Source organism: Quercus robur, chromosome 8, assembly GCF_932294415.1.
Source record: "Quercus robur chromosome 8, dhQueRobu3.1, whole genome shotgun sequence".
NCBI classification, from domain to species: Eukaryota; Viridiplantae; Streptophyta; class Magnoliopsida; order Fagales; family Fagaceae; genus Quercus; species Quercus robur.
The window spans coordinates 37,610,000-37,898,357 of NC_065541.1; the positions used below are offsets into that span (position 1 = coordinate 37,610,000).

General features: G+C 36.6%; 2 protein-coding genes, 1 long non-coding RNA gene, 1 other non-coding gene and 4 pseudogenes across 23 annotated transcripts; all 8 read right to left on the reverse strand.

Moving 5' to 3' along the window:
• Window positions 1–4,060: 4,060 nt before the first annotated feature.
• On the reverse strand, window positions 4,061–27,477 carry LOC126695417 (G-type lectin S-receptor-like serine/threonine-protein kinase At4g03230; annotated as a pseudogene).
• A 7,364-nt stretch (window positions 27,478–34,841) lies between these two features.
• LOC126695425 (uncharacterized) lies at window positions 34,842–35,599 on the reverse strand. Its single transcript, XR_007646025.1, has 2 exons — window positions 35,473–35,599; window positions 34,842–35,356 (listed from the first exon to the last, which is right to left on the reverse strand). It is a non-coding gene; the product is annotated as an uncharacterized LOC126695425 (long non-coding RNA).
• A 118-nt stretch (window positions 35,600–35,717) lies between these two features.
• Window positions 35,718–46,305, reverse strand: LOC126696253 (G-type lectin S-receptor-like serine/threonine-protein kinase At4g03230; annotated as a pseudogene).
• A 21,105-nt stretch (window positions 46,306–67,410) lies between these two features.
• Window positions 67,411–80,754, reverse strand: LOC126695423 (G-type lectin S-receptor-like serine/threonine-protein kinase At4g03230; annotated as a pseudogene).
• An 876-nt stretch (window positions 80,755–81,630) lies between these two features.
• LOC126695418 (G-type lectin S-receptor-like serine/threonine-protein kinase At4g03230) lies at window positions 81,631–226,403 on the reverse strand. 20 transcript variants are annotated; one of them, XM_050392156.1, is made up of 10 exons: window positions 225,561–226,403; window positions 148,875–148,905; window positions 94,994–95,481; window positions 94,026–94,487; window positions 93,405–93,524; window positions 92,805–93,022; window positions 92,497–92,707; window positions 92,154–92,391; window positions 82,259–82,409; window positions 81,631–82,178 (listed from the first exon to the last, which is right to left on the reverse strand). In XM_050392156.1, exons 1-10 carry the CDS (start codon window positions 226,279–226,281, stop codon window positions 81,876–81,878), a joined length of 2,943 nt encoding a protein of 980 aa, XP_050248113.1. In that variant the 5' UTR covers window positions 226,282–226,403; the 3' UTR covers window positions 81,631–81,875. The 20 variants fall into 20 exon arrangements, with proteins under 20 accessions (XP_050248113.1, XP_050248123.1, XP_050248114.1 ...); XM_050392166.1 differs by lacking the exon at window positions 225,561–226,403 and adding an exon at window positions 167,432–167,592; XM_050392157.1 differs by lacking the exon at window positions 94,994–95,481 and having other exon boundaries at window positions 92,805–93,016; window positions 148,384–148,905.
• A 29,676-nt stretch (window positions 226,404–256,079) lies between these two features.
• Window positions 256,080–259,946, reverse strand: LOC126696255 (G-type lectin S-receptor-like serine/threonine-protein kinase At4g03230). Its single transcript, XM_050393023.1, has 5 exons — window positions 259,742–259,946; window positions 257,841–258,302; window positions 256,719–256,838; window positions 256,349–256,560; window positions 256,080–256,255 (listed from the first exon to the last, which is right to left on the reverse strand). The coding sequence occupies exons 1-5, from the start codon at window positions 259,944–259,946 to the stop codon at window positions 256,109–256,111; spliced, it is 1,146 nt and encodes a 381-aa protein (XP_050248980.1). The 3' UTR covers window positions 256,080–256,108.
• Window positions 257,094–257,166, reverse strand: TRNAE-CUC (transfer RNA glutamic acid (anticodon CUC)). Its single transcript has one exon. It is a non-coding gene; the product is annotated as a tRNA-Glu (tRNA).
• A 24,529-nt stretch (window positions 259,947–284,475) lies between the features above and the next one.
• Window positions 284,476–288,358, reverse strand: part of LOC126695421 (uncharacterized) — an 18,486-nt pseudogene continuing 14,603 nt past the window's right edge.

Genomic DNA, 288,358 nt, shown 5'->3' on the forward strand with positions numbered 1-288,358 from the left:
AAGTCTTAGAACCCAACAAACTCCCCCTTTGGCAATCCGTGACAAAACACAAACTAAACAAAATGCTCAAAGTTACATAAAAACTGCCCATTATAAAACTATTGCCCAATACAACAAATTCAACCTAACTACCATTTATCAGTTGCAAGTGTAAACAATAAAACGACTAAATTAACCTGCATATTTCTTGAAACACTCAACAAATGCATAAACGCATGTGTGGAAAATACAAGTAAACGAAAATAAACAAACTAAAGCAAATAAAAAAATATGCAAACTAACTCTTCCCCTAAGTTAGATACCAAAAAAAAAAAATTTCTCCCCCTTTCAAAAAAAATGTCAACTCCCCCTAAACAAAACAAACAGGATTCCCACATATTCCCACATTTCATCTAACTCTCCCCCTTTTTGTCACATATTGACAAAGACGACTCAAACAAAGAGTCAACAAAAACATATGCAACAAAAGGTAAGAGAAAATAGAGAATCAAGGAAACACAAAACAATTCAACTTTATAGAAAATAGAGGCAACTCCCCTTATGAACACAAATGTTAAAAAACAAGCTTCTCCCCTTATAAAAATAGGAAAAACAAAACAAGTTTTGGGAAAAATAGTTTTGGGGAAATTTAGGAGGTGGGGATAAATAAAAACACACAAACTAAACTTAAAAACTAAGTTGAGGATACACATGAAGAAAAATATTATCTCTTTCAATAAATGCAAACATGACACTATGTGACCCATAAACAGTTGCATGAGTAGAAAAAATATTTGCACATTGATTATCCATCATATCTCTTACGAAAAACATTTTTTGTAGTTCACACATAAAAATAGCATATACTAAAAAGTACAGAATTCAAAAATTAATTAATCAATTTTTAAATCAAGTTGAGTACCCAATTTAGCAAAGTGTATGCATGTTATGTGTGAAAACAATGAGAGATATGACTGCAAAACTGCAAGATAGATACAGAAAAAAAAAAAAAAAAAAAAAAAAAAAACAATGCAAAAACTGAAAATTTTTCAATTTCGATTGATCGAGCATTGATCGAATACCAATCGAGTCAAGGAGATTCAAACCAAAAATTTTAATGCATTTTCGATTGGTTGAGCAACAGGTTTGATTGATCGAAAATCTGAAAAAAAAATGAGATTTTTGAAAAACAGAGCAATTTTATGCAGAAACTCCTCAAAGCATAATTTTTTATGAATAAAATGCATGGGTATGAGATGGAAAGTTTTTCAAAAACCCTTAAATTTAACCCAGATCTTCCAAAAACAAGATTTTCAATCAAATTGTCCTCAAATTTCAAACTTTAAACCCATTTTTCATTAAAATCAAGGAATTTTCAATCTTGGATGACCACAACAAGATCACACATAATAAAATGTACAAAGTTTAGCAAATAGTAACTTGTGTAGTGTGTGCGACTAATAAAAACTTGAGATATATGTGAGGTGATATGTAGATAAAAATCAAGCACAATTTCTACAAAATTCATCACATAAATTTGAAAGAGACTATCACCTAAAGAGTTACATCATATAACTCCCACATCTCCTAGAAAACAAGTTTGCACTCATATAAGTTTCTTGATTTGCCTCATAATGTACATACCAATTTTATTTGTTCAGAAACTTATTAAAATAGCCAAGATAATGTACACACCAATTTTAATTGATTGAATTAATTATAGTCCAATAATATACACACCAATTTTAGCATTTAAACCGAGGCTACACCTTATGTTCTTTTTGTGCATGTGCTACATTTTCTTGAGCACAAAATCTTATGATATGCACTAAGATGTTCATGATTAGCTAGTAAACAGTGGTGAGATGGTTATTTATGCCTTTCTCAATAAGTTGAAGTCTGACAATCAAAGGCATGTGACTTCAAGATCAAGATCATGTGATCAAAAACTATAAACATCTTCCCACACAACATGCACTACAAAGCTCAAACTAGTAAAGTGCAATAAATAAGCTCATCCAAGCTAAACAAGGTACATAGACATGTTATGTAAAAATAAATTGGCCAACCTTGATTTCAAATCCAAGAAAAATAATGCAAAACACAAAAATCTTTTTGGTTTAAAAAAAATTATGACAAAAAAAAAAAAGCACACATTATGCTAAATGATTAAAAATGCAATGCATGACAGTGCTAACTAAGCTATAGAGGGTACACAAATAAGAAATATCAATTTCTTAATTAACTCTTGAGTATATGTATAAACTAGTACATACTCATACAAAATTAAAAATAGCTTAGCATTTATATAACACATACTATTCAAGTTTCTCCACAATGTCAAGCATGTTCTAAATCAAGAGAAAGATATCATAATTCATGTAATCCTCAAGAAAAATAAAATAAGACTCAAAATAAAATATTTTTGTCTTTTTTTTTATTTGAAAATTTTCAATGTTTTTGGATTTTTTTTTTAATAAAAAACAACCAAAAAAAAAAAAAAAAAACCAAAATATAAACAAAACATGTCCACAATTAATTGAAAGAATTAAATCAAGGACAAGTAAACAACACTCACCTTGGAGAATCTTTTCTCACCCATATAGTACGAGTCTTCGGCTTTGTAGGTGAAAATTCACGTGAAGCATGGTATATTTGAGGGATTACATCAATCTTTTGAGAAAGACTGAAATCTTGCAAATTCCTTTCACAAGCCAACAAGCTCATATTTTTCAAAAGAATATGAAACAATTTATATGGACCTATGGCAGGAGAAATATCATTACATATCTTAGATTGAAACACAGAATGCTTAAATTTCAATTTATGACAATTACGACGAATGTGACCAGAGACACCACAAAAGTGACAAACAGGAACAAATTTAGGAACATCAGTATTCCTAACAGTAAATCTAGTCTCAGATTTTGGTTTTTACCTCAACAAAGAACAATTTGGTCTAATATGACCAACAACACCACAAAGGTGACAGGTAGGCACAAAAACAGATTTATTATGCTCTCTAACAGTAGGTTTAGATATAAGTTTAGAAATTTCAGCGTTTACATCAGAACTTTTACCTTTGTCTAACCTAGCAAAATAAGCTTTTTCTTTATTATTCCTCTTGAAAGGAGGGATATAAACTTTCTCAGTTTTAGGTTTAAGAGAAATAGAAACACTTCTGTTATCAACAGTAGGCTTGGTACTAGTCAAATTTTCAATTTTAGCTTTAGATTCAACGAACTCTTGTTCCAAGCTTTTCATCTTCTCATCTTAAGAGGAAATTTGGTTTCTCAAAAATTCATTCCTTTTATTAGATTCATCTAATCTAACAACCAATTCATCTTTTTGAAGACTAGCCAATTTTAACTCTTCCTTGAATTTCTTAGTAATTTTCATAGATTTCAATAATTCCTTACGGAGAGTTTCACAGGCATCAATAAGATCAACAGAAACATGAGTAGAAACATGATCAGAAAGACACTTCAAATTATCCATGACAACAGGGGTCAAGGATAAGCTCTTAGATCAAAAGATCTAAAACAAAAGTGCTACCTGCTCTGATACCACTTGTACATTTTTAGACCCTTTAAAACACAACCAGATTAACCTGGTTAATTAGCCAAGTGATTATTTAGTCAAATTAATCAGATCTAAGTTAACACAAATATATCATATCATTATAAAGTGCGGAAAAATAAAGAATACAAAGATATGATAACCCAGGAAAACCAAACCGGTAAAAAACCTGGGGATGATTAAACCTAGCTATCCTCAAGGTAAACAGAATTCACTATAAAAGAATTGAAGTTTACACAATAGCGACTTAGACCATTAACATCCTATTGCTACCTTGAGTAGGAAACTTACTACCACGATCACGTGACAGCTCCGAGTCCACGACTACTTCTTTCTTGAATTCACAGCAAGTACAAGCACCCCCGCTTGTGTATTAAGCTCTTATTGCAGCAACTGAATCAATCACTAAGTTCTTGACATAATCTTGAATCTTAGAAACCCAAAGTATGTATGAAAGCAAATACCTCTTGATCTTACAAAAGATTTACACACATAGCATAAGGAGCAATAAAAAACGTGGCTAGGGTTTTCCCTTTTACACTTAAGACAAAACATAAAACCCTATACATCAAACGGGCTTGGGCTGAGTTGGAAAATTCTGCAGAAAAACAATCTGCATGAGCTTTGATTGATCAAGTCTAATTCTCGATTGATCGAGCCAGGCAGATTTACATAATAAATCCTTCAACTACTCAATTCCAACTTTACATATAACCATATACTTTGAGCAAGTCTAAACAAGACTAAAACGTTTTGATCATGATTTGCCAACATTACAAATTGAAGTTCTAATACATTTAAACCTAAAGTATTAGAACCCAACATGACTCATAGTATAGAAATCGATTATTTGTGCAAGAGAAACTTTACAGGGGGATTAAAGGACACACCATCAAAATTAGCATCATTCATTGTTGTGCTTCTTCTAAACTAGAAGTTAGTTCTGTATACGTTTCCGGTCTACTAGAAGAAGAAGTTGTGCTAGATTGGCCTCTCCTTGGAACAAAAGCTGGTTGTTTAGGAGTTGGAACTGTTGCAGTTTCACTGTCAAGCATTGTAACAACATTTGACAAGGTGGGATGATCATCAGGGAGTTCTTGTACACATAAGAGTCCAACATTTACGCACTTCACAAACTGGTCTACATTGCAAGTTTCATGTAGCGTCTGATCGATTAAATCCAAAACCATGTTTTCTGTCCACAATTTCCAAACCTGAGACAATATAAAAATCAAATTGGTATGTAAGAGAAAATGACTAAATGAACCCCCCCCCCCTCCCCCCCTTCCTTCTACAAAAAAGAAAAAAAATCAATGGTTATAAAAATTCAGCACACTTACATAACCTATAAGGCTCAAGGCTTGTTCTGATTGATAAAATCCTGTGTTCTTTTTGCCACTAATAATCTCAAGTAAGACTACACCAAAACTGAAAACATCGGATTTGATTGAGAAAATTCCATCTAATATGTACTCCGGAGACATATAGCCATTGCATTAGAGGGATTGTTATAATATCAACAAATATGGTAGGAATTTGTATACCTTTAGCTAAACAAAGTTGGGGGAGTGAAAATTTTTCTACATTATATAAGAATCAACTTCCATAATTTTATTGTCAACTAGAAACTTACTAAGTTCCAACTACTTTGGTAGTGTTTGCCCCAGTTTCTTTGCCTCCAACCATCTTTGCCAACCCAAAGTCAGATATTTTGGGGTTCATCTCATGATCTAGAAGAATGTTGCCAGTTTTTAGATCTCTATGGATGATCCTTAATCTGGAGTCTTGGTGGAGATAAAGAAGCCCTCGAGCTATTCCCATAATTATGTTGAAGCGCATCTCCCAATCCAAAAGCATGCTTAGTTTTTGATCTTGCCAAGTTTCCCATTTCCCATTAAAAAAAAACAATATTGGCAACAATTTGAAGTTAGGTTTTACTCAAACAAGATGTAGTTTATCAATAACTAGTGTAAATTAGGAATTTGGTTTGTGAAACCAACCAAATATAAATGAGTCTAAGCTTTTATTAGGCAGGTACTCGTATAGTAAAATTTTTTCATCCCCTTTTATGCAATACCCTCGAAGTCTAACGAGATTTCTATGTTGAAGTTTTGCAATCAACACCACTTCATTTTTAAATTCTTGTAAGCCTTGTCTTGAAACACTGGAAAGCCTCTTTACTGCAATTTCTTGACCTCCTGGAAATGTACCCTATGAACAAATTCACCAAAACCCACAATCTTAGTACTAACTATTAACTTGTTCATTTGAACATTGTTAGAATATTTTAGGACATTATATATCAGGATATGATCATAAATATTATAGACCATGGTTTTATAAGAAAACGTGGGCTCAATATAGTTTGTGACCCAGGTGATAATTGTAAATTTGCATGTGAGACTTCTTTATATTTATATATCAATTATATAATATTGATTTGAATTACTTTATTATAAATTTTAAATTATTAAAAAATATATTCTTCTTACTTTTCGAGATGCAAAATTATTAATTATAATTATGTATTTAGGTTTCACTAAAATCTCATTTTCATATGATAATATGATTAGTCCATTTAATCTTCTTGTGACCTAGTTGATCTTAAGTAGGATTTTATCAACTTTAATTTTGAAACTTCTTTTTACAATAATGAACAAATAAGGGAAGTAAAATTCTTTAACTAATACATGAATTTATAACAGAAACTAGTCTTTTATATAATAAAAAAATATTGTATTACATATTTGAACATCATTATCATTATTTTAGTGTTATCTTTTTGTTCTAATAAATATCTTCTAATTCTGTTGATGAATTTATTGTTCAGTTGTTAGATTTTCTTCTAAAATTTTCGTTATATTTTTATATTAATAGTAACGAATTTATCAAGAGATGCTATTTTGATGCAAGTGCGGAAGTGACAAGAAACAAAACATATTTGTTTGAAACCACAAGCATTTTCTAAATCGATAAGGAGAGATATATAGTTTGGAATCCATAAGAAAATATAGCGAAAAGTGCTTTAGACTTTTATTAAATTAAATTTGAATTTAATCAAAACATTTACAAACTTGGAGGCATATTTAAAGGTTTCGTAAAACTTGATAGACAAAAAATATGTGTGTGTGTGTATATATATATATATATATATATATTAAAATAAATCCCAATTAATGCCTAATCATAATAGAAGCTTAATTTGACCTAAAAAAAATTAAAAGAACTTAAAAACAAGAAAATATTACCTGAACCTAACATTCTGAAAACTACGCAAAAATACTAAAATTAATAATTAAAAAAAATAGTTTTGTATATTCTGTCCTACATCATTTTGAAATTCAATTCATTATTCTATTCTTCTCCTTTTTTAATAAATTTTTTAATATCTAGATTAATATTTTTCTAGCAGACATTAATAATTAAATTTTTTTTTTAAAAGAAATACCAAAACTATCATCTGATTAGAATAAAATAAATTTTTTATACATAGAACAATAGAATCAAATCTATAAAGGCACCCTTGTACAACACTTAATTGAATCACCCAACAATTTTAATTGACCTAAATAAATATAGATTCGACACATAATTCAATGAATTAATATTAAATGTATAAATTTAGTTATTATTTTTAAAATAGTGTTTTAATTACTTTGCATAAGAGAGAGAGAGAGATTGTTTAGTCTATGTGGCCATGTTAGAGATTTTGTGGCTAATACTAACAGTTAATCATCATATGAGAGATTGGCTTATTGAATGTTCAAGCCTTTATTGAAATCATTGCTAGTGCTATCTCTCCCTCGTAGGAGCTATCTTTCTCGGCGCACGATAGGAGTTCCTGGCTATTGTACGCCCGAGCCATGTTTGTTGCGTTTGTGAGCTGTGCTCCAAAGCGTAGCCTTTATCTACCTCTTTGGTTGGCTGGACTACCCATCTAAGTGGGTCACACGCCGCCTGTGTGCTCCGGCTTGGAGTGGGTCTCCCGACGCCATAGTGGGTCTGCTCTGCCCTGTTTGTGGGCTGTGTTCGTGTGGCTGGCGTTGGTCATTTTTCTACCCCCAAGTGGGGCTAATAAGCTGCTGTGTTTGGTTCTTCAGTCCGACGGCTATTGATACATGCAAGGTAAATCGCTACTCCTTTGGCCCCAAGCTTTGTTGTTGTGGGTTTGGATTTTTTTAAGCTATTTGGTTGTGTATTGGGTTTCTATAATAGAAGGGTTAGGCTACTTATTGACTGTGTATTGGCTGTGTATTGGTTGTGTATTGGCTGTGTTTTGGGTGTATTGGTTGGGAATTGGGTTTCTATAATGAGAGCTTTAGGATGGAATTGTAGAGGCATTTGCAATGCCTCAACCGTGAGAGCCCTCAGAGCTCAAAATAGAAGTCATAAGCCAGATATAATTTTTTTATGTGAAACAAAAGCAAAGGAAGAATGTATGGAATATGTAAAGAGAAGGGCGGGTTTTAATGAAAAGGTGGTTATAGAGGCGAAGGGTAGAGTAGGGGGATTATGTTTAATGTGGAAAAACAATGTGCAAATTGAAGTGGTGGAGTTTAATAAGTATTTGATTGGGGTTAAGATTTTGGACCCTGGTGGAGACTGGTATTTGGTTGGATTTTATGGTCCCCCTTATGCAGCCAAGAAGAGAAAGGCTTGGGAGAACCTTTGTGCTTTGTTGGAAACATTTCCAGAGCCTTGGATTTGCTTCGGGGACTTCAACATTGTTATGGATAGTGAAGAAAAGGATGGGGGAAAAGCTGAGTGTTCCATGTCCCCTAATTTTTTGAAGGACATTCTGTTTGAATTGGGAGCAATTGATTTGGGGTTCTCTGGAAGTAGGTTCACCTGGAGGAAAAAGAGATGGGGAAAAAATGTATTAAGGGAGAGGCTGGACAGGGGTATCTCTAGCATGTCCTGGAGAGTAGCTTTTCCAAAGGCAACCATTCAACATTTGGGTGCCATAAATTCTAGTCACTGCCCTCTCCTTTTGGACACTCAGCCAGCTGATCATTACCTTCCTAGGCCATTCAGATTTGAGGTTGCTTGGACGAGGGATACAAAGTGCTTCGGAATTATTGATGAAGCTTGGAAAGAAGAGGTGGAGGGCTCAGATTTGTTAAAATTATGCACGAAACAACTAAACACTCAAATGGCGTTAAAGAAGTGGAACAAAGAAGTGTTTGGTCATTGCCAAAGGAGAATAGACGTGCTACTAACCAAAATCCAAGAGGTACAAAAGGAGGACTGCACGGAAGAGAATTGTAGAAAGGAAGCAAATCTCCAAGTTGAATTGAATGAGTGGCTCCTAAGAAATGAAATTCTCTGGAAACAAAAATCCAAAGAAGTTTGGCTCAAGGAGGGGGACAAGAACTCAAAATTTTTCCATTTATCTACCATCATAAGGAGATTCAATAGATGCAATAAAGAATGATTCTGGGGAATGGATCACAGATAAAAGGGAGATTCAGAAGCACTTTATGGAAAAATTCAAGACCTTATTTAATGAAGAGGAAGTGGACTTTCCAGAAAATCTAGATAATCTAATCACCCCATGCATCACTGAAGAAGAAAATATGGAGTTATGCAGAATTCCAACTCAGTCTGAGATCAAGAAGGAGCTATTCCAGGTGCAATCTCTAAAAGCCCCAGGACCCGATGGCTTTCCTGCTTTATTCTACAAAAAATATTAGGCAATTGTGGGGGAGTCCGTTACAAGAGCTGTCACATCTTTCTTTTAAGCGGGGAGAATGCCAGATGAGGTAAATAACTCTTTTATTGTTCTTATTCCTAAATCACAAAGCCCTACGTCATTTAATCACTATAGACCTATTAGTTTATGTAATGTCGTGTATAAAATCATTACTAAACTGCTAGTGTCTAGATTGAGGAATATTTTGCATAAGCTTATCTCCCTCACACAAGCAGCATTTATTCCAGGAAGATGGATTGCCAAAAACCAGGTTATTGTCCATGAAATGCTACATAGTTTTAAGACAAGGAAAGTAAAATATGGGTTAATGGCTATCAAAATTGACCTTCAAAAGGCTTATGACAGAGTGAATTGGAACTTCCTCCAAGTAGTACTCAAGAACTTCGGGTTTGATGGAAAATTTGTGAGTTGGATACTTGAATGTGTATCAACAGTGTCCTTTGAGTTACCAATAAATGGGGGAAAGACAGGGCAATTTAGACCTAAAAGAGGGTTAAGGCAAGGGGACCCTTTATCCCCTTACCTTTTCATATTATGCCAAGAAGTCCTTTCAAGAATTTTGGAGAAAGATTTTATGGAGAAGAATATTAGTGGGGTAAAGGCTAGTATTGGCAGCACTCCCATCACACATGTAATGTACGCGGATGATATTGTTTTATTCTCAAAAGCATGCAGAAGGGAAGCTAATGCCATTAATGAATGCTTGGAAAAATATTGTAGGTGGTCTAGACAAATGCTTAATAGAGCAAAATCATGGATTATTTTCTCCAAGCTCACCCACCAGCAGACTCGCAGGGGCATAAAGCATATTCTACAGATGAAAAGTCTTAAAACAGACTATGTTTACTCGGGGGCTCCTTTATTCCTTACTAAGGCTCCAGCAAAGGACTTTAAGTTCTTACAAGAGAGATTGGAAACCAAACTGAATGGGTGGAGAAGTAAGACTTTATCATGGGTGGGAAGATCCACCCTAATTAAAACGGTGGCCCAAGCGTTACCTACATACACAATGTCTACCTTTGACATCCCCACTAAGGTGTGTGACAAGTTAGATGCTTTGACTAGGAAATTTTGGTGGAATCCAAAAAACCCAAATGGAAGGTATTTGGCTTGGGTGGCTTAGGAAAAACTTTGTCTACCTAAAGGAAGTGGAGGGATGGGATTCAGAAAGAGCAGGGATTTTAATAAAGCTCTTTTGGCTAAGCTTGCTTGGATGATTGCTTCAAATAGGGATAGTTTGTGTATGAACCTTCTGAGAAGCAAATACAAGATAAGGAAGAATTGGATCCAAAGTGAACCTTCTAAAAATGCTTCCCCAACTTGGAAAACTATTGAGAAAACCAAACCCCTTATTGCTAAGGGTGCTTGTTACCTTGTTGGAAATGGTACTTCAAATAGTATATGGGAGGACCCATGGATTCCATGGCTAGATGGGTTTAAACCAGCTCCAAAGGATGACTCAATTCTACGAAACCCGTTGATGGTATCAAACTTGATATCTACTGAGGACCATTGCTGGAATCTACCTCTGCTTAATGAGCTGTTTAATTCTGAGTCAGTTGAAGCCATCAAAAAAACTCATATTCCTTTGAGGAGCAGAGTTGATAAACTTATCTGGGTCCCGGACAGCAAAAGGGCATTTTCTGTGAAATCTGTTTATAAGGCCAACCAAGACCCTCCTTGTGGAAGCTCCACAGTTTAGTGGCAAAAGATATGGAAGATCAAAGCTTATGACAAAATCAAAATGCTTCTATGGAGAATTGGGTCCAATGTTCTACCAACCAAAAACAACCTGGCATTAAGAATAGGGACATCTGATCCAAATTGTGTGCTTTGTGGCAGTGAACCTGAAACAACAACTCATTTATTCTTTCATTGCCAAGTAGCTAGGGCCATATGGTTTGGATGTAGTTGGGGCATAAGAACTGACAAAATGAGTATTGCATCAAATGAGGACATCCTCAAAATAGTCTTGAATTTGGATGAGCTGAGTACTCTTCAAATGGCAGTCACCTTGGAGGCTATCTGGCACCTCAGGAATCAGGTTCGGCATAATGGCAGTGAGGTGAACATTATCTCTACCATATGCAATGCAGAAAACAGAGTAAAGGAATATCTTATAGCTTTGGACCATGAGCATGACAAAGACAGAAGTGAGGAATTAACTTCGTGGATGCCCCCTCCAAGAAACTATATAAAATTAAATGTGGATGCTGCTATCTCACAGACTTTCACCTCCTTAGCTATGGTAGCAAGAAATGAGTCTGGCGAGGTGTTAAAAGTATGGACTAAAATTCATGATTTATGCTCTCCTACTCAAGCTGAAGCAGTTGCAATACAGTGGGCTCTAAATTTGGCTATCGATGAAAACTAGAGCAACATCGTTGTGGAGGGAGACTCAAAAATATGTTTAGATGCCCTATCCAAAGCTGAAGAACCATCTGATTGGTCCATTTCCTCCATCACTTGGGATACTGCTGTTTTGAGTGTATTTTTTGATAATTGTAAGTTTTGCTGGATTAAGAGATCTTTGAACTCAACAGCTCACTCAGCTGCTAAATATATTGTTACTCTTAAGGCAGGCTTCTTGTGTAATAACTATGATTTGCCTCCCCCTATCTTGAAAGCTTGTAGGCAAGATTGGGGTTCCTTTTGTATTTCTTCTTAGTTTAATGAATTGGCTGGTTAAAAAAAAAAAAAAAAGACTTTATTGAAAGCAGATTATCAATTCTCTTGACCCACAAATTTGCACTCGTACAGTCGTACTTATACCCAAAAGGACAACTAAGATTGTAATTATAACTCATCGTAATCACTTACAAATACAAAATCTAACTATTAAATATCCAATGTAAGACTTAGTATACATCCGCACAATACACACTCAAACAATTCAATCTAATAAAGTTCACATAGTTTAGGATATTACACCAGATCCCTCAAATTTGCATTTGAGTCGTTATGGAATTGCTCTCTACCTGTCTCATATGTTCAAAGAGCCCTCACTTAAAGTTTTAACAAGACTGCACGCCTAACCTACTATCTAACTTCCATAGGTCCTTCCTCTACATAGTACACATGTTAGATATGTGCCTACCTGCGCTTTCAAGCGAAACCACTTTTTATTGTTGTTTCGAGTCTTTGTATTCAAGGGTCTTCTTGGAGTTCTTATTTACCCAACTAACTCATCAAACCCTTTTTGAGTATGTTCTTGCGCGTTAATTCTCTTGATTTTGCATTTTTCTCACTAAATTTTTTTAGGCTATCTTCTATTTTAACAGACATGAAATACCAGTTAATGGTGCTGAAGTTAGTTAAATTAGTAAATTCCCTTGTAAACAGGCCCAAAGCCACCTTGTCCGAGCTTGTTCGCATCTGAGAAGTTATGTGTAGCTTCAAGTATGATTTCCAAATCAAAAAAGGGCAGATCAATGTCTGTCGTCTCACCTTCTTCTCTAAACTCACCCGAATCTATCAAGTCTTTGACATGTCGTTCGGTGTCCAATGTGCGAAGTGCTCTTTTTCTTTTATCCATGCTTTGGAGTTCTAAGTTAGAAGAAAAATATGTTAATTACTTGACAACTACATGAAAGAACTAATAAGTGGTTTTATTATGATTCAAATGGACAAAACTATAGATTGTGAAGAAGCTAGGTGCATTATGTAAAGCAGTTACCTTGCCTCTTGGCCATCTTTCTTCTCCAAATATATGCACAAATAATGGTGCATGACGGAGCAACCACACTTATAAGAGATACCAGAACAATCAAAGCCAACGACATCTTTCCTGTTGAATTCTCTTTGGATGACCCTGCAGGATTAGAGCTCAAGTATAGGAGAAGATGTTTCTATTCCAACGGTAAGGATAACGGTGTCTTGAAGAGTTTTACTAAACAAAGGTTAAAACGCTACCCGTTGTATAAAATCTATAGATTCATTAAATAAAAGAGAAACGCTGCCGTTTTGATCTTTCCACTAAACACGAGTTGAGTTTTGTAAATCCCGAATTATAACAAACTAATGTTTTCCCTCTCTTATATCTTTCTCTTTTATTATGATATATATATATATATATATTTATATCATAGAGAGCAATTGTAAAGATCAGATTTTCCATTACAGAAATATGGAAACAGAACTAGTCTTACTTTAATAGGTAGAATATGAAAACGAGACTCCATCACAACGTTTGTGACGTGACAGTAAACAAACTCCAATGGTAAAATCAAAATGATAACAATCAAATTCAACAGATATAATGTTTATATTGCTTGTTACAATTATAATGACGTATAGATAATCTATGAGATTGCAAAAGAGGATCTTAAAAATTCAAGAAAACATCCTCCCAATTTCTAGCTGAGTCAAAAGTAGAAGTTATTAAAAAGGAAAATAAGAAGTTTTGGAAAGCAGATACATCCTCAGTTGCTAGTGGGATAGAAACAACTAAAATCCTTTGTTCCACTCATAGTGTTTCATTTTATCCTCCTACAATTGCAGCTCACATGTCGGTTGTTGTTGTTTTATATTTTTATTTTATTTTATAAAGTACTAACAAAAATTCAAAAAAAGAAAAAAAAAATTAGACACAACATACTGCATTTGGTAGAACAGAAAGTGGCCGGAACTTTAATTTTTATTAGATAGAAGCCTTCTTAGCAATACCATCACAGTAGTCTAATTCTTTCGTCACTAACCTGTAGTACAAGTCAAATTTGAGGCATCCCAACGGAAGTTTGCGGTGCAAAGGCACCTCATCTTTCCATCTGTTGCTGCATTGCAAGTTGAATGTGGCCAATCCTTGCAGTCTGCAGGGGAATCACACGTTGGCTCCAGTGGTGGCTCCCAACTAATCTCTACACCTGTAACTTCAGAGCTAACGTTGCCCGAACCATCATGGAACGAGGTGTTCACTCTAAATGGCAAGGAATGATCGAGCCACTGATCTCCAAAATTTCTAGCATGACTATTTTCTGTAAAATTGACTTGGATGACAAATTTCTGTTCACTTGGAAAACATCCACTCGATAGGTGTGAGTGAGTGCCTTGAAGCTAAGCTGGCCTGTGGAATAGTTGCAGTAAAAGCTGAAGTACATGGGGTCACCACAATTTGGTCTTGTGCTCAGAGGATAGGGGATCACGTTTGTGCCACAAGGCTCACAATTCCTTAAAGATGATCCTGCAGAGGTATAAATTCTGGAATAGTAATTAAACATAGTAGCTTGCCCAAGTTAAAGCTTTTAGTAATTTATCCAACATATCAGCGGTGACATTATCACCTGTTTCCAACTATTTTTCTCTTATTTTTTATTCTTTTACTTTTTATTAATTTTGTACCCTACTTTTACACTTCCTCTACGCTTTATCCCTACCTTTTCTTTTTATTCTGGCTCTTATTATCCTCATCCTACTACTGTAAATTTGTTATTATCTTTCTCATTCTATACATATTTTTCCACAGAAAAAGGTTATTACTCTCTCTCTCTCTCTCTCATGTTTACTTTAGGTTGATGAATTTGCGTTCTTTAGAACTTTATTTTGGGTTGAAGCAATTTGGTTTTGTGTTTTTAAGTTATTATCTTTTTTATTTTCTTTCATTGTTAAATGATATCCTCTTGCCTATAAAGATAGTGTATAAGAATATAATATTATTGAAAGTTCAAAAACGTGTACAAAACACCTTTGAACGTTTAGACCCCCAAAAACAACTTAACCAACTCAAGCAATATGTCAAACAACTAGTGTGCGGAAACTTAACACATGCTATAATATGAAATTGGTTAAACAACTATCTAAGCCATAACAAAATAAAACCACAGCAGATAAAATAAAGGCAAAGATAGAGAGGAAGGAAGATGTAAACACAAAGACAACACGCGATGTGTTATCGAAGAGGAAACCGAAGTCCTCGGCGAAAAACCTCTCCGCCGCCCTCCAAGCGGTAATCAATCCACTAGAAAATACAGTTGGGATACAAGGACAACAATAGACCCTTCAAGCCTAATCTACCCAGTGCACCTAAGCCCTCCAAGCTTCTTGCTCCAACGAGGTTGCGCCGAACCTTTTTCTTTTCTAGCTTCCCGGATTCCGCTACTAGACCGTAGCATCAACCAATGAAGATTGGCTCCTTCCTAATTGCTTCCCAGAACTCCAAACAACTGTCTCACAGAGATGATAATGGTGAGAACCAGGTTTGGTATAATGCCTCTCAAGGATTTGACAATGAAGAGGAAGAGAGTAAGGGAATTTGAAGAGACTCTAAGGTATAGATTGTGGATGAAGCAATCTGGTTTTTCTTTAGGGTTTCTCTCTCAAAATTCTCTCTGGAAGCTCTCTTTCAATTGTGGGTTAAAGGGGTATTTATACTGGAGTGGGAGAGGAATGTGAAACGTCAGGTTTTGGCAAAACAGGGATGGCTCGCGGCTTGACCTCGCGGCTTGACCAAGTCGCGAGATCCAGTCGCGAGTTAACCGTATGGCCAGTTGTCCTGTTTTGTCTTGTAGTGCTCCAGCTAGTATGACTGTTCATCTTCCAGCATGCTTGGCACGTGTGCAGCTTCTGGCGGCTTGCAGCCGCGAGTCCACCCGCGAGTCCCAGCCGCGAGTCTCTGTTTTCTTGCACACTCTTGAGCAAACTTCACTCTAACTCACTCACTACCCTTACAACAAACCCACCTAAATACAGGGTTACTAAATGCTGAATTACAAGCAAATTTGGCACGGAATAAAGCCAATTAGATGGTTGAATAAATTCAACCTTACAATCTCCCCCTTTGGCTATTCCGTGACAAAACCCTAAAACAGACTCTAGACTTAACATGTGAGTTAGGAACAGTTGAACAAAACTCACTCACACCTAACTCTAGAAGCTGTGAAGCACTTGAATCATATGAACATAATACTCCTGAAACACAACAATACACCATGATCATTGTAAGCAGAAAATTATAAATGCATATGAAACAAGCAATATGTGATCAAGCAAAGATGGAGTTAATAAACAAACCATGGCTTGATCAACCAAGTGAACACCACAAGGTAGTGATCACAGTGCTCATTCACACTTGGAATGAACACAAGGACATACAAGTTAACAAGCACAAGGCAAGACACTTGTATGCTCAACACTCAACCAATGCATAACACACAGGGCATATGCATCTAGGAACAATCCTACAAGGGCACAAGAGTGACAGTACATAAACCACAATGCAGAACATTTAGATTAAAGTACTGATTTTAACATAGCATAAAGGCTGCACTAAGCAAGGTACATACCATAAAGCCTACAAACCTATGCATAAACCATTAACCCTAAAAGCTTACAAAAGCATATGGGTACAAACCAATAACTTCCTGAATAACATCATCAAAATATATTAAAGTTTAAACCAAGAGTATATGAAATGAGTTAGAAACAGCTATACACCAAAACACAGTGTATCAAAACCATAAAAACACTAAAAATACCCAACAAACATAAAACCTAAAACCATAAGTTTAGAAGATAAGACTAAAACCAAAAGTATGACAAACGTATGTGTGTACTCCCCCTATCACTATGCACACTTCCCTTTGAACTTTTCTCCCCCTTACTGAATGCTCTCCCTCTTTTTGTCACGAATAGCTAAAGACTCTCGTCCAACTTCCGTTGAATCTCATCTAGCTGATTCAACGTGAGCACATATTTATAGTAGTAGATGTGAGCACATATATCAATGGGGGCTCCTGTAATGAGGTCACACAGAAATAGAGCTCTCCTCAGATTTATGAATGTAGTGTTGGACAGTGGGTAGAGATTGGTGAACATGATCAACTTCAGTGTGGTCAGCTCAGGTGCAAACTTTGCGGTGCTGATGGATGTTCCTGCACTGGATACTTCATGATCGTGTCCTAGGATTTGTAAAATTTCTCCAACCTCTGGATTTCGTTCATCATAAGGAGTTAAATTCACATTCTGAGGTCTGGTGATGCTGAGAAGATCTGCGATGGAGTCTGGGGTAACACTAAACTCTGTTCCTTTGACCCAGAAAATGAGTTGAGGTCCAAGATCAGTTGCATTGGAGAAGCATTCTTTGACCAGCTCATCCATTGGATCATCAAAGTTCCCGAACAAGTTTGCCCAATCTCGATTTTCAAAGATTCAAGGGATGAAAGTGGACCCTAAAGTGTTAAACTCTACCACTCGTTCCACTATAGTGGTTGACTTGTCAAACACATTTGAGTAGGCGTGTGAGTTAAGCGGAAGTCTGAACCTATCCTCATTTGGATCTTGAGATGCCTGAGATGATAGACGAGTCCTTTTAGCAACTGGTGTTGCTGGTTCGTCAGCAACAATGTCTTTACCCCTGGAAGATCGACGAGACATCTGCAAGAGAACAGGCCAACAGAAAAGAACCAAACAACAATACCCCACAAGTTGATTGTCAACAAGATTCAGTGTAAACAATATTTCAATATATAAACACAAACTGAAGATAGTGCAGACCCAACCAAAACTTCCATCAATACACAGAAGCACAAACTAATACGTGCATCAAAATTGGTGATAGTGCACCAAGACATAGATAGACAGCACAACTGACAAAACTGTCATTGAGATAGGTTAACATGACCATGATATGCAATTAGATACAGCATTTGAGCATTTAGAGCAGATAACATAATTCACTCCATCAGAGACATGAACAAGGGGAAAATATTTCAACATGAAGAAACCAAACATCCACACTGGAGCACGTGGTTGAGAGACATACATTATGTAATCATAACAACTCAGTGACCAAAACCAAACACCAACAACAATACTCAAGCAAGTGTAATGAGTAAGTCAAATAGACACCAAACCCATTTCAGAAAAGATTCTCAGATTCAATAATAGGCAAAAATCAGAACAATGAAAAACACATTGTGACTGCTCATCATGAAAACAGGTGAGAACAACATCAAACACGACACTCCATACCCATTACACAAAGAGATAAGTATAACAAATACAATACCATTCCAAACAGTAACAGAAATATGCAGGAAAAAGAAAATGAGATTGAGAAAGCAAAACCCATACCTTTTCTTAATGATTTGGATAAGAAATGAAGCACCAATGAAGTTAAAAAAAAATGGATTCACGAAGTGTTTGGAAGGAAAAACAGTTTAAAGAGAAGATGAACAGTTACAAAAGTTCGAGGGAAAACTGAAAGAGGTTTAAAAACTGCTCCTGTTTCTGCAAAACACGCGATTTTCGCGACTTGATTAAGTCGCCACACAGTCGCCAGCTCAAGCCGCCAAAGCACTCAAGAACAAAATTTTGAAAAAATTTTCTAAGTGTTTTTCGCGACTGGAAGGTCTACCCGCGAGTGAGTCGCGAGCTGAGCCGCGAAAATCTCTGAGTGAACCTCGCGACTGGACCTTCCACTCGAGAACAAGTCGCCAAAAATGACCAGCGAAGATGCGACTGAGGCTCGCGATTTGACATACCCGCGACTGAGCCGCCAAAACAGGGCAAAACAGTATTTTTGAAATTTTCAGATTTTTCAAACAAAATACTTTCCAAAAACACCTAAAACACTCAAAAATCTTTTTGTGCTTGAATTAACAAAGATTGAGCATGTGAAAACACATTTTATCAAGTACAATCACACAAATGAATATGGCATTTATTGAACATAAACTTGTGTGTTGTGTGTGGATATCAACAATGAGATAGTCCTTTGTCTAATGTGAAGCTTCAATGATCAATTCAACCAAGGCATACACAATTAGCACTAGATCATGTGACCCATCTCAATTATAGAAATATGTATATATGACCTCCCACACAATTTGATAATCATAACTTGGAGCTTTTCATTTGACTCCACTTTCAATCATAACATTTGATCTTTTTGATCTTTTGAGGCAATCATCTCTCATTGTGAGAGGGATATACAACATTTCTCTTTGAAGAACAGGCCTTTGGCCTTTTTGAATGAACATTCACTTTTAATATAAGGTCGCTTACCCTTTTTCCTAGTCAAATACTAGAATGTGCGACAGGTTTTTGCAGCTCAATATCTCTTTTCATTTGGAGATTTACATTTGGTGAGCTCTTTTTAGCAAAACAAAAATAAAAAGTGGGAAGATATATAGACACAAGTCTATGCATGTCTCAAGATCAACATAACCATTAACTAATTATTCATGACAAGTTTGAAGATCTATTTACAACAATCACATAGATTTCAAGATTTTTCCCACAGTGATATGAGTGCATGAAAACAAGCAATGCTCGAAAATGCACAAAGCCATTAGCACAAAGGTACAAGGCAAAACAAGTTTTGAGACAAAACTCAACAAAGTCAATCAAGCTTTTTGATTTTCTAATTTTTATGTGATTTTTGGATTTTTGACACAAGAAACAAAAAGATTGATGAAACAAAATTAAGAAATATTCACAAGAAGACAAGCAAACAACCAACATCAAAAACAGCAAAACAAATCAAACAAGCATTGTCGTAAAGCATAGGAAGTATTAATGCATGGACATGTTGTAATGCTTATGCATGAGTACCCTTATTCACCCGCACGTCACTTGCGTTTGGGGTGATTTCCTTATAGGATTGGGTACGGGAGTTAGGGCTTTCAAACCTTCGTGAGAAGCTTTCCAAGCAGTTGGTGAATGCACCAATCATCTTCATCACGTTCATCATTCCGGGATCTCCATTTTGACCTCTAGATTGATCACCTGCCCAAATTCTTCTATCATTTCTGGGTCCTCCTGACCTTTGAGGAGTTGCACTGTTCTTTGCTCTCAGTTTTTGGCAATTTGGTCGAGTGTGCCCTTGAAGTCCGCAATAATGGCACACATACGTTCCTCTAGGACCTCTTTGTGGTCGTGGACGTGACTTGGCACGAGATTCAGACCTGCCCACAGACTGATTACGATGATTCAGCATCCGTTGGTCCACCACATTCTTCTTCTCCTCCACCTCGAGCTTCACACCAGTAAGGTCAGCTACAACTGGATCTTTGGCCTTTACAAACTTCACTTCTTTAGTGACATTTCCAGATGAACTACTTCCTCCGGTATATCCCAGTCCGGATTTGTCTGAAAAGCTCTTTTGAGATGATATAACATCATCTAGCTTCTTGGTGGTGACCCTCTCTATTTTAGCATTTGCTTGCACAACCTCATTCTCAAGAAATCTCACTTTAGTGTAAGCTTCGGACAACTCACCATTCAGTGTTTCTATCTCACATTTGGCCTCCCTATATCGAATTAGGAGACTTTTGTAGTCCTCCTCAGCCTTCTTCATTTTTCTCACAACGGCCTTGGCCACCCTTGTGTACTCACCCGACTTCTCCAAGAGTGAGTTATAATTCTCTTGAAGATTTGCTGTGCTTTCTTCTTCTTCAGCTTCTGATTCTTCAACAATTCCTAGTGATTCATCATCACTATGTTCTCCAAGGTCTCGTACAAGCAGATTCAACTCATCCGAAGACTCAACATGAGCAATAGTCATAAAAGCTGAATAGTTCCCCTCTCCATCACAACTCTCTTCAGATTCTGAGTCAGACGAGTCTGAGTCACTCAAGGTCGTGGCATACACTTTGCCTTTCGATTTCAAATAATTCGGACATTCCGTCTTAAAGTGTCCATGCCCGTTACATTCAAAACAAGTGACACCTTGTGTGGGTTGGGATTCTTTTCCATCTTTCTTTTTGAAATCCCTCTTCTCCCTTCCAGAACTTTGGAATTTTCTTTTATCATCAAATTTGCCATTATTTTTGAATTTCAAAAACTTTCTGAAATTTTTAACAAGATAGGCTACATCTTTGTCAACCACATCTTCTCCCGATGAGTCTTGATCTTCCACCTTCTCATTAATGGTCTTTAGAGCAAGGGATTTACTCTTCCGTTGATTGGGTAGCGACATCTCATAAGTCTGCAGAGAACCAACCAGCTCCTGTACTTTGATGTCGTCAAAATCCTTGCTCTCTTCAATGGCTGTCACTTTAGCACGAAAACTTTCCGGCAATGATCGAAGGATCTTCCTTACAATCTTTGAGTCCTCCGTTTTCTCCCCCAAGTTAAACTTACTGACAACCACCTCATTTAGCTTCCCATAGAAAGAGTCAAAAGACTCATCCTCACTCATTTTAAGCTCCTCAAACCGAGTGGTCAGCATTTGTAATTTGGTGTCTTTCACTTTCTTCGTGCCTTCATAAGTGGTTTCCAGAATCTCCCATGCTTCTTTGGCAATGGTAATATGAGAAATCCTGTGAAATTCATCTGGAGACACACCACAGAAAATAGCATTGAGTGCTTTACTGTTAGCATTAGATGCAGCAAGTGCTGCCTTATCCCATGTGGATTTGGCTGCCTCAGGTTTGGTCCAACCAATCTCAACAGCATCCCAAACGGATTCATCAATAGAACACAGAAAAGCTCTCATACGAACCTTCCAAAAAGCATAATTACTACCATCAAAATATGGAGGTGCATTTAGGGATTGAGACCTATCCATCTCAAAAGGGAGTCAAGGATCACACAATGGTAATGAAACCAACAGCAGTGTACCCGCTCTGATACCAATTGAAAGTTCAAAAACGTGTACAAAACACCTTTGAACATTTAGACCCCCAAAAACAACTTAACCAACTCAAGCAATATGTCAAACAACTAGTGTGCGGAAACTTAACACATGCTATAATATGAAATTGGTTAAACAACTATCTAAGCCATAACAAAATAAAACCACAGCAGATAAAATAAAGGCAAAGATAGAGAGGAAGGAAGATGCAAACACAAAGACAACACGCGATATGTTATCGAAGAGGAAACCGAAGTCTTCGGCGAAAAACCTCTCCGCCGCCCTCCAAGCGGTAATCAATCCACTAGAAAATACAGTTGGGATACAAGGACAGCAATAGACCCTCCAAGCCTAATCTACCCAGTGCACCTAAGCCCTCCAAGCTTCTTGCTCCAACGAGGTTGCGCCGAACCTTTTTCTTTTCTAGCTTCCCGGATTCCGCTACTAGACCGTAGCATCAACCAATGAAGATTGGCTCCTTCCTAACTGCTTCCCAGAACTCCAAACAACTGTCTCACAGAGATGATAATGGTGAGAACCAGGTTTGGTATAATACCTCTCAAGGATTTGACAATGGAGAGGAAGAGAGTAAGGGAATTTGAAGAGACTCTAAGGTATAGATTGTGGATGAAGCAATCTGGTTTTTCATTAGGGTTTCTCTCTCAAAATTCTCTCTGGAAGCTCTCTTTCAATCGTGGGTTAAAGGGGTATTTATACTGGAGTGGGAGAGGAATGTGAAACGTCAGGTTTTGGCAAAACAGGGGTGGCTCGCGGCTTGACCTCGCGGCTTGACCAAGTCGCGAGATCCAGTCGCGAGTTAACCGTATGGCCAGTTGTCCTGTTTTGTCCTGTAGTGCTCCAGCTAGCATGACTGTTCATCTTCCAGCATGCTTGGCACGTGTGCAGCTTCTGGCGGCTTGCAGCCGCGAGTCCACCCGCGAGTCCCAGCCGCGAGTCTCTGTTTTCTTGCACACTCTTGAGCAAACTTCACTCTAACTCACTCACTACCCTTACAACAAACCCACCTAAATACAGGGTTACTAAATGCTGAATTACAAGCAAATTTGGCACGGAATAAAGCCAATTAGATGGTTGAATAAATTCAACCTTACAATTATTATATTATATAGCATGACTTGGGTAATAATTTGATGTTTGAGTCATGACTATGACTTTCATTTTGATTATTCTTCTTCTCATCTTATTTCTATTTCTCTCCCGAAAATGGTTATTATTCTCTCTCTCTCTCTCTCTCTCTCATTTATTCTTTCTTGCAACTCTACTTTAGGTTGATGAATCAAAGTAATTTCTTTTTGTAAGACTATTTTGGATTAATGCGATTTAGTGGTATGTTTTTTGAGTTTTGTATCACAAGTCTTCTCTCTCTCTTATATAAATTTTGTTTGATTTTTGTTTGACATAATGCTTAGGTATTTTAGAAGTGGGAATTTGAATCTATATCAAAATAAAATTTTGGTTATATATTTGAATGTGTCTACCAACTATTTGAGTAACATTAAGTATATTCTTGTGATAAATCTTGATTATCATGGTAATCTTTTTCAAGAGAATGAGAAATTTGAATAATATATTTAAAACTTAAACAGTTTAGTTGCACAGAAAAAGAAAATACAACACACCATAAAATTTACAAAAATTTGGACTACCTAAAAAAGTGAATAAAACCAATCAAACAAATCCAAATAATAAAATGATGATATATTTTTTGAGATAGAGAAACAAAAAATAAATTTACAAATTATTTATTTTTTTGGGAAAACAAATTATATATTATTGTTTTCTCAGTAAGTACAGAGATTGTGGCTCTGTATTAACATCTCTGTATCCTCTTAGTGTGAGGTGTTAACTGTTAAGACTGCGCCATGTAATTTAGAGAGGGCTTGATCTTGATCATGACTAGATCAGCTCAGCAGTTTTAGTAGCTGGCAGGACCAAACTACGCTCATGTCCTGTTCTAACTTCACCCTCAATCCCTAGACATGGGAAAATTCTATCTATAGCCCTTAACCCGTCCAAACCCTAAAGAAAAAATGGGCATGTGTATGGGTAGGGATTTTTAGACGAACAGAGTTTGGTTCCAACCATAGATAAGAAGATAACATTTGTTTTTGTCATGTGCATATAATTTACCTAACTCAACTAACCAATTGAGTCATATACATTACACAAAATAAGACATATTTCATCTTCTTATTGGTAGTTGGAGCTCAAGACTCTGAGCATATTTGAAACCAAACAATTTTCTTTTTAGCCGGTGATAATTGGTCAACATAAACTTGACCAGGTAGACCATTTTTTTAAAGGGGAGTTTTTTATTTTATTTTATTTTATTGCATTTCATTTTGGCTTACTAACTTTCAGTAATCAAGTTCTTTCTATTTTCTTTATTTCATTTCTTTTTTAAGTTATCTAATTCTAACATACACTTAACACATTACTTATTTCATAAGTTCCAGACTTGAAGGAATTAGTTTAGTGAACATTATTATGTTCAATTCTTTCTATTTTATTTATTTAAATTTAAAATTTTTATTTTTTATTATTCTCACATGCATTTATAGATTTTTTTTTTTAATGAACCTAATACTATGCAAACTTAAGAATTAATGTATTATTTTAACTTTTATTTTTGAATATTCTTTCTTATTTTTTCGCTTATTTATATTGAAATGAAGCCTATAACAATATTATCAAGTTTATTTTTTATTGGCACGTGAAAAATATATAGGTCAACAGGGATTGACCCAACCCTTAATAGACAGTGTAAGAATCCTAGGTTTAGGGCAGCTGAAAAAAGCATTGTTTTTTGTTTTTATTTTCATTTTTTAGTGGGTCGCTCCACTAAAAAATTAATTTGGTTTTAGCATTTATATTCAGTTTTCATTTCTAGTATCCTAAAATTTGGATTTAAATAGAAAAGATGAATACAACTTTTCAACGTTTTCGTTTTCTATGAATACGAATACAATTACATATTCATAAATATTGAGAAAACACAAAGTTATTTTTTTTTTCTTAGTGATGTGATTTGTGTGAGTGAGAAAAGTTACTTTTTTTTTTTTTTTTTTTTAAATAGAAAACAATGACTAAATCTGAATATGATATATTTTATACCTAAATGATGTATTCAAAATAATTTATCATATACTACTACATACGAAAATAAGAACTTTTTTTTTTTTTTTTTTTATAAATATTGAATAAAGAAAATGAAAAGTACCACACTTTGAAACCAAACAACCCTTGGCATTAGTAGCTTGATTTAGACAACATGATCTTCACGTGAACCTGATCTACCAGGTTTTCAACACATGTGCAAACAAAATATATAATAAATAAATGAAAGGAAAGAGAGTGAATGGTAGGGTATGGAGAAAAGAATCTCTTATACCTATCTATTTTTTCGAGTAAGTTTGGTACTACACATTTTGATATAATAAATGTCACAATTGGTTACATGGCGAGTTGATATTGGAGGGGTGATAATGGGTTCATGTGGGGATAACTCTCTACCAACTAAAATGACGAGTTGTAATATTTGTTGTGTCAAAATGTATAGCACTAGACTTACTCATTTTTCCCGTTGTATGGAGAAGTGCAAGATGCGTCATCACTTACATCATCAGGCACTACTACGAGCAAGATCAGTGCTTTGTTAAAAGAAAGATATCAATGTCCGGAAAGATGGTTTCTCACTTACTTTTCCATCTCAATGACAATAATGCTTTCCTAATTTCCAAAACTACTTTACTACTATACTTTACTTTTCCATCTCAATAATGCTTTGCTAATTTCCAAAACTACTTTACTACGTTAGCCAATTCGGCATCTATATGGGTGCAATCAGTATACGGGGATGGTTGAGAAAAAATAATTGATTTATATAAAAAACGATAAATAGTCACTCATATTGTCTAAGGGTCTGTTTGATAGAAGAATTTGTGTAAGATTATTTGTAATTTTTTGAAATATGTATAGATAAAAAAGTGTGTGAAAATATGTGTCACATTATTTAATACAGATTTTTAACAACTCTACTCAACCGGACCTAAAGTTGTGTCCCAAAAATTATGGTAGTTGAGAATACTAAAAAAAAAAAAATTAATAATATATATATATATATATATATTTAAAAGGTGTAAATAAATACCTATGTCGGATTTTGCAACGCGAATGGAGATGTTTCGATCGCGGATGGAGATGTTTCGATCGATTGTATACTCTTCTTGAATATCACTTAGATCATTATTCCAAATCCAGCACCGGTTAGTGTTAGTACTGGCGTCGACTCTTAGCGTGCTGTTTTCATTTGCCTGGTATGAATAGGCCTGGCACTGGCATTGCGCAACACACTCTTTTCTGCATTCTTCTTCATCTTTTACCAAGAAATCTGTGCTTGGATTACTCACTTTTATGATATTTAAGCTCAAGAATGTCGTCCCACTCTTGTCACAAAATGTCGGATTTCTGGTGCACCCATCAGTAAAATTTCTAGAATACCACCGCTCTGGATAAGTAGGCTTGGACCCCGGCAAACATTTGCACTTCCACCAATTGTTGATATTGCAGCTGCCTAATTTCCCGCAGGCATTGTAAATGCTACATTCGTCTTCAGGCACCTCCCATGCCAAATACCAATTATCCCTCTCTTCATCCCAAGTCAGATACCTTAACCGCCCTCTGTAATCCATCACCAGCCTTGCGTCACCATAATTCTGAGATATTACTGGTTTTGTTTCGTTTTTGAAATACGTATAATTGGCTTTCGTGCTAAAGTTTGATAATAAGTTGGCTATAGGAGAAGGCATTTTGTCTGAGTTCAAGAACTTACCTGGGATCCGATTTTTCCAGTAAACAACCGGTTTTTTTGTGATAGTGTAGATGTCCACTCCTAATTGATCTTGCTTAAACTCGAACTGTCCACTTGTTGGGTCACCAGAGCCTGTCCATGAAACCAATGTAATATTTTCATCCATCTTCATGCCTGGAAGAAATGTATCAGTTGGATATTTGAAGCTCTCCCACAAACTTTTTGACGACTGATCATCATCATCGCTTAAGACCAGGTTGCCAGAATCCATGAGCTTAACAATCTGATTTGTGGACGAGGAATTCTCAAGTTCTGTAGACCAGTATATTTTTCCAGAATTATCCCAAACCTTGAGGTTTCCATCTTCTGCAATTCCGAAAACTCCAAAGGAACCCTCAGGAATTGGGTTGTCTCGGTTTGCAACCCATACAATTGCTTGTTTAGACCTATTGTGATAATGTATCCCTACGAACATTTTGGGGCTAGAGCTTTCCAAAGGGCGGGTGAAGAATCCAAGTTCAAACATTTCTCCAGGAGATACAAGAGTTGATCCTTTGTTAGAGTCGATCCACTCGCCATGCTTCAAAATATCTCTAGCGGAGCAATATACATGAGAGGAACAAAGCAAGAATATATACAAGAAGAAGATGGAGGATAGCAAGAGATTTCTAGACGATCTAGTGATGGATTTTTCTCTTTTGCTTGCCATGAATCATGATTTGTGTGGAAACCAAATGGTTAGCATGTTCTTTTCTTATTTGAAGCAAAATACTATGGCTGCTTATTAACCACAGGTTTTCTTGGTACACAAATGCCCCCGTTTTCTTTCTTTTCAACTAAAATACTTTCTGGTCAACCAATTTTCAAGGTAAATGTTAATAAGATGGGGTTAAACAATTAAATCAACCAAGCCACTTCGTTAATGGCATAGGTCTCAACTGAAAGAAAGCCCCAAAATATAACTAATACGATTACCTTTGCTCATGTAAAGGTCTTAATTAAGCACCAAATATTAATCAATAGAAGAGAACAATTAAAAAAATTATAGAAGTGTGTGTTTTTTGTTTTTAATTATCACTTTTATGGGTTGTGCATTCTCTATTTAACTCCTCAATTTTTTTTAATCTCAATTCTTTTAATAAGAGTTCTATTGTTCTAAATGAGTGTCGAACTTATATAATCTTTCATGCTTTTCAAAACTTCTATCACTCTCACTAACGAGGAGGTATACCCTATTACGGGTATATGAGTCATCTCTCTCACAGTTGAGTGGGACCTACTAGCTATGAGGGAGATGATTCATATACTCGTAACAAGGCTACCTACCAATGCATACAATGTAATTTCAGCATGTGGAACCACATCTTCTTACACATTATCCTGAAGTCCCATCACCACCCCATCATCTTCTAACTCAACTAGCTGCACTCCTAATTTATGCTCAATTTCCACATCCCAACCCTCAAGTAAAAACAACTTTGCTCCCTTACATTTATGTCCCATTTGCCACTTCTTATCATAGTTGTAACATAAACCCAACTTCCTTCTCTCCTCCATTTGAGCACCAGTTAACCTCTGTAATGGCAATCTAACCTTAATATCAGACTTACCCTCCATTTTAAGCAAATTCAATAATGAAGTTTTACCATTATCTATCATATTCCTAAAGGATTTCTTGCTACTTACTAGGTATTCTTCCTAAATTCAACTTATTTTTATTTTTATTCTTTATTTTTTTATTTCTAGGCTTGTGTTCTTGTTGTTCTTGTTCAAGACACACACTTAGATCTCAATTCATATGATTTTTAGTTTTTGATTCTGTTTTTAATTTTTTTTCTTTAGTTAAAATTAATAAATTAATTTTTTAAATTTAAATGCTAATGTGGCATTTTTTATTATTATTTTAACTGCCACGTCAAGCCAACAGTGCATGCCGTTTGCTAGCTGTGCAATTTCTGTCTTTAATGTAACGTCAGGGACAAAAATGAGACGCGTTTTCCAGGATAGGAACTAAAATCGGTGGAAAAAAAAAAAGTTAGGGATCAAAGTGGGAATCGCGTGAAAATGTAGGGACTAAAATGTGTTTTTCGCCTAAATTTTTCTACCCTAAAAACCTTTATAAGAGTCTCCTATTCCTAACCCGTTTCAACTAAAATATATCCGTACATCATCTCACCAACAAGCAATTGAGGGCAGTGATATAAATTTCTAAAATTTTGAGGGGTTATTTGTTACACAAAGCCGTCAACAAGGAAAAACAAAAAAAAGTTTGTTAGACAAAGCTAAATTATTGGAGCATTCACTTTTCTTATTCTCCCCGTGGGAAACAATTATTGGAATGATCAAGACTTGCTCAACAACTTTTCGGAGCTAAGAAAAACTTTAAGTGGGACATTTTTTTTATATGTAAATATTAACTAAATAATATTTATTTTCATTATTATCTTTTTGTTGTATAATTTCATTATCTTTTATTCATCAAAAAAATAATCTTCTAATTCTTTTTTATGAATTTTTTTTATTTGTTATATTTTCATCCAAAATTTTTTGTTGTTTTTGGTTTAGTACTAACAAATTTATCCATAGATTATTTTTTAGATTCAATTTATTTTTCAAGTTTTCTCTTCTTCTTTTTTTAAATATTTTTTATATCCATATTTTAATAGATATTTCTAATTAAAAAATATTTCTAAATAAATAAAACACGATTTATAATAAAAGATTATAATTTAACTAAAATAGAATTCAAAGTATAGAACTATAAAAGATTGCAACTTTACTAAATGATGTGATCACTTTATACTCTAAAACTGCACATATAATTTTTTTTTTTCACATAAATTAATAAATTAGTACTAATATAAAGTAAATTATTCTAAAAGAATAACTAATAAAAATATACCTAAACAATAAAAATGAAATAAACTATTGATTTTTTATTTATTTTTTTAAGTTTACCAAATGACAAATGGGTTGATGTGATATGCATCAAGCCACGTGATAATGCCATAATGGAAGACTAGGTGTGTAAACGTGTATAATTTTATTTTTGAGAAAGGTAAACGTATGTAAGTTGGTTTGTAGAAAATTAAAAATAAAAAAGAGATAAAAAAAATTGGAAAAAAATAGATAAAAACTTAGATGAGATTGCAATCTCAGTTTTACACTTTTACTCTTGCATTTAAAAAAAGAAAAAAGGGGGAGAGTTAAAAATTGAATGCTAGAAGCCAATTGAAGATTGAAGCAGGCAAATGCCACAAATCACACGCGCTGCCCACCTAGATGAGCTGCTAGTGCCAAGAAAGCTTAACAAGAAAAAGATCTAAGATGAAGAACACTGAGATGAGGACTGAGAAAAAATCTGAAAATATTTTTTTCTTCAAGAATTAAGATGGAGAGATCGAGAGAATGATTTTTTTTTCTGGGAGGGGGGGCCTTTTGTTTTTAGAGATAAGTAGTCTTGCTTTTGGCAAATTTCAAGAGATAAAAGTTAGATTTAATGAATATGTCTGGTATTAATTTAGATTTTACCAAATTTCAAGAAATGAGTTAATAAATTTGTCTACTATTAATTTAAATTTAAATTTTGTTGGGTATATTTGTCTTTTAATTTTGTCTCTTCACCTTCATTTTCAAGAAAATGGCCTTATTAATATTATTATTATTATTTGGGTAAAGGCCTAAAGAATTCTTAATTAAAATGTACACATACATATATTATATATTTATATTATAGTATTAGCTAAAAAAGGGGCCTTCTATTATTTGGGGGCCCTTAGACCATTGCCGTTATAGATATGCTCTAGTCGGCCCTACTTGGATGTCATAAACACGAAAGAAAGTTTCAATCAATTGAACTATTCCGGCCTTTCTAAATTTTAATTATTTAAAAAAAAAAAAAAAAGAAAAAAAAAAAAACCTGAAGATCTGTTGGGGGAAAATTTGGGTGGGTTCAAAGTTGAAAATGTCCCTGGATCCCACCAAAAGGAAAGAAACGGAAAAAACAAAAATGGTAACACCCAGATCTGTAGCTGTGAAGAAAAAAAAAAAAAAAAAAAAAATCAAAGGATAAGGATGAACAAAGAAGCCATTCCACGGGAAAGAAATCACAAGAAGAAAATGCTAAAAAATATGGAGACGGTGGAAATTGTTGAGAGGGTATTTAAGTAAAATAATGCAACATTTGACATTTCGTATGCTGCCCAACACATATCATACAGGTGGTGACGTTTTTCTCCATTTTTCCATTAAAGTAGGGCTATTTCAGTAATAGCATACACAGTAAACAAGTATAGCAGCTGTTAACAAAGCCTCTGTCATTTTATTGTTATTGTAAATAGGAATTTCAAAAAGCTAGGGGACCACATGGCCCCCCCGCCCCCTAGCTTCGCCTATTCGCCTATGTTCTCTCTTAACGTACTCTGCAACTTTTATGATATCAACAACTGACCACCCTCTCGAGAAACGAAAAATCAGATGTTAAAGAGCAACCCACAATTATATGAGTATGGTAAAGAAAGTACAGCTATATGAACCCTTCACAAAAATAAAATAATAATTAAAGTAAAAAACAATTGGCCAAAGGAAAAGACTTGTATTGTAGCATAGTTTGTGTCCGAGCCAAGACGTTGGTTGGTTCAGTGGTAAGGAGCTTGTGGTTCTATTTGTCAGGTTTGGGTTCGAGTCACCTTCACAGTCAATTGTTGGTGGGCATCCTTAGTGGGGTTAACCTCCTGCACGATTTAGCTAGAACGGCCTGAGCTTATGTCAGATCGGCGCCCTGTCCAGAGGTAAAATATAGCCATAAAGGCCCCTCTTTTTTTTTTTAAACCAAAAAAAAAAAAAAAATAGTTTGTGTCCGAGACTTTTGTGCACAGGAGGACACATTGTTTTACAGAATACTATTTGATTGAACAATTCTAATAGCACATCTTTCTCTCCCTTCCCACATGTTGCAGAATTGTTTCCAAGTGCCGACACATGTGAGAGAATTTGCTGCCGTACGTGTAAGCTAGGATCTATGATTTATTTTAAGATGGAGGGAAAGATGAGGTGACTGTCTGACTGGCGAGACTGTGGGTGAGATGACATTATTTTAGATAACTAATAATTTTAAACTTAGAACATACGATATTAAATTATTTTAGATAACTTAAAAGAAAACTAATAATTCAACAACCGACCACCGTATCTCAAGAAATGAATACTCTGATGTGAAAGATAGCAACCCACAATAATATGAGTGCGGTTGCAAAGAAAGAACAAGCTATACGAACTCTAGTTTATTAAAAAGCTGTACGAACTCTTAACAAAAATAAAAATTTTGTCAGAAAAGGTTAAAAAAAACTCAAATAATACTACAAAACTGAAAAATTTGACATAAATTAAACAAAAAGACAAAACTTATATCAAGAAAAGATAAAAAAATTTATGCTTAACGGACACTGCACGGTACCATTAACATCACCCATAAAATAATTGTTAAAGTCCAAAAAATTGCCTAAAGAAAAGACTTGTATTGTAGTGTAGTTTGTGTCCACTACTTTTGTGCACAGGAGGACACGGTGCTTTACAGAGTATTATTTGATTGAATAATCCTAATAGGATTCCGTTAATGTGTGCCTATCTTAATAGGATCCGGTTAACTTTTTTCAATAAACTCTTTTTAAAATTGATTTATTATTGTGTGCCCTTATAATACACATTTAAAATCTATAATACAACTTTCTACTTTCCTACTTGTTGCAGAATTGTTTCCAAGCACATGTGAGAGAATTTGGCTGTAGTGGCTAGGACTATATGATTTTTGATTTAACACGGAGGGAAAGATGAGATGACTGTCGAGACTATGGGTGAGGTGACACTATTTATGGTTTCCACTATCAAGTCATTCAAGTGTTCTTAAGAGTTTAAGAGCTTGCTTGGCTTCAGAGTGAGTCATATTCCATCACTTGTCATCTTATAATTCTTTTTTTTTTTTAAACTTGAAAATCCCCAATATCCATATCACCTTTGTTTGGCTCATAAACCCGTTAAGAGTTTTCTTTCAAAAAACAAAACTCAAATATTTTCACTTTATGGGACCCACAGACTGATTGTATTCAGAAAAGCTAGAACGGGTACCCGCGTGTATCCTCTCTCTCTCCCTCCTTGAATCCCTTTTTCTCCTCTATTTTTCTTTGATCCAGGGACCAAAGAAACCTAATTCAAACTTTCTTCCAGGCGAAACCAGAGTTTCTTTATGGTCTCTAATCCACTCACCATACCTCAAAGAAACTCTATCAGCGCAATAAAACATGAAAGGAACACAGCAGTACTGGTATGTACAAGATGAACATGGAACACAGCATGCAGTTTGCGGACCATCCTTTAATTAAGGTAATTGCTCCCATTTTCAACTTTCTGTTACCAAAATGAAACAAGTAGAATTTTCTTTGTTGTTAGAACTTAGAAGTACAGTGTCGGTGTGTTATTGGTTGTTGACGCAAATGCTTCTTGGTTATCAATTTTCACTTTGACAACTGAAAAAAGATTGCCAAAATAGTAGAGCAATGTTGTGCTATATGGTTGGTAGAGAGGTAATAATGAGTTTATGAGAGGACACTTTTTCACCGATCATAATTTACCTTATTGACAAATTGTGGTACAAATTATGGAACTAAAATTATCCAAAAAAGTATGCAATGTGAACTACTTTAATTTACTGTTCGATTTGAATCCCTTCTTTGACCTTATACTTTATCTGTTTCTTTTATAATTTTTTTTTTTTACTTAGCACGACAAAGCAAGAACAAAACAAAAATGACTAATTTAGTGGATCCAGTTCTTTCGATATGTCAAGTAAACGAAGAAAATCATTCTATTACGGATTTAGGCCCCGGTTGTGCCAAATTATACTACCAATTTTAAACCAAATTATTTATTAGTCAAATTATGTGTCGGTTCATAATGTTGGGTGCGTGGCACCATTGTAGTCCAGCCCACGTTCTATAGGACACCTCATTATATGAGGCTGTTGAACAAGCCACAAAAGTCATCTTGCTTTTTCTTGTAAGGTGTCCTGGGCGTGTCTTACACTCCGAAGAGAAGAAGGAAAAGCTGAAGCAAGATAGAGACATATTCGGTCATTGAGTGAGATTACTCATTTCTATTTATATATTATAATTAAGTCAGTGTCTTGCTCTTATATGTGTGTGTGCATGCGCAGTTTCATTTTCTTTGTTAGTATATTTCATTTATGTTTTGTATCTTTCCCTTTGTTTATATATATTAACATTGAATTCACACTAGTTTTAATTTTTACCATATATTTAGTCTTGAATCTTAGTATATATTTCATTCTTGAATTCAAATTTTTTTTGTTCATGATTAGCCTCCCAAGCTAAAGTCTTGACTCTGTCTCTGTGCATAGTGTCTATTGTTGTTGAATGGGTGAAAATGCATACTTTGAATTACAACTGATGAAGGTACGAAATCACTACAATCTAATAAAGGATGATGTATCTCACATTAATGGCATTCTTCTCCATGCCGGGGAAGTATAAGCAAAGACTTGTATCATAAGCAAACACTAGAAAATAAAATTTATAGTACTACATCTCCTAAACATACGCACAACAGGAAAGCCAGGATACTGTCATGCAAGAACAGAGTAAGGAATTCTCCAAAGCCAGCAGAAAGCAGCATACGAAATCGCTTTTTTCGATTATCAAAACTAAATTGAGTTTTTCATCTTATCCTTTTTGTTTTCCAATTTTCCTTTTTAACTATTCGATTGTTTCAACTACGTAACTTTTATGTTTCTTTGGTTTAGATGGAATATTAGATACAATTATATGGCATCCTACGTGAATTACGACCTGTCTTTCCAATTAGAACATTTTCCAAATGGCTTCATCCTTCATATGACCGCATTTGAAATGACCTACAATGGAGACATGACATGTATGCCTATTTTTTATAAGTGCACTAATGGTACATGTGAATAGCATTCTCTTGAATCTCTTCCTGCTTAGTGTGGCAGTGAACAGTACAGCTGAAATGTAAGACTGACTGTACCTCTTGATGAAAATTGCAAATAATGCAGTCTAGGCTTCCAAATAATAGGAATAAATAAATGAAGGCAGTTGGTCAGAGTTAGAGACAATCAGAAATCAGTTGAAGTACAATAAATACAAAGGAGGTTCAAATAGGAAACAATCAGACTTACATTGGATACAATGTTATCACTTATCAGGGACAATATAAAAAAAGTATCAATATGACAGACAAGAAATATGCCGTAATTGTTCCTATGAGAACCATAGTGAGAATACTAGAAGCTTCTGCAAGACTGATAAAGATAAAACAAGAATCATGAGAGCCCTTATGTGATCCACCATTATCCGCCTTCTTCAATGGTACATGTTAATTCATTCGAACTTTCTGGTTTGGTAGTAGAAGAAGTTGCGCTAGGAATGGATCTTCTTACAACATAGGCTGGTTGTTTAGGAGTTGGGAGAGTTGCAATTTCACTACTAAGCATGAAAACTACATTTGACATTGTCGGACGATCACTTGGGTCCTCTTGTCCACATAAAAGCCCAATGTTAACACACCTTAAAAATTCGTCAGCATTACAAGTTTCATGTATTGTTTGGTCCATTAAATCTAAAGCCTTTCCTTCTTTCCACAATTTCCATGCCTGAGACAATTTGAAAATTGAATTGGCAATAAGTAGAGTGCAGGAAAAATAAAAAATAACTATATGTACTTGATGCAACATACGTTTTCTTTGGTTTACTAATACAACATACTTACATAACCTAAAAGACTCAGACCAGGTTCTGACTGGTGAAATCATGTGCTCCTTTTTCCACTGATAACCTCAAGTACAACTACTCCAAAGCTGAAGGCATCAGACTTGATTGAGAACAACCCATCCAATTCATATTCTGAAGACGTGTAGCCGCTGCACAACAAAAATTGTTTAAATTTTCAGTGAATTAGGGAGCATAGATGGGAGAATTGAAAAATGTAATTCGAAGTCTAAACAACAAGCTTTCATAATCAATCATCTGCATCAAACTTACTAAGTTCCAACTACTCTGGTTGTGGTTGCCTCAGTTTGTTTGCCTCCAAATATCCTTGCCAAGCCAAAGTCTGAAATCTTGGGGCTCATCTCCTCATCCAATAGAACATTGCTTGTTTTCAAATCTCTATGAATAATCCTCAACCTAGAATCTTGGTGAAGATAGAGCAGCCCTCAAGCGATTCCCAAAATGATGTCAAAGCATTTCTTCCAGTTTAGTAACACGCATTGAGTCCGATCTTGCATGCCATTTTCCATTTCAAGACATATTTTAGTAACCATTCAAATCTAAATTACTGGTAAGTAAAAAAATAAAATAATTTCAGGTTTGGAGTCTAACCAAATAAAAATGAGTCTAAACTCTTGTTTGGCATGTATTCATAGAGTAACATTTTTTTCATCTCCTTCTATGCAATACCCCAAAAGTCTAACGAGATTCCGATGCTGAAGTTTAGCAATTAAAATAACCTCATTCTTAAATTCCTCCAAGCCTTGCCCTGAACCACTCAAGAGCCTCTTTATAGCAATTTCTTGTCCGCCTGGAAATATACCCTGAGAGGAAACTCCCGCAACCATAAGCACCATCCATCATTAATTAGAAACTAGTAAACAAAATGCTATATTGATTGAGTACTAAAAAGGTTAATACCTTGTAAACAGGCCCAAAGCCCCCTTGTCCAAGCTTTTTTTTGTATCTGAGAAGTAATCTGTAGCAGCTAGTATGCTTTTCAAATTGAAAAATGGTACATCTATGCCTTTTTTCTCATCTTCTCTAAATTGGTCTGAATCTATCAAGTCTTTGACTTTTCGTTCACTGTCATACAGTCGAAATGCTGCGTTTCCTTGATTTCTTTCCCTGTTAACTGATTCTAAAAGATTAATCATAACTTCAGTCTCTTGCTAGCTAATTTTATGGAAGAAACCAAAATATTGTCATTTTGAAACAAGGATATATGGTTGTTTTTGCACCAGTTACCTTGTCCGTTGGCCACTTTTCTTCTTCTTAAATAATATAAGTAACAGCATGCAATAACCATCAAAGTTGCAACAATCACTGGGATAATTGCACGTAATAGGTTCTTTTTTTTTGTGAGACACTGCAAGCTCGTTGTGCACAACTTCAAAAATGAAAAAAACAATATGTAAGATGAATACTATTGGGCCATTGTCAAGATAAAATGGTTGGGTTTCCCACCTGCATTCAATCTAGGTCTGTGATAATACATATTAAAAATATTCATTTCAGGAAAAGGAATAAGTGAGTGCCTAGAACAAACTATCTAGGCATCCTAATGGCAGACGGGTTTCAAATTTAAGAGGGGTTTCTTATGATTTCATAACTATCATTGACAATATCGTTTGGAGTATTTATACTCTTGTCAGCATTACAAAATTTATCGTTCATTTACAAAGCAAAATTAAATGTACAAGGCACACTGTTATCATATTGTGCATTAATATAGGATTCTAACCTGGAGTGCAATTGAAATTTGAGGGATCCCATTGGAACTCTGTGTTGCAAAGGCACCTTTTTGTTCCACCTTTCATTGTGTGGCAAGTTGAATGTGGCCAATCATCGCAGTCTTTCACTGAATTACAGATTGGAGATAATGGAGGCTTCCACCGGATTTCTACTTCATTTAACCATCCATCTTTAGATGAAAGATTTGATTTGGTCACATTAAATGGCAAGTGATTGAGCTCCAGAAGCTTTCTCACTACATCAATAGCTGTATAATTATTCACTCTAATTGTAAATGTTTGTTCTTCAGGGTGAATGATTGTGACTGGATATGTACCACCAGCCGGCCCAAAGCTAACTTGGCCAGAGGTATCATTGCAGTTGAAATGTGAGTACATAGGATCACCACAATCTGGTCTGATGCTTAGTGGATAGGGAATTAACAAGGCTCACAATCTCTTTTTGTCAGTTCTGCAAAAAGAAATGCCCAATATCAGCAGGCAATGTAATCATCTGCAGTCCTCTAAAACTCACTGCTTTTATTAGTAACTTTTGTTATTGAAAACACATTAAATATCAATCAGAACATAACCATTTGCCCCCTCTTTTTTAGAACTAATATTGTTATCATTTGAACCTAAGACCTACCCCAGACTCAACTCCTCTTCTTTCACAACAGAGCCAAAGCCCAAGGATATTGTGATTTTTTTTTTTTTTTAAATTATTATTTAATTTTGGATAAGAAGGGATATTTTTAATTGGTACTATTGATTAGGCAAGACCTGGCCTCATAATAACCTAAATATATGGTGCATTTTGTGCTCAAGCTGGATAATTATAAGTTAATGCAATTATTAAGAATTGCTAGATAAAACAACAATGTGAGCTCTTTCCTGAATTTCCTACTATATAGCTTTAGGCTATAAGCTTTGAGCAATTTGAGTTGATGTCATTAATTTTCTACAAAGCTTGGCCAGACTTTGGGCCGTCAGGATCAACTAACTATTGCCAAATTGTACCTTGCATAGTAAACTGCAAGAAGAAATTAGAAGCATTTGATTGATTGGACTTAAATCATTGCAATGGATCTAGAAAAATCTCATTTGGTGCCAAATCAAATTCTCCTATCAGGATATGTAAGGTTGAATTTATTCAACCATCTAATTGGCTTTATTCCGTGCCAAATTTGCTTGTAATTCAGCATTTAGTAACCCTGTATTTAGGTGGGATTGTTGTAAGGGTAGTGAGTGAGATAGTGTGAAGATTGCTCAAGAGTGTGCAAGAAAACAGAGTGTCGCGGCTGGGACTCGCGACTGGACTCGCGGCTTCAACCCGCCAGAATCTGCACACGTGCCAAGCATGCTGGAAGATGAACAGTCATGCTAGCTGGAGCACTACAGGACAAAACAGGACAACTGGCCATACGGTTAACTCGCGACTGGAACTCGCGACTTAGTCAAGCCGCGAGGTCAAGCCGCGAGCCACCCTTGTTTTGGAAAAACCTGACGTTTCGCATTCCACTCCTCTTCAGTATAAATACCCTTTTAACCCACGATTGAAAGAGAGCTTCCAGAGAGAATTTTGAGAGAGAAACCCTAAAGAAAAACCAGATTGTTTTACCCACAATCTCTACCTTAGAGTCTCATCAAAATCCCTCACGCTCTTCCTCTCCATTGTCAAATCCTTGAGAGGCCATTATACCAAACCTGGTTCTCACCATTATCATCTCTGTGAGACAGACGTTTGGAGTTCTGGGAAGCAGTTAGGAAGGAGCCAATCTTTATTGGTTGATGCTACGGTGTAGTAGCGGAATCCGGAAAGCTAGAAAAGAAAAAGGTTCGGCGCAACCTCGTTGGAGCAAGAAGCTTGGAGGGCTTAGGTGCATTGGGTAGATTAGGCTTGGAGGGTCTATTGCTGTCCTTGTATCCCAACTGTATTTTCTAGTGGATTGATTACCGCTTGGAGGGCGGCGGAGAGGTTTTTCGCCGAGGTCTTCGGTTTCCTCTTCGATAACATATCTGGTGTTATCTCTGTGTTTGCATCTTCCTTCCTCTCTATCTCTGCCTTTACATTATCTGCTGTGGTTTATTTTGTTATGGCTTAGATAGTTGTTTAACCAATTCCATGTTATAGCATATGTTAAGTTTCCGCACACTAGTTGTTTAACATATTGCGTGAGTTGATTAAATTGGTTTTTGGGGGTCTAAACGTTCAAAAGTGTTTTTGTACACGTTTTTGAACTTTCACTTGGTATCAGAGCGGGTACACTTGTTGTGGTTTAAATACCTAAGTGTGATCCTTGACCCCTTGTGTTTATTTGCCATGGATTGTGCTTTGTATGACTCTTTGCATGATTTGGTTGGTGATGAATGTAACATGCCACGTGTTTGTGAAAATGCCTCTATGAGTGTTAATCCTCATAAGTGTGATGACATGTTATTTGAATCTATGGGTGTTGTTGACAAACTCTTAAAGAAAAGTGCTAAGAAGTTTCAAAAGAATTTGAGCAAGTTATTTTGTGAAAATGATGATTTGATTGCTAAGCTCAATGAATCCAACAAATTGGTTGTGAAATATAAAAAACTTGCTGAAGATTCTCTTGAAAAGCTAAAAGAGTTTGAATGTTTGAATATGGACTTGGATGCTAAACTTGTTTTGTCTAACAAACTTGTTGATGAGTTAAAATGTGAAAATGAGTCTCTTAAGATGCATGCCAAGTGTTTGATTGCTGAACCCATTGATAAAATGGATGATAATATGTGTTGCAATCATGTTGTGGTACCCGATCTTGTGCCTAATGTGTATTCTACCTCTAAGGACAAATCGGTGTACGTTCCTCCACATAAAAGAAATCAAAATGTGGAGAGAAAGGCTGTTAAGTCAAAGCCTCTGTTTAGGTCTCAACCTAAGGCTTTGGATGGATCTAAGTTTGTTCCAACTTGCCACCATTGTGGTGTGATTGGTCATATAAGACCTCAATGTCATAAGTTGAAGAGGGAACAAAACCATATTGCTAGATCCCTTCCCAAAAGGCCTAGTGGACCTAAACACATTGTGTGTCACCATTGCGGTGCCTTTGGTCATCTAAGACCTCAATGCTCTAAGTTTCATGCTTTTAAAAGAATCAAAAGAAAAGAAAAACTTGAGCTTTTTGGAAGTTGTGCTAAAAAGAGTAAACCGGTTTTGAGTGAAAATAGCATGTTGTTAAAGAAAATGTTTAATGCTCTTAACTCCTTGACTATGTGCATCTCCGGGTCTCATTCTTCCAACCCTCGTCTCACTTCCCTTGAGACACTCATTCCAAACAATCATTCCGTTTGGATGAGGAAGGGTTCCTATGGTTGAGCTTTTGCTCTTTTGGTCCTTGATCTAATTCTTTCGATCTTTGTAGGACCCTTCATGCATTAAATGTCATATCTTCATGCATTTTGTGCATATTGCATTTATTTGTATGCATTGTTTCGTTTTTGATCTTACTTTTATGTTTTTTTTGTGTGAGTAAAAATCCAAAACCACATAAAATGTGAAAAATTCAAAAAGTTTGATCGTATATGTTTGAGCACATATCACATGTGAGTTTGGCCTTGTACCTTTGTACAAATGGCTTTGTGCATTTACGAGCTTAGCTTGTTATTTTTGCACCTATATCTTTGTGGGAAAAATCTTGACATCTTTGTGTGATTGTTGTAAATCGATCTTCAAGCTTGTCATGAATGATTAGTCAATAGTCATGTTGGTTTTGATACATGCGTAGACTTGTGCTTATATCTCTTCCCACTCTTTTATTTTTATTGCTTAAAGAGCTCAATAAATGTAAATCTCAAAATGAAAAGAGATAATGAGCTGCGAAAGCCGTCGCACATACTAGTATTCGACTAGGAAAAAGGGAAAGCGACTTATATGAAAATGTATGATGCCCAAAAAGCCAAAGGCTTGTTCTTCAAGGTGAAATATCAAAAATTTCAGGCATCAATCTCAAAAATGAGATGTATTGCTCAAAATGAGTTGTATTGATTCAAAATGATCAAATGATATGAATTGTAAGAAGCCAAATGAAAAGCTTCAATCTTATGTAATCATTTTCTTGTGGGAGGTCATATTTGTTCACTTCTATAATTGAGATAGACCACTTGACTTAGTACTAGTTGTGTATGACTTGATTGAATTGATCATTGAAGCTTCACTCTAGACTAAGGACTATTCCACATTTGATACATACACACAACACACATGCCTAATGTTCAATGAATGTCTTATTCATTTGTTAGATTGTACTTGTCTAAATGTGATGTGTGTGTGCTCAATCTTATATGGATTAATCCAAAAAGATTTTTGATCATTTTATATGTTTTTGGAAGTGATTTTTATCATTTTTTGTGTTTATGTTTAGTGCTTACTTTGTTTTTCAATGTTTAAACATGTTCTGGTTTGAAAAACAAGTGTCAGTTTTTTTGGCCACTCATTTTGGCTGGTCGCGTGAGCTGCCAGCAAGCTGCCAGTTTTGGCTGGTCGGTTTGGCGGCTTGCAAGCCGCGAGTCTAAGCCGCGAGCTCAGACAGAGAGGTTTCGCGGCTCGCTCGCGACTTGGCTCGCGACTCGCCAGTCGCGAGTCGCCCAGAATCAGCTTTTTAAAGAGCTTTTTCGTGGGAAACTTGTTTTAAACCTCTCCCATCCTCTCTAAAACCCCTCTTTCAATATTTTTACATCAAAACCCAACCAATTTGAATGGTTTTTCAATCCATTAACATCTCTAAGGTAATTATAAACTCTTTTCATTTTTTTGATCCTTGGATTATATTTTGGAGAGTTTTGTACTCTTGGTTGGGATTTTTATCATTGGGGTTGGGAAAACTTATTTTCTGTCAATTTTCTTCATGGGATTGGTTTCTTTTGTTGATATGCATTGGATGTTGGCCCCTTGTGGCAGAAAGAACATGTATTAAGGGTGGATTTCATGTTGTTCATGCATTGTTTCATATTTTTGTTCATAGTGTGCATGCTAGGTGTTTGATAAAATGCCTCTTAGACATTTTCTCGCTTGTTTGGACTCCGATGAGTACCAAACTTTGGGGTTTCTCATGTTTCCTCTTTAGGAACATGTTTGGTTCATTGGTTGTGTATTTTAACACACTTTGCCCCACATGTGCACTTTTCATGCATTGGTCATGCATTGCACTTAGCCACCTCTTGCACACACCTTTGCTACCCTTGTCATGCATTGGTCTTTACCTTATTTCTTCATCCTAGCATGTCATGCTTACTTTATACTTTGTAGCATGTTACTTTGTCTTAGGTTTAAGCTTCATTTTCTCATTCATCGTGCACCCCTCATGCATCATTAGCATTGTTCATACCTTCATCTCTTGCCCTCGTTTCTTCTTGACCCTTTGTCTATTCCTGACAAAAAGGGGGAGAGTATACTCTAGAGTATGTTTCGGAGTATTTTGTCATTTCTATATGACTCTTGTGCACATCCTTAGGGGGAGAAATTCTATTTCTCATGCACATTTGTAGGGGGAGAGATTTTCCATAGGGGAGATGCATATACCAAGGGGGAGAAGACATTGTGTTAACTAGAAAACCTTGTTCTGTTTGTTTTCTTGTTGGCTTTATGGTGCTTTGTGTTATGCTTTGTTGTTCTCATTGCATCATGTTTGTGCTTTGTACATGCATACTTCCTTATGCTATTGTGCTTCATTGAATGCATGTTCGGATGATCAATTGCTTTGCTATGAGTTCATTGTAGTCATTTCTATATGACTGTTTTGGTGTTTGATCAAGTTGCTCATATGTTTTACATCATGTTTACTTGATCGCAATTTACTTGTTACATTATACTTGTTCTTTTATTACTTGCTTTACCTTGAGGGTCTAATGTGTTTTGTGCAAGTGTTTCAGGTTACAAGTATATATGTTCCAAGTGCATCACAGCTTCTCATCACTTTGAAGGGGAGAAACTTTATGCACTTTTAGTTTATATTGTTTAAGTTTTTATTCAATATAATGTGTTTGTACCCATATGCTTTTGTAAGCTTTGAGGGTTTATGTTTTATGCATAGTTTGTAGGCCTTGTGGTTTGTACCATGCTTTAGTGCAGCCTTTATGCTATGTGGAAATCAGTACTTTAATCTAAATGTTCTGCATTGTGATTGTTGTACTGTCACTCCTGTGCCCTTGTAGGATTGTTCCTAGATGCATATGCCATGTGTGCTATGCATTGGTTGAGTGTTGAGCATACAAGTGTCTTGCCCTGTGCTTGTTAACTTGTATGTCTTTGTGTTCATTCCAAGTGTGAATGAACACTGTGATCACTACTTTGTGGTGTTCACTTGGTTGATCAAGCCATGGTTTGTTCATTAACTCCATCTTATGCTTGATCTCTTTTTGCCTGTTTCATATGCATTAATAATTTTCTGCTTACAATGATCATGGTGTATTGTTGTGTTTCAGGAGTTTATGTTCATATGATTCAAGTGCTTCACAGCTTCTAGAATTAGGTGTGAGTGAGTTTTGATCAACTGTTCCCAACTCACATGTTAAGTCTAGAGTCTGTTTTAGGGTTTTGTCACGGAATAGCCAAAGGGGGAGATTGTAAGGTTGAATTTATTCAACCATCTAATTGGCTTTATTCCGTGCCAAATTTGCTTGTAATTCAGCATTTAGTAACCCTGTATTTAGGTGGGATTGTTGTAAGGATAGTGAGTGAGATAGTGTGAAGATTGCTCAAGAGTGTGCAAGAAAACAGAGTGTCGCGGCTGGGACTTGCGACTGGACTCGCGGCTTCAACCCGCCAGAATCTGCACACGTGCCAAGCATGCTGGAAGATGAACAGTCATGCTAGCTGGAGCACTACAGGACAAAACAGGACAACTGGCCATACGGTTAACTCGCGACTGGAACTCGCGACTTAGTCAAGCCGCGAGGTCAAGCCGCGAGCCACCCCTGTTTTGGAAAAACCTGACGTTTCGCATTCCACTCATCTTCAGTATAAATACCCTTTTAACCCACGATTGAAAGAGAGCTTCCAGAGAGAATTTTGAGAGAGAAACCCTAAAGAAAAACCAGATTGTTTTACCCACAATCTCTACCTTAGAGTCTCATCAAAATCCCTCACGCTCTTCCTCTCCATTGTCAAATCCTTGAGAGGCCATTATACCAAACCTGGTTCTCACCATTATCATCTCTGTGAGACAGACGTTTGGAGTTCTGGGAAGCAGTTAGGAAGGAGCCAATCTTTATTGGTTGATGCTACGGTGTAGTAGCGGAATCCGGAAAGCTAGAAAAGAAAAAGGTTCGGCGCAACCTCATTGGAGCAAGAAGCTTGGAGGGCTTAGGTGCATTGGGTAGATTAGGCTTGGAGGGTCTATTGCTGTCCTTGTATCCCAACTGTATTTTCTAGTGGATTGATTACCGCTTGGAGGGCGGCGGAGAGGTTTTTCGCCGAGGTCTTCGGTTTCCTCTTCGATAACATATCTGGTGTTATCTCTGTGTTTGCATCTTCCTTCCTCTCTATCTCTGCCTTTACATTATCTGCTGTGGTTTATTTTGTTATGGCTTAGATAGTTGTTTAACCAATTCCATGTTATAGCATATGTTAAGTTTCCGCACACTAGTTGTTTAACATATTGCGTGAGTTGATTAAATTGGTTTTTGGGGGTCTAAACGTTCAAAAGTGTTTTTGTACACGTTTTTGAACTTTCAGGATACAACACTTGGCCAATCATGCAACAGATGAAACTGACTGATGTATTGGAAATATTAACCTATTAGAATTTGGAATTGATCAATCAACATGATTATCCCGAAATCTGCTATATAGATTCTACCATAAACAATAAGAAAAACGAAATTAAGTACCTATATCAGAAAGCTTCACACGAACATAGAGGTCAATGCCCCCTTCTATCTGCTCCTGTATATTTTTAACTTCATTTGACCAGAAATAGCATGTGCCGTGGCGTATCCTTTCTGTAATTACATATGAATAAGCCTGGCAGTTACAGTCGCTACGGCATTCCTCTTTGCATTCATCTGCACTCCCTTTTTCTTTTGTGATACTTTGAGTTCCCACTTTCATCATCTTCAAGCTCAAAAAGTGATCAGCCATAACATTATTATTATTATTGCACATGGGGGATTTTCTAAAGCAGCATTCTGACCTAGACACAAACCCAGGTAGACACTTGCACAATGGCCCATTCCCAAGATTGCAGATACCAAAGTCCCCACAAGCATCGAACACGCTACATTTATCTTCTGGTTCCCACCAGATCAAAGACCATGTGGCTTTCTCATTGTCCCAAATATAAAACTCTACCCTGCCAGTGAAATTCATTACCAGTCTATAATAATGAAAACTTTCAGGGATTTGAATAGACTTGGTAAGATTTAATTTTGTGGGCATTTTTTTCCTACTGAAATTAGATAGCAAGGAAAATGTGGCAAGGAAATTATTATCAGAGTAAAAGAGGCTCCCTGATACTCCACTCTTCCAATATGGACTAGTTTTTTTCTAGACAATGTACTGGTTTTCTCCGTCTTGATCTTTCTGGAAAATGAAGTCCCCTGGGGCAGGGTCGTCTTGACTTTTCCATGAAGTCAGAAGCATCGTTGAACTCATCTTCATTCCAGGAAGAAATGTGTCAGTTGGAAGATCAAAGCTTTGCCAGAGAATATTTGCTTTTAATTTGATTCTGAGACAACTTGACCTTCAATAAGAACTAAGTTCCCAGAATCCAAGAGCTTCACTGCCCTATTAAAAGAAGTTGATCCACCTTTATTAGCTGACCACAACATTTTAGCATCCTCCAGCACCTTAGGTCGCCATCGTCTGTAATGGTAAAAGCCCCAGTGGTTTTGGACAGTGGATTATCGCGGTTAGCAACCCATACAACTACACTTGGACTTGACTTATACCATATCCCTACATATCTTCTATGCTTAGAGCTTCCATTAGGGGTGAAAAAACCAAGCTCGAATCTTTTTTCGGCTGATACAAGTGATTCTTTCCGGCTGTCATTAATTGGATTGCTGAATGTTATGGTATCTCCAGCAGAGCAAAATGAAATTGAAGTTAAAAAAAACAAGAATGTGTATATGGTACAGAATCAAATGTGACTTGCAGACCATGTAATGACCATTGTAATTCTGCTTTTGCTGCTTGTGGTTTCTGTTATGAGAGAATGTGGAATGTTATGCTGAAATCCAAGTCTTCTAGTTGATAATTATTAAATCTGGTTTCCTTTTCACTGAATAGTCTACGCGCTTAAAGTTGACTTGGTCAGGAAGTTACAATGTAAGTTTCAGTTTGCATGAAACTGGTGAAACAGGTTAGATTTTTTCTATGAATTGTTGTCTTGGTAATGAGGAAACCTTGCTTTTTAGTGATTGACATACATGACACTTAATTGTAGCCCACTTCGATTCATCAATTGAGAGTGTAATATCAATAGATAGATGATGTGATAACCACACTCCACTTTGACAATCCCATGTAGCGCACAATTTTGCAGATATATTAGCCAATGGCAACTATCTACTAATATGAAAACTGATGATCATAAATCTTTTTCTTTTTTTACTTTCTTTTTAATTGGTGTTAGGTTTTAGATTCAAAAATTCCATGACAATGTAATAAATAATGATCAAGTTTGTAATATGTTGATCAATGATCAAGATCGCAATGTGAAGTTGCAACTCAAAGAGACATTTTATCAAGATTTCAACTGCCTCGATTGATCAAACATCAAGTTTCGATAGACTTTCATTCTCTTCTCAATTGATTGAAAGATGATTTTTTATAGCTAATCCTACTTGATTGTGACTTGATCAATCGGAAATCATGAAAACAAAATCTAATGTGTTTTAATTAAAGGCGGGTTGCCTCTTGGTTTTCGTACCATACTTGCGTCACATATAAAAGACTTTTTATAAACCTAACTTCACACAAGGTTTAGAAAGATTGTGGTCGTGCACCATAAACAGTGATAACCTAAACCTAATTTGTTCAACCTATAAGTTCGAAATGTCAATATTCACTACAAAGTTGCAACCATATTGGTAATCAAAACTGAAACCACAAAGTTTATCAACCCAATATACATATCACTGTAGTATTCAAACCTTCAAGAAGAGTCACTGGAGTCGATCAAAAATTCTAGTAGTGAACATAGATGGGTTGTTCCTGAAGGAGTTCATGTACAATGAGTTCAGACATTCTGAAACTGTTATAGGTCAACAGGGTAGTGTCTAGAGTAAAGTGAGTTTAACTAGATTTTCTTAGTTGGGTTAGGTTACACTCGGAGTGTTTTTTTTCCTTTGGAGTTTTTTCAAATAGTTTTTCACTTCATTACCAAATTTGAGTTACTATTGTCTCTTGGTTTACTCTTTAGATTTGGTACTTGTTGTAGTTGTGATTAACTTAACATCATTAAAATCACTAATTAAATTGGGATAATTGTTAAAGAGTTAATTAATTGACTAAAGTACAATTTTAGCCTTTAAATTTTGGGGTTGTTTTCCATTTATATTTTTAACTTTTCATGTTGGCCCTTCAAATTTGATTTCATTTTCATATTAACCCTGTCATCCAATTTTGATAATAATCTGACCATTAAGTGTCAAATAAGTGGCATCCATTAAATCACATTAGTATAATTTTTGGTATTACTAGATTACCAATTGAAATGATCGATCGGGGCAATATGAATACTAAATCAAATTATAAGGACCAAAATAAAAATAATTCCAAAATTTAAGAGTAAAAGATGTACTTTAATCTAATTAATGAGTTTACATAATATTTCTCATTAGGGATTAATCCTGAAGCAAATAGGCAACTTGAATCTAATCAAAATGTTAATTTAAGTAGAGTCCAAATCTTCTATCTCACTTTTCCTGCTCCACTCTATACTCCACCAATAAAAACTTGTCACATGTTCACTTGATTAATTAAATACTACCATTATTGACTTATTAATACTACAATTATTAATTAATGGTAGTATTTAATTTATCAAGTGAACATGTGACAAGTTTTTTTTTTTTTTTTTTTTTTTTTTTTTTTTTTTTTTTGTGAAGTATAAAGTGGAGCAGGAAAAGTGGAATAGAAGATTTGGACTCGTTTGAGTAGTTGATGAACTAGGTCCACGATATCAAACAAACAGGCATAAAAAATTAGAGCCAAGCTAAATTAGCATTGAACTAAAATTTTAGTTGAAGGATCTTAGTTTAAATAATAATAATAAATCCTTCCAATTTATGTTCTTCCTGAATTGACAGATATAGAAGAAAACAAGATTAAAAAACAAGAAGTTAGCTGTCTTTGAAGTAAATTAGCTAAGCACAATGGATTAGAAAACAAATAAGGGTAATATCTCCTGACGAAGTCCATAATTTTGGGGTCACGACTATTGTTAAAGAGAGAAATACCATTAATCTCCAGTTTGAGTGGTAGTTTCTTGGAATAATAAAGCAACAGCAAGTAAAAGCACCTTTTCACTTTCTTTAAGAAGAAGAAGAAGAAAAAGAAGAAGAAGTTAACTTTAATAGCAAGCAGCTGGCAATACGTCAAACGGTCAAAGGTTTTCGCCAGTCCACTAAATCGCGTTTTGTTTTTAATTTTTAGTAGGCGTAAAAGAACTTTTAGTCCCTACATTTTGGCTTTTTTTTTTTTTTTTTTTTTTTTTTTTTTTTCATTTTAGACTCTACATTTTAATTTTACCACTTTTAGTCCCTAAATCAATTAACGCGTTCCATTTTAGTCCTTTCCATTAGCCCACTATCGAAAATTGCTTCTGTGGCAAATGGAACTATTAAAAAAAAAAAAAAATTTTACTCTTAAAAATGCCACATCAGCTTATAAATTAAAAAAAATTATTTATTAATTTTAACTAAATAAAAAAAATTAAAAATAGATCGTTTAAAAAAGAAATTAAACTAATTAAATTAAAAAATATTTCTCTACATTATGTTCTTCCCAGTCATCATGAAGAACATGTTCATGTTCTTCCTAAAATAATATGTTTGGTTGTCGAGGAAATTAAAAAAATCAAGAACATGCCAACATGGAACATGTAAAATCAAAGGGCACAAATCTAAAAAATACAAAAACCTTCAAAGATTCAAGACACAAAGAACACAAACCCAAACACAACCCTCAATCTCTAGTAAACCCAGAACATCACATGAAAAATCAAACCCTCCATACAAACATCAAACCCAGCGTTGATGATCATTTTCGGAAGCCCAATAGAAAGAAGAAGCCTAGCAACATGGGTAGAAAAGATTTAGTGAGTAGATAGAAAAACCATTAAGCCCAAATGACAGGAATAATGGATTGCAGGCCTATGAAATAAACAAATGGGCCTTGAGGAAGTAGACGGGCCTAAAGGAGCTTGAAAAGAGAGAAGAAGCAAACCCATGGGCAATATGTGATGTAGAAAATTGAGAATGGGTCACAGTAGGCCCGAAGTAATGAAAGTAAGGAAAGTAAGGGGTTGATGGAAAGTCCATGAGTCCCAAGGATGAAGGATAAGGTAATTGGGCCAAAAAAACCCAAAGGAGTTAGTAAAAGCCCATGGGAATGCAGAGCTAGGAAAAGAGCCAAAAGGGTTCAAGGAAAGTAAATGGGCCAAGGATGCCAAACGTAACCAAAAAAGCCCAAGTGACTATATTGAGTCATTGAGGGAAGAATAAGCAACAAGCCTAAAGAGGCCCAGCAGGCTTGGGTCAAATAATGCCGCGGCAGGAATGACAGAGCAGTACACAGGACACAAAAAGACTACAGAAAAGAGCAGAAGAGTGGGTTGAAGGAGGAAAGCCCACGGCCAAGCAAAAGCCCAACCTCAAAAGGAGTAGGCTTTAAAGAATGAGAAGCCAGAAAATGGTTCACACCATAAGAAGCCAAGGATGGGTGGCAGGATGTGCAGACAAGTCTCCAAACCACGGCGGACGCGTGAGCAGTAGGCAGATTTTGGATATACATGGAAGTGAAGCATGCGCAAGGCCCAGACATCACCAACCTGTACCCAGAATTTAAGAGGGCATAGTCTGGTGGTGGGGAGAGGGGAAAACCTATTCTAGGGTTCCTGCTCAAGCGCTTTTAGGGGAAACGTCCTGCTGGGATGACATACCAGCCAAAGGAAGCAAGGATGAGCTAGGACCACTAGGCGCATACCATGAGGGATAGGAAGAGAGAGATAGCACTCACACTATAGCATGGTAGGTAAACATGCAAAATAGCTTTCTTTGTCTGGTGTCACAGCCAGCACAAGTAAGTGGTGGTGGCTGAGCGACTAGCAAACTAATAAGTGGTTGGCAAGGACACCCAGATCAGATAAAGGTTGTTAAAGGCTAAAATAGTAAAATCCAGTCACAGCAGGCACTATAAAAAGGGGCCTTACTGTGCACAACAGGGGATCACAGTCAGGATCATAATCACAAACATTGTAATAGCAACCTCTAGGAGAGAATCGCAACAAAATGAATAAACACTAAGAAAGAAAAGGAAGAAAAAAATAAAGAAAGGAAAAACTAGGGAGGATAGAGAATAGAGAGTATAGAATGGTAGGTATGCACCAATAGATTGATCTCCTCTCTCCCTCTAAAGCCTTGCTCTCTATCAAAAAAAAGACAGAGGATCCTCATTAAACATAAACCATTCAGGTCCATTCCCTCAAAGCAATTAATTTCTTTCCCTTGGGAGATTAGTCACATTGAGGAAGTGGTTTACCTTCTTGGTTTCAACTCCGTAGCATTACTTGGCATGGCAGACTGATTTTTCCCTCTTTAATTCAATAACCTCATTATTATTATTCCTCATTTATTTCTCTACTTTCGGCTTATGGGGTGCCTCTTGTCGCTCCCTTTTATTCATTTTGTCTACTATTTCTTGTGTTATCTTTATTATATCTGTCTGTCATAACTTACTCACAGTAGCTCTACCTGCCATGGGCCTATGATCAAAGCTTGGCAAACGGGGCATAGTTTGTGCACAAGCTAGATCAAAGTGAGTTGCAGTTGGACCGATCCCGACTTCCTTACTCAGAACACTTGGGCCTAATACCGTAGAAGGCCTAATCCAACATTGTAAAAAAGGCCCAATACACCCAAAAACAAACCCATAAATTTCAAACCCAAATTTGAGAAACCCGTAAACAAACCCATAAATTTTAAACTCATCAATCTAATAGAGACCCACTGATCTGTGAGAGATTAGAGATAAACCATCGCAACCTTAGCCCGTCCACTATCACCGACCAGTCCATTAAGCCACTGCAATCCACACCAACGTCAAACCCATCCAATGATCCACCCCCACCGACCACCGGACCAACCACCACTTCACAACCATTGATCTGAGAGAGAGTTTTAGAGATTTATCCAAATCCACAATCTGAGAAAGAGATTTTAGAGCTTTAAAGCTTTAGAAAGATGAAAGAGAGAGGGAGATTTTGGTCTAAGAAAGAGATCTTTAGAGATTTTCATTTGGTTAAGCAAACCCAGATCTAGGATCTCTCTATTTTCACCTAACCTCCAACCCAATCGCACTCCTCCTCACTCGAATTTGACCACAGATACTTCCCCATTGCGAGTCCAGCGTAGAATGAAATGTAAAACGCTATAGCCGATTCCGGCTCCATAATCCGGTACTTGTGCTTCAAGAGCCAATTGTGGAAAATGATTTCCGAAACAAACTGGTCCGTCTAGTACCACATCGGAGCTAGGTTCTCTAACACGATCCCGGCCAGCCCGGTTGCCACCGAACCTAACCCGCAATTTTCCAAAGCGTCGTAGCGTGAAGTCCATGGGTTTAACCGATCGCAATTGTCGAGAGTCTTTGCGTTAAACGCTGTGGGAAGGTCGTACACATAGACCCGACCCAACCCGCATTGGTCTTTCGGGTTGGGTGAGGTGGAATTGGAAGCTTGCGGATGCTAGAATTGGCAGTTGTCATCGTGAGTGTGGGTGTGGGGGTGGGGGAGAGAGAGCGAGAGAAGGACAGAGCGGAGAGTAAGGATATGTTTTTTAATTTAATTTCTTTTTTAAACAATCTGTTTTTTAATTTTTTTTATTTAGTTAAAATTAATAAATATATTTTTTTTAATTTATAAGTTGACGTGGCATTTTCAATAGTAAAATAAAAATTATTATTATTATTTTAAGAGTTAAATACCATTTTGGTCTTTAAATTTTATCAAAAATTTGTTTTTCATTCCTAAAATTCAAATTATTATTTTTTTTTTTTTTTGGTCCTTAAACTATTGAAAGTTCATCTTTCATCCTTAATGGTCAGATTTTATGCTGATGAACTCTTGTATTATTTTGTTTTATATAATACTAGTTTCTAATATCATGCATATATATGGATACACTTAAAAATATACAATAAGATGCATAATATAATTTAAATACTATTGATAGTCATTTTTGTATTTTGTTAACTCTTTAAAAAAATTTATAAGGATATTATTAGGTATAAAATGTAAATTGTTCATGTTTTTTTCTAAAATTATTTTAAAGCTTTTTTTTTTTTTTTTTTTTTTTTTTTTTTTTACAATTTATTTATTTTAGACTCTTTGGTTTTTGTATTTAATAACACACTTGGAATATTTATGATGTGGTTCCACATTTGATTCTAAAATTAAGAAATAACATTAAAGAATAAATAATTTAGAACACATAGTGTAAAATTGGAACTTTAATTTAAAATTCTAATTTGAGTTTCTCTTAACTTCATCGATTATGCTGGTAACAATAAAGATCCAATGATACATGCGATTTTATTCCTACAGTCATGTAGATTGGGGCCGATGAACACCCATTTTTTAAAGTGGTCGTGGCTGCTACCGTCCACTCATCTCCTTCCAAGAATAAGTGTGTACACAATTTCGCAATTACTTCTTTGACCTTCCATATGATAGAATGATACCAGCCACTCACATTTTCCACATTCGATGAATATAGTTTAGGACTACGCTGATAAGTGTAATTTTTACATGATTTTTATTATCCTCTTATTTATTAAAATTGTTAGTTTTCCTTTATTTCTTTTGATTTGATTTAATTTTTATATATATTTATCTATTCATTTGTGCTTTGAAGGAATGAGAAGATTTCAGATTAATCTACAAGGGCTTTACATGCAAAGTGGGGCTAGGCCAATTGAATCAAGTCAACTTACATCCAGCCAGGCATGAATTCAAGAGAAGACCAACCCAATTAAATTTAAGTCCAACTGGAGCAAGGAATCAAAGGAAATTTGCACCAAATCCAAGTCCAATTCGGATTAGGATTCCAGCCTGCACATCAGTTAGTGTTTTTGGCATAACTTTCGGCTCAGATATCCAATCGAGATGATTCAAGTTGGGCTGGAAAGTTAATTTAAAGGGCTACAACTTTGTATTTTACCAAAAGACTGAATTCTGAATTTAAATGGGCCAAAACAGTCGGTTAAATGAAGCCCTAAAAATCTGGGATTTTCTCCAAACGGGAATTCAACTTGTAATAGGATTCCTTGACCTATTTAAAGGCTCTTTAGGGCAAAATTCATAGAGGCCAGTGCTAGGGCTGTAGGTACCACATTTGAAGAATTTTCTTTGGAGTCTTTCTGAGGACAAATGGGCACTGCATCATGTTGATCAACCAATTCCCATGAAACACATAAGTTTTATTTGTTTTCTTTTCAATTTGATTATGAACTAAATTTTATTTTCTAGAGCGTTGATGTAGTCTAGCAATGAACACACAATTTATATTCTGAGTTATTTTATTTTTAATATTTCCATGATTGAGTGTTTAATTCTTATTCTTAATGCTTACAATTTTTTTTATTTTTTTTATTTTATTTTATTTTTTTATTATTATTTTTTTTTTACGAATTGTTGTTTGATCAATTGAATGACAATGAGACCAAGAGGTGATTTTTTATTTTAGTTCTAGAATTAAACACCATTAGTTGAGTGAAAGTAGAGATGCTTTACCACGATTAGTGTGATTTTTCAGAAAATTCAAAGTACGTAATGAGTCTCCAATTAATTAAATTCACATAGAGATATAGAATTGTTATTTGAAGATATTTTTGATATTATTCAAGAGAAGATATTGAATACTTAAGGAATTTTTAATCATCAACGGGAGATTATTAGAATTTGATAATTAGGAAGAATATATTGTGTGGGATTTGTTAGGTGAAATCTACTGCTCTAGATCCATTCTTATTATATTTTTACACTGTTAGATTTTTACGCTTTGTTAATTCTTTTTATTTGTAGATTTATTTTTATTAAATAGTTTAATTTAATTCAAATAGTAGAACATTCCATTTATTTTCGATTTTCCAAATAGTAATTAATTTAGTGAATTTCGGTATTCAATAACATAGTTAATCCCTGTGGGTTCGACATTCGTTTTCTAAAAACACTTTACTACTTGTTATGATTCTGTGCGCTTGCAGACTATTTTTCGCGAACATACGCGTCCTCTAATTAACCTGAAATTTGCATCTTGTTTCCCTCTAACAAAGGTTTTCACGTTCAAAATATTATTAGGTGTTGAAAAGTTTGACTTTTAGTTTTTGTTTCAGCTTTTCTCTTTTTATTTTTATTTTTAAATAATCTAATTTCTAGTTTTTTAAAAATAAACTAGCTTTTAAATTTTTGTAACATATTTAACATAAAAACTTACTAAAAATTATATTTTTTGATAAATATTATGCAAATAAGCTATCAAAATTAAACAATTCACAAATGAAGCATCACTCTATATACTCACCTAAGATCCATCCCTAAGTGAGGGATTGTTAAATATTCCCATTACACCAAATACCAGTTTGTCCCATGGTATATTTCACAGAGCATATATCCCAAGAGCTTACCACGACATGCATGGTCTCATTTGGTGTGACATGAGTAAGAAAGACTTACATAGTTTCATGAATTGTAATTAACAAAAGTTGAAGAACATTAACATTGTTTTGCCCGATGTCTAATATGTTGATCTACTAATATTTATGCTAGGCCTAAAGCCTTATAATTCAATTGACACCTTTTAATGTTTTCAATGAAGATATCTAAAATTAAAATCCCCCCACCCCACCCCCCAAAAAGGCCGCCAACTATCCTTGGAGAGAGAGAGAGAGAGAGAGAGCATTTGTAATGGGTTCTCTAAAATAGGACAACAGCCCTATATGAGAAAAAAAAAAACCCACATTTGCTTCCCTAAACATTAGCCAAAATACCATTTTGCTATATAGTGCCCTTGTTCATTTGTTGAGAGAACTAAAGAAAAATAAAGAAAGGAAGATGGAAATAATAATAAATATTTAAATAAATTGAATTTAGAATAGAGAATCATGTGTATATTTTGAAAAGTAATTAGTTAAAATAGGAAAAAACACTACTTTTTCTCCACACACACAAAAACAAATGCTACTTTAGTACACCAAAAAGTTACTTTATCTATTTTAGCATAAAATTTAACAATACATCCCATATCCCAACTTCTATTTTATCATTATGACATAATAAAATATATTAAAAATATACTCGTTGGTATAAAAAAAAAAAACATACAAAACCTAGCTGCCACCCACAACCCACCAGTACTACAAAATGCAAACCCATCACCACCAATTCCCACCAAAATCAACTAAACACCACCCAATGTTAACCCAATCACCATTGGCTACTATAAAAACAACCGAGAATCAACCAATCAACACTAGTCCAAAACCACCAAAAACCCAAAATTAGATCAACCCAAAATCACCAAAATCAACTTAAAATCTAAGAGTCAGATCAGTAGAATTGGTAGCATGGCGAGAGGTAGAGAACGAGAGAGGGATGGTTGAGAGAGGGATAGAGGCAAAGCAAATAGATAGATAGGTTAAAAAAGAGAGAGAGAGAGAGAGAGAGAGAGAGAGAGAGAGAGAGAGAGAGAGAAGTGGAGAATTGATGATGAGAGAGGAGAGAGAAAATATAATAAAAAAACTAAGTTTAAAAAAAAAAAATAGCATGGTGCTACAATACCCTAGTTGTAGCACCATGCTATTTTTTTAGGCATATGACACATCTAATGTAGGTGGTCTTTTGGTGTTTGGTCATTGGTGTGCTAAATGCTAAATATTTAGCATTTAGCACATCTAATGCTAGTGCTTGTATAACTCTATAAAAAAAAATTTTAAAAAAAAAATGAAGAAGAAGAAGAAGAAGAAGAAAACGGGAGTGTTAAAAATTGAATGCTAGAAGCCACCTAAAAATTGAAGCAGTCACATCACACACACCGTCCACCTAGATGAGCCGCTAGTACCAAGAAAGGTTAACAAGAAAAAGAATAAGATGAAGAACACTAAGATGAGCATTGAGAAAACAACTGAATTTTTTTTTTTTTCAAGGATTAAGATGGAGAGATAGAGAGAATGATTTCTTTTGTGTGTGTGTGTGGGGGGGGTGGGGGGGGGGGTGTGTTTGTTCTTAGAGATAAATAGTCTCTCTTTTGGCAAATTTCAAGAGGTAAAAGTTAGATTTAATGAATTTGTCTAGTATTAATTTAGATTTTACCAAATTTCAATAAATGAGTTAATGAATTTGTCTACTATTAATTTATACTAGATGATGTCCCGCGCGATGCGCGGATTACTTTACAATTTTATTTGAAATTATTTTTATATATATTAAGATCTACATAGAATACTTATTTTATTCTATAATATTTATGTTTGCCCATAATATTGTTAAATACTTTGAAACTTGATTTTCTTAATTCATATTTTATTAAAAAAAAATTATATAACACTATAAGACTATAACATATTATAATATTTAATGTTAAAAGTAGTTTTATTTTTTAACTGATTAAATGATTTTAAAATTTATAAATAAGAATTTAAATTAAAGCATAAAATACTTTTATATTCTAAAATTACATAAATTTAAGTAACTTCTCAAACACTTCCTCAATTACTTTATTCTCGCAATCAAATATGGAGACCTCAATCACAAATACCCAATTCATTATCTCAATAAAATTAAGGAAATCATTTGTAAGTATCAACATAAAGAGAATGCGATTAAACAAAGAGAAATTGACTAAAAACACATCCATTTATCAAAATTTAATTGTCTTTAGTTGGACTTCCATATAATTTTTTTTTTTTTAAGTGAAAAATACTTTGAAATCATCATCGATTTTTATTTTTATCACTATAGCTCATACCACACAAAATAAAATAAAAAACGTACAAAGAAACCTACAAAGCATGAGTTCTAACACAAATATATATAAAAAATAGTTAACTTCATAAATAATCAATTAGAATGTTTTTTTTTTCTTTACTTTTAAAATAAAATACATTTATAACTTTCCCAAACCAAAATCTCGAACACCGAATGACTTAAAGCGAATCACAACATTCACAAAATCCACAACGTCTGACTTCAACATCAAAACTGTAAGCTACCATCACTGAATCAAAAATGCAAGCCCCCTTCCTCAGTCATAGCCTACTCATACGGGCTAGATACAAATAGTATTGCAATTTTGGAGTTATGTAGGTGTCATTGGAAGGTTGAAAGCAAATGACATCATTTTTTGTCTGAGTGTATTTGAGATGGGATGGTATGAAAGATTGTGAGCATGTGTATATAAGGCAATAGAAGTGAAAAGTGTGAATGGAAATGCAAAATTTTTTTTGTGTATGAGAGAGAGGAAAAGTCTTGAAACATTAAACCAAATAATTATAAAACAAATAATAGTCTTAAAACATTGAATAAAAAATGTAACAAAAAATAGTCTTAAAACATTGAACCAAAGTAAATAAAGAATCTCTATTTTTAAATTTGTTCTTATCTCCAATGTGATTTAAGAGTATTTCAATTGTCTTCATAGAGTGCATCATTTGGCAAAATCTTATGCTTTCCCGCATGAGGTTTCTGTTTTTATATATATATATATATATATTGATTTTAATTTTGTTAGGTGAGTTTTGTCTAATTTAATTTTGTCTCTTCACCTTCATCTTCAAGAAAAGGGCCTTATTATTATTATTATTATTATTATTATTATTATTATTATTATTATTTAGGTAAAGGCCTAAAGAAGCCTTAATTTATCTCAAAAAAAAAAAAAAGAAAAAAAAAAGAAAAAGAAAAAGAAGCCTTAATTAAAATGGGGGCCTTCTATTATTTGGGGCCCTTAGACCATTGCCACTGCTTATATGCTCTAGTTGGCCCTTCTTAGATGTCATGAACATGATAGAAAGTGTCAACCAATTGAACTATTGTTGAACTGTTATTGACAACCTTTTTAAATTTTAATTACTTTATTAAAAAAATTTACGTAATAAACTGTTGTTGATAAGAGTATAGCATGAATGAATTTTATTCAGCAGAGAAGCTGATGCAGAGCATCATGTGTGCTTACAAGGGCAAGTAGTTGGGTTTCAAATTCTAGTGCAGGCACTTATGTTACAGCATAAGTCCCTCATTAGATAACTACACCACTGCTAGGTTGTTGGAAGCTTCTGGAAGGAATTTCGAAGTTAAGAAGATGATTGATGCATATGCGGTTAGTTACAGTGCTGCAGATGTTACTGTAAGGTTGAATTTATTCAACCATCTTATTGGCTTTATTCCGTGTCAAATTTGCTTGTATTTCAGCATTTAGTAACCCTGTATTTAGGTGGGTTTGTTGTAAGGGTAGTGAGTGAGATAGAGTGAAGTTTGCTCAAAAGTGTGCAAGAAAACAGAGACTCGCGGCTTGGCCTCGCGGGTGACTTGCGGTTGCAAGCCACCAGACGCAGCACACGTGCCAAGCATGCCGGAAGGTGAACAGTCATGCTAGCTGGAGCACTACAGGACAAAACAGGACAACTGGCCATACGATTATCTCGCGACTGGATCTCGGACTTAGTCAAGCCGCGAGGTCAAGCCGCAAGCCACCCCTGTTTTGTAAAACCTGACGTTTCACATTCCTCTCCCACTCCAGTATAAATACCCCTTTTATCCACAAATGTAAGAGAGCTTCCAGAGAGAATTTTGAGAGAGAAACCCTAAAGAAAAACAAGATTGATTCACCCACAATCTATACATTAGAGTCTCTACAAATTCCTCAACTCTCTTCCTCTCCATTGTCAAATCCAAGAGAGGCATTTTACTAAACCTTGTTCTCACCATAATCATCACTGTGAGAGAGCTGTTTGGATTTCTGGGAAGCAGTTAGGAAGGAACCAATCTTCATTGGTTGATGCTACGGTCTAGTAGCGGAATCCGGGAAGCTAGAAAAGAAAAGGGTTCGGCGCAACCTCGTTGGAGCAAGAAGCTTGGAGGGCTTAGGTGCACTGGGTAGATTAGGCTTGGAGGGTCTATTGCTATCCATGTATCCCAACTATATTTTCTAGTGGATTTTTTACCGCTTGGAGGGCAGCGGAGAGGTTTTACGCTGAGGGCTTCGGTTTCCTCTTCGATAACACATCGCGTGTTGTCTTTGTGTTTGCATCTTCCTTCCCTTTTATCTTTGCTTTTTTATTAACTGCTGTGGGTTGTGTTTTTAATTTGGCGTAGATAGTTTTTCCAATTCCATATTATAGCTTATGTTAAGTTTCCGCACACTAGTTGTTTGACATATTGCTTGAATTGGTTAAGTTGTAATTTGGGAGTCTAAACGTTCAAGGGTGTTTAGACACATATTTGAACTTTCATTTGGTATCAGAGCAGGTACACAGTTATTGGTTTCATTACCATTGTGTGATCATTGACTCCCTTTTGAGATGGATCGGTCTCAATCCCTAAATGCACCTCCATATTTTGATGGTAGTAATTATGCTTTTTGGAAGGTTCGCATGAGAGCTTTTCTGTGTTCTATTGATGAATCTGTTTGGGATGCTGTTGAGATTGGTTGGACCAGACCTGAGGCAGCCAAATCCACATGGGATAAGGCAGCACTTGCTGCTTCTAATGCTAACAGTAAAGCACTCAATGCTATTTTCTGTGGTGTGTCTCCGGATGAATTTCACAGGATTTCTCATATTACCGTTGCCAAAGAAGCATGGGAGATATTGGAAACCACCTATGAAGGCATGAAGAAAGTGAAAGACACCAAGTTGCAAATGCTGACCACTCGGTTTGAGGAGCTCAAAATGAGTGAGGATGAGTCCTTTGACTCTTTCTATGGGAAGCTAAATGAGGTGGTTGTCAGCAAGTTCAATTTGGGAGAGAAAACGGAGGATTCTAAAATTGTAAGGAAGATCCTTCGATCATTACCGGAAAGTTTTCGTGCTAAAAGTGACAACGATTGAAGAGAGCAAGGACCTTGATGACATCAAAGTCCAGGAGCTGGTTGGTTCTCTTCAGACTTATGAGATGTCGCTGCCCAATCAATGAAAGAGTAAATCTCTTGCTCTTAAGACCACTAATGAGAAGATGGAAGATCATGACTCATCGGGAGAAGATGTGGTTGACAAAGATGTTGCATACCTTGTTAAAAATTTCAGAAAATTCTTGAAATTCAAAAATAATGGCAAATTTGGTGATAAAGGAAAATTCCAAAGTTCAGGAAGGGAGAAAAGGGAATTCAAAAAGAAAGATGGAAAAGAATCCCAACCTTCACAAGGTGTCACTTGTTTCAAATGTAACAGGCATGGACACTTTAAGAAAGAATGTTCGAATTATTTGAAATCGAAAGGCAAAGTGTATGCCACAACACTGAGTGGCTCGGATTCATCCGACTCAGAATCTGAAGAAAGTTGTGATAGAGAGGGGAACTACTCAGTTTTTATGACCATTGCTCATGTTGAATCTTCAGACGAGTTGAATCTACTTATACGAGACCTTGGAGAACATAGTGATAAAGAATCACTGGGAATTGTTGAAGAATCAGATGTTGAAGAAGATGAAAGCACAGCCAATCTTCAAGAGAATTATAACTCACTCCTGGAGAAGTCGGGTGAGTACACAAGGGTGGCCAAGGCTGCTGTGAGAAAAATGAAAAAGGCAGAGGAGGACTACAAAAGTCTCCTAATCCGATATAGGGATGCCAAATGTGAGATAGAAACACTGAATGGTGAGCTGTCAGAAGCTTATACAAAAGTGAGATTTCTTGAGCAAGAGGTTGTGCAAGCAAATGCTAAAATAGAGAGGGTCACCACCAAGAAGCTAGATGATGTTATTTCATCTCAAAAGAGTTTTCAGACAAATCCGGATTGGGATATATCGGAGGAAGTAGCTCAGCTGGAACTATCACTAAAGAAGTGAAGTTTGTAAAGGCTAAAGATCCAGTTGTAGTTGACCTTACTACTGAAAAGCTTAAGATGGAGGAGAAGAAGAATGTGGAGAACCAACGGTTGTTGAATCCCCGTAATCAATTTGTGGGCAGGTCTGAATCTCGTGCTAAGTCACGTCCACGACCACAAAGAGGTCCTAGGGCAACTTATGTGTGTCATCATTGCGGACTTCAAGGGCATACTCGACCAAATTGCCAAAAGTTGAGAGTAAAGAATAGTACAACTCCTCAAAGGTCACGAGGACCTAGAAATGATAGAAGAAATTGGGCAGATGAACAATCTAGAGATCAGAATGGTGATCCCGGAATGATGAACGTGATGAAGATGATTGGTGCATTCACCAACTGCTTGGAAAGCTTCTCACGAAAGTTTGAAAGCCCTAACTCCCGTACCCAATCGTATAAGGAAATCACCCCAAACACAAGTGACGTGTGGGTGAAAAAGGGTACTCATGCATAAGCATTACAACATGTCCATGCATTAATACTTCCTATGCTTTGCGACAATGTTTGTTTGTTTGCTTGTTGTTTTTGCTGTTGGTCATTTGCTTGTCTACTTGTGCATTCTTTTAATTTTTTTGTTTTTGATCAATCTTTTTCTTCTAGTGTCAAAAATCCAAAAAATTACATAAAAATTAGAAAATCAAAAAGTTTGATTGACATTGTTGAGCTTTTGTCTCAAAACCTGTTTTGCCTTGTACCTTTATGCTAATGGCTTTGTGCATTTTCGAGCATTGCTTGTTTCCTTGCACTCATATTACTGTGGGAAAAATCTTGAAATCTATGTGATTGTTGTAAATAGATCTTCAAACTTATCATGAATGATTAGTGAATGGTTATGTTGATCTTGAGACATGCATAGACTTGTGTCTATATATCTTCCCACTCTTTATTTTTGTTGTTGCTAAAAAGAGTTCACCAAATGTAAATCTCCAAATGAAAAGAGATATTGAGCTGTAAAAGCCTGTCGCACATTCTAGTATTCGACTAGGAAAAAGGGTAAGCGACCTTATATTAAAGAGAATGTTTATTCAAAAAGCCAAAGGCTATTTCTTTAAAGTGAGATATCAAATATCACTCTTACAATGAGAGGTGATTGTCTCAAAAGATCAAAAAGATCAAATGGTATGATTGAAAGTGGAGTCAAATGTAAAGCTCCAAGATATGTTATCAAGTTCTGTGGGAGGTCATATATACATATTTCTATAATTGAGATGGATCACTTGATCTAGTGCTAATTGTGTATGCCTTGGTTGAATTGATCATTGAAACTTCACATTAGACTAAGGACTATCTCATTGTTGATATCCACACACAACACACAAGTTTATGTTCAATAAATGCCTTATTCATTTGTGTGATTATACTTGATAAAATGTGTTTTCACATGCTCAATCTTTGTTAATTCAAGCACAAAAATATTTTTGAGTGTTTTAGGTGTTTTTGGAAAGTATTTTGTTTAAAAAATTCTGAAAATTTCAAAAATCCATTTTTGCCCTGTTTTGGCAACTCAATCGCGGGTAAGTCAAGTCGCGAGCCACAGTCGCGTCTTCGCGGGTCATTTTTGGCGGCTTGTTCGAGAGTGGAAGGTCCAGTCGCGAGGGTTACTCAGAGATTTTCGCGGCTCAGCTCGCAACTCACTCGCGAGTAGGCCTTCCAGTTGCGAAAAACACTTAGAAAAATTTTTCTAACTTTTGTCTTTGAGTGTTTTGGCGGCTTGAACTGGCGACTTGTTGGCGACTCTCTTCAGTCGCGAAAAACGCGTGTTTGGCAAAAATAGAGGCAGTTTTTAAATCTTTTTCAGTTTTTCCCTCGAACTTTTGTGACTGTTCATCTTCTCTCTCAACTATCTCCTTCCCAAACACTCCGTGCTCTCATTTTCAAGCGCCATTGTTGCGTAGTTTCTGCTCAAAATCTTCAAGTAACAGGTATGGGTTTTCATTCTTGAACTCCTTTCTACTTGATTTTGTGTTTTTCCCCCCTTGATTTTTCGCATGTGTTTATGTTTTTGAGATGGGTTTGTGTTTCGGATATTGCTCTTTGTTCATGTTTGGCTTGTGGATGCTGTAGCTTGTGTTTGAAATTATTTTAGTTGTTTCCTTTTTGGCCTTCATCATGTGCTTAGCTAAGTGTTTCTTTTTATTTTGTCTGAACTTGTGCTGATGATTTGTTTCAAAATGTTCCTATTGTGGATGTGAAGTTTACTGTGCTGAATGTGCATGTTCTATAGTGTGAATCTATTGGGAGCATCTGTGAGTTTTACTATGCTAATTATGTGTCATGTCATTTTCATTCCATTGTATGTCTCATTGACATATATTTGTCTTTAGGATGTTTTCTATCTCTGCTGATTTAATTCTCCGCTGCATTCTCCCTGTTGTTCTTGTGTTTCCTCTTTTAGGCTTGTTTATCCATGTGGTTGATGTAAGTAGCATAATGTTTAAGTGTTCAAGTTCATCTGTGTGGCTGCAATTTCTATGTTAATTACATGGTACTGACTAGTTCTACACATGTATTGTTCTATGCTGTTGTGGCCTCTTCTGATTGTTCACAGATGGCTCCCTCACCTCCAAAGAAGAAAACTCCTGCAAAGAAGGCTGACAAACGATTGAAAATGGATTCTAATCTGTTTAGGTCAGTTCAACACTTTGAGAGATACAAGGACTTCTTCTTGAAAGCAGGAATAATACAAGAAAGATTTGTAGATTTAGAGGATTTAAGAAACTCCTTTATCCCCAGCTGTTTTGAAGGGAGAGGTTGGGAAAAGCTTCTGAGTGATCTCCCTGTAGTGTGTGAATCCCTGATTAGGGAGTTTTACTTAAATGTTGTGATAAGGGAGAATGATTTGAGTTGTTGGGTCAGAGGTAAAGAATTCATTTTGGATGCACATGTCATTGATGATGTGCTAGGGCTTGAAGGATTAGAAGATCAGGAGTTTGTCAATTACAAAGATATGATTGTATCTATTGAAACTGTTCAACAAAGGATAGGTGGACAGAGAGAAGGGAAATGTTTGAATACCACAGCTTTTCCAGTGGACATGAGGTGTCTAACAATAATCACGATGTTTAACCTCTATCCCATAAAGAAGTTGACTACAATCAATTGTGCAAGAGCAATTTTTCTGATGGATCTCAAAGAAAAGAATTTCATTGACATAAGCTCCCACATATATGACACTATTGTGGATGAGACTAGAACAACTTCTAGGCCAAAATTGATCTTTCCTAGTTTGCTAATGAGGATCTTTAGAAAGAAGGGTGTTCCAATCCCTCAAGACATCAGTCCCATGTCCACACCCTCTGCAATTAACAAGCTTACCTGCAAAAGGATAAGTGTTAGGCTTCCAGGAGAAGAAGATGAAGGTGATGAAGGAGAGGGTGTCCCAATGGAGACTGAGGCAGAGGCAACAGGGCATGCATCAACCTCAACACCCAGGAGGAGTAGCAAAAGGACTAGAGCATCAACTTCTTCAGATACACCTCCAGATGCTTTTCAAATCATTCTGGAACGACTTGATGGGATCAGAGGAGTCCAGACTGAGCACTCTGAGAGGATGAGAGCCATGCAGGACCAGATTGATATTTTGTCTGCAAAACTTGACAGCTTCACCACCCAGCATGGACAATGACCCTTTGGCCATTCCGGTCAAAAAGGGGGAGATGTTTCTTTCTGTTGTTGATGACATTGTTGATGAGAAGCAGAAAAGCAGCTCTTAAGGGGGAGTAATGTGTTGAGGGGGAGTTGTCAAAATCAGAGACTTTGTTTATATTTGCTTATGTTTTGGGTATTTAATGTTTATATGGGTTTGATACACTGTGGTTTTGGTGTATATTTGTTTCTAACTCATAACTTACAATCTTGGTTTAATCTTTTATATATATTGTTGATGTTATTCAGGATATATTGTGTTTGTACCCATGTGCTTATGTAAGCTTTTAGGGTTAATGTTTTATGCATATTATGTAGGCTTTATGGTATGTACCTTGCTTAATGCAGCCTTTTATGCTAAGTTGAAATCAATACTTCTATCTAAATGTCTTGCATTTTAATTTATGTACTGTCACTCTTGTGCCCTTGTAGGATTGTTCCTAGATGCATATACTTTGTGTATTATGCATTGGTTGAGTGTTGAGCATACAAGTATCTTGCCTTGTGCTTGTTAGCTTGTATGTCCTTGTGTTCATTCCAAGTATGAATGAGTACTGTGATCACTACCTTGTGGTGTTCACTTAGTTGATCAAGCCATGGTTTGTTTCTTAACTCCATCTTTGCTTGATCACATATTGCCTGTTTCATATGCATTTCACGATTTTCTGCTTACAATGATCATGGTGTATTGTTGTGTTTCAGGAGTCTTATGTTCATATGATTCAAGTGCTTCACAGCTTCTAGAGTTAGGTGTGAGTGAGTTTTGTTCAACTGTTCCCAACTCACATGTTAAGTCTAGAGTCTGTTTTAGGGTTTTGTCACGAAATAGCCAAAGGGGGAGATTGTAAGGTTGAATTTATTCAACCATCTTATTGACTTTATTCCGTGCCAAATTTGCTTGTATTTCAGCATTTAGTAACCCTGTATTTAGGTGGGTTTGTTGTAAGCGTAGTGAGTGAGATAGAGTGAAGTTTGCTCAAGAGTGTGCAAGAAAACAGAGACTCGCGGCTTGGCCTCGCGGGTGACTCGCGGTTGCAAGCCGCCAGACGCAGCATGCGTGCCAAGCATGCCGGAAGGTGAACAGTCATGCTAGCTGGAGCACTACAGGACAAAACAGGACAACTGGCCATACGGTTATCTCGCGACTGGATCTCGCGACTTAGTCAAGCCGCGAGCCACCCCTGTTTTGTAAAACCTGACGTTTCACATTCCTCTCCCACTCCAGTATAAATACCCCTTTTACCCATAAATGTAAGAGAGCTTCCAGAGAGAATTTTGAGAGAGAAACCCTAAAGAAAAACAAGATTGATTCACCCACAATCTATACATTAGAGTCTCTTCAAATTCCTCAACTCTTTTCCTCTCCATTGTCAAATCCAAGAGAGGCATTTTACCAAACCTTGTTCTCACCCTAATCATCACTGTGAGGGAGCTGTTTGGATTTCTGGGAAGCAGTTAGGAAGGAACCAATCTTCATTGGTTGATGCTACGGTCTAGTAGCGGAATCCAGGAAGCTAGAAAAGAAAAAGGTTCGGCGCAACCTCGTTGGAGCAAGAAGCTTGGAGGGCTTAGGTGCACTGGGTAGATTAGGCTTGGAGGGTCTATTGCTGTCCATGTATCCCAACTATATTTTCTAGTGGATTGTTTACCGCTTGGAGGGCGGCAGAGAGGTTTTACGCCGAGGACTTTGGTTTCCTCTTCGATAACACATCGCGTGTTGTCTTTGTGTTTGCATCTTCCTTCCCTTTTATCTTTGTTTTTTTATTAATTGCTGTGGGTTGTGTTTTTAATTTGGCTTAGATAGTTTTTCCAATTCCATATTATAGCTTATGTTAAGTTTCCGCACACTAGTTGTTTGACATATTGCTTGAATTGGTTAAGTTGTAATTTGGGGGTCTAAACGTTCAAGGGTGTTTAGACACATATTTGAACTTTCAGTTACCAAATAGCCCTCATATTGTAGTTTCAACTGAGTCCCGTACAAGTATAGTTGATATTTCAGTTAGTTCTTAAGACGGTTAATAAACAATACTTTAACACTAAACAGCCAACTAGTGACAATTATGCAGTAACGGCTGTATAAATAGGCATATAGACTTCATTTTTATGCTTGATTGATTTTGATTAGTGAATTGATTGGCCTAATTAAGTGCTATTTTGAGAACCTTGAGTTCTTTGTAGAGGTGGTATCCACCTGTTCGTTGTTCTAAGCACCCCAAGCCATTTTCCTAATGAATTTAATAGAACATATAAATACAAGAATTATGTTAATTCACGTCTTCTAAAACATACAAGAAGTTCTTTAAAATAGCAAGAGTCCAACCACAATTTAAGACATTTAAAATCTTATCCATTCAAATTCAAAACACCACTGCAACAAACATGGGAAAGGATTTATAGTCACCTGAAGTATCCAGCAACGGAATTAATTAAGGAAAAATATTTGCTTTATAAAGAGAATAACAAGATTCATGAGAACCGTAACCATGCATCATCGTCCTTCTAGACTATTCGTTAATTCATTATTTGATTCCGGTCTACTAGAAGAAGTTGAGCTGGATTGGCCTCTCCTTAAAGGCTGATTGTTTGGGAGTTGGAAGGTTCACAGTTTCACCATCAAGCATCTTGATAATAATTGACATGGTGGGGCGATCACTTGGGTCATGTTGTACACATAAGAGACCAATATTTAGGCACTTCACAAACGGATCTGCAATGCAAGTTTCTCGTAGGGTCTCGTCCATTAAATCCAACAGCTTGTCATCGGTCCACAATCTCCATGCCTATGACAGTAAACAAACATTGGTATGAAGTAAAAAATTACCAAAGCGTAGGTTATTAGAAAAATTAACACACCTACATAGCCTATAATGAAACAAAATAAGATGAGAATGAAGATGGTTAGGAAAATTCAACACACTTACGTAAGTTAGAAGGCTCATTGCTTCTTTTGACTGATAAAAACCAGCGTTCTTCTTTCCACTTATAATCTCAAGTAAAACTACACCGAAACTAAAAACATCGGATTTGATTAAAAAGATTCCATCTAATGCATACTCCGGAGACATATAGCCACTACATCACAACAATTGTATAAATTATGATATTAGCAAGAATACACTTCTTTGTGCATATTATCTAAACAAAGTTAGTAGAATGAAGATTTTCCATAATACATAAATAATCAGCTACAACAATCATATTGTGCATAGGAAACATACTAAGTTCCAGCTACTCTTGTTGTGTTTGCCTCCGTTTGTTTTCCACCAACAATCCTCGCTAATCCAAAGTCAGGTATTTTGGGGTTCATTTCATAGTCTAGAAGAATATTACTAGTTTTCAAATCTCTATAAATGATCCTTAATCTAGAGTCTTGGTGAAGATAAATAAGCCCTCGAGAAATTCCCAAAATGATGATGTTGAAACGCATCTCCCAATCCAAAAATTTTCTTTGCTTTTGATCTTGTGTTTTTCCATAATTCCATTTCGCATTTGAAAAAATAATTTTAGCAACTAAAATAAGAACTAAAATTAACATAATATGGATTGTAGATAAAGGAAATAGGTTTAGAAGCCAACCAAATAAGAAGAAGTCTAAACTTTTGTTAGCCATGTACTCATAAATTAAAATCTTTTCATTCCCTTTTATGCAATATCCATAGAGTCTGACAAGGTTCCGATGCTGAAGTTTTGCAATCAATACCACCTCGTTCTTAAATTCTTGAAGACCTTGACCTGAGACAATTGAAAGTCTCTTTACAGCAATTTCTTGACCACTTGGAAGCGTACCCTGGGACCAAAATTCCCAATACACAATATTACCTTTAACCAAAAACTAGTTGACATGTACATTAATGACCACTAAATGTTGCTGAAATTACCTTGTAAACAGGCCCATAGCCTCCTTGTCCAAGCTTGTTTTCATCTGAGAAGTTATTAGTAGCAACTCGTATGCTTTCCAAATCATAAAAAGGTACATCTATTCCTTTCTCATCTTCTTCTTGGAACTCACCTGAATCTATCAAGTCTTGGACATAGCTTTCACTATATAACATGCGTTGTACTCGATTTCTTCGGTCAATTTGTCTATTTTCTAAATTCAGAAGACACTAATCTATCTTAGTTCACATGTTAATTAGATGGAAGAACTTGTAACAGGATTTTTTATGATTCAATCTAGCCCAAAATAAAATATATAAAAATAAAAATAAAAAATCAACGTGCATGGTATGCATTTTGCAAAGTGCTTACCTTGTCTCTTGGTCATCTTTCTTCGCCATATGTAGATAAAAGTAATGGCACAGAGAACAATCACACTAGTTATTCCAACAATCAGAAGCAATATCATTCCTTTTTCTGATGGTGAAGAAACTAAAACAAAGAAAGATGACTAGCCATACTTCAGTGTATAGAATTTGAATAGAAATCTTTCGCATCATGTTTAGCAGTTACAGTAGCAAACAGGCTCAAGTGATATAATTAAACGATAATTAGTGGAAGTTAAAGGATGTATGTTTTCATCAATTTGTGAAACAAAAATATTTATTGTTATACAAAATACAGACTATAACAAGGTATGACAAAGTAATGATCACATTGACATTGCTGTAGACGATTTTGCAAATTTTAGGAAAGACCCGCCAACTTTGGAGGTAAAATTAGAATCGTTACACGTAAGTAAAAGAAAAAACCCTGAAAATCAGTCCTTAGCTAAATACACAAGGTCCTAACAATGTGCTAAATCACTAAAGCAACCATTATCACAGCTAGTAAAGGAAGAAAATAAAAAACCTCAGCTGGGGCAACATTAACTAAATCTTCATTTGTAATTGTTAGGTTTGAAATGTTTAGAACAATTGGCAAATCATGAATACAAACTTGTCTAGATATAGATCTTAGAGTCTATAGGTTTTATTAGACAATGCTCAAGGTGATTCAAGTCAAGATTCAAGAACACACAAGCTACAGGAAGAAGACTTCATATTCTGCCTGGTTCGATCGATCGAAGAACAGGCTTGATCAATCGAAAATCGTATTTGCAAAATTTTAAGTCGGCCCAAACAACAGTTTAAGCCTATTAAGGATTAGCGTTTCAGATCTACTTCTCCCACTATATAAAGGAAATCCTAAGCCACATTTTTTTGACTAAAGAGAGAGAGAGAGATTAGAGTGCCTCTTGTGCCTCTTTTGGTTTTAGGGTTTTGTACCCAAACCTCTCTAAAGTCTTGGTTGCTTGAGAGTTGTATTGTTGCTCATATTGCTGTTTGTATAAATCTCTTGTGAGATCTAAAGGAGCTCTCTTTTGCACAAACTTAGGGTTTTCAAGGAGAATATTTTATCTACACCTTGATGATCAACTCGGTTGCTGCCATTGAAGCTTAAAGAAACACAAGCGGGTGTGCTTGTATCTTGTGGTGAATCCAAGAAAGAAGGAGTCCATGGATTTGGAGCTTGCACGTGGTCATGTCAGTAAGTTCTACTGGTGGTGAAGCTTAAAGAAACACAAGCGGGTGTGCTTGTATCTTGTGGTGAATCCAAGAAAGAAGGAGTCCATGGATTTGGAGCTTGCACGTGGTCATGTCAGTAAGTTCTACTGGTGGGTAGCAATAAGAAGTCGAGCGTGGGGGTTTGTAAGTCTTATTGTATGAATTTCGATTCTTTCAAGATAGTGGATTCAAGTTTACCTTGAGGATAGATAGGTCAAATCCTCCCCAGGTTTTTACCAGTTTGGTTTTTTGGATGATCATATCTTTGTGTTATTTATCTTTCCGTTGTTTTGCATGATATGATCTCTATAATTGTGAAACCTAGATTTGTTAAATTGGACTAAGTAACAACTTAGCTAATTACCTAGGTTAAATCAATTATTTTTAAGGGATCTAAAAACTATCAAGTGGTATTAGAGCGGGTTGCTCTTTTGTTTTAGATCTTTTGATCTAAGAATTGATCCTTGACCCCTGTTGTCATAGATAATTTGAAGTGTCTTTCTAATCATATTTCTGCTCATGCTTCTGTTGATTTTATTGATGCCTGTGAAACTCTTCGTATGGAATTATTGGAATCTATGAAAATTGCTAAGAAATTCAAGGAAGAGTTAAAATTGGCTAATTTTGAAAAAGAGAAATGATTGTTAGATTAGATGAATATAATAAAAAGAATAAATTTTTGAGAAATCAAATTTCCTCTCAAGATGAGAAGATGAAAAGCTTGGAACAAGTGTTAGTTGAATCTAAAGCTAAAATTGAAAATTTGACTAGTACCAAGCCTGCTGTTGATAACAGAAGTGTTTCTGTTTCTCTTAAGCCTAAAACTGAGAAAGTTTATATCCCTCCTTTCAAGAGGAATAATAAAGAAAAGGCTTATTTTGCTAGGTTAGACAAAGGTAAAAATTCTAATGTTGACGCTGATGTTTCTAAACCAATGTCTAAACCTGCTGTTAGAGAGCATAATAAATCTGTTTTTGTGCCTACCTGTCACCTTTGTGGTGTTGTTGGTCATATTAGACCAAATTGTTTTTTGTTGAGGCAAGAACCAAAGCCTGTGACTGAAAACCCCACTAGGAATGCTGATGTTCCTAAATTTGCTCCTGTCTGCCACTTTTGTGGTGTTCGTGGTCACATTCGTCCTAATTGTCATAAACTGAAATTTAAGCATTCTTTGTTTCAGTCTAGGATTTGTGATGATATTTCTCCTACCATAAGTCCATATAAATTTTTTTATATTCTTTTGAAAAATTTGAGCTTGTTGGCTTGTGAAAGAAATTTACAGGATTTCAGTCTTTCTCAGAAGATTGGTGTAATCCCTTAAATACACTCTGCTTCACATGGATTTTCACCTACAAAGCCGAAGACTCGTGCTAGATGGGTGAGAAAAGATTCTTTAAGGTGATTGTTGTTGACTTGCCCCTGATTTAATTCTTTCAATTGTTTGTGGACATATTTTGTTTTTGTTTTTGGTTGTTTTGTTTTTTAGGTTTTTTTTTAAAAAAAAAAAAAATCCAAAAACATTGAAAATTTTCAAAAAGACAAAAATATTTTATTTTGTGTCTAGTTTTATTTTTCTTGAGGATTACATGAATTTTGATATTTCTCTCTTGATTTAGAACGTGCTTGACATTGTGGAGAAACTTGAATAGAATGTGTTATATATGTGTTAAGCTATTTTTTGATTTTGTATGAGTATGTACTAATTTGTACATGTACTCAAGGGTTAATTAAGAAATTGATATTTCTTATTTATGTACCCTCTATAGCTTAGTTAAGCACTGTCATGCATTGCATTTGTATTGTTCATTTAGCATAATATGTACTTTTTTGTTTTTGGTCATGTAGTTTTTAAAACCAAAAAATTTTTTGTGTTTTGTATTTCACATCTTGGATTTATAATCAAGGATTGGTCATATTATCTTTATATAACAAGTTTGTGTACCTTATTTAACTTTGATGAGCTTATTTATTGCACTTGACTAGTTGAAGCTTTGTAGTGCATGTTGTGTGGGAAAGATGTTTATGATGTTTATCACTTTGTCTTAATCTTAAAGTCACATGTTATTTGACTGTCGGACTTGATCCTTTTAAAAAAGGCATAAATAACAATCTCACCACTGTTTACTAGCCAATCATGAATACTTTAGTGCATATCATAAGATTTTGTGCTCGATAAAGTGTAGCATATGCACAAAAAGAACATAAGGTATAGCCTCGGTTTAAATGTTAAAATTGGTGTGTACATTATTGGACTTAATGTTAAATCAAACAAATAAAATTTGTATGTACATTATCCCGGCTATTTTAATAAGTTTCTGATCAAATAAAAATTGGTGTATACAATATGAGGCAAATCAAGAAACTTACATGATTGCAAGCTTGTTTTCTAGGAGATGTGGGAGTTATATGATGTAACTCTTTTGGTAAAAGTCTCTTTCAAATTCTATGTGATGAATTTTGTAGAAATTGTGATTGATTTCTATTTACATATCACCTCACATGTTTTTCAAGTTTTTGCTAGTTGCACACACTACACAAATTACTTTTTGTTAAATTTGGTACATTATATTGTGTGTGATTTTGTTGTGGCCATCCAAGATTAAAAGTTCCTTGATTTTAATGCAAAATGTGTTTAATGTTTGCGCTTTGAGGACAAATTGATTGAAAATCTTGATTTTGGAAGATCTGGGTTGAATTCAAGTGTTTTTGAAAAACTTTTCGTCTCATACTCATGCATTTTTTTAAAACAATGTGCTTTAAGGAGTTTCTGCATTAAAATGCTCTGTTTTTCAAAAATCTGATTTTTCCAAACTTTTGATCAATCGAACCTGTTTTTCGATCAATCGAAATTGCAATTAAAATTTTTGGTTTGAGTTTGCCTGACTCTGTTTTTGACCAAAATCTTTTTTCATGCATTATTTGTGTTTAGGATTCACATGCAGTGCATTGTTTTTGTATCCATCTTGCAGTTTTGCAGTCATATCTCTCATTGTTTTCACACATAACATGCATACACTTTGCTACATTGGGTACTCAACTTGATCAAAAAATTGATTGATTAATTTTTGAGCTATGTATTTTCTAGTATATGCCTTTTTTATATGTGAACTGTAGAAAATATTTTTCTTAAGAGATATGATGGATAATCAATGTGCAAATATTTTCTCTACTCATGCAACTGTTTATGATTCACATAGTGCCATGTTTGCATTTTATTGAAAGAGAGAATATTTTTTCTTCATGTGTATCCTCAACTTAGTTTTTTTTTTTTTTTAAACTTGGTTTGTGTCTTTTTATTTAACCCCACCCCCTTTATTTTTCCCCAAAATTGTTTTTCCCAAAACTTGTTTTGTTTTTCCTATTTTTATAGGCAGAGAATTTTTTTTTAACCTTTGTGGTTCTTAGGGGGAGTTGTTGCTCTTCATAAGGGAAGTTGTCTCTATTTTCTCTTACTCTATTGCATATGTTTTCTGTCTACCTTCTGATTAAGTAGACTTTGTCAATACGTGACAAAAAGTGGGAGACATAGATGACTTGTTTGTTTTGTTTAGGGGGAGAATATAAAAACTTTTTGATGTTTTGTTTAGGGGGAGAATATAAAAACTTTTTGATGTATCTAACTTAGAGGGAGAGTTAGAATTTATTTTGATATATTTGTTTCTTGTTTTACTTCTTGTTGATTTATATTTATGAGTTCTTCATCGGTATATGTCTTTATTTTGTGTTATGTTAAATCAAGAATTTATTTTTGTTTACTTGTATTTTCCACACATGCATTTATACTTTTTGTTTAATGTTTCAGGAAATATACAGGTTGATTCAATTGAGCTATTGTCTACACTTGTAACTGATGGATAGTAGTTAGGTTGAATTTATTGTATTGGGTTGTTCTTATATTTGAGCATTTCATTTTGTATGAAAGTTTTGTCACGAATTGCCAAAGGGGGAGTTTGTTAGGTTCTAAATGTTTAGAACAATTGGCAAATCGTGAACACAAACTTGTCTAGATATAGATCTTGGAGTCTATAGGTTTTATTAGACAATGCTCAAGGTGATTCAAGTCAAGATTTAAGAACATACAAGCTGCAGGAAGAAGACTTCATATTCTGCTTGGTTCGATCGATCGAAGAACAGGCTCGATCAATCAAAAATCGTATCTGCAGAATTTTAAGTCGGCCCAAATAGTAGCTTAAGCTAATTAAGGATTAGGGTTTCAGATCTACTTCTCCCACTATATAAAGGAAACCCTAAGCCACATTTTTTTGACTAAAGAGAGACAGATTAGAGTGCCTCTTGTGTCTCTTTAATTTGGTTTTAGGGTTTTGTACCCAAACCTCTCTAAAGTCTTGGTTGCTTGAGAGTTGTATTGTTGCTCATATTACTGTTTGTGTAAATCTCTTGTGAGATCTAGGAGCTTTCCTTTATACAAACTTAGGGTTTTCAAGGAGGAGATTTTATCTACACCTTAATGATCAACTCGGTTGCTACCATTGAAGTTTAAAGAAACACAAGCGGGTGTGCTTGTATTTGGTGGTGAATCCAAGAAAGAAGGAGTCTGTGGATTCAGAGTTTACACGTGGTCGTGTCAATAAGTTCTACTGGTGGTCGTGTCAGTAAGATCTAGGAGCTTTCCTTTAAACAAACTTAGGGTTTTCAAGGAGGAGATTTTATCTACACCTTAATGATCAACTCGGTTGCTACCATTGAAGTTTAAAGAAACACAAGCGGGTGTGCTTGTATTTGGTGGTGAATCCAAGAAAGAAGGAGTCTGTGGATTCAGAGTTTACACGTGGTCGTGTCAGTAAGTTCTACTGGTGGGTAGCAATAAGAAGTCGAGCATGGGGGCTTGTAAGTCTTATTGTATGAATTTCGATTCTTTCAAGATAGTGGATTCAAGTTTACCTTGAGAATAGTTAGGTCAAATCCTCCCCAGGTTTTTACCGGTTTGGTTTCCTGGGTGATCATATCTTTGTGTTATTTATCTTTCCGTTGCTTTGCATGATATGATCTTTGTAATTGTGATAACTTAGATTTGTTAAATTGGACTAGGTAACAACTTGGCTAATTACCTAGGTTAAATCAATTGTTTTTAAGGGGTCTAAAAACCATCAGTAATAAAGTAATTTAATTTGCAATATGCACATGATATAGAATCCTAACCTTGTGTACAACTTAACTTTGTGCCATCCCATCGAAAGCTTTTGGTGCAAAGGCACCTCCCCTTCCCATCACTAGCTGATTTGCAAGTTGAATGTGGCCAATCCTTGCAATCCATAGGTAAATTACAGATTGGCTCTAGTGGTGGCTCCCAAACAATCTCAACATCATCTGTAACTCTAGAAAAAACATTAGAACTAGAGTTTCTTGGAGTAGTTTGATTAAATGGCAATGACTGGTTTAGTCGCAGACTTCCAACATCCTTGACTTGGATAAAAAACTTTGTTGTATTTTGATCGATACTAGTGACTCGATATGTCCCACTTGGGGCCTTGAAACTAACCTGGCCAGAGGTAGTGTTGCAATTGAAACTGAAGTACATAGGATCACCGCAATTTGAGCTAGTGCTAAGTGGATAAGGGATCATGTTTGTGCCACAAGGCTTACAACTTTGTACAGTTCGTTCTGCAGAAATATAAAGTTTCAAATAGTGAATAAACTCAAACAAATAGGACCTGGTCTTATTTACATATAATGAAATTGCCTAGCATTGTAAATCCATCTGTCCACAAACCGACAGTCCATCATCCCATGGGCCGTGGTTGAGAGTTTATCATATACGGAGACTGGGTTAGCATTTTATTTTTGTTCAGTAAAGATAATTGACATTTTCAATTAGCAGCTCATCTTGAAAAAATAATTTGGTTATTATGTAGAACCATGCTCCTTGTCAAATTCATTATAAATAAATTTACTAATTTGTTAGTACTATTATTGTGCCTCTTTAACATTTTGCATAGACTTGGGCTTGGACTATATAGAGTAGGCGGGTTTTCTACCCTTTCTTTTTTTTTTTTTTTTTGAAAGGGAACAAAGATTCATTGCTTCAAGAAATTAGAATACAACAGGAAAGACAAAAGAAAAACGGCCCCAAAGAAAACTAAACCTACTGGCGCAGGATCAGCAAACCTAAACAACTTATACACAACTTATATACACCAACCAGCTAAGAACTTAATAAAAACTATCCTGTTGAACTCCCTTTTCAAGAAGACAAAACTAACAAAAGCAAGATAAGCCCAAGGTCCCAACAAGCACCAAAAGTGCAGACAAGTTTAAACAGCATCAGCAAGACTCGAGTTGACCGGTTCACATAGGCGCTTAGGAGCCCGATTGTTCTCTTCCTCTGAAGCTTCCAGTCACTCTCAAACGCTTTACTCCAAACTTCAACATCTGCGCGAGAGTTTGATCATCACTAACTTTTCCTTTTGCATGGGCTACTTTTTTCAGATTGCCTTTGCCCAAAATCTGTTTTCCCTTTCCATGAGCTTTGGCCTGAAAAATTACGCCAACTTGGACAGCATTGGTCGGATTCTTCAACTCTGGATTGTCTTTCTCATTTGTTTCTAAAGGAGCTTTAGTACTTGGGCTTCCTTGCGAAAAAGAGCCTTTTGAGCTTTGTGAAGCAAGGCTTTTTGGCCCATGGGAGAAAGAGTCTCTGTACTCAGTTGAAAAAACCTGCCTTAGCTAATCACGTGACATCTCACAGGAACCCAAAGCACCCAAGTCCTGTCCTGACGCCACACACATCATCTGTCTTATCGCTACACTCATTAGCTACTCAGTTGGTCCCCTGAAGGCTTGTACGTCACCAGCAAGATGTCCATCCACACATGTGGAGTCATCGTTTCCCCAGGTATCACTCTTCTCCAAGCTACGTTTCCCGCCCACAGGACCAGAAGCTTCAAGACATGCTGAAGCAGAACCAGATGCTGGTCCGGTCGTTTCTTGCGCTACTAACTCACTAGAGTTCAATCGGAACGTCTCTTTGCTCGGGTTCTTTTCTTTGGTTGCCATTTTTGTGGTCCACCCCGCCCTTAACCAATCCCCGTATTGATGGCAAGCAGTTTGCCAGTCCCTAGCTGTTGGGCAATGTTTTTTATCATGCCCAAGCTTCCCACAGATGAAGCAAACAGTAGGTAGCCTTTCATATTTGAACGTGAGCCATAGTCGTTCATCTTCAGAGCTTGCAATATAAGCTCCTCTTTTTAGTGGCTTATCAATCTCCAACTCCACACAGACTCTCATGAATTTTTTTGCCTGATCATATTGCCACGAACACCTATCGACTTCAGTGAATTTACCTAGCTTGCTACCAATTTCTTCCCCAACATCCTGTGACATATGTTCAAAGGGGAGATCCCAAATTTGGACCTAAATGGGAGAATGGATGAAGGAAATATTTGTGAAAGTCAGCCCTTTTTTCCATTTACAGAGCAAGAGGAGGTTGGTGTCAAAGCTCCAAGGCCCACACTTCTCAACCCACTCCATTTGATATATTGAGCTAAACTTGAATTGGAGTATATTGATTCCAACTTCCACAATTCTCATATCTGACCCCATTTTCCATGCTGATCTAAGGGTGTTCTTCAGAGCACGTTGGTTCTGTTGCCGATCAGAGAGGAGCTGCCCAAAAAGACTGAGGGAACATTCTTCCAAGAGGCCAGAGCAGTTTGTGACTGAGATCGGAATAGCTTCTTCTTCTTTTTTTGTGAGTTACAGGTTCTGTAAGCTAGAAAGAATACTTGGGTCCATGACTAGAGATTATTGACTCTTGCCTAAAGAGAACAAACAGCTATACAACCCAAAAAAAAAGGAAGATTTGAGATGGAACAACTCATATTCAAAACTTGAGGAAGAAAAACTCCTACTAGGGAGAGAGAGTGGTGGTTTTCTAACCTTTTTGCTTCATATTCAAGACACTTTCTAAATTTCCTAAAGTACAACACTACGTTAGTAAATTCAAGCAAATTTATGTAAAATCAACCAATTAGTAAGTTCCTATATCCGAAATTGCTACACGGATGGAGATGTTATAACCACCTTCATACTCCTCTTGAAGATTAACCAACTCCTGCTTCCAAATCCAGTATAGCATTTCTGAGCCTCGATTATATGAATAAGACTTGCAGTCGCAGTGTTTGAGGCACAACTCTTTGCATTCTGTTTCGTTTTCAACCCAAGACCTTTGTTCTAGGTTTTTCCTTATCTTCATCATCTTTGAGCTCAAGAAGGTGTTGGCACAGGACACCGAATTTTTTGTGCACCCATCTGAAAAATCCCCAGAATGCCACTTCTGAGCAACATATGGCTTGAACCCTGGCAAACATTTGCATTTCAATTTATTGTTTAAATTACAGTTAACCAAAATTTCCAAAAACATTATACATGCTACAATTGTTGCTCGGCTCCGCATCGACCAAGTACCATGTCCCATTTGTGTTCTGTGCCCAATACTCTATCTTCCCAGTAAAATTTATCAGCAACCTTGCATTCTCAAAATCAGCATCATTTAGAACTTCTGTTGTTGTGAGGAAAGTGTATAAACCAACCGAGCTTTTCCAATAAATCGTCGTCCCCTCTTTGTTGGCGACTATTGCATTCCGATTTCCGGCTGCATCTAGCATAAACGTGAAGTTCCCGCTTCCAGGGTCATCACGGCCTCTCCAAGAAGTCAAATTAAAGTTTCCATCCAACGACAGCGTCATGCCTGGAAGAAACGTATCAATTGGATTTTCAAGGCTCTCCCATAAACTTGTCACATTACCGTATTCGGATGAGTATCCGTATAGTACCAAGTTTCCAAAATCCGCGAGATTCACAATCGTGTCTGTAGTATTGCAGGATTCACCCCAATTATAACATTCCAAATTCCAATGAGCCTTCTCAGTACTCGTATCCATCACCTGGAGATTGCCATCTTTTGCAAATCCGAAGCTCCAGTAGTAGTATTAATAAGCGGGTCAAATCGATTGGCAACTCATACAACTGTTTGCTTATCCCACTTGTACCATATTCCAACATATCTTTTGTAGCCAGAACTTCCAGCAGGACTAAAGAATCCTAATTCAAACTTTCTTGCAGGCGAAACTAGAGTTTCTTCATGGTCTTTAATCCACTCGCCATACCTTAAAGAAACTCTATCAGCACAATAAACATGAAAGGAACACAGCAGTACTGGTATGTACAAGACTATGAAGCACGGGTGTGTTTCGGGACTCGGGTGTGGGTGCGGGTGCGGGTGCGGGACTCGGCAATTTTTGAAAAAGGTGGGTGCGGGTGCGGCAGGACTCTGCGATTAAAAAATTATTAAAAATATTTTTACAATATATGTTTAATATATTGCTAAGCATACTTTTTCACATTATATAAACAAATACCAAATTTAAGAGCAATAGTAGATAATAACTAAAACATGATGTTCATAAATTAAATATAATCCACAAGATTGAAACTAAAACATTTCATAATGTTTGGAAATTAGAATACAACTCATAAGTTTGAAACTAAAACAAAATAAAAGATAATCAACAAGACAATCGCATACAGCACTCACAGAGAGCTCAGAACACAGAGAAGAGAGATGAGGGACGCAACACACAGAGAAGGGAGACGAGGGACGGAGTGAGAGAAGGTATTTGGGAGTTTTGGACGAAGTGAGAGGGTCTGAGACGGTCTGGGTATTTAGATTAAGTCAAATGGTGCGTTTTGCATTTTTTTTTTTTTTTTTGAATTTCGGCCTGACTCGGCAGTTTCGGCGGTTTCGGCCGATATAGGCCGATATGGACCGAGTCGACCCGATTTCAGCTGCGTCGGCGCCGATTTCAGCCGCATTGGCGCTGATTTCAGCCGCGTCGGCCTGCGTCGGCCCGATTCAGGAACAGCCACGTGGCACGACGCGGCACGGACGCGCAGTCTGCGGCGTCCCTCCCGCGTCGCCGCGTCCCGCCGCGTCGGACGTGGGTGCGCTGGGTCCGGAGCCGCGTCCGTGCATCCTAGGTACAAGATGAACATGGAACATAGCATGCAGTTTGCGGACCATCCCTTAATTACGGTGCTTGCTCCCATTTTCATTTTTCAACTTTCTGTTACCAAAATGAAAAACAGCACACACACAAGTAGAATTTTCTTTGTTGTTAGAAGCACAGCGTCAGTGTGGTTTCTGATCATCTAATTGCAGCAATTTCTGCTGTTTTGGCTTTCTTGGTACGAAAATGCCCTGATGTTCTTGCTTATTGACGCAAAGACTTCTATTTTCACTGAAAAAGGTTCCCATAAAAGTAAGCAAATTGAAACACTTTTAACTGTTTGATTTGAATCCCTTCTTTTTCCTTTTCCTTTAACTGTTTTCTTTTGAAACCTTTTCTACTTTGCACGACAAAGCAAGAACAAAACAAAAATCGCTAAAGTAGTAGACCCAGTTCTTTCGATAAGGATGGTTCAGAGACAACATGATATGTCAAGTAAACAAAATTATTGAAAATAATTTTGATTAAGGAATTCTCAATTCTCAATTCTTCGAAGGCATGGCAGCATACTTTCATGCAGGAACAGAGTAAGTAATTCTCAATTTTACAAAAGTTCGATTTTTTATTATTGAAAATAATTTTGAGTTTTTTCATCTTTTGTCCTTTTGGTCTTCCATTTTTACTATTTGATTGTTTCGACAAATTAACTTTTATGTTTCTTTGGTTTCGATGGAATATTAGATACAGTTATAAGGCCACCGTGAAACAGAACTCGTCTTTCCCATTACAACATTTCCAAATGGCTTCATATGACTGCATTTGAAATTATTTACAATGGAGACATGACATGTATGCCTATTCTTTATAAGTACACTAAGGGTACTTGTCAATAGCATTCTTTTGAATCTCTTCCTGTTTAGTGTGGCAGTGAACTGTACACCTCAAATGTAAGGCTGAGCTGACTGTACCTCTTGATGCAAAATTACAAATAATGCAGTTCTAGGCTTCAAAATAATAGGATTAAATAAATGAAGGCAGTTGGTCAGAGTTAGAGAAAATCAGAAGTCAATAAAGTACAATAAATACAAAGGAGGTTCAAATAGGAAACAATCAGACTTACATTGGATACAATGTTATCACTTATCAGGGACAATAAAAAAAAGAAGTATCAATATGACAGACAAGAAATATGCCTTAATTGTTACTATGAGAACCATAGTAAGAATACTAGAAACTTCTGCAGGACTGATAAAGAGAAAACAAGAATCATGAGAGCCCTTATGCTATCCACCATTATCGGCCTTCTTCAATGGTAGATGTTAATTCATTCAAACTTTCTGGTTTAGTAGCAGAAGAAGTTGCGCTAGAAAGGGATCTTCTTACAACATAGGCTGGTTGTTTAGGAGTTGGGAGAGTTGTAGTTTCACTACCAAGCATGAAAACCACATTCGACATTGTGGGACGATCACTTGGGTCTTCTTGTACACATAAAAGCCCAACGTTCACACACCTCAAAAATTCGTCTGCATTACAAGTTTCACGTATTGTTTGGTCCATTAAATCTAAAGCCTTGCCTTCTTTCCACAATTTCCATGCCTGGGACGATTTGAAATTCAAATTAGCATTAGGTAGAGTGCAGGAAATATAACTATATGTAATTGATGCAACATACTTACATAACCTAAAAGACTCAAAGCATGTTCTGACTGGTGAAATCCTGTGTTCTTTTTTCCGCTGATAACCTCAAGTACAACTACACCAAAGCTAAAGGCATCAGACTTGACTGAGAAAAACCCATCCAATGCATATTCTGGAGACATGTAGCCACTGCACAACAAAAATTATTTATATTGTCAGTGAATTAGGGGACATAGATGGTGTAAGTTCAAAAACGTGTACAAAAACACTTTTGAATGTTTAGACCCCCAAAAACCAATTTAATCAATATACGCAATATGTTAAACAACTAGTGTGCGGAAACTTAACATATGCTATAACATGGAATTGAATAAACAACTATCTAAGCCACAACAAAATAAACCACAGCATATAATGTAAAGGCAGAGATAGAGAGGAAGGAAGATGCAAACACAGCGATAACACCAGATATGTTATCGAAGAGGAAACCGAAGACCTCGGCGAAAAACCTCTCCGCCGCCCTCCAAGCGGTAATCAATCCACTAGAAAATACAGTTGGGATACAAGGACAGCAATAGACCCTCCAAGCCTAATCTACCCAATGCACCTAAGCCCTCCAAGCTTCTTGCTCCAACGAGGTTGCGCCGAACCTTTTTCTTTTCTAGCTTTCCGGATTCCGCTACTACACCGTAGCATCAACCAATGAATATTGGCTCCTTCCTAACTGCTTCCCAGAACTCCAAACGACTGTCTCACAGAGATGATAATGGTGAGAACCAGGTTTGGTATAATGGCCTCTCAAGGATTTGACAATGGAGAGGAAGAGAGTGAGGGATTTTGATGAGACTCTAAGGTAGAGATTGTGGGTAAAACAATCTGGTTTTTCTTTAGGGTTTCTCTCTCAAAATTCTCTCTGGAAGCTCTCTTTCAATCGTGGGTTAAAAGGGTATTTATACTGGAGTGAAGAGGAATGCGAAACGTCAGGTTTTTCCAAAACAGGGGTGGCTCGCGGCTTGACCTCGCGGCTTGACTAAGTCGCGAGTTCCAGTCGCGAGTTAACCGTATGGCCAGTTGTCCTGTTTTGTCCTGTAGTGCTCCAGCTAGCATGACTGTTCATCTTCCAGCATGCTTGGCACGTGTGCATCTTCTGGCAGGTTGAAGCCGCGAGGCCAGCCGCGAGTCCCAGCCGCGACACTCTGTTTTCTTGCACACTCTTGAGCAATCTTCACACTATCTCACTCACTACCCTTACAACAATCCCACCTAAATACAGGGTTACTAAATGCTGAATTACAAGCAAATTTGGCACGGAATAAAGCCAATTAGATGGTTGAATAAATTCAACCTTACAATCTCCCCCTTTGGCTATTCCGTGACAAAACCCTAAAACAGACTCTAGACTTAACATGTGAGTTGGGAACAGTTGATCAAAACTCACTCACACCTAATTCTAGAAGCTGTGAAGCGCTTGAATCATATGAACATAAACTCCTGAAACACAACAATACACCTTGATCATTGTAAGCAGAAAATTATAAATGCATATGAAACAGGCAATATGAGATCAAGCATAAGATGGAGTTAGTAAACAAACCATGGCTTGATCAACCAAGTGAACACCACAAGGTAGTGAACACAGTGCTCATTCACACTTGGAATGAACACAAGGACATACAAGTTAACAAGCACAAGGCAAGACACTTGTATGCTCAACACTCAACCAATGCATAGCACACAAGGCATATGCATCTAGGAACAATCCTACAAGAGCACAAGAGTGACAGTACAAACAATCACAATGCAGAACATTTAGATTAAAGTACTGATTTCAACATAGCATAAAGGCTGCACTTAAGCATGGTACAAACCACAAGGCCTACAAACTATGCATAAAACATAAACCCTAAAAGCTTACATAAGCATATGGGTACAAACCAACAAATATCCGAATAACAGTTTTACAAAACATAATATATCAACTTGAAGAGAAGAAGGAAACAAAAATAAAGACACTCCCCCTTAGATAGTGACACTCCCCCTTAGGGTAATATCCTCCCCTTCTGATTATGCCTATCACTCCCCCTTTTTGTCATGGAATAGGCTAGTCATCCTCTTCTAGTTTTCTCTGAATTTGATCCAACTGAGTCTAAATAGAAGTAAGCTTCATATCCCATCGGTTGCTTTGATGGTGTAGAGAAGCAGTGAGTCCAGACATCTTTGTATTCAACTCATGGACAGAGGAAACAATGCGATCAAGTTTCTCATCGAGGGAGAGATTGCTGAACTGAGAGTCACTGTGAGATGCAGAAGTTTCTGGTTTGGCTCTCTTCCGACTATGTCCAACACTTGCATTGTATGTACGCATGTTGATCGGACTCGGTTTGGGGATAGGAGACTCATCAGCCGTCGGATAAATCCCCTTGAGCTTCAAGATCCGTGAAATGAGACTGCAGAAAGGAATGCATATCCGAGACTCACTGCGAAGAACCGTTTTGCGCAGAACATGAAAGATGTGAGCACAAATGTCAATTTCTTCATCAGAGACCAGATCATGAAGAAACAAAGCACGTCCGAGATTCATATACCCAGTACTTGATAAAGGGTACAAATTGTGAAACATCACAATTGTAAGCACTCGCAGTTTCGGAGAAAGGGAGGAAACACTGATGGATTTTCCATTGGGTGAAAATTCCAAGTCTGGACCAAGACTTTGTTTGAGAAGCTCCTCATCAGGACATAGATCATCATAGACCGGTGAATGACGAAAAATGGGTCTGTTGATGTGAAGAATTTCTGCCAGGTATGTAGGAGAGACAGAAAAGCTCTTTTGCCGAACCCAGCACTTAAGTTCATCTCCTTCCACAATTGCGTTAGCATAAAATTCCTTAACCAACTCTTCATACACGATATCCGGATCAGAGAGAAGGTAATTCCAATCCTTGTGAGCAAAACATATCGGAATGTCAGTGTTGTGAAGTGAAGGCAGATCCACAGCTCTCTCTAGCAATGGTGTGGCATGAAGAAAAATTTTTTCATATGACTGATAAGCTGAGTATGATCTGAACTTATTGGGATCGAATCGCTGTGATGAAGAGCGAGTCACTTTCGGGAGAGGTGTGTCTTCATCAACATCAATTACGGGTTCCTTCCCTTTGGAAGAGCCTCCTTTCACAGCAGCCTTTTTGAATGGAGACATGACCAGTCTGTATTATAAACAAGGAAAATGACAGAACACAATCCAACAGACTATATCAGCAGTGGGTTAGTGAAAATGTAGGAACAATGAAGAAACCCTAACAGCTGGATAAGAATGGTCAGAAAATAACAATGAGGGACACCAAAATCCCAAATTAGAACTACACAGTAGAGAGATCAAATATAACCACATAATCAGCTGCAAAAGGACCAAAATCAACACCACATCAACAAGATACCACACAAAATCAAAGTGAGACATGATAGCAACAACAGATCAGACAAAAAAAATAGCGAACCCTAGCTAAGCACATGATGAAGAACACAACCAATCAAAATAAATTAGCTCAAGAACCAGACGAACGGGTTACCATAAGCTAACGAAGACATCACAAAACCCATCACAAAATCACACTCAAAAGAGAATAATCCAGAGGGAAAACCCTGACAACAGGAAACAAAGAGTGCAAGACAAAGAACCATACCTGTGAGTCGACTATTTTTAGCTGAGAAGAAGCAAACAATGGAGATCGACGATGGAGGCACGGTGAGAAAGGGAAAGTGCAGAAGAAAAAAAAAAAACAATGAACAGTCACAAAAAGATCGAGGGAAAAACAGAAAATTTTAAAAACTGCCCCTGTATGTCCAAAACACGCGATTTTCGCGACTGAGACAAGTCGCCACACAGTCGCCAGACTAAGTCGCCAAAGAACACAAAAACAAAATTTTGAAAAAAATTTTCTAAGTGTTTTTCGCGACTGGAAGGTCTACCCGCGAGTGAGTCGCGAGCTGAGCCGCGAAAATCTCTGAGTGAATCTCGCGACTGGACCTTCCACTCGCGAACAAGTCGCCAAAACTGACCAGCGAAGAAGCGACTGAGGCTCGCGACTTGACATACCCGCGACTGAGCCGCCAAAACAGGGCAAAAACTGGATTTTTTGAAATTTTCAGATTTTTCAACAAAATACTTTCCAAAAACACCTAAAATACTCAAAAATCTTTTTGTGCTTGAATTAACAAAGATTGAGCATGTGAAAACACATTTTATCAAGTACAATCACACAAATGAATATGGCATTTATTGAACATAAACTTGTGTGTTGTGTGTGGATATCAACAATGAGATAGTCCTTTGTCTAATGTGAAGCTTCAATGATCAATTCAACCAAGGCATACACAATTAGCACTAGATCATGTGACCAATCTCAATTATAGAAATATGAATATATGACCTCCCACATAACTTGATAACATAACTTGGAGCTTTTCATTTGACTCCACTTTCAGCCATAGCATTTGATCTTTTTGATCTATTTGAGACAATCATCTCTCATTGTGAGAGGAATATGTAACATTTCTCTTTGGAGAACAGGCCTTTGGCCTTTTTGAAAGAAATTTCACTTTTAATATACGGTCGCTTACCCTTTTTCCTAGTCAAATACTAGAATGTGCGACAGGCTTTTGCAGCTCAATATCTCTTTTCATTTGGAGATTTACATTTGGTGAGCTCTTTTTAGCAAAAATAAAAAATAAAAAGTGGGAAGAGATATAGACACAGGTCTATGCATGTTTCAAGATCAACATAACCATTCACTAATCATTCATGACAAGTTTGAAGATCTATTTACAACAATCACATAGATTTCAAGATTTTTCCCATAGTGATATGAGTGCATGAAAACAAGTAATGCTCGAAAATGCACAAAGCCATTTGCACAAAGGTACAAGGCAAAACGAGTTTTAAGACAAAACTCAACAAAGTCAATCAAACTTTTTGATTTTCAAATTTTTATGTAATTTTTGGATTTTTGACTCAAGAAACAAAAAGAATGAATCAAACACAAACATAACCAGCAGCAAACACAAAAGAACAAGCAAACAAGAAACAAGTTGCCAAAAAGAAGTGTGTGCTCCAACACAGACAGATATATAAACAATGAAGCACACAACACACAAGAGAGTCAAGGAATTGTACCGACACCAATGGTCTTACGGAGTGATTCAAACCGTGGACCATCGAGAGGCTTGGTGAAGATATCCGCCTTTTGATTGTCAGTGTGTATGAACTCAAGACACACAACTCTTTCCTCTACCAAATCCCGAATGAAATGGTAACGTATCTCTATGTGTTTGGATTTTGAATGCTGAACAGGATTTTTGGAAAGATTGATGGCACTGGTGTTGTCACAGAAAACACACATTGTTTCTTGAGGAATTCCATAGTCATGAAGTAATTTCTTCATCCAAAGAAGCTGAGTGCAGCAACTTCCAGCAGCGATGTACTCTGCTTCTGCAGTAGAGAGAGACACTGAATTCTGCTTCTTGCTCATCCATGAAACAAGATTGTTACCAAGATAAAAACAGCCGCCTGAAGTGCTTTTCCGATCGTCTACACTGCCAGCCCAGTCAGCATCCGAATACCCAGCAAGACACGCATTTGAGTCTCTTGAATACCACAGACCATAGTTTGCAGTACCATTCACATATCGAATGATTCGTTTAGCAGCAGTCAGATGAGATTCCTTCAGATTAGCTTGGTACCTGGCACAAACGCCCACACTGAAAGCAATGTCCGGTCTACTTGCTGTAAGATAGAGCAAACTTCCAATGATGCTCCTATACAATGTGGGACTTACTTCAACTCCTGATGAATCCACATTCAGTTTAGTAGAAGAGCTCATGGGAGTGGAGGCATGTTTTTTGGAGTCTAGGCCAAACTTCTTGACAATATTTCTGGCATACTTCTCTTGAGATACAAATATACCCTCCTTCTGTTGTTTGACTTGAAGACCCAAAAAGAATGTGAGCTCCCCCACCATGCTCATCTCAAACTCTTTCTTCATCTCCTCAGAAAATTCAGTAGCACGATCTTCGATAGTTGCTCCAAACACTATGTCATCAACATAGACTTGTGCCACAAGGAGATAATCTTCATCATTTTTGACAAATAGAGTTCGATCAGCATACCCTCTCTTGAAACCTCTATCTAGAAGATAATGTGTAAGACGATCGTACCAGGCTCTAGGCGCTTGTTTTAAACCATACAGTGCTTTCTTTAATCTTAATACATGATCTGGAAAATGAGGATCCTCAAATCCTTTTGGTTGCTCAACAAAAACCTCTTCATTTAGATATCCATTCAGAAAAGCACACTTAATATCCATTTGATAAAGTTTGAACTTCAAAGTGCACGCAATGGACATGAGGATTCGAATGGATTCGAGTCTTGCCACCGGAGCAAATGATTCATCAAAATCCACCCCTTCTACTTGTGTGTAGCCTTGAGCCACCAACCGAGACTTGTTTCGAATTATCTCTCCATCTTCATCAGTTTTGTTTTTAAAAATCCACTTTGTGCCTATAACATGAACGTTCTCAGGTCGTGGAGCAAGTTCCCACACGTCATTCCTCACAAACTGATTCAGCTCGTCATGCATTGATTCAACCCAATTCTCATCTAGAAGAGCCTCTTCAACCCTCTTTGGTTCAAACTGTGCAAGATAACAGTGATATGTTACATGATTGGCTAGCAGAATATTTCCTTTCCTGAGGCGAAGACCGTCATCAAGTGATCCTATGATATTACTTTCCGGATGATTCTTGAGAATTCTTGAGGAAGGCCTTTTTGAAGTGGAAACTTCATCACTACGAGAGATAGGAGGATGAACTTCTGGAGGAGTAAGAGGACTTGAAGTTCTAGTCATCGATCTCGTTTCCCTTCTTGGGTTGATGGGAGTCGATTCTACTTCTGGTATAGGTTCTTCAGCTTCTATATCCAAAGCTTCTACCTCAACATCAGGCTCTTCGGTGCTCGGCCCTTCTTCATCATCAATCATTTCCACCTTAGGTAAGGCATCATCAATCTTGACATTTATGGATTCCATCACAGTCTTTGTTCTCTTGTTGAACACTCTATATGCTTGACTTGTAGTAGAGTAGCCAAGAAAAATACCCTCATCACTTCTTGCATCAAACTTCCCAAGATTCTCTCGATCATTTAAGATATAACATTTACTTCCAAATACCCGGAAATATTTCACTTTAGGCTTCTTCTCATTCCATATCTCATATGCAGTCTTCTTTGTACCAGCTCGAAAGAAAATCCTATTGCCAATATGACACGAGGTGTTGACAGCTTCTCCCCAAAAATTTTGAGGTATTTGCTTATTAAGCAACATGACTCTTGCCATCTCCTGAATCACACGATTTTTTCTCTCTACCACTCCATTTTGTTGTGGAGTTTTGGGAGCTGAAAACTCTCTTTTAATACCATTCTTCTCACAAAAGGACTCGAATCTTGCATTCTCAAATTCTCTCCCATGATCACTTCTAACTTTGGCTATCGGAATCCCCTTTTCATTTTGTAGTTTCTTGCACAGAATCTCCAGCCTCTCACAAGCTTCTGATTTTTCTCTAAGGAATTCAACCCAAGTGTATCTTGAGTAGTCGTCCACAATGACCATAATATATCTTTTTCCCCCTAGGCTTTCAGTTCTGGTGGGCCCCATCAGATCAACATGAAGTAACTCCAAACAACGAGAGGTGGCTATCACATTTACCTTGTAATGACTTGCCTTAGTTTGCTTCCCCATTTGACATGCACCACAAATGGTCTTCTTTACTTTTCCAAACTTAGGAAGTCCCTCGACTGCTTCAAGTTTGGAGACTTTGGCTACTTGTTTGAAGTTGGCATGCCCAAATCTGTGATGCCACAGCTCCAACATATCCACCCGAGCACTTCTACATGATATTGGTGCCGTGGGAACTATTCCATAACAGTTATCCGTAGTCCGATTTCCTTCCAAAACCTGAATCCCCTCTTTATTGATGATCAAACATCCTTTCTTGGAGAATTGTACCAGGAAGTCGTCATCACAAATTTGAGTGATGCTCAGCAAATTCGCCTTCAGCCCTTTTATGAATAGCACATCTTTCAACAGAGGCAAACCGGGTATCTCGATGGTTCCTTTGCCTAGGACTTGAGCATGGCTTCCATCCCCAAAGGTCACATAGTCACCCACCTCTTCTTTGAGTGACTTAAACAATGACTTATCCCCTGTCATATGGCGAGAACACCCACTATCAAGATACCACAAACATGCATTAAACACCTTTAATGAGGTATGCACAAATAGGTTCACATGTGACAGACAATCTTGACCTTCAAACACAAACTCATCATCAGGTTTCATGCTACTTTTAGATTGATTTTCCATTTTCAGATTCTCAATCATCTCACACAACATTCTATTCTTTCTTTTATATTTCTTAATCAATGATTTTGATTCAGATATGCTACTGTGTAAGACAAGATTCTGATTCTCAAGAAATTTCAGCATGTGAACAAAAACTCTAGCATGTTTCTTAGTTTTTAATAACTCTACAAGGTCATCAGTAAGACACCTTTCAGTCATATGCATAGAGACATTTTCACAAACACTTGAGCTACAATTCAGCATGGTATAAACAAAAACAACAGCCACAATTCAGGGGTCTAGGATCACACAAATGGTAATGAAACCAAACAGCTGTGTACCCGCTCTGATACCAATTGTAAGTTCAAAAACGTGTACAAAAACACTTTTGAATGTTTAGACCCCCAAAAACCAATTTAATCAATACACGCAATATGTTAAACAACTAGTGTGCGGAAACTTAACATATGCTATAACATGGAATTGAATAAACAACTATCTAAGCCACAACAAAATAAACCACAGCATATAATGTAAAGGCAGAGATAGAGAGGAAGGAAGATGCAAACACAGCGATAACACCAGATATGTTATCGAAGAGGAAACCGAAGATCTCGGCGAAAAACCTCTCCGCCGCCCTCCAAGCGGTAATCAATCCACTAGAAAATACAGTTGGGATACAAGGACAGCAATAGACCCTCCAAGCCTAATCTACCCAATGCACCTAAGCCCTCCAAGCTTCTTGCTCCAACGAGGTTGCGCCGAACCTTTTTCTTTTCTAGCTTTCCGGATTCCGCTACTACACCGTAGCATCAACCAATGAATATTGGCTCCTTCCTAACTGCTTCCCAGAACTCCAAACGACTGTCTCACAGAGATGATAATGGTGAGAACCAGGTTTGGTATAATGGCCTCTCAAGGATTTGACAATGGAGAGGAAGAGAGTGAGGGATTTTGATGAGACTCTAAGGTAGAGATTGTGGGTAAAACAATCTGGTTTTTCTTTAGGGTTTCTCTCTCAAAATTCTCTCTGGAAGCTCTCTTTCAATCGTGGGTTAAAAGGGTATTTATACTGGAGTGAAGAGGAATGCGAAACGTCAGGTTTTTCCAAAACAGGGGTGGCTCGCGGCTTGACCTCGCGGCTTGACTAAGTCGCGAGTTCCAGTCGCGAGTTAACCGTATGGCCAGTTGTCCTGTTTTGTCCTGTAGTGCTCCAGCTAGCATGACTGTTCATCTTCCAGCATGCTTGGCACGTGTGCATCTTCTGGCGGGTTGAAGCCGCGAGGCCAGCCGCGAGTCCCAGCCGCGACACTCTGTTTTCTTGCACACTCTTGAGCAATCTTCACACTATCTCACTCACTACCCTTACAACAATCCCACCTAAATACAGGGTTACTAAATGCTGAATTACAAGCAAATTTGGCACGGAATAAAGCCAATTAGATGGTTGAATAAATTCAACCTTACAGATGGGAAGACTGAAAACTACTATACAAAGTCTAAATAATCAGCTTTCATAATCAACCATCTGCATCAAACTTACTAAGTCCCAACCACTCTTGTCGTGGTTGCCTCAGTTTGTTTGCCTCCAAATATCCTTGCCAAGCCGAAGTCAGAAATCTTGGGGTTCATCTCCTCATCCAAAAGAACATTGCTTGTTTTCAAATCTCTATGAATGATCCTCAACCTCGAATCTTGGTGAAGATAGAGCAGCCCTCGAGCAATTCCCAAAATGATGTCAAAGCGTATCTTCCAATTCAGTATCACGCATAGAGTCCGATCTTGCATGCCATTTTCCATTTCAGGACATATTTTAGTAACCATTCAAATCTAAATTACTGGTAAGTAAACATAAAATAAAATAAAATTCAGGTTTAGAGTCTAACCAAATAAAAATGAGTCTAAACTCTTGTTTGGCATGTATTCATAGAGTAACATTTTTTCATCTCCTTCTATGCAATAACCCAAAAGTCTAACAAGATTCCGATGCTGGAGTTTAGCTATCAAAACAACCTCATTCTTGAATTCCTCCAAGCCTTGCCCTGAACCACTTGAGAGCCTCTTTATAGCAATTTCTTGTCCTCCTGGAAATGTACCCTGAGAGAAAACTCCCACAACCATAAGCACCATCCATCATTAATTAGAAACTAGTAAACAAACTGCTATATTAATTGAGTACTAAAAAGGTTAATACCTTGTAAACGGGCCCAAAGCCCCCTTGTCCAAGTTTTTTTGTATCTGAGAAGTAATCTGTAGCAGCTAGTATGCTTTTCAAATTGAAAAATGGTACATCTATGCCTTTTTTATCATCTTCTCTAAATTGGTCTGAATCGATCAACTCTTTGACACTTCGTTCACTGTCATACAGTTGAAATGCTGTGTTTCCCTGATTTCTTTCCCTGTTAACTGATTCTAAAAGATTAATCATAACTTCAGTCTCTTGCTAGCTAATTTTATGGAAGAAACCAAAATATTGTCATTTTGAAACAAGGATATATCATTGTAACTCGTATGCTTTCCAATTCATAAAAAGGTACATCTATTCCTTTCTCAGCTTCTTCTTGGAACTAACCTGAATCTATCAAGTCTTGGACATAGCTTTCACTATATAACATGCATTGTACTTGATTTCTTTGGTCAATTTGTCTATTTTCTAAATTCAGAAGACACTAATCTCTCTTACTTCACATGTTAATTACATGGAAGAACTTGCAACAGGTTTTTTTATGATTCAATCTAACCCAAAATAAAATAAAGATCAACGTGATTAGTATGCATTTTGCAAAGTGCATACCTTGTCTCTTGGTCGTCTTCCTTCGCCATATGTAGATAAATATAATGGCACAGAGAACAGTCACACTAGTTATTCCAACAATCAGAAGCAATATCATTCCTTTGTCTGATGGTGAAGAAACTACAACAAAGAAAGATGACTAGTCATACTTCAGTGTATAGAATTTGAATAGAAATCTCTCGCATCATGTTTAGTTACAGTAGTGAATAGGCTCAAATGATATAATCAAACGATAATTAGTGGAAGTTAAAGGATGTATGTTTTCATAAATTTGTGAAACAAAAATATTTATTTTTATACAAAATACAGACTCTAACAATATATAACTCGGTAATGATCACATTGACATTGCTGTAGACGATTTTGCAAATTTTAGGATAGACCTGCCAACTTTGGAGGTAAAATTAGAATCGTTACACGTAAGTAAAAGAAAAACCCCTGAAAATCAGTCCTTAGCTAAATACACAAGGTCCTAACATTGTGCTAAATCACTAAAGCAACCATTATCACAGATAGTAAAGGAAGAAAATAAAAAATCTCAGCTGGGGCAACATTAACTAAATCTTTATTTGTAATAATGTAATTTTAATTTGCAATATGCACATGATATAGAATCCTAACCTTGCGTACAACTTAACTTTGTGCCATCCCATCCAAAGCTTTTGGTGCAAAGGCACCTCCTCTTCCCATCAATCGCTGATTTGCAAGTTGAATGTGGCCAATCCTTGCAATCTGCAGATAAATTACAGAGTGGCTCCAGTGGTGGCTCCCAAACAATCTCAACATCATCTCTAACTCTAGATGAAACATTGGAACTAGAGTTTCTTGGAGTAGTTTGATTAAATGGCAATGACTGGTTTAGCCGCAGACTTCCAACATCCTTGACTTGGATAAAAAACTTCGTTGTATTTTGATCGATACTAGTGACTCGATATGTCCCACTTGGGGCGTTGAAGCTAACCTGGCCAGAGGTTGTGTTGCAATTGAAACTGAAGAACATAGGATCACCACAATTTGAGCTAGTGCTAAGTGGATAAGGGATCATGTTTGTGCCACAAGGCTTACAATTTTGTACAGTTGGTTCTGCAGAAATATCAAGTTTCAAAATTCAAATAGTGAAAAAACTCAAACAAATAGGACTTGGCCTTATATACGTATAATGAAATTGCCTATCATTGCAAATCCATCTGTCCACAAACCGACAGCCCATCATCCCATGGGCCATGGTTGAGAGTTTATCATATACAGAGACAAGGTTAACGTTTTATTTTTGTTCAGTAAAGATAATTGATATTTTCAATTATTGGCTCACCTTGACAAGATTTTGGTTATTATGTAGAACCGTGCTCCTTGTCAAATTCATTATAAATAAAGTAACTAAGTTGTTAGTACTATTATTGTATCCAGTATCTTTAGAGAGTGGCTGTTTCTTTAACATTTTGTATGGACTTTGGCTTGGACTATAAACAGCTGGCAAGATTTCTAAACTTTCTACTTCATATTCAAGACGCTCTCTAAATTTCCTCAAGTAAAATAGTACGTTAGTAAATCTAAGCAATTTATGTAAAATCGACCAGTTAGTACATTACCTATATCCGAATTTGCTACACGGATGGAGAGGTTATAACCATAAACATACTCCTCTTGAAGATTAACTAGCTCCTGCGTCCAAATCGAGCATGCCATTACTGGGCCTTGATCATAGCTATAAGACTTGCAGTCGCAGTTATTAAGGCACGACTCTTTGCATTCTGTTTCGTTTCCGACCTGATAACTTTGTTCTGGTTTTCCGCCTATATTCATCATCGTTAAGTTCAAGAAGGTGTCGCCACAGGACATCGAAGTTCTGGTGCACCCATCTGAAAAATCTCCAGAATACCACTTCTGAGCGACAAGAGGCATGAACCCTGGCAAACATTTGCATGGCAATTTATTATTGTTTAAATTACAGCTACCAAATTTTCCACAAAAATTGTACACACTACAATTGTCACTCGGATTCACATATGACAACGACCAAGTCCCGTTTGTGCTCTGTTCCCAATACTCTAACTTCCCACTAAAATTCATCACCATCCTTGCATTCTCAAAATCATAAAGATTTTGACCTTCTGTTGTTGAGACGATAGAGTAATAGAAACCTTTCTCCGAGCTTTTCCAGTAAATCTTCCCCTCTTTGTTGACGATTTGTGTATTCGAATTTCCTACTGTATCTAGCATAAACATGAAGTTCCCAGTTCCAGGGTCATCACGGTCTCTCCAAGAAGTCAACTTCATGTTTTCATACATAGTCATGTTTGGGAGAAATGTATCGGTTGGATTATTAAAGCTCTCCCATAGACTTGTCTCATTACTGAATAGCACCAGGTTTCCAAAATCCGTGAGATTCACAATCCAGTCTGTAGTTGTACACGGATCACAATAATAACCATCAAGCCCAGAAGACCAATGAACCTTCCCACTACTCATATCTAATACCGTGAGGTTGCCATCTGTTGTTAATCCGAAAGCTCCAGTGGTAGTATTGATAAGCGGGCTATCTCGATTGGCAACCCATACAACTATTTGATTATCCGACGTGTACCATATTCCAACATACCTTTTGTCTCTAGAACTTCCAGTTGGACCAAAGAATCCTAATTCAAACTTTCTTCCAGGCGAAACCAGAGTTTCTTCATTGTCTCTAATCCAATCACCATGCCTCAAAGAAACTCTATCAGCGCAATAAACATGGAAGGAACACAGAAGTACTGGTATGTACAAGATGAACATGGAACACAGCATGCAGTTTGCGGACCATCCTTTAATAACGGTCGTTGCCCCCATTTTTCAACTTTCTGCTACCAATACCATGATGAAAAAAAGCACACGCACAAGTATAATTTACTTTGTTGTTAGAAGCACAGTGTCGGTGTGGTCGCTGATCATCTAATTTCAGCAAGTCCTGCCGTTTTGGCTATCTTGGTACTAAAATGGCCTCATGTTCTTGCTAGTTGACGCAGACTTCTTGGTCAGCAATTTTCAGTGTGGAAACGGGAAAAGCTTACAAAACAATTATGCAACTTAAACCACTTTTACCGTTTGATTTGAATCCCTTCCTTGTCATTTTACTTTATTTGCTTTTTTTTTTTTTTTTTTTAATGTTTTTGACTTACGAAGCAAGAACAAAACAAAAATGACTAAATTTGTGGATCCAGTTCATGACACATGATATGTCAAGTAAACAAAGAAAATCATTCTATTACGGATTTAGGCCCCGGTTGTGCCAAATTATACTACCAATTTTAAACCAAATTACTTATTAGTCAAATTATGTGTCGGTTCACAATGTTGGGTGCATGGCACCATTGTAATCCAGCCCACATTCTATAGGACACCTCATTAAATGAGGCTGTTGAACAAGCCACAAAAAGTCATCTTGCTTTTTCTTGGAAGGTGTCTTGGGCGTGTCTTACACACTGCAGAGAAAAAGGAACGTTGAAGCAAAATAGACTAATAGAGAGATATTCGGTCATTGAGTGTGATGACTCATTTATTTATATATTACTAGTCGCATACCCGCGCGTTGCGCGCGGTAATTTTTTTAGGATGGTCTCATTAAATATTTTATTAATACTATAATTTTAGTTATTAACCATTTGATTTTCATTAGATTTTAAGTTAACAAAAACCTTAAATATACCCTTTTTTTTTTTTTTTACCTTTACACACACACACATAGTGAATCTTTACACATACCTTTAAAAAAAAACTCTATATATTCCACTTTTTTGGATGCGTAAAATTATAGACTACTACTCCATAATGATAGTGGCTAATTAATTTTATATTTTTTTTAGTGATCTCATTTGTAACGCTTCTTACCATTATCATATATTTACTAACTGCTGATTTGCATAACAAAGACGATAAATGAGAGGTAGCATTGTTCATTAGATTTTCGAAAGTAATAGTGCATGAAAATTATATATATATATATATATATATATTATAAATAAGGTTAAATGAAATGTCAAAAAATGGATTTTAAAATTTTCTAACTTTATTTCTTATTCAATTTCTACTACTATCAGAGAACATCTCTTTTTTAGTTATGATTAATATGGTTTCCATAGTTAGAATTTGATTAGTTTTAAATTTAAATTTAAACTATGATTGTATTTAATTATTGATTGTTGATTTAATTTTTTAAGTGAATTAAACAGTTTATGTTACTACACTGTAAAGTTTTTAATGTTCTCCACACGGTAATCTCTATTTTATTTTTTACTTCTCCTAACAACCTCTTTGTTTTCCAATCAACGATTACTAATTGACGTTTGGTTTTTTTTTTTTTCTTTATCTACACTTTATTACTTTGTATTGGTTTTTTTTTTCTATACTCTCTCTCTCTCTCTCTCTCTCTCTCTCTCTCTCTCTCTCTCTCTCTCTCTCTCTCTCTCTAAACTGGCAACCTATCGTTTTCCAAAATTTGATGATGATTCTATGACATTAAATATGCATTATTAATTTTTTTTTTTTTTTATTTAGTGTTTCTAACTTGATTTGTTTTGTATTTCATTCTTCCTTTGATGCATTGGGTGTGAGAATGAGTGTTTCCCTATCATTACTCCACTTAATGTGGACAATTTTATTTATTTAATTTAATTTAGGCAAAATATTATATTTAAAATTTTTAAAAATAAAAAAGGAGTGGAAATATAAATAATTTAATGATATATATGGTGGATGTGGTTGAATTTAAATGTTAAATAAAATGATATGAGAAAAAAAAAATAAAAATAAAATACATAACAATAAACACTAACTTATCCAAATAATTCTATGTAATATACTAATAGTACATTCTTATATACTATTTTTAATTATTTATAATGAAATATGATAATATTTAACAATCAAAGACATAAAAAATAAATAAATAAAAACTTAAAACACAAAGCTAAATCCCATAAACCAAAATAGAGCTCTAAAGAATACAAAACTTTATCAGGCTAAAATAGAGATGCAAGAAAAATAAAAATAAAAATCTACCAAAAAATTGAGGGAGAAAGAGTGGGAAATAACCACTTTTCTGTGAGATAAAATTATGTAAAGAATAGAAGAGTGAATGATACATTTATATTAAGAGGATGATAATATAAAAAAACAAAATAAAGGAAGATAAAAGGAAAGAGGAAGAGTGATATCAAGGTAGAATTTTTGGGGAGATGAAAAGGTAAAGAGAATGAGAAAGGTTGAAGAAAGTGTAAATGTTAAAAAAAAAAATGAGTACAATTTGATGAGCACAATTTTCTTTTATTTGAATTTAAGTAAAATATTAAATTTTTTATTTTTTAAAACAAAAAGAGAGAGAAAATATAAATAATTTAATGATAAGGAGGATGTGGTTGAATTTCAATATTGAGTAAAATGGAAGAGAAGAAAAAAATAAGAAAAATTAAAAGATATAACAATAAACACTAAATTATCCAAATTATGCTATGTAATGGAATACTATTTTATTTTTATCTACTATCTTTAATTTTTTATAATGTAATCGGATAAAATTTAACAATCAAAGAGCAAAATAATAATAATAATAATAATAATAATAATAATAACTTAAAACACAAAACTAAAATTGTATCAACATAAATTAGAGTTCTTAAAAATACAAAATTTTATCAACCTAAAGCAGAGATACAATAAAAAAATAAAAATCCACCAAAACATTGAGAGAGAGAGAGAGAGAGAGAGAGAGAGAACCTTTTTGTGAGAGAAAACTATGCAAAGAATGGAAAAAAGTGACAAATTTATAGTAAGAGGGAAGGGATAAGAAAAGACAAATAAAGGAAGATGAAGAGAAGGATGAATAGCAATATTAAAGTAGAGGGTAGTGGGGAGATGAAAAGGTAAGGGAAGAAGAAAGGTTGAAGAAAATGTAAATATTTAAAAAAATAAGTGAATGTAAAAAAAAAAAAATTATAGAAAAATTGGAAATAAAAAAGAAATATATATAGATGTTAAAATCGACAAAGATGAATATGTAAAGTCAATAATCTATTTATATATATATATATATATATTTGTAAAAAAAAATAGGAATAAATATTAATTATATATAGATGTTAAAACCGACAAAGATGAATATGTAAAGTCAATAATCTATATATATATATATATATATATATTTGTAAAAAAAATAGGAATAAATATTAATTATGTGGCGAATGACGTGGTGATGAGGTGGCGCAACAGGAGCTCAGCAGCTATAAATGCCACGCTTCAGCTTTTAGTAATATATTGATTGATGAGAGAATTTATCAGAAACTCTATCGTTTTATTTATTTCTCTCTCTTTTGTCAATTGTTAAACTACGTAAAATCAATTCACAATTACTGCAGCAAAACTAATTTATGAAATTTACAAATGAAAGTTTTCTCTAATGAGAAATGAGAAATAAAAAATAAAAAATATCAAATTATGCCCAAATAGAGACTGTTCATCATAAGAATAATGTCTCTTACATAGAAGCTTACCATAGATACTAGATGACGTAACATAGAGAAATCCCTAGATATGAGTATTTGCCTTTATTGAATGATGCATTTGAGTATTTTTGCGCTATGATTATTATTATTTTGGTGTCAAGTATAAGTACAACTGTACGAGGGGTTAAAGTCTAAAAATTAACTCCACTTAGGGGGCAATATGCTATTAAGCCACAAGGTCATAGGTATTTGCAGACCTGATTGCGACAGGAAGATCCTCCAACCCGTTTCAATTGACGTCTCTGCATAGTGCATTCTATCTCATTGTCAGGAAAAAACTTAGGTGCTCCAGGAGCAATGCTCCCTCCTCTCACATGAGGAGTGGGCCCCACATGTGGGTCCCACCATGGAGCCCACTCCTCATGTGAGAGGAGGGAGCATTGCTCCCGGAGCATGTAAGAATTACCCCTCGTATCAAGCCACAAAAGTCATCTTGCTTTTTCTTCGAAGGTGTCCTGGGCGTGTCTTACACATTGAAGAGAAAAAGGAAAAGCTGAAATAGAGAGATATTCGGTCATACTCATTTATATTTATATATTATAATTGGATTTTGTTAATGTGTGAGTTAAGTACACATAATAATTTTCATTTTTTAAAAAAAAAATTCGAGAATTGAAAAAGTATTGACAGCTTTTTCAATTCTCAAAAAAACGTTTCCAAAAATAGATAGCTTAATATGTGCCTTAAGGGCACACATTAATCAGACCCATTATAATTTAATGTCTTGCTCTTATATGTGTATGTGTATGTGCATGCCCAGTTTCATTTCCTTTATTAGTATATTTCATTTATGTTTTGTATCTTTCCTTTTGTTATATATATTAACATTGAATGCACACTAGTTTTAATTTTTACCATATATTTAGTCTTGAATCTTAGTATATATTTCATTCTTGAATTCAAATTTTTTTTGTTCATGATTTAGCCTCCTAAGCTAAAGTCTTGACTGTGCCTCTGTGCATAGTGTCTATTGGTGTTGAATGGGTGAAAATGCATACTTTGAATTACAACTAATGAAGGTACGAAATCACTACAATGTAATAAAGGATTATGTATCTCACATTAAAGGCATTCTTCTCCATACCGGGGAATTAGAAGCAAAGACTTGTATCCAGTGGTGGCTCCAGGATTTTTTTCTAGGGGGGTCAGCAATGACAAAGTTAGGAATTTATCATTTGTCATGAGGAGTGAGTAAAAAATTAAATGATTAATCTTTTTTTGTATAGATAAACTTCCATATTATATACAATAGTTTAAAATAATATTCTAAATATAATTTAGTATACAATATAACTATATTATACAATAGTCTAAAACTGTTATAAAATAGGTAAGACAACAACTATTGAATGCATAAACTAATATAATTAAATTACTAATCATACATTTTTGTCAAGTTAATAATAACTTATTATATTTATATGTAATATCAATTATATAAAAATATATGATAAAGAAGGAGAAGACTAGTAACACACTTAGGAGTAGGACTAGGAATAACTAAGAAAATAAAATAGTAATTGATATAAGTTTGTGCGTTTGAAGTGGATGACTTCTTAAACATACACATAGACATAGTCACCCTCTTTGAATTAGAGATAAAAAGAAAAGCTAAGAAAAAAATAGACGGGAGAAAGTGAGATAGAGAGAATGAGGAAAAAATTACAGATATAGATACAAATTTGTACAAATGTGTTGGTTGTAACAGTGATGTAATTTTTTTAATTAATAAAGAAGAAAAGTGCAAGGAAAAACAACTTCACTTCGTTGTCAACTATAAAGTAAGCCAGAATCATGGAAAGAATATTCATATATATATATATATATATATTTTAATGAATAAGCAAAATTTTTGGAACTAACACAATACTTTCAAAAAAATTCCACAACAAAATCTAGGTGGCCAATTGTTAAAGGTAGATAAAAAAAAATATTGTTTGTTGTGGGTCCAGATAAAAAGCAGTTACAATTTGCCTCATATTATTGTAAAAATATTGTGAAATTAAAATTAAGATGATCATATTCAAGCTTCAAGTTTATTTCAATTGGGTTCAAACAAAATTTAGGATTAGGGTGTTCAAATTTTTATTTTAGGGGTCAAAATGAAAAAATAAAAATAAAAATTTTATATATAAAAATTTTGTTTGGGCCAGGTCAGGGGGTTCATTTGAACCCCCTGGCCTTAATGTAAAGCCGCCCATGCTTGTATCAGAAGCAAACACTAGAAAATAAAATTTGTAGTACTACATCTCCTAAACAACAGAATACGCACAACAGGAAAGCCAGGATACTGTCATGCAAGAACAGAGTAAGGAATTCTCCAAAGGCAGCAGAAAGCAGCATACGAAATTGCTTTTTTCGATTATCAAAACTAAATTGAGTTTTTCATCTTATCCTTTTTGTTTTCCAGTTTTCCTTTTTAACTATTCGATTGTTTCAACTACTTAACTTTTATGTTTCTTTGGTTTAGATGGAATATTAGATACAATTATATGGCATCCTACGTGAATTACGACTTGTCTTTCCAATTAGAACATTTTCCAAATGGCTTCATATGACCGCATTTGAAATGATCTACAATGGAGACATGACATGTATGCCTATTCTTTTTAAGTGCACTAATGGTACATGTGAATAGCATTCTCTTGAATCTCTTCCTGCTTATTGTGGCAATGAACTGTACAGCTCAAATGTAAGGCTGACTGTACCTCTTGATGAAGATTGCTAATAATGCTGTTCTAGGCTTCCAAATAATAGGAATAAATAAATGGAGTCAGTTAGTCTGAGCTAGAGACAATCAGAATTCAGTAAAGTACAATAAATACAAAGGAGGTTCATAAAGGAAACAATCAGACTTGCATTGGATACAATGTAATCACATATCAACGACAATAAAAAAAGTATCAATACGACAGAAATGAAATGTGCCTTAATTGTTCCTATGAGAACCATACTAAGAATACTAGAAACTTCTGCAACACTGATAAAGAGAAAACAAGAATCATGAGAGCACTTATGCCATCCACCATTATCGGCCTTCTTCAATGGTACATGTTAATTCATTCAAACTTTCTGGTTTAGTAGTAGAAGAAGTTTTGCTAGAAAGGGATCTTCTTACAACATAGGCTGGTTGTTTAGGAGTTGGGAGAGTTGCAGTTTCACTACCAAGCATGAAAACTACATTCGACATTGTGGGACGATCACTTGGGTCCTCTTGTACACATAAAAGCCCAATGTTAACACACCTCAAAAATTCGTCTGCGTTACAAGTTTCATGTATTGTTTGGTCCATTAAATCTAAAGCCTTGCCTTCTCTCCACAAGTTCCATGCCTGGGACAATTTGAAAATCGAATTGGCAATAAGTAGAGTGCAGGAAAAATTAAAAATAACTATATGTATCTAATGCAACAGACATTTTCTTTGGTTTACTAATACAACATACTTACATAACCTAAAAGACTCAAACCATACTCTGACTGGTGAAATCCTATGTTCCTTTTTCCACTGATAACCTCAAGTACAACTACTCCAAAGCTAAAGGCATCAGACTTGACTGAGAAAAACCCATCCAATGCGTATTCTGGAGACATGTAGCCGCTGCACAACAAATATTGTTTAAATTTTCAGTGAATTAGGGAGCATAGATGGAAGAACTGAAAAATGTAATTCAAACTCTAAACAAAGAGCTTTCATAATCAACCGTCTGCATCAAACTTACTAAGTTCCAACTACTCTGGTTGTGGTTGCCTCAGTTTGTTTGCCTCCAAATATCCTTGCCAAGCCGAAGTCTGAAATCTTGGGGTTCATCTCCTCATCCAGTAGAACATTGCTTGTTTTCAAATCTCTATGAATAATCCTCAACCTAGAATCTTGGTGAAGATAGAGCAGCCCTCGAGCAATTCCCAAAATAATGTCAAAGCGTATCTTCCAGTTCAGTAACACACATAGCGTCCGATCTTTCATGCCATTTTCCATTTTAGAACATTTTTAAGTAATCATATTAAGCAACAATATAATATGCAGTACAAATATTTAAACTTCAGGTTTAAAGTCTAACCAAATAAAAAGGAGTCTAAGCTTTTGTTTGGCATGTATTCATATAGTAAAAGTTTTTCATCTCCTTCGATGCAATAGCCCAAAAGTCTAACAAGATTCCGATGTTGAAGTTTAGCAATTAAAACAACCTCATTCTTAAATTCCTTCAAGCCTTGTCCTGAACCACTTGAGAGCCTCTTTATAGCAATTTCTTGTCCAACTGGAAAGGAACCCTGAGAGAAAACTCCCATAAGCACCATCCAATATTAATCGGAAACTAATGTTTAAAATTAACTATAATGAATACCAAAAAGGTTAAATTACCTTGTAAACAGGCCCAAACCCCCCTTGTCCAAGCTTTTTTGCATCTGAAAAATAATCCGTAGCAGCTAGTATGCTTTTAAAATCGAAAAAGGGTACATCTATGCCTTTTTTATCATCTTCTCTAAATTGGCCTGAGTCTATCAAATCTTTGACTTGTCGCTCACTGTCATATAGGCGAAATGCTGCATTTGCCTGATTTCTTTCCCTGTTAACTGATTCTAAAAGATTAAATTGAAATTTCAGTCTCTTGCTAACTGTATGGAAGAAACAAAAATATTTTCATTTTGACACAAGAAATCAAGAATATATGGTTGTTTTCACACCGGTTACCTTGTCCTTTGGCCACTTTTTTTCTTGTAAAATAATAAAAGTAACAGCATGCAATAACCATCAAAGTTGCAATAATCATCAAGATAATTGGATCAAATTGCTTCTTCTTGTAGGAAGATCCTTCAGACTTTGTGTGATCATCTTCAAAAAATGAATAGAACAATAAGTAATAAGTTGACAACATTATGTATATAAATATAGGTACTAAGTTACATTGCCAAAATAAAAACTAAAAAATAAAAAATAAAATCAGGTTTAGTTTGTTTTTAAGTCACAGGAGTAAATGTTATATTGTTCTATGATTCTGTTTTATGTGTCCAAAACAAAGAAAGTATGTGAAAGATGTAAGTGCTTGTTAGCTGGATCCTAAATGATGGTGATGCCAAAAGGGGTTTTGGTAATCCAACGAGTGTTGCACATTTCGAGCCAGTGGATCAAAACATATATGAAAATCGATGGAAAAAGTACGCTTGCCGAAGTTCTGGCTGGCTTGTCCTTTTGTTGTAGCAGAGGATACATGAATGAACAACAACAACAACAACAAATAAACTCAAAACTCAAAGGTCAAGAGATGATTCAATATAGGTCTGTGTAATATATATCAGATTTTTTTTTTCTTTTTTTTGAGGAAAAATGAACAAGTGGGTGCCTAAAATTCAAAATTCCCTTCTGAAATGAACTGTCACTATGTGCCACAACCACCATAATATGGCAAGGAATTGTGTTATTCTAAACTGAAATTAAGTTTCAGTATTAGAACAAAACACTTGGCCAATCATGTTGCATATGGAATTGGGTGCATAGAATTCCCAATTTTGCCGTGCTTGAAGAGGAGATTGGAAAGCAGCCTTACTCCTTCTTCTTCTTCTTTATTATTATTATTACTGTATTATTGAAGAGGCTAATTTTCAAATTCAAACCCAGGAAATAAATATCACGTCACTTTTGTTGGTGGAAGACACTTGTCATCACACCAAACCCGACTGAGCGCTGTGCTAGAAAAATTTTAGCCATTAAAGACTGGAATTAATCAATCAACCCCCAGTCCCCACATCCTGCAAATCTGCTATAGTGCTATATAGATTACTTTATAAACAACAAGAAGAAGCAAAAATTAATTACCTATGTCAGAAAGACCCACACGGACATAGAGTTCTCGGGCGTCACTGCCTCCTTCTATGGACTCCTCCTGGATATTGTTGACATCCTCTGACCAAATCCAGCAGGTGGCCGTATTAGCCTTTGCACGGCTCATTTCTGTACTTTGAAATGAATAAGCCTGGCAGCGACAATCGCTAAGGCATTCCACTTTGCATTCATGTGCACTCTGCTTATAAATTCCAATGCCACCGTCGGTTCCCACTCCAATTATCTTCAACATCAAGAAATTATCACCCTTGCGACATATGGAGTAGTTTCTAGTGCACCCCTCTGAATAAAACCCAGAATTCCAATGATTTAGTGCCTTAGGCTGAAACCCATCTAAACAGTTGCACATTGGACTTTTCTCAATATTGCAGCTGCCAAAGGAACCACAAGCATTAAGCACGCTGCAATTATCTCTTGGTTCCATACGGGTCAAACTCCATGAGGCAGGGGCTGTATCGTTATCCAACTTATAAAGCTTTATATGACCATCAAGATCCATTACCAGTCTCATACGGTAATAATCAAACCGTCCAGGGGTAGTGTTAAGAAGATCAAACAAAGAAGTAAACCTGAAGCAGTGTTGAATAAAGGAAGACAAACTCGTGTAAAGAGAATTACAGAACAAAAGAAGAAAAAGAGATTAAACGACAGTAGCAACAGTAGCTTTAGTATATTGCTGAGAAAGCTACTTGTAGCATTGAAAGGAATAAGTTAAGCACGAGAGATGCACATGGGTATCTGGGGAGCTGTTACTGGACAGATGGCTTAAGGTTATTGGAGGAGTGGAATTTGGGAAGTCGTTGGGAAGTTGTTACAGGTGGTTAGGAAGGTTGTTAGTTTCCCGCTCTTTTATTTTTCTGGTACAGTAGAGATTAGTTGTATAAATGTAAAGATATCTTTTGTAAATCATTCATTCGATTGTAATTACAAAACAGAGCAATAAAATCTCCCTTTCATTCAGAAAATTTTCTCTCTTCATTGTTGAAGATTCTCACAAGTTTCTTTGATATTTTGCTTGATTGTGATGCTCTGTTTTTCGTTTCTGATCTTTAATATGGTATCAGAGCAATAATCAGGATCAGATCGTTGTTTCTTTGTTATTTTTGGTTATTTTCTCTTGAATTCTCTGAGAATTCATCTAATCTTCTTCAAAGTTCGAAGCTCCAACAATGGCGACCGTTGAAGAGACTTCAAATAATCATTCATCAAGCAACAATCAAACTACCACAGCTGCGAATGGTGATTCTGTAAATCCATTCTATCTCAGCAGTAGTGATAACAACACTGTTCAACTCGTTTCTCAGAAGTTGATTGGAGGAAGAAATTACTTTCCATGGGCGAGATCAATGATCATTGCACTCACTTCTAGGCACAAGACTGGCTTTGTCGATGGCACGATAGCAGAGCCAAGTCCAGATTCACCACAATTCATTTTGTGGACTCAGTGTAATATGACAGTGCTCAGCTGGATTATCAATTCAGTATCACCAAACATTGCTTCTAGCATTATGTACACTGACAATGCTAAGACAATTTGGTTGGATCTTCGCCATAGGTTTTCTCAGAAAAGTGGCCCTAGAATCTTTGAACTTCAGAAGGAATCAGCTTACCTTGTTCAAGGTCAATTGTCTGTAGAGGATTATTACACGAAGTTCAAAGCCTTGGTTGATGAACTAGCTAACTATCAATCTGTCCCTGTGTGTAAATGTCCCTGTAATTGTGGAGCTCAAAGAACCACTTCAGACTTATATGATCGTGATCAAGTGATGCGTTTTTTGATGGGACTGAATGACTCATATTCAGCTATTAGAGGTCAAATCTTGCTGTATGAACCTCTACCTGATATCAATCGAGCTCTTTCCTTGATATTGCAAGAAGAAAAGCAAAGGAGTTTTAAGAATGGTGAATTCACTGGTTCCACACATCCTATTGAAGCCACAGCATTATACTCAAATTCTGGTTCTGGCTTTAAACATAACCACAATAACAAAGGGAATTTCAAAAGGGAAGGTCCTATTTGCACTCATTGTGGGAAGACAGGGCATACAGTGGATAAATGCTACAGGTTACATGGTTTTCCTCTAGGGTTCAAATTCAAGAACAAGTCCATGGCCAATCAAGTAGCTGGTTTTGGAACTACCAATCCTAATCAATCTGTTGAGGAAGTTATGATTTCAACTCCACAGTGTCCAATCTCAAAGTCTCAATGTGAACAGCTTTTAGCCTTTCTGAATTCACAGTCAGTTGGAGGAATACCTCAGTCTTCAACTTCACAGCAGTCTTCAAATTCACAGCAGTTAGCTTGCTTGAACACTGCAGGAACTAGCACTTCTCAGCCTTTGGCATTAAGTGCATCTACTTCCAATTACATCAACAACTTCTCAGGTAAAATTTCTGGTCATTCCTCGTTTGCCATTTCAAATCCTATCCCACATTCAACTGTTTTCTCAGCTAAAACAGTAAACAAATCAGCCTATGTTGAAACAGATTGGATCATTGATACAGGTGCTACTGATCATATGGTCCACTCCGAATCTGTTTTAGATTCTTTTACTTGTGTTTCTAATTCATATGTCTACTTACCAAATGGTGAAAAGGTTTTAGTGACTCACATAGGAACTATGCATATCAATGACACATTAATTCTCACTGATGTGTTGTGTGTTCCTTCCTTTACTTTCAACCTCATATCTGTCAGTAAATTGAACAAATCACAATGCTGTTGTCTTATATTTCTTGGTTCATTTTGCTTTATTCAGGATCTTGCTCATTGGAGCACGATTGGTCTGGGTAGAGAACAAAATGGATTGTTTCTGCTGGATAACAAATACCAGGATTTGTCTTCCACTCCAGCCTCTACCTACTGTAATTCTGTTGCTTCTCCTTTTGATTTCTGGCATGCTAGATTAGGGCACCCTTCAAGTGGTAAACTTGAACTTGTGAATAAGATCATGCCCTTTGTGCAGTGTAATAAAACCACTCATTGTGACATTTGTCCAATAGCAAAGCAAAAAAGATTGCCATTTTCATCTAGCACTCATATTTCTGATCATCCTTTTGATTTGATACATTGTGATTTGTGGGGTCCCTTTTCCATTTCTACTATTGATGGTTACAAGTATTTCCTTACAATTGTTGATGACTTTTCTAGATGTACATGGATTTATTTGTTAAAAGCTAAATCAGAAACTCAAGTTCTTTTGCCACAGTTCTATGTCTATGTTGAAACTCAATTTAACAAGAAAATCAAGTGCATTCGAACTGATAATGGTACTGAGTTCCTGTTAAAAGATTTCTTCAAGTCCAAAGGCATTCTTCATCAATTGAGTTGTGTTGAAACCCCTCAACAAAACTCAATTGTTGAAAGAAAACATCAACATATTCTAAATGTGGCTAGAGCACTTAAGTTCCAATCCAATGTTCCTTTGAATCTTTGGGGAGACTGTGTGCTCACAGCTGTGTACCTAATCAATAGGCTGCCTAATTCTGCTATTAACAATAAAATACCCTATGAGGTTCTTTTTGGTAAACTACCTACCTTCTCACATCTTAGAGTGTTTGGTTGTTTGTGTTATGCATCCACACTTGCACATAACAGACATAAGTTTTTGCCTAGAGCTACTAAATGTGTGTTTCTTGGTTATCCATTTGGGGTTAAAGGTTACAAAGTAATGGATTTAACCACACATTCAGTGTTTATTTCAAGAGATGTGCATTTCCATGAGTCACTATTTCCTTTTCAATCTTCTGATCTTCCTCAATACCTTGATCCTTTTGATTCAAACACTTTGTCCTCACCAGTTTCTTTAAACCCTATTCCCTTGCCTATCATCTCAAATGAACCTATTTTACCTGACTTTCCAGATTATGCAGCAAGCACTTCTGTTACTGCAGAATGTGTTCCATTGGATTGTTCCATTGAAACCACTTCTGCTGCATCTGACACTGTCCCTGTCACAGCCTTACCTCAAGCATTACCTCACACTTCTCCACCTCAAATTAGAAAGTCTACTAGGACTCACAGAATACCTAACTATTTACAAGATTACTCTTGTTCCTTGCCTGCCACTAGACCCTCACCAGGTGGTCCCTATGATATCCATAATCATCTTTCTTATGCTAACCTTAGTTCTTCCTATCAAAGTTTTGTTCTTGCTGCTAGTGCTGAAGTTGAACCTGAGTATTACCATCAGGCTGTGCTTTCAAAGGCTTGGCAGGGAGCAATGGACAAGGAGATTGGTGCTTTGGAACTTAATCATACTTGGGATGTAGTTCTTTTACCTCATGGGAAGTTTCCAATAGGTTGCAAGTGGGTTTATAGGATTAAATATAATCCGGATGGCTCTGTGGAGAGATACAAAGCCAGATTAGTAGCTAAAGGGTATACACAGCAGGAGGGGCTGGACTATTCTGAGACATTCTCACTAGTTGCCAAATCAGTTTCTGTGAGAGTGTTGCTGTGCATTGCTGCTATCAAGGGTTGGCCTTTACATCAATTGGATGTTAATAATGCCTTCCTCCATGGTGATTTAGAGGAGGAAGTGTACATGTCCTTACCACAGGGCTATCACAGCAAGGGGGGTTGTGCAACAGATGCTAGATCTCTTGTATGCAGGTTGAGAAAGTCACTATATGGTTTGAAGCAGGCCAGCAGGCAATGGCATGCTAAACTATCCACAACAATCACTGAAATAGGTTTTGTTCAATCAAAATCTGATTATGTACTATTTGTGCATTCAAAAGGCTCTAATTTCACTGCCCTCTTGGTCTATGTAGATGATATATTGATCACAGGCAATGATGCTCAATGTGTAGCAGATTTGAAAGCACTCTTGGATGTTAAGTTTGGGATAAAAGACTTAGGAACATTGAAGTATTTTCTGGGGTTAGAAGTGGCAAGGAGTGATAAGGGTATTACTCTTAATCAGAGAAAATATGCATTAGAAGTTTTGACAGACTCGGGTATGATAGGCTGCAAGCCTATGAAAACTCCTATGGAGCAGCATCTTAGATTGTCAAAGGATGAAGGAGAGTTAATTGATGATCCTTCACAGTACAGAAGGCTTATAGGTAGATTGATGTATTTAACCTTGACAAGACCAGACATCTGTTATGCAGTGAATAGGCTAAGTCAATTTTTGAGCAAGCCTAGGCATCCTCACATGGTGGCAGCTCTAAGAGTTTTACAATACATCAAGGGTACTCCAGGGCAGGGGTTATTTTTCTCAGCTAACTCAGATTTTCAATTGAAGGCCTTTTGTGATGCAGACTGGGCAGGATGCCCTGACACTAGGAGATCTTTGACAGGATATTGCATTTTCCTTGGTGAGACTTTGATATCCTGGAGGTCCAAGAAACAAAACACAGTATCGAGATCCTCAGCAGAGGCTGAGTATAGATCAATGGCTTCAACATGCTGTGAAATCACTTGGTTGCTATATCTGCTTGAAGACTTCAAAATTGAGCACTCCAAGGCTGCACTACTCTACTGTGACAACAAGGCAGCCTTGCACATAGCAGCAAACCCAGTATTCCATGAGAGAACCAAACATATAGAGGTGGATTGCCATTTAGTCAGGGAAAAGATACAGGCAGGAATGATTAAGACTTTTCATGTCAGGACCAATTTACAACTAGCTGATGTGTTTACTAAAGCACTTGGTGCGCCTGCATTCCTGGATTTGATTAGTAGATTGGGATTACTCAATCTTTTCAGTCCTCATATTACTTATCCACAATCATTGCAAGACTCAGAAGCTATTTCCACAGCAGAAGCAGCTCTGGTCTTGAGGGGGGCTGTTAAGAAGATCAAACAAAGAAGTAAACCTGAAGCAGTGTTGAATAAAGGAAGACAAACTCGTGTAAAGAGAATTACAGAACAAAAGAAGAAAAAGAGATTAAACGACAGTAGCAACAGTAGCTTTAGTATATTGCTGAGAAAGCTACTTGTAGCATTGAAAGGAATAAGTTAAGCACGAGAGATGCACATGGGTATCTGGGGAGCTGTTACTGGACAGATGGCTTAAGGTTATTGGAGGAGTGGAATTTGGGAAGTCGTTGGGAAGTTGTTACAGGTGGTTAGGAAGGTTGTTAGTTTCCCGCTCTTTTATTTTTCTGGTACAGTAGAGATTAGTTGTATAAATGTAAAGATATCTTTTGTAAATCATTCATTCGATTGTAATTACAAAACAGAGCAATAAAATCTCCCTTTCATTCAGAAAATTTTCTCTCTTCATTGTTGAAGATTCTCACAAGTTTCTTTGATATTTTGCTTGATTGTGATGCTCTGTTTTTCGTTTCTGATCTTTAATAGGTAGTACTTGTAAGAGTCTTATTCTTAATCGTATATTTCGATTTTCCAGTACCCGGTGCAGAGTTAGAGAGCAAGTTGGATATTGCTGTAAAAATAAGATTGTTGTCAGAGTTAAATAACTCTCCTGATAATCCACTTTTCCAGTATGGAATTGCTCTATTCTCAATTTTGTACTGGTTTCCTCGATCTTGGTCTTGCCGGAAAGTGTAGTTCCCTGGCGCAGGGTCAACTTGACTTTTCCACGAAGTTAAAGTCATCTCTGCATTCATCTTCATTCCAGGAAGAAATGTATCAGTTGGATTCTCAAAGCTTTGCCAGAGAATTGTTTCTGAGCCAGCTTGACCTTCGATAAGAACTAAGTTCCCAGAATCCAAGAGCTTCACTGTCCTATTAAAAGAAGTTGATCCGCCGATCTTAGCTGACCATAACTTTTTAGTATTGTCTAGTACCTGTAGGTCGCCATTCTCTGAAATAGTAAAAGCCCCAGTGGTTTTGGACGGTACTGGCTCAATACGGTTGGCAACCCATACAACTACCATTGGACTTGACTTGTAATACCATATCCCTACATATCTTCCATGCTTAGAGCTTCCACTGGGGGTGAAAAAACCAAGCTCAAATCTTTTTCCGGCTGATACAAGAGATTCTCCCTGGCTGTCATTAATTGGGTTGCGAAATGTTAAGGTATCTCTAGCAGAGCAAAATGAAAATGAAGATAGAAACAAGAATGTGTATATGGTACAGAATGAAATATGAGTTGCAGACCATGTGAAGGCCATTGTTATTCTGGTTTTGCTGCTTGTGGATTCTGTTATGAGAGAATGTGGTAAGTTGTGCGCACTGTTGTGGACTCGTAGTTCACTTTTGTGATGGCCACGAGGTCTTCTGCTACAATCCAAGTCTTCTAGCTAAAAATTACTAAATCTTGTTTCCTTTTCACTGAATAGTCTACGCGCTAAAAGTTGACTTTGGTCAGGAAATTACAATGTAAGTTTCGGTTTGCATGAGGCAGGTGAAACAGGTTAGCTTTTTTCTATGAATTGTTTCTTGGAAATAAGGAAACCTTGCTTTTAGCAATTGACATACATGATGCTGAATTGTAGCACACTTCAATTCATTCAATTGAGAGTGTAAAAATCAACAGGAGATAGATGATGTGATAATCACACTCCACCTTGAGAATCACATGTAGCGCACAATTTTGTAGATATTTTATTAGCCTATGGCAACTATCTACTTATATGACAAAGTGATAAATCATAAATCTTTTCTTTTCTTCTTTTTTTTTTACTTTCTTTTTACTAGGTGTTAGGGTTTGGATTGAGAACTTCCATAACAATGCAATAATGATCAAGTTTGTGATGTGTTGATCAATGATCAAGATCGTAATTTGAAGATGCAACTCAAAAAAGATATTTTATCTGGATTTCAACAGCCTTAATTGATCAAACAAGAAGTTTTGATAGACTCTCAATCTCTTCTCAATTGGTCAAAATATGATTTTTGATAGCTATTTGGTTGTGAATTGATCAATCGAAAATCATGAAAACAAAATCTAACATGTTATAAATAAAGGCAGTCACCTTGGTTTTCGTACCCTACTTTTATAACATCTAATAGGCTTCTTATTATAAACTCAACTTCACAATGTTTAGAGAGGTTGTAGCCATGCACCATAAACAGAGACAACCCAAACCAAACCTAATTTGTTCAACCTGAAAGCTTGAAAAATCATTATTCGCTACAAAGTTGCTACCATAAGTTTATCAACCCAATACATAACACTAATAATTTAAGGACAAAATTGGCTTCTGCCCTTTTCGGGCAAAATAAATAGCATTCCACCCCCTTTCCAAAACTAATTAGGAAAATGTCTCTCTTTTGAAAATCGACTTTCTTAAAATCGAGTTAAGTCCTATAGTGACGTTTTTAAGGACCTATAGTGGCGTTTTTTAACTCAAGCTCCATGAAATCAAGTTATAGGTAAAAAAATTGCATGTAACTCGACTTCATGAAAATCGAGTTACAAAACGCCACTATAGGTCATTAAAACGTCACTATAGGCTCCTTAAAACCCCACTATAGGGCTCTAGAATTTTTTTTTTTTAACTCGATTTTGAGAAAGTCGATTTTCAAAAGAGGGGCATTTTCCTAATTAGTTTGGGAAATGGGGTAAAATGCTATTTATTTTGTCCGAAAAGGGCAGAGGCCAATTTTGTCCAATAATTTAAACATTCAAAGGTCGTTGGAGTCGGTCTGAAATTCTAGTTGTGAACATAGATGGGCTATTCTTGAAACGGTTAATGTACAAAGAGTTCAAACATTCTGAAATTGTTATAGGTCGACAAGGTAGTGTAGTTTCTAGGGTAAAGTAAGTTTAACTAGATCTTATTAGTTGGGCTAGGTTACCCTCAAGAGTGCTTTTTCCTTTGGCGTTTTTTCAATTAGTTTTTCATTTTGTTACCAAATTTGAATTTTTATTGTCTCTTGCTTTACTCTTTAGTTTTGGTACTTCTGTGGTTACAATTTAATGAACTTCTTTTTTTGTGTGCTAAATACAATTAAATTAACATAATTGTAATCACTAATTAAATGGGCATAATTGGGAGAAAATGGGCAAATGCCCTTTTCTCCCAAACTAAGCAGCGTTTTGGCCCCCTTTTCCAAACTAATTAGGGAAATGCTCATCTTTTATAACTCGATTTGAGATAAATCAAGTTTAAAAAAAAAAAAAATTCTAGAGCCCTATAGCGGTGTTTTTAAGGACTTATAGTGACATTTTAAGGACCTATAGTGGCCTTTTTTTAACCCGGCCTCCATCAAATTGAGTTATAGGCAAATTTTTTTTTTTAACCTATAACTCGATTTCATAAAGATTGAGTTACAAAACGCCACTATAGGTCCTGAAAACGTCACTATAGGCTCCTTAAAAACGCTGCTATAGGGCCTAATTCGATTTATCACAAATTGAGTTTCAAAAAATGGGCATTTTCCTAATTAGTTTGGGAAAGGGGGCAAAGAGCTACTATTTTTGCTCAAAAAGGGCATTTGGCAATTTTTTCCGGCATAATTGTTAAATAGTTAATTAATTGACTAAAGTACACTTTTAGTCCTTAATGTTTGGGATTGTTTTCCATTTGGCTTTTTATGTTTTAAACTTTTCTTGTTGGCCCTTCACATTTGATTTCATTTTCATATCTCTGTCAACCACTCCTGATATTAATCTCACCATTAAGTGCCGCATAATTGGCGTCCATTAAGTCACGTTACTCATATAATGATCGTATCACCAGATTATTAACTGAAATGAACAACAAGGGCAATATGAAAACCAAATCAAGCTATAAGAACCAAAATGAAAATAGTAACAAACTTTAAGAGTTAAAAAAATGTACTTTAATCTAATCAGTGATTTAAATAAGATTTCACATTAGGCATTAATCCTGAAGCAAATAGGAGACTTGAAGGTAATCTTTGAGTAGTTGATGAGCTAGATCCATGATATTAAACCAAATAAGCACAAATCATTAGAGCCAAGCTAAATTATCATTGAATTGAAATTCTAGTCGAAGGATCTTAGTTTAAATAATAATAATAATAATAATAAATCCTCCCAATTTATGTTTGTCCTGAATTGACAGATACAGAAGAAAACAAGATTAAAAAGTATGAAGTTAGCTGTCTTTGAAACCAAAAAAGGGTATTAATATCTCCTGAAGAAGTCCATAATTTTGGGTCACGACTATGTATAGATAAGAGAGGAATACCATTAATCTGCAGTTTGAGTGGTAGTTTCTTGGAAAGTAAGAATATTAAAGTAAAAGCACCTTTTACCATCTTTGGAGAAAGAAAAAAACAGACTAAAAGCACTTTTAATAGCAGGTAGCAGGCAATACGTCAAAGGCCTTTGCAGTGTCTAAATAATGTTCACTACACCTATTTCATGCTGGTCCAGTCAGTGTTCACATTACCAGATGATAGAAGGATACCAGCCACTCACATTTTCCGCGTGCGATGAATGGATATGGTTTAGGCCTACGCGTCCTCTAATTAACATGAAATTTGCATCTTGTTTTCCTATAACGAGATTTTCCTGTTGGAAATATTGTCCAGTGTAGATTCGGGAATTGTTGAAAAAGTTTATCTTTTAGTTTTTTGTCTCAAATTTTTTTTTTCTTTCAAATAATTTAGCTTTTTAAGAAAACAAAATAAACTAGCCTCTAGCTTTTTTTTAACACATTTTATATAAAAGTTACTAATTAAAAACTATATTTTTTTTATAAATACTATGCAAATATGCTATTAAAAATAAACAATTTCCAAACGGAGGGTCGTTGTATATACTCACATGAGATCCATCCCTATGTGAGGGGTTGTTGTATATTCTCATTACACCAAAAACCCATAGGTCTCATGTAGGGACAAAACCAAGATTTTTGGTTAGAGGATGTCGAAGTATAAGAAAAAAAATTATCCTGGAATTCCAAATAAGCATTCATTCAATATTAACAAACTATTAACAAAAACAAAGACACTAAATCATTTTTCGCAATACATTACAATGCAATCATTTACTTAAAAAGACAAAAACACAAAATACCGTTATTTCTTACTATAGTAGAGCATTTGCATTAGTTTGTGCAAAAATTATTGTCTAATTTAGCATAAGAATCTATTTTTTCTATTTTACATGCTCACTTTTCAAAATACCTCACATCAGATTATCTATTTTATAGTTACACTACATTAATTCTATTTTCCTATCAATTTTTTATGAATATGCCAAATCATATCTCTCTCTTCCTCAACCCAAAATCACTACCGTCAATCAAAAGAACTACTAAAATATTCATTTGCATAGCTACAATAACTATGTAAATTTACACAGTTACACTAAAACAAATATATTTTTACACAATGATAAATAGATTGATGTGGGTGTATTTTGTGGTTAATTGGGCAAATTTAGAACCTTATGCTATTTTACTACTGATGCTAATACTCATACAGTCAAATCAATGTAAAATTAGAGGTTATGGGTTGATAGGATTTTTGGAAGAGAGGACCTAGGAGTGGCAAAATAATTGGACACGACCCGCAAACTTGACACAACACGACATGAAATTAGCAGGTTATGGGTTGAGGTTTGATGGATTCGTATCCTATTCGGGTTGACACAAATAATCTGTTTAATAAACGGGTTGGGTTGGTGTTCAACCCATGGAACCCGTTTAACCCATTTGACCCATTTAATTAAATGACATTTTACCAATATACCCTTCAAACCCTAGGTGTATAAATTTATTAGTTGTTATAGTTTATTTTCTTTGACATATTGTGATTAATTATTTGTGATATTGAGATATGCTTTAATTTTGAATGATTATTTGTGATGCAATTACTCATTAGTTCTGAATTTTATATTAAAAATATTTATTTGTTTGTTTTTTCATAATTTTTTTTTCATTTTGATAAAATCTGATAAACAAGTTGACACGACTAACCCGTTTAATAAATGTATCGTTTTAGAGTTGAGGAATCTTGACACATTTAATAAACATGTCGGGTTACTATTGACTCATATAGTCGGATACTCATGAGCTGACACAACACAAACCCGACACGTAAACATGAATTGTCATCCTTAAAGGACCCAAATATATAAAAGTAGAGAATATACCTACCCTTTTTTTCTTAAGGTCATAGGGGGCTCCCATCTGGCTCCATCCTTGATCCCATGGTATATTTCACAAAAGAAATATCCCACAAGTTAACCATAGCATGCATGTTGTCAATTGGTATGACATGTGTAAGAAAGACATAACACAGTTTCATGAATTGTAATTATCAAATGTTGAAGATGATAGGCCAAAAAAGTATTAACCCCTTGTGATGAATTAATTGATTAATTAGCCAAGTTTATTAATTAATCAAATTAACATACAAACGCGTGGTAGCACAAACAAATCACCAATTAAACTAAGTATGCAGTAGAAAATAAATTGACAAGATGATTTGTTTTCGAATGGGGAAAACCTACACGGCAAAAACCCCATTGGGTGATTTTAAAGTCACCACTCCCGAGAATCCGCTATTATCACAACAAGCGGTTACAAGTAAAGGAATCCCAGTACCTATACCAACCTATAGTTGAACCCTTACTCCAATACTCAATTGAACTTGTTCTGTAGTGACAATCTCTCCTTGTAATGCACGGCTCCCAGTACGTGACTAACCAATTGCGCGGATCCCAATACATAAGTTCAATCACCAACTAGAGAAGGTTGTTAGCTGCAAAGTTTTTCAGTTCATCACACGATGAAGATCAAGAAACTCCTTGGTCACAAAACCTACGGTACACAAATACAGCAACTTCTTCACAAGAAAGATGAACTAGGGCAAATTCTATCTCCGGTAACAATTTGCATGAACAAACTTTGCTCAACACTTATGTAACTTGTGTCTCCTTTGACGACCCTTAAAATAATCATTTTATATGTTTAGGGTAGTGAGAAATAAAGCCCAAACATATAATCACAGATTGGATGAAAAGCAGTCCTGAAAAACTGAATTTCATAAACCTCAACAGATACCCTATCTATCGAGCTGCTATCGAGCTGCTGTCAAGCCACGAGCTGGAACAGCTCTTCAAGGCTCGATAGATGCTAGCTATCGAGCTTTAATGAATAGCACTTTTCACACTTGAATCTTGGACAGACTTGCATGGCTTTAATAGTTGAACTTGAAACCTTATTTCTTGAAGTATTAAACACATCATAGATCTACCCAATTACAAATAAAGTGCGTTTTGTCAAAGGATTAGTCAATTATATAACACAGTGACATATGTTCCTAACAAGTGAAACACATATGTCCTAACAGAAGAATATTGACATTGTTTTGCTTGATGTCTAATATGTTGATATACTAATATTTATGTAGTTAGGCCAAAAGTCCTGTAATTCAATTGATACATTTTAATTCTTTCAACAAATCAATATATTACTAAAAGCTGAAGCGTAGCATTTAATGTTGCTACGCTTCCATTGAGCCACGTCAGCAGCCATGTCATTATCAATTTTTTTCTAATTTTTTATACAATTTTTTAACATTTAAAGTGAATTAAAAACTCTATTATATTACAATCAAAATATCATATTTAATTTATCTTATTTTTAATTATTCTTATTTATTATTAAATTTTCAATTCCATTTTAACTTTTCATATCCCCACTACTCTCTACCTTAACTTTCTTCAACCTTTCTCATTCCATTTCAACTTTTCATATCCCCACTACTCTCAAAATTAATATTATTCTATCTTTTTATCTTCCTTTATTTTTGACTCTTCTTATTCCTATCCTCATGCTATAAAATTGTCATTCTTCCTCTTATTCCATGCATAATTTCTATTTTTCCACACACAAAAGCCCCCTCTCTCTCTCTCTCTCTCTCTCTCTCTCTCTCTCTCTCTCTATATATATATATATATATATATTCCTTCAATTTTTGGTATATATATATATATATTTTTTAAATTTTAGTGTAACAGGTTGACCATCAAAATATACTGATGCAGTATTGAAAGCTCCACCAAATGCATTGCAGAAATCAGTTTTAGACTACTAGAAGTCAGTTAGTTTGCTAAAATTGGAATTGACAAGTAATCCAGCTTGATACAATTTAGTTTTATATTTTATGTTGTTATCTTTTTTATTCTCATTGGTTGTTAAATGTTATATTATTGCATTATAAAGATAGTATATAAAAATATAATATTATTTTATTACATAGCATAACTAAAATAATATGGTGTTTATTGCTATACATTTCATTTTTATTATTTTATTCTCATCTTATTTTATTCAACATTTAAATTTAGCAACATCCTCCATATCATAATTATTTATATTTTGTCTCTTTTTTTTAAAATTAAACGTATAATATTTTATTCAATAAATAAAAATTGTTCTTATAAAGTCTTCCCATGAATTGTTACAATGCATCAATGGAAAAATGAAATACAAAACAAATATCAATTTAGAAACACTCAATTAAAAAAAAAAAAAAAGAATAAACAATTTTCTTATAAAGTATTCCCATAAAATGTTACAATGCATTAATAGAAAAAGAGAATACAAAACACATGCTATTTTAGAAACACTAAATTTATAATAATAATAATAATATCAAACCAAACATACCATAAAATAATAAACTAATAGTTATGGATGTACTAACTTCATGGCAGCAAAATGGAGTAAAATAAAAATAAAAATAAACATTACAATATGCATATTTAGTACATTAGAATTATCATCAAATTTGTGAAAACAATAGGATGTTAACAAAGAGGGAGAGAAAGAGATTAGTAAAAGAAATCAAACGTCAATTAATTAAATAAATTAATTAGTAACCGTTAATTGGAAAACAAAGAGACCGACGGCTAAAGGAGTAAAAAATTAATTAAAGATGACCCTACGTATGTTATTATAAAATTTACAATGCAAATAAATAAATCGTTAAATTCACTTAATTAAATCATATAATCAACAATTAAATAAAATCATACAAAATTTAAACTTGAAACTAATCAAACTCTAATCTAGAAAATCATATTTATTATCAAAACTAAAAGGAAAACGTTCTTCAGTAATAATAGAAATATATAAGAAATAAAGATGAAAATTTTCAAAATCTTTTTTTTACACATTTCATTTAACATTATTTATAAATAATAAAATATATAAAAAAGTCCTTAAATGCTTATATTCTTCACACACCATGACTTTTAAAATCTAATGAAAGGTTCGAAGAATTTAACTCTCATTTAATGCCTCTATTATGAAAATCAACAGCCAATAAAATATGATAATAGTAAGAAACGTTATAAATGAGAACATGAAAAAATTAATTAGCCACTATTATTATGGAATAGATGTCTTTTTTTATGCATCTAAGAAAATGAAATGTATAGGGTTTACTTATTAAGGTATATGTAAAGATTCACGTTAAAAAAATATGTAAAAGTTTTTTGGAAAAAAAAAAGTAGATGTAAGGTTTTTATTAACTTAAAAGACAATGAAAAACCAATTTTTAATTACTACAACTGTGCTACTCTATAAATCACACACAACACTATATTCAATATCCTAAACAACATAGTTAAGCCCTTTTGGATATACACCACCATATTCAACTTATAAATTACAATCCAAATCAATCATACAATTACACAATCAAAGCATGAACATGTAACATGTAACATGTATTACCTTTTGAATTATTGCTTGGAATTCTCACAATTATTGAAAGAGAATCTCCAAATTTAATTTTTAGAAAACATGAAGACAAGGTGAATTTTATTCTTTTTAACTTCCATAGAAAAAAAAAATATTATGCACATTATTTCAACCCTTATGGAAAAGAAGATTTACATGTAGCATGCAAAACGTGTTTAATTGACTTAGAGATGTAAAAATTAGTCAACCAACTATGGTAGAATTAAGGTTTCAAATTTTAAATAAAACAATTCTACAATAATAAAAAATTATTTTGTGATAAATATGATTCTGAAATGCATTACTTTTCATTAAATTAGTTCAAATTACAAAATAATAATAATAATAATAATGAGATCACCATAAAAAAATAATCACGCGCAACGCGCGGGTCTGTGACTAGTATATCTAAAATTCAAATCACCCCCACCCCTTCCCCCCCGCCCTCCCTCCGGCCCCTCCCCTAAGGCCCCAATTATCGATGGAGAGAGAGAGAGAGAGAGCATTCATTATGGGTTCTCTAAAATAGGAGAGGGAGCATTCATAATGGGTTCTCTAAAATAGGACAACAACCCAATATGGAAAATGAACCCAATAAAAACATCCACATTTGCTTCCGTAAACATTAGCCAAAATACCATTTAGCTATAGTGCCCTTGTTTATTTGTTAAGAAAATATAAAAAAAATAAAAGGAGAGGAGGATGGAAATAATAATAATGAATATTTAAATAAATTGAATAGATAATAGAGAATCAGATGCGTATATTTTAAAAAGTAATTAGCTAAAATAGCAAAATGTCTAAATGAAAAAACACTCCCTGGATTTCAATTCTTCCACCAAAAAAAAAAAAAAAAAGCTATTTTAACACACCAAAAAGTCACTTTATCTATTTTAGGATGGCATTTAACAATACAACTTACATATCTCATCTTCTATTTTATCATTACAATGTATTAAAATATACTAAAAAAACTCACTGGTATTAAAAAAAAAAATGCAAAACCTAGCCACCACCCATAGCTTTCCACCACCATTCACAACCAACCAACCAACACCCACACAACCCACCACTACTGCAAAAAAAAAAAAAAAAGCTAACCCATCACCACCAACGACCACTAAAATCAACCAAACATCACCAAAACTTAACTCAACCAACACCAGCCCAAACCACCAACCCAAAAAACTCAAAATTAAATCAACCCAAATCACCAACATAAAAAAAAAAATAATAATAATAATAAAATCAACCCGAAATCCAAATTGCAAGGTCAACAATGTTGGCAACATGGCAAGAGGCATAGAGTGGGAGAGGGACGATTGAGAGGGAGATAAAGGCGAAGGAAAGAGAGAAAGACAAGTAGGGGGAAAAAAAAGAGTTTGGAGGAGAAGTGGATAACTGACGAGGAGAGAAAAGTGATAGAATATAATATAAAAAAATAATTAAATAAATAAATTAAATAAATTAAAAAAAAAAACTAAGAGCATTCACATCAAATGTGCTAAAATAGCTAGCCAGTTGTTAAAAAATTTGACTTTTGGCACCATTAATACGGTGAGTTTTTTAGGGTTTTGGTACTAAAATAGCTCACCATTAATATAGTGGGTTTTTAAGGGTTTTGGATGCTAAAATAGAGTCAAATTTTTTTAACACCTAGCTATATTAAAGTTCCAAAGATGGCACTTTACTGTAGTTAGATGGTAATTACAATAATGTTATTTAATGGTATGTTTGTATAAGCTAGTACAAAATGGTGTTTTGAGTTTAAAATGAGTGTTTTTTAAAAGGCTATAAGGAGTTGGTGTTGTAAAATGAAATTTTGGATTTTAAAAACACGTTTTTAGGCTCCCAAAACGCCTAACCAAACAGACCCTAAATGTGTGTGTGAGAGAGAGAGAGAGAGAGAGAGAGAGAGAGAGAGACATGAGTGGTAAAAAAATGAATAAAGAAATAAAGAATAAATATTTAAATGAAATGGTAAAATAATAGAGCTTTTGAATTTTAGTATATTGTAAAATGATAAATTAAAATAGATAAAGTAATTTTTTGAGTTGTTAAATCTAAATTTTTTAGAATGTTTGAGGTGAATGTTTTAAGTAAAAAATAGAATGGTGCTACAGTACACTTTTACTAGAGTACTCTAGCACCATGTCTTTTTTTTTTTTTTTTAACATATGGCACATCTGATGTTGGTGGTCTTCTGGTATTTGGTGTGCAAAAAAATTAGCATTTAGCACATTTAATACTGGTGCTTTTAAATAACCCATTGAAGCTTCCATATCCACCAAATCGACTAGTATTTTTAGTTCTTTCTTTTCCTTCCTTTTTTTTTTTTCTTAATGAATAACTTTATGCAAACCAGAAAGAAGAACCAGCTATAGTAGGGACAAGTACAATCAGCAGCAATACTGTTCAGAAGAACTGAAGAACACCAAACTAACACTATCTATAACAGATATTCAACTCACACAAACTAACAAAATCAAAGAAGAACTAGTTGCAAACATAAATAGTCACTAGAAAGTACAATCTATAGTACTACATCTCCTCAATAACAGAATACACACAGCAGGCAAGCCAAGATACTGTCGTGCAAGAACAGAGTAACGAATTCTACAAAGGTAGCAGAAGGCGCAACACAAAATTGCATTTTTCGATTATTGAAAATGAGATTGAAAATAAGGTAGCAGAAGGCGCAATACTATTAGTAAGTTTCAACTACTAAAATTTTATGTTTCTTTGGTTTAGATGGAATATTAGATAATTCATAATACAATTACACTACTTACTGCGTGAAATTCGACCAGTCTGTCCCATTAGAGCACTTTCCAAATGGATTCATATGACTGCATTTGAGATGATCTACAATGCAGACATGACATGTATGCCTATTCTTTATAAGTACACTAATGGTACATGTGAATATATAGGATATAGCATTATATTGAATCTCTTCCTGCATAGTGCGGCAGTGAACAGTACAGCTCAAATGTAACCCTGAGTGTACCTCTTGATGCAAAATTGCAAATAATGCAATTCTAGCTAGGCTTCAAAATAATAGGAATGAATAAATGAAGGTAGTTGGTCTGAGTTTGAAACAATTAGAAGTCAGAGAAGTACAATTACTACAAAGGAGGTTCAAATAGTTAACAATCAGACTTACTTTGGATACAATGTTATCGGGGACAATAAAAAAAATTACAATTTGATAAACAAGAAATACGCCTTACTTGTTCCTTTGAGAACCGTAGTATGAACGCAAGAAACTTAGGCAACACTGATAAAGAGAAAACAAAAATCCTGAAAGTCTCCATGCTATCCACCATTATCGGCCTTCTTCGATGGTAGCTGTTAATTCAATCGATCTTTCTGGTTTTGTATTAGAAGAAGAGGCAGTGCTAGAAAGGGATCTTCTAACAACATAGGCTGGTTGTTTCGGATATGGGAGAGTTGCAGTTTCACTACCAAGCAAGAAAACTACATTCGACATTGTGGGACGATCACTTGGATCTTCTTGTACACATAAAAGCCCAACGTTCACACACCTCAAAAATTCCTCTGCATTACAAGTTTCACGTAATGTTTGGTCCATTAAATCTAAAGCCTTGCCTTCTTTCCACAATTTCCATGCCTAAGACAATTTAAAAATTGAAATTGGCATTAAAGTGCAGGAAAAACAACTATATGTAATCGATGCAACATTTTTATTTTTTTTTTGCTTTACTAATGCTATTTACATAACCTAAAAGACTCAAAGCATGTTCTGATTGGTGAAATCCTGTGTTCCTTTTTCCACTGATAACCTCAAGTACAATTACTCCAAAGCTGAAGGCATCAGACTTGACCAAGAAAAACCTATCCAATGCGTATTCTGGAGACATGTAACGGCTGCATAACAAAAATTATTTAAATTTTCAGTGAATTAGGGAGCAGAGATGGGAGAACTGAAAACTGTAATACAAAGTCTAAAACAATGATCTGCATCAAACTTACTAGGTACCAACTACTCTAGTTGTTGTTGCCTCAGTTTGTTGGCCTCCAAATATCCTCGCCAAACCAAAGTCTGAAATCTTGGGGTTCATCTCCTCATCAAGTAGAACATTGCTTGTTTTCAAATCTCTATGAATGATCCTCAACCTAGAATCTTGGTGAAGATAGAGCAGCCCTCGAGCGATTCCCAAAATGATGTCAAAGCGTATCTTCCAGTTCAGTAACACACATAGAGTCTGATCTTGCATCCCATTTCCATTTCAGCACATGTTTTAGTAATCTGCTTAAGCTTAGATATGATATGCAGTACAAATATTTTAAACAGCAGGTTTAGAGTCTAACCAAATAAAAAGGAGTCTAAGCTTTCGTTTGGCATGAATTCATATAGTAACATTTTTTCATCTCCTTCAATGCAATAGCCCAAAAGTCTAACAAGATTCCGATGTTGAAGTTTAGCGATTAAAACAACCTCATTCTTAAATTCCTCTAAGCCTTGTCCAAAACCACTTGAGAGCCTCTTTATAGCAATTTCTTGTCCACCTAGAAAGGAACCCCGAGAAAAACTCCCATAAGCACCGTCCAATAATTAGAAACTAAGTTTTAAAATTAACTATAATGAATGCCAAAAAGGATAAATTACCTTGTAAACAGGCCCAAACCCCCCTTGTCCAAGCTTTTTTGTTTCTGAAAAGTAGTCTGTAGCAGCTAGTATGCTTTTTAAATCGAAAAATGGTACATCTATGCCTTTTTTATCCTCTTCTGTAAATTGGCCAGAATCCATCAAGTCTTTGACACGTCGCTCACTGTCATACAGGCGAAATGCTGTGTTTTCCCGATTTCTTTCCATATTAACTGCTTCGAAAAGATTGAGTATAATTTCAGTCTCTTGTTAATTGTATGGAAGAAACCAAATTATTTTCATTTTGACACAATAATAAATGTTTCTTTTCACACTGGTTACCTTGTCCTTCAGCCAGTTTTCTTCTTATCAAATAATATATGTAACAGCACGCAATAACCACCAAAGTTGCAATAATCATCAAAGTTGCAATAATCATCAAGAAAATTGGACCAAATTGATTCTTCTTGTAGGAAGATCCTTCAGGATTTGGGTGAGCAACTTCAAAAATGAAAGAGAACAATAAGTAATAAGATGACTAGCTACATTATATATAGGGAAAATATTAGTACACACATTCTTATATACACACTTGAAATACACTGAAATCATGATTTCTAATTTAGAAATCGTGACTTGAAGTCACGATTTCAATACATTTCCAGTGTGTGTAAGAATGTGTGTAATAGGGTATTTATAATAAACACGGCTAGTATGCATATAAATATAGGAATGACAATGAGCTGGCAGCCACTGCTATTGCAGGTACTACATAAAAACTAAAAATAAAAATAAAAACAGGTTTAGTTTGTTTTTAACACGGGAGTAAATGTTCTATTGTTCTATGATTCTTTTAAATGTATCCAAAACAAACAAACAAAAAAAAAAGGTGCAAGTTCTTGTTAGCTGGATCCTAAATGATGATGATGCCAAACGGGATCTTGGTAATCCAATGATTGTTGCACATTTCAAAGCAGTGGATCATAATTTATGATTCATAACATATATGAAAATCGATGGATAAAATACGCTGGCCATGAACTTCTGGCTGGCTTGACCTTTCGTTGTAGCAGAGGATACATGAATGAACAACAATAAATAAACTTAAAACTCATTGGTCAAGAGATGATTCAATATAGGTCTGTGCTAATATATATCAGATTTTTCTTTTTTTGAGGAAAAAGGAAAAACTGGGTGTCTTAAAGTCAAAATTTCCTTCTGGAGTCAAACTGACACTATGTGTCAGAACCATCATAATATGTCAAGGCATTGTGTTATTCTGAATTAAAATTAAGTTTCACTACTAAAACACAGCACTTGGCCAATCATGTTGCAGATGGAAATGGACACTAAAGGTCATATACAGTGCATAAAATTCATAATTTTGCGGGGTTAGAAGAGAAGATTGGAAGGTAACCTTACTGCTAATTATTATTATTATTATTATTATTTTTTTTTTTTTTTTGGTAAGGCTGATATCCAAATTCACACCCTTGACCTATCATGTCACTTTTAGTGGTAGAAAGCACTTGCTGTGTTGGAAAAAGTTTAGCAATTAAAGATTAAAATTGATCAGTCCAACCCACAACCTGCAAATATGCTACATATATAGATTCTATTATAAACATGAAGAAGAAGCGAAATTAAGTACCTATATCAGAAGAACCCACACGGACATAGAGGGCTCGGGCCTCACTGCCTCCATCTTTGGACTCCTGAATATTGTTGAGCTCCTCTGACCAAATCCAGCATGTGGTTGTAGTTTCATATGAATAAGCTTTTGTATGGCTCATTTCTGTTCCTTCAAATGAATAAGCCAGGCATTCACATCCGTCAAGGCATTCCTCTTTGCATTTATCTGCACTCTCTATGTCAGTTCTGTAGCCACCAGGGGCTTCCACTCCCATTATCTTCAACAAAATGAAGTGATCACCCTTGTCGCATATGGGGGAGTTTCTAGTGCATCCCTCTGAATAAAGTCCAGAATTCCAATTATTTAGCTCCTTGGGTTCAAACCCATTTAAACACTTGCACATACGAGTTTCTTCAATATTGCAGCTGCCAAAGTTACCACAAGCATTAAACAGGCTGCAATTATCTCTTGGTTCCATACAGGTCAAACTCCATGATCGGCAGAGGCTGTTTCATTATCCCTAGTAAAAAACTTTATATGACCGTCAAGATCCATTACCAGTCTCATACCGTAATAATCAACCTGTCCATGGGTGTCAAAAGTCATATTCCGATATGTCGGTCTTCTAGTACCTGATGTATAATTAGATAGCAAGGAGGATATAGCAGGGCAAATGACATGAGAGCTATTACCATAAAGATTGTTATCAGAGTTAAAAAAACTTTCCTGATAATCCACTTTTCCAATGAGGACTTGCTCTATCCTCGATAATGTACTGGTTTCTTCGATCTTAGTCTTGCAGGAAAGTGAAGTTACCTGGCGCAGGGTCAGCTTGACTTTTCCATGAAGTTAAACTCATCTTTGCGGTCATCTTCATTCCAGGAAGAAACGTATCAGTTGGATTATCAAAGCTTTTCCAGATAATTCTTTCTGAGCCAGCTTGGCCTTCGATAAGAACTAAGTTCCCAGAATCCAAGAGCTTCACTGTCCTATTAAAAGGAATTGATCCGCCTTTCTTAGCTGACCACAACGTATTATTATCCTCCTGTACCTGTAAGTCACCATCTTCTGCAATAGTAAAAACCCCAGTGGTTTTGGACACTGAATTGTTGCGGTTGGCAATCCATACTATCACCCTTGGTCTTGACTTGTAATACCATATCCCTACGTATCTTCCATGCTTAGAGCTTCCACTAGGGGTAAAAAAACCAAGCTCAAATCTTTTATGGGCTGATAAAAGAGATTCTCCCCCGCTGTCATGAATTGGGTTGTCCAATGTTATGGTATCTCTAGCAGAGCAAATTGAGAAGGAAGTAAAAAACAAGATTGTGTATATGGTACGGTGCAGAGGGTATAAGCCATTTTTGTTTTGGATTTGCTTATTGTGGTTTCTTTTATGAGAGAATGTAGAAAGATATTCACTCTGTTAAGGACTTTTAGTTTCACTTCACTATGTGATGTACTGATGTTCTTGGGGTCTTCTGCTAAAATCCAAGTCTTCGATTTTGTTTCCATCTCCCAAAATAGTCAATGCGCCTAGAAGTTGACTGGGTCAGTAAGTAACAATGTTAGGTTCAGTTTGCATGAGACAGGTGAAACTGGTTAGCTTGATTCTACGAACTGTTGTCATGGTTATGAGGAAACCTTGATTTTAATGATTGACATACACGATACTATTTATGTAACCCACTTCAATTTATCATTTGAAGGTGAAATATCAATAGGAGATAGATGATAATATGATAATCACACTCCACTTGAAGAACCCCATGCAGTGCACAAAATTTTGCACATATATATTAGCCGGTTATGGCAAATATTATTTACGGTCACAATAAATTTGACAATATTTTTTATAATAATTGAGTTGACAAATTTATATTAGTTCTCGTTCTCAATTGGGTCCATCACTTACGTTATTTTTTTCTTATTACTAATAATCTACCATATCAGTAAGTGTCAAATTTTTGTGTCTATAAACTTTTTCACGACAATTATCTACTTATTATATGACAACTGAAAATCATAAATATTTAATTTCTTTTTTATTTTTTCTACTTTCTTTTACTAGGTATTAGGTTTTAGATTAACAAAATCCATAATAATGTAATAATCATCAACTTTATAATGTTTTGATCAATTATTAAGATCACAGTGTGAAGATACAGCTCAAAGAAGACATTCTATTTGAATTTCAACTGTCTTAATTGATCAAATAGCAAGTGTCAAATAAGTGGCATCCATTAAATCGCATTAGTATAATTTTTGGTATTACTAGATTACCAATTGAAATGAACAATCAGGGCAATATGAATACTAAATCAAATTATAAGGACCAAAATAAAAATAATTCCAAATTTTAAGAGTAAAAGATGTACTTTAATCTAATTAATGAGTTTACATAATATTTCTCATTAGGCATTAATCCTGAAGCAAATAGGCAACTTGAAGCTAATCAAAGTGTTAGTTTGAGTAGTTGATAAACTAGGTCCATGATATCAAACAAATAGGCATAAAAAATTAGGGCCAAGCTAAATTAGCATTGAACTGAAATTCTAGTTCAAGGATCTTAGTTTAAATAATAATAATAATAATAAATCCTTCCAATTTATGTTTGTCCTGAATTGACAGATATAGAAGAAAACAAGAAGTTAGCTGTCTTTGAAGTAAATTAGCTAAGCAAAATGGATTAGAAACCAAATAAGGGTAATATCTCCTAAAGAAGTACATAATTTTGGGGTCAAGACTATAGTTAAAGAGAGAAATACCGTTAATCTGCAGTTTGAGTTGTAGTTTCTTGGAAGTTGGAATAATAAAGTAACAGCAAGTAAAAGCACCTTTTTACTTTCTTTAAAAATAATAATAATAATAAAATAAAAAAGTAAAGGCAACTTTAATAGCAAGCAGCTGGCAATACGTCAAAGGTCTTTTTCATTCACGTCTTGTGTCGTTTTGTTTTATATAATATTTTGAAAAAAGTTATGGGTTGTTTGGTACGTGTGTTTAAACACATGTACCAAACCAAACACTAAAGTTATGTTTGGATTGGGTTGATTGCGTTTGAGTCTGCGTTTTGTTTGTTTGTTTTTTTTTTTTTTTTTACGTGTTTTTGAGATTGCGGCTACTGTTCTGTTCATGTACTGTTTACTGAACAGTAGCAGCAAAGTTTGATTTTTCAAATTTTTTTGGGCCAATCAGTGCACATTATGTACTGTTCATGGATCCACAAATTTTACTTTTCAGCAACTTTTTTATTAAAAATGAGTCTCACGGTACTATTTACACATTTAAAAATTATTTTACTACAATATTTTTCAGTTTCAGTTTTCAGCTGTATCCAAACGGATCCTAAATGATATAAATAGCAGTGTTTCAATAAATGTACTATGTTGGTAACAATAAGGAGCCAATGATACATGCGATTTTATCCCAACAGTCCTGTAGTTTGGGGCCGATGAGCACCCATTTTTTAAAAGTGTTCCTGGCTGCTACCGTCCACTGACTCCACTTCATCTCCATCCAAGAATGAGCTTGTACATAATTTCGTAATTACTTCTTTGACCTTCCATATGATAGAAGGATACCAGCCACTCACATTTTCCACGTACGATGAATATAGTTTGCATCTTGTTTCCCTTAACAAGGTTTTCACGTTCAAAATACTATCAGGTGTTGAAAAGTTAACTTTTAGTTTTTGTTTCAGCTTTTCTCTTTTCTTTTTTTTTTCTTTTCTTTTTTATATAATCTAATTTTTAGCTTTTTAAAAATAAACTAACTTTTAACTTTTTGTAACATATTTAACATAAAAATTACTAAAAATTATATTTTTAGTAAATATTATACAAATAAGTTATCAAAATTAAACAATTCACAAACGAAGAATCACTCTATAAACTCACTTAAGATCCATCCCTATGTGAGGGATTGTTGTATATGCTCATTACACCGAATACCAGTTTGTCCCATGGTATATTTCAGAGAGTATATATCCCAAGAGCTTACCACAGCATGCATGGTCTCAATTGATGTGACATGAGTAAGAAAGACATCATGAATTGTAATTAACAAAAGTTGAAGAACATTAACATTGTTTTGCCTGATATCTAATATGTTGATATACTAATATTTATGTAGCTAGGCTTAAAGCCTTATAATTCAATTAACACATTTTAATGCTTTCAATGAAGACATCTAAAATTCAAATCCCCCCCCCCCCCCTCCCAAGGCCACCAACTATCATTGGAGAGAGAGAGAGAGAGAGAGAGAGAGAGAGAAAGCATTTATAATGGGTTCTCTAAAATGACAACAGCCCTATATGAAAAAAAAAAATTAAAAAAAATTTCCACATTTGCTTCCCTAAACATTAGCCAAAATACCATTTTGCTCTATAGTGCCCTTGTTCATTTGTTGAGAGAACATAAGAAAAATAAAGAAAGGAGGTTGGAAATAATAATAATAAATATTTAAATAAATTGAATAGAGAATCATGTGTATATTTTGAAAAGTAATTAGTTAAAATAGGAAAAAACACTACCTTTTCTCCACACACACACACACAAAATGTTACTTAGCAAACCAAAAAGTCACTTTATCTATTTTAGCATAACATTTAACAATACACTCTATATCCCAACTTTTATTTTATCATTATGACACATTAAAATATATTAAAAAAAACCTGTTGGTATAAAAAAATAAAAATACAAAACCTAGGCACCACCCACAACCCACCAGTACTACAAAATGTTGGTGTGGGTATGTGTTCCAAACACTTTTATTATTATTTATTTTCCAACCATTGGTAATTATGAGAAAAATAACAGTTGGGCAATAATGGATATTATAGCCGTTGGGCTTTTATGGGTATTAGTTGCAGACCCGCGCATTGCATGTGATTATTTTTTAAGGTGATCTTATTATTATTATTATTATTATTATTATTATTTTGTAATTTGAACTAATTTAATGAAAAGTAATTCATTTCATAATCATATTCTTTTTTTATTATAGAATTTTTTTATTTAAATTTTGAAACCTTAATTCTACCATAGTCGGTTGACTAATTTTTATATCTTTGAGTCAATTAAACACATTTTGCATGCTGCATGTAAACCTTCTTTTCCATAAGGATTGAAATAATGTGGCTAATATTTTTTTCTATGGAAGTTAAAAAATAAATAAATAATTCTTGTACCTTGTCTTGATGTTTCCTAAAAATTAAATTTGGTTATTCTCTTTCAATAATTGTGAGAATTCCAACCAATAATTTAGAAGGTAATTCATGTTACATGTTCATGCTTTGATTGTGTAATTGTATGATTGATTTGGGTTGTAATTTATAAGTTAAATATAGTAGTGTATATCCAAAAGGGTCTAACTCTGTTGTTTAGGATATTGAATATAGTGTTGTGTGTGATTTATAGAATAGCGACGGTTGTAGTTATTAAAAATTGGTTTTTCATTGTCTTTTAAGTTAATAAAAACCATATTGATGAGTCCAAAAAAATCATTAAGGTCGTCCATTAATATGGACGACCTTGCATCATTAGTAGGCCATCAAAAGATAACAACTCAATACATTCAATAACGACCATCAAAGGTCTTAAACTCTCATCAAGACAAAGAACATTACAATCAAGGTAATAATCACCCTAATTTATGTACAACAGCTACCTAAGTCACCTATAAAAGGGACAATCTGTCACACTAGGTAAGGTACGTCAAAAACTACTATAAAACACTATCTATATACGAAAGATATGACTTGATACTAACTTAAGTATCGGAAGTTCCCTTACTGGGCACAACCCGGTGGTCTCTTCAATCAATCTCTCCTTTATTTTGCAAGTCTTACAAGATTGTCTAATGCTCCGAATTGGACGAGTGACCTAGCTGACGATTTTGGCATCATCAGTTTGACGTCGTCTTTGGGAAAGATAAGCCATTAAGCTCTTCCTGCAACAAAGGGTTACTCTTTTCAATATGGAGTAATGGAGGCTAAAGTACAGTACCAAATAACCCAAAATATCACTCCAATCAAGGAATCCTCCAATCTGAATCGCTAATACACTACTAAAGCACCTTTGTCATTTTGCTAGTGAAGGACGCATGTAATAATAAAAAAATTAAATTAAAAATTAAAAATTAAAAATAAATAAATAAATAAAATAAGTAAATAAAAACTTCTCATAAGTGGGTGTTAAATGGATGCATTCCATGGGTTAACCCACTAATCCATCCATTGAGTATAATCGCTCAGGTACGTTTGACATCTTGATTCTCCCTATACTAATACTTCTATTTGGTAGAATTACGTTTTGCCTAAGATCTTAAAGTCTTACCTCTTAAGTGACTTCAAATAAGGCATAAACAATTTTCAGAAACAATTACGTTATAGCTATCAGATCGTGTATTTACAATTTGGTATTGCATAACTTAATTTTAGGCTAGTATTCTAGAAAATTCGCTTCAAAAGGAATGGTTCCAATTACGCTAAGCACCTATTAAAGAGGTCAACTATAGAGATAATAGATACATGCATAAATTCTTTAGGAAACTTACCATAATCGTCACTACACCAAAAATAGTGATTAATTTCATAAGAATAGTGTAAATCTCATATTACTTGTTTCAAATAGCCACAGAAATCACAAGAGATACACTTATCCAAAAACACACTACAAATAGTAAAAGAAAGAGGAATAAAAAATTTGTGGTAAAAAATTAGCAAAATATTATGATCTTGAATCCGATTTATGGCCATTAGAAAGGGTTTGACTACCTTTCCTAATATAACAGACCGTTTGTGTCTTCAATTGGCATACTGATAACATCCTAGTTGATGGAAAGCGAAATATTATTGCTTTACCAAAAATAATGCCCCATAAATCTTAAATTTCAACATTTGAAAAGTGAAACCAAAATTTATTATCTTAATAGAATTATAGTATGTCATAATTCTGAGCATTAAAGAAGTGGATTCATATTTCATTGCCTTTTTCAAGTTTAAGAACCCCAATTTCAGACCAGAAATTATTCATACATCTTTTTAGAAATTTGATTTATATCTCAATAAACCTCTTCAACAAAGAAAGGAAATAAATGTATTTTTCTACATTTAGTTCCATAATGAAAATTATGGATCCCGTTAATGTTCCTTATACCGTTTTCACATTAAGTTCGTCATTTGAGGTCAATCAACAAAAACTCTTCTAAAGGTCCAAAACACACATATTGCCTCCTACGGTTGATATATGTTTCGTGGACTTTTATTTCCACAAGGAAGACTAGTTCAACAACAAACCACTGATAAAGCTGTGTAATTTACACTTGGTAGAAAATATGTGGGCTGCAAAGAAATTATTACTCAACAAAGAAAGAAAAAAGCAAAGCGTAGCAGGTATGTCCATTACACTCTCTTGTCATGTTTCAATATCTACTAGTTACACAACATAGTAGGGCCACTGTTATGTCCATATATTACACTCTCTTTATGAATGCTTATCACTATCAATATTTTTGAAACAATGACGAATACAGATCAACAGCCAAAAAGCCCAGATCAGTCAATGGCAAATTTTATGACCTTGATATCCTAATTAGGCTTTCTATATCGCTACTTTGTTTTCCTAATGCATCTTGAAAACATTGGAAATAAGGAAGTCAAATATTATTGTGCAAGATAATATATTATAACTTTCGGAATTTAAGAAAAATGAAGCCGAAACTTTTTATTACCTTACCAAAATTATGATCTTAAATATAGGCAATAAAAAAGGAAAGAATACCTTAATTGCTACAGCCTACACACTTCGAAGAAGATCAATGGCTAAGAAGTCATGCCGATCTCTTTGAAATCTTTGTCATTAAAGCCAAATATAAGTCATATATTATGGCCTCAATATCCTAATAATGGCCCTTAAAAGGGTTTTATTACATTTTCTACTATAACTAAAACAATCCGTTTGTGTCCTTTTACGTGTCATATTAATGCTACACTAAAGAAGGAATATAAATGGTACACAGTACAAGGATAATATCTTGGTTGATAACTTGATATTCATGGGTAGCAAAGTTGTATCATAGGGGCCATCCTCCAAATTTATATTTGTATTTATTGCTAACAACAGTAAAAGATGAAAGTATAGAAATAGAAAAAGTATACTCTACAATTATGAACGAGTTATTAGTTCATCAACTGACTAATGACACATTACTAAAAAAAAATCCAAAAAGATTTAAAAGAAAGCGTAAGAAATAAAATGCATGAATGGCCTATTTGACCCTGCATATAGAATAATTTTCAAAGTGAATGCAAGGTAGGACTAGGGTTGAAAGACCCAAAGAATTACAAACTTTAGTCCTTAAAAAAAAAAAAAAAAAAAAACCCTGCAATAATTTAGCAAAAATCATTTTCAAAATATTATGAAATTTTGTACCTTGAAATGTTCCACAATAGAACGAACAAAATTTACTATTCAGATTTTTCCATGTATAAATATATGTTGCTCTGACTTTGCAAATGGAGAATTTAAATGGTTTGATCTATACACAACCATGCCTTCAAGCATTCAAAGGAAAAAATGTGGGACTCTCACAATGTCACAATCTACATGTATGATTCAATAGAAGCGGCTATACAAGTACAATGTTTTTATTTTTTGCTCGCACTAGTGACATCACCAGAGTAAATATTTACTTATATATGTGATATATGAGCAGAGCTTACTGTCTCTAAATACTAAATAGTATCAAATTATTTCCACGTGATTCCATTAGGCGAAAATTAGTTAAGGACCATGTGAATGCTCTTTAAAGCTGTCGGCCAAATGTATATTTTGACCCGAATGACATGTACTCTATATTAAACTCATCATTTGAGAACAATCGAAATTATTAATTTGTTAGTATTTTTTGGAGCAAAATGAGCCCAGTAAAGCTTGACAAAATGGATCAACAAAAAGCTCGATATAAAAACAATCATCAAGCAAAAAAAAGATTATGGCGCAGGCACCACAACCGTTAAGAATGTCGCAGAGGTTTTCTTACTAGGTCAAGTCCCTACTCCTCTCATTTATATTATAGCATTACTTGCTTAGAAAATAGAAAAATCTAAAATTATTTCAAACCACACTATGAGGGAAATATATTAGATATCTCACCCTCCTTTTAGCACCGTATTTAAGGGTCAATTATGCGACACTTATTATTGTCCTACCATAATTGCTATTGTTTAAATAATTTCTATGTTAAGGGCCAAGAGTTGGACAATCGTATGCTATGTGGTTAAACATTTGTTGACAGATTTCATAATCAACCAATGAAGGAAACATTTTTCATAAAAAGAAAGCAAAAGAGATGATAGATTTTTATATATGGTTAAGTGGATATATTTTACCATGTAAACTAAATTGGTAGGCTATTCCTACAAAAAGGACTTGGCAACCAATGTGCGTGTCATTCAGGCTAGAATACTAGAATTTATTCCCTTATTTTGTGAGCATTGATGTACTTCCATGAATTATATGCAGTCATATCATGACCTTCTCTTATCATTTCATAAGGTTGCCATCCTTGTAGGTATATGTTATGCTATATAATTGACGAAAGTAAAATAAGACAAGTTTCTCGTAAATGGCCTATATGTCGTTTACTAGTAGCCACCTTGGCTTGAGGTGTCAATATATACCTATTTATTATCAGCAAATTTTCTTTTGAAAGAAATTTAAAAACATCTAATTAATTATGGAATTTCATATCTTGAAAATATCACACCTAAGATGATGGTATTTTCTAAATTTATTTCTCCAAAATTGAATTGCTATCACCCTGCACTATGAAATAATTTATCCAACTAATTATTTCTTTCATTCAACTCATTTATTTTGAAGAGTAGCAGTGCCTTTTTGGGACCACTCTATAAATTTATATATAATGTTCTATCATGAACATACTACCTCATCTCTATCTATACATATTCATAGGCATTGGTCTATAAGTTTCTAAATTTTTTTCTAATAAATTAGAAATGAAATTTTATGAAGGTTTCATTTGGGACTAAGATTAAGACCAAAGGAACAAAAATACAAGTACAAACCATGATAGTCCATTCTTTTAGTCATCATCCAACAACAAGAATTGCACTTTCATGTTTGAATGGGCGCATGTGGTCTAGTTGCCTACAAAAGAATGAAGCAAAAAATATCTAAGCCTCAAACTCGAAATAGCATGTTAAGCTTAACAAAAGAGATTTTAAAACTTGTCAAGAAGACTACAACAATGAAAAGATCGAGGTATGTACACAATAGTATCATAATTTAAGGTCTCTTGTCAAGGTAACTCATTTATTTCTTTCTTTTTAATTAGCCATGCCAAATATTATCTTATTAGAATTAAGTGCATATCAAGCTTGCATGATTATTACAAGTATGCATATATGGAACATGTTGAAAATATTGCAATAAAATTGTTACAATTATCACAACCAATATAATTATATTATTAGTAGCATATGTTTCATCGTCATGAATCTGAGAAGTTCTATTAAGTCTCCTAGACTTAAAATGATAGATGATTGTGCTAACGGTATAGACATAAGTTTAAGTCTCAATAAATTTCCGCTATCTCCGCCAATTCACCAAAATCTTTTTAAATTGCTTTAAAAATTATATACGGTGCAAGCACCTAACAAAGATCAGTTTAAAAAAGCATATAGTCAAATAGCTTCAATTTTTATATATCATAGAATACTTCTCTATGATTCATATAGAATACACTTCATCAAAATATATCTATTATAGTACAATATGCAATTTACCTATTTGGATATTATTATTTCTAACAAAATGAAGCAAGTATTATTGAGGCCAGTGATAAAATTCCTTAAATTGATGTAAATCACAGACGAAGTCAAGTGATAAAATTCCTTAAATGGAAGTAAATCACCTAAAAATGGCTAAGTGATAAAATTTCTTAAATGAATGTAAATCACTAACGAAGCCAAGTGATAAAATTCCTTAAATGAATGTAAATCACCTAAAAATGGCTTAAGTGATAAAATTTCTTAAATGGATGTAAACCATTGACGAAGCCAAGTGATAAAATTTCTTAAATGAATATAAATCAACGACGAAGCCGAGTGATAAAATTCCTTAAATGGATGTAAATCATTGACAAAGCCAAGTGATAAAATTCCTTAAATGGAAGTAAATCACTTGAAAGACAAGCTAAGTGGTACGACTCCTAAAAGGATATGGATCACTTCAACGAGGCTAAGAGAGGTAGTCCATATGGCAAAGGTCAAACAAAAAACAAAAAGTTCGCGTAGCAATTAATGAAAGGTGATCATCATAGCCTGAGCAACTTCGTCAGCCTCCATTTCTTTATGGACTCAAAGTACAGGTTCTCCAAATCAACCCCTACACCATGCTTCACCAAGTACCTCCTTAGTAGTTCAAAGCCTTGGTAGTACCAGCTGAACAAAACAATATTGTATTCTTCAGTGAGCTAGAACGCTTGGTCGACCTTGGCAGTCACAATCTTGATCTTCTGATTGGCCGACTAGAGCCGCTCATCCTTCTGCACCATCAACAACTTCATGGTTAGAGCTTTAACTTTCTCCTTCCACAAAATGCAATCACTTAGCAAACAACAACAGAAAACATCAAGTCTTCCCTAAAGCCTCATCGTCAAAACAACAAATGGCGTGGCTAAGGTAATATAAACACTTTAGCATTAAAATTTAATTAAATTGATAGAATAAAATTGTGCAGTCAATGGATGATAAAAATACTTCACACAAGATTATAAATCTTGGAAGAATAATATCATCCAAATATCAAAATTCTTCAAGCTACAAAAGAATGATGAAGGGATTCAAAGAGGACGCTGAAACCTCACACATGTCGTCCAAAGAAATTAGCTCACTTTCAAGCTATGATCCCTCAAACGTCCAAAAAGGCCTTCAAAAGGTAGATACTAAGAGGTCTTTATAGAAATATTAACATTCCTGAAAAAGAAAGTAGTTGAAGATAAAGAAGCTTGAATCTAAACAAGTCAAACATTCCCTAAGCCTAACCAGCATAAAGCAAAATCAGACTTGGGAATGGAAGGCAATTGATGAGTCCAAAAATATTATTAAGGTCGTCCATTAATATGGAAGACCTTGCACCATTAGTAGGCCATCAAAGATAACCACTCAACACATTCAATAACGACCATCAAAGGTCTTAAACTCTCATCAAGACAAAGAACGTTACAATCAAGGTAATAATCACCCTAATTTATGTACAACAACTACCTAAGTCACCTATAAAAAGGACATTCTGTCTCACTAGTTAAGGTACATCAAAAACTACTACAAAACACTATCTATATACGAAAGATATGGGTTGATACTAACTTAAGCATCGGAGGCTCCCTCACCGAGCACAACCCGGGTCTCTTCGATCAATCTCTCCTTTATTTTGCAGGTCCTACAAGATCATCTAATCCTCCGGATTGGAGGAGTGACCCAACTAACAATTTTGGCATCATTACTTACATATACCTTTTTTTTTCAAAAAAACCTTTACATATTTTTTTAACGTGAATCTTTACATATACCTTAATAAGTAAACTCTATACATTTTATTTCCTTAGATGCATAAAAAAGACATCTATTCCATAATAATAGTGGCTAATTAGTTTTTTCATAATCTCATTTATAAAATTTCTTACTATTATCAAATTTTACTAGTTGGTGATTTTCATAATAGAGACATTAAATGAGAGTTAAAATCATAGAACCTTTCATTTGATTTTTAAAAGTCGTGGTGTGTGAAGAATATAAGCATTTAAGGACTTTTTTTATATTTTATTATTTATAAATAATGTTAAATGAAATGTCAAAAAAAGGATTTTGAAAATTTTCATATTTATTTCTTATATATTTCTATTATTAACGAAGAATGTCTTCCTTTTAGTTTTGATAATAAATATGGTTTTCTAGATTAGAGTTTGATTAGTTTTAAGTTTAAATTTTGTATGATTGTATTTAATTGTTGATTATATGATTTAATTAAGTGAATTTAACGATTTATTTTATTTCATTGTAAAGTTCTTAATGACATTCTTAAGGCCATCTTTAATTAATTTTTTACTCCTTTAGTTGCCAGCTTCTTTGTTTTCCAATTAACGGTTACTAATTAATTTCTTTAATTGATATTTAATTTCTTTTACTAATCTCTTTCTCTCTCTCTCTCTCTCAGTTAACATCCTATTGTTTTCCCAAATTTGATGATAATTCTAATGTACTTAATATGCATTGTAACGTTCATTTTTATTTTTTATTTTATTCCATTTTGCTGTTATTAAGTTAGTATATCCATAACTATTAGTTTATTTTATGATATGTTTGGTTGGATATTATTATTATTATTATTATTATTATTATTATTATTTTGTATTCTCTTTTTCTATTGATGCGTTGTACGTTTTATGGGAATACTTTATAAGAAAATTTTTTATTCTATTTTTTTTAATTGAGTGTTTCTACATTGTTATTTATTTTGTATTTCATTTTTCCATTGATGCATTGTAACATTTCATGGGAAGACTTTATAAGAACAATTTTTATTTATTGAATTTAAAATATATATTATATATTTAATTTTTTTTTTTAAATGAGACAAATTACAAATAATTTAATGATATGGAGGATGTTGATAAATTTAAATGTTGAATAAAATAAGATGAGAAGAAAAATATTAGAAATGAAATGTATAGCAATAAACACCAAATTATTTTATTTATGCTATGTAATAAAATAACATTGTATTTGTATATACTATCTTTATAATGCAATAATATAACTTATAACAACTAATGAAAATAAAAAAGATAACAACATAAAACACAAAACTAAATCATATCAACCCAAAGGATGTATGAATTATGATGTGTTTCAATTTTTTGTTATCATGGTTTGTAGAGATGTGGTCCATTTTCAGCCGAGCTATTTTCAATTGGTTCTACACCCCGGCCAATTCCTATACTTTGCAACTCCACTGTTTCAACAAATTCATCTCAATTTAGCCAAGCAACAAATAACTTCTGCTCTAATGTATGAGATACATGCCAAAATGTGTCTTTCATGAAGTCTCCTCTTGCCCTTTCACTAAAAGGTTAAGCTAGATTACCAGTCAATTCCAATTTTAGCAAACTGACTAACTTCTAGCAGTCTAAAACTTATTTCTGTGATGCATTTGGTGGAGCTTTTAGTACTGCATCAGTATGTTTTGATGATCAACCTGTTACACTAAAATAAAAATGTATATACCAAAAACTAAAGAAAAAAATAGAGAGAGAGAGAGAGAGAGAGAGAGAGAGAGAGAGAGAGAGAGAGAGAGAGGCTTTTGTGTGTGGAAAAATAGAAAATTATGCATGGAATAAGAGAGGGAATGACAATTTTATAGTATGAGGATAAAAATAAGAAGAGTCAAATATAAAGGAAGATAAAAAGATAGAATAATAGTAATATTGAGAGTAGTGGGGATATGAAAAGTTAAAATGGAATGAGAAAGGTTGAAAAAAGTTAAGGTAGAGGGATATGAAAAATTAAAATGAAATTGAAAATTTATAATAAATAAGAATAGTTAAAAATAAGATAAATATGATATTTTGATTATAATATAATAGAGTTTTTAATTCACTTTAAATGTTAAAAAATTGTATAAAAAATTGGAAAAAAAAATTGATAATGACATGGCTCAACATGAGCATAACAACATTAAATGTTATGCTTCAGCTTTTAGTAATATATAGATTAGTTACCAATAACTATATGTTATTATTGTCATGAATAGCCTATATAATACCCATCATCACACCCTTTCTTATGAGTCATAGTATATTACTCTATATTTAGATATACACAATCCTATTATATGTCTTTCCCACGTATTTTCTACAATTTATATTTGTTCTAAGGAAAGGCAATATAAGTTGTTCTTGAACCTTCATGAGTGGAAGTGTGTCCATCACAAAGGTTGACGCTATAGTCTAATCCTGGGAGGTTGTTTGGCCAAGAGAACCAGTCGCACCAAATTTTACTCCGAGTGGCACAAATCAACCTTTAAGAACAACGCTTTTGCAGCGTGATTCTATAGCATTGTGAGATTGTTCCAAACTCCTTTTTATTTTACATTCTTGCTAATTAATTTGGGATATTAATTTTGTATCAAAACTTGTTTATTCACTAAAATATTTCCAACACAAAATGCAAACCTATCACCACCAATTGCCACCAAAATCAACCAAACATCACCCAAAATTAACCCAATCACCACTAGCTACTATAAAAACAACCCAGAATCAACCAATCAACACCGGTCCAAAACAACCAAAAACCCAAAATTAGATCAACCCAAAATCACCAAAATCAACTCAAAATCCAAAGAGTGAGATCAGTAGAATTGGCAGCATGGCGAGAGGTAGAGAGTGAGAAAGGGATGGTTGAGAGAGAGATAAAGGCAAAGCAAATAGACAAATAGGTTTTTTTTTTTTTTTTTTTAAAAAGAATTCTAGAGGAGAAGTGGAGAATTAACGATGAGAGAGGAGAGAGAAAATATAATTAAAAAACTAAATAAAAATTAGCATGGTGCTACAGTACCCTTCTAATGGGGTATTGTAGCACCATGCCATTTTTTTAGGCATATGACACATCTAATGTAGGTGGTCTTTTGGTGTTTGGTCATTGGTGTGCTAAATGCTAAATATTTAGCATTTAGCATATCTAATGCTAGTGCTTTTATAGCTCATTTAAAAAAAGAGGAGTGTTAAAAATTGAATGCTAGAAGCCACCTAAAAATCGAAGCAGGCACATCACGCACACCATCCACCTAGATGAGTTGCTAGTACCAAGAAAGCTTAACAAGAAAAAGATCCAAGACGAAGAACACTAAGATGAGCACTGAGATAAAAATCTGGAATTTAATTATTATTTTTTCAAGGATTAACATGTGGAGAGATAGAGAGAATGATTTTTTGTTTGTATGTGTTTGTGGGGTAGGGGGGGGGGGGGGGTTTTTTGTACTTAGAGATAAATAGTCTCTCTTTTGGCAAATTTCAAGGGGTAAAAATTAGATTTAATGAATTTGTCTAGTATTAATTTAGATTTTACCAAATTTCAATAAATGAGTTAATGAATTTGTCTGCTATTAATTTAGATTTTAATTTTGTTAGGTGTGTTTTGTCTGATTTTAATTTTGTCTCTTCACCTTCATCTTCAAGAAAAGAGCCTTATTATTATTGTTTGGGTAAAGGCCTAAAGAAGCCTTAATTAAAATGTACACATACATATATTATATTATAGTATTAGTTAAAAAAGGGGCCCTTCTATTATTTGGGGCCCTTAGGCCATTGCCGCTGCTTATATGCTCTTGTTGGCCCTGCTTGGATGTCATGAACACAATAGAAAGTGTCAACCAGTTGAACTATTATTGACAACCTTTTTAAACTTTAATTACTTTATTAAAAAAATTACGTAATAAACTGTTGTTGATAAAGTATAGCATGAATGAATTTTATTCAGCAGAGAAGCTAATGCAGAGCATCATGTATGCTTACAAGGGCAAGTAGTTGGGTTTCAAATTCAAGTGCAAGCACTTATGTTACAGCGTAAGTCCCTAATTAGAAAACTTCACCACTGCTAGGTTGTTGGAAGCTTCTAGAAGGAATTTGGAAGTTAGGAAGATAGCTGATGCATATGCGATTAGATACAGTACTGCATATGTTACCAAACAAACCTCTTATTGTAGTTTCAACTGAGTCCCGTACAAGTATAGATTGATATTTCAGTTAGTTCTTAAGACAGTTAAGAAACAATATTGTAACACATAACAGCCAACTAGTGACAATTATGCAGTAATAGTTGTATAAATAGGCATATAGACTTCATTTTTATGCTTGATTGATTCTGATTAGTGAATTGATTGGCCTAAGTGCTATTTTGAGAACCTTGAGTTCTTTGCGGTGGTGTTATCCACCTGTTTGTTGTTCTAAGCAACCCAAGCCATTTTCCTAAGTTCTGAACCACTAATACAGTCCCTACACAATTCCCTGCACCAGAAGCAAGTAAGGGGATCTTTGGGTAGATACGGTAATGACATTAAAAGAAAATATAAATACAAGAATTTCTTTAATTCATGTCTTCTAAAACATACAAGAAGTTCTTTAAAATAGCGATAGTCCAACCACAATTTAAGACATTCCAAATCTTATCCTTTCAAATTCAAAACACCACTGCAACAAACATGGGAAAGGATTTATAGTTACCTGAAGTATCCAGCAACGGAATTAATTAAGGAAAAATATTTGCATTATCACCTTGTAGATTGCAACAGGAATTACAAAGAGAATAACAAGATTCATGAGAACCGTAACCATGCATCATCGTCCATCTAGACTATTCGTTAAATCAATATTTGATTCCGGTCTACTAGAAGAAGTTGAGCTGGGTTGGTCTCTCCTTATGAAAAAGGCTGGTTGTTTGGGAGTTGGAAGGTTCACAGTTTCACCATCAAGCATCTTGATAACAATTGACATGGTTGGACGATCACTTGGGTCATGTTGTACACATAAGAGACCAATATTTAGGCACTTCACAAACTGATCTGCAATGCAAGTATCTCGTAGGGTCTCGTCCATTAAATCCAACAGCTTGTCATCGGTCCACAACCTCCATGCCTATGACAGTAAACATTGGTATGAAGTAAAAAATTACCAAAGCATAGATTATTAGAAAAATTAACACACCTACATAGCCTATAATGAAAAAAAATATGATGAGAATGAAAATGGTTATGAGAAAAAAAACACACTTACATAACTTAGAAGGCTCATTGCTTCTTTTGACTGATAAAAACCAGTGTTCTTCTTTCCACTTATAATCTCAAGTAAAACTACACCAAAACTAAAAACATCGGATTTGATTGAGAAGATTCCATCTAATGCGTACTCCGGAGACATATAACCACTACATTGCAACAGTTGTATAAATTATGATATTAGCAAGACACTTCTTTGTGCATATTTTCTAAACAAAGTTAGTAGAATGAAAATTTGCCATAATACATAACCAATCAGCTACAACAATCATATTGTGTATAGGAAACATACAAAGTTCCAGCTACTTTTGTTGTGTGTGCCTCCGTTTGTTTGCCACCAACAATCCTCGCCAATCCAAAGTCAGATATTTTGGGGTTCATTTCATGGTCTAGAAGAACATTACTGGTTTTCAAATCTCTATGAATGATCCTTATTCTAGAGTCTTGGTGAAGATAAAGAAGCGCTCGAGCAATTCCCAAAATGATGTTGAAACGCATCTCCCAGTCCAAAAATATGCTTTGCTTTTGATCTTGTGTTTTTCCATAATTCCATTTCGCATTTGAAAAGATAATTTTAGCAACTAAAATAAGAAATAAAATCAACATAATATGGACAGTAGATATAGGAAATAGGTTTAGAAGCCTACCAAATATGAAGAAGTCTAAACTTTTGTTAGCCATGTACTCATAAATTAAAATCTTTTCATTCCCTTTTATGCAATATCCATAGAGTCTGACAAGGTTCCGATGCTGAAGTTTTGCAATCAATACCACTTTGTTCTTAAATTCTTGTAGACCTTGACCTGAGACACTTGAAAGCCTCTTTACTGCAATTTCTTGACCACTTGGAAGCTTACCCTAGGACCAAAATTCCCAATACACAATATTACCATTAACCAAAAACTAGTTGACATATACATTAATGACCACTAAATGTTGCTGAGATTACCTTGTAAACAGGCCCATAGCCTCCTTGTCCAAGCTTATTTTCATCTGAGAAGTTATTAGTAGCAACTCGTATGCTTTCCAAATCATAAAAAGGTACATCTATTCCTTTCTCATCTTCTTCTTGGAACTCACCTGAATCTATCAAGTCTTGGACATAGCTTTCACTATATAACATGCGTTGTACTCTATTTCTTTGGTCAATTTGTCTGTTTTCTAAATTCAGAAGACACTAATCTATCTTATTTTTCACATGTTAATTACATGGAAGAACTTGTAATAGGTTTTTTTATGATTCAATCTAACCCAAAATAAATAAATAAATAAATAAAAATCAATGTGCATAGTATGCATTTTGCAAAGTGCTTACCTTGTCTCTTGGTCATCTTTCTTCGCCATATGTAGATAAAAGTAATGGCACAGAGAACAATCACACTAGTTATTCCAACAATCAGAAGCAATATCATTCCTTTTTCTGATGGTGAAGAAACTAAAACAAAGAAAGATGACTAGTCATACTTCAGTGTATAGAATTTGAATAGAAATCTTTCGCATTATGTTTAGTAGTTACAGTAGCAAACAGGCTCAAGTGACAAAATTAAACGATAATTAGTGAAAGTTAAAGGATGTATGTTTTCATCAATTTGTGAAACAAAAATATTTATTGTTATACAAAATACAGAGTATAACAATATATGACAAGGCAATGATCACATTGACATTGCTGTAGACGATTTTGCAAATTTTAGGAAAGACCTGCCAACTTTGGAGGTAAAATTAGAATCGTTACACGTAAGTAAAAGAAAAACCCCTGAAAATCAGTCCTTAGCTAAATACACAAGGTCCTAACAATGTGCTAAATCACTAAAGCAACCATTATCACAGTTAGTAAAGGAAGAAAATAAAAAATCTCAGCTGGGGCCACATTAACTAAATCTTTATTTGTAATAAAGTATCTTAATTTGCAATATGCACATGATATAGAATCCTAACCTTGTGTACAACTTAAATTTGCGCCATCCCATTGAAAGCTTTTGGTGCAAAGGCACCTCCTCTTCCCATCACTAGCTGATTTGCAAGTTGAATGTGGCCAATCCTTGCAATCCGTAGATAAATTACAGATTGGCTCTAGTGGTGGCTCCCAAACAATCTCAACATCATCCGTAACTCTAGACAAAACAATAGAACTAGAGTTTCTTGGATTAGTTTGATTAAATGGCAATGACTGGTTTAGCCGCAGACTTCCAACATCCTTGACCTGGATTAAAAACTTTGCTGTATTTTGATCGATACTAGTGACTCGATATGTCCCACTTGGGGCCTTGAAGCTAACCTGGCCAGAGGTAGTGTTGCAATTGAAACTGAAGTACATAGGATCACCGCAATTTGAGCTAGTGCTAAGTGGATAAGGGATCGTGTTTGTGCCACAAGGCTTACAATTTTGTACAGTTGGTTCTGCAGAAATATCAAGTTTCAAATAGTGAATAAACTCAAACAAATAGGACTTGGTCTTATTTACATATAATGAAATTGCCTAGCGTTGTAAATCCATCTGTCCGCAAACCGACAGTCCATCATCCCATGGGTCGTGGTTGAGAGTTTGTCATATACGGAGACTGGGTTAGCATTTTATTTTTGTTCAGTAAAGATAATTGACATTTTCAATTATCGGCTCATCATGAAAAAATAATTTTTTTTGAGAATATGAAAAAATAATTTGGTTATTATGTAGAACCATGCTCCTTATCAAATTCATTATAAATAAATTTACTAAGTTGTTAGTACTATTGTTGCGCCTCTTTAACATTTTGTATAGTCTTGGGCTTGGACTATAAACAGCTGGCAGGTTTTCTAACCTTTCTACTTCATATTCAAGACGCTTTCTAAATTTCCTTAAGTACAATACTACGTTAGTAAATTCAAGCAAATTTATGTAAAATCGACCAGTTAGTGCAGTACCTATATCCGAAATTGCTACACGGATGGAGAGGTTATAACCATAAACAGGCTCCTCTTCAAGATTAGCTGAATCCTGCGTCCAAATCCAGCATGGCAATTTTTTGAAGCGTTGATTATATGAATAAGACTTGCAGACGCAGTTTTTAAGGCACAACGCTCTGCATTCTGTTTCGTTCCCAACCGGATACATTTGTTCTGGGTTTTCCCCTGTATCCATCATCATTAAGTTTAAGAAGGTGTCGCCACAGGACGTCGATTTTCTGGTGCACCCATCTGAAAAATCTCCGAAATTCCACTTCTGAGCGACATAGGGCATGAACCCTGGCAAACATTTGCATGCCAATTTATTGTTGTATAAATTACAGACACTAAATTTTCCACAAACATTATACTTGCTACAATTGTTTCTCGGCTCCACATCGTCCAAGTACCATGTCCCGTTTGTGTTCTGTACCCAATACTCTATCTTCCCACTAAAATTCATCACCAACCTTGCATTCTCAAAATCATTCCTATTTTGACCTTCTGTTGTTGTGACGGTAGAGTAATACCCACCATTCTCCAAGCTTTTCCAGTCAATATTCCCCCTTTTGTTGATGATTTGTGTGTTCGAATTTCCTGCTGTATCTAGCATAAACGTGAAGTTCCCAGTTCCAGGGTCATCACGGCCTCTCCAAGAAGTCAAATTAATGTTTCCATCCAACGACAGCGTCATGCCTGGAAGAAACGTATCAGTTGGATTTTCAAAGCTCTCCCACAGACTTGTCACATTACCGTATTCGGATGAGTATCCGTATAGTACCAGGTTTCCAGAATCCGTGAGATTCACAATCATGTCTGTAGTATTGCAGGATTCACATTCCGAATTCCAATGAGCCTTCTCAGTACTCGTATCCATCACCTGGAGATTGCCATCTTTTGCAAATCTGAAAGCTCCAGCAGTAGTATTAATAAGCGGGTCATCTCGATTGGCAACCCATACAACTGTTTGCTTATCCCACTTGTACCATTTTCCAACGTATCTTTTGTAGCCAGAACTTCCAGCAGGACTAAAGAATCCTAATTCAAACTTTCTTCCAGGCGAAACTAGAGTTTCTTCATGGTCTTTAATCAACTCGCCATACCTCAAAGAAACTCTATCAGCACAATAAACGTGAAAGGAACACAGCAGTACTGGTATGTACAAGATGAACATGGAACATAGCATGCAGTTTGCGGACCATCCCTCAATTACGGTGATTACTCCCATTTTCATTTTTCAACTTTCTGTTACCAAAATGAAATACAGCACACGTACAAGTAGAATTTTCTTTGTTGTTAGAAGCAGAGTGTCGGCGTGGTTTCTGATCATCCAATTGCAGCAATTTCTGCTGTTTTGGCTTCCTTGTTACGAAAATGCCCTTGATGTTCTTGCTTATTGACGCAAAGACTTCTTGGTCATCAAATTTCACTGTTTAACTGTGCGGCAAAAATAGTTCAATATCACTATTTTTCGAAATGATTAGGGAGTGTTTGGGAGGGGGAGTTTGAGTTCTGTTGTTTGGGTGATTTTGATATATATAAATAAAAATGTGTGTGAAAATATACGTAATGTTGTTTAAAATATAAGTTATTGAATTAGAACTAACATGCCAAATAGAGCCTTAGAGTCTGTTTGTATAGAACTTATTTTGCTGAAACTGAAAACACTGTAGCAAAATAATTTTTAAATATGTGAATAATATCGTAGGACCCATTTTTAATGAAAAAATTGTTAAAAAATGAAATTTGTGGGTCCATAAACAGTGCACGAATACACTGTTTACTGACAAAAAGTCAACAAGTGCGACTATCCCAAAAAAAAAAAAAAAAAAGGAGCTGAAACGCGTTGTGAACAAAACGTAGACGCAGGCGCAGCTGAATCCAAACAGCCACTTAGAGCCCGTTTGGTTATAGTTTTCAAAAATTGTTGTTTAAAAAGATGTGAAAATTGTGGTTTAAAAAGTGTTGTTGAACAATATGTTTTTAGTGTGAATAAAACAAAAAAATGTGTTTGGTATCATAATTTAAACAATGTTTTTCAGTGTTCAAAAAATGTAAAATATGTGTTTGGTATGTATGTTTTGTTTGATAAAAAAAAGCTGACCCGTATTAAATTTCAAGGATGTAATCCCATTTTTATCCCTGCTTTATCTAATATGTTTCTGTCTTTACCCATTTCTCTTCAGACAAAAGAGGAAAACTGACCTTGTTAAAGAGAATGTCCTTGTTGTTTATGTGCATAATGCCATCCTTCAGCGTGCATTTCCACCTGCTCTTGGTACGTGTCATCTACCCACCCAAACACATAATGTATTTAATGAAAGTGAACAGTGTCAGTGGGTCCGGGTACAGTGAAAAAGTGTTGTCATTTTTATTACAATTATGCCATCACAAATGCTGTTTATTGTTTAAAATGTGGTCGAACCATGTTTCAAAAATTATGTTCAGTGTTTAAATACTGAATACTATGTTTTCAGTTCACAAACCAAACGGGCCCTTAGTGTTTTACCATGAGCTCCTTTCCCTCTGTTTTCACCACCTTTTTCACTATCTTTCTCACGTGACCCTGACAAAAGAAAGAAAAAAGAGAAACCAACATATCGTACGGCGAAATATTCATTGGAATATGCAGAGTGGGCGATGATGAAGTGTGTTCAAATGTGTGGACACTTTTCATTCAGCAAAAAAAAAAAAAAAAAAAAGTGTGGACACTTTTCAACCTACATAGACATGTGTCCTTTTGACACAACCCTTACAGAAGAGGACCCCTACGTGCATAAAGTCATGGAAGTACTGTACCTCTATGAATATGATGGACACATCAAACCAATGTTCAACGTTATCTTCCTGTTTTAATGGCTGAGAATTCATGTTCAACGTGTGGCATTTTTATGATACTCGGTTTTCTTAATTTCGATTTTCTCAAATAGTACTAAAATATTAATAATTTCAAAAAATAATAGTATTTGGCCAAATTTAACTGTTTGGTTTGATTCCCTTCTTTTTCCTTTTCCTTTATTTGTTTGATTTTGAAACCATTTGGTCCATTTCTAGCTACTTCGCACAACAGAGCAAGAGCAAAACAAAAATCGTGAAGTTAGTGGACCCAGTTCTTTCGATAAGCATGCTTCAAAGACAACATGATATGTCAAGTAAACAAAATTATTGAAAATAATTTTGATTAAGGAATTCTCAATTCTCAATTCTTCGAAGGCAAGCCAGCATACTGCCATGCAGGAACAGAGTAAGGAATTCTTAATTCTACAAAGGCAGCAGAGGGCATTATACAAAGGTTCGATTTTTTATTATTGAAAATAATTTTGAGTTTTTTCATCTTTTGTCCTATTAGAAAAATGAAGAATTTCTATATCTTTTCATTAATTACAGAAATGAATGTACAAGACTATATATAGATTGATCTAAGCTACAGAACTGATCTAACTGAATAACAGAGACTAACAAACTCAAATAACTAACTCCTACACGTGACTTCATTACAGAAAACTAACTCTCCCACGTGTGGGCACTTATACAAAGACTAAACTACTTGTCGTTTCTGCATAATTCTGATGTCGTTTATGCAGTATTTTGTTCTTCACTCAGATTAAGCTCTGCTGTCTCATGCTCTGCTCTTGCTTCCTTGTGATCATCTTTACGGCCATTTTGATACTCCCCCTCAAGAGCAGCTGGTGTGTGTATATTCATCATCCCGATCTTGTCAACAAGATTGGAAAATTGATTGTACCCCAATGCTTTGGTAAGCATGTCTGCTAATTGACAATGAGACCTCACATGATTAAGCTTGATAACACCTTCCAAAACTTTATCCCTGACTACATGACAGTCTATTTCAATGTACTTGGTTCTCTCATGAAAAACGGGATTGGAACCAATGTGCAATGCTACCTGGCTATCACATAACAACAATGCTTCTTTGTCATGTTTAACTCCAATATCCTTTAGAAAGTATAAAATCCACACAAGTTCACATGTTGCAACTGCCATAGCTCTATACTCAGCTTCTGCTGAGGACCTGGAGACTGTGGACTGCTTCTTTGATTTCCAAAACACCAAAGAATCTCCAATGAAAATGCTATAACCTGTTATTGACTTCCTTGTATCACAACATGAAGCCCAATCAGCATCTGCAAAGCCTTTCAAATGTAAATCTGTCTTGGAAGAAAATAGGAGACCCTTCCCTGGTTCATTCTTCAAATACTGTAAGATTCTATAGGCTGCATCTAAATGTGGCTTTCTTGGTTTGGACATGTATTGGCTAAGCTTATGAACAGCAAAGGTGATGTTTGGCCTTGTGATGGTCAGATACAATAACCTCCCAATTAGCCTTCTGTAGGTGCTGGGATCTTTGAGCTCTTTTCCTTCCAATTGACTTAACTTGAGACTTTGTTCCATAGGGGTCTTAGCTGGTTTACACCCTAACATACCAGCATCATTAAGCACCTCAAGAGTGTATTTCCTTTGACAAAGGGCAATTCCCTTGGCTGATCTAGCAACCTCCAATCCAAGGAAGTACTTTAAGTCACCTAAGTCTTTGAGCTTGAACCTGTCATTCAACAGAGCCTTGAATGTGTCTATCTCAGCCTTATCATTACAAGCTATTAAGACATCATCCACATACACCAAAAGCATCATGAAAACATCACCTTGCCTCCTAGTAAACAATGAATAGTCAGCTTTGGACTGAGTAAAACCAAGCTGAAACAAAGTGCCAGAAAACTTGGCAAACCATTGCCTAGATGCTTGTTTTAGCCCATACAAGGACTTATTCAGCTTACGAACCACCTCCCCCTAGCTATGAAACCCTTGTGGAAGAGCCATATAAACTTCCTCATCCAAATCACCATGAAAAAAGGCATTGTTCACATCCAATTGACTAAGAAACCAGCCCTTTATGGCAGCCACAACAAGGAGTACTTTGACAGATACCATTTTGGCCACTGGGGAAAATGTCTCAAAATAGTCCACACCCTCTTTCTGTGTAAAACCTTTAGCAACTAGCCTTGCCTTGTACCTTTCAACTGAACCATCAGCCTTATACTTGATTTTATACACCCATTTACACCCTATAGGCTTCTTACCAGCAGGTAGAGGGGTTAAAGTCCATGTGTGATTTGCTTCAAGGGCAACTATTTCAGCAGTCATGGCCTCTTGCCATTTGGGATTAGAAGCAGCTTGATAATAATAGGTAGGCTCAACAAGAGAAGAAATGGAACAACAAAAGGATTTGTAAGAAGAAGAGAGGTGTTGATAAGAGAGATGTGAAGAGAGTGGATGAGAAGTACCTGACTGGGAAGTAGGGGCAGCAATGACAGAAGATACTTGGTTGTAGTGGTAAGCTTGTAAGTAGGAGGGTTGTTTGACAGCTCTAGAAGACTTTCTAAGAGGGATAGGATCAACAATAGGATCAGGGGGCTCAACTGGAACCTCATCAAGTAAATCATCATCAATAGAATGATGAATATGAGTGATGGGATCAAGAGGTACAGCAGGAGCAGATTTAGATTGAATTAAAGGATCAAAGAGAGGATTAATGGCTGGAACACAAGACACAGGAATGAAACAAGGCTGCTAGACAGAATTATTTGAATTGGAAACAAAAGGAAACACATTTTCATGAAATGTGACATCTCTAGAAACAAAAATAGTGTGAGAGGCAAGATCAAAAACTTTGAAACCTTTAACATTGAAAGGAAAGCCAAGAAAGACACACTTCCTTGCCCTTGGAGAAAACTTGGATCTGGTGTGAGAAATGGTGGATGCAAAACATAGGCAACCAAAAGTTTTGAGATTAGAATAGTCTGGAATTTTGTGGTAAAGGAGTTTTATCATGTAGCAAAGGAGATGGAAGCCTATTGATGAGATAGGCAGCATGTAACACACAATCACCCCAAAACTGAAGAGGGAGTTGGGATTGAATTTGTAAAGCTCTAGCTATGCAAAGAAGATGCTGATGTTTCCTTTCCACAACAAAATTCTGTTGTGGAGTGTAAACACAGCTGGTTTGATGTATAATTCCATGAGAATTGAAAAAGTCAGACATGTTAAACTCCTTGGCATTATCAGTTCTAACAACTTTGATTTTAAGGCCAAATTGAGTATGAACCATAGTATAGAAAGAAGAAAATAACTGCCTAACTTCAGATTTAGACTTCATTAAAAATAACCAAGTTGCTCTTGTAACATCATCCACAACAGTTAAAAAATATTTGAAGCCATCTAAAGTTGGAGTTGAGTAGGGACCCCATACATCCATATGAATCAAGTCAAAAGCACAAGAACTGATATTATTATGAAAAGAAAAGGGAAATCTCTTAAGTTTTGCCATAGGACAAATTTGACAACCTTTGTTACAAGAAGGTTTTAAAGAAGGAATTACATGACACAAACTATTGAGTTTGACATCAGATGGGTGCCCCAACCTGTCATGTCAAATAGATGAAGGTTGAGAAGAGACTGATGTGGAAGTAACAGCAGTGAAATGACCAAAGGCATCAGTGAGGTTGTGAGCAAATAAGAAGGTAGCAAATGAAGAGCTGGAGGATTGGTGAAGGCTGTTTGACTGCAACAGGTACAATCCATCAAGTGTTTTGCCTACCCCAATCGTTTTCCAGGAAATAAGGTCTTGAATGAAGCAATAAGCAGACAGAAAAACACAACAATATGGTTATGAATGAGTTAAAGAACTAATAGACAAGAGATTAAAAGAAAAAGATGGAACACAAAGGACATTTTTAAGAATTAGGGAAGGAGAAAGAGTAACAGTCCCAATGTGAGTTACTTGAGCTGATTCCCCATTAGGTAATTGGACTAAAGATTGCCTAATAGTTGTGATTGAAGTTAGCAAATCCACTGAGCATACAAAATGATCAGTTGCACCAGTGTCCAAGACCCAAGTATTACAACCATAAGCCCTTCTATTTACCACTTGAGCAGCAAAAACACTATGAGAGAAGTTCATACCTGCCATTGCCACATTAGCAGAAGTGGAAGAAGGAGTTGTTGTGGCCATTGAGGCATCTGATATATGAGATAATGTTGCAAAGGAAGAATTGGATGCACTAAACAAGGCTAAAAGCTGCTGGCACTGCTCAGGACTGAAGGCAGAAAATTGATGCATTGGTGAAACAAATTCTGAGCTTGATCCTGTAGAGACTTGATGTGCCATAGCAGTCTTATTCTTGAACTTAAAACCTGGAGGAAACCCATGTAATCTGTAGCACTTGTCCATAGTGTGACCAGTCTTGCCACAGTGGGTACAAACCGGCCTATCTTTTCCCTTTCCAACAGAATTAACAAGGTTTGTAACATAATTGACTTGATCAGTGGACACTTTAGCAGCCAAAACAGTGGAATCTACTTTAACAACAGGTGCATTAGGGATTCACCTTTGAGTTTCTTCTTGGATCATCAAGGAATAAACCTTGCTCAATGATGGAATAGGATCCATGAGCAACACTTGAGACCTAACTTGAGAAAAAGACTCATTTACTCCCATTAAGAACTTCATCATAGACTCTCTACCTTGTAAATCATTGAGTCTTTTGTTGATATTGCACATACACTTTCCACAAGAGCAAGAAGGGAATGAACTAAGGTTTTGTAACTGATCCCAAAAAACTTTCAACTGAGTAAAGAAATCAGTAATGCTCATCTCACCTTGATGTAATTCTGAAATTTCCTTTTGGAGATTGAATACCCTTGGTCCATTGGTTTGTGCAAAACGATTCTTCAAATCAGTCCATATTTCTAGAGCAGCATCTTCATATATGATGCTTGCTTGAAGCTTTGAAGAAACTGAATTGGTCAACCAGGTCCCAACCATGTTATCACGTCGAATCCATGCTTGCACAGATGAAGGAGTAGAAATCAATGGAGATGAGAGAGTCAGAGTCCCATCAATAAATCCCAGTTTGTTCTTGGTGAGCAATGCCTTTCTCACAGCTCGAGCCCAAGCTGAGTAGTTTTCTCCACCAATTAAAGGTTGCGTAACTAACACTAAGCTTGGATTCTCAGCATGATGCAAGAACAGGGGATCATCCATTGGTGAATCTTGTGAAGAAGGAGATAGATTTTCAGGTACAAAACCATTAGTCGAACTAGTTGTATTTGTGTTTATGGCAGCGGAAGCCATTGATGACAAAGAAAAGGAATTTTCTCAAAAACAGAGTGTTTTCCTGAGAAAATTGAAAAGAAATTTGAGAGAAAAAGAAACCCTAAAAATTGGGGATTTGCTCTGATACCATATCAGAAAAATGAAGAATTTCTATATCTTTTCATTAATTACAGAAATGAATGTACAAGACTATATATAGATTGATCTAAGCTATAGAATTGATCTAACTGAATAACAAAGACTAACAAACTCAAATAACTAACTCCTACACGTGACTTCATTACAGAAAACTAACTCTCCCACGTGTGGGCACTTATACAAAGACTAAACTACTTGTCGTTTCTGCATAATTCTGATGTCGTTTATGCAGTATTTTGTTCTTCACTCAGATTAAGCTCTGCTGTCTCATGCTCTACTCTTACTTCCTTGTGATCATCTTTACTGCTGTAGGAAAACATCCCGCAACGAACCGCGGTAAGGTTGGATCCGCGCATGAATGGGCCTATACAATATCATTTGTAGAGAGTGGGTTCGAAAGGCTAAACCTCGATTACCCAGCGATGGGCTTTTCTTTTTGTGGCGTTCACATGTGATTTAAACACTTTCACCCTTGGAGCCTTTCTTCTGGAGGTAGGCTGGGAGCCTTTTTTCTCCCCTGGCCAGTCCCCCCCCCCTTAGATTACTTACTTTTTTCTTTTATATTAGTCTGCATTCACTTTCCTTCGTCCACGTGTAGGGTCGACATTTCCAAGACTGATACTTGTCCTGTCAATCCAAACCCAAAGTTGTTGGGAGTGGTTAATAAAGTTAAAGGATAAGGCTCTGTTAGGCGCAGAGATGTGCATGAGGAAGATGGTAAGGGCAGCATTTCCTAGATATTTTAGATTTCCCTCCAAGCATGTACCTTTACCGTTTTGCCCCTCTTCTTGGTGGATCTTTGGGCTAGCCGAGGACTGCACTGTCCTCGGCTGCTTCTCCGGGCCAATTGGGCCTTATTACTCTTGAGCTCGGGCCATGACCTTTTTTCGGCTTAGGCCTTTGAACTCTCCATCAGCAAGTGGGCTTGGCCCATCAATTATTGGACCCCACAATAGCCCCTCAAAACCCTGCTGTCCGACATCATGGTTGGAGAAGGGGGTTTTGGTAGTACCGAGCCTTCATTATGGCTCATTTAATTCATCCCTTGACTGGTGCTGGCGACTCTTCACCTGCCCAGGGAATGTACCGGCCTACAAGACGTTTCCCTTGATTTGCGCACGATGCGTTTATGCCGTTTGGTTATCTGAAGTGCGCCTTTAATGTCTTCCCTTTACGAGGCCTCCCAGATTCAACGGTTTTTGATGGCGTGGGGGAATGAAACGGACGCATTCATGTTTGCAGATTTCCTTGGAGATCTGAACGTATTATGTATTCTTTTCCTCGTCCCCTATATAAAGAGAGAAGACAAAAGCTTACTTTCTCATACCTGAGTCCCTCAGATTCCTCCCAGAGTCCACTTCTGCTCTCTAGCTATACCTTATTCGATAGAAAGTTCACCACAGTAGTCAGCCATGAACAAACCACTTCATTCCCAAAAACACCATGTTCTAATAAGGCTCGAGATGGCTCGATCAGGGCAAGGATGGCGGAGACTCAAGATTCGTCTCCTCTTCCTTTTAGCCAAAATCCAAAGCAGGGACTCGTCATATCTCACTTTCGGTGTGACCGAGTCAAAGACATCCATTATCACCACCCTCCGCTCTGTCATGAGCATATCTAACATGGCACCAGTGTGTTGGGAGTCAGGACTGGGGCAGGGACTAAGTGCCCCTGCTTCTTCCTCTCTTCGTTCACTGGCGCCTCCTTCTGCCTCTCTTTCTTCTTCTTTCCACCACCAGATCCATCCCGGTGCTTTTCCTTCTCCCTCTTTTGCTCCTTTTTCTTTCTTTTCATCTCCTCCCTCTTCTTCTCCTCCTTCTATTACTCATGTCCTCCATCTTCTTCTTCCTTTGCGCTCCTTGATGACAAGAGCTTGCTGAAGTGCTTCCATGTGTTCCAATTCTTCTTCCTTCTCCTTCGTCTTTTTCTAAAGAAGGTTCTTCTCCTGATATGAGCAGTACTGAGGCAGAGCTTGGAGAGACTTTGAAGGCGAGTTTAAAAGTCACCTGACTGTTTACGTATCTGTATTGCGGATGCTATTGTTGTTTTGGCAGTTCATCTTTTGTATAGGCTTGTTTAAGCCCTTCTTTGTATGTTGTAATAATTTTTCACATTAATAAAAGTTGCTGTTACCTTATTTCGCATGTTATGTTTTTATGTTTTTACAAGTTTACAAACGCTGCTCGGCACCGTAATAGAGCATTTGAATCAACGATAACTAAGGCTAAAATGTTTGCTAATAAAAAGGTGTCACCATAACTTTAATAAAATTATTTAACATAGCAAAGCCGACCAGTGAGGAACGAAACTCACCTTAAAATTAGCCAAGATTAGGGCTAAGTGCTCGATATGGTGTAGGAAGTAACTATCCGAGGACATGTCACTCGCCAAATGGACAGTTTCCTTAAGTTAATGAAAGTTGGGTCGTTTCGCCACCTCCTTATCGCACTGGCTTTAACCTTTTACAGTATTCGAGCCGAGAACCTTCCCCATTCGAGTAGTCGGTTTCCCAAAAGGCTTGAGTCCGAGGACTTCGTAACGCCTGGGTTCAATCCAAAACTTAAATTTTTTCTCAGTACTTGGTTTCCCCATAGGCTTGAGTCCGAGGACCATGCAAGCCCTAGGTTCTGTCCAAAACTTAAGTTTTTCTCAGTACTTGGTTTCCCCATAGGCTTGAGTCCGAGGACCACGCAAGCCCTAGGTTCTGTCCACAACTTAGGTTTTCTCAGTACTTGGTTTCCCCATAAGCTTGAGTCCGAGGACCATACAAGCCCTAGGTTCTGTCCAAAACTTTTTGAATTCAGTTTCTCCCTTTCCTCAGGTATTTCACGAGGTGCCGAGCAGGAAGTTGTCCTCGGCAACGGTTATTCCTCAGTGTGGGCCATTGCCCCTGGGCCCTCATGCAGAACAGGCCTGGGCCGCGAATTCACTTGGCCCACAACTTAAAGGGTATTTATGTAGTTTTTGGTTACGTAGTACTTTTTGGCGTCCCAATGTTCGAGGTGCACCTTCCAGAGACTCCTTTAATCCCCTGGTTGCAGGTGGTGTTGGAGATTGAGCCTAAGCCATCTTGTCTGTAGCGTTCCTTGGGACGCTGCGTGAATTAAATGCCACCAGCTTATCTCTTTAAATAAATAGGAGAGAAAGTTACTACACCCTCGCACCAATTCTTTAGTTTTCTCCCATATCACAGCTCCTATACTCAGTGCTGTCCTTCCTTAGCACAATATGTTTGAGGCGAGGGTTGAGAAGAAGGAACTCTCTCCGCCACGGAAGCGCCGTGCCCTTATGAGACTCAAAATAGCGAGGTGTGGGCACAGGAAGCATAAGTTCAAGAGAATACTCCATTTCGACCGAGGGGAAAGGATGTCTCTCCCTCTTTTAGTCAAAATCCGAAGCAGGTTCTGTTCATGCCAGAACTTTGGTGTGTCAGAAGAAAGATTCTCCGCTATCAGCGCCTCTGCCTTGTGGCGGGCGAATATTTAGAGAAAGCCCCTCAACTTCCAACTTCCTGCACCTTTCCTTCAGCGGTGTCAGGCTTAAGTTGGGTCTCTTTTGCTGTTTGAGTTGTGGGCAAGTGAAAGCATTGAGGAAGAACAAGGTCTTGGAGCTGTAGCCAACCTCTCCTCTGATCTACTTCCTCGGCTTTACCTTATTCTCTTGTATCTTCCTTTCTTTTTGGTTATGTAGTGAGCTTTGACACAAACTGATTCCAGCTTTTCATTGTACGCTGTACTATTTCTTTGCTTTAGTAAAAAAAAATGGAAATTTCTTTACTTGTTTTGAATGCTGTTCCTTTGACAACACTACTTTGTGAATGGGTGTACTCCATGTGTGTGTTTCTCCTCGGCGGTATTTAAAGCAAGAACTCTTGAAACACAATCCAACTAATTCTAATTTACCGACACTATCAAGCATAATGATAATAACTCATAGTAAGTTAAACTTAAGAAACTAACCGAGATAACGGTTGAACGTTCTGTAATAAGCGCGAGAATATTGTCTGAGGACGACAAATTCTAAATAATTCATCCGAGGGGGTGACCGAGCATTGCATGACTTCGATTATGCTTTTGGAAACACGTTACTCCATTCCATACTGGTCCCTTTGGTGTTGAGGATCCGAGGGCAAACGAGAGAATCCACGTAACATAGTTTTTCCTTTTAAGTAGTTGGTTTCCCCAGAGGCTTGGGTTCGAGGACCATACAAGGCCTTGGTTCTGTCCAAAACTTGTATTTTCTTTGTAAGTAGTTGGTTTCCCCAGAGGCTTGGGTCCGAGGACCATACAAGGCCTTGGTTCTGTCCAAAACTTGTATTGTCTTTGTAAGTAGTTGGTTTCCCCAGAGGCTTGGGTCCGAAGACCATACAAGGCCTTGGTTCTGTCCAAAACTTGTATTGTCTTTGTAAGTAGTTGGTTTCCCCAGAGGCTTGGGTCCGAGGACCATACAAGGCCTTGGTTCTGTCCAAAACTTGTATTGTCTTTATAAGTAGTTGGTTTCCCCAGAGGCTTGGGTCCGAGGACCATACAAGGCCTTCGTTCTGTCCAAAATTTGTATTGTCTTTGTATGTAGTTGGTTTCCCCAGAGGCTTGGGTCCGAGGACCATACAAGGCCTTGGTTCTGTCCAAAACTTGTATTGTCTTTGTAAGTAGTTGGTTTCCCCAGAGGCTTGGGTCCGAGGACCATACAAGGCCTTGGTTCTGTCCAAAACTTGTATTGTCTTTGTAAGTAGTTGGTTTCCCCAGAGGCTTGGGTCCGAGGACCATACAAGGCCTTGGTTCTGTCCAAAACTTGTATTATCTTTGTAAGTAGTTGGTTTCCCCAGAGGCTTGGGTCCGAGGACCATACAAGGCCTTGGTTCTGTCCAAAACTTGTATTTTCTTTTATTTATTTATTTTCCGAAGGTTAGCTCCTCGAACAAGGTGGGGGGAAGCTAGCGTAATGTTTGGAGCCCCTAGACTTGTCCATGCCACTGGCACTGCGAGGCGTAGCCCCTAGTGGGGACTGATGTTGGAATGACAACGCTGTGTCGCCGGTCATAAAGGCATCATCATAGACCTCCGCTCGACAAAAGCTTAACTCCACCGCCGTCTAAACCGACGCGCAAGCCATCCCCACGGACGGCGCCAATTGTAGGGAAACATCCCGCAACGAACCGCGGTAAGGTTGGGTCCGCGCATGAATGGGCCCATACAATATCATTTGTAGAGAGTGGGTTCAAAAGGCTAAACCTCGATTACCCAGCGATGGGCTTTTCTTTTTGTGGCGTTCACATGTGATTTAAACACTTTCACCCTTGGAGCCTTTCTTCTGGAGGTAGGCTGGGAGCCTTTTTTCTCCCCTGGCCAGTCCCCCCCCCCCCCCGCTTAGATTACTTACTTTTTTCTTTTATATTAGTCTGCATTCACTTTCCTTCGTCCACGTGTAGGGTCGACATTTCCAAGACTGATACTTGTCCTGTCAATCCAAACCCAAAGTTGTTGGGAGTGGTTAATAAAGTTAAAGGATAAGGCTCTGTTAGGCGCAGAGATGTGCATGAGGAAGATGGTAAGGGCAGCCTTTCCTAGATATTTTAGATTTCCCTCCAAGCATGTACCTTTACCGTTTTGCCCCTCTTCTTGGTGGATCTTTGGGCCAGCCGAGGACTGCACTGTCCTCGGCTGCTTCTCCGGGCCAATTGGGCCTTATTACTCTTGAGCTCGGGCCATGACCTTTTTTCGGCTTAGGCCTTTGAACTCTCCATCAGCAAGTGGGCTTGGCCCATCAATTATTGGACCCCACAACTGCCATTCTAATATGTCCTTTTTGTCTTTCATTTTTACTATTTGATTTTTTCGACTAATTAACTTTTATGTTTCTTTGGTTTAGATGGAATATTAGATACAGTCATAAGGCCTCCGTGAAACAGAACTTGTCTTTCCCATTACAACATTTCCAAATGGCTTGATATGACTACATTTGAAATGATTTACAATGGAGACATGACATGTATGCCTATTCCTTATAAGTACACTAATGGTACTTGTGAAGACTGAAGAAGGGCAGAGGCTGGACTCTAGAGGCGCAAGAGAAGTAGAGGAACTCAACTTTCAGGTTTGTTTGTATAATTGTATTGTGCATTTTGTGTTTTGGCTTTGGACAATGGAGTGAATCGAGTGATGGACTACAGCTAACAAGCATTGAATGAGATTTTTTTTTTTTTAAATGGTTGTGACTGACGGCCTTGGCCCTAGTGTAGTGTTGTGAATTGTGATATCCTGTCTACTGTCAAGTACAGGAGCACTGAAACCCTTCTTAATTGTTGTGATAAACATTGAATATGTTATTACTAGTTTTGATATTATGTACTCTATGTACATAATATCAAAACGTAATTAAAAAAAAGAAGATTAGTGAATTTTTTTAACAAGTCGGGTCAGGTCGATCACAGATCAATCTGTTTTTACTTTAGATAAAAGAAAATTGAATTCAAGTTTAATATTTTTCGGGTTGGATCAGAAAATTCTGATCCGTACAGCGAATAGCATTCTTTTGAATCTCTTCTTGTTTAGTGTGGCAGTGAACTGTACACCTAAAATGTAAGGCTGAGCAGACTGTACCTCTTGATGCAAAATTACAAATAATGCAGTTCTAGGCTTCAAAATTATAGGATTAAATAAATGAAGGCAGTAGGTCAGAGTCAGAGAAAATCAGAAGTCAATAAAATACAATATATACAAAGGAGGTTCAAACAGGAAACAATCAAACTTGAATTGGATACAATGTTATCATTTATCAGGGACAATAAAAAAAAGTATCAATATGACAGACAAGAAATATGCCTTAATTGTTCCTATGAGAACCATAGTAAGAATACTAGAAGCTTCTGCACGACTGATAAAGAGAAAACAAGAATCATGAGAGCCCTTATGCTATCCACCATTATCAGTCTTCTTCAATGGTAGATGTTAATTCATTCAAACTTTCTGGTTTAGTAGCAGAAGAAGTTGGGCTAGAAAGGGATCTTCTTACAACATAGGCTGGTTGTTTAGGAGTTGGGAGAGTTGCAGTTTCACCACCAAGCATGAAAACCACATTCGACATTGTGGGACGATCACTTGGGTCTTCTTGTACACATAAAAGCCCAACGTTAACACACCTCAAAAATTCGTCTGCATTACAAGTTTCACGTATTGTTTGGTCCATTAAATCCAAGGCCTTGCCTTCTTTCCACAATTTCCATGCCTGGGACGATTTGAAATTGAAATTGGCATTAGGTAGAATGCAGGAAATATAACTATATGTAATTGATGCAACATACTTTTTCTTTGGTTTACTAATGCAACGTACTTACATAACCTAAAAGACACAAAGCATGTTCTGACTGGTAAAATCCTGTGTTCTTTTTTCCGCTGATAACCTCGAGTACAACTACACCAAAGCTGAAGGCATCAGACTTCACTGAGAAAAACCCATCCAATGCGTATTCTAGAGACATGTAGCTGCTGCACAACAAAAATTATTTATATTGTCAGTGAATTAGAGGACAGATGGGAAAACTGCAATACAAAGTCTAAATAATCAACTTTCATAATCAACCATCTGCATCAAACTTACTAAGTCCCAACCACTCTTGTTGTGGTTGCCTCAGTTTGTTTGCCTCCAAATATCCTTGCCAAGCCGAAGTCAAAAATCTTGGGGTTCATCTCCTCATCCAGAAGAACATTGCTTGTTTTCAAATCTCTATGAATGATCCTCAACCTCGAATCTTGGTGAAGATAGAGCAGCCCTCGAGCAATTCCCAAAATGATGTCAAAGCGTATCTTCCAATTCAGTAACACGCACAGAGTCCGATCTTGCATTCCATTTTTCATTTCAGGACATATTTTAGTAACCATTCAAATCTAAATTACTGGTAAGTAAAAATAAAATAAAATAAAATTCAGGTTTAGAGTCTATCCAAATAAAAATGAGTCTAAACTCTTGTTTGGCATGTATTCATAGAGTAACATTTTTTCATCTCCTTCTATGCAATAACCCAAAAGTCTAACAAGATTCTGATGCTGAAGTTTAGCAATCAAAACAACCTCATTCTTGAATTTCCCCAAGCCTTGCCCTGAACCACTCGAGAGGCTCTTTATAGCAATTTCTTGTCCTCCTGGAAATGTACCCTGAGAGAAAACTCCCATAACCATAAGCACCATCCATCATTTATTAGAAACTAGTAAACAAACTGCTATATTGATTGAGTACTTAAAAGGTTAATACCTTGTAAACAGGCCCAAAGCCCCCTTGTCCAAGCTTTTTTGTATCTGAGAAGTAATCTGTAGCTGCTAGTATGCTTTTCAAATTGAAAAATGGTACATCTATGCCTTTTTTATCATCTTCTCTAAATTGGTCTGAATCTATCAAGTCTTTGACACTTCGTTCACTGTCATTCAGTCGAAATGCTGCGTTTCCCTGATTTCTTTTCCTGTTAACTGATTTTAATCATAACTTCAGTCTCTTGCTAGCTAATTTTATGGAAGAAACCAAAATATTGTCATTTTGAAACAAGGATATATGGTTGTTTTTGCACCATTTACATTGTCTGTTGGCCACTTTTCTTCTTCTCAAATAATACAAGTAACAGCATGCAATAACCATCAAAGTTGCAGTAATCACTGGGATAATTGCACGTAATAGGTTCTTTTTTTTGTGAGACACTGCAAGCTCGTTGTGCACAACTTCAAAAATGAAAGAAAACAACAAGTAAGATGAATACTATTGGGCCATTGTCAAGGTAAAATGGTTGGGTTTCCCACCTGCATTCAATCTAGGTCTGTGATGATGCATATTAAAAATATTCATTTAAGGAAAAGGAATAAGTGAGTGCCTAGAGCAAACTATCTAGGCATCCTAATAGCAGACGGGTTTCAAATTAAAGAGGGGTTTCTTATGATTTCATAATTATCATTGACAATATCGTTTTGAGTATTTATACTCTTGGCAGCATTACAAAATTTATCGTTCATTAACAAAGCTAAATTAAATGTACAGGGCACACTGTTATCATATTGTGCATTAATATAGGATTCTAACCTGGAGTGCAACTGAAATTAGAATAGTTACACGTAAGTAAAAGAAAAACCCCTGAAAAACAGTCCTTAGCTAAATACACAAGGTCCTAACATTGTGCTAAATCACTAAAGCAACCATTATCACAGTTAGTAAAGGAAGAAAATAAAAAATCTCAGCTGGGGCAACATTAACTAAATCTTTATTTGTAATAAAGTAATTTTAATTTGCAATATGCACATGATATAGAATCCTAACCTTGCGTACAACTTAACTTTGTGCCATCCCATCGAAAGCTTTTGGTGCAAAGGCACCTCCTCTTCCCATCAATTTCTGATTTGCAAGTTGAATGGGGCCAATCCTTGCAATCTGCAGATAAATTACAGAGTGGCTCCAGTGGTGGCTCCCAAACAATCTCAACATCATCTGTAACTCTAGATGAAACATTAGAACTAGAGTTTCTTGGAGTAGTTAGATTAAATGGCAATGACTGGTATAGCCGCAAACTTCCTACATCCTTGACTTGGATAAAAAACTTTGATGTATTTTGATCGATATTAGTGACTCGATATGTCCCACTCGGGGCCTTGAAGCTAACCTGACCAGAGGTGTTGCAATTGAAGCTGAAGTACATAGGATCACCACAATTTGAGCTAGTGCTAAGTGGATAAGGGATCATGTTTGTGCCACAAGGCTCACAATTTTGTACAGTTGGTTCTGCAGAAATATCAAGTTTCAAATAGTGAATAAACTCAAATAAATAGGACTTGGCCTTATATACATATAATGAAATTTCCTATCCATGCAAATCCATCTGTCCACAAACCGACAGCCCATCATCCCATGGACCATGGTTGAGAGTTTATCATATACAGAGACAAGGTTAATATTTTATTTTTGTTCAGTAAAGATAATTGATATTTTCAATTATCGGCTCACCTTGACAAGATTTTGGTTATCATGTAGAACCATGCTCCTGGTCAAATTCATTATAAATAAAGTTACTAAGTTGTTAGTACTATTATTGTATCCAGTATCTTAAGAGAGTGGCTGTTTCTTGAACATTTTGTATAGACTTTGGCTTGGACTATAAACACAAGATTTCTAAACTTTCTACTTCATATTCAAGACACTCTCTAAATTTCCTTAAGTAAAATAGTACGTTAGTAAATCTAAGCAATTTATGTAAAATCGACCAGTTAGTACATTACCTATATCCGAAATTGCTACACGAATGGAGAGGTTATAACCTTCAACATACTCCTCTTGAAGATTAACTAGCTCCTGCGTCCAAATCAAGCGTGACTTTTCATCATATGTATAAGAGCAGTCGCAGTTTTTAAGGCACAATTCTTTGCATTCTGTTTCGTTTCCGACCTGATGACTTTGTTCTGGTTTTCCGCCTATATTCATCATCTTTTAAGTTCAAGAAGGTATCGCCACAGGACATCGAATTTTTGGTGCACCCATCCGAAAAATCTCCAGAATACCACTTCTGAGGGACATGGGGCATGAACCCTGGCAAACATTTGCATGGAAATTTATTATTGTTTAAATTACAGCTACCAAATTTTCCACAAAAATGGTACACACTACAGTTGTCACTCGGATTCACATCAAACAACGACCAAGTCCCGTTTGTGCTCTGTTCCCAATACTCTATCTTCACACTAAAATTCATCACCAACCTTGCATTCTCAAGATCAAGACGATTTTGACCTTCTGTTGTTGTGACGATAGAGTAATACCCACCATTCTCCAAGCTTTTCCAGTAAATCTTCCCCTCTTTGTTGACGATTTGTGTGTTCGAATATCCTACTGTATCTAGCATAAACGTGAAGTTCCCAGTTCCAGGGTCATCACGGTCTCTCCAAGAAGTCAACTTCTATTATAATTTAGTGATTATTTTATATATATATATATATATATATATATTTTTTTTATCTTTTTTATTTAAAAAAATAAAAATATAATATTTTATACTTTCACCAATTTTTCTCATTTCCTTTACCTTTTCATCCCTAAACCCTCTACCTTAATATCGCTCTTTCTTTTTCCATTTTTATTCCTTTATTTTGTTTCTTCTTATTATCCCCCTCATAGCATAAATTTGTCATTCACTTTTCCATTCTATGCATAATTTTTTCTCACAAAAAATGTTATTTCTCTCTCAATTTTTTGGTGGACTTTTTAATTTTTTCTATCAAATTTGTTTTAGGTTGATAAATATTTGTGTTATTTAGAAACTTTACTTTAGGTTGATGCAATTTAGTTTTGTGTTTTAAGTTTTTTGTTTTTTGTTTTTTTTTGTTCACTTTGATTGTTAAATGTTATCATATTACATTATAAAGAATTAAAGATAGTATATACAAAATTTTATTATTATATTACATAGCATGCTTTTGATAATTTGGTGTTTATTGTTATATCTATTACATAGCATATCCTCATCAACAGAACTTCCTTTAACGTCATTCTAGATAATAGAACTCACCTTCTGACCCCTTTTTAGTTTAGCTGAGGAGATACTCCTCCTCGGCCTACCTCTCCCAGTCTTTACAATTATAGCTTACTCGTGAAGTTCAAAGTCTTACTCCTTCCTCACTATTAATCTATTCTCGAACCATTGTGCCTCCTCGGACAAGGTCCAAGGCCCAATATATATTTGGGCCTGCGTCCCCACAGTAACTATCATTATGGAGTAGTAATTTATTGTTTTACACATCTAAAGAAGTTGAATATATAGAGTTTACTTAAAGATATATGTAAATATTCAAATTATATATATAAAAGGTTTTAAAGGTTAAAAAAAATTATATATAAGGTTTAAAAAATATATATTTAATAAGATCACCTAAAAAAAATATCACGCACAATGTGCAGGTTTGCGACTAGTAGATTTATAACAGGTTTGCGACTATTTAATTTATAATAGTTGAATAGGAAGAAGTTTTAGTTCTTCTTTGTACCAATGTAGGCTAAATTTTTTTAAGAAAACATTAATGAATGTTTAATAAATATACTTTGTATTTTAAGCCAAAATATAACTAATAAAAAAAAGGTTACTTACATCCATCAATGCCTCCTTAAAAAACTCTTACAACTTCCCAAACAGACTCCAACATAATCTAAAATCCATCACAATCAATTCAATTACTAAGAATGGTGTCCCAAAAATATGACTAGAATCACCTATCCTAAGGTTTAACAAGGGGCGAACCTAGGTAGGGGCCCAAGGGGGCTCGGGGCCCCTGTGTTCAATTTTTTTTTTTTAGTTATTATATATTTCAATTTTGTAATTGGGTCCTCCTTCCAAAACCTTAGGCCCTCTTTCTACTCAATAAGCCTAGCTAATCTCGTCCAAATAGCAACTATCCAACCCAAAAACTTAACAAAAATAATAATAATATTTGCAATGGTAATTGTATTTTAGCAAAAAAGAAAAGGACTATTTTACCACCAAAGAACCAAAAAATCATGTGTTATTGAAGAAGCTAAAACTAAATTTCTTGCAATTATAGTAAACTGGTATAAATACAAATTGATTGTAGCAAGTTGTTAAAAATAAAATACAATTTTTTTATTAAGATTATAATCACACTATATTTGGTTCAATTCCTGATTCAATTTATATTATGCCTTGATATCATCGACTAGTAGACATGCCCGTGGCATGACGCGTGCATTAGGGGTATGAGGACTTGTTGAGAAACATGGAAGTTACCAGTCGGCATTGCTATGGAGTTTTGTGCTCCTATTGGTGAACATGTATGCAAGCTTGCTGGCCAAATTGGTGTACAAGTGCGTACCAACTTGTCCACTATGAATGTTTGTTATTGGAAGAATGTTGATAGCGGTGAAAAAGAGGTGATCATTCAAAATCTGGCGGTAGTTGTCCATAAGCTTGATTTTGTTGTTTTCATTACATTTTTTTATACTTTATGCTATATTTTGTAGTGTATTATTGATGTTGTCACTAAGCATATTGAATTCATGGAATGATATTTTTGTTATACATACCTCACTTTGCAGGATCAATTTGATCTACTAGGAGAATTTGTAATTGTGAAAAAAAAAAAAAAAAAAAAAAAAAACTTTTAATACAAAGTGCAGTAGATTATTGAGTAGCCACTCCAACAAGTTGTTTGCCTAATATAAACAAGGCGAAAAACCCATTTAAGTCCTTACATTTTTACGCGATTCCTACTTTGGTCCTTATCTTTTATTTTCACCACTTTTAGTCCTTGTTTTGAAAAACGCATTCCATTTTAGTCCTTACCGTTACTCATTTAATAGAAATGTCCTACGTGACAAACGGTGCAACAGTAAATGTTGACGTGTCTATTAAAATAATATTAAAAAAATTATTTACATTTTTAAAAATGCCACCTCAGCAATTTAATTTTTAAAAAAAGCCACGACAAATAAAAATAATATAAAAATTTCTAACCTAATTATTTAAAAAAAAAATTAGTTAAATTAATTTTTTTTCTTTTTTTTGGAAGAACATGAAGAACTCAGATCTATGTGTTCTTCATTTTCTTGGTTCATATTGTTAAAATTCTCCTTCAATCAATATAAACCCAAACCACCAACCACTAGGTTCTCTCTCATCCTCAGGTTCTCTCTTCCACAAACCACCAAAGCCACTAAGCCACTTAACACTCTCAGGTTCGTCGGCGTGATTCATCTCCCGCACCGCCGCTACTCCTCGACAACTCGACCTCCATCATTGTCGACTCATCCATCAGGATTTTTTTAATAGCTACATTGATTTTTGGATGGTTTGTGGGTTGTCGTGGGTAGCTGGGTTTTTGGGTGGCTGTGGTTGGGTTTGTGGGTTGTGATGGGTGGCTGAGATTTGGGGTGGTTATTCATGGCTTTTCATTGTGGGTTCTTCATGAATTTTCTAGTAAATTGTTGTGGGTGATTCAGGCTTTTCACTTTGGGTTCTCTTCTTCTAAAAAAAAATTCTGGTAAGATAATTCATGGTTTAAGTTTTGGGAATGATAATTTATGGTTTGATTCAGGGGTTGGATTTTGTTTGTCATTTAAGTTTTGATAAGGATAAAAATAGTACTTACTCATATAAGGCATAAAGCTGACAGCTTCAGATAAAGCCATCCGGTACAAGCTAATGGGTACAGGTACAACAGTCAGCTTCCTTTTATAGGAGTCAACAAACGATGTTCTAATAGGGGCAATGAGGGGAGTCCGCAAGGCACACCTAAAGGCTAACAACATCAACAAGCTGACGCCAGTAAGGCTGAAGGAAATAGGATAAGCTGACGACCCTGATGCAGGTTTACTTGTTGTTTACGTTTGCATATATAAAGAAATATCTTATGCCCCACGCTTGGTGTTAATCAAAAAGACTCCTACAAGGAAAGGATTCCAAAAAATACGCACATGAGAATTCCTATAAGGAAAAGAACTCTACACCAAGGAAGAGATGTCAACCCTCTACTACTATAAAAGCCCCAATACCCTCACTAGCTAAGGTACGCATAATTTTACCCGCTCTAGCACTCTAGAGTTGTTTTAACTTGACCTTCGGAGGGTATTTGGCCAGCACCACACCGATGCTCTCTGCAAGGTCTTCTCTTTTTGTGTTATGCAGGTGTTGTTTCGAGTGCGTGAGAACCGTGTAGTTTACTGGTGGTTTTTCGGCATCATCAAGTTTGTTCGTTGAGAATTTTTGAGTTTGGGTTTATTTTGATTGAAGGAAAATTTTATACTTTTTTTTTTTTGGGGTTTTGGAAGAAAACATAGATCTGAGTTCATCATGTTTGTCCAAAAAAAAAATTAAAAAAATGAATTTAACTAATTTCTTTTCTTTTTTAAAAAAATAATTAGGTTAGAAATTTTTATATTATTTTTATCTGACGTGGCTTTTTTTTAAAATTAAATTGTTGAGGTGGCATTTTTAAAAATGTAAATAATTTTTTTCAATATTATTTTAATAGACATGTCAGCATTTACTGTTGAACCGTTTGCCGTGTAGGACATTTTTGTTAAATGAGTAATGGTAAGGACTAAAACGGAATGCTTTTTTCAAAACAAGGACTAAAAATAGTGAAAATAAAATATAGGGACCAAAGTGGGAATTGCGTGAAAATGTAGGGACGAAAATGGGTTTTTTGCCTATAAACAACTTGTAAAGGATGAAGGAAGCACGTATGCAAGAAACCATCCACCAAACAATGTCACACAAGAAAAATGGATTGAATTAATTGATGGAAAGTAGAGTAACGAAGATTGTCTGGTAATTAATACTTGGAAAAGTTTATTTACAAGTGAAGTATGTTCTCACCTTTCACCTAGATAATACCTCCCTATATATGCATTGGATTAATGTTTTATGTAGATCTTATTATGGTCTCATGTATATTAGATTATTTGATCTATCAAATTCATTGGATTAATACTTATTTGGAAGGTGAAGTAGATTTATATTGTAAACTATATATATGACTTAAGTCGAAATTATAATATTTTCTTGGTCTTTATTCTTTATAGAAAGTCTTAAAAAGAAATGCTGAAAACAAAAATAAAGCGGAAACGGTTGGCAAAAACATTCATGGATGTGGAGCAAAGTCGTTTGCAGTTAGGGTAGATGAAGATGTGTGTGTTATTTCAATTTTTCAAAAGTTTAGCATATTACTTGTTGTAATTAATTTACTTGTCTTCTAACATTGGAAAGAAAATTAATCAAAGGCGGAAAAATGGAGGTCATATTCCTAAGTTGGCAAAAGTCTACCATGATACCCACTTCAATTCAAAGACTAATCAATGGGTACACCCTAATTGCGAAAACACATATGTACGTATATTAGTACACGCCTTGAGCTTGCAAAACTAGAATATATGTATTTCTATTCTATATATGTTTGCAAAACTAAAACATATTTATTTCAATTCTAATTGATGGTTTCTATTATTTGAAATGACAGTAAGAGATGTTGAGAGTACGAGAAGAGCATTGTAGCACTCCTGATGCAGAGCCTTTGATCGAAGAAGAGATATCTATGATGGTTCTTAAGCCGAGATCTGGCTAGGTAAAGGGACTTGGCATGAGGGCTTCTTCATCTCTTAGGACTCCTGCCTCATCTTCCTAAACTCAATATATTCAACAACTCGAGGGTTAAATAGATGAGCTTAAGGATGCAAACTCAAGGTAGGATGAGAAGATAAATGAGCTCCAAGATGTAAACTTAAGGCAGGGGGAGAAGATAGATGAGCTCCACAATAGAAACTTAAGGAAGAAATGAGTTAATGAATTTGTCTACTATTAATTTAGATTTTTATTTTATTAGGTATGTTTGTCTAATTTTAATTTTGTCTCTTCACCTTCATCTTCAAGAAAAAGGGCCTTATTATTATTATTATTATTTGGGTAAAGGCCTAAAGAAGCCTTAATTAAAATGTACACATACATATATTTGTGGAAAAATGATAGAAATATATAAAACAAAGTAAGAAGAAACAAGAAATATATATTGATAAACTCTTGTATTCAAGTGGTCATCCACAATCCTTTTGATATCTCTTAGATGTGTTTTAATAACAGTAAAGTAATCCCACATATATATAGGACCTTAGAATGCTTGTAGAGTTTATGGGATAAGGTTGTAATAATGAGTACACTTATGGATATACATCTTCCCTATAGACTTTACACATCCCAAATAACCTTTTCATTGCTCAAAGTTTACACATTCCAAATCAGACTTTATTTCTAACACTCCCCCTTGGATGACCACTTTCTAAGAATATGCCTCGTTAAAACCTTGCCAAATAAAAACCCTGTGAGAAAAAAAAAATTTGGCTAAGGAAAAAGAGTACAATATTCTTGTATAACTTCTAGTGCCTTAGGATTGCCACATTAAAACCTTGCAAAGGAAAACCCAGTGGAAAAAACCTTAGCGAAGGAAAAAGAGTACAAGCAGTACACATCCTTTAGAAAATTTACTCCCTCATGAGTACATAGAATTTCCATTGTTCATGGTAAAAATATCCTTAAGTTGACGCATACCAATATTGTGCACCATCTTCTTAAAATTCACAATTGGTAATGACTTAGTGAACATATTAGCCAAATTATCACATGATCGTATCTGCATGACATCAATATCGCCACTTTTCTAGAGCTCATGTGTATAAAAGAATTTTGGTGCAATATGTTTGTTTCTATCACCCTTGATATATCCTCCCCTAATTTGAGTGATACAAGCGGCATTATCTTTGTATAATATCGTTGGAATTTTTATGATTAATGATAATCCACTGTTCTCATGAATATGTTGAATTACCGATCTCAACCAAACACACTTACAGCTCGCTTCATGAATTGCGATGAGCTTTGCATGATTTGAGGAAGTAGCAGAAATTGTTTGCTTAACAGATTTCCATGAAATAGCAGTATTACCATAAGTAAATAAATATCCTGTTTTTGATCGGCCTTTGTGTGGATAAAAAAGGTAACCTGCATCAGCATATCCAATTAACTGTGGTTTTGATCCATTTAGATAAAATAATCCAAAATTAGTAGTCCCACGAAGATAACATAAAATATGCTTAATTCCATTCCAATGTTTTTAAGTTGGTGCAGAACTATACCTTGCTAGTAAGTTAACTGCAAATGTTGTATCGGGTTGTGTGTAATTTGCAAGATACATCAAAGCACCAATTGCACTAAGATATGGTACTTCAGGACCAAGAGTTTCTTCATCATCTTCTTGTGGTCGAAACGGATCTTTCTTGACATCAAGTGACCAACCCACCATTGGAGTGCTTAAAGGATGAGCTTTATCTATGTAAAATTGCTTCAGGACTTTTTCTGTGTGTGTTAATTGATAAACAAGAATTCTGTTAGGTTCTAAGGATTTAGGATCTAAATGTATTAGAACTTCAATTTGTATTATGTTGGCAAACCATGATCAAAACATAGAGTCTAGGTTTAGGCTTGCTCAAAGTATGTTTATTTGTAAAATTGGAATTGAGTGATTGTAGAATTTATTGGACTAAATCTGTAAGGCTCGATCGATCGAAAATTAGACTCGATCGATCGAACCACGTGCAGATATATTTTTCTGCAGAATTCCAGTTTAGCCTAAACTCTACTTAAACGTAGTAGGTTTCAAGTAAAACACTCCTATATATAAAGGAAACCCTAAAACGTTTTTATAAGTTTTTTAGAGAGATTAAAGTGCATTGTGTGCCTCTTTTATAGATCTAGGGTTTTGTACTCAAAAGCTCTCTAAAGTTACTCTTTACGCTGTGTGTGTGAATCTTTTGTGAGATCTAGAGGTGTTTGCCTTCACACATACTTAGAGTTATCAAGGATCAAGACCATGTCAAGAGTTTGGTGATCAATTTAGTTGCAGATTCAAGAGCTTAAAGATATACAAGCGAGAGTGCTTGTGCTTGCTGGGAATCCAAGAAAGAAGTAGTTCATTGACTCGAAGCTGTCATGTGGTCATGGTAGTAAGTTTCCTACTCGAGGTAGCAATAGGATGTTAGTGGTCTAAGTCATTATCATGTAAACTTCAATTCTTTCATAGTGGATTCATTTTACCTTAAGGATAGCTAGGTTAAATCCTCCCTAGGTTTTTTACCGTTTTGGTTTTCCTGGGTTATTATATTGTTGTATTCTTTATTTTCTGCACTTTACATGATATGATATATTTGTGTTAAGCTAAATCTGAATAATTTGATTAAATAATCACTTGGCTAATTAACTAGATTAATCTGGTTGTGTTTTAAGAGGCCTAAAAATGAACAACCACATTAACCTAGTTTATTTAGCCAAGTGATTAATTTAGGTAAATTATGCAGATCTAGGTTAACACACATATATCATTTCATTGAACAGTGCGGAAAATAAATAACACAACAATATGATAACCTAGGAAAACCAAACCAGTAAAAAACCTATGAAGGATTTAACCTAGCTATCCTCAAGGTAAAACGAATCCACTATGAAAGAATTGAAGTTTACAAAATAGCGACTTAAACTACCAACATCTTATTGCTACCTCGAGTAGGAAACTTACTACCACAACCATGTGATAGCTCCGAGTCCATGAACTAATTCTTTCTTGGATTCACAGCAAGCGCAAGCACTCCCGCTTTTATATCTTTAAGCTTTTGAATCTACAATTGAATTGATCACCAAGTTCTTGACATAGTCTTAATCCTTGATAATCCTAAGTATGTGTGAAGGCAAACACCTCTAGGTCTCATAAAAGATTCACACACACAACATAAAGAGCAACCTCAAAACGTGGCTAGGATTTTTCCTTTTATACTTAAGACAAAACATAAAACCCTACACGTTAAACGAGCTTGGGCTGAGTTGGAAATTCTGCAAAAAAAACAATCTGCACAACTTTCGATTGATCGAGTCTAATTCTTGATCAATCGAGCCAAGCAGATTTACACAATAAACCATGTAGTAACTCGATTCCAACTTTACATAAAAACACATACTTTGAGCAAGCCTAAACAAGACTAAAAATGTTTTGATCATGGTTTGCCAACATTACAAAATGAAGTTCAAATACATTAGTTCCTAATTCCTTAGAATCTAACAAACTCACATTTTGGCAATCCGTGACAAAACAAAAACTAAACAAAGTGCTAGTTACATAAAAATAGCCCATTACAAAAATATTGCCTAATACAACAAATTCAACCTAATTACCATCTATCAGTTGCAAATGTAGACAGCAGCATGACTGAATCAACCTGTATATTCTTGAAATACTCAACAAATGCATAATCGCATGTGTGGAAAATACAAGTAAAATAAAGTAACTTCTTGATTTCACATAACATAAAAATAAAGACATATCATGAATAAACTCATAAATATAAATCAATAAACAATGTGAAATAAGAAACATATATCATCAATGTATCTCCCCCTATCATGGACAACCCAAACAAAATACATCATGAGCCAAAAAGATAAATACAAAATGAAGCACCTAGATACAATCTAAAAGCTCCACAGCTCCAAAACATCAAAAATCTCCCCCTAGCAACAAAAACTCCCCTACATATGTACTTCCCCCTTTTGTGATGAATTGCCAAAGGGCACTCACTCATCATCAAAAGGAGGTGGCGAAGGCGACTATCTAAAATGTTTCAATTCTGCTCGCAAGGCATAAAGCTCATCAAGCATGTCCACCAAAAGCTGACCATGAGCCGCCTGAAGGGTCATGACAATCTCTAACATACGTTGAATGTCTGAATCATCCGAGGTAGAAGGTGGAGGAACAGCAGCAGTAGTAGCAGGATCAACAGACTCCTTAGTCATAGTATTACCTGTAGAAGAGGGAGGAGGAGGTGCGACACGAGGAGACTCAACCTTAGGGTGTTTAGAGCTTGCTCTCATCTGAGCAGCCCTTTGTCTAAGAAAGATGGCACCTATAGGAGCAACTATATGGACAGGCTCAAATGCAAGAAACTGCTCTAATCCTAAATGCAAAAGAATCTGATAAATGAAAACCAGAAAGAAAAGAGCATGAGCAGTAGAACTACACCTATGAATCTCAATCAAAGAACGAATAAAAAGATAAGGAAAGCTCATAGGAGCATTAGAGACAAGGGCATACAAAAACTCACATCTCTCCAAAGGAATGGTGTGCAAATGAGAGATTGGCCAAATCGAATGGCAAGAAATCCGAAAGAAAAGATAGTGAATCTCGGTCAACTCGTGAGAGGTGATTCGAGGATCAGAACCCCACTGGATAGTAGTACCAGTAATAAATGACATAATGTCATCAAGGGGCGGAGACTCATCGTATGGATAGATATGATGCTGGACCAAAGGTACCCCTAGAGCAGCAGCCACTACCGAAGGAGTAATGGTGTACTCATCACCCCGTATCCAACTTCTCATAAGAGTGTTGGAATCATAGGAGTGGAGAGAGAAGTTTGAGTAGAACTCTCTGATCAAAGTAGCCGGAGGAGGATAATCGACATCCAACAAAGGTATCCAACCCCTACGGTTAAAGTTTCTCCTAATCTCACCATATAGCTCATCTAACAAAACCTTTCTCTCAACCCAAATGTTCCTATAAAGGTTCAGCTTCTCAAATGCTTCCTAGTTTTACTCACTCAAGAACCTCTCACTATCAAAGGTGGGGGAAGAAGTAGAGGTGGAGGTCCTATGCACTCTATTCTTCCTAACCATGATGCTAAGGATCAAAAGGACAGACACAAAAGAGATAGAGAGGAAAAAAAAAAAAAAAAAACCAAGGGTAAACTACAAGTTAGCACAAAAAAATAGAGAAAGAACAATTCTATATGATGCATGAACAATATCAACACATGATGCATGCTCTAATACAGTGAGAATAAGTTCAATTTTACTCCAAAATCACAAAATTGGCTTGAATATAGAGTTTACATCAAAAACCCCAAAATTTGAAAAACCATTTTCACAAAAGCCAACAAATTGATCAATTGACCATTACACAAGAGAGATAACACATTATAATGATCAAATGAATCAATCTAACAAGCCAATTTCATCAAGTTAAGCACAATTGAACAAAATCCCCAAATTAGGTAGTTTCAAGCCCTAGAAATTTCAATTTTCCACAAAGCAACAAATTGATCAAATTAATTCACATAGAACAATTGTATATCATACCACAACAAAAACCCATTGACCAATTTCCAAAGAAAAGGCTTAAATCAACAAAAATCCCAATTTCTCTTAGGTTTGAAATTTCCTTTTAATGCAAGGCAAAAATGCATGAAAACAAGAAAATAAATGAAAAAAGAGGGGTATAAAGGTCTTACTGGCCTTAGATGACAAAAACCCTTGAAGAAATTTGGGCGAAAACGACAAAAATCTTGCTTGGAATCTTAGACCGATCGAATAGAGAGAGAAAAACTTTTGAAAGTTTTGAAATAGTGTTTGAACACATGAGAAACAAAGGTTTTAGAAAAAAAAAAAGAAAAAAAAAAGAAAAAAACTCTCTATACAATTTTCGATTGATCGAAAAATAGATTCGATCAATCAAAAATAACTTTCTATTGATCCAACAATGATTGAGTAGGTTAGATTCAAAACAAAATTTTAATCGCATTTTCGATCGGTCGAGCAACAAGTTCGATCGATCGAAAATCTAGAAAACACAATTTTTTGAAAAATAGAGCAATTTTATGCAAAAACTCCTCAAAAGCATAGTATTTTATGAATAAAATACATGAGTATGAGATGAAATGCTCTTCAAAAACACTTGTATTGAACCCAAATTTCCCAAAAATAAGATTTTCAATCAATTATCCTTAAATTCTCAAACAGCAAACATGTTTTGCATAAAACTCAAGGAATTTTCAAACTTGGTTGGCCAAACCAAAATCACATACAATAACATATACAAAGTTTAGCAAAGAGTAACTTATGTAGTGTGTGCAACTAAGCTTGAAATACATGTGAGGTGATATGTAAATAGAAATCAATCACAATATTTACAAAATTCATCACATAAATTTGATAGAGACTATCCTTTAAAGAGTTACACCATATATCTTTCACATCTCCTAAAATAAAAGCTTACAATCATGTAAATTTCTTGATTTGCCTCATAATATATACATCAATTTATTTGATTAGAAACTTATTAAAATAGTCAGGATAATATACACACCAATTTTATTTGATTGTGAAGTTATTAAAACCCAATAATATGCACATCAATTTTAGCATTTAAACCGAGGCTACACCTTAGTGCATTGTAAGGAGTCAAATTGTGGTCCCTTCCAACAATCCATCACTTATAATGACACTCCCGTGACTCGAACCCATGATCTTGGCTCTGGTACCATTTGGAAGATGTTCAATTTGCAGGCCAAGACAAAATTTTGTCTTACCAAGATCTTTCATCTCAAATTCATTCTTTAAACAATTTGTTGTTTTTGTTAGCTCTTCTGGAGTCCCTACAGAATTTAAATTATCAACATATACTACAACAATAGCAAATTTGGATTCTGATTTTCTGATAAAAACACATGGACAAATTGGGTTATTCTCAAATCCTTCTTTCAAAAGATATTCACTGCGGTGATTATACCACATGCGTCTGGATTGCTTTAACCCATATAAAGATCTTTGTAGCTTGATAGAATACATACTTCGGGATGTAGGATTATATGTTTCAGGCATTTTATATCCTTCAGGAATTTTCATGTTGTTAGGTTCTAAAGTGTAGGACTTTATGTATTTAGAACTCTAATTTGTATTGTTGGCAAACCATGATCAAAACAATGTGTTTAGAAGTGTTTAAAGCTAGCTCAAAGTTGTAAGTCAATGTAAAGTTGGAATCGAGTGTAAAGCAGAAAGCATTGTGGCTTTCGGCCTGGCTCGATCGATCGAAGCTTAGGCTCGACCGATCGAAGCTCGGGCAGATCGCTTTTCTGCAGAATTTTCCAAGTCAGCCCTAGTTGTTTTAAAACGTTTTTAGGGTTTCTTATTTGTCCTAAGTATAAAAGGCAAACCCTAGCCACGTTTTAGTGTTGCTCATATTGCGGTTTGTGTAAATCTCTTGTGAGATCTAGAAGAGTTTTCCTTTACACAAACTTAAGGTTTTCAAGGAGGAGATATTCTCTACACCTTGATGATCAAAATAGTTGCTGCCATTAAAGCTTAAAGAATACACAAGCGGGGGTGCTTGTAGCTAGTGGGAATCCAAGAAAGAAGGAGTCCGTGGATTCGGAGTTTGCACGTGGTCGTGTCAGTAAGTTCTACTGGTTGGTAGCATTAGGAAGTCGAGCGGGGGTGCTTGTAAGTCCTTTTATATGAACTTCGATTTTTTCAAGATAGTGGATTCAAGTTTACCTTGAGGATAGCTAGGTCAAATCCTCCCCAGGTTTTTACCGGTTTGGTTTCCTGGATGATCATATTGTGTGTTATTTATTTTCTGCTGCTTTGCATGATTTGATCTTTATTATTGTGATAACCTAGACTTGTTTAATTGGACTAAGTAACAACTTGGCTAATTACCTAGGTTTAATAAATTGTTTAAGGGGTCTAAAAATTGTCACATGTAGATATCATTATCTAATGATCCATACAGATATGCTGTAACAACATCCATTAATCGCATATCCAAATCTTCTTTTTCTACCAAGCTAATCAAAAATCTGAATGTAGTTGGAGCATATATTTCTTCATAATCAATACCATGTCTCTGCGAGAAACCTTGTGCTACAAGTCGCACTTTGTACCTTATAATTTCATTTTTCTCATTTCATTTACGTACAAATACCCATTTGTGTCCAACAGGCATTACACCTTTAGGTATTCGGACTACAGGTCCAAAAACTTCACGTTTACTTAGTGAATTTAATTCTGCTTGAATCGCCTCTTTCCACATTGGCCAATCATTTCTACGTTGACATTCATCAACGGTTTGTGGTTCATATTCATTATCATTACTTCTGGTAATATCAAGAGCAACTTTATATGAAAATATGTTATCGACAACAATTTTATTTCTATCCCATATTTCTCCTGTATGTACATAATGTATCGAGATCTCGTTATTTTCAGGAACCTAATCCTCTTCAGGAGACTTTTGCTCATGAGTTTTGGATAGATCAATTATTTCTATGACCTAGGTATAGCCTCTTTATAAGCTGCAACTTATTTTTCTTGTACTTTTCTCTTTTGGGGAATTTTATCTTTAATACCAACAGGTCTTCCACGCTTTAGGTGTGACTTTGATTCAGTTGTTGCTGTATTAACTAATTGTCCTACAGGGACTTCAATCCATGCTAGAGTATTAGCAGCTGGAATGTGAGATTTCACTATTTTCTTATTTTCGTTGAATACATCCAGTAATTGATTTGCAATTCTTTGCAAATGAATAATCCTTTGAACTTCCAGTTCACATTGATTTGTACGAGGATAAAAATGAGATAACGTCGAAACATTCCAAGTAATCTCACGTCGTGCTTCAGGCAATGACTTTTCTCCCCCTAATGGTGGGAAGATTGTTTCATTAAAATGACAATCCTCAAAATGTGCCTTAAAAACATCACCAGTTAGAGGTTCTACATATCTAATGATATGTAAGGTTGAATTTAATCAACCATGTGTTGGCTTTATTCCATGACAAATTTGCTTGTAATATAGCACTTAGAAACCTTGTATTTAGGTGGGAATCATGTAAGGGTAGTATGTGAGAGAGTGTGAAGAAATGCTCAAGACAGTGCAGTGAAGAAGAGACTCGCGGCTAGGACTCGCGGGTGGCTCGCGGCTTGCAAGCCGCCAAAAGTTGCTCACGTGCAGAGCATGCAGGGGAGCTGAACAATCACGCCACCTAGAGCACTACACGACAAAAATCCAGACTGGCCATTAAGTTAGCTCGCGACTTGAACTCGCGACTCAGTCAAGTCGCGAGGTCAAGTCGCCAGCCAGCCCTGTTTTTGGAAAAACTAACTCTTCGTATTCCATTCTCACACCAGTATAAATACCCCTCATTCCCACAAGATATGTGTGGCTATTCAGAAAGAAAAACCCTAAGAGAGGTTTCTTCAAAACACCCACCCAATTAGAGAGAGCTACTCATTCTTAGAGAGAAATCTTTGTAGTCTCTTCTCATTCCCTCTCTCATTGTCATACCTATTGAGAGGAGATTTCTATCCAAACACTACCCACACCCATTTAGAGTGTTGAGTGTTTTTGGAGTTTTGGAAAGCATTGGAAGATGCCAAGGATGGCGGATGCTATGGTCTAGTAGCGGAATCCAGTAAGCTAGAAAAGAAAAAGGTTCGGCGCAACCTCGTTGGAGCAAGAAGCTTGGAGGGCTTAGGTACATCGGGTAGATTACGCTTGGAGGGTCTATTGCTGTTCATGTATCCCAACTACATTTTCTAGTGGATTATTGATCGCTTGGAGGGCGGCGGAGAGGTTTTACGCCGAGGGCTTCGGTTTCCTCTTCGATAACACATCGTGTGTTGTTCTTGTATTTGCATCTCTCTTCCCTTTATCTTTGCCTTTTATTTTCTGCTATGGATGTGATTTATAATTGGCTTAGATTGATTTCCAATTCTGTTTATAGCTTATGTTCATTTTCCGCACTCTAGTTGTTTGACATAAAGCTTGAATTGATTATTTTGTATTTGGGGGTCTAAACGTTCAAGGGTGTTTTATACACGTTTTTGAACTTTCATGATAGATGGGGAATCAAAACCCATATAAATTCCAAGTCTACGTTGAGGACCCATCTTAGTGCGTTGTGGGGGTGTAATAGGTACATATACAGCACAACCAAATGTGCGCAAGTGAAAAATATTTGGTTGTTGGCCAAGTACAAGTTGCAATGGTGAGAATTTATGATAAGCAGTTGGCCTAATGCGAACTAATGATGCAGCATGTAAAATAGCATGACCCCAAGCAGAAATTGGTAATTTTGATTTCATAAGCAAAGGTCGAGCAATAATTTGTAGTATCTTGATAAGTGATTCAACTAAACCATTTTGAGTATGTGTATGGGCAACAGGATGTTCAACATCAATTCTAATTGACATGCAATAGTCATCAAAAGCTTGAGATGTGAATTCACCAGCATTATCTAAACGAATTTTCCTAATTGGATAATCAGGAAATTGTGCTCACAACTTAATTATTTGAGCAAGAAGCCTAGCAAATGCAACATTTCTAGTAGAAAGTAGACATACATGTGGCCATCTGGTTGATGCATCGATTAAAATCATAAAATACTTGAATGGACCACAAGGTGGGTGTATTGGTCCACATATATCACCCTGAATTTTTTCTAAGAAAGATGGACATTCAACAACAATCTTTGAATGTGATGGTTTGGTAAGTAATTTGCTTTGAGAACATGCACTACATGGATAATCACTAGGTAAAAGAATCTTTTGGTTCTTTAAGGGATGTTCGTGGGAGTTTTCAATAATTCAACACATCATTATTGATCCTGGATAACCAAGACGATCATGCCAAAGCTTAAAAACCTTTAGGTCCGAACACTTCTGGTGTATTGCAACATTTATTTCAATTGTTCTCATTGTAGTATAATATAACATAGAAGAGAAAATAGACAGTTTTTTCTAATATGAGCTACTCACCCGATACTATTGAAGTAATATAAAAAAATTCTTCACTACCTTCATTATTGGTTTCAATATGATAACCATTATAACGTATATCCTTAAAACTGAGTAAATTTCTGCTTGATTTAGAAGAATACAAAGCATCATCAATACAAAGTTTTGTGCCCTTTGGCAACATGATAATCACTCTTCCAGAGCCTTCAATTAAGTTCAATGAACTTGATATGGTATTGAAATTGGCTTTGCATAATATTAAACTTTGAAAATATTTCTTATCTTTAAGGATTGTATGAGTTGTTACATTATCTGCTAGACAAAAATCTTCACTAGTCATCTTGGAATTAACTTTTTTACCCGTAAGACCCATGATACTTCATATATGCAAAACATAAATTAAACTTTATTACTTCAAATGTAAATAAAACATTTCAAAATAAAAATACTTATTACAGTGCAATAATATAATAAAAGGAAACAATTAATTTGTATGGAGATTTCCATCACTAATCAAATTATCAAATTTTCCATCAACGACATATCAAGATGAGTCTTATTCACTCCATTTGAAAAAATCAAGATAATTCATAGGATCTTCAGGATCATTATGATTAGCAAAGTTCATTTCAATTCCCTTTTCATTTTCTTTTATGGAGGCTTGATACAAATCTACCAAATGTTTAGGGATTACGATAGGTACGTAACCAATGACCTTTCATACCACACCTATAACACCTAATTTCATGGCCCTTTGATGGTTTTCAGCAATAGCTCATTCTTTTGTTAAGCTATTAGAAGATAAAACATTAGTTCATAACACTTTATGAACATATGCATTAAATATTGCTACTGTAGGAGCACATTCGAAACATGATATATATATGTCTTCTATTATATAATTTTAATCGTGGTTTGATTTTAAAGTGCCAAATTAATTCACTTGCAACTTTAGTTTATTGCAACTTTAGTCATATTGAGCTTTTAGGATGATCAAGTTCTTCTAGAACTTGTAATTCTCCTAAGGGGTCTTTTATATTAGAGTACTCAATTTTTATGTATATAACAACAAATAAAAATTATTGCTTTTGAACAATCCTTCTGGGATCCTTGTTGCCATCCATAATAATATCTTCAGGATTTATTACATCAACATAGATCTCATCAAGATTCATTGCTTCCAGATGAATCTTAGTATCAAGGATCCATGATAAGAAATTCTTGCCTAAGATGTCAAGGGCAACAAATTTAAGCTTTGTAAGGTTTGACATCTATATCAAATATATAATTACAAAAGAAATTAAATAACTTTTTTTTTTTTCATACACAATTTTAATAAAACAATACTACACATACATATTCAAAATTTGATTGTAATGAAACAATACTTACATATTTAAAGTTTATCAAAACACATTACATATAGCTATAGGTATTGTAAGGACTCAATTTTTAATGACCCCAAGATGGTGTTGGGTTCATACGTTAAAGGCCCAAACAATATAATTTGTAGAGCGTAGTCTGAAAGGCTAGGCCTTGGTCACCAAACGATGGTTGGTCGTGGTTTTCATGATAACATACACGAAGGAAAACTTGGCGTATCTGACTAGACCTTTTCATTCTGACTAGTCGTCCACAATGACCATAATGTATCTTTTTCCTCCTAGGCTTTCAGTTCTGGTGGGCCCCATCAGATCAACATGAAGTAACTCCAAACAACGAGAGGTGGCTATCACATTTACCTTGTGATGACTTGCCTTAGTTTGCTTCCCCATTTGACATGCTCCACAAATGGTCTCCTTTACTTTTCCAAACTTAGGAAGTCCCTCGACAGCTTCAAGTTTGGAGACTTTTGCTACTTGTTTGAAGTTGGCATGCCCAAATCTGTGATGCCACAGCTCCAACATATCCACCCGAGCACTTCTACACGATATTGGTGCCGTGGGAACTATTCCATAACAATTATCCGTAGTCCGATTTCCTTCCAAAACCTGAATCCCCTCTTCATTGATGATCAAACATCCTTTCTTGGAGAATTGTACCAGGAAATCGTCATCACAAATTTGAGTGATGCTCAGCAAATTCGCCTTCAGCCCTTTTATGAACAGCACATCTTTCAACAGAGGCAAATCGGGTATCTCAATGGTTCCTTTGCCTAGGACTTGAGCATGGCTTCCATCTCCAAAGGTCACATAGTCACCTACCTTTTCTTTAAGTGACTTAAACAGTGACTTATCCCCTGTCATATGGCGAGAACACCCACTGTCAAGATACCACAAACATGCATTAAACACCTTTAATGAGGTATGCACAAATAGGTTCACATGTGACAGACATTCTTGACCTTCAAACACAAACACATCATCAAGTTTCATGCCACTTTTAGATTGATTTTTCATTCTCAGATTCTCAATCATCTCACACAACATTCTATTCTTTCTTTTATATTTCTTAATCAATGATTTTGATTCAGATATGCTACTGTGTAAGACAAGATTCTGATTCTCAAGATATTCCAGCATGTGAACAAAAACTCTAGCATGTTTCTTAGTTTTTAATAACTCTACAAGATCATCAGTAAGACAACTTTCAGACATATGCATAGAGACATTTTCACAAACACTTGAGAGACAATTCAGCATGGTATAAACGAAAACAACAACCACAACTCAGGGGTCTAGGATCACACTTAGGTAATAAAACCAACAGCAGTGTACCTGCTCTGATACCAATTGAAAGTTCAAAAACGTGTACCAATACACTTTTGAACGTTTAGACCCCCAAAAATTAACTTAACCAACACAAGCAATATGTTAAACAACAAGTGTGCGGAAACTTAACATATGCTATAATGTGAAATAGGATAAAAACTATCTAAGCCATAACATAATAAAATCACAGCAGATAATATAAAGGCAGAGATAGAGAGAAAGGAAGATGCAAACACAAAGATAACACCCGATGTGTTATCGAAGAGGAAACCGAAGACCTCGGCGAAAAACCTCTCCACCGCCCTCCAAGCGGTAATCAATCCACTAGAAAATACAGTTGGGATACAAGGACAGCAATAGACCCTCCAAGCCTAATCTACCCAGTGCACCTAAGCCCTCCAAGCTTCTTGCTCCAACGAGGTTGCGCCGAACCTTTTTCTTTTCTAGCTTCCCGGATTCCGCTACTACACCGTAGCATCAACCAATGAAGATTGGCTCCTTCCTAACTGCTTCCCAGAACTCCAAACGACTGTCTCACAGAGATGATAATGGTGAGAACCAGGTTTGGTATAATGCCTCTCAAGGTTTTGACAATGGAGAGGAAGAGAGTGAAGGATTTTGATGAGACTCTAAGGTAGGGATTGTGTGTGAAACAATCTTGTTTTTCTTTAGGGTTTCTCTCTCAAAATTCTCTCTGGAAGCTCTCTTTCAATCGAGGGTTAAATGGGTATTTATACTTGAGTGGAGAGGACTGTGAAACGTCAGGTTTTTCCAAACAGGGGTGGCTCGCGGCTTGACCAAGTCGCGAGATCCAGTCGCGAGTTAACCGTATGGCCAGTTGTCCTGTTTTGTCCTGTAGTGCTCCAGCTAGCATGACTGTTCATCTTCCAGCATGCTTGGCACGTGTGCAGCTTCTGGCGGCTTGCAGCCGCGAGTCCACCCGCGAGTCCCAGCCGCGACACTCTGTTTTCTTGCACACTCTTGAGCAATCTTCACTCTATCTCACTCACTACCCTTACAACAAACCCACCTAAATACAGGGTTACTAAATGCTGAATTACAAGCAAATTTGGCACGGAATAAAGCCAATTAGATGGTTGAATAAATTCAACCAACCAATGCATAACACACAAGGCATATGCATCTAGGAACAATCCTACAAGGGCACAAGAGTGACAGTACATAAACCAAAATGCAGAACATTGAGATTAACGTACTGATTTCAACATAGCATAAAGGCTGCATTAAGCAAGGTACATACCATAAAGTCTACAAACTATGCATAAAATATTAACCCTAAAAGCTTACAAAAGCACATGGGTACAAACACAAAAAAAACATCCTGAATAACATCATCAAAATATATTAAAGTTTAAACCAAGAGTATAAGTTATGAATTAGAAACAGCTATACACAAAATACCCAAAAACATAAGCATATATAAACAAAGTTTCTGAATTTGATAACTATGACAACTCCCCCTCAACACATTACTCCCCCTTAAGATTTGCTTTTCTGCTATTCATCCTCAATGACATAATTTCTCCCCCTTTTTGACCGGAATGGCCAAAGGGTCACTGGTTTTGCTGAGTTGTGAAGCTGTCAAGTTTAGCAGCCAAGATATCAATCTGGTCTTGCATGGCTCTCATCTTGTTAGAGTGCTCAGTTTGGACTGCCCTGATCCCATCAAGCCTTTCCAGAATGATCTGGAAAGCATCTGGAGGTGTATCTGCAGAAGTTGAAGCTCTGTGTCTTTTGCCACTCCTCCTAGGTGTTGAGGTTGATGCATGCCCTGCTGCCTCTACTTCAGTCTCCATTGGGACAGCCTCTCCTTCATCACCTTCATCTTCTTCTCCTAGAAGCCTAACACTTATCCTTTTGCAGGTAAGCTTGTTAATTGCAGAGGGTGTGGACATGAGACTGATGTCTTGAGGGATTGGAACACCCTTCCTTCTAAAAATCCTCATTAGCAAACTTGGAAATATCAATTTAGGCCTAGAGGTTGTTCTAGTCTCATCCACAATGGTATCATAAATGTGGGAACTTATGTCTATGAAATTCTTTTCTTTGAGATCCATCAGAAAAACTGCTCTAGCACAATTGATTGTAGTCAATTTCTTAATGGGATAGAGGTTAAACATCATGATTATTGTAAGGCACCTCATGTCCACTGGAAAGGCAGTGGTATTCAAACATTTCCCTTCTCTCTGCCCACCTATCCTTTGTTGAACTGTTTCAATAGAAACACTCCTATCCTTGTAATTGATAAATTCTTCATCATCTAATCCTTCAAGCCCTAATGCATCATCTATGACATGAGCATCCAAGACAAATTCTTTACCTCTCACCCAGCAACTTAATTCATTTTCCTTTATCACAGCATTTGAGTAAAATTCCCTAATTAAGGGTTCACACACAACAGGAAAACCACTCAGAAGCTTTTCCCATCCTCTTCCTTCAAAACAGCTGGGAATAAAAGTTTGTCTTAAGTCCTCCAAATCTACAAATCTTTCTTTAATGATTCTTGCATTCAAGAAGTTATCCTTGTATCTCTCAAAGTGGTGAACTGACCTAAACAGTTTAGAATCCATCTTTAATATTTTGTCAGCCTTCTTTGCAGTAGATTTCTTCTTCTGAGGTGAGGGAGCCATCTGTGAACAATCAGAAAAGGCCACAACAGCATAGAACAATATATGTGCAGAACCAGTCAGTACCATGTAATTAACAAAGAGATATCATTCATACAAATTAACTTTGAACACTTGAACAATAAGCTACTTAATCAATCACATGGATAAACCAAGCCTAAGATAGGAAACACATGAACAACATGGAGAAACTATCCTAAAGGCAGATATATGTCATTGAGACATATAATGAAAAAAAATGACATGACACACAATCAGTATTATGAGACTAACAGAAGCTCCCAACAGATTAACACAATAAAACATGCATATTTAGCACAGTAAAACTCACAACCTCAAAATGAACAGATAGAAACAACTCAACAGCTCAAAGTTCAGATTAAAATAAAAGTAACACTTAGCTAAACACAAGATGAAGAGCAATAAGGATATGACTATCATCAACACAAACTATAGCAACAGCAACCACAAGCTAAGCATGAACAAGGAGCAGAAACCGAAACATAAACCCATATCTAAATCACAATCATATGCGGAAAAAAACAAAGGGGAAAAGCACAAAATCAAGTAAAAAGGAGTGTAAAACTGAAAACACATACCTGTAACTTGACGATTTTGAGCTACAAGAATGCAACAATGGAGATTGGAAATGGGAGCACGGAGTGTTTGGGAGGGAGATAGTTTAGAGAGAAGATGAACAGTCACAAAAGTTCGAGGGAAAACTGAAAAAAGTTTAAAAACTGCTCTTGTTTCTGCAAAACACGCGATTTTCGCGACTTGATTAAGTCGCCACACAGTCGCCAGCTCAAGCCGCCAAAGCACTCAAGAACAAAATTTTGAAAAATTTTTCTAAGTGTTTTTCGTGACTGGAAGGTCTACCCGCGAGTGAGTTGCGAGCTGAGTCGCGAAAATCTCTGAGTGAACCTCGCGACTGGACCTTCCACTCGCGAACAAGTCGCCAAAATTGACCAGCGAGAATGCGACTGAAACTCGCGACTTGACATACCCGCGACTGAGCCGCCAAAACAGGGCAAAACTGTATTTTTGAAATTTTCAGATTTTTCAAACAAAATACTTTCCAAAAACACCTAAAACACTCAAAAATCTTTTTGTGCTTGATTTAACAAAAATTGAGCATGTGAAAACATATTTCATCAAGTACAATCACACAAATGAATATGGCATTTATTGAACATAAACTTGTGTGTTGTGTGTGGATACCAACAATGAGATAGTCCTTCGTCTAATGTGAAGCTTCAATGATCAATTCAACCAAGGCATACACAATTAGCACTAGATCATGTGACCAATCTCAATTATAGAAATATGTATATATGACCTCCCACAAGAAAATGATTACATAAGATTGAAGCTTTTCATTTGGCTTCTTACAATTCATATCATTTGATCATTTTGAATCAATACAACTCATTTTGAGCAATACATCTCATTTTTGAGATTGATACCTGAAATTTTTGATATTTCAAATTAGAAAGCTTCTCACGAAGGTTTGAAAGCCCTAACTCCCGTACCCAATCCTATAAGGAAATCACCCCAAACGCAAGTGACGTGCGGGTGAAAAAGGGTACTCATGCATAAGCATTACAACATGTCCATGCATTAATACTTCCTATGCTTTGCAACTATGTTTGTATGATTTGTTTGCTGTTTTTGATGTTGGTTGTTTGCTTGTCTACTTGTGAATATTTTTAATTTTGTTTTATCAATCTTTTTGTTTCTTGTGTCAAAAATCCAAAAACCACACAAAAATTAGAAAATCAAAAAGCTTGATTGACTTTGTTGAGTTTTGTCTCAAAACTTGTTTTGCCTTGTACCTTTGTGCTAATGGCTTTGTGCATTTTCGAGCATTGCTTGTTTTCATGCACTCATATCACTGTGGGAAAAATCTTGAAATCTATGTGATTGTTGTAAATAGATCTTCAAACTTGTCATGAATGATTAGTGAATGGTTATGTTGATCTTGAGACATGCATAGACTTGTGTCTATATATCTTCCCACTTTTTATTTTTGTTTTGCTAAAAAGAGCTCACCAAATGTAAATCTCCAAATGAAAAGAGATATTGAGCTGCAAAAGGGGATTCCAATAGCCAAAGTTAGAAGTGATCATGGGAGAGAATTTGAGAATGCAAGATTCGAGTCCTTCTGTGAGAAGAATGGTATTAAAAGAGAGTTTTCAGCTCCCAAAACTCCACAACAAAATGGAGTGGTAGAGAGAAAAAATCGTGTGATTCAGGAAATGGTCAGAGCCATGTTGCTTAACAAGCAAATACCTCAAAAATTTTGGGGAGAAGCTGTCAACACCTCGTGTCACATTGGCAATAGGATTTTCTTTCGAGTTGGTACAAAGAAGACTGCATATGAGATATGGAATGGGAAGAAGCCTAAAGTGAAGTATTTCCGGGTATTTGGAAGTAAATGTTATATCTTAAATGATCGAGAGAATCTTGGGAAGTTTGATGCAAGAAGTGATGAGGGTATTTTTCTTGGCTACTCTACTACAAGTCGAGCGTATAGAGTGTTTAACGAGAGAACAAAGACTGTGATGGAATCCATAAATGTCAAGATTGATGATGCCTTACCTAAGGTGGAAATGATTGATGATGTAGAAGGGCCGAGCACCGAAGAGCCTGATGTTGAGGTAGAAGCTTTGGATATAGAAGGTGAAGAACCTATACCAAAAGTAGAATCGACTCCCATCAACCCAAGAAGGGAAACGAGATCGATGTCTAGAACTTCAAGTCCTCTTACTCCTCCAGAAGTTCATCCTCCTATCTCTCGTAGTGATGAAGTTTCCATTTCAAAAAGGCCTTCCTCAAGAATTATCAAGAATCATCCGGAAAGTAATATCATAGGATCACTTGATGACGGTCTTCGCCTCAGGAAAGGAAATATTCTGCTAGCCAATCATGTAACATATCACTGTTATCTTGCACAGTTTGAACCAAAAAAGGTTGAAGAGGCTCTTCAAGATGAGAATTGGGTTGAGTCAATGCATGAAGAACTGAATCAGTTTGTGAGGAATGACGTGTGGGAACTTGCTCCACGGCCTGAGAACGTTCATGTTATAGGCACAAAGTGGATTTTTAAAAACAAAACTGATGAAGATGGAGAGATAATTCGAAACAAGTCTCGGTTGGTGGCTCAAGGATACACACAAGTAGAAGGGGTGGATTTTGATGAATCATTTGCTCCGGTGGCAAGACTCGAATCCATTCGAATCCTCATGTCCATTGCGTGCACTTTGAATTTCAAACTTTATCAAATGGATGTTAAGTGCGCTTTTCTGAATGGATATCTAAATGAAGAAGTCTTTGTTGAGCAACCAAAAGGATTTGAGGATCCTCATTTTCCAGACCATGTATTAAGATTGAAGAAAGCACTTTATGGTTTGAAACAAGCTCCTAGAGCCTGGTACGATCGTCTTACACAGTATCTTCTAGATAGAGGTTTCAAGAGAGGGTACGCCGATCGAACTCTGTTTGTCAAAAATGATGAAGATTATCTCCTTGTGGCACAAGTCTATGTTGATGACATAGTGTTTGGGGCAACTATCGAAGATCGTGCTACTGAATTTTCTGAGGAGATGAAGAAGGAGTTTGAGATGAGCATGGTGGGGGAACTCACATTCTTCTTGGGTCTTCAAGTCAAACAACAGAAGGAGGGTATATTTGTATCTCAAGAGAAGTATGCCAAAAACATTGTCAAGAAGTTTGGCCTAGACTCCAAAAAACATGCCTCCACTCCCATGAGCTCTTCCACTAAACTGAATGTGGATTCGTCAGGAGTTGAAGTAAGTCCTACATTGTATAGGAGCATCATAGGAAGTTTGCTCTACCTTACAGCCAGTAGACCGGACATTGCTTTCAGTGTGGGCGTTTGTGCCAGATACCAAGCTAATCCGAAGGAATCTCATCTGACTGCTGCTAAGAGAATCATTCGATATGTGAATGGTACTGCAAACTATGGTCTGTGGTATTCAAAAGACTCAAATGCTTGTCTTGCTGGGTATTCAGATGCTGATTGGGCTGGCAGTGTAGACGATCGGAAAAGCACTTCAGACGGCTGTTTTTATCTTGGTAACAATCTGGTTTCGTGGATGAGCAAGAAGCAGAATTCAGTGTCTCTATCTACGGCAGAAGCAGAATACATCGCTGCTGGAAGTTGCTGCACTCAGCTTCTTTGGATGAAAAAATTACTTCATGACTATGGAATTCCTCAAGAAACGATGTGTGTCTTCTGTGACAACACCAGTGCCATCAATCTTTCCAAAAATCCTGTTCAGCATTCAAAATCCAAACACATAGAGATACGTTACCATTTCATTCGGGATTTGGTAGAGGAAAGAGTTGTGTGTCTTGAGTTCATACACACCGACAATCAAAAGGCGGATATCTTCACCAAGCCTCTCGATGGTCCACGATTTGCATCACTCCGTAAGACCATTGGTGTTGGTACAATTCCTTGACTCTCTTGTGTGTTGTGTGCTTCACATACTTATACTATGCTAAATCTGTTTGTGTTGGGGCACACACCTTTTTGTTTAGTCTTTTTGTGCAACATGTTTCTTGTTTGTTTGTCCATTTGTGAATACTGTTGTTTTTTTTTTTTTTTTTTTTTTATGTTTGTTCAATCACTTTTGCTTCTTGTGTCAAAAATCCAAAAATCACATAAAAATTAGAAAATCAAAAAGCTTGATTGACTTTGTTGAGTTTTGTCTCAAAATTTGTTTTGCCTTGTACCTTTGTGCATTTTCGAGCATTGCTTGTTTTCATGCACTCATATCACTGTGGGAAAAATCTTGAAATCTATGTGATTGTTGTAAATAGATCTTCAAACTTGTCATGAATGATTAGTGAATGATTATGTTGATCTTGAGACATGCATAGACTTGTGTCTATATATCTTCCCACTTTTTCTTTTTGTTTTGCTAAAAAGAGCTCACAAAATGTAAATCTCCAAATGAAAAGAGATATTGAGCTGCAAAAGCCTGTCGCACATTCTAGTATTTGACTAGGAAAAAGGGTAAGCGACCTTATATTAAAAGTGATATTTCATTCAAAAAGGCCAAAGGCCTGTTCTTCAAAGAGAAATGTTATATATCCCTCTCACAATGAGAGATGATTGCCTCAAAAGATCAAAAAGATCAATTGTTATGATTGTTAGTGGAGTCAAATAAAAAAAAAAACTCCAAGTTATGTTATCAAGTTGTGTGGGAGGTCATATATACATATTTCTATAATTGAGATGGGTCACATGATCTAGTGCTAATTATGTATGCCTTGGTTGAATTGATCATTGAAGCTTCACATTAGACAAAGGACTATCTCATTGTTGATATCCACACACAACACACAAGTTTATGTTCAATAAATGCCACATTCATTTGTGTGATTGTACTTGATAAAATGTTTTTTCACATGCTCAATCTTTGTTAATTCAAGCACAAAAAGATTTTTGAGTGTTTTAGGTGTTTTTGGAAAGTATTTTGTTGGAAAAATCTGAAAATTTTAAAAAATACAGTTTTGCCCTGTTTTGGCGGCTCAGTCGCGGGTATGTCAAGTCGCGGGCCTCAGTCGCATCTTCGCTGGTCACTTTTGGCGACTTGTTCGCGAATGGAAGGCCTAGTCGCGAGGTTCACTCAGAGATTTTCGCGGCTCAGCTCGCGACTTACTCGCGGGTAGACCTTCCAGTCGCGAAAAACACTTAGAAAATTTTTCAACTTTTTGTTCTTCAGTGTTTTAGCGGCTTGCTCTGGCGACTTTTTGGCGACTCGTTCCAGTCGCGAAAATCGCGTGTTTTGGCTAAACAGGGGCAGTTTTTAAACTTTTCATTTTTCCCTCGATCTTTTTGTGACTGTTCATTGTCTTTCTCATTTGCTCTTACACTGTATCACCGTGCCTCCATTTTTTGATCTCCCATACTTGTCTCTTTTCAGCTCAAAATCTTCGCCTAACAGGTATGGTTTTCTGTACTGTACTCTTTTTTTACTTGTTCTTTTGGTTTTTCCCTCTGGCTCTTTCACATTTGTTTGTGATTTTGTGATGGGTTTTTAGCTCATATATTATTCTTTGTTCTAGCTTCGCTTGGGTGCGTATGTTTCTGTGTTTGAGCTAGTTTATGTTGGTGGTTGTGTTCTTCATCTTATGCTTAGCTAGGGTTAGCAATTTTTGTCTGATCTGCTGTTGCTATCATGTTTCACTTTGATCCTGTGTGGTATCTTGTTGATGTGATGTTGATTTTGGTCCTTTTTCAGCTGATTATGTGGTTATATTTTATCTCTCTATACTGTGTAGTTCTAATTTGGGCCTTTGGTGTCCCTCATTGCTACTTTCTGACCATACTCATCCAGCTGCTAGGGTTTCTTCATTGTTCCTAAATTTTCACTAACCCACTGCTGATATAGTCTGTTGGATTGTGTTCTGTCATTTCCCTTGTTTATAATACAGACTGGTCATGTCTCCATTCAAAAAGGCTGCTGTGAAAGGAGGTTCTTCCAAAGGGAAGGAACCCGTAATTGATGTTGATGAAGACACACCTCTCCCGAAAGTGACTCACTTTTCATCACAGCGATTCGATCCCAACAAGTTCAGATCATATTCAGCCTATCAGTCATATGAGAATTTTTTTTCTTCATGCCACACCATTACTAGAGAGAGCTGTGGATCTGCCTTCACTTCATAACACTGACATTCCGATATGTTTTGCTCACAAGGATTGGAATTACCTTCTCTCTGATCCGGATATCGTGTATGAAGAGTTGGTTAAAGAATTTTATGCTAACGCAATTGTGGAAGGAGATGAACTTAAGTGCTGGGTTCGGCAAAGGAGCTTTTCTGTCTCTCCTATATACCTGGCAGAAATTCTTCACATAAACAGACCCATTTTTCGTCATTCACCGGTCTATGATGATCTATGTCCTGATGAGGAGCTTCTCAAACAAAGTCTTGGTCCAGACTTGGAGTTCTCACCCAATGGCAAATCCATCAGTGTTTCCTCCCTTTCTCCGAAACTGCGAGTGCTTACAATTGTGATGTTTCACAATTTGTACCCTTTATCAAGTACTGGGTATATGAATCTCGGACGTGCTTTGTTTCTTCATGATCTAATCTCTGATGAAGAAATCGACATTTGTGCTCATATCTTTCATGTTCTGCGCAAAACGGTTCTTCGAAGTGAGTCTCGGATATGCATTCCTTTCTGCAGTCTCATTTCACGGATCTTGAAGCTCAAGGGAATTTATCCAACGGCTGATGAGTCTCCTATCCCCAAACCGAGTCCAATCAACATGCGTACATACAATGCAAGTGTTGGACATAGTTGGAAGAGAGCCAAACCAGAAACTTCTGCATCTCACAATGACTCTCAGTTCAGCAATCTCTCCCTCGATGAGAAACTTGATCGCATTGTCTCCTCTGTCCACGAGTTGAATACAAAGATGTCTGGACTCACTGCTTCTCTACACCATCAAAGCAACCGCTGGGATATGAAGTTTACTTCTCTTCAAACTCAATTGGATCAAATTCAGAGGAAGCTAGAAGAGGATGACTAGCCTATTCCATGACAAAAAGGGGGAGTGATAGGCATAATCAGAGGGGGAGGATATTACCCTAAGGGGGAGTGTCATTATCTAAGGGGGAGTGTCTTTAATTTTTTGTTTCTTTCTTCTCTTTAAGTTGATATATTGTGTTTTGTAAAACTGTTATTCAGGTTATTTGTTGGTCTGTACCCATGTGCTTTTGTAAGCTTTTAGGGTTAATGTTTTATGCATAGGTTTGTAGGCTTTATGGTATGTACCTTGCTTAAGTGCAGCCTTTATGCTATGTTGAAATCAGTACTTTAATCTAAATGTTCTGCATTTTGGTTTATGTACTGTCACTCTTGTGCCCTTGTAGGATTGTTCCTAGATGCATATGCCCTGTGTGCTATGCATTGGTTGAGTGTTGAGCATACAAGTGTCTTGCCTTGTGCTTGTTAACTTGTATGTCCTTGTGTTCATTCCAAGTGTGAATGAGCACTGTGATCACTACCTTGTGGTGTTCACTTGATTGATCAAGCCATGGTTTGTTTATCAACTCCATCTTTGCTTGATCTCATATTGCCTGTTTCATATGCATTTATAATTTTTCTGCTTACAATGATCATGGTGTATTGTTGTGTTTCAGGAGTTTATGTTCATATGATTCAAGTGCTTCACAGCTTCTAGAGTTAGGTGTGAGTGAGTTTTGTTCAACTGTTCCCAACTCACATGTTAAGTCTAGAGTCTGTTTTAGGGTTTTGTCACGGAATAGCCAAAGGGGGAGATTGTAAGGTTGAATTTATTCAACCATCTAATTGGCTTTATTCCGTGCCAAATTTGCTTGTAATTCAGCATTTAGTAACCCTGTATTTAGGTGGGTTTGTTGTAAGGGTAGTGAGTGAGATAAAGTGAAGATTGCTCAAGAGTGTGCAAGAAAACAGAGTGTCGCGGCTGGGACTCGCGGGTGGACTCGCGGCTGCAAGCCGCCAGAAGCTGCACACGTGCCAAGCATGCTGGAAGATGAACAGTCATGCTAGCTGGAGCACTACGGGACAAAACAGGACAACTGGCCATACGGTTAACTCACGACTGGATCTCGCGACTTGGTCAAGCCGCGAGCCACCCCTGTTTGGAAAAACCTGACGTTTCACATTCCTCTCCACTCAAGTATAAATACCCATTTAACCCTCGATTGAAAGAGAGCTTCCAGAGAGAATTTTGAGAGAGAAACCCTAAAGAAAAACAAGATTGTTTCACACACAATCCCTACCTTAGAGTCTCATCAAAATCCCTCACTCTCTTCCTCTCCATTGTCAAAACCTTGAGAGGCATTATACCAAACCTGGTTCTCACCATTATCATCTCTATGAGACAGTCGTTTGGAGTTCTGGGAAGCAGTTAGGAAGGAGCCAATCTTCATTGGTTGATGCTACGGTGTAGTAGCGGAATCCGGGAAGCTAGAAAAGAAAAAGGTTCGGCGCAACCTCGTTGGAGCAAGAAGCTTGGAGGGCTTAGGTGCACTGGGTAGATTAGGCTTGGAGGGTCTATTGCTGTCCTTGTATCCCAACTGTATTTTCTAGTGGATTGATTACCGCTTGGAGGGCGGCGGAGAGGTTTTTCGCCGAGGTCTTCGGTTTCCTCTTCGATAACACATCGGGTGTTATCTTTGTGTTTGCATCTTCCTTTCTCTCTATCTCTGCCTTTATATTATCTGCTGTGATTTTATTATGTTATGGCTTAGATAGTTTTTATCCTATTTCACATTATAGCATATGTTAAGTTTCCGCACACTTGTTGTTTAACATATTGCTTGTGTTGGTTAAGTTAATTTTTGGGGGTCTAAACGTTCAAAAGTGTATTGGTACACGTTTTTGAACTTTCATAATTTGTAGAGCGTTGGTTTGAAAGGTTAGGCCTTGGTCACCAAACGATGGTTGGTCGTGGTTTTCATGATAACATACACAAAGGAAAACTTGGCGTATCTGACTAGACCTTTTCCCGGAACGGCTTAGGTGGCTTCGGTCATTGAACCTCGTTCGAGGAAGTTTATGGAGCTTCATGCTCTTATTATCCTCCTTTTTTAGGACTCTATGGTTCGGGAGACGATTTGTCCCCCCTTTCTGTATGGCTTCTTTTTCCTTTTTATACTAGCATTTACCCTCTCTCTAGTGTCCACGTGTAAGCTCAACTTTTTGGGGTTTAGGACTTGTCCCATCAGCCCTTACCTAGAGTGGTTGGGGGTGGTTGTAAAAGCTGAAGAGTATGGTGAAGAGCATGAACCTGTTAGGCGCAAAGTTCTTTATTACAGCATTGGCAGCCTTTTACTTGGGCCGCTCTTGCACTGTGCTCGCCCTTTCTTATAGGGGCACTATGGGATGCCGAGCACAAGATCATCCTTGGCCATATCCTTAGGCCTTTTTGGACTTTTATTGTGCGTCCTCGGCAATGTATCTCTTCGGCTCGGGCTTTGGGCTTTAATATAAAGTGGGTCGGGGTCTTAAATTCTCTGACCCCACAGGTATGATTGAGTTGTTTTATTACTAACCATTTTTAACAATATATTTTTAATCAATTAAACGTGAATCTCATAACAATATATAACAATAGGATAATGTGAATCTCATAATTGTTTTTAATCAATTAAAACAATCATTAAAATTATAAGCACAAAACGTAATAACAAAGAAATAAAATAAACACTAACGCTTAGGAAGAACAACTTACAGTAAGTTGAGAGGACAACACAAATAGCCTTTGATGTTTCAAAAACAATAGGATTACGACTTCCTTTTGAAATAAGGTAGAGACTCGTGCTGATAACGAGTTGTAAACTGATAGAAATATATAAAACAAAGTAAGAAGAAACAAGAAATATATATTGATAAACTCTTGTATTCAAGTAGTCATCCACAATCCTTTTAATATCTCTTAGATGTGTTACAATAACAGTAAAGTAATCTCACATATATATAGGACCTTAGAATGCTTGTAGAATTTATGGGATAAGGTTGTAATAATGAGTACACTTATGGATATACATCTTCCTTATAGACACTTATGGATATATATTTCCCTTATAGATTTTACACATCTCAAATAACATTTTCATTGCTCAAAATTTACACATTCCAAATAGACTTTATTTCTAACAATATTAGACTATAGTATTAGCTAAAAAAGGAGGTCTTCTATTATTTGGGGCCCTTAGACCATTGCCGTTACCTATATGCTCTAGTTGGCCCTACTTGGATGTCATGAACACAATAAAAAATGACAACCAGTTGAACTATTTTTGACTACCTTTCTAAATTTTAATTACTTTTAAAAAAACAAAAACTAAAGATTTGTTGGGGGAAAATTTGGGTGGGTTCAAAGTTCAAAATGTCCCTAGATGCCACCAAAAGGAAAGAAACTAAAAGGAAAAAGAAAATAGTAACACCCAAATCTGTAGCCGTGAAGGAGAAATTAAAAATAATAATAATAATAATAAAAACTGAAAGGATAAGGATAAACAAGAGGTAATGTGCAAAATAGTTGTGCGAAAGAATTATATATAGTTAGTTAGGCAACGTTTGAAACAATAAAGGAAAGTAGCATCTCGAGTTTTAGAAACTTGAGATCCATATTAGAACTCGAGTCCAAAAGACTCGCTAAGCGAGTGTAAAAATGCCACATAAATCTTGAGTCTTTAAGACTCGAGTTTCATGCAAAAAAAATTTCACCTATAGTGGCGTTTTTAAGCCTTACAGTGACGTTTTAAAGCCCTATAGCGGCATTTTCCTGCAAAATTTTTTTTTATAAGTACAGGTTTAGGGAGTCTTATAGTGGCGTTTTTAAGCCCTATAGTGACGTTTTATAGCCCTATAGCGGTGTTTTTATTCAAATTATGGAAATCGTGTCTTTAAAACTCGATTTTCAGCTTGATTTTTTCCCAGTTTAACCTAATCTACTTGCAAATCGAGACTTAAAAACTCGAGTTTTATCTTAGAGCTCGAGTTTTAAACACTCGAGATGCTAGTTTTCAACATTGTTTTAAAACGTGACAATTAACTAAAATTTTTAATATTTATTGTTATTTAGAAAAAAAATTCGGATAAACAATGGAGCCATACGACGGGAAAGAATCACAAGGAGAAAATGCTAAAAAATATAGAGATGGTAAAAATTGTTGAGAGGGTATTTAAGTAAAATAATGCAACATTTTGATGTTTCATAAACTGCCTGACACATATCATACAGATGGTGATGTTTTTCTCCATTTTCCCATTAAAGTAGGGCTATTTCAGTAATAGCATGCAGACTATACAAGTACAACACCCGTTAAGCACAAATTTTTTTTTTTTTTTCTGACACAATTTTTGTTTTTTTTTTTTTCAACTTATGTCATTTTTACTTTTTTATAGGTACTATTTGAGATTTTTTATTAACCTTTTCTGACAATTTTTTTTTTTTGGTCTTTTTTGCACTTAACCAACCCACAAGCAATACTTGTTAACATTCTCATATTGTAAATGGGAATTTCAAAAAGCTAGGGGAGCCCATGCCCCATACCCCCTAGCTTCGCCTATTCACCTATGTTCTCTCTTCTCGTACTCTGCAACTTTTATGATATCAACGATTAACCACCATCTTGAGAAACGAAAAAGCAGATGTGGAAGAGCAACTCATAATTATGAGTAGAGTTCGGTCAATGTGTGCTTTTAAGATATATTTTAAATTTTTTTTTTGAAAATATTTTTTTAAAATTTGAAAAAGTTGTAGTTATTTTTTCAATTCTTGAATTTTTTTTCAAAAATAAAAATTAATATATGTCCTAAGAACACACATTAATAAATCCTATATGAGTATGGATGCAAAGAAAGAAAGTATAGCTATACGAACTCTTCACAAAAATAAAATAATAATTAAAGTAAAAAACAATTGGCCAAGGAAAAGACTTGTATTGTAGTATAGTTTGTGTCCAAGGCTTTTGTGTAGAGGACACTTCGCTTTACAGAATACTATTCGGCCAAAATAAATTTTAGTCTCTAGGTTTTGGGCCGATTTTTGATTTAATCTTTAAATTGGTTTTGCTCTTAGATCAATTCCTAATTTTTGAAAATCATTTTTATTTTGGTTCCTATCATCAATCCAATAACAGAAAAATTTGAGGTGGCAGACGGAATGCACTGTATGCACAGTAAATACTGACGTGACTAATAAAATATTTTATTTGACATTTTTTAAATGTCATTGTCAGCATTTTAATTTTTTTTTAAAAGCCACATCAGAAAATTAAAAAACAAATTGAAGAAAAACCTTGAATCTAATTAATTTAAAATTTTCTTTTCTTAATATTCTTCATGTTCTTCAACTTGTTTTTCGTGTTCTTCACAGACCGAACCCAGCAACTAAGAACTCAAACCTATCGCAAGAACACAAACCCAACAACCAAGAATTCAAATCACAAGAACACAAACCTAGCAACTCAAACCCATATCAGAAGAACACAAACGAAAACAAGAAGAAAAAAATAAATTAAATACTAACAGGAAATTTTCTTCATGTTCTTCCCAAATCCATGAAGCAACCAAACCAATCTCTAGCAAACCCCAAATCCAAATCCAGCAACCAAACCCAATCTCCATCAAATCCAGAAAAACAAAAAATAAATCCAAGAAACAAAACCATAAATAAACCCAAGAAGCAAACCCATAAACACAGTAACTAACCCAATCTCTAGCAAACCCATAAACGCAGAAATTTTCTCAGGAAACAAACACACAAAAAGGAGAGGAAAATTAGACCACAGGCGAAGTCGTAGGTGGAGGAGATAAGGCTTGGGGTGGCTTGTCCATGGCAGATTGGGAATAGGTGTGCCGCCATGGCCAAATCTCCATAGCTTTCTTGTTCTTCTTCCCTAAGTCCCATGGCTAAAAACCCATCTTCCCCACCGACCCATGGCTAAAGAGTGAAGACCCATGGCCACACCCCACCGATCTGAGCCCATATTAAACCCACAACCCACAACCACCAATCTCCACCTCAACAACCACCACAACCACCAATTTAAGAGAAAGCTTTAGAGATTTTCGTTTGGGTAAGCAAAACACCAATCCGTTGAGCTCTAGAGCTTTAGAGCTTTAAAGATCTTTAGAGATTTTGATTTGAGGTCTAGTCCGTCGACTACCACTTCATTTGTTGCTACTCCTTCATGTCCTCATCATGGGATGACTACTAGAGGTATCAATTCAGGTTAACATGTTAAGTTCATATCGTGTCAAGGTAGGAGTATTCGACTAAATGACTCAATTCGAACCCGACCCATTTAATAATCGTGTCATGATCTTTCAACCCTAATCCGACTTGCTAATAAGGTGGGTTGACTTAACCCAATCTACTTGACACGCTTAATAAATGGGTTGTGTTGGGTTAACATGAATATGACACAACTCATTTCAATTTGCTTAATATTAAATATAACATCTATCTAGAAATATTTTATTTTTTATATTCCAAAAGTAGTGTATACATTTCAAATCTTCAACCCACATTCAAAATAATATGGTTCAACAAACATATAACATCCATCTAGAAATAAGTTCTTTACAAAAATATAAGAAGGTTTAGAGATTTAGGATTTAGAGATCTAGGGTTTGTAAAGTTTCAATTTCCAATTATATTTCTTGTAATTTTTTGTAATTACTTACTTTTCTTTTTAAGTTTAAAATATAGATTGGATATAAAAATTATTTGACAAATCTAAAATAAAATGAATATTTATTTTTTATATGAGTTAAACGGGTTATGTTAAATAGGTCATTTCGGGTTGACACAAATAATTGGCGTGTCAAACGTGTTTATTGCGGGTCATGCAGGTTGACCCACTTATGACTTGTTTCTTATCGTGCCGTTTTTGGGTCGGTCCGTTTATGAACCAAACCCGCTAAGGCCTAACCCTAACCTGTAAAAACCCGTGTCGGTTCGTGTCGAGTTCGCGGGTTGGGTTAAACATTGACACCCCTAATGACTACCACCACCATCGATAAGAGAGGAAAAGAGAGAGGGTGAGATAGAGAGACATCTGAACTTGCTTTTGAAGAGAGAGAGTGAGAGCTTCAAAGAGTCAAATTGAAAAATAAAATAAAAATACTAAGATGAGCTTAAGAGAGAGGTTGAGATCTGAACTTCCTTTATTTTCATTTTTTATTTTTTTGAATTAAACTAAAATTGAAAAATAAAATTTATTTTTTATTTTTTAAATTTAGAAATACTGAGATGGCTTTTTTTAATTTAGATAATACTGACATGACATTTAAAAAATGCCAAATAAAATATTTTATTATTATTTTACTAGTTACGTCAGTATTTACTGTGCACATAGTGTATTCCATCTGCCACCTCAGATTTTTTTGTTACTGGGTTCATGGTAGGGACCAAAATAAAAATAATTTTTTGAAATCAAGGACTGACCTAGGAGCAAAATCAATTTAGAGACCAAATCGAAAATCGACCTAAAATATAGGAGCCAAATTCATTTTTGCCATCAATCAATTCTAATAGCACTTCTTTCTCTCCCTTCCCACATGTTGCAGAATTGTTTCCAAGTGCCAACACATGTGAGAGAATTTGCTGCTGTACGTGTAAGCTAGGACTACTGATTTATTTTAAGATGGAGGGAAATATGAGGTGACTGCGTGACTGGCGAGACGCTGGTTGAGAAAGATGACATTATATATGGGTTCTGTTAACAAATACTTTTAAATTTAGAACATACAATATTAAGGATGGTTTAAATATCACTTATTGTTAAAATTAAAAATTAAAAATTAAAAATGTTATAATAAAATAATTTTTAAATATATAAATAATACTATAAGATCTAATTTTAAAATTTTTTTATTAAAATTCATATTTATAAATTTCGTAAATAATACACAAGATGCATAAAAAAAGCAAAAATGCGGATGTATTTCTTTTTTAGTGCAATCTAAATCCATCCTAAATTATTTTAGATAACTTTTTAAAATAAAAACTAATAGTGTCAACAACCGACATCCGAACCTCAAGAAATAAAAACTCTGATGTGAAAGATAGCAACCCACAAAAATATGAGTGAAGTTGCAAAAAAAGAACAAGCTATACAAACTCTAGTTTATCAAAAAGCTATACGAACTCTTCACAAAAATAAAATAATTGTTATAGTCCAAACAATTGCCCATGGAAAAGACTTGTATTGTAGTGTAGCTTGTGTGATTGTGTCCACTACTTTTGTGCACAGGAGGACACGTTGCTTTACAGAGTACTATTTGATTGAATAATTCTAATAATACACCTTTCTCCTTTCCCACTTGTTGCAGAGTTGTTTCCAAGCACATGTGAGAGAATTTGGCTGTTGTGGCTAGGACTATATGATTTTTGATTTAACACTGAGGGAAAGATGTGATGACTGTCGACTGGCGAGACTGTAGGTGAGATGACATTATTTATGGTTTCTGTTATCGAGGTTCATTATGTATGTGTATTTAAATAATAATTTTTAATTTTTTAAAAAATATGTATGAATGGAAAAATATATAAAAGTACATGCCGCTTATATATTATTAAAAGTTAAAACATAATATTTAATATTACTATGTTTAGGTTGAGCTACATTAACAGTCATGTTATTACTATTTTTTCTCTGAATTTATCTACTTACTAAAAACTGAAGTGTCGCATTTAATATTGCTATATTCAGGTTGAGTCACATTAGCTCATTACTATTTTTTTTCCTAAATTTATCCTACAATTTAGAAATAGTTTTTCTAAATTTAAAAATCTATATATTACTAACAGCAGCCATGTCATTACAAATTTTTTTTTTTTTTTTCTAAATTTATCCTACAATTTAGAAATAGTTTTTCTAAATTTAAAAATCTATATATTACTAAAAGCTGAAACGTAGTATTTAATGTTGCTACACTCAGGTTGAGCCACATCAACAGCTATGTCATTACTATTTTTTTTCCTGAATTTATCATATTTACTAAAAACTGAAATGTAGCATTTAATATTTCTACACTCAGGTTGAGTCACATCAATAGCCATGTCATTACCATTTTTTTCCTGAATTTATCCTAGAATTTAGATATAGTTTTTCTAAATTTAAAAATCCTAATAAAAATGAAATAATTCCCAACCTTATCTCTTTCACGGTTACAATTTTAGACGGCAACTCTTTATGTTCCATGGTTATAATCTCAAACGACAACCCTTCAACTTCCAAACAACAAACTTTGGCTTTCTAATACTGAAAATCTATGTCTATTTATATATAATATAAAACACCACTCCTTTGATATAATATAAAACACCACTCCTTATTGCACCAGCCACGTTTACATTTAAAGCACCTGAAAACAAGTGACTTTTAGTTAGTGGTTTAAACATTTTGATATTCTTAGTAACGTTGGTGTTTAGTAGCCTATGTTAATTTAAAGAAACAATGTTCTGATTCATTAGAACGATCTGAATCTTGGGTAGTAGTTACAAGCCTGTTTCATATTCCTAGTCATAAAAAAAAACTATATATATATATATATAAAATCTAACTATTTATCGATATCTTTTTCTCCCTATACATTCCTCTCTTTGTTTCTCTCTCTCACTCTCTTCTGAAAGCCTTCTTCTCTCTAGGCTGCCTCACAATACCTCTTCAAGAACAACAAACCATCCTGGATCAATGGGAAAGTCCCTCTCTAGTTTCTGCACATCCAAGTGAGTGTTGCCCTAAAATTTCCCAGTTAAATTTCTGATAGTGGTTTTTGTTGTTATATTATTGCAATTTTAATGCGGTTTCCTTCCCTTTGTAAATTTGGATTCTTTTTTTTTTTAAGGTTTCTGTGTAGGCACTGATTTGTGAGCCTTTGATTTACAGATGAATTCAAAATTTGAAAAAAAGTTTTAGATAATAATTTTTATTGGATTCCATAGGGATTTCAAGTGTATTTGAAAGTTTTGGGAAAACTAAGAAATAGGTATGATTTTTTTATGATTCATTTATGGTGGGTTTGTGCATTAACATTAGAGTTTGGGAATTTCTTTGCAAATTTAAAATTTTTCATTGAGAATGAATTTGGGTTTAATTTAGAGGCGGCTTGGTGTTCTTGAGTGTAAATTTGGAAATGAACTATGAGTATGTGAATACAAGGTCGTACCTTGGAGATTTTTACTGATTTGCTTGAGTATTGGTTGTGGGATTAACATTGAACTTGGACTTCGTCCTAGCCATTTGGTATATAATTTTGAAAGACAATTTCAAGCTTTGTGAATTAGAGGGGTTGATGTAGTACAAAGATGCAGAGACAATAGAGTGTGCAACTGAATGGGCTATCTTAATTGATTCCCTTACTCTCGATAGAAATATACTCCTAGGGTTGGCCACAGCCTTCACTTGCAATGTTGAGGCCGAATTACTTGAAATAGAGATCATGTCTATTGATGAAATAGAGAAGAAGAAACAAAGCAAAAAAAAAAAAAAAAAAAAGCACTATTATAACAGTTAAGACTTTTCTGTTGTTCACCGCCACTATTGTATTAACCAGAAATAGTGATCAAGCAATCGTGATACATATATGTCAAATGGATCCATAAAATAATCAAATCAATTAAATATGAGTTAAGTACTTTTTATTATTCCCTTTTCTTATCCAAAAAAGAAAATAAAATCATTTGTATTCGCATCCTCATAACTCAAGTTGGATAACTCGCTAATAATCCAAGGAAACTCTTTACTTTAGATATTTCGTTTATTGAGCGATCTCTAACCATGCACCTTTTTTTGTCAAAAATTGAAAATATGTGTTTAAAATGATGTACCAAATAGGGCCCAAGTGTTCTTAGAGTTTAAGAGCTTGCTTGGGAATTATGTTAAGGACATAATTTTTGGCACAATTTTGTGTCACAACTCACTACAAGACAAGTTGTGATTGGTAAATGTGTGTTCTCACATGGTTCATTAACATACCTTTACCAATCACAACTCATCATATGACGAGTTGTGGCATAAAGTTATACCAAAAATTATTCCCCTATCATAATTCACTTGCTTGGTTTAAGAGTGAGTCATGTTCCATCACTCATTACCCTATAACTCTTTTTTTTTTTTTAACTTGAAAAATCTTCGATATCCATCTCACCTTTATTTGGCTCCTAAACCCGTAAGAGTTTTCTCTCAAAAAAACTAAAATATTTTCAATTTATGAGAGCCACAGACTGATTGTGTTCAGAAAAGCTAGAACGGGTATCCGCGTCCGCGTGTATCCTCTCTCTCTCCCCTTAAATCCTTTTTTCTCCTCTTTTTTTCTTTGATCCAGGGACACCAAAGAGTCCTAATTCAAACTTTCTTCCAGGCGAAACCAGAGTTTCTTTATGGTCTCTAATCCAATCACCATACCTCAAAGAAGCTCTATCAGCGCCATAAACATGAAAGGAACACAGCAGTACTGGTATGTACAAGATGAACACGGAACACAGCATGCATTTTGCGGACCATCCTTTAATTACGGTGATTGCTCCCATTTTCAACTTTCTGTTACCAAAATGAGACAAATAGAATTTTCTTTGTCGTTAGAACTTAGAAGCACAGTGTCGGTGTGTTCTTGCTTGTTGACGCAAAGACTTCTTGGTCATCAATTTTCGCTTTGACAACTGGAAAAGGTTGCCAAAAAAGTAGAGCAACGTAATGCCACAACTTGTGACAAGTTGTAGTTGGTAGGAAAGTGATGATGAGTTTATATGAAGACACTTTTTCACCAATTATAATTTGCCATATGGACTTATACAAGTTGTACCACAAGTTGTAATACTAGAACTATCAAAAAAAGTATGCAATGTGAACCACTTTAATCTATTGTTCGATTTGAATCCCTTCTTTGACCTTTTACTTTATTTGTTTCTTTTATAATTTTTTTTACTTAGCACGACAAAGCAAGAACAAAACAAAAATGACTAATTTAGTGGTTTCAGTTCTTTCGATATGTCAAGTAAACAAAGAAAATCATTCTATTACGGATTTACGCCCCGGTTGTGCCAAATTATACTACCAATTTTAAACCAAATTATTTATTAGTCAAATTATGTGTCGGTTCATAATTTTTGGGTGCATGGCACCATTGTAGTCCAGCCCACACTCTATAGGACACCTCATTATACGAGGCTGTTGAACAAGCCACAAAAGTCATCTTGCTTTTTCTTGGAAGGTGTCCTGGGCGTGTCTCACACTCTGAAGAGAAAAAGGAAAAGCTGAAGCAAAATAGAGAGATATTCGGTCATTGAGTGAGATTACTCATTTATATTTATATATTATAATTAAGTTAGTGTCTTGCTCTTATATGTGTGTGTGCATGCCCAGTTTCATTTTCTTTATTAGTATATTTCATTTATGTTTTGTATCTTTCCTTTTATTTATATATATTAACATTGAATGCACACTAGTTTTAATTTTTACCATATATTTAGTCTTGAATCTTAGTATATATTTCATTCTTGAGTTCAAATTTTTTTGGTTCATGATTAGCCTCCTAAGCTAAAGTCTTGACTCTGTCTCTGTGCATGGTGTCTATTGGTGTTTTTTTTTTTTTTTTTTGAGGGGTAGTGTCTATTGGTGTTGAACGGGTGAAAATGCATACTTTGAATTACAACTGATGAAGGTACAAAATCACTACAATCTAATAAAGGATGATGTATCACGCATTAAAGGCAGTCTTCTCCATACCGGGGAATTAGAAGCAAAGACTTGTATCAAAAGCAAACACTAGAAAATAAAATTTATAGTACTGCATCTCCTAAACAACAGAATACGCACAACAGGAAAGCCAGGATACTGTCATGCAAGAACAACGTAAGGAATTCTCCAAAGGCAGCAGAAAGCAGCATACGAAATCGCTTTTTTCGATTATCAAAACTAAATTGAGTTTTCCTTCTTGTCCTTTTTGTTTTCCAATTTTCCTTTTTAACTATTCGATTGTTTCAACTACTTAACTTTTATGTTTCTTTGGTTTAGATGGAATATTAGATACAATTATATGGTATCCTACGTGAATTACGACCTGTCTTTCCAATTAGAACATTTTCCAAATGGCTTCATATGACCGCATTTGAAATGATCTGCAATGGAGACATGACATGTATGTCTATTCTTTATAAGTGCACTAATGGTACATGTGAAGAATAGCACTCTCCTGAATCTCTTCCTGCTTAGTATGGCAGTGAACAATACAGCTCAAATGTAAGACTGACTGTACCTCTTGATGAAAATTGCAAATAATGCAGTTCTAGGCTTCCAAATAATAGGAATAAATAAATGAAGGCAGTTGGTCAGAGTTAGAGAAAATCAGAAATTAATAAGTATAATAAATACAAAGGAGGTTCAAATAGGAAACAATCGAACTTAGATTGGATACAATGTTATCACTTATCAGGGACAATAAAAAAAAAAAAAAGTATCAATATGACAGACAAGAAATATGCTTTAATTGTTCCTATGAGAATCATAGTAAGAATACTAGAAACTTCTGCAGGACTAATAAAGAGAAAACAAGAATCATGAGAGCCTTTATGCTATCCACCATTATCGGCCTTCTTCAATGGTAGATGTTAATTCATTCCAGCTTTCTGGTTTAGTAGTAGAAGAAGTTGCACTAGAAAGGGATCTTCTTACAACATAGGCCGGTTGTTTAGGAGTTGGGAGAGTTGCAGATTCACTACCAAGCATGAAAACTGAAGATGATAAAATATAGAGCCTGACGGGCCTACCTTAATGGGCCTGATGGATTGGAACTGTTGGGCCTGTGTAAAGATGATCCCATGCGCTTTGAAGGCCCATTGCTGACAGACACAGTAAGGGCCCATGATCCGAAATCTCTATCGCCTAGAAAAGCCCTAAGATCCGAAAATGGAAATTCTTGCTCACCACGCTCAGAAAAATTTGAAGTAGAGTCCCACATGGAAAAGATTTGGAGACCAAGAAGGAAAAGTCAACTCTCTACCACTATAAAAGACCTAACACCCTCGCAAATCAAGGTACGTTTTATTGACCCTCTCTAGCGCTCTAGAGTGGTGAGAAGAATTCTAACTTGACCTTCGGAGAGTGTTTGGTCGGCACCACACCGGTGCTCTCTAAAGGTTTTCTTTCGATTGCTCTTGTTGTGCAGGTTCGTTTTGAGTCGCGAGTGCGGTGTAACCTATTGGTGATAATTTTCGGCATCATCAGTTGGCGCCGTCTGTGGGAACAACGTAGCACTTTATCGCTTCCTAGACAAAAGAGTTACATGGTACTCACTCGCTCAATGGCAACCACTAATGACGTTCAAGAAGAAGAAGCCCCTACGACTGCCCTTGAGAAACAGGTCAGGACGTTCGCCACAGCCGTGGAGCACCTCACCAAACAAAACCACGACCTAGAAGAGCAGCTGAACCAAAAGAATGCGGCGGTCAATAACCAAGGAGCGGATTAAGAAGGGACCAGCGCTGAAAGGGGAAATCAGGACGGACCACAGGAGAGTAACGCCCCAAGCAGACCAGTGCGGCGGGACACTAGCATCCCTTCCCTGACGGATACGGCTCCACAACCCATCATTGCGGAGATGCAGGCGATGAAGGAACAGATGGAAGTAATGATGAATGCTCTCAAGGGGCGAGTGTCAAGTGATCTTGACGACCTTGTCAACCGGACTGACTCGCCATTCACGACAACCGTCAACTCCTTCCCCTTGCCGAGTAAGTTCCGCATGCCAAATATGGATAGTTATGACGGAGTCAAGGACCCTCTAGATCACCTAGAGACCTTCAAGACCCTGATGCACCTTCAGGGAGTGGCAGACGCGATTATGTGCAGGGCCTTTCCTACAACCCTAAAGGGCGCAGCAAGGATTTGGTTCAGCCGGCTAGCACCCAACTCCATCAGCACCTTCAAGGAGCTAAGTGCTCAATTTACTACGCACTTCATCGGAGGACATCGGTATAGGAAATCCACGGCTTGTTTAATGAATATCAAGCAGCGAGAGGAGGAGACGTTACGGGCCTACATATCACGCTTCAATAAGGAAGCGCTCTCGATCGATGAAGCCGACGACAAGATACTGGTAGCAGCATTCACGAATGGGCTGAAGGGGGGTAAGTTTTTGTTCTCCCTATACAAAAACGACCCAAAGACCATGTCGGAGGTGCTTTACAGGGCCACCAAATATATGAACGCTGAAGACGCGCTATTAGCCCGAAAAGACAGACCCAAGAAAAGAGACAGACAAGAGGATCCTCGACAGGACCAGGGGCGGAAGAAAGGAAGGATGGGAGACCGAAGGGAGGAGAGACGTCCAAAACCCATGGGCGGAAGGTTCACAAGTTTCACCCCGTTAATCGCTCCGATAGACCAAGTCCTAATGCAGATTAAGGACGAAAGGTCCCTGATGTTTCCAGGAAAGCTGAAGAGTGATCCCAACAAAAGGTCCAGAGACAAATATTGCCGCTTCCACCGTGACCATGGTCACGACACGACCGATTGCTACGACTTGAAGCAGAAAATCGAAGCCCTTATCCGACAAGGGAAGCTGCAGAAGTTCGTCAGCAAGGAGAGAACGGATCAACCCCCACAAGAACAACACCCCCGCCGAGAAAACGAGCGACCAAGACCCCCATTAGGGGACATAAGGATGATAATCGGAGGAACAGCTGTGGCCGGATCGTCAAAAAAGGCTCGCAAAACATACCTTCGGATGGTACAGAATGTCCAGTTGGCGGGCACAGTGCCAAAGATAGCAAGAAGGGAAGGCCCCATTATCAGGTTCTCGGAAGAGGATGCACGGCGCCTACACCATCCACACGACGATGCCCTCGTCGTCAGCATGCGGGCAGGCGACTACAACATGCACCGAGTGTTGGTCGACAACGGCAGCTCGGCCGATATCTTGTACTATCCGGCGTTCCAACAAATGAGGATTGACAGGGGGCAGCTAATACCGACAAACGCCCCGCTCGTTGGTTTCGGAGGGAGTAGGGTATTCCCTTTGGGCGCGGTCACGTTATCGGTGACAGTAGGAGATTACCCCCAACAAATCACCAGGGACGTAACATTCTTGGTGGTCGATTGCTCGTCCGCCTACAATGCTATTCTTGGACGACCTACGCTCAACTCGTGGAAGGTGGTAACATCAACTTACCACCTAATGATCAAGTTCCCAACGGAGTATGGGGCAGGAGAGATACGCGGAAGTCAAGTTGCCGCACGAGAATGCTACATAGCTATGATGGAGATGGAAGACCAAATCCAGGCCTTGAACATAGAAGAGCACCGAACGATGGCAGAACCCATAGAGAAGCTAGAGGAGATAACTCTCGACAGTTCCAATCCGGATAGAACAACCAAGATCGGAACGCTTACCAAACCTGCAATCCGTCAAGGGCTCGTAGCTTTCTTGAGGAGCAATAAGGATGTGTTCGCCTGGAGCCATGACGATATGTCGGGAATTGATCCCTCGGTCATGGTACATAAATTGAACGTATTGCCCTCATTTCCACCCGTCCGACAAAAGAAGAGAGTGTTCGCACCGGAACGAGACCAAGCAATAGCGGAAGAGGTACGCAAACTCCAAGAGGCAAGCTTCATCAAGGAAGTCTACTATCCCGATTGGCTGGCGAATGTGGTAATGGTGAAGAAAGCGAGCAGCAAGTGGCGGATGTGCATGGATTTCACTGATCTTAACAAAGCGTGTCCCAAAGATAGCTATCCCCTTCCAAGGGTCGACGTCCTAGTAGACTCGACGGCTCAACACCAATTACTAAGCTTCATGGACGCTTTCTCGGGTTATAACCAGATCCGCATGCACGAGGCCGATCAGAAAAAGACTTCGTTCGTAACCAGTCAAGGACTCTTCTGTTACAAAGTAATGCCATTCGGCCTGAAGAATGCGGGGACAACATACCAAAGGCTAATGAACAAGATGTTCGCACAGCAAATCGGGAGGAATGTACAAGTCTATGTCGATGACATGCTGGTGAAGAGCCGGAAGGAGGAAGACCACCTGGAAGATCTTAAGGAAACATTCGGTACGCTTCGATCCTACAACATGAAGCTCAATCCGGAAAAGTGCGCATTCAGCGTAACGGCAAGCAAATTCCTAGGATTCATGGTATCCCAGAGAGGGATTGAGGCTAACCCGGACAAAATCCGAGCCATAGTAGAGATGGCCCCCCCGCGAAATGTGAAGGAGATACAAAGCCTTAACGGCAAGATAGCGGCATTAAATAGATTCGTGTCGAGAGCCACGGACAAGTGTTTGCCCTTCTTTCGCACGTTAAAGAAGTCTTTCGAGTGGACGGACGAGTGTCAGCGAGCATTCGAGGAATTAAAAGCATACCTATCTTCACCACCCCTATTGAGTCCCTCGCAACCTGTTGAAGAACTTTTCCTTTACTTGGCTGTCTCCTCTGTCGCAGTCAGCGCGGCCTTAATTAGAGAAGAGGATAATGCACAGAAGCCTGTATACTACGCCAGCCGGGCGCTCCGCGATGCCGAAGAAAGATACCAACCTATGGAGAAACTCGCTTTTGCATTGGTCACGACGGCTCGCAAGCTCAAGCCCTACTTTCAAGCCCATACCGTGAACGTAATGACCGACAAGCCCTTGCGAAGGGCACTGAGTAATCCTGAAGCCGCAGGTCGGCTGACGCTGTGGGCAATAGAATTGAGTGAGTTTGATATCAAGTACCGTCCACGTGTGGCCATTAAAGGACAAGTTGTAGCCGACTTCATAGCAGAGTTTACGCGTGACAAAGACAAGGGGGCAGAAGAATCCCTCCAGTGGAGCATATACACCGACAAATCATCCAATCGGCGAGCCGGAGGGGCCGGCATAGTGTTGCTGTCACCTGAAGGAGACAAGATTGAATGTATGGTCCGTCTCGACTTCCCCACTACCAACAATGAAGCGGAATACGAAGCAGTGGCGGCAGGACTCGACCTAGCCAAAGCCGCCGGAGCTGAAAGCGTAGTCGTTTACTGTGACTCTCAAGTCGTGACCAATCAAGTAAACGGAGATTATGAATGCAAGGGGGAAAGGTTGAAGAGATATCTTGATCAAGTAAGGGCGAGAGTCGACGGACTAAAAGCAATGGTAGTCCAAATCCCCAGGGGAGAAAATGAGCTCACCGATCGGCTAGCCAAAGCCGCTTCAGCAGAACATATGATGACACCGGGTAATGTACTTTCTTTTGTTCAACTTTTTCCACTAATAGACCCCGACAACATGCAGGAGATACGCTCCGAAAGAAACTGGACTACGCAGATAACTTCATACTTAAAGGACGGGTTACTGCCAGAAGAGAAGGAGGCAGCAAGAAAGCTAAAAGTCCAAGCGGCAAGGTTTGTCTTAATAAAAGACATTCTTTACAAGAGAGGTTTGTCCCGTCCTTATCTAAGATGCCTGGGGGCTGAAGAGGCAGACTACGTAATGAGGGAAGTACACGAAGGGATATGCGGGAACCATTCTGGATCGTGGTCGTTGGTGCACAAACTGGTACGAGCTGGGTATTACTGGCCAACCATGCAGAAGGATGCCGAGTCTTACGTTAAAAGCTGCGACAAATGCCAGAGGTTCAGCAATTTTATCGGACAGCCAGCTGAGGAGCTAACCCCTATAACGACTCCATGGTCGTTCGCTCAGTGGGGACTAGATATCATGGGACCTTTCCCAACGGCGGTAAGGCAGCTAAAGTTCTTGGTAGTGGGTATTGACTACTTCACAAAATGGGTAGAAGCGGAAGCCTTGGCCACCATTACAGAAAAGAACATTAGAAGTTTTGTCTGGCGGTGCATCGTATGCAGGTTTGGTATTCCTAGAGTTTTTGTCTCAGATAACGGGAGGCAGTTCGACAATGGCCACTTTCGGGATTTCTGCACACAGTTAGGAATAAAAAACCACTACTCATCACCCGCCCATCCTCAGGCTAATGGCCAGGTTGAAGTCACGAACCGATCCCTGTTAAAAATTATTAAGACTCGGCTCGAGGGGGCAAAGAGCATATGGCCCGAAGAATTGCCGAGCATACTGTGGGCATACAGGACAACGGCGAGGACTCCAACAGGAGAGACGCCATTCCGATTGACATACGGGAGTGAGGCGGTCATCCCAGCAGAAGTTGGGCTCACAAGTTACAGGGTTCACAACCATGACGAAAGCAGGAATGACGAATCTATGAGGATACAGCTGGACTTGATAGATGAGGTTAGGTCGGCGGCGGAGCAAAGGATCGCTAGATACCAGGATCGCATGGCCAGACATTACAACTCCCGGGTCCGACACAGAAACTTCCAAGTAGGAGACCTCGTACTCAGGAGGGTTATGGGTGCAATTAGAGACCCTATACAGGGAAAACTCGGCCCCAACTGGGAAGAACCTTATAGAGTTACGTCATGGAAAAGGAAAGGAACATACCACCTGGAGACAATAGATGGAGAGAAGCTACTGCATCCATGGAATGCCGAGCATTTGAGAAAATACTACCAGTAATAGTAACACGGCGAACGGCAACCAGTTCTTTTTTAAAGCTTTTTATAAGTTTTTCTTTTAACTGTTTTTTTTTTTTTTGCTACAATCTTGTCGTGCCTTTTTTAAGCCCGGGGGGGCAGGCACTTTTCCTTTACGCATTTCTATAATCAGATACAATTTTGATCTTCTACTTGGATGTCATTACAATTGTCCACAAAATTAACGGAAACTAAATAAAGTCCACAAGATGGACGGATACAAAATGAAGTCCACAAGATGGACGGATCATCCTACAAGGACGATCACTATAAGTCCACAAAATGGACGGACACAAAACAAAGTCCACAAGATGGACGGATCATCCTACAGGGATGATAACATCCTACAAGGATGATAACTTAAAGTCCGCAAGATGGACGGATACAAAGTGAAGTCCACAAGATGGACGGATCATCCTACAAGGACGATCACTATAAGTCCACAAAATGGACGGACACAAAACAAAGTCCGCAAGATGGACGGATTATCCTACAGGGATGATAACATCCTACAGGAATGATAACTTAAAGTCCGCAAGATGGACGGATACAAAATGAAGTCCACAAGATGGACGGATCATCCTACAAGGACGATCACTTTAAGTCCACAAAATGGACGGACACAAAATAAAGTCCACAAGATGGACGGATCATCCTACAGGGATGATAACATCCTACAGGGATGATAACTTAAAATCCACAAGATGGACGGATACAATAAAAGTCCACAAGATGGACGGATCATCCTACAGGGATGATAACATCCTACAGGGATGATTACTTGAAGTCCACAAGATGGACGGATACAAAATGAAGTCCCTAAGGTGGACGGATCATCCTAGAAGGATAACCACTTACAATCCACGAGATGGACGGATCATCCTATAGGGATGATAACATCCTACAGGGATGATAACTTAAAGTCCACAAGATGGACGGATACAAAATAAAGTCCACAAGATGGACGGATCATCCTACAGGGATGATAACATCCTACAGGGATGATTACTTGAAGTCCACAAGATGGACGGATACAAAATGAAGTCCCCAAGGTGGATGGATCATCCCAGAAGGATAACCACTTACAATCCACGAGATAGACGGATCATCCGCAAAGTGGATGGAAATAAAATAAAGTTCACAAAATGGACGGATCATTTTACACTAAAATAGAACCCATAAGGTAGACGGGTCATCCCAGAAGGGTGACGACTGGAAATCCAAAATGGACGGAGCATTCTACAGGTTTCCAAAAAAATAAATTCTTAGGATCAAAAATATACCTACACATGCCGGATCCAGTAAGAAGTTAATAGCTGAACGGATATAAATAGGTCAAGCAATGACAATTCGAAAGCAAAATTAAAAAAAATTCAAACATTCAACATATAAAATGAAGTGCACGGATGAATTTAACAAAGGTAGGCCATTAAAAGGCAATGTTTGCATATCATCAACAACGGATGAGAATTGTTCCAAAATGAACATGAAAAAAAAAAAAAAAAAATCCATCTACTGAGCTTTATCCGCATTGTCGACGGACTGAGTAACCGCTTCCGTATCAGGCTTAGCTTGATCAACTTTTGCTGGTACCGACTCTCCGTCACCAAGGGCGTCGTCATCAGCAAAGAGGTCGTCTGTATCCTCTGAGGCAGCAGGCACGACGGATGATTGAACTGGGTCTTCAACTTTGAACTTCGAAGTGTCCAAGTCTGGATAAGCTTGCTTGACCTGACGGAGGGCATCCATGAAGCCCTGATGGAAAGAATCGCCCAGCTCAGTAATTAGGGCGTCGGAGTCATGGTATTCACGAACCGCAACGTCCTTAGCCTGACGGACTTCATTTTTTAGCTCTACTATCTCCTTGTCCTTGCTCTCTAGAGCCTTCTTTGCCTCCTCCGTCACCTGTTTAAGGCTCTTCCTTGCCTTCTCCGAAAGTTCAAGCTTCTTCTCCATCTTGGGTTTCCAGTTTCGCAACCGGAGAAGTTCTTCCTCCGTCTGCTCTGCTTTGACCCGTATGCGATCCAAAGCCATCTCATGGCTGAGGCACCGTCCCATCAGCCCCTTCATCATGACCATTGCCTAAAAAATAACAACGTAGTTATAAAACGAACATTGGGCAGAGGATTTAATTTGTATTTGAATAGTAGACGGGGGCTGTCTTACTTGTGTAATTGCAAATAGGCCCGTCTCACCCATGGCCTCCGTCGAGTGATTGCCTAAGTCTTCATAATCCTCTGCCGAAATGATGGAGGAAATCTGCTCTAAGGCATGCTTAGAATCCTCTCGAAGAAGGACGAACGGCTTCTCTTGATCCTTCGACGGGCCCTTCATCAGGCCCTTGCCAACCCCGTGCTTGATCGGAGTGACCGTCTTCGGAGGCTCCGCCATAAGTCCCACGACGGGTTCTAAAGATACTTTGGCCTTCTTGGCCTGACGATCCGCTTTGGGTTGAGTTTTCCGCTTCGCAGACGGATTGCTTGGGCCCGTCGCAGGGGGAGCGTCATCACCGGTCTTCTTTGCGGCCTTTGCCCGGATCATAGCTCTTCTCTTAGCGTCGTCCATCTCTGAAACATGGACGGGATAGTTAATTAGCAAAATAAGTTACATAATTTTTTCAAGTATAGGGTGACGAGCTTACGCCTCCTTATCTGCGCTTCGTACTTGACGGCTGCCGCTGTCGGTTCCGGTCCGTCGCAATACCAGTGAATGGTATTAAGTGTTACCAACTTCGCCCAAGTCCTTTCCTCCAGCTTGGTCTTTGAGATAATTTTCTCAAGGAAAGCAAACTCCTTAATGTCAATTTGGGGGCGTCGTCTAACTACAAAAGAAGATAGAGGACGGTTAGATTATATTCAACAAACTTAATAAAGTTAAAGTTTGAAGGACAATCCATACTAGACGGGTTTAATATGCCCCAAGTAGTGTCGACGGGCATGAAATCCGTTTCCCCCGGACGACCCATCCAACCGTCGCCTTCTAGGAAGAAGTACCGGCTCTTCCAATCCCTATTTGAGTCCGGCGTGTCATAGATGACTTTCAACAACGGACTCCTGGGGACGAAGCTATATATCCCCCTAGATTTATCAATTTCATCCGGATGGTAGCAGTGAAAGAACTCCCTAACCGTCAGCCTCTTTTCTTCGTCGGACATAGCACCGTACAAGACCTCTATCGCTATAAAAACCCTCCAAGCATTAGGGGAAATCTGATTCACGGATAACCCCAATTGACGGAGGAGCTCACGGTGAAGCGAACTCAATGGGAATCTGAGTCCGGCCTTCAACATTTGCTCATATACCCCGACTCCCTCTACCCCGTCATAGTAACACTTCTCCGATTTGTAGGGTAGACGGATCGTAACATTTTATGGAATTTGATAATTATCCCTAAATGTCTTAAAATGCTTTTCTTTGATAACAGACGTGAAGTAATTCACCGTCCACTCCGGTAGCATGACGAACTCCCTGAGCCCATCAGCACCAATGACGGATCTAATAATCTGATCCTCACCGTCATCAGGTCCCTCGTCTGGATCAACCACCTCCAGATCCTCATATGTTGAGGACGAGGAGGAGGTGGACAGACTCCTATCATCTGGACTATCTTGTTCTCGATGACTGGACGGATATACTTCCTCGTAATCCAACGCGTCACGAACAACCGACTGATTACTGGACGCACTAGACATTTCCTACATGAAACGACAAGAGCCTAAGACTCTGACGGTCTATGTGTCTATAACGGGTGTGGATTGTAAGGAAAATTAAAACAAGTATTAGCTTTAAGAAGAGCACTTACCAATTTTACCAACGAAGTGATGAGGGATGGCACTGACGATTAAAGTAATTGAACGGATCAGCAGAATATGACGGATGCGCTCTGACAGGAGTGACGGGTACGCTCTGACAGGTTGACTTCTGCTGAAACTGTAGAAATGAGAGGAATTACTCCCTTATTTATAAGCGAGATGCACGGAAGTCAAAGCGTCGCTTCGATCCGAGACAAGACCCAGTTAATTGATGACACGTGTCATCATCATTAATGACCTTCGTACAGCCTATCTATAGTTGGTATGACCGATAGACTCCTCGTTTGCACCGTCATCCTATCTTGCATAAATCCGTCAACCAGTTGTGACTATAAACTTAAAACCTTCTTTTTGTCTCATGGGTCTCATTCCGTCATAAAAAATACCCGTCATACCCTTACGTTAGGATCGTCACCCCATTGATCCTTTGTCCTAAAAGCTGACGGACCATTGGGGTGAAGGGGGCAACTGAAGATGATAAAATATAGAGCCTGACGGGCCTACCTTAATGGGCCTGACGGATTGGAACTGTTGGGCCTGTGTAAAGATGATCCCATGCGCTTTGAAGGCCCATCGCTGACAGACACAGTAAGGGCCCATGATCCGAAATCTCTATCGCCTAGAAAAGCCCTAAGATCTAAAAATGGAAATCCTTGCTCACCACGCTCAGAAAAATTTGAAGTAGAGTCCCACATGGAAAAGATTTGGAGACCAAGAAGGAACAGTCAACTCTCTACCACTATAAAAGACCTAACACCCTCGCAAATCAAGGTACGTTTTATTGACCCTCTCTAGCGCTCTAGAGTGGTGAGAATAATTCTAACTTGACCTTCGGAGAGTGTTTGGCCGGCACCACACCGGTGCTCTCTAAAGGTTTTCTTTCGATTGCTCTTGTTGTGCAGGTTCGCTTTGAGTCGCGAGTGCGGTGTAACCTATTGGTGATAATTTTCGGCATCATCAAAAACCACATTCGACATTGTGGGACGATCACTTGGGTCTTCTTGTACACATAAAAGCCCAACGTTAACACACCTCAAAAATTCGTCTGCATTACAAGTTTCACGTAATTGATGCACCATATATACTTTTTCTTTGGTTTACTAATGCAACATACTTACATAACCTAAAGACTCAAATTATGTTCTGACTGGTGAAATCCTGAGTTCTTTTTCCGCTGATAACCTCAAGTACAACTACACCAAAGCTGAAGGCATCAGACTTCACTGAGAAAAACCCATCCAATGCGTATTTTGGAGACATGTAGCCGCTGCACAACAAAAATTATTTATATTGTCAGTGAATTAGGGGACAGATGGGAAAACTAAAAACTGCCACACAAAGTCTAAATAATTAGCTTTCATAATCAACCATCTGCTTCAAACTTACTAAGTCCCAACCACTCTTTGTCGTGGTTGCCTCAATTTGTTTGCCTCCAAATATCCTTGCCAAGCCGAAGTCAGAAAGCTTGGGGTTCATCTCCTCATCCAGAAGAACATTGCTTGTTTTCAAATCCCTATGAATTATCCTCAACCTCGAATCTTGGTGAAGATAGAGCAGCCCTCGAGCACTTCCAAAAATGATGTCAAAGCATATCTTCCAATTCAGTAACACGCATAGAGTCCGATCTTGCATGCCATTTTCCATTTCAGGACATGTTTTAGTAACCATCCAAATCCAAATTACTGATAAGTAAAAATAAAATAAAATAAAATTCCGGTTTAGAGTCTAACCAAATAAAAATGAGTTTGAACTCTTGTTTGGCATGTATTCATAAAGTAACATTTTTTCATCTCCTTCTATGCAATAACCCAAAAGTCTAACAAGATTCCGATGCTGAAGTTTAGCAATCAAAACAACCTCATTCTTGAATTCCTCCAAGCCTTGCCCTGAACCACTCGAGAGCCACTTTATAGCAATTTCTTGTCCTCCTGGAAATGTACCCTGAGAGAAAACTCCCATAACCATAAGCACCATCCATCATTAATTAAAAACTAGTAAACAAACTGCTATATTGATTGAGTACTAAAAAGGTTAATACCTTGTAAACAGGCCCAAAGCCCCCTTGTCCAAGCTTTTTTGTATCTGAGAAGTAATCTGTTGCTGCTAGTATACTTTTCAAATTGAAAAATGGTACATCTATGCCTTTTTATCATCTTCTCTAAATTGGTCTGAATCTATCAATTCTTTGACACTTCGTTCACTGTCATACAGTCGAAATGCTGCGTTTCCCTGATTTCTTTCCCTGTTAACTGATTCTAAGAGATTAATCATAACTTTAGTCTTTTGCTAGCTAATTTTATGGAAGAAACCAAAATATTGTCATTTTGAAACAAGGGTATATGGTTGTTTTTGCACCAGTTACCTTGTCCGTTGGCCACTTTTCTTCTTCTCAAATAATACAAGTAACAGCATGCAATAACCATCAAAGTTGCAGTAATCACTGGGATAATTGCACGTAATAGGTTCTTTTTTTTGTGAGACACTGCAAGCTCGTTGTGCACAAATTCAAAAATGAAAGAAAACAAGAAGTAAGATGAATACTATTGGGCCATTGTCAAGATAAAATGGTTGGGTTTCCCACCTGCATTCTATCTAGGTCTGTGATAATGCATATGAAAAATATTCATTAAAGGAAAGGAATAAGTGAGTGCCTAGAACAAACTATCTAGGCATCCTAATGGCAGACGGGTTTCAAATTTAAGAGGGGTTTCTTATGATTTCATAATTATCATTGACAATATCGTTTTGAGTATTTATACTCTTGGCAACATTACAAAATTTATCGTTCATTAACAAAGCAAAATTAAATGTACAGGGCACACTGTTATCATATGGTGCATTAATATAGGATTCTAACCTGGAGTGCAACTGAAATTAGAATCGTTACACGTAAGCAAGTAAAAGAAAAACCCCTGAAAATCAGTCCTTAGCTAAATACACAAGGTCCTAACATTGTGCTTAAGCAATCACAGCTAGTAAAGGAAGAAAATAAAAAATCTCAGCTGGGGCAACATTAACTAAATCTGTATTTGTAATAAAGTAATTTTAATTTGCAATATGCACATGATATAGAATCCTAACCTTGTGTAGAACTTAACTTTGTGCCATCCCATCGAAAGCTTTTGGTGCAAAGGCACCTCCTCTTCCCATCAATTGCTGATTTTCAAGTTGAATGTGGCCAATCCTTGCAATCTGCAGATAAATTACAGTGGCTCCAGTGGTGGCTCCCAAACAATCTCAACATCATCTGTAACTCTAGATGAAACATTAGAACTAGAGTTTCTTGGAGTAGTTAGATTAAATGGCAATGACTGGTTTAGCCGCAAAATTCCTACATCCTTGACTTGGATAAAAAACTTTGATGTATTTTGATCGATACTAGTGACTCGATATGTCCCACTGAGGGCCTTGAAGCTAACCTGGCCAGGGGTAGTGTTGCAATTGAAACTGAAGTACATAGGATCACCACAATTTGAGCTAGTGCTAAGTGGATAAGGGATCATGTTTGTGCCACAAGGCTCACAATTTTGTACAGTTGGTTCTGCAGAAATATTAAGTTTCAAATAGTGAATAAACTCAAACAAATAGGACTTGGCCTTATATACATATAATGAAATTGCCTATCATTGCAAATCCATCTGTCCACAAACCGACAGCCCATCATCCCATGGGCCATGGTTGACAGTTTATCATATACAGAGACAAGGTTAACATTTTATTTTTGTTCAGTAAAGATAATTGATATTTTCAATTATCGGCTCACCTTGACAAGATTTTGGTTATTATGTAGAACCATGCTCCTTGTCAAATTCATTATAAATAAAGTTACTAAGTTGTTAGTACTATTATTGTATCCAGTATCTTAAGAGAGTGGCTGTATCTTTAACATTTTGTATAGACTTTGGCTTGGACCATAAACAGCTGGCAAGTTCTAAACTTTCAACTTCATATTCAAGACGCTCTCTAAATTTCTTGAAGTAAAATACTACGTTAGTAAATCTAAGTGTTAAATATTAGCATTGATACACCATGTTGAATATGCTAGTATGGATGCGGAAGTGAAAGTATAAAGTGTAGAACACAATAACACACGAGAGGTTACATGATTCAGCCTGACGGCCTACATCCATGGAGGAAACCCTAAATGGCTACATCAATAATATATTAGAGTGTAGTACAAATCTTGTATTACAATGAATCATAACATGTGTATATATAGTAGACTAAACCCTAGACTAATAGACTTCTAGTACAAGTAGGAGACTTGACTTGCACACAAAGTAGAATTAGGCTTGGGTTTATGCTAATGGGCTAATATATCTTTAACATCCCCTCTCAAACTCAAGATGGAAGTTTGATGAAATCTTGAGATTTGATAAAGTTGAGAAGGTCCCTTGAATGAAGTTTGGCTCTGTGACGGTAATTTGAGGAAGGCAATAATCTTGCAGTGTTGATGCGATTTCTAACGGTGGCTTGACTATACCGGAAAGTTTTGACGGCAGCAGTAGGAAGCCAAAGAAGATGAACGCAGTGAAAAAAAAAACACCGAGGAACACAAAGATTGCTCTTAAAAATACCGCAAGGACAGAAAACCATGACCACAAAAAGGTGGCTCTGATACCATGTTAAATATTAGCATTGATACACCATGTTGAATATGTTAGTATGGATGTGGAAACGAAAGTATAAAGTGTAGAACACAATAACACACGAGAGGTTACGTGGTTCAGCCTGACGGCCTACATCCACGGAGGAAACCCTAAAGGGCTACATCAATAATATATTAGAGTGTAGTACAAATCCTGTATTACAATAAATCATAACATGTGTATATATAGTAGACTAGACTAATGGACTTCTAGTACAAGTAGGAGACTTGACTTGCACACAAAGTAGAATTAGGCTTGGGCTTATGCTAATGGGCTAATATATCTTTAACACTAAGCAATTTATGTAAAATCGACTAGTTAGTACATTACCTATATCCGAAATTGCTACACGGATGGAGAGGTTATAACCTTCAACATACTCCTCTTGAAGATTAACTAGCTCCTGCGTCCAAATCCAGGATGCCATTTCTGAGTCTTGATTATAACTATAAGACTCGCAGTCGCAGTTTTTAAGGCACAACTCTTTGCATTCTGTTTCGTTTCCGACCCTGTGAATTTGTTCTGGTCTTCCCCCTATATTCATCATCTTTAAGTTCAAGAAGATGTCGCCACAGGACGTTGAATTTCTAGTGCACCCATCCGAAAAATCTCCAGAATACCACTTCTGAGGGACATGGGGCACGAACCCTGGCAAACATTTGCATGACAATTTATTATTGTTTAAATTACAGCTACCAAATTTTCCACAAAAATCGTAAACACTACAATTGTCACTCGGATGCACATCAAACAACGACCAAGTCCCGTTTGTGCTCTGTTCCCAATACTCTATCTTCCCACTAAAATTCATCACCAACCAGCTTGCATTCTCAAAATCATAACTATTTTGACCTTTTGTTGTTGTGACGATAGAGTAATACCCACCATTCTCCAAGCTTTTCCAGTAAATATTCCCCCCTTCGTTGATGATTTCTGTGTTCGAATTTCCTGCTGTATCTAGCATAAACGTGAAGTTCCCAGTTCCAGGGTCATCACGGTCTCTCCAAGAAGTCAACTTCATGTATCGATTCATAGTCATGTTTGGGAGAAATGTATCAGTTGGATTATTAAAGCTCTCCCATAGACTTGTCTCATTATCGAATAGCACCAGGTTTCCAGAATCCGTGAGATTCAGAATCCAGTCTGTACTTGTACACGGATCACACCAATAATAACTATCAAGTCCAGAAGACCAATGAACCATCCCACTACTCATATCTAATACCGTGAGGTAGCCATCTGTTGTAAATCCGAAAGCTCCAGTGGTAGTATTGATAAGCGGGCTATCTCGATTGGCAACCCATACAACTATTTGCTTATCCGACGTGTACCATATTCCAACATACCTTTTGTCTCCAGAACTTCCAATTGGACCAAAAAATCCTAATTCAAACTTTCTTCCACGCGAAACCAGAGTTTCTTCATTGTCTCTAATCCACTCACCATGCCTCAAAGAAACTCTATCAGCGCAATAAACATGGAAGGAACACAGAAGTACTGGTATGTACAAGATGAACGTGGAATACAGCATGCCGTTTGCGGACCATCCTTTAATAACGGTGATTGCTCCCATTTTTCAACTTTCTGCTACCATGATGAAAAAAACACACGCACAAGTAGAATTTACTTTGTTGTTAGAAGCACAGTGTCGGTGTGGTCGCTGATCATCTAATTTCAGCAACTCCTCCTGTTTTGGCTTTCAAAGACTTCTTGGTCAGCAACTTTCACTGTGAAAACGGGAAAAGCTTACAAAACAATCATGCAACTTAAACCACATTTACTGTTTGATTTGAATCCCTTCCTTGTCATTCTATTACGGATTTAGGCCCCGGTTGTGCCAAATTAGACTACCAATTTTAAACCAAATTACTTATTAATCAAATTATGTGTCGGTGCACAATGCTTGTTGCATGGCACCATTGTAGTCCAGCCCACATTCTATAGGACACCTCATTAAATGAGGCTGTTGAACAAGCCACAAAAGTCATCTTGCTTTCTCTTGGAAGGTGTCTTGGGCGTGTCTTACACACTGAAGAAAAAAGGGACAAGCTGAAGGAAAATAGAGAGATATTCGGTCATTGAGTGAGATGACTCATTTATTTATATATTATGAGAGAATTTATCAGACTATCGTTTTATTTATTTCTCTCTTTTGTCAATTGTTAAACTACGTAAAATCAATTCATAATTAGTGCAGCAAAACTAATTTATGAAATTTACAAATGAAAGTTTTCTCTAATGAGAAATGACAAATAAAAAATAAAAAAATATCAAATTATGCCCAAATAGAAACGGTTCATCATAAGAATAATGTCCCTTACACAGAAGCTTACCATAGATATTAGATGACGTAACATAGAGAAGATGAGAATAAATAATAAATAAATAAAAAGATCGAAGAAATAGATAGATATTAGTATTTGCTTTTATTGAATGATGTATTTGAGTATTTTTGTGCTATGATTATTAGTATTATTTTGGTGTCAAGTATAAGTACAACTGTACGAGGGGTTAAAGTCTAAAAGTCAACTCCACGTGGGGTCAATCGGTATTTGCAGACCTGATTGCGACAGGAAGATCCTCCAACCCGTTTCAATTGACGTCTCTGCATAGTGTACACTTATCTCATGTCAATTCACGAATAAAACATTAAGGGCAATGATATAAATTTCTGCAAGCTAAATGGTAGTTTGTTACACAAAGCTCAATTATTGGAGATGCATGTTGACTCGCATTGACGGGGTTCCCAAATTCCTCTACTCATCTTTCTCGTGGTTTGTTTTCGTTATTTTCTTTGGCTTTACTTTCTTGTGTTGATTTTAAAAACTGGACCATTCACCTACTTCATACATACCGTGAAGCAAATGGCTGTGCAGACTGCAGACGCATCGGCAAAAAAGGGGTAGAGATCAACATCGCATTTTGGAAAAATATGACACATGCCCTCCTTTTGTTTATCCAGCTATTGTATGGCATATGCGGCAGATAAGGTGAGGACCAGTAGACTTTGAATTAGAATAAGCCAACACAAAATAATAATAAAAAACTTCTCTATACAATAATAAAAATTATTTTTATTTGTGATAAATACACGCTTATAAACTAAAACGAAAACACAACCGTGCGAAATACAGATTAACTATTAGTGGTACTAAAAGTTCAATCTTAATTCAAAAGGATTCCTAAACTCCTCTTATCGGCTAGTAAAATAAATAAATTTTCATAAGATGAAACTTCATAAGTTTGGCAACTGTAACCATGGTTATGAAACTTAGACTGTTTAATGAACCAAGAAAGAGAGAAGTTCAAGGTTTTTGAAGTTGGACCGAGATTCAATCGAGTTTAAACTGTGATGTGTCATTTAATTTTTTAATATATTTGATACTTAAATTGATTTATATTTATTAATTTTTCATTCCTAAGCAACAAGATGTGTATGACCCAATGGTTTGCATGTTGGACATGTTACTTTCACAAAAGTGGCACATGCTTGACCCAAATTTGAAGGAGACAGAAAGTTTCTAAATAACCATCTTAATCAAATAAGTTTTTAATATTTCAATAGGAAAGCTAATTATGGGGCCCGGCCCAAAATAATGGGCTAATTAAACTACGGGCCCGTCCGAGAAGAATCCTGTCCGAGGAGAAGTCATAGCCCAAACATTATTTAAGCCCAATTGCGGTAAAAGAAACCTGTCCGAGGAGTAACTCCTCCTCGGACATTACGAAGTCCAGATCAAGAGCTCGCCCCAACCATTGCAGTTCATCCTCCAAGCATATAAAAAAGAATAAAACCCAAAATATCTCATGGAAAGCTGCCACAACCACATTAAATGTGTCACAACCACCCTCTTGGTCGCATTAATGTGGAAAAGACCCCTAAACAGTGCTACCTTGGCCACTGCAACTCACAAAGGAGTGATAAGGGTGTCTGATAGGATAGGTGCTCAAGTGGGGGCTTAGATGATCAACAAGTGTAAGGTTCAAATAAGAATGAGAGACCTATATAATGTAGTGGAGTCCCTCAAAGAGAGGGACGGAAAATGTATGATCTGTGCCCCAGAAATAGAATTTTCTGTTATACATCCATTCTTGTGTTCTTTGTTTCTGCAATAACATTGTCCATGCATCAGACCGACTAAGTTCACTGAGGCTAAGTTCTTTGACCCATCCTCTGCAAAGATTTATTGTGTGTTGCGCCTTGGGCCAAGGCCTGATCGGTAGGATTTGGACCAGGAAAATCGTACAGCTACAATTGGCGTCGTCTGTGGGAAGAACTAGGGTATCAGCTAACACAACGGTCGAGCATGGCAGAACTAGGTCCACACCATGAGAATCCTCACCAAGCGAACTCCCAACAAGCACAACCCGTTGGGTCCCAGAGGCCAAATAACCTTGCCGACCCAGGCGGCAGAGGGAATCGTGAGGGAAGTGTGCATACTATCCGGACGAGCCAGAGTCACACTCAGATAGGTAGTCACGTGTCCCAGAGGCGAAATAGTCATCAGGCCATGCAGCGAGAGATAGATGACCTGAAAAGGAAGTTACGACGTGTGCAGCGAAAACGATCTCCCTCTGGCTCAGACGAGTCCTCCAATGCGGAGGATGCGAGTTACCGACGGAGGTCAAGGACCCCCCCCCCCAAGTGAAACATTTTCTTACGAAAGGGAACCACGCCCTGTACAGAAGTATGAGAGCCCATCCAGCAAGGGTTCGGGAAACAATGCTATGAAGAGGGCGCTGGATCAGGTTTCAAGGTCACCCTTCACGTATAGAATTGAAGGGCTAAGCTGCCTCGATACTTCAACCAACCAGCGTTTGCCATCTATAACGGTCGAGCAGACCCGGTAGAGCATGTGAGTCAGTTTAACCAAAAAATGGCAATCTACTCGCAAAATGAAGCCCTAATGTGCAAAATCTTCCCATCCAGCTTGGGATCAATGGCGATGAGGTGGTTCAATAGCCTGAAGACAAATTCCATAGGCTCATACAAGCAGCTCACTCAGGCTTTCTGCTCCCGCTTTATCACAAACACCAGAGTCCCTCGACCCCTCAGTTCGCTATTGTCCTTATCCATGCACGAAGGAGAAACCCTGAAAGCATACTCGGATAGATATTGGGAGGTGTATAACGACTTAGATGACAACCATGATGATGTTGCTATCAGCACGTTCAAAAGCGGTCTCCCCACCGAGCATGGCTTAAGGAAATCCTGCACTGGTAAACCAGTTGCCAACGTTCATCAGTTGATGGATAGGATCGACAAGTACAAAAGGGTGGAGGAAGATCAGCTGCAAGGAAGGGGAAAGGAGAAGGTTATCCCCCCCAAAACAAACGATTTTAGGTCGGAATGGTATAATCCTAGCCAGCCGAGGAGAGATTTTTCGCGACAGGCTGGACAGAGTAACACGCAAACGGTGAATGCTGTGTTCAGGGAACCAGTAAACAGGTGCTGGAGAAAGTAAGGAACAAGCCCTATTTCAAATGGCTAGGAAAGATGGCTGGAGACCCTTCCAAACGCAACCAGAACCTGTACTACTACTATCACCAGGACCATGGGTATACCACTGAAGATTGCAGGAATCTATGGAATCACCTAGATCAGTTGGTCCGAGAAGGGAAGTTGCGCCATCTTCTGCACCCCTCGAGCGGCCATCCTGGTCAAGCAATACAAGAATCTCGAAAGGATGTGTCCTTAAGACCCCCCACAGGAATGATACATGTTATCCTCGCCGCACCAGGAAGAACTGGGCCGCCCCTCCCCAGGGTACTGGCTGTTGATCGGCTCCCCTCCGAGGATAGGCAAAGGGAACCCAAAAGGTCGAAAAATGGAAGCTCTTTGATACTGGGATTCTCGGACGAGGATAAGAGAGGAACTGTTCAACCTCACGATGATGCCTTAGTGGTTACGTTAAGAATTGGAGGCTTCGATGTGAAAAGGGTGTTAGTAGACTCAGGAAGTGTGATGGAGATAATGTACTCTGATCTATACAAGGGGCTGAACTTGAAGCCGGAGGATTTGACAGCTTATGACTCCCCCCTTATCAGCTTTGAAGGGAGAATTGTTACACCAAAGGGGCAGATCAGACTACCCATACAGACTGGGTTGGAGGTGGTGGAGGTAAATTTTATCGTGGTCGACGCTTACTCACCCTACACCGCAATAGTTGCCAAGCCATGGATCCATGCCCTAGAAGCCGTAACCTCCACACTTCACCAAAAAGTAAAATACCCATCCAGAGGACAAGTAGAAGAGATCCGAGGAGATCAGGCTGTGGCCAGGCAGTGTATGGTGGCCGCCACCTTACATCGGCCTCGTGCCGAGTCCACGGCCCCAGAGAGTTTATAGCAGCCAGCCGCCTCGGCAGGGCAAGGCGATGGGCTAGCCAAGGAGATAAGGTGTGAAAATTTAGATAAATTCGCTGTCAACAATGACCCGGAGAAATTTTTTCAGCTCGGCTCCGAGTTGCCTTCTCAGGAAAAAGAGGAACTGGTCAGATTTCTCAGAGGAAATGTTGATGTGTTTGCATGGGACGCCTACGACGCCCCGGGAGTTGATCCTAGCCTTATTTGTCACCACCTGAACGTTAACCCTTCTTCCACTCCGAAGAAGCAGCCACCCCGACGCCCTTCAAAGGAACATGCTAGTGCCGTAAGAGACGAAGTGGCAAAACTGAAAAAAGCAAGTGCTATTAAGGAGGTCTTTTACCCCGAATGGTTGGCAAACACGGTGGTGGTAAGGAAGAAGACAGGGAAGTGGAGAGTCTGCATGGACTTCATGGACCTGAACAAGGCGTGCCCAAAGGACCCATTCCCCTTACCCCGAATCGACCGATTGGTGGATGCAACCGTGGGTCACCTTCGAATGAGCTTCCTGGACGCCTTCCAGGGCTATCATTAGATACCCCTTGCGTTAGAAGACCAAGAGAAGACGGCTTTCATGACGCCCATCGGAAATTGTCACTATAAGGTGATGCCGTTTGGACTAAAGAACGCAGGGTCAACCTACCAAAGGATGATGACCCGGATGTTCGAGCCACAGCTGGGCAAAATCATTGAGGTTTACATAGACGATATGGTTGTGAAGAGTAAAAGGGTGTCCGAGCACGTGAAAGACCTTGAAATAATCTTCGCTATCTTAAGGGAGTACCGGTTGCGACTGAATGCTTCCAAATGTTCATTCGGGGTCGGGTCTGGGAAATTCTTAGGGTATATGGTAACCCACAGGGGAATAGAAGTAAGTCCCGATCAAATCAAAGCAATTAACAGCCTACAGGCTCCTCGGAATCCGAAGGAAGTGCAGAAGCTCACTGGCATGATTGTAGCATTAAACCAGTTCATATCGCGATCAGCGGATCGATGTCGGCCTTTTTACCTCCTGATAAACAAGTGGAAAGGATTCGAATGGTCGGATGATTGTGTTCGGGCCTTCCAGCAACTTAAGGAATACCTGTCACGACCACCCATCATGTCCAGCCCTGAGGCAAACGAGGTGCTGTTTGCGTACGTCGCTGTAGCTCCCCATGCTGTAAACCTGGTACTGATACGGGATGATAATGGGGTGTAGCGACCTGTTTACTATGTGAGCAAATCATTACATGAGACCGAGGTGCGATACCTACCTCTAGAAAAGGCAATTCTGGCGATAGTACATGCCACCCGGAAGCTCTCTCATTACTTTCAGGCGCATACGGTCATCGTTCTAACTCAGCTTCCCCTCCGAGCGGTGCTTCGAAGCGCTGACTACATAGGGAGGATCGCCATGTGGAGTGCACTTTTAGGGGCCTTTGATATTAAATATATGCCCAGATCCTCCATCAAAGGCTAGGTCCTCACAGACTTGGTAGCGGAGTTTGCTGAACCCTCTGTAGAAACGATAACCGAGCAAAAAGACATGGATAGAAAATCGGTTGGCATAGTTTCAACAGGGGGAACCTTGCATTGGACGGTCTATGTGGATGGCGCAGCCAACCAGAGGGGATCCGGAGTTGGAATAGTTTTAGTATCGCCAGACGGTGCTGCCATTGAAAAATCACTAAGTCTTGGGTTCTCGGCTACGAACAATGAAGTCGAGTACGAAGCCTTACTTCAAGGGATGACGATGGTTCAAAGATTGGGCAGAAGGGCAATAGAAGCGTTCTTGGACTCCAGATTGGTCGTCGGCCAAGTGACGGGCGAGCTGGAAGCTAGAGATGCTAGGATGCAAGAGTATTTAGGACAAGTTAAACACCTACGGACGAGCTTTGAGTCCTTCAATCTGACGCACATTTCCAGGAGTGTAAACACCCATGCAGACTCGCTGGCCACTCTCGCCACGTCCTTGGCGCATAATCTGCCGCGAATGATCCTTGTCGAAGATCTAGTCCGGGCAAGTCCCATTAGAAGAAACCCGGCCCAGGTCCATCAGATCAGAAAGAGTCCCGGCTGGATGGACCCCATAAAAAACTTCCTCCGAAACGACATCTTACCAGAGGGAAAATTAGAGGCCAAGAAGATACGTAGGAATGCTCCTCGGTTCTGGCTATCAGAGGATCACAAACTATATCAGCGCTCCTACTCTGGGCCGTACCTACTCTGCATACATCCAGAAGAATCTGAGTCTCTACTTGAAGAGTTACACGAGGGAATTTGTGGAAGTCACACCAGAGGAAGGTCGCTGGCACACAGGGCACTCACCCAAGGATACTGGTGGCCGAACATGCAGAGAGAGGCCTAAGAATACGCTAAGAAGTGTGATCAGTGCCAGCGATTCGCCCCAAATATCCACCAACCCGAAGGGGCCCTCAACCCCCTCTCAAGCCCATGGCCGTTCGCACAATGGGGTCTTGATATTGTCGGACCTTTCCCCAAAGCTGCGGGGAACAAGCTATACATAATAGTCGGAACTGATTACTTCACTAAATGGGTGGAGGCTGAACCTTTGGCCAACATTAGGGACGTGGATGCCCAGAAATTCATCTGGAAGAACATTATCACCCGCTTTGGAACTCCACGTACACTCATTTCAGACAACGGTCTTCAATTCGACAGTAAGAGCTTTAGGGAATATTGCCGCGAGTTTGGGATCATTAACCGATATTCCACTCCCGCCTACCCCCAAGGAAATGGGCAAGTCGAGGCCATGAACAAGGTCATAGTGAACGGACTGAAGAAAAGACTGGATGAGGCAAAAGGGAGTAGAAGAGCTCCCACACGTCTTATGGACCTATCGGACAACGCCGTGACGGTCAACCGGTGAGACCCCCTTTTCGATGACTTATGGGGCTGAGGCCATGCTCCCAATCGAGAACAACTTTCCCACACTGAGGTCTAACTCATTTACCCCAGACAGTAACGACGAGTTATTGGGAAGAAGTCTAGACCTAGCCGAGGAAAGAAGGGAAAAAGCAACGATCCATATGGCCTATTATCACCAGAAGCTAAGACAAGGGTATGATGCCAATGTTAAACTGCGACCCTTAGGTTCGGGTGATCTCGTAATGAGAAAGATTCTCGGCAGCGCAAAAAACCCCTCTTGGGGCAAGTTGGGGCCCAATTGGGAAGGACCATATCGCGTCACATCCGTGGCCGGGATAGGCGCCTACTATCTAGAAGATTTGGATGAAAAAACTGTACCTCGACCATGGTATGTAAATAACCTCAGAAGATATTATTATTAATGAAAATGGCTTAGCCCATATTTTGTTTCGTGATTATCCTATGCCTACTGGTCTATTTACAACTATTCATAGTTTTAAACAGAACCTAAGTCCTGCATGGCTCCTCGGACCACAGACTTAGGGGAAATTATTACTTATGACAATTTATACAAGTTTTAAACAAAACCTAAGTCCTGCATGGCTCCTCAGACCACAGACTTAGGGGAAATTATTACTTATGACAATTTATACAAGTTTTAAACAGAACCTAAGTCCTGCATGGCTCCTTGGACCACAGACTTAGGGGAAATTATTACTTATGACAATTTATACAAGTTTTAAACAGAACCTAAGTCCTGCATGGCTCCTCGAACCACAGACTTAGGGGAAATTATTACTTATGGCATCTATTCATAGTTTTAAACAGAACCTAAGTCCTGCATGGCTCCTCGGACCACAGACTTAGGGGAAATTATTACTTATGACAATTTATACAAGTTTTAAACAGAATCTAAGTCCTGCATGGCTCCTCGGACCACAGACTTAGGGGAAATTATTACTTATGGCATCTATTCATAGTTTTAAACAGAACCTAAGTTCCGCATGGCTCCTCGGACCACAGACTTAGGGGAAATTATTACTTATGGCAACTATCCAAGTTTTAAATAGAACCTAAGTCCTGCATGGCTCCTCGGACCACAGACTTAGGGGAAATTATTACTTATGGCATCTATTCATAGTTTTAAACAGAACCTAAGTTCCGCATGGCTCCTCGGACCACAGACTTAGGGGAAATTATTACTTATGACAGTTTGGAAAATTATTAATTAAGGGAAATCATTTTAAGGCGTGCGCGCAGTCTAGCATCATTGCAACCCTCATTTAAATTCACTGCACAGCATCCTTTTTATCTCGACCGTTTATATTTATTTATGTCGTTGCAAACGTTAAAAAAAAAAAAGCAAAGCATACATCCATAGAAAGCAAAGCAAACATTCTATATTAATACTCCGAGGTCAATACAAAGAGAGGTCCTTACAAAAGAACGCAAAAACAGGACGACTCTCATTCAAAAAAAAGGGGAATACAAAAATTAAAGGCCTAAAAGCTAAGCCTTAGCAGGAGGATATTTTTTCTACTCTGGCTGAGGAGGAGGAGCCTCGATGGTAGAGTCCGTGGCAGGATCCTTCGCCTTATCAGGCACAGGGACGGCATCAGGCACCGCCAGATCCTGCTCTGAAGCCGCTTGGGCGCCATCAGGATTCTCTCGGATCTCTTGAGGATAGAAGATGTTCTCGGGCAGTCTCAGCGCCGAATCCGCAGGAATTCCTGCAGCATCAAGGGCATGAGCCCATGAGATGTTGCAGTATTCCCTGCACACCTCGGGGATCTCCTCGGATAGTCTGGCTTCCGTTTCTTGGACCCCGAGATGGCGAGAAGCATTCTTTTCAGCCTCTGCAGCCTCTCGGATCAGCTGAGCCTCCTCTTTGACCCACCGCAGCTCATCCTCGACTTTTTGCAGGGCAATCTTGAGATCCAACATTGCCTGCTTCTCGGTGGCAAGGTTGATCTGGGTCGCGTACAGCTCTTTACGCTGATCCTCTGCCTGGGTCTCAGCACTTTTTAAACCGGCCTCTGCACTCTTGCGCCGTTTCTCCGATTCCTTGAACTTCTTCATGAGTTCAAGGTGATCGTGCTTGAGGGACCCCAAGGCTTTCTCCATCTCCGTCCGAGACTGGGTCTTAGCCTCAGCCCGACTGCGATTATCACGACAAAACTCCTCAGCCACAAATACCTGCTGAGTAATCTGCGAACAAAACAAGATTGGTTTAGAATTTAACAAGGTTAAATAAATTAATTTAATAAAATAGTAAAAGGGTCACTTACCATCGCGAGATCCCTTTTGAGGGATAGGAAAATCTCGGGCTGAGAGAACCGCCTGTAGGCCTCCATATCCCGAGGAAGGAGTAGGGGTTGCTCCAAGGCATCAGCTACATACCCTACTCGGTCCCGGTTATAGTCTCGGATCGATGCATTGTAGGGGATAGCAACCCCATCTAGCTCTAGCTTGGGGCTCCATGTACGCGGAGTAGCGCGCACCTCAGCACGGTTCTCCTCATCCCGGCTTTCCACAGAGTCACCCCTTCTGCTCCTCGGCGCCCGGGTGGTTTTTTGCTGCTTGGTCGGCTGGGCAACCACCTCACCCTCCTCAGGAGCGTCAACCGGCTTTTTCTTCTTCAGGTCCGGATTAACCTTGAGGCCATGGTCCGAGGGATCCTGAGGGACCACAGCAGGAAGGGTCTGGGCCTGTGACTGAGTTGGTCCCTTTGATGACTGACCTTTTGATGATTGACCTTTCCCTCGGGAGGCCATCAACTCCCGTAAAGTTTTTCCCTTACTAGCCATGGGGTCTATCTCTTCGTCCGAAGGGTCGTCCGAGCAGGCTATGATTAAGGGAGCGCCAGCTGCGGAGTGTTGATCCTGCTCTCCTTCAGGATCCGAAAGCTCAATTAAGGGGGCTTGTTGAACCTCCTCCTCAAAGTAAAATTCGTCTATCTCTTCCTCAAGGGAAAGACGAGATGGTTCGGTTTCCCCTTCAACCGGAACAGCAACGTCAGGGTCGGCTGGCGAAGGTAGTTGCTCTGCTAGCAAGGGATCTCGAACGCCAAGTAGCACCACTGGTGGAAGATCACGTCGAGCTAGGAACCCGGTCTTAGACACGTCAATCCTAGCCAACCTCGGACTGCTAGCTCTTATGGCGTGACCGATAGCTTGGAAAGAGTGGCTTAGAGGTTGATAGCCCAGAACCAGATGAGCTGCACGTAACTGTCCGTCCTCAGTAGCGTAGATTTCCGACCTCAGAAGGTAATTCAACGCCGGCACGTTCACGAGGCTTAGCCGAGGAGCGACATGAACTTTATCTGCAAACATACAAGAGGAGCGGGATTAGTTCACAAAATTTTCCAATTGTACAGAAAGCGAGAAAAATAACCCCCCAATACTAAACCCTTTCCCGAAAAGGATTGGCCCTAAAGACGCTGCACCTGGGACTCCTGCCCGAGTTGGACAATGAATACCATTGCTCCACTCCCCTGAAGCAATAAGGAAATCCTTCTTCACGGTCTTATTGGATACTGGGAGACAGGAGATCAACCTAACGACCTCGGTTCAGGATTTAAGATAATACCCTCCTTTCTCGATGTGGTGACACTCGTACAGATAAACCACATCGTGCCAGGTAAGACCTAGATTCATCCGCTCGTCTAGGACGTCTACACAGCCTAGTATCTTGAACATGTTTGGGGTACACTGATGCGGCGTCAACCTATGGTTGAACAAGTATTCCCTTGTAATCCTACGCATGGGAAGTGTCATCCTTCCCTCTATGAAAGCAATCATGGGGATAACAACTTCTCCCTCGCCTCTATCTGTCAATACTCCTTCAAGAGGACAGTACTGCAGCCTCACCCCCAGGGGAATGTGGTATTTTGCCCTAAAGGCATCCATAGCGGCCGGAGTACTTACTAGTTTTTTAAATCTACCCATCTGAGCTGAACTGGAGGAATGAAAATAAAGACCGAGGAGAAAAGTAAAGTCCGAGGAGGGAATCGAAATAGCGAAATGAACGAAATTTACTGATACCTTCACAAAACGCTCAATGGGATGCCTGGAAATCTCTCTTAGAGGAGACACTTCACGAAAAACGGCTATGGAGGCTTAGTAGACGCAAGTATTTGTAGATCTTTGGAGTTCGATGGAGTTCTCTGGAATCCTCTGGAGTTTATGAGATGCCGATAAAAAGAAAAATGAACCGCTCTGACATCTTATATAGTCGGGAGGAGAGAGAAAAGATCGCTCCTGCCTAAAAATTCGAGAAAGAATGCTGGCCGTTCGATCCACGCCTCACCGTTGGATGAAGGGGACATAAAGCCTCCGGAAGTAAATGGTCGCGCCTCGTAAATTGTAGCGCGTCCAAAGTAACTGCCCGCACGCGCGCCCCAAGCCTTCCTTATTTCCATCCTCTCACTAACATCAAAACCCCGCTTTTCTCCTCGGAATGAGATAAAAACCGGAGTTTTTAGGGGCTATTATGGGGCCCGGCCCAAAATAATGGGCTAATTAAACTACGGGCCCGTCCAAGAAGAATCCTGTTCGAGGAGAAGTCATAGCCCAAACATTATTTAAGCCCAATTGCGGTAGAAGAAACCTGTCTGAGGAGTAACTCCTCCTCGGACATTACGAAGTCCGGATCAAGAGCTCGCCCCAACCATTGTAGTTCATCCTCCAAGCATATAAAAAAGAATAAAACCCAAAATATCTCATGGAAAGTTGCCACCACCACATTAAATGTGTCACAACCACCCTCTTGGCCGCATTAATGAGGAAAAGACCCCTGAACAGTGATACCTTGGCCACTGCAACTCACAAGGGAGTGATAAGGGTGTCTGATAGGACAGGTGTTCAAGTGGGGGCTTAGATGATCAACAAGTGTAAGGTTCAGATAAGAATGAGAGACCTATATAATGTAGTGGAGTCCCTCAAAGAGAGGGACGGAAAATGTATGATCTGTGCCCCAGAAATAGAATCTTCTGTTATACATCCATTCTTGTGTTCTTTGTTTCTGCAATAACATTGTCCATGCATCGGACCGACTAAGTTCACTGAGGCTAAGTTCTTTGACCCATCCTCTGCAAAGATTTATTGTGTGTTGCGCCTTGGGCCAAGGCTTGATCGGTAGGATTTGGACCAGGAAAATCGTGCAGCTACACTAATCTATATCTATATATATCTTAAAATCTGAAGCATAATATTTATTGTTGCTACGCTCCAGTTAAGTTACATCAACGTCCATCCACGTCATTATCTTTTTTTCTTTTAACCCTTCTCCCTCCCTTACTTTTTCATCTCCCCACTACTCTCTATCTTAATATCACTATTAATCTTTCCCTTCATCTTCATTTATTTTGCCTCTTCTTATTTATACCCTCTTATTATAAACTACTAAGTTGCCCGTGTGATGCACGGATAATGTTGTACATAAATTATAAAGAAAAAGTAAACTAAATTAGAATAAAGAAACATATACATTTTGAGATATTAAAAATTGGTTTAGTAGTTTCACTGCATATTTGTAGCCTTCTTAAGGTAAGATTTTTAAAAAAAAAAAAAATCATGAAACCAAAACTAAATGCAAAAGAGTAACAGGAACATGAAATAAACTAATTTTTGTTGTGTTCACATTTTTCATACTATGAAATAAAAGCATACCCAACTCTCTGACTATCTTCCACTCATCGATAGTGCGACATTAAGACATGGTATGGGCAAGTGTGTATGCATGTGTCTTATAGATGATTTAAAATTAAACTATGGTAGAATATGACTTTACATTGCACACCAAATATTCTCTCTACTTTTATACCCAAAACAAAAAACTATCTAACCAAATTACCTAACCTAAATCATATTTAAGCCCCTAATTTAAAAAGAAAAAAAAAATTACCTGTAGGGGTTTCGGTGTCTTGATGGTGGTGGGAGGTCGGTATAACGGAGGTGGTGACCCCTCAGATTCCTCTTTCTCTCTCTTTCAAATATTTTGTTAGTCTCAAGTCTTTTATTTTGGTAATATATAGTAAAATAGTGCCTTTTATATAACAATCCACAACATTTTTGTGTCTCTGCATCTCTCTCTAGAGTCTTATCTCGTTAGTTATTATTATTAGTCCTTACATTTAAAAAAAAAAAAAAAATACTAAAACAGTGGGTATGCTAAAAGACATGAAGAATAGTGGAAGGTGTGGTGTAAGTTTAGGCAATTAATAGGATAACAATAAAATAAGATAATGTGAACTTTTGGGTAATAATAATAATAATAATAATAATAACTTAATGAAAGAGGTAAAAAAAAAAGGCTAAATACAAAATTAAAGTGTCACTTGGCAGATCTCATGTACTCTTGCATGAAGTCTCTGAAAGAGAGACATTTTGTAACAACTCTTATTCTACAATATTCCTCCAAATTTTTTTTTTTTTTTTACTCATTCCTTGAACTGAATAATTATAGCGGTTATGTGTGTGCAATTTATAATTGTTGTTTCACTGCATATTTATAGCCTTCTCAAGGTAAGATTAATTTTTCACCCTAAAAAAAAGAGGTCAGATTAGTTTTTTTGTTTTTTTATTTTTTTATTTTTATCATGAAACAAAAAATAAATGCAAAAGAGTAACAGGACCGTGAAAATCAAATAATTTGTGTTGTGTTCACATATTTAATACTATGAAATAAAAGTATGTCCCACTCTCTTACTGTCTTTCACTCATTGACAGTGCGACATTAAAACATGGTGTGGACAAGTATGTATGCACGTGTCTTATAGATGATTTAAAACCATAGTAGAATACGACTTTACATTGCGTACCAAATATTCTCTCTACTTATATACCCAAAACAAAAACTATCCAACCAAATTACCCAAACCTAAATCATATTTAACCCCCTAATTTAAAAAGAAAAAAAATACCCATAGGGGTTTCAATGTCTTGATGGTGGTGGGGGGCCAATATGACGGAGGCAACATCCCCTCAAATTTCTCTTTCTCTCTCTTTCAAATGTTTTGTCAGTCTTGGGTCTTTTATAGTGAAACAATGCATTTTATTTAACAATCTACAACATTTTTATATCTCTCTATCTCTCTCCAAGGTCTTATCTGGTTGGTTATTACTATTAGTCCTTAATTATTTATTTTTTTTGTTTTTTGTTTTAAATATTAAAATGGTGGGCTTAGGCAATTAATGAGAGACTAATGAGATAACAGTAAAATAAGTTAATGTAAACTTTTGGGTAACAGTAAAAAAAACTTAATGAAAGAGGTAAAAAAAAATGCTATATGCAAAATTAGAGCGTCACTTGGCAAGACCTCACGCACTCCCACATGAGATCTCTGCTTATATATATATATATATATATATATTGATGATTATTCTTTTATAACTTCTAATCACTAATTAACATGAGTCTCAAAAAACTTTGTGATAAGACTTTATCATACATACAAAATAAGTATAGATTTTTAAATCTTTAATTTTTTTTTTTTAAAAAAGGATATTGCTATTGTGTTCATCCTTATAAGAATTTAAGCATAGATTAAATTTTCATTATTTTTGAAAATTTTTCTTTGATTCCTTTATAATTTATATATTGTGTTGGTTTAAATGAATTTTTTCTCAAGCTTTTAGAGGATGGACTTTAGATAAGATGTTCAACTTTTATACGCCAAGCATTGACTATAATTCTTGTACATGGAACAAATAGAGATAAGAAATTAAGAATATGGTCCATTTTGGTCGGCCTTAGCATGATTTGTCTTGACATCAATTTTCTCTCTTGCCAAAAGTCTGACTTATTTTAGGTGGAAGTTTCCTTAATTATTACTTGTATACAAAATTCCAGGTGGAAGTTTCCTTGATTATTACTTGTATACAAAATTCCAGTATCATCAAATTGGAATAGGTTCCTTACTAACCTAACCAATTGGAATAGAATGAAATTTCTCCCCATTCACACTAAACGTTGTGTATACTCCAAATTTTTTCTATATCTCATAATGAGACGATGTTGATAGGTGTCATCCATGTCCAACATGATTAAGAGTTGTAATTGAGACTATGGCCCAGAAGCTTTACTATTCAATACATTGCAAGAAAAATTAAACACTCATTTGATGTAACAAGAGACTATGGAATTTGATATTGTATACACTAGGGTTTGTTTTTGATGTTGTGAAATTGCTATAGGTACTAAAAACTCTAGTTTGATTAGTTGGCAAGTCATGTTCTTTGATCATGAAAAGTCTACAACGGAAAACTTTTGTGTTCCTACAATAAATGTTTTGGAGAGAAAATTGTTAGCTCCCTCATCCCATTGGGACCCCTTATTTATACAAAAGAAAAAGGGTCCAATATTTCTAAGTGTGACTTAGTTACATGGAATTTTTGTGCAAATGTGCCTAGATTTCTTTTAAAAATTTAATTATAATTTTAAACTCTAATTTGGTGATTTTTATATGATTTTTGTGGTTTGATTTTGATTCAGTAAAGACATATTAGCTAAAAGAAACGAATGTAGAGCTATTAACGAAATCTGTACTTTCAGATTACCAATTACAAATGGCTTAGGGTACCTTTGGTATGACAACTAGTCTACCCTTATTTAGAGACCCCTCCTCTTGATGACATTATGTTATATCTCACCGGTACTTCCATTCAGTGAGGTACTGATCCACGTATTACCTCCCATGAGCTTACTGAGATCCATTATTTGTTTTTTCGGATTTCTTGTCATTCTATTTGGCCCATCTCTCACTTACACACCATTCTTATTGAGCGAAGTGCATTTTTGTATGCCCTTGTGACTGATGCTCCTCTGAGTTTTCCTACTCTTTTCATTTGTTCCTTGGTTGAGGTTCATAGGAGTAGTTCTACAACACATGGTCTTTTTTTCCTTGTTTTTATACATAGGATTTTGTTACATCTAGGTTTAGAGGATTTTCCTACGTCTAAGCCTGTACGTATTATAGCTCCTATAGGTGCCACCTTCCTTAGACAGAGAGCAGCTCAGATGAAAGCTAGCTCTAAACACCCTCGAGTAGAGTCTTCCACAGGTGCTGCATCTCATCCTCCTTCTTTTGGTGACCCCACAACTGAGGAGTTTGTCGATCCCACTGCCGCAGTTGATCCTCCACCTTCTACTTTAGGTGATTCATCCATTCAGAGTATGTTGGATACTGTCAAGACCGTTTAGGCGGCACATGGATAGCTTTTGGTGGATGTGTTCACGGAGCTTCAGGCTTTACATGTGGATTTGGCGAGTGTTCGGCGATCTACTCCACCACCTCCTTTTGATGATGAGCCTTGATTGCCCTTTGGCAATTTGTCACAAAATGGGGGAGTACATATTGATGGAGATAGGGGGAGATTTTGAGTTTTTGGAGCTTTGAAGTTTTAGATTGTATCTAGGTGCTTCATGATGTATTTATTTTTTTGGCTCATGATGTATTTATTTCTATGTGTTGTATATGTTAGGGGGAGATACTTTGTTTTATGTTTTTATTTCTATTATTGTTTCTTGTTTCACATGTGTTACATTGGCTATTGATTTATATTATGAGGTTATTCATGATATATGTCTTTTATTAAACTATTTTGTGAAATCAAGAATTTATTTTATTTTACTTGTATTTTCCACACATGCGTTTATGTGTTTGTTGAGTGTTTTAAGACTATACAGGTTTATCCAATTGTGTTGCTGTCTACACTGTCAACTGATAGATAGTAATTAGGTTGAATTGTTTATTGGGCTGTTTTGTAACTTCGAGCATTTCGATTTTGTTATGTGTTTTGTCATGGATTGCCAATGGGGGAGTTTGTTAGGTTTTAAGACTTTAGGATCTAAATGTATTAGAACTTCAATGTGTAATGTTGACAAACCATGATCAAAATTTAGAGTCTAGATTTAGGCTGCTCAAAGTGTGTTTATGTGTAAAGTTGGAATTGAGTAATTGCAGGAAATTATTATTCAATTTCTGTAAGGCTCGATTGATCGAAAATCGTGCAGATTGTTTTTTTTTTTTGCAGAATTTCCAACTCAACTCAAGCCCATATGACGTGTAGGGTTTTATGTTTTGCTTCAAGTATAAACGGAAAAACCCTAACCATGTTTCAGAGGTTGTTTAAATGCTGTGTGTGTGAATCTCTTATGAGATCTAGAGGTGTTTACCTTTATACACACTTAGGGTTATCAAGATCAAGATTGATGTCAAGAACTTGGTGATTTCTTCAGTTGCCGTTTCAAGAGTTTAAAGAAAGCACAAATGGGAGTACTTGTGGTTGCTGTGGATCAAGGAAAGTAGTCTATGGACTTAGAGCTGTCACGGTCATGGTAGTAAGTTTTTTACACAAGATAGTAATAGGATGTTAGTGGTCTAAGTTTTATTGTAAAACTTCAATTCTTTCATAGTGGATCTGTTTTACCTTGAGGATGGCTAGGTTAAATCCTTCCTAGATTTTTACCGGTTTGGTTTTCCTGGGTTATCATATCGTTATATTATTTACTTTTTCGCACTATTCACATGATATGATTTGAATGTGTTTAACCTAGATCTTTAATGAACTTGTTAATCAACTTGGCTTAATATTAGGTTAAACAACTTGTGTTTTAAGGGGTCTAAAAATGTACAAAATCACTAATTAAATTGGCATAATTGTTAAATAGTTAATTAATTGACTAAAGTACAATTTTAGCCCTTAAAGTTTGGGGTTGTTTTCCGTTTGGTCCTTTATATTTTTAACTTTTCATGTTGGCCCTTCACATTTGATTTCGTTTTCATATTAACCCTGTCATCCATTTTTGATAATCATCTGACCATTAAGTGTCAAATAAGTGTCATCCATTAAGTCCAATTAGTATTGCCCATATAATTTTTGGTATTACTAGATTACCAATTGAAATGAACGATCAGGGCAATATGAATACTAAATCAAATTATAAGGACCAAAATAAAAACAATTCCAAAATTTAAGAGTAAAAGATGTACTTTAATCTAATTAATGAGTTTACATAATATTTCTCATTAGGCATTAATCCTGAAGCAAATAGGCAACTTGAAGCTAATCAAAATGTTAGTTTGAGTAGTTGATGAACTAGGTCCACGATATCAAACAAACAGGCACAAAAAAATTAGAGCCAAGCTAAATTAGCATTGAACTGAAATTCTAGTTGAAGGATCTTAGTTTAAATAATAATAATAAATCCTTCCAATTTATGTTTGTCCTGAATTGACAAATACAGAGGAAAATAAGATTAAAAAACAAGAAGTCAGCTGTCTTTGAAGTGAATTAGTTAAGCACAATGGATTAGAAACCAAATTGGCAAATAAGGGTAGTATCTCCTGAAGAAGTCCATAATTGGTTCTACATCCCGGCCAGTTCCTATACTTTGCAACTCCACTGTTTCAGCAAATTCATCCCAATCTAGCCAAGCAACAAATAACCTTTGCTCTAATGTATGAGATACATGCCAAAATGTGTCTTTCATGAAGTCTCCCCTTGCCCTTTCACTAAAAGGTCAAGCTAGATTACCAGTCAATTCCAATTTTAGCAAACTAACTAAGCAGTCTAAAATTGATTTATGTGATGCATTTGGTGGAGTTTTCAGTACTGCATCAGTTTGTTTTGATGATCAACCTGTTACTCTAAAATAAAAAATGTAAATACCAAAAACTGAAGAAAAAAAAATAGAGAGAGAGAGAGAGAGAGAGAGAGAGAGAGAGAGAGAGAGAGAGAGAGAGAGAGAGAGAGAGAGAGAGAGAGAGAGAGAGAGGGTTTTGTGTGTGGAAAAATAGAAAATTATGCATGGAATAAGAGAGGGAATGACAATTTTATAGTATGAGGATAAAAATAAGAAGAGTCAAATATAAAGGAAGATAAAAAGATAGAATAATAATAATATTGAGAGTAGTGGGGATATGAAAAGTTAAAATGGAATGAGAAAGGTTGAAGAAAGTTAAGGTAGAGGGATATGAAAAATTAAAATGGAATTGAAAATTTAATAATAAATAAGAATAGTTAAAAATAAGATAAATATGATATTTTGATTGTAATATAATAGAGTTTTTACTTCACTTTAAATGTTAAAAAATTGTATAAAAAAATGGGAAAAAATTGATAATGACATAGCTGTTGACGTGACTCAACATGAGCATAGCAATATTAAATGTTATACTTCAACTTTTAGTAATATATAGATATAGATTAGTTACCAATAACTATATGTTATTATTGTCATGAATAGCCTATATAATACCCATCATCACACCCTTTCTTATAAGTCATAGTATATTACTCTATATTTAGATATACACAATCCAACTATATGTCTCTCCCACATATTTTTCTACTATTTATATTTTTTCTAAGGAAAGACAATATAAGTTGTTCTTGAACCTTTGTGAGTGGAAGTGTGTCCATCACAAAGGTTGATGCTATGGTCTAATCCTGGGGGGTTGTTTGGCCAAGAGAACCAGTCGCACCAAATTTTACTTTGGGTGGCACGAATCAACCTTTAAGGACAACGCTTTCGTAGCATGATTTTATAGCATTGTGAGATTGTTCTAAACTCCTTTTTATTTTATGTTCTTGCTAATTATTTGGGATATTAATTTTGTATTAAAACTTGTTTATTCACTAAAATATTTCCAACACAAAATGCAAACCCATCACCACCAATTGCCACCAAAATCAACCAAGCATTACCCAAAGTTAACCCAATCACCACTAGCTATTATAAAGACAACCCAGAATCAACCAATCAACACTGGTCCAAAACCACCAAAAAACCCAAAATTAGACCAACCCAAAATCACCAAAATGAACTCAAAATCCAAAGAGTGAGATTAGTAGAATTGGCAGCATGGTGAGAGGTGGAGAGTGAGAGAGGGATGGTTGAGAGAGAGATAGAGGCAAAGCAAATAGACATATAGGTTAAAAAAAAAAAAAGATTCTAGAGAAGTGGAGAATTGACGATGAGAGGAGAGACAGAAAATATAATTAAAAAACTAAATAAAAAATAGTATGGTGCTACAATACCCTTCTACTAGGGTATTGCAGCACCATGCCATTTTTTTAGGCATATGACACATCTAATGTAGGTGGTCTTTTGGTGTTTGGCCATTGGTGTGCTAAATGCTAAATATCTAATGCTAGTGCTTTTATAGCTCATTTAAAAAAAGAAGAAAGGAGGAGTGTTAAAAATTGAATGCTAGAAGCCACCTGAAAATCGAAGCAGGCACATCACACACACCGTCCACCTAGATGAGCCACTGGTACCAAGAAAGCTTAACAAGAAAAAGATCAAGACGAAGAACATTCAGATGAGCACTCAGAAAAAATATCTGGAATTTTTTTTTTTTTCAAGGATTAACATGTGGAGAGATAGAGAGAATCATTTTTTGTTTGTGTGTGTCGGGGGGGGGGGGGTGTTTGTTCTTAGAGATAAATAGTCTTTCTTTTGGCAAATTTCAAGGGGCAAAAGTTAGATTTAATGAATTTGTCTAGTATTACTTTAGATTTTAATTTTGTTAGGTGTGTTTTGTCTAATTTTAATCTTGCCTCTTCACCGTTGTCTTCAAGAAAAGGGCCTTATTATTATTATTATTATTATTATTATTTAGGTAAAGGCCTAAAGAAGCCTTAATTTATCTAAAAAAAAAAAAAGCCTTAATTTTTTTTTTTTTGAAACTGGAAAAAAAGCCTTAATTAAAATGTACGCATACATATATTATAATATAGTATTAGTTAAAAAAGGGGGTCTTCTGTTATGTGGGGCCCTTAGACCATTGCCACTGCTTATATGCTCTAGTTGGCCCTGCTTGGATGTCATGAACACAATAAAAAGTGTCAACCAGTTGGACTATTATTGATGACCTTTTTAAACTTTAATTACTTTATTGAAAAAAAATTACGTAATAAACTGTTGTTGATAGAGTCTAGCATGAATGAATTTTATTCAGCAGGGAAGCTAATGCAGAGCATCATGTATGCTTACAAGGGCAAGTAGTTGGGTTTCAAATTCTAGTGCAAGCACTTACGTTACAGCATAGGTCCCTAGTTAGAAAACTTCACCACTGCTAGGTTGTTGGAAGCTTCTAGAAGGAATTTGGAAGCTAGGAAGATAGCTGATGCATATGTTACCAAACAGCCCTCTTATTGTAGTTTCAACTGAGTCCCGCACAAGTATAGATTGATATTAAAGTTAGTTCTGAAGACAGGTAAGAAACAATATTGTAACACATAACAGCCACTAGTGACAATTATGCAGTAATAGTTGCATAAAGACGCATATAGGCTTCATTTTTATGCTTGATTGAAAACATCTCCTTAGATCAGGTCCATGTCTTTTCCGTTTGGTTAACACTGCAGACTCTGGGTTTGGGGGTTTTGTGTTTGTGAGTCTCTGTATGGGTTTCTAGTGGCCTTGGTTGCTATACATACACTTGGTATACAATACAACACAACACAACACAATAACTCCCAATTATTGAGAGAGAGGGGTTTCCAAATCATGGTCTCCACCGGGTGAAATAGCTATGCACCTTCAATTGTTATTTGCCGGAACAATGAAGAAAATTGTGAATTATGTGAAAATTATGTTTGATTAAAGAAAGTTAAAAGAAAAATTAAGAGAGTAAAAAAAGAAAAGAAAATAAATATATTTGTAAAAGCTGATGTGGACTTTTTTGCCAACTAATTACTAATGTAACAAATAAAATTTAGACACATCGTCATTTCATTTAATTTTTTTAATATTAGACATGCCAACTGTACAAACTGTTTGCCACATAGGCATAGATTGCATATTGAAAATAATAGAGATCAAATTGACTGTTGTTAAAATATAAGAATTAAATTAACTTTGACATCCAAATTTAGGGATTAAAATAGTGTTTTCGCCTAACGAAAAATATTTGCATTTTCTCCTTGTAGATTGCAATAGGAATTATAAAGAGAATAACAAGTTTCATGAGAACCGTAACCATGCATCATCGTCCTTCTAGACTATTCGTAAATTCATTATTTGATTCCGGTCTACAAGAAGAAGTTGTGCTGGATTGGTCTCTCCTTATGGAAAAGGCTGCTTGTTTGGGAGTTGGAAGGTTCAAAGTTTCACCATCAAGCATCTTGATAATAATTGTCATGGTGGGGCGATCACTTGGGTCATGTTGTACACATAAGAGTATTAGAAAACAAAATATCTCGTAGGGTCTCGTCCATTAAATCCAACAGCATGCCATCGGTCCACAATCTCCATGCCTATGACAGTAAACAAACATTTTGGTACGAAGTAAAAACTTACCAAAGCATAGGTTATTAGAAAACTTAACACACCTACATAGCCTATAATGAAACAAAATATGATGAGAATGAAGATGGTTATGAAAATTCAACACACTTACATAACTTAGAAGGCTCATTGCTATATACAATTTTAAGTAGAAGAGTATAAACAATACTATTGCTAAAAGTTCTCTCTCTATGGTTTTCTCTCTTGAGAAAGCCTACGAGGTGAAAAAGTTTTTCCCTCTCTCTTGGTCTCCCTTGGGCGTCTGAAGGGGTGGAAGAAATAGCCTTTGTGGCTTTGTTTTCTCCTATAGGTAGAACTCTCGGTTTTTTAAACTTTGTTTTTAAGTTTGGTTTTCCCTCGCTGTTAAGATGGCGGAACTAACTTAGAGATGTGAGAACCTAAAACTCTCTGGAAAAGAAGGTGGGGAGGTAAACATCGACCCAAAGGAGGAAGATCCCGAAATGGTGGTTGTTGGGAAGTTCCTCACAAAAAGAAGAATAACTTGGAAACAGTAGTGCGCACTTTGAAACCCATTTGGAAAACAATAGAAGGCTTTGAAGTACAGGATGCGGATGATAACACGGCACTCTTTGTATTCATGAATGAGGAGGATATGAACGAGGTCCTATGGTCCAGTCCATGGTCTTACGACAAGTATCTATTGGTCCTACATAGGCTTGGTGTGTTGGAATCTGTCTCTACCCTCACTCTCGAACAGGCCTCCTTCTGGGTGCAAATCCACGGCCTGCCAATGAGAAAACAGACCAGAGACAAGGGGGAACGCATTGGTGGAACTATGGGAGAGGTTGAAAAGGTTGACAGGGTGGAAAGAGGCTTCAGTATGGGGAAATGTTTACGGGTAAGGGTGCGCATTGACATATCAGAACCAATTTGCAGGGGTAGAATGGTTCGTATTGGGAACACTTCTTCAACTTGGGTGGACTTGCAGTACGAGCGACTGCCGAAATTCTGCTATTGGTGCGGGAAACTCTACATTGACGATAGAGACTGCTCCCTATGGATTCAAAGCGAGGAATCGCTTGGTCTAGAGGATAGGCAATTTGGTCCGTGGCTTATAGCGAACACGGATTGGTTGCAGAGGCCATTAGTGGCAGAGGTAGGACGGAAGGAAACTAAGAAAGAAAAGGAAGCTAAGGCGAATGTGGTGTGGAGTAGGAACCAGCCTAAGCCAGTCCCTACAAAACACCTGGCAGAGGCAAAGGAGCCAGGATGCAGCGGCGAGCGACCCCGGGAAACATGGGCTACATTAGATATGGTAGTAGATGGTCTAGCGTCGCCAAATAGGGTGGCTGTGGATTTTGAGGCCCAGCTGCAGGATTTAGACCAGGCAATAAGTGGAATAGACATGGTGGTGAATTCGAGAAAGGAAGATCTCAATCAAAACCCAAAGCATGCGATTTTCGGAGGAATCAGAAACGCTGAACAGTAGTGGATCACCCCAAGACTTATGGTCCAACCCAACTTTTAATAAGGGCCACATTCAAGCTGATGGGCCTGCGCAACATAGCGAAAACACGATGGGTACTAAAGCCCACCATGGAGAGTTTCAGTACAAAGCTAACCTTCAAGGAAACATCACGACTGGGTCAAAAGAGAGTACAGAAGGGCCCACCATAAGATCAAAGGGGTTGAAAGGGATAAACACGCTGTTATCTTAAACCAAACAAAGTGGGGTAGGAAAAGAAAACTCTCTGCAGAAAGGAGAGGCGGTGAAAAATACCCATGGCCACAATGATCCGAGCAACTTGGCGACATGGAAAAGGGTGCCAAGGGAACCCGTCAACCTAGCTACTCTGATCAGTGAAGGAGTGGGGATCGGCGCGAAAAGGAAGGTGATGATGCCTTTAAAAGAAATCCCAGCCAACATTCCAATGGAGAAACGATCTAAGAAAGTAGAGAGCCAGATTGCACTCAGCCAAAATCTGATCAAGCAAGCACTATCGGTGGAGGCTGCAAGGCAGCCTTGCCGGGATCGCTAGAACTGTCGGGGGCTTGGGAACCGCCGACTAGTCCGTGCATTAGAGAAGGTAGTGACTTCACAAGATTCCATTTTAATTTTTCTTATGGAAACTAAGCTCTTTTTTTTTTTTTGAGATAGATAGTATTCAAGAAACTCTTGATAGACCAAGGGGGTTGGTGGTACCTAGCAAAGGAAGAAGTGGGGGTTTAGCACTCCTTTGGAAGAGGGAAATCCGGGTGGAGATTCAAAATTACTCCGAGAACCACATTGATGCCATCATTGTGCCAATGGGAGATGCCCCACGGTGGAGGCTCACGAGCTTCTACGAAAACCCGGAAATGAACAAGAGAGAGGAGTCGTGGTCCCTCCTCACTAGGTTGGCAAGGGGCAACTCTTTACCTTGGGTTTGTATTGGGGATTTTAATGAGCTGATACAAGGAGGAGAAAAAGGAGGCAGCAACCGTCCAGCTAGACAAATGGCTTGCTTTTGCAATTTCGTGAATGAGAGTCAACTAAGGGATTTAGGCTACGTTGGGCAGAATTTTACCTGATGCCTCAAGCTTGGAGACAGGGGTTGGATGAGGGAAAGGCTAGACAGAGCATTAGTATCAACGGGGTCGGCACAAAGCTTTCCCACTCACCAACTGCATCACCTAGCGAGCTCTGCATCTGACCACTGCATCCTACTTCTAAAAGACAGCCCTCCACGGAGCAAACCATGGCAAAGGAAGAAGCGTTTCAGGTTCGAATCAATGTGGATCCAAGATAAGTCATGCATTCATGTGGTGAAGGAAGCGTGGGCTAAAGGAATGGCAAGAGCATCTGACTCCCCTTATTCAAGCCATCTTGAGGAATGCCGCTTTGCACTGGCTTCATGGAACTCCTCAACCTTTGGGTACGTTGGAAAGAAAATTTCCAAACTCCAACGATCACTCCAAGAACTTGAATGTCAGAAAGGTACCCCTCAGTTATTGACAGAAATTGAGGACACGAGGAGGGAACTGAACAGGTTGTTGGACATGGAAGAAGCAATGTGACATTAGCGAACGCACATTTCTTGGCTCAAACAAGGCGACAAGAGCACTTTCCTTTTTCCACACTAAGGCATCTAACAGGTACCAACATAACACACTTCTAGGAATTACAGATAAGGTGGGAGTTTGGAAAGAGGACATGGAGGAGATTGGGAATGTTTTCCTTGAATATTATGAATCATTGTTTACATCATCTAACCCAACAGTTAGTGAGGAATTACTTGATGCCATTCACCCGAAGGTGTCAGTCCATATGAACTCCTTCCTAACCAGGGATTTTTGAGCAGAGGAGGTGGATAAAGCTTTGAAGTAGATGTTCCCCACCACTGCACCGGGGCTAGACGAGATGCCCCCCTTTTCTACCAACAATTTTGACCTACAGTTGGTAATGTCATAACTAAAACTGTATTAGATTTTCTAAAAGCTGGTATCATTCCTCATAAATTTAATGAGACCCATATAGTGCTACTTCCAAAAGTAAAAGATCCAAAGCAGGTGTAGGATTTTCACCCAATTAGCTTATGTAATGTAGCATACAAACTTGCTTAAAAAATTCTAGCAAACAGATTGAAACTTTTTCTCCCAGACCTGGTGTTTGAGAACCAGAGCACTTTCGTGGTGGAAAGGCTAATCACAGATAACATCCTAGTGGCATCAGAAACTATGTTCCACATAAGCCAAAAGAGGAAGGGCAAGGTTGGGGAAATGGCGCTAAAATTGGACATGAGCAAGGCTTATGACCGGGTGGAGTGGATATGCTTGGAGCAGATCATGATTAAGCTAGGATTTAGTAGAAGATGGGTGGGTTTGATGATGAAGTGCATTACGACAATCTCCTATGCAATCCGAATAAACGGGCATCCATAAGGCCACATCGTACCTACCCGGGGTCTTCGCAAGGTGACCCTCTCTTGCCTTACTTATTCTTGATGTGTGCGGAGGGACTATCTGCCTTACTCCACCAAGCAGTCCAAAACAGGAAGTCAAAAGGCATATCAGCTTGTAGAAATAAGCCGAAAATATCACACCTATTTTTTGCTGATGACAGTTTGATTTTTGGAAGGGCAACAGTGGCAGAAAGCTCTAAAATCACACGAATGTGTATGAGGAATCATCTGGTTAGCAGCTGAACAAGCAAAAAACTTCCTTTTACTTCAGCCGAAACACAGATGTAGGGACACAAGAGATAATCCAAACTATGTTTGGTGCCCAGGTAATTAGGCAACACGAGACTTATTTAGGCCTCCCCTCACACATTGGGAGATCGAAGACCAACTCTTTTGCCCAACTGAAAGGAAAGGTAGCTAAAAATTTGTCTGGTTGGAAGGAGAAGCTGCTCTCAGCTGCTAGGAAGGAAGTTCTCATTAAGGTAGTAGCCCAAGCGGTCCCAACATACACTATGAGCTGCTTTAAGCTCCCCAATGCCCTTTGTGATGAACTAATGAGCATGGTCTGTCAGTTTTGGTGGGGGCAGAAAAGGGAAGAGAGAAAGATGGTATGGTTGAGTTGGGAAAAGTTGTGCAAACCAAAGGATATAGGAGGTATAGGATTCAAAGACCTAAAAAGTTTTTATTTAGCCCTCTTGGCTAAACAAGGGTGGAGGCTTCAAAATCACCCATCCTCGCTCTTTTCAAGAGTTTTTAAAGCAAAATATTTCCCCACCGATGATTTTGTACATGCTACCATAGGTAAACACCCATCCTTTGCTTGGCACAATATAATGGCAAGCCAAAAGATTGTGGAGAAAGGTTTGGTCTGGAGGGTAGGCAACAGTGAGAACATCCAGATATGGAGGGATAGGTGGATCCCAAACCCATCCACATACAAGATCTCTTCCCCTCCCCACCTGGTGAATGGGACTCGAACCTGATTAAGCAAGTCTTCCCCCCCCCCCCCCCCCCCCCACGAAGCTGCGATCATCATGAGCATTCCCTTAAGCCTAAGTCTGCCTCCAGATAAGAGAACATGGAGTGGCACAAGCAATGGCAAGTTCACGGTTAGTAGTGCCTACAAACTAATCTTGGAGGTCAATGAAAAAGATGTTTTGGGGGAGACTTCTGACCAAGCAGCGATGAAGCTACTGTGGAAAACAATATGGGGCATGAAGACTCTAAACAAAGTTCAAAACTTCATTTGGAGGGCTTGCAAAGATATTTTGGCCACCAAGACGAACTTGAGGAAGCGCCACATCACAAGCAATGACCTGTGCACAAGTTGTAACAAGGCAGCAGAGACTAGTGGACGCATGTTTTGGTTCTGCGGAAAGGCGAAGGAAGTTTGGAATAGTAGCAAAATGGTCTTCCCTTTCATGATAGCTCGAAACTGGGAATTCATTGATATTGTTTGGAATGTCATAAAGCATACCCCAAAAGACTTTGGAATGCTAGAAAAGACTACAATGATATGCTGGGAAATTTGGAAAAATAGAAATGTTATAAGCCTCGAAGGGGCAGGCAATCAGGGGTACATGGTCCTGAAGAAGGCTCTCAATCAAGTGGAGGATAATTGGGCTACTCATGAGAAGGTCTTACCACAAAGAGATAAGGAAGAAATTTGTTGGTCTGCGCCGAGGGAAGGGAGATACAAAGCTAATGTTGATGGTGCTACCTTTACCGAAACACAAGCATCAGGCATGGGCCTGGTAATTCGCAACAATCGGGGACAGGTAATGGTGGCCATGAGCAGGAAAATCCCTGCTCCACTGTCGACACTAAGTGTGGAGACAAAAGCAATGGAATTTGCTGTGGAGTGGATGCTGGAGATGGGGTTTCGAGAGGTCACCTTTGAAACTGACTCCCTAAGTTTACATAATGCTCTGAAAAGGGTGTCAATGTCAGATGCCTTGGTGGAGACTAAAATGGAAAGCATCCTACATCAAGCCTAGAATTATAGATTTTTTGATGTCTCTCATGTAAAAAGGCAGGGTAACAAACCCGCCCGTATCTTAGCCCAATATGCTAAAAAAATTGGGAACTTAGTTGTTTGGTTGGAGGAAACTCCTAGCCTTATTGAGCACGCATGCGCTCAGGATGTAGTTTCATTTTTCTCAAGTTGAATAGAAGTTTCAAAGTTTCCGAATAATAATTAAAAAAAAAAAAAAAAAAAAAAAAAAAAAAAAAAAAGAAGAAGAAGAAGAAGGCTCATTGCTTGTTTTGACTTATAAAAACCTATGTTCTTCTTTTCACATATAATCTCAAGTAAAACTACACCAAAACTAAAAACATCGGATTTGATTGAGAAGATTCCATCTAATGCATACTCCAAAGACATATAGCCACTACATCTATAGCCACTACATCGCAACAGTTGTATAAATTATGATATTAGCAGGACACTTTGTGCATATTATCTAAACAAAGTTATTAGAATGAAGATTTGCCATAATACACAAACAATCAGCTACAACAATCATATTGTGTATAGGAAACATACTAAGTTCCAGCTATTTTTGTTGTATTTGCCTCCGTTTGTTTGCCACCAACAATCCTCGCCAATCCAAAGTCAGATATTTTAGGGTTTATTTCATGGTCTAGAAGAACATTACTGGTTTTCAAATCTCAATGAGTGATCCTTAATCTAGAGTCTTGGTGAAGATAAAGAAGCCCTCGAGCAATTCCCAAAATGATGTTGAAACGCATCTCCTAGTCCAAAAATATGCTTTACTTTTGATCTTGTGTTTTTCCATAATTTCAGTTTGCATTTGAAAAAATAAATTTAGCAACAAAAATAAGATATAAAATCAACATAATATGGATAGTAGATAAAGGAAATAGGTTTAGAAGCGAACCAAATATGAAGAAGTCTAAACTTTTGTTAGCCATGTACTCTTAAATTAAAATTTTTTCATTCCCTTATATGCAATATCCATAGAGTCTGGCGAGGTTCCGATGCTGAAGTTTTGCAATCAATACCACCTCATTCTTAAATTCTAGTAGACCTTGACCTGAGACACTTGAAAGTCTCTTTACAGCAATTTCTTGACCACTTGGAAGCTTACCCTGGGACCAAAATTCCCAATACACGAAATTAACATTGACCAAAAACTAGCTGACATCTGTACATTAATGACCACTAAATGTTGCTGAGATTACCTTGTAAACAAGCCCATAGCCTCCTTGTCCAAGCTTGTTTTCATCTGAGAAGTTATTAGTAGCAATTCGTATGCTTTCCAAATCATAAAAAGGTACATCTATTCCTTTCTCATCTTCTTCTTGGAACTCACCTGAATCTATCAAGTCTTGGACATAGCTTTCACTATATAACATGCGTTGTACTCGATTTCTTTGGTCAATTTGTCTATTTTCTAAATTCAGAAGACACTAATCTATCTTAGTTCACATGTTAATTACATGGAAGAACTTGTAACAGGTTTTTTTATGATTCAATCTAACCCAAAATAAAATATGTAAAAATAAAAATAAAGAATCAAAGTGCATAGTATGCATTTTGCAAAGTGCTTACCTTGTCTCTTGGTCATCTTTCTTAACCATATGTAGATAAAAGTCATGGCACAGAGAACAATCACACTAGTTATTCCAGCAATCAGAAGCAATATCATTCCTTTTTCTGATGGTGAAGAAACTACAACAAAGAGAGATGACTAGTCATACTAAATCTCTCGGGTTCAAGCTGAGAAGGAATTGGAAAAGAAAATGAGAGGAATTGGAATTGGGGAAAGCTGAGGTTCAAGCTTTTAGCCTTTTAGGTTTGAAAGTCTAAGCTGAGAGAGGGAATTGGAAAAGAAAAAAAAAAAAAAAGAGGGAAAAGGATTTCCGGGAATTGGAAAAAAAAAAAAAAAAAAAAAAAAAAAAAAAAAAAAAAAAAAGAGAGGAAGGATTCCGTTGCCGGGATTTGAACCCGGGTCTCTCGGGTGAGAGCCGAGTATCCTAACCAACTAGACTACAACGGATTTTTGTTCTCTTTAGTGCTGGAAAACTAGTTTCTACTTGACAAAGAAGAGTTATTCCCCACTTTCATCTATATCTCAATGATATGCTAAAATGATCATAATAATAATTAAGACTTTTTTTTTCCTTTTTTTTTCAAATTAAATGGAGAAAATCTACTGCCTAGTAGAGATTTAGTATTTCATCAATTTAAAAGTGAATATATTGTCACATCATTTAAAACTACAACAGGGTATAGAATTTGAATAGAAATCTCTCACATGATGTTTAGTTTCATTAGTGATATAATTAAACGATAATTAGTGGAAGTTAAAGGATGTATGTTTTCATCAATTTGTAAAATAAAAATGGTTATTGTTGTACAAAATACAGACTAACAATATATGACTCGGTAATGATCACATTGACATTGCTGTAGACGATTTTGCAAATTTTTGGAAAGACCTGCCAACTTTGGAGGTAAAATTAGAATTGTTACACGTAAGTAAAAGAAAAAACCCTGTCAATTAGTCCTTAGCTAAATACACAAGGTCCTAACATTGTGCTAAATCACTAAAGCAACTATTATCACAGTTTGTAAAGGAAGAAAATATAAAGCTGGGGCAACATTAACTAAATCATTATTTGTAATAAAGTAATTTTAATTTGCAATATGCACATGATATAGAATCCTGACCTTGTGTACAACTTAACTTTGTGCCATCCCATCGAAAGCTTATAGTGCAAAGGCAACTCCTCTTCCCATCACTTGCTGATTTACAAGTTGAATGTGGCCAATCCTCGCAATCTGCAGATAAATTGCAGATTGACTCCAGTGATGGCTCCCAAACAATCTTAACATCATCTGTAACTCTAGACGAAACATTGGAACTAGAGTTTCTTGGAGTAGTTAGATTAAATGGCAATGACTGGTTTAGCCGCAGACTATCTACATCCTTGACTTGGATAAAAAACTTTGATGTATTTTGATCGATACTAGTGACTTGATATGTCCCACTGAGGGCCTTGAAGCTAACCTGGCCAGAGGTAGTGTCGCAATTGAAACTGAAGTACATAGGATCACCACAATTTGAGCTAGTGCTAAGTGGATAAGGGATCATGATTGTCCCACAAGGCTCACAATTTTGTACAGTTGTTTCTGCAGAAATATCAAGTTTCAAATAGTGAATAAACACAAACAAATGGGACTTGGCCTTATATACATATAATTAATGAACTTGCCTAAGAATTGCAAATCCATCTGTCCACAAACTGACAGCCCATCATCCCATGGGCCATGGTTGAGAGTTTATCATATACAGACAAGGTTAACATTTTATTTTTGTTCTGTAAAGATAATTTATATTTTCAATTATCGGCTCATCTTAACAAAATTTTGGCTATCATATAGAACCATGTTTCTTGTCAAGTTCATTATAAATAAAGTTACTAAGTTGATAGTACTATTATTTTTTGTGCCCAGTATCTTAAGAGAGTGGCTGTTTCTTTAACATTTTGAGTAGACTTGGGCTTGGAGTATAATTAAACAGCTGGCAGGGTTTCTAAACTTTCTACTTCATATTGAAGACGATTTCTGAATTTCCAGGAGTACCTATATTCGAAATTCAAGCAAATTTATGTAAAATCGACCAGTTAGTGCAGTACCTATATCCGAAATTGCTACACGGATGGAGAGGTTATAACCTTAAACATACTCCTCTTGAAGATTAGCTAACTCCTGCCTCCAAATCCAGCATGGCATTCTGGAGCGTTGATTATATGAATAAGACTTGCAGCCGCAGTTTTTAAGGCACAACTCTTTGCATTCTGTTTTGCTTTTGACCCGAGTCTTTTGTTCCGGTTTATCCCCTATCACAATCATCTTTAATTTCAAGAAGGTGTCGCCACAGGACATCGAATTTCTTGTGCACCCATCTGAAAAATCTCCAGAATACCACTTCTGAGCGACATGGGGCATGAAACTTGGCAAACATTTGCATGCCAATTTATTATTGTATAAACTACAGCTACCAAATTTTCAACAAACATTATACACACTACAATTGTCTCTCGGCATAGCAAAGTACAAGGACCCTGTCCCGTTTGTGCTCTGTTCCCAATACTCTTATCTTCCCACTAAGGGTCTGTTTGTATTCAGCTTCTGCGTTTGGAGCTACGTTTTGTTCCTTTTTTTTTTTTTTTTTTTTTTTGGTTTTCATGCGTTTTGGTTTTCACGCGTTTTGCGGTTACTGTTCAATGAACAGTAACCGCAAATATTGAATTTTTGCAGTGAACAGTGCATATATGCACTGTTCACGGACCTACAAATTTCATTTTTTATCAATTTTTTCATTAAAAATGGGTCCCACAGCACTATTCACACATTTAAAAATTATTTTGCTACAGTGTTTTCAGTTTTCAGTTTTCAGTTTCAGCAAAATAAGTTCTATCCAAACACACACTAAAATTAATCACCAACCTTGCATTCTTAAAATTATAATAAGTTTGACCTTCTGTTGTTGAGACGATAGTGTAAAAACTACCCCGGGCTTTTCCAATAAATCGTCCCCTCTTTGTTGACGATAATTGCGTTCTGACTTCCGGCTGTATCTAGCATAAATGTGAAGCTCCCGCTTCCAGGGTCATCACGGTCTCTCCAAGAAGTCAAATTCATGTCTCCACGCAACAACATGCCTGGAAGAAACGTATCAGTTGGATTTTCAAAGCTCTCCCACAGACTTATCACATTACCGTATTCGTTGTTGGGTGCATGTGACACCCTTGGATTCCAGCCCACGTGCATTGTCAAAGCTCATTTATGAGCTTGCTATCAAAAGTCTTCAAGTTGGGCATGCCTCTTAATGAGCTTGCTTCCTCAAGCTTCCAAAGTCAGCTTTTGGTTTAATGCAAAGCTGAGCAAGTGTGTCTAACACGCTGAAGGAAGAAAGAAAAGAAAGAAGCAAATAACAAAGGTCATTCGGCCTTAAGTGGAGAGCTGAAACAGAGAGTCCTTTTTTAGGTTATTGTGTGTGAGTTCCAGAGTGAGCAAGAAACACGAAAGGAGAGAGTTTCAGTCATTTGAGGTGCAGTCCGTGTGAAGAGATAGAGAGAAACACAATGAGAGTGTGAGAGAGTAAAAAAGAAAAAATGAGACATTTTTCTTTGCTCAATGTTAATGTGTATAGTGTTGTAGGCTTTAGGCCCAACTAGATTACTTGTGTAGCACACATTCTTGTACTACACTCTTACTTGTATTGTATTCATATGCTTCCTATATAAAGGCACTCATATATATTTTTTCATTTTGAGAAATACAATATTATTGCATTTAGTATTTCTAACATGGTATCAAAGTCACTGTTCTGACCTTTTCTTAGTAGTTTTGTCTTTATTAGTGTGACTTCAGTCTCAACATCGCTTCCGCCATCATAGCAGCCACCATAGCCTTTCACCGTTGAACCTCTGACGTCTTCCAGCCATCGTCCTTGGGTTTCGGACCTACAGCTGCTATCGTTAAGGAGTTTTACACTACACAGACCACTGCCCTTTGCATCACTACTGCAAATATTGCTCCGATTACGTTTCTAAAGGTGCCACTAAGATCGTCTTGCGCCACTATACACACTCATGGAAACCTTGACACCATCGGAGACTGCATGCGCACCCACGCGCCGATCAAAGGTTCTGTTCTGTAGCTCAATCGCCCACGCACCTCCCACGTGCCACTGCACATCTAGGTTTTGCTCACGTGCTCACACGCGCCGCATCTTCAGGTCACGCGCCCACACGCACCTCAACCTCCCGCTGACATCATTGCTGAAAGTTCAAAAACGTGTATAAACACCTTTGAACGTTTAGACCCCCAAATTACAACTTAATCAATTCAAGCAATATGTCAAACAACTAGTGTGCTGAAACTTAACATACGCTATAATATGAAATTGGTGAAAACTATCTATGCCGAAACAAAACACAATCCACAGCAGATAATAAAAAGGCAAAGATAGAGAGAAAGGAAGATGCAAACACAAAGACAACACACGATGTGTTATCGAAGAGGAAACCGAAGCCCTCGGCGTAAAACCTCTCTGCCGCCCTCCAAGCGGTAAACAATCTACTAGAAAATACAGTTGGGATACATGGACAGCAATAGACCCTCCAAGCCTAATCTACCCAGTGCACCTAAGCCCTCCAAGCTTCATGCTCCAACGAGGTTGCGCCGAACCTTTTTCTTTTCTAGCTTCCCGGATTCCGCTACTAGACCGTAGCATCAACCAATGAAGATTGGTTCCTTCCTAACTGCTTCCCAGAAATCCAAACAGCTCTCTCATAGTAATGATAATGGTGAGAATCAGGTTTGGTATAATACCTCTCAAGGATTTGACAATGGAGAGGAAGAGAGTTGAGGAATTTGAAGAGACTCTAATGTATAGATTGTGGGTGAATCAATCTTGTTTTTCTTTAGGGTTTCTCTCTCAAAATTCTCTCTGGAAGCTCTCTTACAATCGTGGGTAAAAGGGATATTTATACTGGAGTGGTAGAGGAATGTGAAACGTCAGGTTTTACAAAACAGGGGTGGCTCGCGGCTTGACCTCGCGGCTTGACTAAGTCGCGAGATCCAGTCACGAGATAACTGTATGGCCAGTTGTCCTGTAGTTCTCCAGCTTGCATGACTGTTCACCTTCTAGCATGCTTGGCACGTGTGCCGCGTCTGGTGGCTTGCAGCCGCGAGTCACCCGCGAGACCAAGCCGCGAGTCTCTGTTTTCTTGCACACTCTTGAGCAATCTTTACTCTATCTCACTCACTACCCTTACATCAAACTCACCTAAATACAGGGTTACTAATTGCTGAATTACAAGCAAATTTGGCACGGAATAAAGCCAATTAGATGGTTGAATAAATTCAACCTTACAATTGCTAATGTCATCCACGTTAGCCCTAGTTGTGCTGTTGATGACGTCACTTGCTTGCGTTAGCCGCTGACGTCATCATTTGGATTCTGGTGGTTTGACCGTTGACTTTCTCAGGGTTGACCATTGACTTTTTTCCTAAGGTTGACTTTTTTGCAATCTAGGTGCTCCTTACCCAATTTTTCATGTAGATTTCAGTTTTGCAGTCCATTTTTTCATATTTATCTTCTAAATGAAGAATAAGGGCAAGTCTTCTTCCTTTTGCAACAATCGTCGCCAACAATCCAACAAACGTCTTTGCAATTTTTGCAAACGTTTTGGCCATAATATTGAGACTTGCTATCAACACAACAAATAAACTATTTCTATTTTTGCTACTACAGTTGCTACCACTGAGAGTGTCCAACCCATGGCTCCCATCTCTGCACAGTCTCAGTCTTCTAGATCCACTTTCACCATTTCCAGAGATAACCTTGTAAACATCATTGCTAATGTCATTCATATGGTTGGTAATGCATCTTATTCCTCTTCTCTCTCAGCTTTATCTGGTATTTCTCCTACCTCTTGGCTTATGGATTTTGCTTGTTGCAATCACATGACATCTCACTCGTCCTTATTCTCTGACCTTAGACCTGCACTGCACCCTCTTAATATTCGCACAGCAAATGATTCCACAATGTCTGGTCATAATATAGGTTTCGTTTCAACCTCTAACCTCTCGGTTCCTGGGGTCTTTAATGTTCTTGATATTTCTTACTATTTATTTTCTATGAGACAATTAGCTGAGTTGGGTTATCGCATTATCTTTGATTATTCTGGGTATATTATGCAGGATCCAAGGAATGGACAGGAGCTTGGGACCGGTCCCAGAGTTGGGCGTATGTTTCCCATGAACAACCTTTATCTTCCACTTGTTGCTCCTGTTTCTGTTGCTGCAACTGCTGCTGTTTCTTCTGTTCCTTCCCTTTGACTTTGGCATGCTCGACTTGGTCATGCATCTTCCTCTCGGGTATAACAATTGGCTTTTAGAGGTTTGTTAGGTTCAGTGTCTACAGAAAATTTTGATTATGTCTCATATCAGTTAGGAAAACAACCAGTTTTGCCTTTCAATACTAGTGAATCAATATCCACTAATATCTTTGACCTTATTCATTCTGATATTTAGGGGCCTTCCTCTGTCTCTAGTATTGGTGGGTCTCAATATTTTGTTATTTTTGTCAATGATTACTCTCGCTATAGTTGGATTTTTAATATGAAACATAGTTCTGAATTATTGGAAGTATATTCTAATTTTGCAAAAATGGTTGAAACTCAGTTTTCCAAACGCATCAAAATTTTTCGATCTGATAATGCTCTTGAATATACTAAATATGCTTTCCAAGCTGTTTTACATTCCTATGGCATTGTTCATCAACTAACTTATCCAGATACCTCTTAGCAAAATGGTAGAGCCGAACGAAAACTCCGTCATATTCTTAACACTATTCGTGCTCTCCTTCTCTCTACCAAAGTTCCTGCTCCTTTTTTGGGGCGAAACTGCTCTTCATGCTGTTCATACTATTAATCGCATTCCAAGTCCTGTTATCCAAAATCAAACTCCATATGAGTACCTTTTTAGGTAACCTCCAAACTATCACCACCTTCGCTCCTTCAGTTCTGCTTGTTTCGTTCTTCTTCAGCCACATGAGCATAACAAACTTGAGTCTCGGTCAAGGCTTTGTTATTTTCTTGGCTATGGCGAAACTCAAAAGGGGTATCGGTGTTATGATCTTGTCTCTCATCATCTTCGTATCTCCCGCAATGTTGTCTTTTGGGAACATTGCCTCTTTGTCGAGCTCTCTCACTTCCGTGCCTCCCTATCTTCCTCCTCTATCTTAGATCTTTTTCCAGATGAGGCACATATTCCTGTTGTAGCTACTCCTGATCCTCCTATAGGTGCTCCTGATTCTCCTATAGACTTCTCTGTCCAACCACTAGATATCATTGATCATTTTCCTAGTTCACCCTTTAATGAATAGATGGAAGATGAACAAGTCGAGGACGAGCTACCTAACCCCAGCCCTGAGCTTAGGTCCCCTGCTCCTGCTCCGCCTAAAGATCTTCCACAAGACATTCTACCTCGTCACTCAACTCGGGTAAGATCCATTCCTACACATTTACTTGACTATCATTGTTACACTGCCCTTGCTACATTACACGAACCTCACACCTATCGTGAGGCTTCCATTGACCCTTTATGGCAGATTGCAATGAAAGAGGAACTTGATGCATTATCTAAAAACCATACTTGGGATTTGGTGACACTCTCCCCTAGGAAATCTGTGGTTGGTTGTTAGTAGATCTACAAGATTAAGACTCGCTCTAATGGGTTTATTGAGCACTACAAAGCTCGTCTCGTTGCAAAATGTTTTACATAAGAGTATGGGATTGATTATAAAGAGACCTTTGCTCCGGTTGCTCGTATCTCATCTGTTTGTGCCCTCTTAACTGTTGCTGCTACCAGTAAATGAGACATTTTTTCAGATGAATGTCAAAAATGCATTCCTTAATGGGGATTTAAGTAAAGAAGTTTATATGCAACCTTCTCCTGGTCTTTCTGTTGACTCCAACAAGGTTTGTCACATTCGACGTGCACTTTATGGCCTTAAACAAGCTCTATGAGCTTGGTTTGCCAAATTCAACTCTACCATCTCTTGCTTGGGTTACATGGCTAGTCATTATGATTCTGCCTTATTTCTTCATCGCACTGACAAAGACACTATTTTACTTCTCCTGCATGTGGATGATATGATCATAACTGGTGATGACCTCAGTGGCATTCAAAAACTCAAGGATTTTCTCAGTCAGCAATTGGAGATGAAAGATCTTGGACATCTCAGTTACTTCTTGGATCTTAAAATCACTCATTCTACAGATGGACTTTATATTACTCAAGCCAAGTATGCCTCTGAACTCTTGTCTCGGGCTGGACTCACTAATAGCAAGACTGTTGACACTCCAATTAAGCTTAATGCGCATCTGACTCCCTAAGTTGGGAAACCATTGTCTAATCCCTCTCTTTACAGACGCTTAGTTGGCAGCCTAGTTTATCTCACTGTCACTCATCCAGACATTTCCTATGTTGTTCACCAAGTGAGCCAGTATCTGTCTGCTCCACAATCGACTCACTATGCTACTGTTTTGTGCATTCTTCAATACCTAAAGGGCACTCTCTTTCATGATCTTTTCTACTCTGCTCAGTCTTCTCTTATTCTACGTGTATTTTTTGATGCTGATTGGGCAGGAAATCCCACTGATCGCAAGTCCACCACTGGTTATTGCTTTCTTCTTGGTTCTTCTCTAATTTCTTAGCGGAGTAAAAAACAAACTCATGTGGCCTGCTCCAGTACTGAAGCAGAATATCGTGCCCTTGCTGATACCACATCTGAGCTCCTTTGGCTATGATGGCTTCTTAAAGACTTAGGTTTATCTACATCCTCTGCTACTCCTCTTTATTGTGACAACCAGAGTGCCATTCATATTGCTCACAATGATGTCTTCCATGAATAGACTAAACACATCGAGATTGATTGTCATTTTATCCGCTATCGTCTTGTCCATGGTGCTCTCAAGTTGATCTCAGTCTCTTCTAAAGATCAACTTGCAGATATCTTCACCAAGTCACATCCTAAAGGACGCCTTCGTACTTTGGTTGACAACCTCAAGTTGGTCTCACATCCACCTTGAGTTTGAGGGCGACTGTTAATGTGTATAATGTTGTGGGCTTTAGGCCCAACTAGATTACTTGTATAGCATACATTCTTATACTACACTCTTACTTGTATTGCACTCATATGTCTCCTATATAAAGACACTCATGTATATTCTTTCATTTTGAGAAATAAAATATTATTGCATTTAGTATTTCTAACACTTAAGTTACTCACAAGGAAGATAAATTGGTAGAGTTCTCATGGAATTTTTGATTGCTACAACCATGGAGAGTTGAGGTATTAAGAGGAAGATTTGGCTACTGGTTTTATGGTAAGATTGTATTTACTCCTTGAGATTTATTTGTTGTATATCCAATTTATTGTGGACTCAAGTTTAGCATAAACTTGATAGTTGTAAACTCTATTTCATAGTGGATATTTTTTCGAAGCTGCCAGTGGTTTTTCCCTCTATACTGAAGGGTTTTCCACGTAAGATTTGATGTTCTTGTGTGGTTGTATTTATGTGGTGCTTGCTTAAATTTTTGTTTCCATAATATTGCTATTGCTTGGTAATTATATAATTTAATTCACACATAGACATTGAGGGGATTAGGATTTTTCCCCAACAAGTGGTATCAGAGCTTTTGGTTGCTTGGGTTTGATTGTTTGTGTTGGATTAAATGGAGAATATGACTATGAATACTATGGTTAAACTCTTGGCATCGAATTATTCGATATGGAAGCCAATGATGGAGGATGACCTTTATTGCAAGGATTTGCATGACCCTATTCAGGGTTATAGTGTCAAGCCTTGTGATATGTCAGATAGAGACTAGGAGAAACTAAATAGAAAAACTATTGGGTGTATCAGGCAATGCATTGATGTCAGTGTTTTTCACCATGTGTCTTAGGAAACAAATGCAGAGGCTTTTTAGGAAAAATTAAGGAGTATTTATGAAAGAAAGACAGCTCAAAATAAAGCTTTTATTGCTAGAAAGCTTGTGAATTTGAAGCTTAAAGAGGGTAAGTCCATTGCCGAGCACCTTAGTGAGTTCCAGGACTTGGTTAATCAAATGGTTACAATGAAGCTAGTAATAGATGATGAGTTACAAGCTTTATTGCTTCTGAGTTCCTTACCTGACAGTTGGGAGACATTGGTAGTGTCACTTAGTAATTCTGCTCCTAATGGTGTGTTACAACTTGCCATAATTAAAGATAATTTGCTTAATGAAGAAACTAGAAGAAAGGATATGGGCAAGGATATTGCACATGCTCTTGTCACAAAGAATAGGGGAAGAGGTAAGAGTAGAAGTTTTAAAGAGCGAGGTAAATCCAAAAGTCGATTAGAGTCGAAAGGAAAATTCAAGTGCTTCTACTGTGATAAAGAAGGTCACATAAAAAGGAATTGCAAGGCTTGGAAGATCAAATAGAAAGAGGATAAAAATCAAAAAAAGGCAGATGATGAGAACACTGCTGTTGTTATAGTGTTGGAAGATGAGGTCCTAGCCATAGGACAAGATGATTGTTGTACAATTTCAGATCCTTATGTTGAATGGGTGATTGATTTAGCTGCCTCTTGCCATGTCATTCCTAGAAAGGAGTTATTCACTTCATACAAAGCGGGAAACTTTGGGAGAGTGAAGATGGGCAATGATAGTGATGTTGACATTATGGGAATTTGTGATATATGTGTTAGGGCTAACACTGGATACACCCTAATTTTGAAGGATGTGAGACATGTTCCGAATATTCACCTAAATTTGATTTCCACTCATGTTCTTGATAAAGAAGGTTATGGCAATTATTTCCGTGATGGAAAATGGAGGCTTAACAAAGAATCATTGGTGTTTGCTAGAGGGAAAATTTGTTGTACACTTTACAAGACACAAGTAAAGTTGTGCAAGGATGTTGTTAATGCAGCTCAGGAGGATTCTTCGCCTAACTTGTGGCATAGGCGGTTGACTCACATGAGTGAAAAAGGGTTGCAAATCTTGGCAAAGAAGTCTCTCATTCCCTTTGCTAAAGGTACATTACTAAATCCTTGTGACTTTTGTTTATTTGGTAAACAACATAGAGTTTCATTTAATATACCCTCTACTAGAAAACTCAATGTATTAGATCTTGTTTATTCTGATCTATGTGGTCCCATTGATGTTCAGACTTTAAGTGGTAATAAATATTTTGTTACATTTATTGATGATGCTTCACAAAAGGTGTGGATTTATGTTTTGAAAACTAAAGACCAGGTATTTGAGCACTTCAAGAAATTTCATGCCATGGTGGAAAGAGAGAAAGGGAAGCCTTTGAAGTGTCTCCGTAGTGATAATAGAGGTGAATACACATCTAATGAATTCAAGAGTTACTGCTCCGAGAAAGGCATTAGACATGAAAAGATAGTTTCTGGTATCCCACAGCAAAATGGTGTGGCATAAATGATGAACCGCACTATTGTTGAAAAGACCAGATGTATGTTGAGAATGGCTAATCTGCTTAAGTCATTCTAGGGTGAAGCTGTTGTGACTGCATGCTACCTAATTAATAGATCTCCATTAGTTCCTTTGGGTTTTGATATTCCAGAAAGAGTGTGGACTGGAAAAATTGTTTCTTACTTTCACTTGAAGGTATTTGGTTGCAAGGCATTTCTACATGTGCCTAAGGAACAAAGATTGAAGCTTGAGAGCAAATCCACTCCTTGTATATTTGTTGGATATGGAGATGCAGATTTTGGCTACAAGCTATGGGATCCAAAAGAAAAGAAGATGATCAGAAGTCGAGATGTAGTTTTTCATAAGAATGAAAAGATGGCAGAATTTGAGAAAACTAAGAAGCCTAAAGCTACAGTTGAAGGTGTTCCTAATCTTACACCTACCTCTTCTTCCTTAGATAATGCCACAAATAGGGAAGAGGTACAAGATGAGAATTATGGTGATGAACCAACTGAATTTAATGCTGATGAGCCAGCAAGTGTTAATGGTGATGATGTGATAGATACAGATGGTGTTGAGCAGGGGGAGCAGCCTCCTCCACTAGAGATGGTAGAACCTTAGGTGAGAAGGTCTACTAGAAAGCGTTGTCCATCGACTAGATACTCCACTTTTGAGTATACTATGATTATTGAAGAGGGGGGAGCCAGAAAGTTTTCAGGAAGTATAGTCTCATAAGGATAAGCAAAACTGTTTGAAGGCTATGCATGAAGAGATGAATTCTTTGAACAAGAATAAGACTTATGACTTGGTGGAACTTCCTAAATGCAAGAAGGTATTGAAAAACAAAGGGGTGTTCAAGCTAAAGAAAGATGGTGACAAGTTAGTAAAGTATAAAGCTCGATTGGTGGTCAAGGGTTTCAGTCAGAAACAAGGAATTGACTTTGATGAGATATTCTCTCCAGTAGTCAAGATGAGTTCCATTCAGGTAGTTCTGGGATTAGTAGCTAGCTTGGATCTTGAGCTTGAGCAACTTGATGTGAAGACTGCTTTTCTTCATGGTGATTTGAAAGAAGAAATCTACATGGATCAGCCAGAGGGATTCAAAGTAAAAGGGAAAGAACATATGGTTTGCAAGTTAAAGAAGAGTTTGTATAGCTTGAAGCAAGCTCCAAGACAGTGGTACAAGAAGTTTGACTCATTCATGGTGGGTCACGTGTACATGAGGACAAATGCAAATCATTGTGTGTATGTCAGAAAATTTCCTAATGGTAAATTTGTTATTCTTCTACTATATGTAGACGATATGTTGATAGTAGGATAAGATGCAGGTGTGATTGGAAATTTGAAGAAGGACTTGTTCAAGTCATTTGATATAAAAGACTTGGGTCCAGCAAGACAAATTTTAGGTATGCAAATTCTACATGACAAAAAAGCTAAGAAGCTATGATTATCACAAGAGAAGTATATTGAGCGGATTCTTGAAAGGTTCAATATGAAGCATGCCAAGCCAGTCGGTACACCTCTTGGTGCTCATTTCAAGCTAAGAAAGAAATCTTGTTCTTCATCCAAGAAAGAGAAAAAAGACATAGCATCAACTGTTTATTCCTCTGCAGTTGGGAGTTTGATGTATGTTATGGTTTGCACACGGCCAAACATTTCTTATGCAGTTGGTGTTGTTAGCAGGTTCATGGTCAATCCTGGTAAAGATCACTGGGAAGCAGGGAAGTGGATTTTCAGGTATTTGAGAGGTAGCTCTAAATTGTGCTTGATTTTTGGTGATTCTAAACCAGTTTTGGAGGGTTATGTAGATGCAGATTGGGCAGGTGACCTTGATGGTAGGAAATCTACATCAGGGTATTTATTTACTTTTGTAGGGGGAGCTATATTGTGGCAGTCAAGATTGCAAAAGTGTGTTGTCTTATCTACAACTGAAGCTGATTACATTGCAGCTAATGAAGCAGGTAAAGAGATGCTTTGGTTGAAACGGTTTCTCTAAGAATTGGGTTTGAAGCAAGATGGGTATGTAGTTAATTGTGATAGTCAGAGTGCTATGGACTTGAGCAAGAATTCTATGTACCATTCAAGCTCGAAGCACATTGAGGTGAGATACAATTGGTTGAGACTAGTTGTTGAACAACAGTCATTTGAATTAGAGAAGATTCACATAGATGAAAATCCGGCTGATATGTTAACTAAGGTTGTGTCTAGAGAGAAGCTAAAGTTCTGTGTCGGGTTGGCCGGCATGAATTCTAACTAAAGACTTGGGTTGAAGATCTCCTCCGTAGTGTGCTAGAGGGGGAGATTTTTGGGTGCATGTGACACCCTTGGATTCCAGCCCACGTGCATTGTCAAAGCTCATTTATGAGCTTGCTTCCAAAAGTCTTCAAGTCAGCCATGCCTCTTAATGAGCTTGCTTCCTCAAGCTTCCAAAGTCAGCTTTTGGTTTAATGCAAAGCTGAGCAAGTGTATCTAACACACTGAAGGAAGAAAGAAAAGAAAGAAGCAAATGACAAGGGTAATTCGGCCTTGAGTGGAGAGCTGAAACAGAGAGTCCTTTTTTGGGCTATTGTGTGTGAGTTCCAGAGTGAGCAAGAAATACAAAGGGAGAGAGTTTCAACCATTTGAGGTGCAGTCCATGTGAATAGATAGAGAGAAACACAGTGAGAGTGTGAGAGTGAAAAAGAAAAATGAGACATTTTTCTTTACTCAAGTTACGCACAAGGAAGATAAATTGGTGGAGTTCTCATGGAGTTTTTGATTGCTACAACCATAGAGAGTTGGAGTAATTAGAGGAAGATTTTGCTATTGGTTTTGTAGTAAAATTGTATTTACTCCTTGAGATTTATTTGTTGTATATCCAATTTATTGTGGATTCAAGTTTAGCATAAACTTGATAGTTGTAATCTCTATTTCATAGTGGATATTTTTTCGGAGCTGTCTCATGGTTTTTCCCTCTATACTGAAGGGTTTTCCACGTAAAATTTGGTGTTCTTATGTGGTTGTGTTTATGTAGTGCTTGCTGAAATTTTTGTTTCCATAATATTGCTATTGCTCGGTAGTTATATATTTTAATTCACACATAGACATTGAGGGAATTAAGATTTTTCCCCGACATTTGTATGGGTATCCGTATAGTACCAGGTTTCCAGAATCTGTGAGCTTCATAATCGTATCTGTAGTATTGCACAGATCACACGAATAATAACGTTCTGAATACCAATGAGCCTTCTCAGTACTTATATCTAACACCTGGAGATTGCCATCTTTTGCAAATCCTAAAGCTCCAGTAATAAGCAGGAGATCTCGGTTGGCAACCCATACAACTGTTTGCTTATTTGACGTGTACCATATTCCAACATATCTTTTGCCACCAGAACTTCCAGTAGGATTAAAGAATCCTAATTCAAACTTTCTTCCAGGCGAAACCAAAGTTTCTTCATTGTCTGATCTAATCCACTCGCCGTACCTCAAAGAAACTCTATCAGCGCAAGAAACATTAAACGAACACAACAGTACTTGTATTATGTACAAGATGATGAACATGGAACACAGCATGCAGTTTGCGGACCATCCTTTAATAACGTTGATTGCTCCCATTTTTCAACTCTCTGTTACCGTTATGAAAAAAAGCACACGCACAAGTAGAATTTACATTAATTGTTGTATTTGTTAGAAGCAGTGACGGTGTGGTTGCTGATCATCTAAGCAACTCCTGCTGTTTTGGCTTTGTTGGTACTAAATAAAATGGCCTCGCGTTCTTGCTTGTTGACGCAAAGACTTCTTGGTCAGCAATTATCACTTTGAAAACTGGAAAAGGTTGCCAATAAAGTATGCAACGTGAACGACTTTTACCGTTTGATTTGAATCCCTTCTTTTTGCTTTACCTTAATTATTTATTTCTTTTACAATCTTTTGGTTCTTTCGATAAGCATGCTTCATATATAACATGTCGTGCAAAAAAAAAAAATCATTCTATTACGGATTTTAGGCCCCGTTGTGCCAAATTATGTCGGTTTACAATGTTAGGTGCATGGCACCATTGTAGTCCAGCCCACATTCTATAGGACACCTCATTACATGAGGTAGTTGAACAATCCACAACTGTCATCTTGCTTTTTCTAATTTTCTTGGAAGGTGTCTTGGCCCTCTTGGGCGTGTCTTACACACTGAAGAGAAAAAGGAAAAGCTGAAGCAAAATAGAGAGATATTCCGGTCATTGAGTAAGATTGCTCATTTATTTATCTATATATTACTAAAAGTTGAAGCATAGCGTTTAATGTTGCTATGCTCATGTTGTGCCACGTCAGCAGTCATGTCATTTAATTTTTTTTTTTTGTCCTACAATTTTAAAATAGTTTTTACAAATTTCAGAATAATAATAAATCTACATAATAAATCCCCGCCCTATAATAAATCTGTATGATAAACCACAGCCCACTTCTTATTTATTTACTTCCACCATAAAACCCAATCCAAGGCCTTTTCAACTTAAAGGATAAACAAGAAATTTGAAACTGTGGAACCCTGAAGGGTTTTGCGTGAGAAGCACAACATGGGGAATGGGAATGGGAACAAGCAGTTTAAAACAGAGTTTGAATTTCTCCCACCTTTCTGTTCTACAGTTACACATCGTTTCAAGGACAAACATACGGTTTGAACTTCTGCTCTACAGTTTCACATTGTCTCAACCTAAGGAAAACCAGAGAGTCCAAAACCGTGAAGGGAAGGAATCTGATGCCATTTGAAACCGTGAAAATCTCCCCACCTTCATGCTTTACGGTTTCACAGTAACAGCCGCCTATTTGACTTCCTTCCTTCCGGTCTTCCTCTCCTTATAATATATAAAGACTGACAGAACCTGGCTAATTCAATTGAGGTACCTCTAAATCCCAGTTCTTTTTGTGCTTCATTCTTTTGCTTGATGTTTTTTGTTTCCCTTTTTACATTTTGTTACGGCCTCTTTCATGTTGTGGTGTGGATGATTGTTATGCTGAAATTTTGATTGTTGTACATTTTGTTATTGCCTCTTTTGTATTGTGGTGTGAATGCTTGTTTTGGTTGCTGTGGTTTTTAATTGTTGCTCTGTCTTTTGATTCAATACTAATAGAAATTGCAGAAACATCAACAATAGATTATCTTTTGATTTATATGAATTGGTAGTAATTGTTTGCTACTTGGTTTTGAACACACAACTCAGTTTTTGAGATTATAAGGAAGACAAACACACATTCAAAATTGAATCTTTATTATTGGTTCAAGAATTTGGGTCTTTGATGGAGATATAATTGATTAATTGAGAGAGAGAGAGAAGCCTAAGAAAATTGATACAAATATGGACTCTTTAAGTCTTATCTCTATCTCTGAGCTGTTCTTGTAATTCACAGGTTTAATGGAGTGTGCTTTGGCAAATCAAAGAATTGTGGGTCAACTTTCATCCAAAACATTGTGCCTTGCCACTAGCTATTCAGCTTTTTACATTGTATCTTCAAACTGACAAAACCTTAAGAAAAATGCCCAACACGGTGTTTACACCTGTCAACGTTCATCTGAAACATTGTGGGTCAACTTTCATGCCACAAGCTGTGACGCAGAAGGCACATTATCACCTTCCATAGTATCCCAACATTTCTTCAATTTATGTAACCAAAAGAAATACGAAACTGTAATATTTTTTTCAATTAGAAATAACAATGAATTACTTTGGTGTGGTGTGGATGATTGTTTTGATTCATGGGGTTTTTAATTGGAGCTGTGTCTTTTGATTCAATACTGATAGAAGCTGAAGAACATTACAATGTCATATAAATCAATGGATTCAATACTAACAAACGCTAAAGAAAAAAGGTGTTTGTGTTGAAGTTTCTAATAGATTCAATACTAAACAAAGCCAAACACCGCTAATAGCCATGAGTACTAGAAGCCGTGGTTGGTAAGTGATTTTACTGATAGGCTTTGGCTTTGGGAAATTTTTTTTTCCTAACAGCTTTTAAAATATATATATATATACACAACCACCAACCATTGTATGAAGGCACTTATCGATAACAAGAATCCTCCCTGTTTTGTATGTCAAAATCTTTAAGAGGAGCAATGTGGGTTTGAAGGTCTTGTCTTGGTTCATTGGTATTGTTGTCTTTGTGTTTGTTCAAATATCTCAGTGAATACATAGAACATGCTGAATGTATATATTGTGAGAAAATTTCAATACTACCTTTGAAGATTTTAATTTGAATTTCTTTGACATTGTTTCCTTCATATTCTGAATCAATAACGACTAGGAATCTCCTCTATGTGTTGGTTTGAACTTTCAACTTTAGCTCACAAATTTATTTAGAAATCCTCAAATGTTTCTTCTCTACATTTAAATGGTACTTTTAAACTGATTGTGTATGACCTCCAAAGTTTGCAAACATAGTTATTTTTGTGCATCAATTCTAGATAATCCATAGAAGTTATTTTTTGCTACTGGAATGAAGCTATTAATATGGGGATTGTTCAAATTTCTGGTAATGTTTCCGTTGTTATAATGTGCAAAAATGATCCATTAGTGAAAAGTGAAAATTGGAAATAGTAGACACCGATAATGAATCTATTAACTAACTTATTTTGATCATTTACTTCATTAGCTTCATCGAAAACTCTTAGAACAATATTTAAAATTAAAGTTGTTCCCTTTAGTTTTTATAAAAATTTCTATTCTGTTTGGTTGTGTGCTAAGTTTTTAATTCAAGTTTTTCATTTAAAATGTGTTTTTGATGTTCAACCTGTGATCCTCCAAATTAAGGAGGCGTTATGGAAATTGATAGGCCAAAAACGAATTGACCCCTTGTGATTGAATTAATTGATTAATTAGCCAAGTTATTAATTAATCAAATTAACATGCAAAGGCGTGGTAGCACAAACAAATCACCAATAAACTAATTATGCAGTGGAAAATAAATAACACGGTGATTTGTTTACGAATGGGAAAAACCTACCGGCAAAAACCCCACCGGGTGATTTTCAGGTCACCACTCCCGAAACTCCACTATTATCACAACAAGCGGTTACAAGTAAAGGAATCTCAAGTACCTTACCAACTTACAGTTGAACCCTTACCCCAATACCCAATTAGACTTGTTTTGTAGTAACAGTTTCCCATTTTTGATGCACGGCTCCCAAGTACGTGATTAACAAATTGCGCGGATACGCAACTTCAATCACCAATTAAGAAGGTTGTTGGCTGCAAAGTTCTTCAATTCATCCACACAATAAAGATCAAGAAGATGCTTAGTTACAAAACCTTACGGTGCACATACACGGCAATTTCTTCAAAAGAAAGAGATGAACTAAGGGCAAGAACTTTGTCTCCGGTCACAATTTGCTTAAACAGAGTTTGCTCAATGCTTGTGTAACTTGTGAACTCCTTGACGGCCCTTAAAATAATCTTTTTATATGTTTAGGGTTAGGAGAAAAGAAGACCTAAACACATAATCATGGATTCCAAAAAATCAAATCAGAATTCTGAATTTCTTAAATCTCGACAAATAAGCTGCTGAGAAGCTGTCGAGCAGGTGTCGAGCCACAGGCTGAACAGCTTCCTTAAACCTCGATAGATGTAGCTGTCGAGATTTAATGAATTTGCACTCCTCAGCTTGTTGGACAGACTTGATGACTACAATACTTGATCTTGAAACTTTGTTTCTTGAAGTATTTGAACACATCCTAGAACTACCCAATTACAAGTAAAGTATGTTTTGTCAAAAGATTAGTCAATTACATAAAATCATGACATATGTTCTTAACATGTGAACCACATATGTCCTAACAAAAATTTCTTTGGTTATGATGTTGCTTATGGTCAAAGGAAAAATGAGAGTGACTCTCCCAGCAACTCCCACAAGTCCCATGGTGAGTCACACAAATTCCCACACTGTTTCCACAACATATAGCATAGTGACTCCCTCAATGACTTTGGTGAGTCCAAACAATGGCTCCCTCAATGACTTTGACGAGTCCAAACAAGTTCCTGTACGTACACTTTGATGAGATTTTTTATCTTCAAAGAATTGGCATAACAATTATCATGGAATTTATTATAGCATAGGAACTATAAAGCAATCTGCTATAAATTATTATTGCATAGCCATGAATTTTGATTCTATATATGTATTATACCAAGCAATGATTGGTGCTTTTGAATGCTTTAGATTCTATCCTCAATTTGTTTGGTTATCATGGATAATCTATTGTTTCAAGTTTAGGTTATTCATGATACTCAGATTCAAAGTTCAAACTTTTGGATTAAGTTTACTGTAAATGATTGCATCATTGTAGTGTCCTTCATTGCTTTGAGAAGTAAATTTTGACTTGAATGAAATAAGATGAATTGAAGTTCATATGAATGAAATAAGATGCGTGTGGCAGTGTTGCCAATTGCCATTACTCTGTATTCTATACTATATATTTACTCTACAAATGACATAGCTCTTCATTATAATGAATGGTCTTGGTTGATGAAAGTGGAAAAGCACTATAGACAAAAATCGAAACTGCTATCTTTATTTTGAACTCATATATGCTTAATAGGATTGTTTTATATTGGTCATGTTGAGCAAAGAAAACAAAACTTATTTTTTATTTTGTACACATGCATGCAATGAATATATGAACATGATGGTTTCAGTCAATTTGCCAGATAATACCTTCTAACTCTTTTTCACATTGCTTCATTGGATTAACATCTCCTGCTAATGGTGTTTGATGATGTGTAAAGTTATAATATGTTGAAACATAAGAAACTCTAGGATCTTTTGTTTTTGCATAGTAAGAGCATGCAACTACAAAAGGCAAAACCCACCCACACTCCAAAAGGACTACAGTGTAGGGTGAGTTAGGTTGCATATATTTTTCTTCTCCAAAAAGGAAAAAAGGGCACTTAGATTTTGGCCAAATATGACTCTTATTTACTCAAAATCATTGGCTAAAACTTTTCACTTAAAATTGTTAGGGTACCTTTTTTTTTTTTTTTTACACCTAATTTTATTTGGGTGCCACCTATTTATTTTCAAACATCACTAATAAGTTATTGGGTTTTCCCAAATATTTTTTGCTCTATTATTATGTTAATCACAAATGTTTCATATCTCATTATCTAAATTGGGTTATGATATAAAATATCACAAAAAAGCCCGAAAACTCATATTTTATCCAATTTTATTATCATATTCTATTTAAAGCCCAAGAATAGTTATGCTTAGCAATATTTGAGAAGTCCATGGCAAAACAATTTTATCAATGGAATTCAAATCCATGATCAAAGCCCATGATTTAAATCCATGGCAATTTATTTATCCAAAACCCAATTTTCATTGGTAACATCAAAACCCAATTCTCATTAGTAATATCAAAAGCCCAACTTATGTTGGCACTATTTAAAGCCCAATTTTCATTGGCAACATCAAAACCCAATTCTCATTGGCAATATCAAAAATCCAACTTACGTTGGCACTATTTAAAGCCCAATTCTCATTGACAATATCAAAAACCCAACTTGCATTGGCACTATTAAAAGCCCAAGCTAACTACTTGACACTATTCTATCAAAAGCCCAAGGTTATTAATACTTGGCAAAATACTATATCATAATTATTTCACTTAAAAGTCCGATAATGAACAATACTTTAAATTCTTAAACATATCTAATCTAATCTAATACTATATATATAATAATAGAAGCCTTTAAGCAGGTACTGCCACGTTAGGAAAAAGACCCACTTAAAAAACTGACACGTATACCGTTTAATCTTAAAAAAACCGCACGGTACACCATTTGAGAGTCCTTTTTTTATTTTTTTTGACCGACCGTTTGAGAGTCTTCATATCAATCTTCTTTATAAAAACACAAACCCAAACGCTACATTCCTAATGAAAAATTGAGAGAATCTGAGAAATAGAGGGAGAGTTGCAAAGAGTGGAGAAAGAGAAAAAACTGAGAAATCTGGAGAGAGAGAAATCTAAGAAATCTGTTCGCCAACTGCATCAAGCCGTAAGACAATCCAAGCCCAGATTCTTACCGGTTGGAAGGATCAGTATCATTCTAAACTTAAAGACCTGTTTCAATCTTTGTTTCCAGACATTCCAATCAAGAAAAAAGAGAACTATTTCCCAGTAAAACGACCTTTTTGGTTTTTTATTTTTCTAGAAAAAGAAGTAGAAGAAGGCATATGAAGTCGACTAAAAAGAGTCCCCTCTAACTTTTTGGTTAACAATGACTCCGACGGGTAATTCTTTCTCTAACTTTTTTTCCTCCACAAATTTAAAGTTAAATTAGTTCTGTTATATGTTTTCAACATTAAAAAAAAATAAAAAATAAAAATAAAAAATAACCCTATTTCTCCTCCCAATACTTATTCTAAAAACTAAAACAAGAACCTGATAATAAAAAAAATTTCTCCTACCTATCTCCTTCTCCTTCCCCAAAGAAAACCGATCAACTCTCTCTTCCTTTATCCCCATCTCCATCTCCTTCTATATCACAAACTTAGCATAAACCAAAACACCCCATCTTTGACTTCATCATCTTTCTCCTCATCCCATAAATTTCTTCAAACACATTACACACCCAGCACAAACCAAACCCATAAATCATCAAAACCAAAATAATCTTATCTCTCTCTTCATCATCTTCATCTTCATCCCGTAAATTTCCTCAAACATAGTGCACAAGCAACATAAACAAAACCCATAAATCACAAATACAAGCCAAACCCACAAATCACAAAACCTCCTTTGCATCTCAGTCTCTTTTAGACTTTGCACTTTTTCTCCTTCTACTCTCAGATCTTCGATTTCATGTCTCTCTCCGTAAAATTTGGGTCTTTTTTGTTCAAATGATAGAGAAGAGATAGCGAGATGAGATAAAGAAAATGAAAGAAATTGTTGACAAAAAAAACAGGGGAGGTAAGATGGAAAAAAAAAAAGAATAGAAACTCATAGGCATGGTGGAGGAAACTTAAGTTTTAGCCGCTGATAATTTTATTATACACGGTTTGAAACTTTCAAAGATAAAATGAAGAGAAAGTTTGAAATTTTTTTATCCAAAGAAAATAAAAAGGCCAACTATGAAAGTTTGAAGCACTTTGCGTAGATGTTGTGCTGCCAACACATTCTTGGAACTTGATCACTTTTCATTTTATGTTAATATTTTTTACTTTCTTTAGTAGCATCCTTGGATTGTCCGCCCACTTAACCGGAGACTCTTTGGTTAAGGAAACTCTTTGGTTAAGGAAATAAAATCCTATGAGAACAAGATAATATGGGTTAAAAACTTAACATATTATTAGACTATCAAACTTCAATATCTATATATGCTTAGTTAGAATTTAATATTTTTATTTACCTAAAAGTTGTGATTTAAAAATATATTTGAAAGATAGATTTTTATATTTATTTGGACTATTTTAGTCAAATTTTCAACTTTTACCAATTTAATATATTTATTATATTTTAAATAATTATTAAATTAATTATGATGTCATTACATTTCAACTTTGGTTCGATCTCAGTCCGACCTTAAAAACTTTGAACCTCTTCTTTATTCGGTTCATTAAATGGTTAGATATTTATTTGCTTATGAAATATATCAAATATGATCTTCATTTTCACAAAACATAAGGTATCATATTTACAAAACTTCACTTAAGGCTTTCTTTCTTTTTGAAAAAATTTCAAATCCATTCCATGAGTTTGTCTATTCTTTATTCATTGTTGATTTTTTTTTTCATAGTTAATAGATTTCTTGTACATCGCACGGGTTAGCAACTAGTTATTATAATATTACAAGCTCATGGAATTTATGAATTATCTATTCTCAAAACCCATGGAATCATCTTGTAAAAGCCCATGGAAAGTTATGATTGTTAGACCCATGACATATATTTATTTCATGTTATAAACCCATGAAATACATGGACATCATTTGCATCGCAACATCCATAATATACACCTTCGACCCTCATGGTAAACATTCAAACCCACAAGATCATTGTTTAAGTTATGATGCGATTATTAGAAACCATGAACATTATTGCAACATGGAATTCACCAAAGTAAATATTATTTACAAAAGTATTTTGAAACTTGTCCTATTGTTTCAAACATTACAACTAATTGCCCAAAGGCCCATTGCAAGTATTTATGAAAAACCCCAAAATATTTACTAATAAAAGTCCATGAGGAATGAAAGCCCATGGCAACATGTGCACACAACCCAGCCCATGTGAGCAAGCCCAAGCAAAAAACACCAGCAGGGGGCAAAGGAGAGTGGGTAAACAGCTCTTGTTCATTCCTAACCAAAAAAGAGCAACTAGGTACTCATACTAGGGAACCAAGCCTTTGAGAATGGACTAAGGGCTATCCCATCAGTTTTCTGCCACCCTCTGCCTGACGTGAACAGTGCCCAAAAACTGTCATATTAGCTGAAGTCAAAAGGATAAAGGGACTCCATCATCTTCCTCAAGATTGCACCTCCAACGGAAGGGGAGCTGAAACCAAACTTCAACAAATTGATGCTATAAATGTTAAAAACATTCAAGACGTGATTTATGTGCCAAGCCCATGAATCCAAAAGGGGAAAAATTGGGAACATGTGGTTTGGAGGGCATAAAGGGATCTCCAACGAAACCCCCTGAAGTAGACTAAACCTTAACACCTGGCTTGGGAGTGTTAAATCTTACTTCTCAGGGATCCGAATCTTAGTTGCAGCATTAGGATTCGCTCTTGATACATACCTCAATCACAATAATTAAGCTCAGCCCCAAATCCTGGCATTTAATGCAAAAACACTCTAAAATCCCATCATTACCCAAAGAAGCATGGCAGCCCCTAAAATGGATTTTCCTACTTCTGATAAAAAAACCTAACCTTGATTCAGCACCTCTAAGTAGTCATATGTTTTTGGATTCTTGTCAATAAATGCTTCCCTAAACTCCATTATAAAAACACAAGCAACTAATCAGAAAGATGACCTAGTTACCTTCCTCTAAGACTTTGGATTCATTGGCCATTTTTGCTGGTGGTTCAGCTCTCCTTAAGCTCACCACTCATCATCTTCAGCCTTCACTCATCTAATCTCAAATATTCTTCTCACCCCTCTACACAAACACAGCTCAAAAATGTCCTCCAACTAGACACAAACAGCCCATTACTCACATAAAGCTTCAATCTCAGTATTAATTTTATCCCACTCACTCAAAACAGTCCACATTCACCTCGTTCACGCCTTATAAACACATACCAACCAAAATCTTAGCTTAATACTTGTTGCACTGAGCTGGAGATCTTTCTCTCCCTTCACTCCATCCTTTTTTTTCCTCTTTTATTTGTAACTATAGAGTCTTTAATCCTTGTTTAATATTATTATGATGAAGGCCATAATGTTCTGGAAACTATCTCTTCCCATGGAACCTTTAATTTTTACTTTTTATTTTACGGTTGAAGGATATAATGTATATGTAACAATTGAACTTTTCCCTCACATTAATGTAATGATGGCTGAAAGTATAATGAACTCCCCTGACCGAGACATGCAAGACCCCTAGGAGTTAACACATTCCTAAACTTATTTAATCATTGACCATTGGATTGTTTAAATCTATTTTTTTCTGGACTAAGTGTAATTTTACCCTTACCACTAGAGGACTGATTTGAACTATGATGCTATAAAAGGACTAATAATATAACAAACTAACAACACTAACATGTTTATTATGCTTTATTGTTGTCTTCTTGTTAGGGTGCAGCCTCTATCTCTTGCTTGAGCGGACTTACACCACACCGATAGCCTTTGGGCTTTATTTCAAGGGCCCATCGTCGAGTTTCAGCTTGGCTACCCCATATTCTAGTTGGGAACATCAAAATTTTCCCCTCAACAAAAATTATTCATATGCAGGTTTAAAGAAAAGAGATGAGACTCTAGAAGGAGGATGCTTGGGGCAAGATTGTTAGGTGAATGGTCTCCAAAATCATATAAGTGTAAAATATATTTATGCAATGATTTTTATTTATATGTAATAATTTATAATAAAAAAGTACATTAATTTATATGTAATATGAAGTTGTATAGATTTGTTGATGCAAAAGTGAATGTAGATTTTGCATAAAATTCTCTCATTGCCTTGAATTTTTTTTTTTTTTTAATTACCGTCTTTATTTTTATATTGTATTCTCTTTTTTCTTTTAGTTTATTTTTGCTAGGCTAATTAGGCTCTTATTGATATTTGATTTCCTTTAAACTCATATTCCATGTTAATTAGAATTTAGAGGTGCATATTTAAAAAGAATAAAAAGAATATATGGGATTCTAGAATGATATTTATGTTAAAATTTGAAAATCCATTATTTTTTTATGATGGCATAATTTGGGTTTGACTATAGTAGATAGCATGCTTGATTCTAAGGACACATGGCGCAAAATTTGAACTCTAATTTAGAATTCTAATTTGAGTTTCTTTTAGCTTCACCTATTATTATATATATAGATATGTGATTTTAAAGTTAAGTATCTCGTGTATCGTACGGGTTAGCGACTAGTATATTATTATAATTAAGTTAGTGTCTTGCTCTTATATGCGTGTGTGCATGTCCAATTTCATTTCCTTTATGTGTGTGTGTGTGTATATATATATATTAAGTCTTGTAACTAAGGGTATATTTGGTTGAGGTGAAAATAGAGAGGATGGAAAATAGGGAGAGAAAAATATGGTGGAAAATGACATTTTCCATTGTTTGGTTGAGAGGGGGAGGGGGACAGAAAAGTGGTGGGGCCGACAAGTTTTCTCTCCTCCCCTTTTGTCAAGTGGTGGATTCTTCTTCTTTTACTTCTTCTTTTTTCTTAATTTTAATTTTTATTATTTTTTTGAGAAAATACTTTTGGATGATTTCTTATGCTATTTTTTGAAATGTGCACTTTCATCTATACACAATTTTTTTTTAAAGTATAATGTATTACTTTTTGTTTTATTTAGGAGGGATGTGATGGTAAATTTATACAAACCTTATTTTAAACCAAACCAAAAAGTTTTCCATTCCTCTACTTTTCCACCCTCTCAACCAAACACAAATGAGGAAAACTAAAAACTTTTCTATCCTCTCACTTTTCTATCCTCCCTCTATTTTCTATCATCTCACTTTTTCATCCTCCCAAACAAACGTACCCTAAGTCTGGTTCCTTTCATTTATATTTTGTATCTTTCCTTTTGTTTATACTTTATATATATCAACATTGAATGCACAGTACTACTTTTTGCTAGAAGTACGGTAAATAAAAATAAAAAGTATTTAAAATAATACAGTTCCCATGAATATAACCAAAAAGTGCAATGAGACTCATGAATAGTACCAAAAAGTGCAATGAAACTCATAAATAGTACTAAAAATAAACTGAATAGTAAAAAAAGCTGGCTTTTTAAGCCAATGCCAAATACAACCTTAGTCTTGTATGTATTTCATTAATCTTGGATTAAATTTTTTTTTTGTTCCTGACTCTGTTTCTGTGCATAGTGTCTACTGGTGTTGAATGGGTGAAAATGCATACTTTTAATTACAACTGATGAAGGTACGAAATCCCTACAGTCTAATAAAGGATGATGTGTCTTACATTAAAGGAATTCTTCTCCATACCGAGGAATTAGAAGCAAAGACTTGTATTAGAAGCAAACACTAAAAAATAAAATCTATAGTACTACGTCTCGTCAACAACAGAAGACGCACAACAGGAAAGCCAGGATACTGTCATGCAAGAACAGAGTATGGAATTCTCCAAAGGCAGCATACGAAATTGCGTTTTTCGATTATTCAAAACTAAAATTGAGTTTTTCATCTTGTCCTTTCTGTTTTCCAATTTTCCTTTTTTAACTATTTGATTGTTTCGACTACTTAACTTTTATGTTTCTTTGGTGTAGATGGAATATTAGATACAATTATATGGCAGCCTACGTGAATTACAACCTGTCTTTCCAATTAGAACATTTCCCAAATGGCTTCATACGACCGCATTTGAAATGATCTACAGTGGAGACATGACAGGTATGCCTATTCTTTATAAGTACACTAATGGTACATGTGAACAGCATTCTCTTGAATCTCTTCCTGCTTATTGTGGCAATGAACAGTACAGCTCAAATGTAAGGCTGACTGTACCTCTTGATGAAAATTGCTAATAATGCTGTTCTAGGCTTCCAAATAATAGGAATAAATAAATGAAGGCAGTTGGTCTGAGTTAGAGACAATCAGAAAAAAGTACAATAAATACAGAGGAGGTTCAAATAGGTAACAATCAGACTTATATTGGATACAATGTAATCACATATCAGCGACAATAAAAAAAGTATTAATATGACAAACATGAAATGTGCCTTAATTTACGAGAACCACAGTAAGAATACTAGAAACTTCTGCAACACTGATAAAGAGAAAACAAGAATCATGAGAGCACTTATTCTATCCACCATTATCGGCCTTCTTCAATGGTACATGTTACTTCATTCAAACTTTCTGGTTTAGTAGTAGAAGAAGTTTTGCTAGAAAGGGATCTTCTTACAACATAGGCTGGTTGTTTAGGAGTTGGGAGAGTTGCAGCTTCACTACCAAGCATGAAAACTACATTCGACATTGTGGGACGATCACTTGGGTCCTCTTGTACACATAAAAGCCCAATGTTAACACACCTCAAAAATTCGTTTGCGTTACAAGTTTCATGTATTGTTTGGTCCATTAAATCTAAAGCCTTGCCTTCTCTCCACAATTTCCATGCCTGGGACAATTTGAAAATTGAATTGGCAATAAGTAGAGTGCAAGAAAAAATAAAAATAACCATATGTACTTAATGCAACATACGTTTTCTTTGGTTTACTAATACAACATACTTACATAACCTAAAAGACTCAAACCATGCTCTGACTGGTGAAATCCCGTGTTCCTTTTTCCACTGATAACCTCAAGTACAACTACTCCAAAGCTGAAGGCATCAGACTTGATTGAGAAAAACCCATCCAATGCGTATTCTGGAGACATGTAACCGCTGCACAACAAAAATTGTTTAAATTTTCAGTGAATTAGGGAGCATAGATGGGAGAACTGACAAATGTAATTCAAAGTCTAAACAAAGAGCTTTCATAATCAACCATCTGCATCAAACTTACTAAGTTCCAACTATTCTAGTTGTGGTTGCCTCAGTTTGTTTGCCTCCAAATATCCTTGTCAAGCCAAAGTCTGAAATCTTGGGGTTCATCTCCTCATCCAGTAGAACATTGCTTGTTTTCAAATCTCTATGAATAATCCTCAACCTAGAATCTTGGTGAAGATAGAGCAGCCCTCGAGCAATTCCCAAAATAATTTCAAAGCGTATCTTCCAGTTCAGTAACACACATAGCGTCCGATCTTTCATGCCATTTTCCATTTTAGAACATTTTTAAGTAATCATATTAAGCAACAATATAATATGCAGTACAAATATTTAAACTTCAGGTTTAGAGTCTAACCAAATAAAAAGGAGTCTAAGCTTTTGTTTGGCATGTATTCATATAGTAAAAGTTTTTCATCTCCTTCGATGCAATAGCCCAAAGTCTAACAAGATTCCGATGTTGAAGTTTAGCAATTAAAACAACCTCATTCTTAAATTCCTCCAAGCCTTGTCCTGAACCACTTGAGAGCCTCTTTATAGCAATTTCTTGTCCACCTGGAAAGGAACCCTGAGAGAAAACTCCGATAAGCACCATCCATCATTAATCAGAAACTAATGTTTAAAATTAACTATAATGAATACCAAAAAGGTTAAATTACCTTGTAAACAGGCCCAAACCCCCCTTGTCCAAGCTTTTTTGCATCTGAAAAATAATCCGTAGCTGCTAGTATGCTTTTCAAATCGAAAAAGGGTACATCTATGCCTTTTTTATCATCTTCTCTAAATTGGCCCGAGTCTATCAAATCTTTGACTTGTCGCTCACTGTCATATAGGCGAAATGCTGCATTTGCCTGATTTCTTTCCCTGTTAACTGATTCTAAAAGATTAAATTGAAATTTCAGTCTCTTGCTAACTGTATGGAAGAAACAAAAATATTTTCACTTTGACACAAGAAATCAAGAATATATGGTTGTTTTCACACTGGTTACCTTGTCCTTTGGCCACTTTTTTTCTTGTAAAATAATAAAAGTAACAGCATGCAATAACCATCAAAGTTGCAATAATCATCAGGATAATTGGATCAAATTGCTTCTTCTTGTAGGAAGATCCTTCAGACTTTGTGTGATCATCTTCAAAAAATGAATAGAACAATGAGTAATAAGTTGACAACATTATGTATATAAATATAGGTACTAAGTTGCATTGCCAAAATAAAAATTAAAAAATAAAAAATAAAATCAGGTTTAGTTTGTTTTTAAGTCACAGGAGTAAATGCTATATTGTTCTATGATTCTGTTTTATGTGTCCAAAACAAACAAAGTATGTGAAAGGTGTAAGTGCTTGTTAGATGGATCCTAAATGATGGTGATGCCAAAAGGGGATTTGGTAATCCAATGAGTGTTGCACATTTCGAGCCAGTGGATCAAAACATATATGAAAATCGATGGAAAAAGTACGCTTGCCATGAAGTTCTGGCTGGCTTGACTTTTTGTTGTAGCAGAGGATACATGAATGAACAACAACAACAACAAATAAACTCAAAACCCAAAGGTCAAGAGATGATTCAATATAGGTCTGTGTTAATATATATCAGATTTTTTTTTTTTTTTTTTTTTTTGAGGAAAAATGAACAAGTGGGTGCCTAAAATTCAAAATTCCCTTCTGAAATGAACTGTCACTATGTGCCACAACCACCATAATATGGCAAGGAATTGTGTTATTCTAAACTGAAATTACGTTTAAGTATTAGAACAAAACACTTGGCCAATCATGTTGCATATGGAATTGGGTGCATAGAATTCCCAATTTTGCCGGGCCAGAAGAGGAGATTGGAAAGTAGCCTTACCCCTTCTTCTTCTTCTTATTATTATTATTTTTAAAGAGACTGATTTCCAAATTCAAACCCAGGAAATAAATATCACGTCACTTTTGTTGGTGGAAAACACTTGTCATCACACCAAGGCTCGACTGAGCTAGTGCTGTGCTAGAAAAATTTTAGCCATTAAAGACTGGAATTGATCAATCAACCCCCAGTCCCCACATCCTGCAAATCTGCTATAGTGCTATATAGATTCCATTATAAACAAGAAGAAGCAAAAATTAAGTACCTATGACAGAAAGACCCACACGGACATAGAGTTCTCGGGCGTCACTGCCTCCATCGTTTGACTCCTGGATATTGTTGACATCCTCTGACCAAATCCAGCAGGTGGCCGTATTAGCCTTTGTACGGCTCATTTCTGTACTTTGAAATGAATAAGCCAGGCAGCGACAATCGCTAAGGCATTCCACTCTGCATTCATGTGCACTCTGCTTATAAATTCCATTGCCACCTTCGGTTCCCACTCCAGTTATATTCAACATCGTGAAATTATCACCCTTGCGACATATGGAGTAGTTTCTAGTGCACCCCTCTGAATAAAACCCAGAATTCCAATGATTTAGTGCCTTAGGCTGAAACCCATCTAAACAGTTGCACATTGGACTTTTCTCAATATTGCAGCTGCCAAAGGAACCACAAGCATTATGCACGCTGCAATTATCTCTTGGTTCCATACGGGTCAAACTCCATGAGGCAGGGGCTGTATCGTTATCCAACTTATAAAGCTTTATATGACCATCAAGATCCATTACCAGTCTCATACTGTAATAATCAAACCGTCCAGGGGTAGTACTTGTAAGAGTCTTATTCTTAATCTTATATTTCGATTTTCCAGTACCCGGTGCAGAGTTAGAGAGCAAGTTGGATATTGCTGTAAAAATAAGATTGTTGTCAGAGTTAAATAACTCTCCTGATAATCCACTTTTCCAGTATGGAATTGCTCTATACTCAATTTTGTACTGGTTTCCTCGATCTTGGTCTTGCCGGAAAGTGTAGTTCCCTGGCGCAGGGTCAACTTGACTTTTCCACGAAGTTAAAGTCATCTCTGCATTCATCTTCATTCCAGGAAGAAATGTATCAGTTGGATTATCAAAGCTTTGCCAGAGAATTGTTTCTGAGCCAGCTTGACCTTCAATAAGAACT

Bases quoted from the DNA above. Each gene is read 5' to 3' on its own strand.
- LOC126695418 (XM_050392154.1), bottom strand. From the start codon at position 226,281: ATGGGAGCAATCACCGTTATTAAAGGATGGTCCGCAAACGGCATGCTG. The intron at 148,906-225,560 runs GTCAAAATAGTT...CAACAACAGAAG, and splicing joins TATCGTCACAACAACAAAAG to GTCAAAATAGGAATGATTTT. The intron at 82,410-92,153 runs GTAAGTTTGATG...TTTGTTGTGCAG, and splicing joins ACAAGAGTGGTTGGGACTTA to TGGCTACATGTCTCCAGAAT.
- LOC126696255 (XM_050393023.1), bottom strand. From the start codon at position 259,946: ATGCACGTGGGCTGGAATCCAAGGGTGTCACATGCACCCAACAACGAA. The intron at 256,839-257,840 runs GTCAGGATTCTA...TCTTTGTTGTAG, and splicing joins AAAGTTAAGTTGTACACAAG to TTTCTTCACCATCAGAAAAA. The intron at 256,561-256,718 runs GTAAGCACTTTG...TTCTGAATTTAG, and splicing joins AAAGATGACCAAGAGACAAG to AAAATAGACAAATTGACCAA.